At 43.4% G+C, this 261,469-nt stretch overlaps 10 protein-coding genes and 4 long non-coding RNA genes across 33 annotated transcripts; 9 read left to right on the top strand and 5 right to left on the bottom strand.

The window, feature by feature from the left end:
• Positions 1–14,831: 14,831 nt before the first annotated feature.
• pax7a (paired box 7a) lies at positions 14,832–69,953 on the bottom strand. Of its 2 annotated transcripts, none has more exons than XM_049023951.1 (9): positions 69,406–69,953; positions 67,590–67,825; positions 66,752–66,881; positions 66,192–66,320; positions 42,563–42,762; positions 30,696–30,861; positions 30,412–30,608; positions 18,276–18,525; positions 14,832–16,579 (listed from the first exon to the last, which is right to left on the bottom strand). In XM_049023951.1, the coding sequence occupies exons 1-9, from the start codon at positions 69,488–69,490 to the stop codon at positions 16,464–16,466; spliced, it is 1,509 nt and encodes a 502-aa protein (XP_048879908.1). In that variant the 5' UTR covers positions 69,491–69,953; the 3' UTR covers positions 14,832–16,463. The 2 variants fall into 2 exon arrangements, with proteins under 2 accessions (XP_048879908.1, XP_048879907.1); XM_049023950.1 differs by having other exon boundaries at positions 66,737–66,881.
• A 22,377-nt stretch (positions 69,954–92,330) lies between these two features.
• On the top strand, positions 92,331–94,018 carry mrps16 (mitochondrial ribosomal protein S16). Of its 2 annotated transcripts, none has more exons than XM_049023891.1 (4): positions 92,331–92,492; positions 92,597–92,632; positions 93,121–93,381; positions 93,644–94,018. In XM_049023891.1, the coding sequence occupies exons 2-4, from the start codon at positions 92,620–92,622 to the stop codon at positions 93,787–93,789; spliced, it is 420 nt and encodes a 139-aa protein (XP_048879848.1). In that variant the 5' UTR covers positions 92,331–92,492; positions 92,597–92,619; the 3' UTR covers positions 93,790–94,018. The 2 variants fall into 2 exon arrangements, with proteins under 2 accessions (XP_048879848.1, XP_048879849.1); XM_049023892.1 differs by having other exon boundaries at positions 92,331–92,467.
• Positions 94,019–95,159: 1,141 nt separating this feature from the next.
• LOC125747537 (uncharacterized) lies at positions 95,160–96,662 on the top strand. Its single transcript, XR_007399328.1, has 2 exons — positions 95,160–95,218; positions 95,506–96,662. It is a non-coding gene; the product is annotated as an uncharacterized LOC125747537 (long non-coding RNA).
• A 17,025-nt stretch (positions 96,663–113,687) lies between these two features.
• LOC125747780 (serine-rich adhesin for platelets-like) lies at positions 113,688–116,280 on the top strand. The gene is made up of 4 exons (XM_049023264.1): positions 113,688–113,880; positions 114,199–114,482; positions 114,801–115,544; positions 116,275–116,280. The coding sequence occupies exons 1-4, from the start codon at positions 113,733–113,735 to the stop codon at positions 116,278–116,280; spliced, it is 1,182 nt and encodes a 393-aa protein (XP_048879221.1). The 5' UTR covers positions 113,688–113,732.
• Positions 116,281–124,567: 8,287 nt separating this feature from the next.
• LOC125747781 (location of vulva defective 1-like) lies at positions 124,568–137,259 on the top strand. The gene is made up of 3 exons (XM_049023265.1): positions 124,568–124,658; positions 136,098–136,952; positions 137,254–137,259. The coding sequence occupies exons 1-3, from the start codon at positions 124,569–124,571 to the stop codon at positions 137,257–137,259; spliced, it is 951 nt and encodes a 316-aa protein (XP_048879222.1). The 5' UTR covers position 124,568.
• Positions 137,260–139,692: 2,433 nt separating this feature from the next.
• On the top strand, positions 139,693–159,865 carry LOC125748103 (serine-rich adhesin for platelets). 11 transcript variants are annotated; one of them, XM_049023930.1, is made up of 9 exons: positions 145,336–145,634; positions 152,622–153,575; positions 155,796–157,017; positions 157,764–157,882; positions 158,240–158,304; positions 158,387–158,589; positions 158,786–158,951; positions 159,253–159,426; positions 159,511–159,865. In XM_049023930.1, the coding sequence occupies exons 1-9, from the start codon at positions 145,395–145,397 to the stop codon at positions 159,587–159,589; spliced, it is 3,222 nt and encodes a 1,073-aa protein (XP_048879887.1). In that variant the 5' UTR covers positions 145,336–145,394; the 3' UTR covers positions 159,590–159,865. The 11 variants fall into 11 exon arrangements, with proteins under 11 accessions (XP_048879888.1, XP_048879894.1, XP_048879887.1 ...); XM_049023929.1 differs by lacking the exon at positions 145,336–145,634 and adding an exon at positions 148,808–149,129; XM_049023926.1 differs by lacking the exon at positions 145,336–145,634 and adding an exon at positions 150,820–151,352.
• A 3,999-nt stretch (positions 159,866–163,864) lies between these two features.
• errfi1a (ERBB receptor feedback inhibitor 1a) lies at positions 163,865–171,215 on the bottom strand. 2 transcript variants are annotated; one of them, XM_049022879.1, is made up of 4 exons: positions 171,005–171,215; positions 167,915–168,097; positions 167,748–167,830; positions 163,865–167,319 (listed from the first exon to the last, which is right to left on the bottom strand). In XM_049022879.1, exons 2-4 carry the CDS (start codon positions 168,028–168,030, stop codon positions 166,268–166,270), a joined length of 1,251 nt encoding a protein of 416 aa, XP_048878836.1. In that variant the 5' UTR covers positions 168,031–168,097; positions 171,005–171,215; the 3' UTR covers positions 163,865–166,267. The 2 variants fall into 2 exon arrangements, with proteins under 2 accessions (XP_048878836.1, XP_048878835.1); XM_049022878.1 differs by having other exon boundaries at positions 170,970–171,215.
• A 21,828-nt stretch (positions 171,216–193,043) lies between these two features.
• LOC125748150 (uncharacterized) lies at positions 193,044–202,005 on the bottom strand. 2 transcript variants are annotated; one of them, XR_007399479.1, is made up of 4 exons: positions 201,748–202,005; positions 195,335–195,465; positions 194,892–194,963; positions 193,044–194,775 (listed from the first exon to the last, which is right to left on the bottom strand). It is a non-coding gene; the product is annotated as an uncharacterized LOC125748150 (long non-coding RNA). The 2 variants fall into 2 exon arrangements; XR_007399478.1 differs by having other exon boundaries at positions 193,044–194,963.
• A 2,003-nt stretch (positions 202,006–204,008) lies between these two features.
• On the top strand, positions 204,009–208,929 carry LOC125747724 (taste receptor type 1 member 3). Its single transcript, XM_049023177.1, has 9 exons — positions 204,009–204,152; positions 204,309–204,519; positions 204,870–205,170; positions 205,326–205,682; positions 206,500–206,925; positions 207,031–207,234; positions 207,464–207,584; positions 207,818–208,188; positions 208,287–208,929. The coding sequence occupies exons 2-9, from the start codon at positions 204,317–204,319 to the stop codon at positions 208,863–208,865; spliced, it is 2,562 nt and encodes an 853-aa protein (XP_048879134.1). The 5' UTR covers positions 204,009–204,152; positions 204,309–204,316; the 3' UTR covers positions 208,866–208,929.
• A 7,975-nt stretch (positions 208,930–216,904) lies between these two features.
• odad1 (outer dynein arm docking complex subunit 1) lies at positions 216,905–223,925 on the top strand. 3 transcript variants are annotated; one of them, XM_049024127.1, is made up of 15 exons: positions 216,905–217,532; positions 217,889–217,971; positions 218,058–218,157; positions 218,289–218,478; positions 219,085–219,210; positions 219,303–219,416; positions 219,513–219,580; positions 219,684–219,871; positions 220,098–220,232; positions 220,553–220,635; positions 220,802–220,970; positions 221,077–221,240; positions 221,337–221,440; positions 221,600–221,690; positions 222,714–223,925. In XM_049024127.1, exons 2-15 carry the CDS (start codon positions 217,905–217,907, stop codon positions 222,843–222,845), a joined length of 1,731 nt encoding a protein of 576 aa, XP_048880084.1. In that variant the 5' UTR covers positions 216,905–217,532; positions 217,889–217,904; the 3' UTR covers positions 222,846–223,925. The 3 variants fall into 3 exon arrangements, with proteins under 3 accessions (XP_048880084.1, XP_048880083.1, XP_048880085.1); XM_049024126.1 differs by having other exon boundaries at positions 216,906–217,172; XM_049024128.1 differs by lacking the exon at positions 216,905–217,532 and having other exon boundaries at positions 217,555–217,971.
• On the bottom strand, positions 222,105–226,767 carry LOC125748202 (uncharacterized). The gene is made up of 3 exons (XR_007399488.1): positions 226,683–226,767; positions 222,908–223,041; positions 222,105–222,797 (listed from the first exon to the last, which is right to left on the bottom strand). It is a non-coding gene; the product is annotated as an uncharacterized LOC125748202 (long non-coding RNA).
• A 2,541-nt stretch (positions 226,768–229,308) lies between these two features.
• Positions 229,309–231,218, top strand: LOC125747901 (uncharacterized). Its single transcript, XR_007399395.1, has 4 exons — positions 229,309–229,465; positions 229,628–229,727; positions 230,049–230,219; positions 231,182–231,218. It is a non-coding gene; the product is annotated as an uncharacterized LOC125747901 (long non-coding RNA).
• A 7,434-nt stretch (positions 231,219–238,652) lies between these two features.
• On the top strand, positions 238,653–241,671 carry si:ch211-222l21.1 (prothymosin alpha). Its single transcript, XM_049023438.1, has 5 exons — positions 238,653–238,903; positions 240,034–240,120; positions 240,437–240,497; positions 240,587–240,672; positions 240,790–241,671. Exons 1-5 carry the CDS (start codon positions 238,853–238,855, stop codon positions 240,856–240,858), a joined length of 354 nt encoding a protein of 117 aa, XP_048879395.1. The 5' UTR covers positions 238,653–238,852; the 3' UTR covers positions 240,859–241,671.
• Positions 241,672–244,757: 3,086 nt separating this feature from the next.
• On the bottom strand, positions 244,758–251,912 carry slc45a1 (solute carrier family 45 member 1). Of its 4 annotated transcripts, none has more exons than XM_049024045.1 (10): positions 251,747–251,912; positions 250,837–250,967; positions 250,317–250,750; positions 250,151–250,243; positions 249,587–249,811; positions 248,755–249,473; positions 248,088–248,241; positions 247,816–247,992; positions 246,210–246,415; positions 244,758–245,857 (listed from the first exon to the last, which is right to left on the bottom strand). In XM_049024045.1, the coding sequence occupies exons 3-10, from the start codon at positions 250,738–250,740 to the stop codon at positions 245,585–245,587; spliced, it is 2,271 nt and encodes a 756-aa protein (XP_048880002.1). In that variant the 5' UTR covers positions 250,741–250,750; positions 250,837–250,967; positions 251,747–251,912; the 3' UTR covers positions 244,758–245,584. The 4 variants fall into 4 exon arrangements, with proteins under 4 accessions (XP_048880002.1, XP_048879999.1, XP_048880001.1 ...); XM_049024042.1 differs by having other exon boundaries at positions 250,317–250,724; positions 250,837–250,999; XM_049024044.1 differs by lacking the exon at positions 250,837–250,967.
• Positions 251,913–261,469: the final 9,557 nt, after the last annotated feature.

Genomic DNA, 261,469 nt, shown 5'->3' on the forward strand with positions numbered 1-261,469 from the left:
TGCGAGAGAAGCTACACACATCAGAGGTGTGCACCATGTCCTGGGCAGCTCAGCAACCTTATAACTCCATCACTTAGACGTCTGACATTCACCATTAGTTTCCTGCACGTTTCCAAGCTGGGCTTCACAACATTAGAACTGCCCTTTAATAATATGGGCCCGTAAAAGCAGCACTGGCGGGTACCATGTGAATTTTGCTGGGTACGACACAGACCTAAACTGAAGGGCGAGATCGGTATCGGTGGGGTGTGAGTCAGGCGATCTCTGCATTAGCTGCGTTTGTGAGCAGATGTAAGATGCTTCTCACCTTACAACATGTTTGACTTACCATATTTCAACTTTACGATGGTGCGATAGCGATGTACAATCAATAGTCATGAAACTTTGAATTTTGATCTGTTCCCGTGCTAGATATACGCTGTATAATACTTTATAATTGTTACTGGGTGACGGCAGCATCCACCCAGCCACACTTACGGTCTCTGTAGTGACTGCGAGCATAAACATCTCATACAGTGTTTAACAAAAGTGTTTTTACTGTATTTAAAATTTTTTCCCAAACCCATTATATCTACTAAACGACCAAATGTGTCCTTTGAATTCATACTTGAGTTATAATACTATGAATTCACCTTGGGTTCATTGGAACGTAACCCCATCCAAAGTCGAGGAGCATCTGTATTTTAATAATATCCTCTATCGTTATGACAAAGGTTTTGATGAATAATAATGATTGTGTCGGTACCCTGTATAAAATTTCATCTTAAAAAAAAAAACACGAGGCTTTTGCCGAGCTGGGGGCCACCTCAGAAAGCTGTTTGCTTTAAGTGGTTCCTATTAGGGAGGCTCTGGACCTTAAGCTCCGTAACGGCTCTCCCGGATTTGGGCCCCCCAGTCCCATCTTTTCTCATTGCTCCATGGGGGCCATATGAAAACAGGAGCCCCCAGTGAGACATGTAATAGAGACTCCGTTTCTCAGTAGGCCCCAGTCCAACTTTTTAAAATACACCCACCTTCCTAGCAGAATTATGCAATTTCCTTTATAATCGTTAATGGGTCCATATTTTAATTATGACTGAAAGCATGTGGGGAATGAAGAAAGATGGGGACAGCAATGCCACACCCAGCAGAGGAAGGTCCAAGATCCCCGTATGGCAAATTTTCATGTAGCAGTGATGGCAGCAAATGAATTTCCCCTTCTCCAGATCACACACTTCCCTACTTCCTTCCTTCCTACTTCCTGTAACATCGCATTCATTATAGCTGCGTTGTGTGGTTAGTACAGCGGGGCTTTGACATCACAATTCTCTCCATCTGCATCCTTTTGGTCACACAGGGAGATTGTGACATCATAGTTCTCTCCAGCTGCATCCTTTTTGTCACACAGGCAGATTTTGACATCACAGGTCTCTCCAGCTGCATCCTTTTTGTCACACAGGCAGATTGTGACATCACAGCTCTCTTCAGCTGCATCCTATAAGTCACATCTCCTGTTCCATGTGCATCTCATAAACGCATGGTAGCCCCAACCTCCTCAATCTCCATGACTATAGGAGCTAGTTCGCCAAAGGCACCTTACCTCAGGCAGAAAGTGTTCTCACTAAACTGTCCGAACACACATGATTTCCTTGAAGAAATCAAGCCATTACTTTTCACTCCTCAACAGGGGTAATACTTGTCCAGGTTCCCCCCTTCTGATTAACCTGGTACTCGGCATGGGTTCCAGGTCATGCTCCAGTGGATATTTTCGAATTTCAGCTCTAGCAGCACCCAAACACTTACACATGGACGCGCCTTGACCTCCCATGCCATCATCAGCACACTCACCCGTCTCGTGCCTGTGGACTTGGCGGGGAGGTATGACTGGGAATGTCAACTGCTCACTCTCAAAAAATGGGCCCCCCTCTATCGCAGTCCCTCAATCCATATTTGTTTTCTCTCTGCAAAGAAACAAGGGCAAGAAGCTGGTGTGGAATAAATCTCGCACTTCCCAAACTGATTTAAATCTGGGGTAGAATCCCGCAACTCCAATGCCTGCTGGTATCAAACCCGATCTCACGTTTAACCGACGTTCTCCTCCCCTCCCCCAAACGTGTGCCTCACACCCAGATAAGAGCTTATCTTGATGTGTAACGACATATACTGCATGATCCCAGAGGCATGAAATCATTAGCAATGGAAAACTTTTTTGCATGCTATAAAACAGCCCCTTGAAGCCCCTTTTGGCAAATGGAGAGATCTGTAGAACGTATGCTGTTTCAATGTGTTGCTTTGTGGCAGAATTTTCCAGAACAGCCTACAGTTTCCAAACCTACTTAATCCTCTGCTCTCTGTAACAAGACTCTGCATATCACACTCCACCTGATACACTTAAGTTGTGCCTCTAATCCTACCAATGAAATTGCCCCCACCTCTCTGTTTCTGATCACAGCTGGGCCGCCCATATGTGTGTACCACGAAGGAGGAGGGTTGCATCTCTGAGCGTTGGGCCCGGTAATCCCTGGATCACCAGTACATCAAATCCCACCATAATTGCATTCATCCGGATGCCGAGTCCATACCGGCAATAAAACGGCAGTGCGTTCTAAAACGGGTGGGTGTTTTGTCCTGCATTTAGTGTCCAGGTGATACTAAATAGTTAACAAAAAAAAGCTACGGATTACTGTGTCCAAATTTACCGGAACCGGTCTAGACTTCGTTCAGTGAAAACGAGAAAACCTTGTAAGAGGTATCATCAATACGGTGCCTCAAATCCCCCAAAATCTTTGAAAAGAAAACAGACTACTAACAATATCTCTACGTGATTCCATTTGGACGTGTGGAAACTGCAATCAGCTGCACAGTAAAAGTCTGCCTACTGTTGGCAAATGGATACAATACGGTAAAAGGTCAGAAACGCGGCACACAAGCACCATACACATCACATCACCACACATCACATCACACTGTACACATTCAACAGACAAAACATGCAATGCATGCAATTTTATGAATAAAAAGTTTAAAAGCATTGTAAAAACTACCGTAAAAAGAAATTATTTTTTATATGATAGACTGCACTTTGACCGATAAAGCCAATTTTACTTTGACCACCTTTACACTGAAGATCTCACACACCGGTTAACATGTGAGGTTAACACATTCAGGTTTTCACATCCAGGTCATCATATCCAGGTCAGCAGATCCAGATGAGTGTGCCTTCAAGCTAAAATCTGTAATGCATTTCCTGTCTTCCCAGTCTCAGGCCGGTTAGCAAATCAAGCAGCAGTCCAATGAGGTACCTGCCCCTACTGCGGCAGCAGCATGGGGCCCATGCAGATGTGCCATCGCTGCCCATCCTTCCACTTCCACCTGCTGTGACCTGCTAGATGGAAAGTTTACCATCTTCACGGCCACATTCCCATCCAGATGGAAAGTTTACCATCTTCACGGCCACATTCCCATCCAGCTGCATTCTATTTTAAAATATCTATTTGTCAGTAATAGAAGCTGGACTGTATTAATCGGCAGAGAGAATCGAGAACATGTGTAGGTACACTGGTGTGTTTCCGTCATGTAATGTGGAAAGAATAGTATAGCATACATTATGATGTGACATGCAGCCATGGAAAAAATTAAGAGACCACAGCACAATATTTTGTTTAACTCATTTTTCAATTTATGGGTGTGCAGTCTGGTTCTTCTCTATTTCCTCTTTGCTTTATGGGACTTCAGTCCTGCTTCTAGCAGCCTGATACGAACTGTCCTAGCAGTGCACTTCATACCTGCACTTAATGTTTCCCATTCCTTTTGAAGGTCACTTGATGTCATCCACCGATTCATGAGAAGCTATCAGATAAGTTAACGGTCACCTCTTCCATTAGAATGTAGCTTCCGCCCTTTACCTGGCTGGTTTCTGGTCATTCCCAGTGTCTCCTGCTTCACTTTGTTCTTCTGTACTGCTGTCTTAGAAATTTTGAACCTGGAAGCAACCTGCTGCTCAGCATAACCTTCTGCCTGCAGAACCAGCATTAAACCAGGATTTAAAAATGCAGATTTGTTTACAAATATAGAGCAGTCTCAATTTCTTCCACGGTTGTATCTATGAAACAGCATCTATGTATCTATGACATACTGACCCAAAATAACCCCCATAAATTGTGGAAAAAAGTCAATTATTTAACCCTTTGAACTAATAAGGATGTTGACACCTTGCTTAAATGAACAATAGGAGTGATAGTGATTCATTGTCAACATACCACAACAAAACATATCCTCTGCATTTAACCCATATGTGAAAAAGCAGAGGGCAGCTAATTCAGCCCTCAGGGAGTCATGCATGGGGGAGATGTTTTGCAGGTCAGAGATTGGAACCAGCAACCTTTCAATCACAAATGAACTTCCCTAACAATTAGGCCACCATTCCCCCACTAAGTGGGGATTTTACCCAGCATCCTCTAGGTTATGGGCCTCCTGCTCAACCAGCCATCAAATCCCAAGTAGCACAGGGGGAACTGAATGTATCGTTAAGTCGCGGAGATCCAGCCATTGGTCACTGTGGTCACTAATTGCCCCTCCCACCCATCCAGTCGACACGCTGACAGCCCAAGAGCCGTAATGAAATCTGATCGCCGGGTGGCATCTTATTAATTTAGTCCTAATCACAACAAAGAGGGAGACGGCACTTAACAGCTGTGAAATGGCAGCCTCCATCGGAAATGTCGTCACCCGCGCCATGCCGTCGAGCGGCGGCTCAGGCAGCAGGTAACCCAATCGGGGCACGGGGATGGCTTACCTATGCTCAGCTTGTGCCGCCAATCTTACCACCATGGCTGGGGGGGGCGGATAATAATAACAAAAGGCGGATTGGTTTGGGCACAAAGTGTCGGGGTCCTGCTGATCCAGGTGAGAAGCAGACAGCCGCGCGCTAAACCCCTGGCCTTTATCTGCCGAGTGTTAGGGACTTAGTGCGGGTTCTGCCGCAGCCAGAGACGGAGACCAGGTAACGGCTTCTTAGCCCTGGCTGAATGGCCCACGGCTTGACCTTTTGGTGAGATGGGCTGGGGGAAGCAGTTAGCGATTATGCTACACAGCCCAGGGTCTCTAGCCAACAAAAGACCCCGTCGGTTTGTTTTTAATGCCAGGATACTGTTCTGAGTGTCAGAAATCTGATTAAAAAGCAACATTTGGCACCAGCAGATGACATTTAGCTTAAGGACACGGACGCCTGAGCAAAAGGTTACTATCTTACTAACCAGGAGGTGCTCCGATATAAAACCTTTGAGTAAGGTTCCTAAACTGCTTAAAACTCAGTAAAACATTGCAAGTCGCTAAAAGTACCGGGCAAGACGGCTATCAAACGAGACGTTTGTGTGTTTAAGTCCGGCTTATGTTAGCCGACAGCATGCTAATGGTTTCTGTTTATTCTCGTTTTGATTCTACATTCCAGGGTTTACAGACTTCCAGGGTTTATCCAGGTTTAAATCACGCAGTGAGGGGGTTGGGGGAAGCGTAGCCGCCCAGGACTGGTGTGGGGCGTGTCGGATGAGGAACCGGCAGAAAACCTGAACGGCGTCGTTTTCACGCGAGTGTTGCGGCCTCATCGCCCTCATTGCAGAAATGCCAGACGGCAGAATTCACGGCGCTTCCCTGTTCACTGCGGGGATCCAGCAAAACAGAAGTGAGGAGATTCGGCACCGTAACAGACCGAAATGCAGCCGCAGAGACAAACATTACTGTGCTGAAAACTGGATCAGACAGGATTATACCGGTTATACAGGACAAGGATACCAATGTGAGCTTTTAGCTCATACTTTTAATATTACCTAGTGTTCTATGTTTAGTATTTACAGAATGACTTAAATGATTATTAATTGATGTCTCCCTTATGCTAATACAAGAGAATTGAAAGTAACATTTTCTGACGAAACAGTAATTAGCTTTCCTCTAATTTTGTTTACGTGTAATGCTTGTTTGCCATACACCTCCTTTCCAATCTGACCAAAAGCACAGTGACTGAACAGTACAAGGTAAATGTTCATGGTTAATTATATAATCGTTCCAGGATTTCATAAATTAATTTTTTTACGTTTTATAAAGTATTTTTTTACTTATTTTGGAGATGCCAGCTCAACCTCAGAGACAGCCCCAAAGTGGTCAATTAAAATGCACAGATTAGACTGTGGTATTGACCAGGACCCAAAGCAAACACAACACTACACACCAACTGCGTTACTACTCTAGATGCACTTATTTGCTTAGTAAGTAACAAACAACAGCTAGTAAAAGAGGAAAGTCAACTGTTTGGCAGTTAGATCTACTTTAACTACTTTTACTGATAAGCCAGTCAGAAGAGGCTGGGGTTGGGACAGAGAGGGCAGGAAGGCCAGAGGGAAGGCCCTCGCCTGGCCGCAGAGCGAGCATCGAGAGCGAGTCAGTCGATGGGTGGATGCGTTAGGGAAACAGGTGGTGTGATTCCTCACCGGCAGCCTGAGGAGGGTGCTGATTAAATTAGCAAGCCCTTCATGGAGCGAGAGGCTCTGCTCCGGCTGCAGGGGAAGGCGCACTGGCAGGAGGGCCTTCTGCGGGGTCTGCGAGGCATAGAGCACCGTGCTAATTACCCTGACCCTGCCAGTAGAGGGGGCCAGCAGGCCTGGTCACATGGCTGACCGGTGTAGTTCGCCAATAGCACCTTACCTCAGGCAGAAAGTGTTCTCACTAAACAACAACACCTACTGGAACCTGGAACCCTCACCGTTTTCCTCAGTCACAGACTCATTAACGATACATACGGGCAATTTAGAAACTCCAATTAGCCGCAGCATGTTTTTGGACTGTGGGGGGAAACCGGAGTACCCGGAGGAAACCCCACGACGACAGGGGGAGAACATCCGCACACATCCGCAAACTCCGCACACATGTGACCCAGGCAGAGACTCGAACCCGGGTCCCAGAGGTGCTAACCACTGCACTGCCATGCCGCCCCTCCATTTATATTTTTTGAATAAATCTGAGAACCACCAGTTTTACCCCAGATAGAAAAAAATGTTCATGGTAAAAATTAGTGAATGGTGTTTGAGTGAATGGTGTGTGACTGAATGGTGTGTGAGTGAATGGTGTGTGAGTGAATGGCGTGTGAGTTTGGCGCCCCATCCTGGGATGTTCTTTGCTTTGTGGCCATATCCTCCCCTGCGAAAATGGATGGATGAATAAATGGAAATTACATTCCTTTCGATTTAATTGTGTATGCCACCAATTAACTACTGCATCTCCAGAGTGACTTCCGCCTATCAGTGTCAGGTAAAGAAATAGTATTAAAACATACCTGTACCATCCATCCATCCATCCATCCTACTGGTTTGTAGGGGGTCCAGAGCAATGGGCACAAGGCAAGGAACAACCCAGGATGGGGGGCACACTCACACACCAGTCACTCACACATGCACACCTATGGGCAAATTTGTAACTCCACTTAGCCTCAGCACGTCTTTGGACTGTGGGGGGAAACCGGAGTACCCGGAGGAAACCCCACGACGACATGGGGAGAACATGCAAACTCCACACACATATGACCCAGGCGGAGACTCAAACCCAGGTCCCAGAGGTGTGAAGTAACAGTGCTAACCACTGCACCACCATGCCCCCCCCCATACCTGCACCAAATAATGTAAAATAAGAATATTAAATCATGTCTTCACCTAATGAGGTCTTCACACCAGGCTGGAGCGTGCTTTACATAGCGCCTCCCATGAACGGGGTGGGATTAATCTTCAGCGCCAGACCTTATGCCTTCGAGCCCGCCTACTTTGTCGTCCGTCTGGGGTAACTTTGGCAAATGATGCCACAATACAAGGCGTATTATCCCGATAAATATATTGCTGACATTTCAAGAAAATAATTCATAAATAACATATTCAATTGCACAAGCAGTCTGACTTTTTCCGCCCGCCTGATCTAACATCTGTTCTAACATCCATTGATTAATAAACCTCCAGTGATTAGCAGTAGCGAGCGGTTACCTGTGGCTCACTGCGCTCACTCCGTCATGAATGACAAGCGATCATGGTGACGCGCCTGCCGCGTATTTGCGCGCTTCTCCGTGCAGAGTAATCATGGTCTAGCGTGTGTGTGCATGAGAAACATTCTAAAGCAATGCTATAGAATTTTAAATGTGTAAAATTATTTTGTTTAAGACAGGTTCAGTTTTAAACTTGGCAAATTATTTTGTTTCTGACCGGCCCCCCATTTGCCGCTCCGGGCCTGACGCCAGATAACATTGCGAATGTGTTTCGCTTTTTTTCCACCGTAACACCATCTGGTACTTTAGTCTCTAGCAGATTAAAACATGGTGAAGGAGAATAAGAAATCCCCCCTACCAAGCTGCAAAGCTGCAGACGAGTACGAAGCCGCGTCGGAGGGTCACTCTGGGAGAGCCGACCGCGTCCTTCCCGGCGGCAGGTCTCCCAGCGTGCGCGTCTCCGGCCGTCTTCTGCACCGATGGGGCTCCGAAAGCCCCGTCTCCATGGCAGCCGCACACAAAACTCTTAAGCGGCCAGGGGGTCGATGTCTGTAACCAAATTTCGGGATTGGATCTACTGTATTAATGAGATAATTACGATTACCGTACATCCCGACTGCAGTTGAACAACGGGTAATGGGTCTTATTTACATAAGTTAATTACGAGAAACTTGGCAGGTAATATACCGAATCATTTATTCATCAGCTCGTCGCACCCAAATAAAGAAAAACAACATTTTGTGCATTATTATAATTAAAAGTTATATTTTACACTTTTTACGAACACAATTAGAAAGAAAGTTTCAGTAAATTAAACCTTTTTAAAGCAGCTGTTTCTGCAGGAGGTTCTGGGTGACTGAAATTGGTGGGGGTGGTGAGGAGGGGGTTCAAGACACCATGCCCCACGCTGCCTCCCCGCTGGGGGCTGGTGCTCCCACAGGAGCGAGAAACAATTCCTCCCCCTGCGTCACCCCCTCCTCGCCCCGTTAAGTTCAATTTTCAGCTAATGGGCCAGGCCAGGGTGACGGGCACTCTAGTCACAGCAGGGTGTAATGGCCTCGGAATTGTAAATATTGGTTCTGGAGAGGCCCCCCGGACGGTAGGGGGGGTGAGAGGTGGGGAGGGCCATGCCTCCTGTGGAGGGCTTGGATTTTCCCATTCCACTGTGTCGCATCTGATTTTGGGAGGTACGGGAGTGGATAGTTGATGCGTCAGCGCAGTAATGGGCCCGTTCGTGTATGTGTTGGGAATGTATAAGGAGGTGCTCCACACCTGGGCTGGACTGGGGTGGGGTGCTGATAGAGGCCAGGGGTCCTTGGGGACAAGGAAAGGGAAGCCAAGGAACCTTCTGGGTGTGGGGGTTTGAGGAAGGGAGGTCCAGGCAGCAAGAGCAGTCAGACTCCCCCTACTCTGCCCCACCCAAAAAAAACATGACAAACACACCCTTGATTCCCTGACCAGTGTGTGAGGGGAAGTGCTAGACCAAGCCTGTATTTAAAAATTCCCTCTTGCCCTATTCAGGAAAGTGACAAGCAAGACAGTGTCACTTTGGTAACGTGTCACCCAGAGGTGCTTCGAGCCCCCGGGGGTGGAAACGGCGATGACTGCCAGCCTTCCAAGACCCGGAATTCCTTAATCGTTGTCCTTGTTGTCATTTTCCCGTTTATGCAGGAAATCTGCACACAATGAGGCATGCGTTTGCACGAGAAGCCGTGGGAAGAAGCACCGCGCGCGTGTCACTGAGATTAGGCCTGGCGCTGCGACGGCACACGCGGATGGGGCGGCGTGATGCTCTTACGGAGGCCTGCTGCAGGTGATTGAGAGCTCGCTTTGTGCGCGGCTCGGATTGCGGATTACGTCAATTTTAGAAACAGATTCACACGGGGGAGAAAGACAAACAAAGTCACGAAACAACTTATTGAAAATAATTTTACTCAGAGGAGGCGGGAGATTGTCTCATGGTGGGGGGGGGAGGGGTTTGACTTTGAGAAGTCAACTGTAGCTCCTTCAAGTCGGCGGCTGTAGGTAGATTTTGGGAGGGGTCCTTTTAGAGATACGTGGGGGGTGGGACAGAAATCTCCCCATCTTAGCTGGATGTCCTCCCTGTTCTCATCTCACACAAGACATCAACGCTGCAGTGGTACTGCGTGCTGTGATTCTCAGGTGTTAAGAGGAGATATTTTCTGATGGGGGGGGTGGGGCAAGGAGGCATACATTAGACATGGTCTGATGGCAGTTCCGCAGAGTTAGCAGTGCTAAGACCCTCCCCTGCCTCGGGTCCCAGCCCTCCCCCGTGCAGGAAAGCTGGTTTCCACTTTGTTCCATCCTCAGCAGATGGTCTGCTGTTCTTCATCCTCTGCTCTGCTGTTTATCAGTAGATGTTCTAAATAAACACAAAAGCTAAGTTTATATTTAGACAGTAAATAGAAACAAAATTAATTGCAATCGAAAGCATGAACGATCTCATTTTGCGTCCCCATCTTAAAAAGGATTTTAACAGAAGCAGGCTCTATTGGTGATTGTCATGTGGCTTTAAGAAAAGAACAAACAATTCTTTTTTAGGATATTTACTTTATTGTTAACTATAGTTAGCTGTACACAATAGTGATTTGGCGCAAAGTTAGGTGAGGGCTGTTATACTGTTGTTTACCGTGTGAGAAACTCCCAATTCCCTTTAGTCGTGAAATGGATCATTTGGGTTTCAGACTTACTCCACTGCAAGGGAATTTTGCCAGATATTTAACTGAAATCGCAAATGCTATACAAACAAATGTTCCAATAAAAATAATAGTGAATATTTCATCTGGGAGAGCATTTCACAGTGATGTATGACCTTGTGTGAGGAGTGACGCATGGAGTGTGGGGACCGGACAGGGCTAGACAGGAGTTATATATAATGGATATAAAAATTAAAAAAACCCAGGCAGACAAAAGGTTTGGGATGGGGATCTAGGTTATGGCACGTGTTACTAGGGGAATATAATAAAGTTTTGGCATTTTGAACGCAATGTTTAAGACTTGTCTTTCTGTGGGGTTTCCCTTGGCCTTCCAACTCCTAAATGAGCACTATGTAGCGCGGAACCGTTCTGCAAACTCAGTGTCGTGCACGGTAACAGTGTGCCGTTACTGTGGCGTTATCCCTCACGATGGGCTCCGTCTCTCACCGGCAGCGCTAGGCCCGGGAATTCAGCAGAACCACAGATCTGAAGCGCAGACAGCCGCAGGGCCAGACTGGAAAGCTTGTCGTAGTCGCGGATAAATAAGGTTTCTGGGCTCAAGAGAGGCTAACGCGCAAACAGATATCTGTTAGATGCGATCGCCACCCCCCCCCCGATAAGCTGCCGTAATTTGGCTTTTAGAGATAGCTCTGGGTGCTGCCGGGCTGAACGGCGCTAATTTGCCGCTCTGTCCCCCGCCCATTTTTTTTTCCACGTTGTTATCTTGCCTGCTGAAGTTTTATTTTCATCTCTGATGATATTCACCCTCCTTCTTTCTCGCTCTTTTTTTGCCCCCCCCTCGCACCCTGAAGGTGAGATCACATAACCGCAGAAGCACAGAAGTCGCGTGTTTTGAAGTGGCGGACAAAATACAAATATTTGAAAATGTATTTCATGGTAATTATGTCAAGTTTCATGGCCTGGGCCCAGTGTTGAGGCGCAGCCTGGATGCCTTAATTTGTATAGAAATTGTAATCATTTGTTCATTTCAAGGTGAAAATTGCATTTTTTAATTTAAATTGTATCCTCCGCGATAGGCTATTATCTACAAAAATTGTCTGTGCGTGTGCCGGTTTATGCCCAGTCGTCACGCCTGTTTAAGGCCCAGTCAGAAAGGGCTTTATGTACCTCACCTCACAGAGCGCGTGCAGCTTTCACCGTGCCCCTCCTCTCGCATTTGCATATTTCTAATTAATATTAATTAGTCTGCAGGCCAGGAGTGGATTTTTATATGGAAATCAAGAGAGGTTCCTTAGTGATGTTTATCTTACTGATCGCTCAGATTTGCAACTTTCTCAACCCCCCACCCCCTTTTTTATAATCCTTTCATTTTAAAATGGATGGGGGGGCAGGGGAGCAGGTGTGTGAATGTTGGAGGGACAGACAGAGAAAACCTGACATGGCCAGGCTGTGTGATGCAAGGACGCATGGACCAATGGGTGGGGGGGCAGGGAGCAACCACGACGAGGTTAGAGTGGGCAGTGGTGGAGGGTACTGAGGTGGGACTGACTGCCTTTTAAGGACATGAGCATGTAACCTGGGGTGTCCTGTGCTTGTCCTGGCAGAATCCCAGGATGGGGTGGGGGGGGGGCAGGAGGCTAACTGGAGCATGATAAAAGCATAAGGAAAGCATCCATTTCTGCTGCCACCTTGGCGCTCTGAGCCACCCGGTTGCCTTAGATCACGTCAGAAGCACCTTTTTCATTTAAAGTCAGTGAAACGCAGAGGCATGGCCATCAGGAGCCCTGAGAAATTGGGACTCAATCCTCAGAGGGTTGCATCTCACTTGGCAATCATGTGGGGGTAGTGGGGGGGCATCTTGTCGTTTAGCATGGTGGGTGCGGCAGCTCAGGAGTCCAATTTCTGTCATTTCCACCCCTCTGATGTGACCCAAGCCCATTACAGGAGTCCATGAGCATGTCCATTTGGTGCAGCGAGGGCCTCCCATGCCGGACCACCTAGAATGGGAAGGCTTTATCAGGGCCCGTGTGCCGTCAGGGAGCAGAACAGACGCCCCAATGCCCACAGCAAATCGGTTAGGGCTTCAAAGGGGGATTCGAGGCGGGGGGGGGGGAGTGGCACACCTTTGCCTGGGACACCATGTGGCATCAGGCGGCCAATGTCAGAAAGACGTATGTTGTTCAACGGTCTGCTCTCTTGTAACATTCCAACTATAGGATTTATAAAGGGTGTTAAAATTAATCAGGGGCATTAACAGGAAGTGTGAAATGCAACCAAGAACGGGTGCAGAAGAAATTTTACTGCTGTGAGTTTTAAAGAATGTTCGGCAAAATTAAAACGTTTCTGAAGGTCCATTTATTGTGAAGGAAAAATTTATATGGATTCCCTGAGTATAAATACCTGATGGCTAATGAACAAACCAGCTACTTAGCGCTGGCCAATGACACAGAAGTGTGGGCTTATGTCCAAAACACACATTGAAGCAGTTTTCACACTTCAACTTTAGACACGGTCCGGAGAATTATGTCCGGACATCTTCCGGAGTTTCACTTTCACACATGGGACACACCACTGGTATCTGTCCATCTCAGATGTGTTCACACCAGCTAAAAATTGTCTGGTTAGTTTAGATGACGGACAGCACATGGACTGAGCATGCAGAAGGCGGGACAAGACACAAAAAAAGTGTGCGGGAATCGCAATGTTTTATTTACAGCCCTACAGACAGAAGTTACTGAATCCTGACGTCTCTCCAGCCAGCTGCATTCGTTGGGGTCCTCTTTGTGTAAACGAGCCTCCTTCTTCATCCACGGATGTTCATATTCTGTTGTTTTTATGCCAGTCACATGTGTCATCAATATGCCCACCCGCTCACGGTCAACTTTCCGGAATTCTCCCTCCTCCACCCATGAAAGTGGGTTAGTCAGAAATGACCCAGACTTTGTACTAGGGAGCTAGCAGGGTAAATCTGTTTAATGACCGGTCCAACTCATTGACATATTTGTGCTTACACCACCTCCGCGTAATGCACAGAAAAGGTCAGGGTGGCAGTGCATGTCTGAGAGTGGCTCGGGTGAACAAACAGTCAGTGTCAGTATAAGTCTCTCTCTAGCACACAGAAATAACACTGGACATGGGATGTAGGAATGACCCAGAACACTGGTTTCAGTTTTACAACTTTAATTGATAACAGTAAAGCCAGTGTTACAATAAGGACACCAACAGGCTGAAGATGGTAAATACCAATACAGATTCCCGCTACTCTAATACTTCATACAGCAGAATAAATTATACCATGATAATATACACACATGCTGAACAGAAATGTCACAAATCGGAACACAGCGGCAACAAAAGCAGGTAAGCAGGGTTCAAGGGTCAAGGAGATAAGATTGCAGAGGTGGGTTATGGTAGCAAACTAGTCGCATATTGCAGGTCTTCCAATAAAGATCCCAATGTTGATTAACACTGGTGTCAGAAATTGGTACTATAGGCTAGAATCAATTTTATTTCCTTTTTACATCTGTTTTGTAAAAATAATAATAATAAATATAGCCCTGATCGATTTTTTTTGTCATCTTTTCTTTTGTTGGGTGGTTTTATTCTCTGAAGATGCAGCATATCGAGTCATGCCACATGTCCAAGAAGGCCTTCACTCTGAGGAGAGGGAGCCGATAATAGGAATGTTGGTCGGACAGGATCAAGCAAGGGAAGAAAACACAGGTTAGGAAAGTCTGCCTGTGGGTCGAGGATCCTGGAAGCGAAGGCCCCATGCTGGAAGCTGCTGCACCCGTAAATGCGACACCCAGAGCCAAGTCCTAACACGGAGGCTGCTGCACCCGTAAATGCGACACTATGAGAGCCAGATCCCAAGACAGAAGCTGCTGCACCCGTAAATGCGACACTCAGAGCCAAGTCCCAACACGGAGGCTGCTGCAGCCATAAATGCAACACTCAGAGCCAAGTCCCAACACGGAGACTGCTGCACCCGTAAATGTGACACTATGAGAGCCAGGTCCCAACACGGAGGCTGCTGCACCCGTAAATGCGACACTATGAGAGCAGGGTCCCAGCACGGAGGCTGCTGCAGCCATAAATGCAACACTCAGAGCCAAGTCCCAACACGGAGGCTGCTGCACCCGTATATGCGACACTATGAGAGCCAGTTCCCAACACAGAGGCTGCTGCAGCCGTAAATGTGACACTCAGATCCAGGCCCCATGCTGGAGGCTGCTGCACCTGTAAATGCGACACTGTAAGAGCCAGGTCTCAACACGACGGCTGCTGCACTTCTGGTGAGACAACTGAATGACTGCAATTAGACTCATTTTGACATTTGCTTAAATCCTTTTTTTCCCGGCATGGAGTATTCGTTACTTTATGATCTTGTTAAAAACAACATCAACCTATCGTACTGAAAATCAAATATAGAAAACAAAGAAAAACAATTAGGAAATTCAAAAAGAAAAGGCACACAGTCACACTCCCATTTCCTCACTCAGTCTACCACAGGACATGTTTTAGTATAAAACATACTCTTTATAAACAAACGATGCACAATCTGTCGGGTCTATTGTACAGGTCCATTTACAAGCCTAAATAGATTATGTCCAATACAACAACGAGTGCTACACCAATGTGCTTTATTTACTTTCCTTTTAAAAAATTTTATAACAGTTTATTTTTACGCCAACTGGAAAGCATAATGCGGATTTGATGGGTCCCGAACGTTCTCGAAGCAGAGGGTTATACCCAATCCGGACTGCAACCAGTCTGTGGCGGCCAGCGGTGATGTCCGGGATCACATTAAACTCAAAGGGGAAAACCGCCACTGCTGGATGCTGGAGGAACATTCTGGAATGCATATGAAGTCAGAATCCAGTGTAAGAATCGGTCTTCGAGAAATGGTGGTAAGGAAGGAAAATCATCCAACATGCTGTTTTAAGAACAGTTATTTAAAACTGGAAGTCTTTCATGTTCCAGGCGGTCCTCGCAGTGCTTGCAGTTAGACCACGGCACTGGATGGCGCTCCTCGAGGGCCTGCTGTGCCGCTCTGTGGTTCGTAGACACTTCCTCGTTCCCACGGCGACCGTCAATCGAAGTGCTCTGGTCCATCTTTTGTGCTCTATCAACTACGTCAAACGAAGAGCTGCTGGGGGTTAAGATTCACATTACAAACACATGTGGGGAGGGGCGGTTCTTGGGGGCACACAAGCTGCCGAACCCATTCATAAGTCCTTCCGTGGAATGTGACAATTTGGACTGTGCGGGAAAGTCGAGTCGCTCATGTCCAAAATGGCTGAGAGACAGTGACACGGGCCGTGGCGTCCCTACTCCCCCGACTCCTGTGAACCACCAGCACTTTACAACAAGGACAAGTAAAGAAAAAAAGCAACGTACAAAACCAAACGAATCAGCAAAAATTACAACCAAAACAGTGGCGACGATAATGAAAAACAACAGGAATTATTATCATAAGGGCCCTAACCAGAGGTTCTTGGCGCGCCGGCTGAGAAAGTCACAGGGGTTGGGACTAATCATCGATAGTGGGAGGGGTCAGGAGGGGAAGGGGTGTGGCTTTCAGGCTCCACCCCTCCAGCAACTGGACAGAAAACTGGACGGATCTTTTTTTTTTTGCACTGACCAATGCTTAAACAAGTTCACACACACACACACACACACACACACACTCTCATAGAGAAACACACATTTCCCAAAGTCGGTCTACCACTGCTAGGGGGTGTGTCCTGGGGCCACAGGAGAGGTTGCTGGCTTGGGGGAGACATAAATCAGTAGGCCTGCCCAGTCTCCACCTGCAGCAGTCCCAGGACAGCTGAATGGTCGGCCAGTTTCATCCTCCGCTGTGTGGACAAGCTCACATTCTTGGCCAGGTAGTCCACGGCTGCTGTGGGTTCAAACACAAATGAACCAATGAAAAACTCAGAGACACACACACACACACACACACACACACAGACACATAAATGTCTTCACATTTACATGCATGCACACAATGAACTGTCAGGATTACATTCCCTACATAACACTCATTCCCATTTTTCCATTTCCCCTTCCCTGACCTACTTGTTCCCTGTTTGCCACCCTGCCCCCGCCACCCTGCCCCCGCCTCCCACCCCCACAGACTGGCATAGCCCGGGAGATGTAAGAGCCAGTGCCACCTCAGCATGTCGCCATGGTGTCCCTCACACAGCTCCCGGGGGGGGCTGTCTGTGCCACTCTTCGTTAAGCCTGTCGTCTCAGGTTTCACGGCCCGCCCGAGCGCCCGCCTGCCCCCAGCCTTTCCCGCCTGGCTGCCCACCCCATCTCTGGTACCCCTCCAGCCATGACTCCATCATCATTAGCTGTGCATCTGCTTCCCTCTCTTTACCAACAACTGCTTCGATTACCTGCGTTCGGGGTCCTACAGGAACGTAAACAAAGCGACAGGTCACATCCTCTCTCTAAGCCCCCCATCACCTACATCCTCTGCATTTATATGTGATGTATAAGGGCAGGACAGAAGATGGCAGACAGAACCATGTGAGGCAGGGTTGATGAAGGAGGAGATGACAGTGAGGGTGTTTTTGCAATTAGTACATTGTGGGAACCACAATGTGATTAAAAAAAACCTTAAATTCTGAAATGTCCGCACAAGGATAACCTCAATTTTATAAAAGTCAATGACTGCAACCAAACAACCAAAAATGTCTAAGTTGTGTATTTTGATTGATTACTTGAGTTTAGGGCTGAGTAGGGGTTAGAGTTTTTCCCCATAGAAATGAATGGGGAGTTCACATGAAGATATCAAAATGTGGATTTTGTGGGTTTAACAAAAAAAGGCCATTTTAATGTTAATAGGGAATGGCTGTGTTTTTGAATGTGTGTGTGTGTGCTGTGGACTGGGACACGGAATGTGGCGTCTCAGTACAGAGAGGGCCGGGGGGGGTTTAATCTGGGGGTTCGGTCTTGCCCAGGGTCAGAGGTCACTGGACAGCCTCACACCTCACATGGCTTCAATTTAACGCTGCGATTGAACGGGGCTTGGGGTCGCGGGGGCAGACTAGCGGCAGGTCAAGGAGGGGTGAGGGAGCAGTAAGGCAAGAAGGATGGGGCATCTCTCATCCCAAAGGAAAAAAACACCGTAACTCATAAGAGACTCCGATACAAAGCCTGAAGTTACTATATATTAGCATGATGATCAGCGACCACATATATAAGCAGAGGTAGGTAATTCAGGTCCAGAGAGTAAAGGTCCAGACCAAGATTTTGTTTCAACCAACCAGTTGAATATGTAGAGTCGCAGTCACAGAGTACTCAACTGGTAGGTTGAAACAAAATCTTGGACTGGACCATTTTTGCTCTCTTGACCTGAATTACCAAACTCTGTATATAACTGCAGTAAGTGTTAATGGAGACAAGGGGAATGTTGTGGAGACAGAGGATTGATAAAGGAGAAGGTGAGATTGTTAATGGGGATTGTTAATAGGATTGTTAATCCTAACGCTGAAATGGATGCCATCTCAAGTCATGGTTCGATACTCAAACTACCCACAGAAGTTCTGAGGAGGAAACATCCCAGTAAGGCCTGAAGGGACACTCACTCTGACCATACTGGCTGTACTGGTATCCAGCAGTGACGGGATCCACGCTGTAACTGGTGGCGCTGTAGGTGGGGGGACAGTAGGCCTGGGAGGACGCCAAGGTCTCCACATTCTTGATGGAGTCCGAGCGCTGACTGCAGCTGGCCGAGATGGGGCTGGAAGCCTCCAGGCTGCCGTGCAGGGGCGAGATGGAGAAGTCGTGCTGGGGCTGGGGGGGCACGCCACTGGGGTTACCCAGAATGCTCATCACCTGGGGGAGGGAGGCCCTGTTAGCCAGTTCTGCCAGGCCTGAAGCTAACTTCACCTTACTTCTGTAAGGCAGGAAAATCACACTGAGAATCAAAGACATTCGGGCCTGGCACTCACATTTAAAATAAAAGGAGGTTGTACAGGGTCGTCCAGAAAAGTGCCTGCTCAGAATCACCCCTGCCAATCATCTGTATTACTTACCCCGTGCAATGAACCCACATGACCTCACCGCTCCACCCCTCTGAAAGGCCACATGTAAACGAGTCCCCCCCCCAGGCTGATGTCCCAACAACCACCGAGGGAATGGCTGTCATCGCCCTGGGTCCTCGGGGCCCTCCAGCTCATGAATAGTAATGGGACTGAGAGTAATAAATGTTCCCGTTAAACCCTCCCCACGGACCGGGATTTACACATACAATGTGCTCTCTCAGCCAAACGTTCCCCGACTCCTGGCGGGTCTGGCCCTGTGAATGTCATTTCAACTTCTTAACCAATAAATATGCTTAAACTTTTTTAATTAGTAAAAAAAAGAAGGACAGTGTTTGTACAGTTGGAATATAAACTTGAAGATAACTGCAAATCCATCTTCCGAACACTTATCCAGCACGTGAGCGTCCTGGACTGGATGGCAGCTCATCACAGGCCACACGCTTTCAGAACAATTTAGCAACACTGGTTTGCATAACTGCATGTCTGCCCACAGACTCCACACGCACAGTGCTAGGGCAGCACTGTGCCAAGCTAACTGTAAAGCGCTACAAATTAATTCAGATTTAATATTTAAGCAAAAACCTACAAAAGGCACCTCGAAAAGAAATTAGAAAAGAGTCTGTCCACATAGAGAAGCTAATGCTGCACGCACTGTCACATAATTAACCATACAGAGATGGTTCGCAGGAGCATCCAGCCAAGGAAAACATATAAGACAGCCACAAGTCTGCAAGTGAATCCTCTGGCCACTCCGTCTGTGCTGATGAGCTGAGCTCTTGTCTGTTTCCACCTGTGTAATGCACCCCCACCCCCTCACCCCCACGGTAAATAAGGCTACAAGAGTTCCCTTCTCAGCCTTTAGTTGTCAAACACTGCTGCCTTTGGGCCTGTATATGCCGATATAGGATTAGTTCTGGATTCCTTTTTCTCTCCAGCTGGCACGTCCCTTGACTTGTCTGAAGGTTAGATTCAGACAAGGACAAGCTGATCCCAGATCAGGGTCCTGGGCAAAGTTCAACCATTCAACCAAGAGTCCCCTTAACCACAGAACCACTGTCTGATCAAAGGATGGTGGTGTAGTTTACACAGACATAGCCTAGCAATCGTAGGGTTAGGCTACCAGGGCGCGGAATGGGTGATCTGTGGGGGTAAAATCCTGCTTTAGCATGAGTTTTCTCCAGAGAGGTGATCCAGTACACTGATAGGCTCACATGTGGCCATGAGGACTGAGGTGAGGACAGTTGGTCAGGTATATCCAACACGCCACAAAAAACCCACCTAAGGATGATGAGAAACATGTAGGAAGACCATGTAAGCAGACCTTGCAATAGGCATCACTAGAAGTAGAGATTCGTACTTCATCTGATTAAGAGCTGGATTAGTGAGGTGGGGGGTTGGAGCATAAGTGGTCTTTGTCTATGACTGCGATGGGGATTCTTGTTGTTGAATGAGGGACGAGAGCCATGACCCAAGGCTTGGGGTCAGAGAGGTAGCTTGGGATTTGTGTGTGTTTTGGAGGGGGGGGGGGGTCCTCATACACTCAAATGGAGATGGTTCCTTTATGTCACCTCTCCCCCGCCCCCCAAACCAGAGCTTGTGATCAATGAGGCCTTCGACTCCTAGACTTCGGTTGTTGTTCTTGTTAGTCATGGGCCCTGCTTTAATCTGACGTGGGAATTCGTGAAATCTAGTTAGCCCTACCCACGGATGTAAAGAGGCTCAGATTTACGGGCTAATGTCATCCTGAGTGATCGAGATTGAGTGCAGATGAAGACACAGGCTCCATCGCATCCCTGCAGCTAGAAGACATGGCAAAATGCAGCTGTACGGCTGATCCAGAAGCGGATTCATGTGAGGACAACAGTCCAGAATTCCCCATAATACAGCTTTACATGTCTGTAAAAAAACTGTTTCATCTGGATAGAAAAACAGGCCAGACCCATTGAGACACATTCACATCAGAATTGAGGGCCAGAAGCTGAATCAGTATGAGATTTGGACTCAATACAAAGGTTTAACCAAATGTATCCCCAACCGCTTTCCAACATTCACATGAGAAGCCTTCATGACGAAACAGAACCTGTGAGATCAGCCTTGACAGCTGTAAAAACCACCACCTAAACTCAACCATCTTAATCATCACCTCAAGATTACCCAATCACCTAACCTACCCCATCAATTTTACCCCACTATCTAAACTCAACTAAATTACCCCTCGTCTAAACTATACTCTAAACTATCCCATGATCTAAAACCTCCGTCTGAAGGAGATTCTCCTGCTTTTTAATTTCCTCCTCTCAAACTTTGGTTCTTCTAGTTGGTGGGGAGCGACTTGACCTTGGGGTGTCCTCCTGGCCCGAGGCAAACTACAACGAAAGCTTTACAGTCTCGAGGCCTGGAGTTGGACTCAGATATTGATGATCTGCCATTTCCCGCCATGTCGACAGCAGTAAACCAAAATCAATGCTCATTTCCTGAGTGTAACGTGGCCTCCTACTTATCTGATGGGGTACGGAGGCTTGTTAAGTGGAATTATGTTCCCTCCTAAGCACCCCAGGCATCCTAACAACCAGCCACTTCATACAGCTCTTCTCTTCTCTTCTCTTACTCGTAGGCCCCACCCCCCCACCCCACCAACCCTCCTCACAACAATGCTCCCCCCGCTTCTCAGTGGCTCAATTTTTTTATTTGTTGTCGGCTGGCGAGCACATGGGCGCTGGCAGAGCAGATAATGCGAGCCAGGACTCGCTCTTAAAGGACAGTGCCCCGGGGCACTTCCTGTCTTTCTCTGCAGATAGGTTACTTTATAAATAATAATAAAAAAAGTAATTAATTCTCTCGAATTCTGAGCCTGGAGCCCGGGGCGGTATTTTCGAGAAGACTGTGAATTGATACAATGTGCGTCCTTTCAGATAAATCCACACTCACCACCACACAACAAGAGGCTCTCCTCTGCATCCCAATTTCCCTAAAAGTGAAATGGCATTTTTTTTTTGTCTGCAGAAATGCTTGACGAGACTGGCTTCATTGTTAAGTTTCTGTGCCAGAACAACGAAACAGGTCCAGCTGGATGATAGCGTCGCGCTAACAGGCCTGTGTGGGACCATTTCAATCCGACCGCTGTGGCGGATCCGCTATCGAGACGGGCCTCCTGGAAGGGCTGTTAGCCACCTTCACAAAAAGTCTTTTTCAGAAGAAATTGAAAGTTTGGTGTTGAAACATCACATAGACAATAAACAACAGGGTCTTCCTGAGACCTCAGGCCTACAGCATTTGGAGAAAGCCCAGCAGTCTCCTCCCACACTGCCCCAGTTCTGAGAAACTACAGACAAAACAGCGAGATGTCCATGCTAACACATGCACAGACACTCACAAGTGGACCTGTGTACATGCACTGCACGTGTGAACGGTGTAACGGCTTGCTCGGCGACTGAGCCTGCGGACTCATAGCATAAAGGTTGCAGGTTTAAAGTCCAGATTGGGCTGCACTGTTTCATGCGTAAAAGTGCTAAATTTGAATTCCTCCAGTTAAAATTTGCAGCTATATAAATATGCAGCTGCGCTTCTGCTCACGGCCACTGCAAAATTCACCGGGAAATGGAAGGATTTCCTCATACTCCTATAGACGTTTAAGTGCCCAGATAAAGATGGGAAGGAAGGAGCGAGTAAGACAGGAGGGGGGTGGAGGGCTTTAGGAAGGCCTGGGGGCTCGCCTGTCTGCAGAGGAGATAGGGACACCCCCCCCCCCCAGTTGGCCCCACTCTTCACACTTCCTTCTATCTTTGTGGGACTGGATTAGCACAGTGCCACAGAGGGCTCCAACCAAACCAAAAGCCCTCAGGGGGAACCTTTAAGTTAACAAAGGTCATGGCTGGCGGGGGGGGGGGCAAACACAAGCAGTCCACGTGCCTGGGCGGTTTGCCGATGCAGCTCATTCACTAACATTTCCATAGGCAGAGGATGCAAACGGCATCGAGTAATTTTAAGGCGCCTTTCGGAAAAGACGCCGTACCTTCGCATGCTTGTGATCGCGCAGGTTCGGCGTCATGGGTGGACACATGCTGAAGCATCTCCCTGACTTACTATATAACAGTATTAAGCTCTGAATAATTATATAAGGTACCATCAGTGTTCATTTTCCAGCGCTCCACGTTTGGGGCCGGCAGAAGGACAGCTGCGAGGTCACCACACAAAGTACCCACCTCCCCCCGCAACACTGCAAAAGGGAGCCATTTAAAAATAAGGACGACTGCATAAATTCAATTAGCCCGTCCCCGTCATGGTCTGGAGGGGGCGGGGCACAGACTGGTGGGCGGCACCCCTCCCCAGCCATGCGTCAGCGAGCTAATTGGCTGGCGGCACGTTAATCGAAAGCGACCTAAGACATCCGACAGGGGCTGTGGGGGAAGGGGGGGTGGTCAGAAGGAGGGGAGGTGGAAGAGGATAAAGCCGGGGCTAGAAATCAGCCTGGAGATGGCAGCATTGGGGGGGGGGGGGGGGGGGGGCACGAGGCACTTAATTGTGTTCAATTAGACATTGCATTAGCAATTAGCAGCGACAGGGAAGGAGCCTGGACATGCAGCGGCTGATGATTATCAGACTGGGAGATCAGCCGGGGCCCGGGGCCCGGTGCTGGTCCGAAAGGGGCCCCACAGCCCGTGTGAGGTCTGTGAGCGGCTTGACAGTGGAGCAGAAGTGGGAAAAAAAATGAGCCCTGAGGCTTTTAACTCCCCATTAGGTGCCCATCGAGGGCCGCCCATGCATGACGCTGGAGAAACCCCCCCCCCATCAGACCGCTAACCGGGGGTTAATGCCACGAACGGCGATCTGATGGAAGAACGTGTGCACCCCAATCCAATTACCCTGCAGCGCCAGTGCAGTTCATTCGCCCCGGGATAAATTCAGCCACCGGGAACAGCCTCCCCCCACCCCAGCCTCACCTGGCTCCTGTGCCTAGTGAAATTAAACCCCGCTGCTTTAACGATTTGGCGGCAGGGCCCACGATCCCATGAGCGACGTCCAAGAGTGACGTGAGGCGGGGAGGGGGCTGTTTGCTGAGAGCAGTGAGAAGCAGCCGCAGTGAGAAATGTCAGGTCAAATTGTTCTTGACAGTGTTAATATCAGCACCTCATTCTGATAATTAGATGTAAATAAACAGTGAAATGACTCTCAGCTGGGGGTGTACAGGAGCCGGCTGACACTGCAGTCAGCCAGCTGGGGACTTAACTACGGTTTATATTATCGTTCTGGGCGGGGGCGGGGGGGGGGGTGGGTGAGAGGTGAGGAGCAAGAGAAAGGGAGGGAGAGAGAGATGGCAGTCAGGAAGGTGAACCGGAGACGTGTGATTTGACAAAGACAGTAATACAGAACCGGCCTGATCCGAAGCTCATAAGCAGGTCCACTTAGAACCAGGGAGGGATGTTAAGGTGAAGGGCATGGAGTCTGCAGTGCCAACAGGACATCAATCACACCTCTGCACCTGCCACAGGGGCATCTGGAACTAACAGACAGCATATGTGGGCATCGCCCCCCCCCACCCTCCAGTGACCCCGTGGCCCTCTGACCCCCTTCCCCTTCACCCCTTCATCTGGAGTTTGGTTGTCGGGGCAACTAGGTCCCACCCAGCACGCCCACCTGCTAACTGCGTGTTTGTCATCAATAATTAGCACCTGAGGGGGGCCACACTTAAATGACACTGTAATCAGGATTCCTCATATGCAAAATACACATTGCGATGATTAGAGTGACACAAACTCACATGGATCATGTTTAAACAGACGGAATTCCATTCAGAAGAAGAGGAAACAGATTTTTTTCCCCCCAGTTTCTTCACAAACTGTGAAATCAAAGTAAAATCCATTTGAAATCCTCCTACATAATGGAATCACATATGCAGCACCTGAAGCCCACCCTCATCCCTAAACGGGGGGTTGCTCCGTCGCTGGGCTGCGTGGGACAGACAGCGTGCGAATCAGCCTCTGCCTGTTCTCTGCTTAAGCGGCGGTCTTCCGGGATTTGCCGAAAATTCGCGTCGGCTGCCCGGGAGAGATAAAGGAGAAACACCCGCCCCCCCTCTGGTTGTTTTATCGGGGAGCCGCCCCCCCCACCTTGCAGAAAACTCCTCTCGCAGCATGTCAAGATGCACTCATACTCAGATGGACCAGCCATTGTCCAGGGAGGCCGAGTGACAGAGAATGGAACCACGACTTTGCTGGCCTGCAATCAGAACATTACCTTTGACTGCCACAAGGAGGCGCTCTATGCAGAGCTGGCCATCTCAGCCCCCCTGACCACATCCCAGAACAGACCGGGCCCATTCACTATGCAGCATCTCCTTGTACCAGCTTCTGGAAGCTGCTGTTATCTGTTTTTGTCAGACATAGGAAATGTGTCCCCTTCACATCCAGCAATAGAGGGACAGTCTGCGCTTTAGCAGAATACTCCGAAGCTTACAGTGAAAATAAAACACCACGCCAGTGGCTGAGTCAGATTCCCCAGTTCTTGGGTAACCTCCAAGTTTTTGGCAGTTTTGCCAAACTGATACAGTATCTGTATGAATTGTCTTAATTAACGACATCTCCCCCTCCCCACTGACACCCTTAATTTCACACACTCTTCCCTTTCGCTTGCCGAGGCCCCCCAGTGGATGTGGCGCACGTTCACAGACTCTATAACGCCGCCTCGTTCATATTTATGACCTCAGTGAGTCACTGCCTTTAGGAAACACACTGCTGAAGGTTTTACTACGTCTTCTGTACATATTTACATGTATCTGCTTATATGTATGATTTGCACGTGAATTCACACATACGAAAATATTCCCAGATGTATGTATGTTAGACTGGGCCAGCCCAGGCTCCTTAGCCAGAATTCATCCCGCTGCAATGGGGGCGGGGCATGCAGCATATGTCCCCCCCCCCCCCTGTTATCTGCAGCAGACAGTCGCGGTGAGAGAGCTGCACAGGCCGGTTAGCGTGTGCAGAGCGAGCGGACGGGCAGGCCTGGGGACACAGATCAAAGGGAAAGCAGTGTCTCTCCGCCTCTCATCCCCTGTGCCTCTCTGCTCGCACCCGCCCCCCCCCCCCCCCCCAGCTCCAATTCCCCACCACCACAGCAGGGAGTCGCCGTCGTGCCCCTCTGCTCCGAGCTCCAGCCCTCCCCCTGCACACCCACCCATCCTGAAAATTCTGCTCTGTTTCTCCGTGCCTGCCACAGGCCGTGGAAACACTAACGACAGGGTGATTATAAAATGATGTGTCATTAACACTTGATACACCCTGATTCCCTTTAACGCACTATTAAAGCGATGCACCCTCAGAGGCCAGTTTATTAGGCACACCTGCTTGCCAATCCAAACAGCCTGCTCTGCTAAGCAGGCAAGGGGTCCACTTACTGTTTGGCTCAGCCTTAGGATGGCGGAGAGGCCTCATGCTGTTGACATGCACAGCCGGTCCAGCATCCCAGAAAGAGCCACCCTTATGCGATTTTCACAGTGTCTACTGTTTCTGAGAATGGCATGATGGACAAAAAGGCCCATTAATGCTATTCCTGTGGCCAAAATTGACATGACAGATCAGAGGAGGACGATCAGGTCACATAAACACAAATGAAAGGCTTCTCTAAACCACAACTCATTAATCACTGAAACAGTTATGAAGATGAAAATGAGCCAAAGTACTAAGTGTACCTAATAAAGTGACCCATACATTGCTCACGTAAGTTGTGCAAAAGTTATTTTAGAAAGGTTTTATAAAAGTGTTTGTGAGTTCCATGCATATCTATATTGATTCCACCTCCATGTTCTACCCTATAGATATGTTTTATATGTTTGAATTTAATCATTAATTAATCATGAATTATTTTCCAGAGAATTTAAGGCAAAATTCGCAATTTAATCACAATTTCAAAAGCTTTGCCTGGTTGAGTGTTTCCAGCAGTTTAAAGTATAGTATCTGTGTGAGTCGAGCGCCTTACTGTAGAGTGCCAGGCATCTGAACATTAGAAACAGGTCTGTGCTGTTTCGTATTTCTACACAACATCTTTTCGTGGCAGCATGTACTTTCAAGCTGTTCCTGCACGTAGCAGCACTTGGCAGCGTTAATGCAGGCCTCTTGCATTAAATGACAGTAAAAACTAGCGGACCCATAAGGGACACCTTTCCCAGTGCTGTTTGTTTTACAGGTTTTCTGCAGTTGTCCATATAATATGGTAATGGTGAAAATGGCCAATTGGCTTGCAGCATTTTCCAAGAACCACATGGAAAAAGGGGTATGAAACGTGCACTTCCAGTAGATTTAATGATCCATTTGTTTTGGGTTACCCTTGCCTCCCATATCTTGGGTGGCCACATTAATTTAGCTACTTAATTTAGCTGAAAACTTCTTAAACTGTACGGGCACTCATTTGAATGTTTAATGAAACTGTTGTAAAAAATAATACATTTTTGCTTGTTTTTCATCAGGCATTATTATAGTTGCCCTAAAGACCCTCAGGACCCAGCATGACTACAAGATAGCATGGGTCATATAATGAGGAGCATCTGGGTCACACCCTGTACAAAAAACACACCCCATTCACAGAATTTACACTCCTGTTACAGGTTCAAATGTTTGATAAAAATGTTACCCCTAGCCTCACAACATGCACTGTAGAGGTTCCTAATCCGTAGTGGAATTCCAGTGGAGGAGAGGTTAACTGGACTAAAATCACTCCTGATTAACACTCTAACAAAAACACGGCTGACTCTGATACTAAGTAAAATCAGTGGGAATCAGCTCCACCAAGCTTACATTTTCCCTTTTCCCTTATAGTCTTTGGCTACTGTAACACAGTCCATGGAAAGTGAGCTGAGCAACATTGAAAGGAGCAGGTTTCTCTGACTGAGCTGGGATCGCAGCCCTTACATGGCACTGTCTGGGCCTGGATGGCTGGGGTAATATCAACAGTGGGATTCCACAAATAGATAAAGAATAAAATTGTGGGTAAATGGGTCAGTGAATTGTGGGTCAGTGACCTTCAGTGCCATGGCCCCCAAACTGAGAAACTCTCTTCCACAATCTCTCAGTAACTGCTCTTCCTTCTCTATCTTCAAATCTGAGTTAAAGACATTTCTCTTCCATGAACATTTCTCTACTGTCTCTTCCTACTTTACTGATTACGTATTCTTTTCCCCCCTCCTGTAATGCAACCTTGGGATTGTGAAAGGCGCTATATAAATGTGACATTATTATCACAGAATACTCAGCAGAGAGGGATACTAAGGCCGAATCTATTTCCAATTTCCAGTACAGGTCCAGTCTGGTTTTCACCCACTCCATGTTCTGGAGAATCTCCAGGCCGGTGCATCAGAATGCTATATACCATTTTCCTATGTGTATTTCAAGTATGCCTGTGCTTGTGTGTTTAAAAACATCCCCACTGAAGGGGATGTGCCTTACACTGACCACGCTTCCAGGGAAACAGGGAAAAGCAGCTGCCTTCCCCACAAAGACGCAGCGCCACAGACCGAGAGGGAGCGAGGGAGGCTGATATATGAACAGACAGAGGTAAAAGTGATCGCACCAGATGCTATGGGGGGGTGGGTTATGCACACTGATGCTGTGAAAGGCTGGGTTTTAACTGCGATTCTCCTGTCAGTGGCCACATTTATCTCTCACAATAAGAGGCTGATGAGAATGCCACATGGCTCTGTCTGCGGGTTTGTGGGGGGGGGGGGGGGGGGGGCGTAGTTGAGTGAGTGGGAAGGACAGTTTTAATCTCTGAGGCCAGGGGCCTGCAGACACGCATATTGAGGTTCTTCTCGCACACTGAATACTGACTCCAAACACCTTCACAAATCACAAACCCCCGTCATAACGCTATTACTTAATTAGTAAGCACTCATGCCTGTATCTTCCATCTCTGTATTTTTTCTGCAACTCCAATACCCATAATCCATTGCAGGGCACACCTAGGAAGAAATCAGTATTTAAAAAATCCTGGCCCTGTTTGCACTGACTGCCTTTATGAAAATCAAACTCAAAACGTCTCCATAAAACAGCATAAGAACTATACCAGGATCCACCAGACCCATTAATTGCTAGGGGGGCAGCGGGGGTGGGGGGGACTTAATCAACAAGTGCTGTAATCCCCCGCCCTGTACCTGGTGCTCAAATCCGCCAAGCTAAACATGAAAGGTTTATAACTGTCTCATCCCCTGAAAAGAGGGAGACTGCAAAGGGCGGATCCGTTTCAGCGCTCCTTGTTAAATGGTCGGTTTGCTGGGGGGGCATTAGCAATTTAAGCCCCCCCACAGCATGACGATTAACAGCCAAAACATGCTGCGAGAATCCCGTGTTATCCCTCCGCTCTCCAGCAGGACAGAAATCTCCTTTTTTATTATTTTTTTTTTGTCACCAAATCCTTAATTCTTTCTTCCCCAGTGAAAGACGGCTATAACCGAACGTCTCCAATCTGTTTTGAGGGATGTTTGAAGAGGAGGAGGAAGGTGGAGGAGGACAAAAATAAAATACTCCCAATAAAACACGTGTGAACGAGGGGGTAATTGCGGACAAATGCAGCATTGAAATTCATTTTCGACTCCTTTCTCACCATTTCAATCTTATTTTCTGCCTGTTAGCCAGACCTTGCTGCTTGGGGGGGGGCAAGGTTGCCCGGTACTGGCTGGTAATTGCATGTAATTCATTCTTCGCCAGCGATTTGCATCAGTGCCGCTCATTTTTATATTTATATTTTTTTGTTATATTTTGTGTTTAAGACTCAACCCACAGTGGAAGGTCTCAATTTATTATTTAAGGTACTCAGAGAGGAAACATACAGACCTCTCAGCTCCCACCTCCATTTTCTTATAATAAAAGGATCCTCACATTAGCATAAAACTCACACACACCTCAGAAATTCCGAGAGAATCTAGTTCCTCCTATTGATTTGTACCCAATTACGTGTCAGGGACATATAATTACACTGAGTAATGCCCTACATTTGGTTATACTCCCTGGGGAAGCCAGGCACAAAAAGATGAGCTCAACATTCACGATTAAACTTTTGCCACAGCATGCCAAAGAGCGCCGTCCTAGAGGCCAAACGATGTCATTCCGGCACTCATGTTGATTGGTGGTTGCCATGGCTGCTCAGAGCCAAACAGCTCCTACTTCAGGCAAAATAAAACCATACAACTGCTGCCTCTTATCTCCTGGTTGTAGAAGATTAGGTGCATGTTCTCATTAGCTTAGCATAATAAATTCAAATGTTTTATTATCTTTTTTTTTTAGACATAGATCTGTCCCTACTGTTCAGAGCTAGAATTCAATTTTACTCTTTCCCTGGGAACCTACAGCCACAATCGCATTGCCAAGCTCAGCAGAATACAGATAAAATGTAATTTGGTGATAATTTTTCAATTGTTTAATTATTCCAGTTACTGGGAACACTAGAAAATAATTGTATTAAAAAATAAACCTGCGTTGTTAATTGCTTATACGAAGGGCAACAGTTGTCTCAACAGGAGAAAATCTGTTAATTGCATATTTCAACCCTGGGTGTCACTGTGCTCCATACTGAACATGGTAAAATACGATTATAAAAATGGCTTGACTGTCATCATCATACTTCGGGGGTGGGAGACATTAAGCTAATTCAATGTGTGCGTCTTTGCCCTGTCCGTCGGATCCAGACTTACCTGTGGGGAGAGTCCATTGCTGACTGGGTTCATGTGGTTGGTAGATGCTGAGGGGCTCATGAAAGTATCTGAGTAGCTGGAGAAGCTGTGCCGATTGGATGAAAGACCATAGGCGGAGCCACTGTCTGCCGAGAGCCCACTCTGGTGCATGGTGGAGGGGGGAAGGGGCTGGGGCCGGTGTAATGTGCTGCTCCCATCTGCAGGGGGCGATAGTTTGCATCAGTGGGAGGGCAGTACAGAGAAAACTTTAAGTTGTGTGGAGGGTGCAGAGCCAGGCATCCTACCCTGAGACAGAGCGGTGGATGGGTATGATGACTCGGGCAGCTGGTACGTTGGCAGAGTGGGCATGCCGGTGGGCGGAAAGCCCCCTGGTAGCAGGTGGTTAAAAGCTGCTAGCTGATTGGCTCCTGCCTGCTTGCGCCACCTGGCTCGCCGGTTGCTGAACCACACCTGGACAGAGAAGGAAGGGAGAAGTCAACTACGGGGGAGGGGGGGGATGGGTTGGGGGCTGTCAGCAGTACCAGCCATAGCCCATGTGGTGCCCTATGCCAGCTCCACTGCCAGCGTCCCCCTCCCCCCCAATGAAGTTCACTGGGGTAGTGGTGATGGTAAAGGGTAGGCAATTGGCAGGATCAGCCAGAAGTCATGATCTGGCCTGATCCAAAGGCCAACTCCATGTCCTGTAGGTCTAGGACCAAACAACAGCTTTTCAAGCCTGCCAGGGGGAACTGCCCCCCCACCCTCTACAAATCTGTCATTCTCTAGTACCAGCATGAAGGAGGAAAAAGGAGACGACTTCCAGGGGCCCAGACACTAGAGGGCGCCATAAGATATAGTGATAATGGTAGCTTTGGTGTGATGGAGGAGCAGCCCTTCCTGCACATGACTGAACCAATTAACTGGTGAATGAACCTCTGACTAGTTAGTGGGAAAGAGACACGACATAAGAAATGTGTGGAATAGCAATGGGGTCATCAAAAGGACTAAATCAATGGACAAAACCAGCTCCATACCGGGCAAGCGGCGCAACGAGCTACACGAGCAGCAAGCCGCCTAACTGCAACTCAATGTGGTGCGGGGCCGCGTCCCCCAAGGGAAATGGCCAGGGGTCATTATTCTTCCTAAGAGGCCCAGGCTGTGATCTCTGTAAATGATCCCCTCTGAGGGCCATCAGAAAGGGCAGCCGTGAAAAGGCCAGAGGTCACCCCTGCGGCGCACATCAGACATCTCGAGTGCGTCTGTGAACCTGCAGGCCGCTCTGCCCCATGAAGGCCAACAGAGAGCAGGTTGTGGAGGACGACACACACACACACACACACACACACACACACACACACACACACACACACACACACACACACACACATTTTAAAACATGCAGTATCTTCCTAACACCACTGCAAAAAAGTAAAAAAAAAGTATGATATTGAAAGAATAAAAAAAATTCTTAAAAATGTATTTGGAACACGTACAGGGACATTACTAAGATAAGAGAACTTTGACAGACAGACAGACAGACTTTTTAAAAATCCCCCCCCCTCCATGAGTCATGCGACCACGGGGAGCCAAATGTTTTTAGTGTTTTACCAGGAGTGTGATGGTAATGAGGCCCCCAGGAACGAGGCGGCCAGGGAGCCCACGTCCCTGGGGACAAGGCCCCCACCGCCTTTGCGTGTGGGGGCTGACCCACACCGATCTGCAGCCCAATGTACCGATTCATCACGGCTTAATACACTATGAACACACTTCATCTTCTGCTGAGTTTCAAACGGTTGGCCCATTGTGACTTTCAATGGTGGGGTGTCGGTGAGGGGGGCTGAGGGGCGGACAATGGTCTCCTCAATGCACTGCGCTAAACACTATGCACGGGGGGTGGGGTGTCTATTTAAAAAAAGGCTTTCTATGAACAGCAAGCTAAGATGCAGGTTTGATCAAGCAATAGGAAAGGAAGAGATAGGCCACACGCTCATATACACACATACACAGGCCTACAAGACAAACCATGCATTTATCTTGTATCAAACACCCAACCCACATCTCCACAAGGTATTAAGTACTATGACATTCAGTCATTTTAGTTTGCTGAATAGATACTATAAATATCAATAAATAAAGTTTTATCAACTGCACACATTGGGTAAAATTGGCTTCCAGAATGACTGGGTTTACAGGAATTATGGGGTGAATCTGAATACCAAGAACGCAAAGACTGCTTGTGGTCTTAGCAAGACCAAGGTTTTACGAACTTGCCTTCCAAGAACGAACTTGGGGGACAGTGAATCATGGGATTGTTCTTGGCATCTGGGGAGGATACAACCGATGTATCCTTGATATTTGGGGTAGAGCAAGACTAACATGCAGGGATTTTTAACCGCCCTCGAGTACTTGTGTTCTTAGTATTGGAAGATGACATAAAATGGGTGCAGGAACACAATTATGGTCAAAAAATGTGTAGTGAGATTCAGCCATGGATTAAGCCCTCAAAAAAATGCAGACACTCAAATCAAAAGAATACTTCCTATCCTCAGCTGGCCATTGGCCTTCTAGCTCAACATGACCAGATCCCAGATCAGGCAGCACCAAAAAATCAGGTGGTGTTTAGATATAACAACAGGCAGCCAGGCGTCAATGAAATAGCAGATTACAAATGTCCCAACAGTCTGACATACCTCCACCCTCTCAAAAGAAGCATTGAGCTCATTCCTCTATCAGAGCCGCATCCTTCCTCCTTGTCAGGTCAGAGGAAACAGGAGCCCAGCATGAGAGGGAGAAGCACGATGCTATAGGCCCTTGCCACCCTCAAGTTGCCTCTAAGCTTTCCTAAATACTGATACTAGAATTTCAGAAGAAGCTCTCTACATCAGGTCAATATATCAGCCACATCAATTCTCTACATCATAAACATATGTGTAAAAGAAGGAACCCAACTGGGACAACTCAACCGGTGAACCAAATGAGTTGAGACTGGCGAACGTCAAGTCCTTGCATCAACATAACACCATGGAAATGAAATGGAGCAAAAGAGAGAAAAAACACCCTTGCTAGTTTTAGAGTTACTCCTGCATCTATTACTCCATCTTCTGAAAATCCAGATCTAGAAGATAATCTCAGAACAGCATCTGAGATCATGGGTAAAAATGCAAGCAAGACACCGTTCAACTCAACTTGCTTGCGACCCAACTCTACAAATGTATGGCCAGAATTAGCCGGTTACAATCTCACTGAATGCAGAAGGACATACAGTTTCTCTACATTATTTGGAAGCTGATTGAGCTGTTGTCTGGCTACGTCCCACTTGTGGCCCAAAGTTCTTGAGTCACTGCTAGCAGTTAAGAAGTCCTCTGCATTGACCTTGTCTATTCCCCTCAAGATTTTGTACACATGGATCATGCCTCTGCTCAGTCTTTGCTCAGGAGTAAAGAGATTTAGTGCTTCTAATCTGTCCTTGCTCGGCCACCCTTCAAGGAGTTGCTTCTCTCTAAACCCACCCTAATGCACGACTGTCCTTGCTGAGCAAAATGAACAAAGTCGCTCACAGTCGTGACCTGTTTCACCATGTAACATAACATCGCCATTCTTGTTACCAGAATAAAAGGGCTTTGCAGGAGGTTGTAGTTCACCGTGTCACGTTTTGGTTTGGAGAGCAGCGTTTAACCAGCCAAACAAAGTTGCACCAAAAATAAGTTTTTTCCATCTACAGTAAAAATTATCATATTCTGCATTCAAGTAATCGGCACAATTTTAAAATAGTTGTACGAATATTAAAAATTCATCATAATATTCAATTAGAAATGTATAGTAAAATAGCTAAAAATTACCCCAGCTCATGCCTATGGAGCAGCGTGCTTTAGCAGTCTTTCTACTTGTTCTGTATTATTTACCTCGTGATCTCCAACACTGCAAAGTATTAAAATAAGAGTACAATTATAATTAATGTGTATGTATAAAAGGACTAAAGTGTAAGAAATGTGCTATAATACAGTGTTTTCAAGAGTAATGCTGAACTATCCCAGGAAATTCTACCCAGCTTTCCAGCAATTCCTTGGCTTGACGTTACAGTATATGAGAACTTTTACTGTATTTTAAGATGAAATATTTATACATCAAAGGCATGTGTAGCGTTTTATGATCTATACCTTAGTGTTATGACTCAGGAAGACAACAAGAATAGATGCGGATTTTACCCATGTCCGTGGATCACGGGATCAGCACATTCTTTCCTAGCCAGAATGAATCGACCACATGTGTCCAACTGCTCAGATGGGCCGCGTTAAATCCGGGGAAATGGAGAAAGGCTGGAGCAGGTGAGCGAGCAAAGCGGGAATAAACGAGGTGGAATAAGCAGATAATGGGAAGGAGCCGATGTGAAATGAAACACACGACGGGGCCAGAGTGGAGGTAAGCGGTTTGGGAGGGGGGGGGTGTTCCTGTGCACTGGAATGCATTAAGTCCATTGTGAACTGGTGGTTGACACACACACACACACACACACACACACACATACACACAAAAGTCAGTTTATTTTCTTTTACAACAAAAAAAAACAATTCTTTGAAGAGGTACATCAGGATTTTTTTTTTTCAGAATATCTTTGGGTGAGTATTTATTCCCAGAAACCATAGTTATACTAACGGCAGCTAGAGGGACATATACTTGGGAAATGGTCTCTTTGACCATTTGCAGTAGGGTTGTGAAATAACAAATTTACAAACATTGAGATAACAAGGTTGGATTTCACAGGTCAGCGAGAGCAGGAGAGAACAACGTCAAATGAGAGGCAATAGAGCCCAGCAACAGCCATCTAGCCCCAGTTGGTGATACCTTCCCAGGACTTGGGAGCGATAGGTATTGGCAGAGCAGGGGTCCAAGCCATACATGGGAAACTCCTCTTCCAACGAAGAGGAGTTTGGGAAATGTCTGGAGGGCCACATTTACAACATGCAGCTGTTGAAGATAAACAATTTCATGTGAGACACACACAAGCATCTATGAAAATCTTCCTTTAACACAGGATGTTTCCGATACTCACCATCACCCCAGAGATGGCTAACGGCACATGATAAATGGGAAGTCTGATTTCCTCATTAGCAATTAAGGTGTAAGAAATGGAGTGTATTAATACAATACTGTTGTAAAAAAAATGCTGTCTTTGTTTACATGATCAGTAGAACTCTCTTCAGGCCCTCTACACGAATTACCATTTTGGGAATATGAAAAACAAACTATCAAATAAAAATCAGCTCACATGTAAGAAATATTGTCATGCATTCCAAATGAAAGCAATGTATTGCAATGTATTGTTTTTCGAGGTTATATTTCAGGTCACGAGATGCATGACGGTGTTTAACAAAATGCATTTACTTCACAAGACGGAGCTTTAGTTGCACTCATGTAGCGTTTAGCTGTGCTCATTTAACACTTCATCATAATGTGTGTGGCCCAGGTAGTGAAAAACGAACATCAGTAACCGGAAGGGGAAGAATGGGAGCAACAGAGACTTGAAAAAAGCTGGGAGTGGGAATGTGGGTGCAGAGGTTGGGATTAGTGTTATAATTATTGGGAGAAACAGGCAAACTTAAAGATGTACATCGGAATGCCAATAAAAAGGCCTGCTGTTTAAACATCTGCGCAGACGCTCCTCAGCCATGTTGCCTCCCCAATCTACATAAATCCCGTTGCTTCCTTTATAACACTGAAAATGTGACTTCTTGACACTGGTAATCACTGCCCCGGCTTCAGATTCATGCCCACTGTCACAAAAAAACTGGAAGCTTTCTTGATCTTTCATTTTCCACAGAATAAAACACCGTGTAACATTTTACTGCTAACGAGTGCTGTTGAATTTCACTGCCCTCAGCAGCAATATCAGACAATCGGTTATCGATCGAACTTTCAGATGCAGAAATTTGGGCAGTAAGGAAAAAAAGGTCTTCATTAATGCATTTAATGTAACTGAAATACAAAAATAATTCCATCTGCTCACTTTCTGCTCCACTATTTCTATCACTTTTCTCCGCACTTACGTGTAACTTTCGAGTTAGCGCCAGTACTTGTGGTCGACCAATCAGCAAAGCCTGTTGCTATAAGCTCAAGCCAGCAGTTCTTGGTCAAGCAAAAAGTCTACTCCAGCGTAGGAACTAAAAATCATTCAGGAACTACCTCCAAAGAACTACAATCGTGGTGGGTCATGCTGATCATGCTTTGGGTACAGTGAGCTTTGTCAGCGTTAAGCTAAGCAAAGGGTGTTGGCCGTTAATGCTGTGAGCAGGGGCGTTGGAGGGGCATGGACATCCGGGAAGATTCAGGGGGCACAGAATTTGACAGGGACCCTCAGATACGTGAAAATATACATAAAATTGGGCTGAGGGGTCCAAGGTGATTTACTATTAGGAGGCTTAAAATTTCTAGGTATGCCCCTGGCTGTGAGCATTGACATTGTTAGCATTGAGCTAAGAGATGCAAGGTCATGGTGGTTGTGTGCACCATTAGCACTGTAAGTATTGTTAGCTTTGTTAGAATTAAGCTAAGAGATGCAAGGCCATGGTGGGTGCGCACTGTGAGCATTGTTAACATTGAGCTAATGGATATAAGGCCTTGGTGGGTGAATGCACCGTTAGCACCATGAGATTTGTTAGTATTGAGCTAAGGGATGGAAGGCAGTGGTGGGTGTGCACTGTGAGCTTTGAGCTAAGGGATACAAGGCCATGGTGGGTGTGTGCGCCGTTTGCACTGTAAGCATTGCTAGCTTTGTTAGCATTGAGTTAAGTGATACAAGGCCATGGTGGGTGTGTGCACCATTAGCACTGTAAGCATTGCTAGCTTTGTTAGCATTGTGCTAAGGGATGGAAGGCCATTGTGGGTACGCACTGTGCGCATTGTTAGCACTGAGCTAATGGATACAAGGCCTTGGTGGGTGAATGCACCGGTATTGCTGTGTGCATTGCTAGCTCTATAACAGGGGTAGCCAATCTTATCCGCAAAGGGCCGGTGTGTATGCGGCTTTTTGGGGTAACCTGTAGGTCAGCTGTTCAAACCCAGGTGTGAGGACTCTTCAGCCAGTCAGTCCTGTAATTAGTAATCTAATTAGGGAGTTGCAGCAAAAACCCACACACACAGTGGCCCAATCTGGGTAAAATTGCCCACCCCTGCTCTATAAGCATTGTTAAAGCAGCAGGCACCTGTGCAGGTCTCTTCCATTTAAACACTGGGTGCTCCAGTCCGATGGAGAAGGACTTCTTGCCAAATTGATTTTTATGCCTCATTAAGAGCAATGCTTGGATGTTATTAGATTCTGCTAAATAAAATATAATAGTCACATACAAGATGTTTATTGGTAATGAATGGGGATCTATGGGGCAGACTCGACTCGCAGAGGATGACAGTGCTTCCGTCAAGATTAGGTTTCTGCCTCTTAAAACTTCAGCTTACAGGAGGACAGCAGGACATATTTCACTACATGTGGGTGAGCTGATTTACTGCCCCCCCCCCCAAATATTATTTTGTCATTGTGTGTGGTGTGTCTTTACACAGCAGCCAAATGAACGATCAGCAGTCTGGCTTTGGCATTCGGGAGCTCGGGACTGCAAGACCCTGCCGATACAAGCACATGTACGGCTTCTACGGAGCTGTCCCAACATGCGCCCAGACAGCATCAACGTTACTGAAACTAGAACAACTAAGTGCTACTTGGATTAGCTGGTTTAGCTGAGTGTGGCCCAGGCTAAATGATGAACTCGACCCATAGTCTGACATTCTTTGTGATGTCTTCCTATGACTACTCCTAAAAACCCCCAGGTGCCAGCCAAACCCAGCTCGTCTCCATGGTCTCAGTGGGTATGGAGCAGGACTGTCCTCCATGCCAACCCACATGGCCCACAAACCAGTATAGAAATGTCCCCAAAAGCACCAGCAGGAATAACCTCACCTGTCCCTCAGTACAGAGTCACAAATGCCAAGCGGCTTCATCACTGCTTAGTGCTGAAAATGCAGGGGGCGTCCTGCTTTCATTTTGAAGGACTTTCTAACAGTCCAGATGATCTGCGCAAGTTACAAATCTGCCGCCGTGTTTCAGCTGACAGTCACCCTGCACACGGACACATGCATGCAACACACCCCGGAATAAGGAAACGGGCGAGCGAACAATAAGTCCTATAGCATTGGCTCAGCTGAAACTGAGGCCCATTATTAGTATTTACTTTGGTTAACTGCAGCCATTTTATTAGAGAGACCCTATTTTCAACTACATTGAGTTTCCGTCGACCTTTACAGGCTTTGAAAGCCTTACAGAAATTGGATTATGAGAAGAATCCCATTAACAAATTTTATCTATGACTCAAATATCTCAGATATCTTAAATGACGTCACTTAGTGCTGTTATGAAGGCAGCTATGAACATGGTTGTGAGCCATAGAGGGTGTGGAAGTTAAAGGTAAAGAGACAAGATCAAGGACAAGCTCCTCTACTGACCCGCAGCTAACTGTGTGGCGGTATAAAGATTATAAAACAGAGAATGACATTCTGCATAGTTATGTATGACAACGAATATCACAAAGTACACGTGCACCCCTTGTAATTTATACTTTCTTACTTATTTATAGATTTATTGATTTTGCGCATCCTTATTGTACTATGGAGTATGTCTTGTGTTCTGAAGACAAATTGCACTTTACGTTCCTTTGCTGCTGTACACAAGTGAATTTCCCACTGGCATGAATAAAGTATATCACCAAGTATAATCATCTGTTTATCTATCTATCTATAGCAAGTTTGTGTCTGTGTGTGTCTTAGGAAGTGTCCAGCAGCAATCCAGCTGTTGCAAGTTCACAGTTTTTTTTGTTTATGTCAGAGAGCAAAATGGTTGTTTTATATGATGCTTGAGTCGCCTGCCCTTCACATCCCAAGGGTGCTAGTAAAATCACCCGTTCCAGCCTCCAAGCCTGATATCCTGTGGGAAGATTGATCAGTATAGTATCTTTAGACATTGGCCTTGTTTTCTAAATTGCACAATTTGAAAAAAAAGTAGGAAGTCATAAAAACATTTTGACACATGCAAGAGATATGTTGACGTCAAAGGGGACTCAAATTCAGTCACATGGTTCACCACAGACCAATCGGATTCATCACCAATCGATGAGTTTTCAGTGGTGTCAGTTTTACATGTCTTGCATGTAAAATGTTGATGATTCCTTTCAAAGCCAGACCATTCCTTACTGCCTTGGCTGCACAGGTGACTGAGATACTAACAGACATCTATTTTCTGTCACAAAGTGCTATGGAGAAAAACAAAGCAAACACTATCCATTGTTTCTTGAGCAATTTATTTGGCCTCAGGAGAGAAAATCCTCGGGACAATCCGCATCCTAATAAATTTAAAATCTCGAAGCCTTCCCCCGTTGTTTTCCCAAACCGTTCCGCCAGTACGGCTGAAACATTTTAAAATACAATATATTTTAGGAAAATCACCCTTAAAATAAATCTTTCAGTATGGACTTGGGATGTGAGGGAGGCCTGGCCTATTGACATCTGTCTTCCTTCCCAAAGGTCCTGAGACAGACAAAGACATATGTTGAAGCCGTTATGTCGGCTTCTGGCTTGGTATGGAGGGAGATGCAGCCACAGGTCAGGGGTGCAAGGGCTGGGGGGTGGAATAGAAGGGACACCGGTAAGGGGAGAGCGGCTCCTGATTGATTAATGTGGTTGGTGAAGCGAGGAGGCAATTTGTGGGTGGGGGTGCCGATCCCAAGAGAGGAGAGATCCTCTGTGTTACACAGAGCGGTTTACAAGGGCCGGCAAGCTTGAAAGCGGAGGGAAGGGGAAATCCCAGCCAAAGGTTTAAATGAGAAATCCATCAGGAATCCACTCCTTCTCCCCCCCCCATCCGCACCACAACAGCTGTTGCTATAACTCTTTTTTTTTTTTTGTCTTCAGCATTACATGAAACTGCACGGTGGGATGATTGTCCAAAGTGTCCCGTAGACCACAGCTTGAATAAAGAATTAACAGGAGAGGATATTTGCTTTTCTGGGTCTGGAACAGCTAATGAGCATCTTAAAACGAGCGTGGCTTCCCTGGAGCTCGAGTAAACGTTTTACGTAACGCAGAAAGGGGAGCAAGTGGCGCTCATGAGAAAATAACGAGGGAAAATTACAAGACATAATGCTGTCCCAGGTCAGCTGTTCTGCTTTCGGCCGAGGAGGCCCTGCCTTTATAACTGGGAACCAGACAAAGCAGCTCAACAGCGTCTCAAGCGAATTATGCTGAACTGGCTGCATAGGTTATCTGTCACATTATATCACAGTTGGTGCACACTGACCGCTGGGGGGCTTCCCATCCAAGGAGAGCGAGGTCCTTGATTGCTGAAAGGGAACGAATGAACAAAGGGCGAATTCAATGTTCTGGCGGCTCGTGGGCTACAAGAGCCAAGGAGAAGAAGGGTCGATCTGAGACACGTTTCATGCTCCCAAAGTGAGGAACCTGGCACGTGAAATGTAGCTCTACAGAAGACTGGCTCACATGACTGCTCTGAACAACTGCTGCAGGCTGGGGGGGGGGGGGGCAAGGTTCTCTGTGGAAAATGTACAGCTTCTGGTATGCACCCTGTCTTCTATTCATCCATCTATGCGACTATCCATCCATCCATCTTCTAACTGCTTATCCTGCTCAGGATTGCGGGCACACCCCACTTTTATAAACCGGAAACACCAGACCCCCGGAGACTATAAAAATGGCAAACATCAGGGAATATTGCGGCCAATGAAAAGTTCAGTAAAGGACTGTAAACGTCAAAAGGGATGGATATAGTGACTATTAAAAATGACAATACTTAACATTAAAGGAAATGTAGAAGAATAATAAAATTTTCCTGTAAGTGTGTTAGTAATGAACAGTGAAGGCTGATAAAGTACAGAGTATGATAGCGGGAAAAGCTTAGAAAAAGGATTGTTTTTTTTAAACCCATGATTCTATGCAGAAAATCTGAGATTCCCAGTTTCTTACAAATTATGGGAATATAAGGAACCTGAACAAACCACTCAGTACCCTTAGCCTCATCTGTTCTGCCACACATCTGGTCCGTACTCTCCAACCCCAGCTAGAACCCCAATGCCAAAAACACATTCTGGCCGGAGACACAAATTAGAAGCACAAAGAGCGGACGCTGCGGGAGCTTGCATGGTGAAAGTCGGCCAGCCTGCAAGATCCTGCACAATGTAGCTCCTCGTTGCAGCCGTCAAACACAGCCCGTCTGACTAAATGATCTTTGGCAGTGGATAATTAATGAGGACTCACTCACATAGCTTTGGAGAGCCACAACTTCACAGTGAGAACTTCAAAGCAGACAAAAGAAAATAATGAGTGATTGTTCTAATTGACATAACCTAATTAACTAAGCAGTGTATTACCTGTGAAATCACAGAGACAGGCATAGAACCCGCTGGAGAAATATTGCAAACTGAGCTTTCATACCTCCCCTGTCACCAGGCTTGTGTCTTCCTCCTGTTTGGTAACTGGTGTCTCCTAGAGACCAGTGTGCATTTGCTGTGTGGTGCTAAGTGACTGTGTGTGTTCATGAAGACCCTGAACAAAAATGGACGAGACTGTATTTTTTTCTCCTGATTATGTGGCAGTGACAAGTGGCCTAGTCAGCTGCCATATTAGTAGCTAATTCCTTGACCGGGCCGGACCTTACCTCCTTGAAAAAGCATTGGACGTATTTATGATCCACAAATGCTGCATCTCATTTCAGGTTGTGGACTACAGGCCCCAAAGGAGAAACTGCAGGAATCATGGCGATAAACAACCGGACTTGGGTACATAACGCTGTATTATTTGTAATATTTATAAATTGATCTTCTGAAATGGAAACTTTAAAAACGGAGAATTTTGAAACGCAACTCAGTATGGTTCTTCTTGACCAAGCCAGCACACAAAACAACATTTAGCAAATCACGGAACATCACATCACAGTGGTTCCGTTGAAGGTGACCTCTAACCTTAACTCCTGGTATGAAGAAGGACGAGGGAGACACTTTGACAGGAAAAAGAAAATAATGGAACCACAAACTTTCGCGGTACAGCTCAGTACGAACTGGTACAGACTGGAAATGGACCAGGGAAGGGGGAGGTTACCCCCAGATATGCTGACTTGTGGTACCTGCACACGGGCCTCTGTCAGCTTGGTCCTCTGGGCCAGCTCCTCGCGGGTGTAGATGTCGGGGTAGTGCGTGCGCTCGAAGGCCTTCTCCAGCTCCTCCAGCTGCTCCGCTGTGAAGGTGGTGCGGCTCCGGCGCTGCTTCCTCTTCAGGGGCAGGTCGGGCTCGGACTCCACCTCAGAGCCCTCGTCCGAGCGGCTGCCTAGACCAGGGAAATGAACAGTATTCTTCATCTGGCACAGAACGGTAGTCACTGGGGAAAGAGTGGGAGTCAGGAGGGAGGACAGACAGAGTCAGTAGGGACAAGGTGGGAGTCAGGAGGGAGGACAGACAGAGTCAGAAGGGACAAGGTGGGAGTCAGGAGGGAGGACAGACAGAGTCAGAAGGGACAAGGTGGGAGTCAGGAGGGAGGACAGACAGAGTCAGAAGGGACAAGGTGGGAGTCAGGAGGGAGGACAGACAGAGTCAGTAGGGACAAAATGGGAGACAAGGGGACAGGGATGGAGTGTCAGGCACTGAGGAAAAACGGTGAGTCAGTTGCGATAGATGGCAGTCAGGGGGACAGACTGGGAGTCAGGAGTACGGGGACGGAGTTTCAGTCAGGAGTATGGGGACGGAGTGCAGGTCAGGAGTATGGGGACGGAGTGTCAGTCACTGAGGACAGACTGAGTCAGTAGCGATAGATGGGAGTCAGGGGGACAGAGTGGACGTCAGGAGTACGGGGACGGAGTGTCAGTCACTGAGGACAGACTGTGAGTCAGTGGCAATAGATGCAAGTCAGGGGAACAGTGTGGGAGTCAGGAGTACGGGGACGGAGTGCAGGTCAGGAGTATGGGGACGGAGTGCAGGTCAGGAGTATGGGGACGGAGTGCAGGTCAGGAGTATGGGGACGGAGTGTCAGTCACTGAGGACAGACTGTGAGTCAGTAGCGATAGATGGGAGTCAGGGGGACAGAGTGGAAGTCAGGAGTACGGGGACGGAGTGTCAGTCACTGAGGACAGACTGTAGGGATAGATGCAAATCAGGGGGAGAGAGTGGGAGTCGGGGGGAGAGAGTAGAAGTAAGGGGAATGGGGATTGAATGTCAGTCATAAGTGACAGCCACCGAGTATGTTTTATCAGTCACAGGGGAAAGTGTCAACCACTAGGATTGCTTAGCTAATCACCAGTGACACCAGACCAGTCAGTGGGAATGCTGGGTCACTGGGGGCAGAGACAGCGGGATGTAGCATAACCACCCAGATTCAGCAGCCCCCCGGCAGCAGCACAACGCCAGCTCACGTCAGTTCGCATCTGGCGGCTGTCAGCAAGTGAGCTCCTCGCATCCCGAACACAGCCCCTTGTTCTTCAAACCTGCTGCCAAGCTAATCCTGCCATCAAACTCGTGTTACCAGTGGCTCCGGCTACGGGGGACGCCAACCAAATGGCACCAGACCAGGGTATGAGCACCAAAAAAAAAAAAAAAAAGTTCAAAGGGTCAAATGGATTAACAAATAAGTCCACAGAAACAATATCTGGGTCCTCCACTGTTTCCATGGAGACACCGGCAAAAAATGAAAGAGAGGGGAGGAACCATACAGGGATTTCAAGAGCCTGTTTACTCTTCTGTCTTCAACTGCTGGCAAGTACTTGAGAGCAAATATTATTTTAATCTGTGGTTATTTATGTATGAGAGGCCCGCTGAGAAGACAATCCCGTATCGGAACGTAGTCACGGCATCCCCAGAGCTTCAAAATATGGCTGTGGGGGGGGGTTAGGGGGCTCGACTTAATCTACTCAGACCACCTTGCAGATCCGTGTCCTGCTATTCTCTTGCCACAGCCCCCGGGGTGCAGAAACAACAGGGGCAACATGTAAATATTCACAAAACAATATCGAGCCCAGTTCCGCCGCATCTCAGAGTCCACGTCTGCAGCATGCGGCTAAGACTGCCACAGCTAATTAGGCGTCAGCTTGTCATTGGCTGCATTCAGCAGCTGATAACATTGTCCTATTTTTGTACATACACGAGTACTCGCTTTTAACCGGAAGGAAAATGTGTTCATATCATGGCACAAAATTGGAATTATGAAAAAAAACCTGGAACTGATGAGAACAAAAGATAAAGTACCATGATGGATCTTTTTAAAATGAACCCAACTGTCACATACCATAATAGCAATGCATTTGTGAGCTCATATACCTGATTATCGGCCACTGGCACTGAAACTGAGGCGAAAAAGGGAACCGTCAGTGTCATACGTGTGGAGCATTTGGTGGGCTGATTAAAGCTGCACCCATGAGATTGACAGAGCAGCCTGAGTTATGGAGGTCCAGCAAATCAAAGAGAGCGAAGAGGAGTCCCACCACCCAAAGAGAGCGAGGAGGAGACCCAACACACCAAAGAGAGTGAGTTAGGAGGCCCAACACACCAAAGAGAGTGAGGAGGCAAGGCACACGTAAGCGTGAGGAGGAGGCCCAGGAGGCCCACCACCAAAAGACAGCGAGGAGGAGGCCCACCACCCAAAGACCGTGAGGAGGAGGCCCACCACCCAAAGACAATGAGGAGGAGGCCCACCACCCAAAGACAGTGAGCAGGAGGCCCAGCATACCTAAGACAGTGAGGAGGTAGCCCAGCACACCAGAGAGTTACTACATGCAGGGACGGATTATGGGTTGTGTGGCCCCTGGGTAAAACGTTCGCGAGGCCCCACCACCACCAGCACCACCACCACAACCACCACAATTCAAGGGCCCTTGGCAGCTAAACGCCCTCCCTATAGGGTCAGGGGCCCTTGTAGGCAGAGGATCAAAGAATGTAGGCCCTCTAAAACAGACAAACGAAAATACATTGTTGATAAGCGTTGCAAATTGTTTTGGGCTAGGGGCCCCACGGGCCCCCTGCACCCCAAGGGCCCCTGGGCAGCGGCCCCGCTGGCCCGGTCCGTAATCCGTCCCTGACTACATGTAGAGATTCTTCTTCTTCTTCTTCTTCTTCCACATCAGTTCATTAAAACAGTTTTTTGAGCTTTGTCCCCTGTCTGCAGATGGTAGTTTCTCAATCAGTTTTTCATTATACTCTCATAGCACCAAGGATTCATGGGAAACCTTTTAATATTCTGATAAAGGGAAGGTCATTTGCAGGGAGACTCTGTTTTTGTGTATTTTGGGTGGAATTCCCCATAAAGAAACTGAGATATCAGTCTGATATAGGAGCTTCTACGTCAACAAAATATACAGCAGGACAGGTCATACTGCACTTCCAGTACACCACAGCGCCAACACAGGGAAAAGCCAGAAGGTGGTTCCACCTTTGGTCTTTCAGTCAGACCTTAGAGAAAGATGCTTCATGTGAGCTAGTGAAAGACGGAGCTGGACACTGCCCTGGGTGTCCTGCAGTTAGCCTTTGGACTCTGCCCTGGGTGTCTTGCAGCTGGCCTTAGGACGTTGTCCTGGGTGTCCTGCAGCTGGCCTTAGGACGTTGTCCTGGGTGTCCTGCAGTTAGCCTTAGGACAATGCCCTGGGTGTCCTGCATCTGGCTTTAGGCCTAGATGAGGTGTAAAGACACCCCCCCGATGGAAATGGAAGCCAGAGCCAATGGCACACAGCGGCTACACAGTGGGTAGGGCTCATCTCCTGCCTTACTGGCAGAAACTCAGGTGTCTGCATTTTATATTGGACACGACCATATTGGACGGACAGCGATAGGCCAAACACACAGCTGGTTTTATGGTGCGTGAGTCTGTGTGCGTTAACGAGGCCTCATACATGAGTGGTTGCATCTGCGTGCTTCTGCTTGGGAGTGAGTTACACCCGGGGGGTCACGAGTGGCTGCGAGTATTTACACACAGGACCGCCTGTGACTTGGGATTGGACGAAAGGCACTAAGCACAGTTTCCGAATAACCAGCAGCGACCTGCCATACGTCTTCAGCCTTCAAGCCAACTGCAGAGTTTAATTAAACAAGGAATTATGGGATTAGGCACCGGCTATCATTGCAAACCACTCAAGAAGTCTTCGCTTTGCCCCCCGTCGCTCCCCCCACAGGAGCTCACGCTCAGCAATTCTCAACAGAATTACACGTGGAGCCAGCCGTGAGGCCACATTCATTAAATCAATTCCTTCGTCATTCCCGCTAATAAAGAACGATCGTCCCGGCTTTGGCCTGGGGGCCCTTGAAGACACACAGTCAACCGTGTGTCATAGTTGTCGGAGGATGCGGCCAAACGGTCTGTCGCTAAATCACCATTATGAAATGACACAGCGTAGTGCCACCGGACAGCACGACAGGGCAATTTGGCGGCGACCTCCTGCAGGAGGCCGGAGACCCTTCGCGGTGATGAGGGCGGGGTTACAGGTAAGGAGCACTGAGAATGAATGAATGAGGCATGAGCACAATCCAATCTCTGCTTCCTCGAGATCCGGCTAAAAGTGCCCGTGGAGTCAGACATGAAACGGCACTTGGGGTCCTCGGCACGGCCCGTCCGCCTGCAGACTCTCAAGAATCATTCTGAACCAGACAGCAATCTGTAACAGCCAGATTCAGTAGGTCGGCAAAAGAACGTAATATATATTGAAGTGCCTGACCTATGACTTCTGCAATGGACTGCCATCCAATTCAGGGGGCCTCTGGGTTTGTGCTTCCTCAGAGAGGCATCAGATCTCCCCAAAACTCTGTACTCGACAAGCGGTCCTGCAAGATGGATGGATGGATGACCTATGGCGTTTTAATTTAATTGGATCATTTATTGTTATGAGGAGATTTAAACCAAGCCTCAGAATCACTTGTTACAGACATTCCTTTAGCTAGACAATTACAGTCTATTCATGAATTTAGGTGATAAAATTGGAAATAATTAACGCTAACAATTTGGTACCTCGTCTGTTCCAAAGTAATTTGCTCCATCCTACAAGAAGAAGAAACACTCTGGCAGGCCTAAGCTGAATGATACAAACGTAATTCCCTTCACAGGTGCCCGACATACTGATAAAAAAAAAAGTCTCAGTATTTACTACACAATTAGAGCCTAATTACCTAGTATCCGCCGTGCAGACCTGAGGTAATGTGTTCTCCTCTGGGCTCCATGCTAATTCAGGCATGTTTGGCTTACAGATACGCCCCGTTTGAGAGGGTGCTGTCTGCAAATGACTTTTTCACAGAACACACACACACACGCACACACACACACACACAAAAATGCTGGCACTGACCACGGCTGGCAAAACGCACCCTTTCTCAGCAGACACGGCAGATCGCCCCGTTTCGGACTGTCTTAATTGAATAATCCGGTTAATTACCAGCAGCCCTCCCCCCTCCTGTCCTGGTGGAGTGGTTTATCCCAAGAAAGCCACTGGAAATGTACAGCAGACTGAGGCCACTGTAGCTGGTCACATGTGTATAAATGGTAAAGCGCGTGACTGCTGCAGCAGATCGACCGTTGTGATTTTAGGACTGTGTCATGTGTGACTCTGGCCCCTCTCTGCTGCCCAAACAACCTCCAGGTGTACACACACACACAAGGAGGTGTAGAGGGCTGTACATGAAGTAGTGATAAGAGGCCATTAAGTAAGGTTCCTACCTTTCCAGGACAGATTGCCAAATGGGTTTAGACAAATAATATTTTAGGGGGTTGAGACAAAACATAGGGTGGGTGGAGCCTCCCTGAATAAGGTCTAGAATTGCCTGTGTTGGTGATAATGGCAGCCAGAATTTCCACATCTGTTGAATTATCAGTGCTGGGCATTTCAGGTTCAGAAGCTACAAATCCAGACCAAGGTTTTGTTCCTACCAACCCGGTGAGTACTCTGTGACTGTGACTATTTATGCTTAGCTGGTTGGTAGGAACAAAACCTTGGTCTGGATTTGTAGCTTCTGGACCAGAAATGCCCAACACTGCCGAGAATATTTCTATTTTTTTGGATATAGTACCCTCCCCAACATGACCGGCCGAAAACATTCAAGGTGAGAGCAGGTAACAGGAACAGGAGGCGAGAGACATTTAAGGCAATTAGCGTCAAGGATCGAGATGGAAAGACGGAGAAGATAGCGGCCATAAGAGGAAAAAAGGAGAGACACGGCAGGGTAAGAATAAAAAAGAACGAAAGACCACTGGGGGCTCAAGGTCAGCTGGCTGGCCCACCCAGTTATGGTGCCCACATACAACAGAAGGAGGTGTCTGTGTGTGGATGGATGTTCATTTTTAGCCAATGAGAAACCATGTTGTTAAACAGTGGCCAATATCGCAGTTATGACGACACTGCGTCCGCCCTAAGCATTGCTTTCCACTGCATCTCTAAACCAAATGTCAGTAAAGTGTCACAACCAGCCTTCCCAGCAACAAACAGCGGTGGTTCAGCTCCTAACGGCCCATTCCAGAAAAGCTTGTTAGACAAATGGCAGCGTATCCATCCCCCTTGCCCTGGCTTATGCGCTAACGTTGTGTACGCTCTTTGTTGCTACTGTTGTTGTGATTATCCTTTTTTGTCAGTCATAGAGAAGGAAGGGGGGAAAAAAGAAGAAAAACTCATTATGCAAGCATCCCATAATAAGGCGGCATGCCTGCGATCTGATTCGCTATCTCTGACATGCATCTGTCTTGCTGCGATCTCTCTAGCTCTGGGGCTGGATATAAACACCTCTTTCTGTTTGGCATCCCCCCCACATCTCTGGGATCGGAGTGATGTCCTCCCCCCCCCCCCCCATCTCTGGGATCGGAGCGAGGTTGGGGGCAGAGAGCTCTGCTTTGACGGACGGCTCAATTTGCATGTTCTGGGAATGGATCGGATCAGGGTATCCGAGGTGCCCCAGAGGCACCACACACCCCCTACTGGGTGCTTCAGAGTAATTCTGCAAACAAACGTGTTCTCCAGGCGCAGATCAGCCGCTTCTCCTCCACCACTCCTGCTGCTCCTGTCTGCAGAGGGCTCAGATAACGGCTGCAGTGTTACCCCGACAGCTCTAACGCTACTGTCATGTGACCTCTAAAGGCACACCAATGAAATACAGACAATGGTATCATGATGTCAATAGTGACAAACAGCTTCGTACGCTCTAGGATGGGCGGGTGGCAGTCTGGGTTGCACACCTGGGGCAGAACCTGACACACACTCTCACCCCCCCCCCCCCATTCACAGCCCTTCAGAAGGACAGGAAGAGAAGAGAAAGGTTAGGGGTGAAAAAGAGGAACGAAGCAAGAAAGGCAAGCCTCAAAATCTTTGGCCCCCGCAACAAATAATTTGCTTCATGCTTGAAGGTGATAAAAAGGAAAGAGGACAGAGGGTAAAAAGGGGAGAGATAAGCACCGGAGAGATGCTGCCCTTTTTGTGAGTGCCTGTCATATGTATGGAGGTGTGGCACACCCCCGCTCCCCCGCGGCTGGCCGGAGGGCCTCTTGGCTCTTTCAGGCCTTCAGCCTGGACGCCACAGGGGGCCTTGGCCCTGAAAGGAAGCCTGTCAGGCCTGGATAGCGGTGTGGAGGTGTGTGTACGACACTGACAGCCAGGCGCTTTGGATGCAAGGGCTTCTGGGAAGGGGACTGCAGCAAAACAGAGTGTCTTGGGGAGGTGGGGGGTGGCTGTGTTTTCACAGATCCGGAGATGTGATGGAAGGGAATTCAACAGGTGTTTACTGTCAGGTGTGCAGGTCAACGATTCCTGCTCACAAGTCGCCCCTGAGGTCTAGGCAGCTTCAGTCTTCTGTTTGCGTGGGGCATGGCCGAACCCTATGGATGAATTGAGCTGTATTGTCAGACAACCAAAGATGACTTCCCCTTGATTCTTTCAAAAAGCTTATGCAAGTGGTTTCACAGGCACCACAGATCTGCTTAGTGCAGATCAGCCTAGCATAGATCCCATGGACATAGCCGTTTTGCCTGTGTACCAACGACTAGCAATGAGGAAGAGCCTCTCTAGTTTTCATGAGCTACTACTTGGAAGGCATTCAATAAATAAGAATGGCAACATGCAGGAGCATGGCAAAAAAAAACACTGAAAGTTCCTGCTAGCAGTGGTGTATAGTCCAGATCCAGAAAGCAAAAACCCAGACCAATATTTTGTTTCAACCATCTAGTTAAATCTTAGTCACAATAACAGAGTAGTCAACTAGTTGGCTGGAACAAAATCTTGGTGTATGGTTTTTACTTTCTGGACCTGAACTTTCCATCTCTGCCTACCAGATCCCATGGCTCACTGTAGCTATACTAACTGTGACTCGTCCTATTCCTGTCAGCTGTTCATCAATTAGTGTATTTTGGCCAACTAGGTTTGCAGCAACCCCACGGCATGGGATGAGGTGAGGAATAATGGAATGATTTGTGCCATGTAGTTTTCCACATTGTGAAAGCCTAGCAGAAAACTGTAAATTAAATGAAAAGCCACACAAGAAAGGAAATCATGCAGTTGTTCCCAACAATCGGCTCCAGCTCACTTTCAGGACTTATCCAATTTAATCAAATTAAATTTGATATAGCAGCCTCCCAAAAATTGTCCTTTAAAATCTTTTTACGTGTGGAGTGAAAAGAAATCAAGGTGAACGTGTTCACGAGAGCAGTTCATATTTCCTGATAGATTTTTTTCTCAATATTAACACTAACAGAAAATTAACTATCCTTTTAATCTACGACTTTAAAAAAAATCACCATTTAGCTGGTATATATAACCGTTTCTCAGACAAATGGTGTCTGGCAGAGTACTGCAGTAAGCTACCACTAAATTAAATTAAGTCTAAATTAACACAGTTTTTGTCACTTAGTATGCGAGCGCATTCATCGGAAACGTTCTTAAACAAGTCATTTTTATTTTAACTGAACAAATTCTAATCGACTTAAAAGTCGAACACAAGGTCCTGGTTTGCAGTAACCCCTATACGCAACAAGTTCCACATCACGAACGGGCTGTTTACGCACCGCGAATGTACGCATGTAAAGAATGTAAAGAATTTTAAAGAAGCTTATATATATATAAATAAACACTGCATATTGGCCTGGGGATAAGAGGGTAGAGGGTACGCAAATGAGCCCGCAAGTTTATAATAAATGGAGTCAGCCGCTCTGCCGCCGCGTCCCACGCTAAGTACGTTTTAACTGGGTGGAAAAAATCCGAACAAATTTCTAATTTGCAACACTGTACGAACATATTTATTGTCGTCGTTATGAGGGTGATAGCGGTGGGGGTTGAAAAACATATAAACACAGCTAATGAAGATTCAGGGGCGAAAGGCATAAAATGGGAAATGTTATGGCGGTAAGTGGCATGGGCTGAGGGTGATTTTTAAAACTAGCCGACCATGGTGCTAAGCAACACAACTAGCGCCTCCGGACTTAATCGCAGCCTCGCGTAGCCTAGGCCGTCCATCCGGCATAATGAAATTAACCAGAAATTACTGGCCTCCCTCCCAAACTTGGCCGCTTGAGGTGGATGATGTGTCGCCGTAATCCCGGCCGCCCGGTGCAGCCTCCCCTCCGCGGAGTGCAGGCTGACAGCTTTGGCAGGCGCAGAAAATCGACCGACGCAAAGTTTGAAATAATTTCGGCGCGTCGCGGAACACTGCGTGTAATTACGCTACCTTTTCTCCTTTTTAAATTAGACGGGATGATCCTTTCTCTGCAGCCTATTTAACATTACAACAGAAAAGAGAGAGACAGAGGGAGGGATGCCGCATTTCATTAATTCAGGTTCGAAGCTTTTTCCCTCCCTCACTTCTCATATTCAGAATGATTTACTTGATTCTCTAAATAAATGACCGTATTACAGAGAAATTGTTCACGAAAATAGTCTGGGACCGTATTATGTTTGTCTTACCTTATCACGTTTTCTCAAACTTAATATATTCCAGTTTCAGCCGTTAACATTTGAAATATATTTTGTTTAAATATAATTCCAGCAAGACATTTCATAAAAGAACACAAAACATATACAAGAGGTAGTGGACATATCTCATGAATGACCAGTACTCCTGATTGAGACACTGCTAGCCAACCTTAACTACTGAAAAACTATAAAATACAGCTAGCTAGCTCATGTAGAAACTGGCAACTGATTACGAATGATTTGTCATTTATGGATTGCCAAGTAGGTTAAAAATACTGCCAGCTAACACATACTGCAAGGCGACATAGAGCTACAACCAAATGGTTTACAAATGTGTCCAGTTGCCATTACTAACAGCAGATGATTTACTAACAGTGTCAGGTGATATAGGAATATTACCTAATGAATTAAAGCTCGTTTTGTGTAAGGTAAGACATATGTTCAGTGATTTTTCTGAAGGAGTACATTTCCAAGTATTTCTTACCTCTGAAATCCAGTATGTTTAGTTGTATTAATGTAGTTTTTGAGGAAGATTGCATTGCTGTCTGGCTGCTGCAGACCGTAAAGGGTTAAATAACTGGCATGTGGATCAGAATGATTCAAAGTACGAGCAAGTTGGCTTAACAAAAGGCATGACAGACAATGGCTGACAGCGACTTCGAAACACTGGGGCAGGTCTAGCAGTGGCTGCAGTTCACTCCTACAACCACGAGCATCACACAAAAATGGCGGTATTTGACAGAAGTGGAGCAGACAGAGGTCATGTCTATTTGTTATAGACCAATATTTGGCCAAGTCTATATGTTGAACGATAAAGTGATTTTTAGACGGGGGGGGGGTAAACTTCCATGAGATGTTTTACAGACATCTCTTAATTACTTAAGTGGATTACACAGAAAAATGTTTACACAGAACTTTGTAAATCTGTGCATTCGGTAGATCTGGACTATCAGATATTGTCACAGTTCCTCTGTAAATGTTTTTTTCTTCTACAGCATGTAAATGTATAGTAAAAATGACAGAAAGCCTGCGTGCATTACGGTTTGTCTGCAAAGGCACTCGGCAGACATGCGTGTCACATCATTCATGGCTGGATCCTCTGAAGGGATCCCCGTCACGAGAGCACGATCCTCGTCACGAGAGCACAATCCCCGTCACGGGAGAACGATCCCCATCACGAGAGCACGATCCTCGTCACAAGAGCACATTTCCCATCAGGGACCACATTCCCCATCACGAGGGCACTATCCCTGTCACAGAGCACGATCCCCATCACGAAAGCACAATCCCCGTCATGAGAACACGTTCCCCGTCACGAGCACAATCCCCATCACGAGAGCACGATCCCTATCACGAGAGCACGATCCCTATCATGAGAGCACGATCCCCATCAGGGAGCACGATCCCCATCATGAGAGCACGTTCCCCATCACAAGAACATGTTCCCCGTCACAGAGCGCATTCCCTGTCGCAGACCAGCTTTTCTCCTAAGGGGACCAAATGCAAGTGTGAAAGGATGTGTGTCTAGACATGCACCTATTCATATGAAATGGTTACACGTAGACCTCAAACATCCATCCATCCATCCACCGCTCCTGAGCAGCCTTACATAAAATCTTTTATATATAGATTTACACACACACATATACAAATATACATAACTAAATTTATATCAATAACATACATGTATGTGCATATTTATATACAGATGTGTTTGTCTCATGGTAAATGCACCATAATAATAGAGTTAGATATAAATCCTATAAAACGAGGACATCAGAACAGAATTATACGGGAGCTAACCTGACACTGAACGGGAAAGTGTCTCTCATGCGAGGACAGAGTGAAAATCCCCTCCTCGTCTCTCTGTCCAACTTCGGCCATGACTGAAAAAGTGACACTGCTGTGGCAGAATGACACAGAAGGCCCATTTGTTCATGCAGGTCTTCAGAGAAATGCCTTGGCCAGCGGACAGGGGCACCAAGACTGGGGTTCATTAAACAGGACTATTCTTGTACTGCAACACAAACCTGTAGGCAATAATCTGCCGCACTGAGAGCCCTTGTCTGTCCCTGTGGCATGGCTCAGAATTACTGCTGAGAGAGAACTAAATGCCTCTTCAGAAAATAAATTGTTTTTCTTGTCTAGACAGATACCCACTCAAGTCTACCAATGAGCAGGCCGGCCACTTTGGCCCCCTCCCATCCCTCGTTCCCTGTTCTTACCAGTGCTTTTCTTTAAGGAGACGCCAAACCCACAGTCCCAAAGTACCACCAATCCCATCATGCCTCTGCTACTGCTTCTGGTGACCTTGAATTCCTCCGTCATCCCGGACACTAAGAAACGTACCGCTGTGAATTCGCGGTCGCTCAAAGGCATGAATGCAACTGGCAGAGCCTCTAATTAATACATTTTGGGCAAGTAATGGAACAAGCCCTCCTCGATTGCAGTTTAAAGAGGATTGGCTATCCAGACAGCAAAGAAAGGAAAAGGCAGATAAGTGCTGGCTAGAGACACTAACAGAGTATTGATCTTTGTTTCCGCTTTTTGTTGTGGTCTGTTTAGGATGGTCTCATCCCGTATAACTGTGGCCTTAGAGTGTAATCCAGTCCCCCGCCAAAGTCACAATGGTTAACAATCTCACTGGGACTCTGCTCAGGCTGGCGACTGTCTAGCTAATGGTGCACCTGCTGGATCCTCCCCCCCCCCCCCCCCCCCCCACCGCCCTGAGCTGAGCACCTCTACACAGAGGTCAAGGAAGGGACAGCCACAGGTCACAGGTCACAGAACAGGTTCCTCTGGGCAGGGTTCCAAGACTGAAAGCTTAGCAGGGGTTTGGAGATTTTAGTGTGCTGTCTCCGTCAATATTATCATTATTATCGGGCAGGCGATAATGACCCTTGAAGTCTATCCTCCACTCCGGTAACAAAATACGCAGTTCAGCTGGTTTGGAAATGGCGCATCTCATCGCTTTAACAATACACATAATAATCAGCATCAACTGAAAAGTGGGACCTTTCTGTCACCGGCCCTGGTAGCCAGAGTCTCACTGTGCCACAAATGTGAAGCCTGCATACTCATTATTCTCGGATGACTGGCTATACAAAAGGAGCAGGGTGGTGACTCTCAATATGGCGGCCAGGCGGCTGATGATGCGTATGACAGATTGCCGACAGATTCCCCGCTTGACACCCACAGCAGTGTCTGTGCCACATGCACTAACCAGCCAGACTGTCGGACTATTTCACAACATCACCAGTCTAAGCCCCCAACTCGCGCATGATCAAATTCTCAATAAATCATACTTGCAAAGCAGCTGAACGAGTCAGACAAAAGAAGGATGATTAATATTTCTGTTAATTGCTTAAGTGTCGCACAGGTTCTGGTCTTGTCAGTCCGCAATCCCCTTCAGAGAATTGCCATATAAAAGTTATACCACAGTCTGTTCCTCTGAAAAGCGCCATAAATTTGACTGATGAATCACAGTCACACAAACACATAAATATCTTTTGCATTCCTGATGGGAATCATGACGCAGCGTGGCATCAAAAACAGACACTTGGCAAAAGCATAGATATTTGGCAAAAAATTATTTGAATGAACGGGGAAAGATTCAGCAGGCAAACTTTTAATGAGAAAATCAACTGTCTAGTTGCCATATACAATAGCAATTGTGATGTCAGCACTGAACAGCTACAAACTGTAATGCTTGAGGTGGGAGGGGAAACAATGAAAGAAACAACTGTAAAAGAAGTTAAAAAGGAAAACTATACAAGACAATTTAATCTCGGTCTGTATTTTTAACCAGCATTAAAAGTTTAGTGGGAATACTGTATTTGGACAGACACCTGTCATTGGATGCAAAAGGTAAGCCAGGGCCCACTGCACATGGTTCTGGGCTGGGGGGGGGGCATGGGGGCGGCCACTGCACATCACAGACGCACATGAATGTGAGAGAACACAGAGAATGCAGCGATGCGAGTTGGACCTTTCTGAACACGCTGTTGTCTGGCTCCATCGTGTCACTGGAAAGGAGCCCATTCAGAAGTATTCATGCATCTGCCTTCAAGGCACAATAGTCTCAGAGTTTATAAACTGTCTGCCTGCTCATCCAAAGGCTTTAGTCCGTATTGTTCCCCCCCCTTAATAAACTTTTTGGAGGAGTTCATCAAGTTGCCTGAATGGCCGATGCAGCGGGCTTCAAGACACAACAGACGGTTCTCTACTCCCCCCATTTCTTTCTCTCTTTTTTGTTGGAAGCCATTTGACCTGACAATGGGGAGAGTGGGCTGTCAGAGATCAGAGGATTCTTAGGCCAAACACAAGAGAAAAAGGCACTCCTTTTCAAGAATGAAATACTCTGCCAAGAGAGAAAAAAGACAATTGAATTTTCACGTATTCTGAAGCAAAACAATGAAAGGGAACGATTCGCGGCAAACGACATCTTATTTGAAAAGACACATGGACACGTATGCCCGGAGTAGCAATTCAGCGCAACGCGCAATGAGACGATCGGGTGGAATCGTCCTACTTGCTGTCAATTAAACGTACTGAGAGGAGCCATGATTGTCTTGTTTGATTTGGAAGTTACGAATGCACTCACTGGAGTAAATAATTGGAGCAGTACGGGTATTTTCCTAATTTTCTCAGGATTTTAAAACCGTCTGACACCCGTTAGACAGGCAGCGCGAATTTTATAAACGCAATAAATTTCAGTATTGGCAGTAAGCCATTAATCCACTGTTATACCTTTAAACACTGTGAAAATTTTCGCAAAACTTTAAAGCCTTTAATTGATGTATATTTTAATTAATTTCATACCTAATTAGGACGGACTGCCACGTTCCGCGCTCCGGCTCCCCTGTTTTGCCCACAGGGGTAGGAAGCGATAATGACAAACCCGCAAAACGCACACAGAGAAGCCCTTTCTCTCGCCAGCCCTGCGCAGCCCAAGCCTCCGCCACCCCGCCTCTTGCTCTTCTCTTTCGGGAATTCACAAAAAAAGTCCCCAAAGCCGCACCAGCAGCCGCTACCCACCCGCCCACTGTTTCCCCGCAAAACAGATAGGCGTTTAAATGCCCTAATTAGATCTGACAAGTTCAATGAGTTAGTTTTAGAAAAGGAGAGGGGGGAAGCTGGTCAAGTTATGATTTCCGAGTCAGATTCATCTGGAGATCCCTGGATGGCTTCTCCTGTCAGCTGCGGCTTTCCGACTTAATTGAGCGTTCCGTGGAGGCCCAGGAACGGACCCATTAGTCACCGTTTAAACCGGGGGAAAAACCTGCGGGGAGGGGGGTCGACAGAAATGGCCGAAACACTTTTCCATCTTAGCTACGCTCGCTAGTTTCGTTCGTGTACCGGTCATTTAATAACACGGCGTGTAAAAGAGAAAATAAAGAATGTTATGGTTTAATCTGTCATTGAGCGAACACTACGAAAAATGTGTTTAAGTTGAGGATCCCCTTGTCATGAAAATATGATTGATGACATTTTTGTTTACTTACACATTCAAATGTATTGCCATTATTACCGTCTCTTACGTATTTCGCCCTATAGGTTACATGATTATATTATTATTCTTAATGTCCGTCACGTGAATTTACGTGCGCGTATAACACATTCTATACGTATATTTATTAAGAGATACAATGTATTTGCCTTTACTCTCAAGGCCGAGTAGTGGTCGTAAAGTTGCGCCAAGTTGCGCAAGACAACTTGCTGTAGGAGGAAGGTGACTCGGGCTCTCCTTCCAATTTAACTGCAGCATGGGATTCCTTATTGTTCACATCCCCGAAGCCGCCGCTGCTAATCTAAGGCTACAGAAAAACGGAATTGAAAAAATATATCCTCATCCCCGAGGTTGCCGTTCGAGCAAGCTGTCAGACTCCAAGGGCCAATGATAAAACAGCTTTTGAACCGAATGTGATTTAAATGCCCACTGGTAGCTCTTGACAGCCATACGCTAATAGCCGCAAAAGGTCCATGGATCAAATCTTAGCACGAGGTAAAACATATTAATGGCGTCTAATTAGTCAAAGGACATAACGTTAGCAACAGAGGAACAACAGATAGGCCCTATTTGAAAAAGAAAATGTTGATAAATGGCATTCACTGCTAGAACAATTGAATTTCATCGGAATAGAATAGCAAGATTAGTACATAACGACACTAAAAATTCAAGTCCAATTATGTTTATCATCTGCTATTCAGGAGCTGTCATGCCAACAAACCTAAAACGGTTTTTTAGACTTTTATAATCTATTTCATGATGAGGATTATTACTATATGTAATCCTTCTTATAGGTTTGCCTGTATGTAGCTATAGGCCTACCTATAGGTATTAATCACTTGTTTAAATTATGGACTTTCAGATTTTTATTTATAATTATCCTGTGTTACGTAAATAGCGGCGTCTCATATAAAACCATATTTTCTGTCTTTTTAATAAGTGTCGTATTTAATTCTATAACTTTGCTATTATTCTTACCTTAAAAATCTTCCATGAAGTGAGTCTGAGATGATACAAGTTTATTTCCAATGAAAATTAACCGCTTATGACAAATTCCTATTTTTTTTCAAGGCTGCTGCACGGAACACTATTATACACTGATATGGAAATTTTACATATGCCAAACGCTATTTTGGGGCAAAGTTACACGAGCTGGCGCAAAAGTTAGTGTATCGGTAAAATGTTATTTTTTGCGTTTGTAGGACATGGGATGAAAGAATTTTTTAAAACCTTCCCTACCTGTCATCAGTTACACAGAAACGAGAAATGGTCAACGTTTACTGACTGCCTCCTCGATCAAAAGGGGCATATTAACTGACAGAAAAGGGGCATTCGGACAGGAAAGTTCCACGCTGCGATCAGCATCGTTACCTTACCTATGAAATAGGGTAACATTAGTGTTTCGTGCTCCTTGTTCACGTTAGGGATGGCCATGGGTGAAATAGGCTAAAAGTGCGAGGCCAAACTGGATGGAAACGACCTTGTCAAAAACGGAATGAATTTTTAAGTCCAATGTTCCGTCTCGAGAAACGTCTGTCTGTTCATCGCTTTCATACAAGTGACCCATGTAAAGCTAAACGTTCATTTGGGGGAAGTCTCTGCCTGCTACTGCTCTTTCATGCACTGTGTAATGACCGTCTTTTGTTGGCTAATCAGGCACCCTTTGGGTCGCCACCGAGATAAAGATTCCCGGCATTCGTCGGCAAAAATGAAAGGCGGATTAGAAATGGACTTCTGAACACCGGACTGCAAACGAGCGCGCAACCGCCCTCTCCTCCAAAGAAGGTCTAAAGAAGGTTCTTGGGCGTTGATAAAGTGGCAAGTCTGGGGCAAGTGAGCTTATATGTATACCTATAACGATTGGTTGAAATAGCCTAATTCATTCAAACTTTAAATTCGTTATAAAAACCACATACAATAAAAAAAATTGCACCTTTAGAATTGGTTCTAAGATGTGAGCAAAAAACGCTTGTTGTCCCCGGTACGTTTAACGCAATCCAACTTTGCACAGAGGGTCGGTCAATCCTCTACGACAGAACCAGACTCGCGCATAATCCGATTCAATCTTAGGCTAATTAAATAAAAAACGCAAACGCAACGAAATTTTGAATTTATTCCTAAATAGTTACATTTGCTGTGCACTTCACAGGCAAATTGAAATCCCCGATCAGTTGCGCGGTTTTTATGAACTTAACATAAGGCTATCTAACAAAAAATATATGGTGGTTGAAATTAACATCATAGTATTCAGTCATCACGCGTGCTTCGTCATGTGACTAATAAAGTCATGATAATTCCAAAAAATTAAGTGATTGATAATTCGCTCATTCGAATGCAGTACTTAATTCCCGTCACCACGATTAAAACTGTATCACAAAAACGATGAAAGTGAATAAAATGTACACTCTTAAATGCGGCTGCACACTTACACCGGGGGTGACTATTTTTGGCATTTACTGGGGTCAGGAAGAGATTCTGTTGTCTTGGGAAGAACAAAACTTAACACCCACTGAAATTACGGCCATGGTCCAGTATCAAAAATATTTTTGAAGCGCAATGGGACGCCTGGAGGCCAGACCTTCTCCTTTTAATTTGTGTCAGCAGGCGTTTCCCGGGTCGTTTGCTCGTTTTGTTCATGAAATCTAGCACGCTGCTGCCCATCCAGCCGCATGCGGTGAGGGTCACAGAAATAAACTGAACAGAGTTAGAGGAGAGACGCAGATTGTGGCCGCTGGGAAACGACGGGCAAATAAACTGATCATTTGCCTGTTGGGGTTAAGACCTATACTCGCTGGCCAAACACGAACAAACTGCGTGAATGCGTGAAATCGTTTGAGCTATTTGGAGTTGACCATTGTAGTAAATTTTTGTAGAGAATGATAGTTATTTTCGCTGGATAGTGTGGTGAATTTAGCATTCACCTTCACGTACCGCAGCCGTTTCCCGCAAAAGTCTGAGATCCTAAACCTTTAAATGAGAAGAGAAATGAAATCCTTTAAAGTTATTGAGCAAAAAGGGGATTATGAACTCGCCTTTATATATGAAAGCGAAATCCCCATGTCTTCTTCTGTACACTTTTGAATTTCCCATAAGCAGCCCGAAAAGAGAGATTGTCCCTTTCCGAAAAGCCCACCAGAGACCATTCTGGTAAGTAATATGTGTGCGCAGATAGAGCATGTCCCACATGGAAAAAATCGCTTTAATTAATAGGCAGACAGGCCTGAAAGCGGCACTGGCGGCCTGTAATATGATGAACTCCCATTGTGTTGGTGTCGCCACAAATGTTTCCGATAAGCAAACGTACCCAAGGATCAAAGACTATAAGCCTCTCAAGTTCGTCTAACTGCCTCTATTTTTTCTCACCTACTTTATATTTTCCCTCCTTATTCCACTTTTGTGGAAACTCCGAAACACTCACCAAAATCCCTTTCTTGACAACTCCGGGATCCGCCCCAAGATCACCGGTCAGCCGAGCCGTTCAGATATAATTGCACATTAATATTCCGTCCGATGAGAGGGTTTAATGTGGACACTCTGCTCTCTGAAGATGACTAATGTCTTCATAAATTGGCATTAGTTGACATTACTTGCCACGATTCTACATGTCCTGCAGGAAATTTAATCCGTCGACTCAAATCAGCACAGACTCACTTAACGTGTCTTACTTTGCCTTGAAATCTATTTTGTCGCCATGAAAGGGTATATTAAATATTCGCTAGGACTTAAACATCTATAATGTTAAAATAAATCAAATCATATTACTTAATCAAAAGGTGATTTTTAGCCTCACGGACAGAGTGTAGGGTGAATGTGCTCGCCTTAAATCATATTTCAGACCTTCCAAAGGAGCAACAAATACAGGTATTATTAAATTAGGCTTTCAAAGCTTACAATCCAACACCCCATGTGAAATGAAAGTATAAATAATGTTTGATCTCAAAACACAAGTTTCAACAAAACATAATTTAAAGACGATTATTTCGGTTCTTAAATCTCAAACCTTCAAAAACCTTCATAAATAGGATGATATGAAAATGCATTTAATTTCCTTTCCATGTTTAATATAAGCATCAGTTCTAAAACACATTCAGTATTTTTGTTATAAATTAATATCGTATTGTCCTCCTTTTAAAAACGACGGAATTTGTTTAACAATGCCTTTTAAAATCCAAATTACGGTCATTTGTTGCTGGTTTGGCTAATTTGATTTGTTCCACGAATTACGTCACTGGGTCTGAGTGATGGAGTTCATCGTGTCCTTGCCCACTCCGCCACCCCCCCCCTCCCCCGCCATACCCATTTTCAATACAACAGTGAGCTCACATAAATATTAGTCACGTGGAAGAAATTAATTAATCGCAATTCATAGCTACCACAAAACGTTTCATAGGGAAATAATTCGGGTACAATTTTTCGTCATACACAATGCATAACCTGCAGAAGGTTTACAATGTTACACCATCGATGATGTGTGTAAAGAACAATTCGTGTACTGTTCCTCACAAATATCATTAAACATAATTTATAGCTTAGGTATTCACATGTTATGAAAACTGAATAAAAGAACGAACATGTGCAATACTTTAAATGAGATTATTTATTATCTCGATTGCCTTTATCACTTGACTGAAACCTTCCAAATTGTCTATATGTTTCTAAACGAAACGTTCTTATGTACATTCCACTGAAACGCGGAGGGTGGAAAGAGGAGGTTAATCCGAGTTTAATGCAGCAGCGCACTGAACACGGACCGTCTGTGATGGCTCCGTTATCTCTTCCCAACATTTGGGTCTCACTGAATTTCCACCCAGCCAAATAGCTTCGAGAAACGCGCAGATTGAGTGGCTCAGTGCGCCCGAGGAAAAAATGTTATTAATAGCCGAAAAACTTCCCCATACTTTCACCAAATCTCTTTCGCCGTTCCTGATGAATCTGTTTGAAGTGGTCTCCAGTGCTGTATTACCGCCTTCTCCTCCGACTGAGCCTTATTTTAGACTTAAATAGCCTACACATTAACTTCTGCTTAGAGGTGGTCTGTGGTCTGTAGTAGCGTGTGTGTGTGTGGGGGGGGGCGTTCCGTTCCGTTTCGCTGTTCGATTTTCTATATGCGTTTTAAAACATTTTAATATGGTTATAATCAGCAAAATTATAGCTTTTATTTCATACCCAATATGTTGCGTTCCTTCATTATCACGGTTGTTTATTTACGCAGATAAATTTCTTTATGAGCTCGACGGTTGGCATCACATTCGAGAAGCGTTATCTCCGGTTTTTCTAAAGATTCACGTCTTCTTTCGCATTTTTTTCGCGACTACTATCCAACGGCACTTTCCTTTTTAATTGAATATTCACAGGGAATCCGAGCCCGAAGCCCTGACACCCCACTATCTTTCCACTGCCCTCTATTATCTTCTCTGATCCACCTCACAACAGTCCCAAATCCCGCCTGGCCTCTGTTTGATTAGATTGAGAACCTCAGGTAATCCGACGATTTGCTCAAGTGTCCGTCGCCTCCTTCTCTCCAACACGTATTTACAAAAGCCGGTTTGTTGGTTTAATCACTGCAGATGCCACCCGATAAACGAATAGATCGTCTCCCTTTCAATCCGCCCGCTGCCCCAAACAATAACCACCTCCAGGTGTGGAGTCAAGTATAATTTTTCCTCATCGCGGACAAGCCTCTCTCCTCTCTGGCTCGTAATTAAACTTGGCAGGCTTCAGCAAACACTTTACACTTTCTATAACAACAGACGCATCCCCAAAATGTAACTCTCCACTCACATGACCTTAAATTTAGAAACGGGCAGCATCGGAATGAAATTGTTAGAAATACAAGTCGGTATTCACTGATACCACTAGTGACTTTACTTTAGTACATGGGCTTTGTAATATTACTCATATATTTAAAGAGAAAAGTTGGAATTGACAGCACTATCTGTTTTAATTCAAATTTACACCCCTCCCCAAAAACAAAACTCCCGCCTCAACAAAACCACTGCATAGGTTACGTGATAGATAAACTACTGGTAACTGTAAGTGAATTAAGTAACGTTGTTCCCCCCATGCGTTACATCATTTCAGCGTCTACTTAAGGCGTCAGCTTCTAATACAAACCGAATTAAGTAGCCTAAATGAATAAACACAAATAAATAAAATCTGAGCAACTATAAAAGAAACCTAAAATATCGCCTATCTGCGCCTGAGGCGAACGAGAGTGAGCCGTTTAGAGATGAAAGTGGAAAGAAATAAAAGGCTCAATTTAATCAGCCTTAAAACCCTTCAACATTACGGTTGTGCATGAAACTGCGCGAGTGAGAGTTGTCCGGGGATAAACGCGTTTCCCACTATGCCTTGGAGCAGAAACACCCTCTCCACCACAGCCACCCATTCAAAAGACAGCGTTTTCATTACGAACTCTAAAAGACTTAACGTCATTAAATGTCACTCACACGGCAGAATGAAAACAAACACAAGGACGAATCTTTCAGAGAATTAAAGATGGGTATTTACTACGCTGGCTTTTACTGGTACAAGGAATGTTGATCAGATTCCTCCGTTACCAAACAGTGAAATACATTTATAGAAAGACCAGGTAAACAAGAAGACAAAACGTAGACTTAAACACACGTTTTCCCCATAAAACCAAATAACAAGCGCGTGGGTTTAGAAGATAGACACGTTTAATACGTTTGAGTGTTAAAATGAATTATTTATAATTAAAATAAAATTAACTGAAATCGCTCCTGACCTGTCAAAAGACTAGAGATAACTACTTTCTTCATACTGTACTGGAGCCGAGACAAGACACGCGGGGTGAAAAATATGCGATATAGCCCACAGTATAAACACCAATTAAGTAAACAAACAAACAAGCTAACGAACAAATGAATAAATCATGCGTACATACATGCATACATACATCTGGGAAAATCCCGAACAGAATAAACTAAGAGCATGACATGCCGATATCAATTTCAGTAACAATTGTGTCAGTTAAATCACAGGGGGATATACATTCGTTTCAATCAGTCCTGCAGGAGGCTTTAAAAACGAAAGAAAGAGTTACTAATTACTGACAAAATATGAAAACAAAATACATATATATTTTGAAAGTGAAAGTGGTGGTTAAGGGCGCACATCAACAAATTTCCTGTTAATTCGCACAATGTGGCGATTTCGGAATGAGTACATGCCACTTGCAAAAAAGAATGGACCGTTTTGCTTCTTCTCTTCCAACAGACGATTCGATAGTATTACAAAACTATCTAACAGCAGGGTGTATTGAATAATTCATCTCCCTTTATTTCCCCTCTTGGCCTTTTGTGCAGAGTTTTTTTTTCTTTGCCAGTTTCTGAATGAGAAAGGACAGGCCTGTTTCCCTTTTAGCTGCCCGTTTTATGCTACGCGCTTTTGTACCGCGGAATCTTTGCTTTAAAAAAACCTTCAATAGAATATAAGCTTTTTACGACTGAAGTTCATCTTCAAGTTTGGAAAAAAGAGAATAGGTCTGCTTTTAGTGAAAAGATTCTTGTGACCGTTTATTTAAACCCTATACACAAATGTTTGATCACCTTATTTGGTAACATTTGTCTCCCTCTGAAAACGGTTTACTGAATGACTGGGAAGGAGTCTCTTATGTGCTTGGCTGTGAGACAAAAATCAACAGCGTGCTTTAAATCTTGCCTCCACTCACTCTCTCCCTCGCTCTATCACTCTCCATCTCCATCTATTTAGCTCCGTGTTAAAAGTTGTTTTCCAAAAAGAAAATAATAATAATAATAATAATAATAATAATATCACATTCCAGACATCACACTCCATGAGCAACAATTATAGCGGAAATACACCATTTACAAAAATCGTTTAAAAATAACTTTGTTAATTACGGACTAGAAATGGATACCGAATTAAATACCGTCGGTTGTTATTTTTTTTGACAAACCAGGTAGGTGTGGTTGCTGTCATTAATTGTGAAATCGGTGAACTGTCAAATATCGTTCAAAATAACCATGTAAAAAACGGAAGGCGAGTTTGTTATACAAATTAATTGACTAGTCCCAAATCCCTTCAGTCATTGCTCATATAAATAATTAACTGCAGACTCGGAGACTAAAAAGAAAGACTCAAAGAATCTGACTCTGATTATTTAATTGACGTAAGATAAATAAAATTAATAATTGTGATTGGACTTTAGTTTTGTAAAATAAATTACTTAAAAATGAAACAACACCTAGAATGGCATTAACTTTCAAATACATTATTATTGTTGTTTTGTAATTTTGTTACTTTTTCTTTAAATTTCAATTATTAAAAAGCACAGTGGACGGACTGGATTACCTTTATCTCCGAGAATTCCGTCAATACTGTGCTTAGTTTTCCTCTCTCCGTCTTCGTCCTTTTTATCGCAGTCGTCATCGTCGTCTTTCTTGCCGAACCGGGCTCTGAGAACTCGGCTGATTGAGCTCACTGACGGACACACAGAACCACGACAAAATTTATCATCTGCGTTTGGAAATGCTACTTTCAAGATGGATCCCGAACGGTTTTCAGAAGACATATCAGCCACCCACCACAAAGGTAAACATAAGTTTCGTTAGGCCTAAATACATAAAAGTCACCGTTGTTTTATCTTATATTCATTGATATAATTTTTATTTATCTTCAGACATTTTCACCTTGTTTTCTAACGTTTGCACAATGTTATAACTTGGTGTTGCTTTTTAAAATGTATACGTAGGCCTATGTGTCCGGGAGATATTAAATATCATTATTATTTAAGAAATTGTTTTGGCCTTATCTTTCTGTGTCCGTGCACGTTCGCGCTTGTGTGGTGACGTTTTAAGCGACGCCCTGGTATGTTAACAAGAAAAAAGTGTGCTTACCAGAAGAGGCCTCACCTGAAGGCACCGTGCTTCTGTCACACAGCCCGTCCTTCAGAAGCTTGTCGCGGATCTCCCAGCTGAACATGCCTGGGTTCTCCCGTTTGTATTCCTCTATCCGTTTCTCAACGTCAGGCGTTGCCACCTGCTTTTGGTTTAAATTTACACAGCACAAAACCACAGAAAGAGACAGGACACAAAAACTTTAGACTTGCATCGATGGCGCTGCATCAGCGCTTCACTCCAGAGTCATAAATCACCGCAGTCATCGCACGACGTAATGCAAGTTCGTTTCGGTGTCAGTATCTTTGTTATGACAATTTTAAATATTTAAATATCTTTTAAAATGACGCGGATAAAATACTGCCTCGCTTTAAGACGTTATGTTTCCGTGATGTCCGTAAAAATAAAATTTTATACACCCAACACGAAGTATTAATTTATGATCACAAAGCCTCGCATCTAAACCCATGTACAACTAATGTAGATACCCATTTTTAAAGTTAATACAAGTTCTTTATGTTGCGTAGCCATGTTAAGAATTGTATACTATGTACTTTTATATACTAATACATCTATATGTAAAATGTGGATGATGATATCAATTAGGCCTAAGACAGGTTACATTAAGGGACTGATTTTAGCAGTACTAATTCAACTTCATTTTTGGTATAAAAATATCGAAAACACTATCTAATAATAATCATAATAATAACCCACGTCATCGTAATCTCTAGACATCATTGGCTTTCTTTTTTTAGTTTTACTTAAGGAAACCACTAGCTAGAGCGCGGCCGATGGGGTTCTGCCTCTGTCGCTCTGTATCTCCTCAACCCCGAACTTTTTTTGCACTCACCCTGGGTTTGCTTCCACCTATAGCCCCAGGGCGGATCGACCCGGTCTCCTGGTACCGGCAGAGGATTTTGGACACGCAGCCGTGGGAAACTCGCAGCTGTCGCGAGATCACGCAGGGTCGGATGCCGTGATGGGCCATCTCCACTATCTTGTGTCGAATGTGATTCGGCAGCGGCCTCCCATTGATAAACACTCCGCCGAGCTGGTTCACGCGGCCCTGGCCCAGTGGGGTTGACACTGTACCGCGAGAGCACACAGTTAGTTTCAGCAGCTGGAAATACACGCCCAATTGCAGTCACCGAATGAAGGTTAAAGGAAATGGCCGTGTGCATTCTTTTCAAAATTTGGATGCAAAATGAGCATCAAAATGTCACGATGGAACGGTGTTGTATGGGAATCCAGTCATCGCCATATATATACAATTATTTAATGTTGAAAAAAAAATCAGCTGCAATAAGAGGATGTCTACATTAGACACTGTAATGTTACAGACTGTTTTTCAAGAGTGAATTGTTATAAAATAATTCGACCTATATATAATTTTATATTAACGTAAATCAAGTCAATCTGAAAAGTATTTCCTTCAGAAAATATACTTGTTTATTTAATATTTTAGATTTTACTAAATTACAAAGATTTGAACTTGTAGCTACTGTTTTAGTAATAGTTTCATATAATTTCTATTCATACTACTAGCCTCTTTGGTTAGTGTACAGGAATTTTCCCTCTACCGCTGCAATAACAACAGCAGCAACAATAATAATAATTTCACCATGCATCCCTAACATTTTTATCTGATGGCTAAAATTACTGTACATAAACAGGACAGTTATTTCTTGGTTAAAACTTTTGAATCTGGAAAAGAGAACGGATTTAAGAAGGTTTGGCATGCATCACACACACGGTTCAGCTGTTGTTTTTGCTGGAAATGAGAATAAATTGATGTCATTTTCCCGACGCGAATCTCCCGTGTTGTCCGGCGTCTTCCGCCGCCCAATTGCAGACTTCTAAATACGACGTACTGACCCGGAATTTTTCTAGAAGTATCATTACAGAGAGATGGTACTTAAGTGGCCGGTTTTGCATTCAAGATGAGATGAAGTGCGAGATTGTTTCCATCTCCATTATTCCTAGTCATGCTATACAAATATTGATGTGATCCTTTGAGCCACCTCTTTGTTGCGAATTTTGTTTTGATTTGCGCCTGTGAAGTACTTCAGCAAATCCAGCAGCGTGGGCAACTATCGTCGCTCTTTTTGGACAATTGTGTATCAGATACTTGAGCACGGACGTCGTGTCTCGGAAGGACTCAAACAGAATAAACGCAGTACATAAAAATAAGAAAGGTATATTTATGGAGTGTGCTTGGATATTCCCATGAACAGTCTTTAACATAAATCATTTGACGCGCTTAAAAACGGGCCTTTGCAAAGTCTCCGACACATTTGAACGCTGATGTGGCAAAATAAAGAGAATGACAAATATGACATTTAAATATTGTAACGGGTGATCAGCTCATGTACTAGAAATCGACTACTTCAAGTGACATGGAACTGCTGGATTAATGTTATATGTTTTTAAACTATTGAGGTTAAAGTTTTAAAGGGTGGCAAAAACACTCAAAACACATGCTTTATGAAAGACCAACGTCTTCAAGTTCTGTGCGAGTGAAATTTTTGTTTCTCGGATGTGAATTCTGAAACATTGTGTTAGGCAATATATATCGTGACTCTTAAAAACGGAATCAATACGTTTAGATGCTAAACACCTGCCATATTTGTCAATTAAAAAGCTAGAATATATTTTTAAAAACTTACCTTCCAGTGGAAATCCTGTCCGAGGATAATTCTGCCCTGGCGTCGGCCGCATCATTCGAGGAACAGTTCCTGGTAACGTAGCCATCGTAGCTACACCGAAAAAAAAAATCACACTGACGATGTAAAGTTTTAGTCACACAGACAGGTCCGTATTTTGCAATTATATGCCCTGGAAATAAGAAAAAAATACTACAGATTTGCAATAATTTTAAAATTCAAAAAAGAAAAAAAAAAACAGAGGAGATCCGATTAGGCTTAATGGAAAAAATACTACGCCCCACAAAAGGAGGAAAATAGAAAACACTTGGTAAATCGCACGGCAGGTGGCATTGGAAAAAAATTATAACGACCGCTGAATGCAAGGTGCTGTGTTTGAGTAACGCTGGGGGTGGGGAGGGGGGAGGTTGTATATAGCACTCCTAGGCAGGCGTGGGCAAAGGTGATATTCTCTGTCGTGTTGTACTTCTAGGTCTCGTAGTTTTGATGGCAAAGTCTACGCCAGAGGTTGGGGGTAGTTTAAGTGTCGAACTTTCAGGCAAGAAACAGGAGGTGGGAGCAGCGCGCGGCGATAGGTTCCAAGGCCTTTCTTTTATTCATGAAGGGAAGAAGGGGAATAGCCGCTGGCCCCCCGTCCAATCAGGGCGCACGGCGTGGGACGGGAACGCGCATTCCGTTTGTTTTAATTCATACCGTGGCCGGGCGCGCTTTCAACTGAAATCTGCGGAAAAAAACACAGATGAAATGTATTTAACTTTTCATGTCAGCATGCGTAAAGTTAGGTCAGCAGTATACTTAAGCTCTTCCGTTGGGTATGCACATGGAAGTCGTCGCTTATCAAAGATATATTATTGAGTCTTAAATATGATTATAAAAACTTCAGTATGGGGGTATATTTTCATTTCAAAAGGCTCATAAAGTGTCCAAACGTAAACGTAAAATATCGATCAATATTGCCAAAAAAGATGTCCAGCTGTTTCAATTCTTGTCGGTTAGTCTATCATACCGCTGATTCATTACTGACGTTTGCAAAATACTGCAGTAACACCACGCAGATGAACAGAGGCGACTTAAATAACCAGAAGATGTGAAACTCAGTCTTAATTTTTTATATAAAGGAGGGAGTCAGAAATGACTTTTAAAATATTTCAAATTCAATTTCTGGTGTTTCAAAGAGTATGAGATTAATCAACTTGAAAATATTCTGGCAGCCGCTGATTGGCATGGATATACAATCTATCTCGTTTTGTGTGGAAAAAAGTAGCCTATCACAGCAGGCTATGATGCCAATCCACATTTAACCCTTTTCGTTAATTTTGCAGAACTTCTCCCACCTTCAGCTTGTACTCGGGAAGAACTTAATTAAACCCCACTAACCCCTAATTAAAAAGGTTCTGTCATACAAACTTTCAGGAACTATCGTCTTTTATCCACCTATCCATAATAATCAACAACATAATTAATTAAAAATCAGAGTCAGTGAGCTCTCCCAGTTTCCGTCACACACATTGTTTACCATTGTTTAAGGTGTTTAATAAGGATGGCGCTCCTTTATTTTCCTTTTGTAAGTTTCCCCCTCATTAACGATATTCTACTACATGAATTGATTCAATCGGCCGCACGAAAATGTTTAAATTGGAGAAACAATGTGAGGAAAGGATTGGTCGAGGTTCCAAAAGTTGTGAAACCTGCATGGTGTCGTCACGCAAGTTAAAGATTCTTAACGTCTGAATTTAAACAGAGACTCGACCCTCAGTCTAGCATAAGCTGTCAACTAACACTTGAGGTTATTTTCGGGGTATTTCATATATATATATTCACGCAAAGTTTGCGTGAATATTCAAGTTAATATCACCTTTACCAATTACGCCTGACAAGTAGCCTACAGAAACGGGATGAGTGTGATTTTAATCTTTTGTAACACAATCTGGAGAGAGAAAAAAAGGCAAGACTGACTTTGCCGCATAGACCTACGTCCGCAGGTGCACGGATGTGTTATGAACTGCCTGGAGCGGCCTAAAACAGGCAAAAGCCGGCTGTCAAGACCTCTCAAAACACATCGTCGAACACCAGCCGCTCCGCTGCTTGAATGAAAAAGGCGAGTTATTCGGCTACAGAAAGCAAATCTGACAGAGTTTAGTTGTGTTTTTCATAGCAATCTGAAATTCAATTTCAACTATACTACGACGGTCTAGTTGCCCTGGAACAGCAGCTGTTCTTCCATAATCGATCGTTTGAGTACCAGACTATAAGCGTATAAGTTATAGCTGCGCCTGCTTATTCCCCCCATCATTAAGGGACATATAGCCTAATTGTAGAAGCGTTTATTCCAGGCATTATAACAGTGTCATTGTGGGAAATTGCTTACGCATAACACCCCAAGAGTCAGCAACACTGCCTGTCTTTCGAGACGTAACAATTGGCTGATTATAAAATGAAAACCGTTCGCTATTCAAGAGTGGATCTGTTCAAGCCAAAGAGTGGCTTCTAATTGAATTGATGACAGGTATTGGTATTAAGAGCAAATTGCCATATTTAATTTATTATTGATTTTTTTTTGGAGGGCGGGGCTGCTGATTTCTTGGGTGGGTCTGCAGTACTTAGTCATTGTGCGGCGACTCCACCGTTGGTGAAGAGCAATTTCACAAATAGTTTTTTCGACAATTAGGGTGTAAGAAGGGATGAAATGGCAATTTCACATGCGGATACGGCGCCCAGCTTGCCTCAAAGTTACGATCCATCCTTGGCAAGAGTGTCTTGCTTCATGTGAGCTGACAAACCATAGTGTCTTCAATGCCTCCCGGGTAGACCCGCTAGGTGGTGGGTAAACCTTTACACCCTATAGCAGGGGTCTCCAACTATTTTACCCAGAGGGCCAATTTCCATCCTCGGGTTCAAAGCCAAAGTCCACTCCGTCCTTCAGCAGCTGACACTGCATGTCGTATGTGTCCGAAAATGCGTTTATAGATAACGGTGCTATGGACAGACCACCGCATTGTGAAGCAGTCTGTGCGCATTACATGGGTAAATATTTGCTTCGGTGTGGTCAGTTGGGAACAGTTATAGAGGCCTTAATACACAAGCAAACAATGTCCAAGCAACAACAGGACACTTGGCTACAACTATATATATGAAATGGTGGGTGTATAGACCTGCCGTTAAATTAATTTTATTATAGATTTAATCTGAAATTACAACTATTGAGATAATATTGTATAGATGTGCTGCTTAAAACTTTACTTCATGGTGAACCTCCTTTTGCAAATATAAATTATTCATATATACATATACAGTATATATATTATATATAAAAACATATCAGTCTTCGGGAAGAAAAGATAGTGTTTGATTCTACTGAAGTAAAAGCCAAGATTGAAGGCACTGAAAGTTATATTATTCATTTGTGAGAAATGTATCAACGGACCAACAAACTATCTGGAGACCGCCCTCTGTAAATGTTTGGGAAGTCAGTTAACTGGTTCGTAGGGTGCACATAAATATGAGGAGTTACACTCACGTGTTCCACACCTACAAAACACCATGAAAATACTAGTAGAAAAACAGGCTGCGGAGAATTTAAGAAAGCACGTTGCTGATACCGAGATGTTGAGCTTCCACGATACAAAAACTCGGCTAGTTTTACATAGTTCGTAAATAAATTTCCTATACAACCCAAAAGAAAATTTATATGGTACGGTTCTGGTTAAGCAGACATTTATAGGCTATATAAAGTACATTCACCTTTATTATGGGATTCGGTTAATCAGTTGAGAATATCCAACTGATCTAATTCAACACCGACGAAACAGTAACAACATATAACAGAATCCGGTTTATCTGGCCAACTATGTTCACACATACAGGGGAGTGGTCTCCGGTTGACTCACATGCATACAGTAGATACATAGTTAAACTCATCCGTATCTTTTAATGCCAACGTTTATCCCGCTTTTAACAATCATATAAATTAATTAATAAATGTAAAGAGTTACTTCTTATATGCACATATTTTCTGTCGGTATAGATATAGTCTTCTGTCAAGCATGGGTTTGGTGGTCTTCGGGACCACTTGACCTCAAACCCAAGTGTGGTATCAATTGTTGGCCGGCAGTAACAACTCGAGAGCTCAACTGAGTAATTTCATCAGGAAACCAGAGTCATCCGGCATAAAAGGTTCGCTTGGCGCTGTAGATTAAGTTAAACATTAGCACACGACTCACTTTTGTTTCCTTTAAGGATTCGGAGTGATTTCGTAGGAAATTCAATGTCCGAACCAGAGAATATAGACCTACGTCTCCACAAACTCCAAGAACCATTAATAATCATATAGTCGCATGTATGGATATAATACATACACATCAGTTTCTATGTAATTTAGTTTTTTTTATATATTTGACTTTTTAATATGTTTCATATTAATTATGCACAATTCTGGACTTAGAGAATGAAAACTGTATACATTGCAAAAAGTCAATTAAGGCAGTTAACTGTCAAAGTACTAATAATGATGGAAAAATCATTTAAAAGTATTAAAAAACTGAACATATACCGTTAAAATAATTTCAGCAATTTTTTTTCTTTCGTGCTATCTTATTGCAAAACTTACCAAACATTAAACTTAAAGCATAATAATTCGCGCAATATGAGACGGTACAACGTTAATTTCTAATCCAGAGACTGACGTTGATATTTTTTTCTTAATTCAAGTAATATCTTTCAATTTTAGAGATCTTTTTGAATAATTAATAAGGACTATTTTTATTTAACTTATATGCTTGGTAAACATTTAAGGATTTGAAGCATGGGGCGAATCATCTGCATAAAAGTATTAGCAAAGAATGAAAAAGTTGTTACTAGTAGAGTAATAATGCGCATTTGCTTTTTAGCGCGCAAATTAGATAATTCCCCCTAACTTTGTTAACCCCTTGATGATTTAGTCAACTGGGTTAACGCTGGCAAGTTTATGGGAGGGCGCCTGCAGACTGTCACAGGCTACTAGTTAAATTGTTTGCGATCGCCGTTTTGAATAAGACCGCGGGACAAGAGGAAGTGCAGGAGCCCCCGAGGATCTGAAGAAGGTCAGTCAAACAGAGGTTATGTCAAGGCAAACGGTAGCTTAGCTAAATGCTAAACACATTTGAAAAGAAATCACAGAATGTTGCCTTCACGGTATAATAATGTAATCGCCACCTTCCTGTCAAAAAACACAGAAGCTTTGATCGGCGGACACATCAGTCTCACGAAAATGCGTCGTAATAAATTCCATGTTAGGGGCTCGATGTACTCAGACATTCAACACTTAAAATTGTGTATCTCTTTTACATACAGAATGTCTTTTCCGATCGTAGTACAAGGCACGACATACTCAAACAAAATTTAAACTAGAGCTATCATTTTCAATATTCTTATTTGTTGGGATTTTTGTGTAGCCTACCGTAAAAGCGGTACGGATATAGATTACCTTTTTAAAACTGCATGGGCGTCCGGCTAAAACTATCTGACAAACCAAAAAAGGTGTAGTTAAATAATGCACAGGGAAGGAATATGATAGGCTATTCTGTTTTACCTGTTTAAGCAGATTAATTACATCGGAATGTTAGGTTCTAAATGTGTATTATATTAAATATGGACATTTTAAGCATGTCTGCTTCTATTACTCTGGGAATTAATTAGTATCCCAGATTTACACTTACAGCTCCTTCTCAAACTTAATAATTCATTTAAAGTTTCTCTCGTAACACTTAAATGTTCCGTTCAGAAACAGGTGGAATATGTTAAAACACCAGCCTAAATTCCCCTCACGAACGGCTTTCTTTCACTGAACTGATGCTGCAGTAAACCGGCCGTCTCGTTGCAATAGCATTGCATCACCTGTTGTTATCTGCTCCCTCAGAGGTAGCTGTGGTAGTGGTACATTCATTTGGAGCCATTCCTAAACTTCACGGAAGTCAAACCATGCTTGTTCAGCTGTCTTTAAGAACAAACCAAACGCAAAATAACGCAGAGCAGAAGTTGTCGGTGCGTCAGACGGCTCCCACTGAACCCATCGTAGGTAATAAATCGATTTCTCACAGCCGGGATCAGCCCCGGGAACTATGGCACTATCCTCAAATGCTGCGTATTTCTTTGTAATTGACATATACCTTACCAATTTTAGCTTTAAATTATTATTTTACTTGACTGCAGTTTAACGATCAAACACATTTCCGTGTATATCAATGAAATGGTGGGGAAAAAAACTAAAATTATTGTTATTGGCTTTCTTTATGGGCAATATTTTATGAAATATCAGCACTGCAATGCTACTCCGTTAATCTCACATTTTTAGGCTGAAGCTATATTTTGGTCTCTTCGTTATTAGGCTACTTTGACTGTCGTGGTAATATTTTGAATGAACTCTTGATATTGTTAAATGTAATAAGCATTAATCAAAAGGCCGAAGCCTATTAAGATATACCGAATGCCGTTAGTACAACATCTTTCTTTGCTTGTTTAAACTTTTTTGGTTAAATGCGTTTCACATGCCTATTTTTCCCCCCACAATATATTTGCTTACACATCCCGTCTCTGACGACGCCAAAAGTGCGTAAATCGCTACCGGCGCAATGTGTTCGACAAAAGATATGCATCACTATTCACAAACCCTATAAAAGTAAACTTAATGCTTACTGTTACCAAACGAACAAATCTAGAATTACTCCTGCAACAACTTCCTTGTAAAACAGATTATAGTCATAAATCGATCCTGTACACAGAATTTAATACTCTAATCATACAATTAAAATGCAGTATTATTTCGAAAAGTGTAAATGTTAATACATCTTAAATGAATTACCCTAGATTCAGTCTAACGTTTCTGATATTAACAACTTAATAGGACCGATCATGTGAGTACACGTACACAATAATACCAATATTTTATGTTACAAGTATCCCATTACATAAATCGCCATGCAAAGTCCACCGGGGGGCGTCGCTAATCCCCAGGAGTTATAAACGTGTGACTGCAGTGTAAAGTCAACAGAAAGCCGCAGTGCGCCGTACATTCATAGACGCTTAACGCACGCGGAGCCCTAAAATAAAGTGTATTTGTTCCTGTTGGATGACCGTGACCGACTGATTTTTGTGATGTTTGTTCTCGGCCTCGGTGTGTTTGTTGACCTGACCATTTTGTTCTTTATTGCTGTTATCTGCCGGTAGAAGCAAGTGGTCCTTTCCCCTCAGCTCTAAATATAAAAAATAAGAGATTAGGCTACATTAATTATAATCGAAAACATCGTTTTAATGGGCATGAATACGTTTAATCTATGTTTTTTGTACATGGCCCGTGCGTTATATAAGAGACATAGTCTGGGTTAGGGTGATTCCCCACCCTCGGGGTCCTGCGTAAACTTTTTACGGCTTGGGCACAAAGTGCTTTCCTTCTTTGAGCGGCCTTCAATCTTATCTCCATCTGCGACACTTTCTTCAAACGACTTACTAAATAGCCTCCCCTAGTACGTGGCATGCTGATTATCATTCCGCAGTTCCTGCTGCAAGGTGAGAAAGGCACCATTTCAAGTCCGACGCCAAATCTCACTTTATAATCACTTGCCGTTTGGATGTTTTGCCTTTAGTTTTAAAAATAAATAGAATAAAACCGAGAGAACGCACTTTAAGTGTAAACCGTTTAATGCTAAGACTGGAAGGAAGAGAAGGCGGAAAAATGATGCAATGCTTGCAGAAACGTGAAAATAACAGTAGGAGACTTCAAAGACCCAGAAGGCTGTCTTCACTTATGCTATTTAAAGGAACATATAACAGTAATTAGAAAAAAATGTCAAGTTATTTACTTACCTTTAAGAAGGTAAAGGTTATCCGACAGCATTTACACAGAAGAGCAAACTTCTTAGACATTTATGACAGCCAAACATCTCAGTGAGGCCAACTAACGCACCAAAACAGAGAAAACTCGGAGAAATATGCAAGCAGGTGTTTTTGATTGTACGGGGTCCTGCGTGGAGATTCCAGTCAGAGGAAATACAAACGTGCGGTACGAACCGGGGCCAAAAACCAATATACATACAAAAACTGGTTAAGGTTCTTATGGGGCCATCAGCATGTCAAATACAGTCATATCGCTTTTCAGTTTAAGTTTTTATCCGATTATTAACCGAGATTTCAAAATTGTTTATTAATCCCCGTTTAGAAAAAAAGAAAAACTACACTGCTGTAATTATAGAAAGCCTAATTAGTTTGTATTATTAAAATGATAATGTGAATAGACTTATTTATATACATCTGTAAATTGCGTAAAGATCAGTAGTATACAGATTGTAGAACAATATGTGAAATGTATGTTTAACTTTAGCCTATGTTTGATTTAAATTGATCTGGGGTGCGTTTCCTGAAAGCTTTGTAACACTAAATACTCTTTACCTTGTTCGTTAATTAGTGATTATTTCCGGAAACCCTTAGTAACTAACTTAATTCGCAAGCAAGTTCGTTATTTTCCACGTCGCTCTTTATTTGAAGGTTTGCATGGTATTCTGTCGCGGAAACACAGAGGTTGCCCTAAATATATATATATATATATAAAAAAACGGACGCCCTCTTTTTCAATAATAATAATTAATTGGTCAATCGCATAATATGAAATTATAATGTAGGTTGTCCTTTAGAGTAAGAATGATTTTCTGTAGCCCAAAAATGTAAAGACCTTTAGTAGGATAACAGGATTGTGCACCATTCAGAACTAAATTGAGAATTCAAGCAGCACAATGTATGAAATCATGCAGATACAGGCTAGCACCTTCAGTTAATGTTCACATCAAACACCAGAATGGGGAAGAAAGGTGACTTTGAACGTGGCATGGTTGTTGGTGCCAGACAGGCTGGTATAAGCATTTCAGAAACTGCTGATCCACTGGGATTTTCACGCACACCCATCTGTAGGGTTTACAGAGAATGGGCCAAAAAAGTGAGCAGCGGATCTCTGGGCGAAAATGTCTTGTTGACGGCAGAGGAATGAGAAGAACGGCCAGACTGCTTCAAACTGACAGAAAGGCAACAGTAATCCAAATAACCACTCCTTACAACCAAGGTGTGCAGAAGAGCATCTGTGAAAGCACGACACGTCAAGCCTTGAAGCAGATGGGCTACAGCAGCAGAAGACCACACCGGGTGGCATTCCAGCTAAGGACAGGAAACTGAGGCTGCAGGGCGCATGGACTCAAGGAAACTGTACAATGGAAGATTGGAAACATGGATCCCTCCTGTCTTTATCAACAATTCATGCTGCTGGAGGTGTCAGGGTGTGGGGCAGATTTACTTGGCACGCTTTAGTACCAACAGAGCACTTTTTAAATGCCACAGCCAACCCAAGTATTATTGCTGACCATGTTCATCCCTTTATAACTACAGTTTCTAATGGCTACTTCAATCAAGAATAATGCACCGTGTCACAAAGCTGAAATCACCTCAGGCTGATTTTGAACATGGCAATAAGTTCACTGCACTCAAATGGCCTTCACAGTCACCAGATCTCAATCCAATAGAGCAGCTATGGAATGTAGTAGAATTGGATGTTTGCATCATGAAGATGCAGCCGACACATCTGCAGCGACTGTGTGATAGTATCTTATCAACATGGACAAAAGTCTCTGAGGAACATTTCAAACAGCTTGTTGAATCTATGCCACAGAGAATTAAGGCAGTTCTGAAGGCAAAAGGGGGTCCAACCAAGTACTAGCAAGGTGTACCTAATAAAGCGAGTAAGAATGAAGGGAGGGTCAGTATATGCTACCCTACCATCTATAAAGTAAATCTATAACGTAATTATTTATGTTTATCGAGATTAAATGTCATTATTCTGTTGTGTGATTTCAGAGACATTCTTGGAATTGAAAAGAAATTAAGTTCTTCGTCCTGTCATTCTAATTTAACATGCTATGGGATGCGGCTAATGAAATCAAAAATGTAATTAATGAATGGAATAGGGCATAATTCATAAATTCAGAATTTTGTACAACCCTGGTACATAATAAGCTGACAGATCAAACTTGCTAAGTATTCAGTCACATCTTTTAAGGTGGGAAGGCGAATCGCATTTGAGACAGCACCGTCCAGGAAGCCAAATTACTTGTCAAAATGCTGTTTTGCGAGAGGACATGAACCCTCTTGGGTCATCTCAGTAATAAATAATTAATAAAGAAGTACAGACTGGCCTGGGTTGAAATAATGAGCCTCATTGTTCTGGTGCAGGATGAATTAAACAGAGAAACACCCTAGAACTTTGCTCTCAATCCCACTGCTCAGCTTCTGAGAACTCTCAGTTTCTATGCCACTGGTGGATTCCTGCAGGCCGTTGGTGATGCACAGAGTCTCAGCAAACCTACTGTGTCCAAATCTGTGCATGCAGGCGTCTGTCATACAGGACCATCCTTTCAAGCACATAGTCAAAAGAAGCCCTTAAAAAATTGTGTGTGAATTATAAGTATATTATCCCCTCTTCAGCGTGAACAAGTCCACCGCACTTAACCCGAAAGAGAAGGTATGGCCGTTCAAGAATTATAATTATTTCATCAAGTAAGGAAAGTTGACATTTTCCATGGACAATGTCATTGATCCATGGACAGTTTCATTGACATTGTGATCCTAATTGAAATCCGCAGAAACCTGTTTGTTTTGAGGGTGAAAGCATGGCGGTATCTTACTACGCTTATATTTCGTCATTCTCACAAATGTGAGAATCCTTTGACAAAAAGTCAAATGATATAGTGAAAGACATTCTTCATATTTTGTGCAGAGTAACTGACCTTACCTTAGCTTGCTGGGACATTGCGCTAGCTGTGCCCACCACATGACAGAACACATTAGGATCCCAGTTTGCGACCCCCCCCCCCCCCAGGCTAACATGCAGTGCATCCCACCCTCTGGAGATGCTACAGTCAGGTGTTACATGCGCACACTCTTGCCTTGGTCCAGCTGCTCAGATCCTTAGTAGTGAGGATCTTGCAAGCTGGATCACCCTCAGGGAATCGCGCCACATGACCACAGTGCCGTAACTGACACTCCCTCACAATGCAGGTAATGTGCCTCATTGGGGACTCCAGCAATGAGGATCCAGTGAGCTGGATCACCCTCAGGGAATCGCGCCACGTGACCACAGTGCCGTAACTGACGCTCCCTCACATTGCAGGTAATGTGCCTCATTGGGGACTTCAGCAATGAGGATCCAGTGAGCTGGATCACTCTCAGGGAATCGCGCCACATGACCACAGTGCTGTAACTGAGGCTCCCTCACAATGCAGGTAATGTGCCTCATTTGGGACTCCTGCTGTTCATCTGACACAAAGTCAAACCAGGATCCATGGAGCCACTCTGGCCACGGTCGCCAGACCCATGGGAACCAACCGTGCCCTCATAACCAGCCCTGCCAGTGCCAGTCGTCGTATTGGAGTCACCCATAACCAGAGGAGTGTCACGGTATGGGCACCCACTCAATAAAATGTCTCCCACATCAAAATATCTCTCACCGTGGTCAGAGCATACAATGAGACAACAGACAAGACACCCAGAGAGTACCTTAATCTGAATCTTATAATACGCTTGTTGAAAGGGGTGACATCGGACACATCAGGAGGAGCTGATCCGCCACAACAGCAGCTACTCCCTGAGTATGGCAGCCATCAGAATGACCAGACCAAAAGCAGGTGAACTCGGTTTGCGTACCTCGGAGAGTGTCACCGCTGAAATGCGGAGATTATGAAGCTCCACCCACAGTGCAGCAGGTGATGTCTTGGCACCACACCAGCCCCGGTCCCCAAGAGACCTGACCCGATTAGCTCTTTGGTAGTTTTGACTCCTGATGGCTTTCCCCCATCCCCTTCATGATGCGTGGAGCTGTCCTGCGGGCGGCTGCAGCAGTGAGGAGTGCTGTCTGCTGTCATGGAGCTGGGTGAAGATTTTTGTTGACAAGGCAGATATTACTTGAATCCTGTTTAATGGTAATATACTTTATATACTGATATGTTTCTATATGCTATTTGTTATATAATTCTTTTATATTTTTATCTTATATATTAATACAAACAATTCAGCTGTGTTTTGGATTGTGACATTTACTTCCATGTGTATAATGAAGTAAAACGTTTCATCTTGTTACTTGTTTGGCCTTCTAAAAACTGCAGTATTGCATTTGGCCGTGTAGAGGCGCGTGACTTAACTCAGCTCTCCAGAGCACATATTGAAAGACACACTTAAGTGCACTTAAGTTAGTGTCAGAATGTGCGTAAGGGTCATTTACATGCGACACGCCCATATTTTGGTGTTTCTCCACCCAGAGCGCGAAAATCGCCTAAATGCACTTAAGCCCCAGACTTAAGCCGATGGGAGAATATGCGTAAGTCAAAAAAGCATGCAGCTATGACTTAAGTGCATGAGAGAATCGACCACACAGTGACCATATTAATAATGCAGCATATGCAGAATTATATGCAATTTCCAGCAGGAGGGGATGCCTTGCATGATACTTAAATTGGTTTTCATTCAAGAGGTGCGTCCCAATACTTGTGTCCATATAGTGCATGTCATTTGTTATCTTGCTCAGCATTTGTTAAGATTGTTCGCTAGCAGGAAATGCATCCCGAATATTCTTTATTCAAAATGAACAGACCAAAGTTTATTATGCAAGTGTGCAAGGATGAATTATCAAAATCAGAAAATAGTATTATTTATTAATTATTATAAGCTATCATGTAACATACTCTGCCTGGCCAAAAGAGGCAGAGTTTGCATTTAAATCAATAAATACTTAAGCACCAATGACTGGATCATTATTACAGCTCGACCCTGTTATGCAACAATAAAGTGAAGTCAGTTTGGTTCCTGAATCTACTGAACGGCCAGGTAATCCCATCAATGGATTTTTTCTTTCCTAATGGCACGGGCATATTCCAGGATGATAATGCCAAGATATATTTGTTAAAGTTGTCAAAGAGCGGTTCAGGGAGCATGAGGAATCATTTTCACACATGAATTGGTCACCACAGAGTCTTGACCTCAACCCCATTGAAAGTCTTTAAGATGTGCTGAAGAAAATTTTACGAAGTGGTTCAACATCTCCTGTCATCAATACAAGATCTCGCAGAGAAATGAGCGCAAATATGGATGAAAAAAATACAGAGATGTTGCATAAGCACATGGAAACAATGCACTTTACCATAATTGCACCATAATTAAAGCTAAATATTAAAGTGTGCGACTTATTTTTGCCAGGCAGTGTTCTTTACTTTACTTCTTCGCCTGACCTCATGCCTGTAAGAAGATACCTGGGACGGCTGTCATGCTTCTCACTCGTCGACTTCAGGCTTTGCTCAGAAGATGATTCTCAGTGTTTCCAGTCAATTAGAAATGCTTTTATATTGCCGCCAGGTCTTGTGGGACGCTGACAACCACACCCATGCTCGTTTACCTTAAAAGCCTGCTTACATCTGTTATGAGTGATACAGGGGTGCAAAAACAGAGCGAAGACCTCTGGGGGTGGGTGGGGGGGGGGGGGGGGGTGCAACTGGGAACACCGGCCCTGGTGACACCACGGTTTCTGGAGAGACACAGCAGGAGGCAGCATTTGATGCCCTTGTCACACTCCTTCTGATATGTGGCAACCAGTAAATCCCAAAGTAGCCATGTTTGAATTTGGTGGAATCATAAAGGGCCACAGATTGAGATGGCATGACACATTTTATGATGTTCACTTGGTTTGATAAACACAGTAAGAGCCAGCAAATGAAATGAAATTAAGAACTAGGAATCCATCCATCTAGCCCAGTGTTTTCTCCCAATGCAGGAGAAACCAGGAATTTATGTTCTTGATTGCCTCATTCTTTGAATGAGGTGCACTGGGAGATGAGAGGGAGCAAAAATATGGGCTGTCTGGGGGTCCCTGGGGACTGGGTTGAGAAACACTGGTTAAACTTTCTCATTGGCTAGTGACCCAAATGTCTCACAGTGCGAAGACTGCAATCTTTGGACCTGCGTGATCGGCCATGTCCAGCTCAGGGCTGGAGCCACTTTGACAGCACATGGGCTGACTGTAGTGGACGCCTGTGGCAAGGCGTAGCCAGAACGCATGGGCTGGTTGGGAGCAGGCAAAGGAGCGGTTTGTTGGTGGAGAGACTCTGCTGAGCGCCTGCTGCAGACGTCGAGGGGCTGGGCGGGGGAGCCATGTGGGTGGCGGTGATGTCGTCTTCTCATCCTCTCTTGTCGCCAAGGCCATTATCACCTGACTGCAGCTTTCACCTGTCTGCTCACGTTATACACTCTCCCCCTTTCTCCCAACAGAGCCAGACAGTGCTAATGACACCCCAGGCAGCTCACCCTCTCACCCCAAAGCCCGGGGAGGTGGCAGCGAAGAATAGGAAGGGGGTTGGGGGGGGCGGGGGGGGGGTGGTTTCAGTTTGCTTGGCACAGGCGTCGCCGCAAATAGATACTGTTGCATAATTGATCTGCTCTTCCGTATTGCGCTGTAATCTTCATGCCGTTGGTGGGGGCCACACTTGGCGAGAGTGTGGGCTGAGAGGCTCATCTCCCCGCTGAGGGGGGAGGCGCCTTGGACGGGACTCTCTGCTACCCTGGGAAGTGTGGGAAGGGGGCCTGCAGAGTCTGATCCGCCGCTCTGTGTCCGATTGGGATTACTGCACTCTGCCCCCGCAGTCGTTTGGGGCGCTGAGATAGCGGGTACCAGAGTCTTTGGGGCCCACGGATGACAGAGGCGCCGCGTGGAAACCTTGACCTCTGACCTGAAATGCTCACCTTGACCGTGAGGATCAAACTTAATAGTGGTCAGGGCTGCAGTTTGGCCAAACGCCTCAGAACATCGACTGCCTGTGAAGTACGTCAAAATCCTGCATGTAACTTGTTTGAACTAATCCATTCGAAAGCAATTTTATGGAAGTAACTGTACCCGCAGAAAGCAGCTTGGCCTCAGAGGAAGCAGCAATCTACACAAACCTTAAGTCTTCTAATATTTGTTCAAATCAGCAACAAATTCCAGTTTCTGCAAAACAAACACCTACACAGCAGCACCGATCTGCCTCCTCTGCCTGTCAGGGTAAAGGCTGCTCATATTTCACAGCCCTTGACGACAGCAGGGTTCGAGGGTGAGGAGTGGAATGTTCCAGAAGAGCACTGTGCTGAGTGTGGGCACGGCAAGGCACCGACTAACCTGCCACCTGTACAAACACTTACCCACCCAAATCTATTTTTTTTCATCGCTTCACTTCCTCATAGCAAAGATCATTTTTGAAATGATGCCAACATTTATTGAAAATGCAGAATATGAATTGCTTGTCATTGGGCATTTTCAGGCATGGCATATTCACCACAGCGATAAAACTGTACTGTGCCCTCTAATGAACCCAGATACCTGATTGGACTGAATTAGCAAGTAGAATTGGTGCTGGTATGAGGAGTTTCTAGATTCTTGCTTTTTAATTCTCCATAAAATGGACAGAGGCTTAATGAAGCCAAGGTAACATTTAACAGGTAACATGAAAATACGTGTGTATTCAAAAATGTAGTTTTTGGTATTTAATACCTATGCACAATTATTCGGCACAAAAGAGTGACAGACAGGATACAGAGCAGTGGGGCATCGGAGGCTCTGGGTCTGTCACACAGAGTGATAAGGTTTGAAGCAGGAGACCAGTAAGAGTACAGCTTTGTGTTCTGTCACGCAAATATGATGTAACTTGATTGGGAATGTAATTCTAAAACCAGTCAATTTATAATCCATCCATTAGTCTATTAATCACCAATGTTCTAGAATCACATGTACATGCCTGTCGAAGGCCCAGTTAATGCTGAAACAGACCAGTGGATACAGGCTAGACTTGCATTATGGGAGGCGGTGCTGCCGCAGTCCTGCGGGTGGCTCAGGAGTCGCGGTCATTTCTCTGTGACCCCACACGGCCCATCCACTGGGTTATTCATACCAGGTTTGCTTGGCCCATCTCCTTAATCTCAGCTCGTCCTCTCCTTCAGGGTGGAAGCTTGATGTAAAGAGTGTCAAGAGTTCACGACCCAAGGGATGGGGCTGCTTCCCGGAAGTGCTGTGTGAGGGTCGTATTCAGTGTCTGTGTCTGACGACTGACAGAGGATTCAGGGACACCACAGACAGCAGCACAGCTGCAAAGCTTTCGAGACACTCTTGGGTTACTGAGATACTTTTGGGAAGCAATAAATACTGCGTTACATATATGTGGGAAATCCAGTTAAATTCCCACAGGATCCAGTAAGTTGTGGGAAGGTAGGTATGTAGATGTAAATAAATTACAAAATAAAAACTAAGGGAGCATTAAGAAGTAACATACACAATACACATGGTACACAAAGGACCCGTATCCATGGTGACCCATGGTGTATTTCGGAGGGATTAGCAAACTTTGTAGCAGCACATCTCTTTCATAGTATTATAGTGTGCTTTTAAGGGTGCAGCAGGATGCATTGTTAAATAATAAGTAAATAAATTATAGGTTGTATTTTTATCTGTACAGAGATACAAAGAAATGTACAAATGAAAGATTGCACTAGTAACCAGAAGTGCTTGGTACAGTGGGAAGGTCAGTGATTCAGTGGGGGTGAGCAGAAGTGTTCATTGCCCTCACTGTCTGGGGAATGAAGATGTTTCCAAACCTGGTGGTCTTGATTCAGATACTCCTGTACCTCTTCCCTGACGGCAGGAGGAAAATCAGGCTGGGGGTGGGATGTTTGTGGGGCCATAATGATGCTGGAGGATCCGTGGATTCAACATTGGTTAAAGATCTCCAGCTGGGATGGGAGAAGGGATATGATGATCTTCCCAGCTGTTCTATCTACCCTGTTAAGCTGTTTCTATATAAAGACTAATTTCCATACATTACTTAAAGACTCATTTCCATACATTGCTTAAAGACTCATTTCCATTCATTGCTTAAAGACTCATTTCCATTCATTGCTTAAGGACTTATTTTCATACATTAAAGACTCATTTCCATACATTGTTTAAAGAATCATTTCCAATCATTGCTTAAAGACTCATTTTCATAAATTGCTTAAAGACTCATTTCTATACATTGCTTAAAGACTCATTCCCATTCATTGCTTAAGGACTTATTTTCATACATTAAAGGCTCATTTCCATACATTGCTTAAAGACTCATTTCCATTCATTGCTTAAAGACTCATTTCCATACATTAAAGACTCATTTCCATACATTAAAGACTCATTTCCATACATTACTTAAAGACTCATTTCCATACATTGCTTAAAGACTCATTTTCATAACATGCTTCACATTGTTCATACAAAATTCACACCACTTTTTACCTTTCCATACCACCAACGGTTTTCATACCATTCAAGGGAAATCTTTTAAAAGAAATTTAAGAAATAACCAAATGAAAATAACGGCCTTGATTGAATTTCCCCTTTTCATGTCACTCCAGATGATGACAAAATTCAAAAAATGCCTTTATAAAAATTACATTAGTATAGCAGTACCTTCGGGTCATACACAGAACGTGCGTGTGTTTGTTTTTAAGCTCCGATGGTTGAGCTGATATTAGCATTTAATATCTTGTGGTCTAAACAGTACAGTCTTCAGCTCTCAATAGCATGTGATGGGACTGACTGTTCTGATTTCTTTTTAATAGGTTGCAGTCGCCTTCCTTTGAGAGAGAAAAAAAGAAACGAATGAAAGAACTCAGTTGAATGAAGATATAAGAACATGGTTTACATTTAACACGGCATCCAAATTAGTCTCACTAAATTGATCTGCGAGGCCAGTCCGTGCAGGGGGATAATTCGATGGCTAGCCTCTTGCCGGTGTCCCAGTGTCTATGCCTCTGGGTCGTCAGTCAGGGTCAGAGCTCATTTCTGCTAAGGAGGCCAAGACATGACAACTGATTTAATTTCAATTTTTGGACACTGACACAGAGAGGCCTTAAAAACGTGCATGGTTGTAGTTTTACACAATGGAAGTAGGGACTGACGGCTAGCGGTAGTGTTGCTGGGAACGGACCAAGGATCTCATATCACTGGAAGAGGATTGTTGCCCCTCCCCCCACAAAAAGTGAGAGCTTAATTTGTCTGGTTTTAAAATTCCCTATAGCATGAATGAAGAATGGCTTGATATTTAATTCACTTCGGTTAAAAGAATCGATTGGAAAAAAATGGAATATCAAACATGGAACAGACAGTACAGCAGATGAAGAAAAGTAATTCAAATGTTAATTCTTGCTAGAAATACATGTGTTCTCACGTAAGCAATCTTTATTTGAAAAAGAATTATATCATTAAAATAGTATACAGTTGATTACGTAAATAAACCATTAATATACAGATATTAATGTAGATATTAATTAGAGCCCTTGCAATTCAATTCAATAGATATGACATTTTCAGAGTTTTTTAACACAAGCTATCCAAACAGGAGCTTGCACATACACAAAATTAACAAATTTTGTCACAGCAAGGTAAACACCTACAACAATCACCAAACTACTGGCAGGTAGCACATACAATGACCAACAAAAGAAAGAGCAAAAACAGGCACATATATGCACAGGTAATCAGGACTAAACAAGAAACAGGAGTAGGTTTTTGACAATAATCCAAACACTAGGGTTAGGAATAACAAGACACAGGTGAGGGTCATAATCACTAAACATGGACACTGACGTTAGGAATGGGATAGCCAGCGACACCTGCTGGTCAAAGAGGGAAACAACAGACAGGACATTGCAGGGACTGAATGTGACACAATTGTTTCTTCAACAAATGAAAAAAAAGTGAAACTTACATATTAGCAGGATGAGCTGATGAGATACTCCCATAGCAAACTGACCTCAGTTATGCTGGATGCCATGGTACTATGATGCCTCTGTTCCGCTACCTGGACCAGTCCATTTTCTGAAATAATCTGAAATATAAAATGTACATTTGCCACAGAGACGGCAGGACGTAACTTTTGTAAACTTTTGACAATGGGTAAAATTCAGCTTTTTTTTTGCGGCTCTATCTTCAGAAGCACCCCTCGAAAGGGTAAACTTTCTCAAGTGGTATAGTCCCCGCATTCCCCTCTGCACCTGACACAGTTTCCATCATTGGAGCCCAAGGAGGGCCGTCAACAAGTGGTACGATCTAGAACGTTCATCCATCCAGCCATCGCTTCTACAAATCACTAATCTTTTCACAGTCTAGCTGATATTCACATGCACTTTGTGTAGTATGTATGACTTGTGATTATATGACTTAAAAGCTATATGGAGTGGCACCTGAGGGTAAGTTTACCTCAGCACCAGCTTCTGAAAGAAACAGCAAGCCATACAAACTGAAAACTCAGAGAATAAAATGACAATTTTGGTCAATTTATTGATGTAAATGTATTTTTAGCGAGAGATGAGATATTTGCGGAGACCATCGGCTCTGGATTAAACAAGAAAACTTGGTAACTTTCGTATTTATTCTCAAATGTTTTTTTGATAACCGATGAGGCAATGCATGACACGTTTGTTTGCAACAATTTCATTCTGTAAAAAAGACACGGGGGGGCGGGGGTGTCTGTGGGGAGAGCGGCCTGCTGATGGTAAGTTATCAGGTCATGCCTAACTTGTATTGTCATGGATGGTTATGGCCTGGGTAGCTCCCTGTGGGGTGAAGGGGAACAGGGGTAGCGGAGACCCTGCAAAGGTGCGACCCACCTCCAGCGCGCTCTGCAAACTGCGGGCCACAGATATGCCGCATGAAATGCACATGAACCCAATATTCTTCCGCCAGTTTTCCACTGATGGTTGCTCCATGCTGTCACAACATTTTTAAGAGGACAACGTTTACCGCCGTTTCTCATTACAATGTTCATGTGCTAAAATTATTTTTCAAACTGCCCAAAAATGGCACTTTGTGATTTCTGAGGCCTTTTCACTAATAAAGCATCTACCCAAACTGCTGGAGCCATATGTCTCCTGATTAATTCAAAGCAAATTAACAAGGCAGTTTGGCAACTAATTGAATAATTACAGTCATGTGAAAACGGTGAGAATTCACATTTTATTGAGTTTAATGGTTTGTATCCCCTACTGTTGATCATTTTGACTAGCACTGTATTGAAAAAAAAATAATCTGAAGCAACAATTGTAAAATAATAATAATAATGATAATAATAATAATTATTATTATTTGTTGTTGTTGTTTTTATTTTTGATATGGATAGGAAATATTTTTTCAAAAGGGAAAATTACTATGATTCTCTGAATTTACTGTGAGCCTGTCAAGTGATTGATTCGTAAGTGACACTCATAACGCAGGTGATCGCTGTAAAAATGTGCCGCAGGAATCTCGAAAATTTGGAAGAACTTTTACGTGGGGTGGGTGCGAACCAAGTCTTTGGATGACCTTCATATTCAGGAGAAGCCAGTATGTCATTTTAACGAGGCTTTCTCGTGCCTCGATATGTGACATCGTCTTCAATATACAGAATGAACTGCAATATCACATATAAAAAAATGTACGCCCTGTAAATTATTTGCTAATGCAGTAGATCGTCGATATAATCTGTTTTATTTATTTTTGACATTTATTCTGTAAGTATGATTATTAAGGATGCTTTGTCAGATAATATTTAAGGTATTCTTATATCGTGTCTTAGATTTAACTGAGCAATACCGAAGCAAAAACAAAAATCGATAACAGCTAACAAAAGATGCAATAATATACACTCTCTTATCTTAGAGTCAGAACAATTTATGCATGGTTAAACGGGGCTTGAAGATGCAATTATATAATGAATATAATTATTGTCAAATTTCTTTGTTAAAAAGAATTCTACTACTTTTGGAGTATCATTTAGATTAGGTTATTTACACCCGATCGGCAATAATCAAAATACACATTTAAGAAATCTATCGTTTTTTTAAATAGCGGTTTTTTTCCACAATACAAGTCACACATATCAGACCGTAAAACCAAAATGTTTCTGTGAGAATTTGAACCGCAAACCTTCGAACCTAACTAACGAACCGAGACCATGACGCCATGCAAATGCTGCACAGAAAGCGAAAATGCGTGCAAGTCCGCAAAGTTCTGCAAGATGATCGTCTGAAAATGATTTAAATCGCGCGATGGGTACTCATCACTTTATTTACAGGCAAGTGACGGGGATCAAAGTTTAGATTAAAAAATAAACAGATTTATTAGGACAAAATAATAGTCAAACTCGTTTGTCAGATAAAAATGATCAAACTACTTCAGCTAAGTTTGAGCACTTTCCTCAGTCCTTTTGCTATATGTGTCCAACCACACGTTCAAAACAAGGTTTCACTTTTGATTTTGTTATGCGACTTCTCCCTGTGTGGTATAGGCTTTCTCACGCACCCCAAACACATGCGATGAGGCTAAATGTATCTCTAAATTTCCTGCAGTACGTGGGTATCCTGCGTCCAGCGTGCACCCCTGCCTGGGGCTGTCTGGAATAGGCGCAGGGCTCCTCGCGACTCAGAACTTCATCAATTTAGAACACCTGCAGATAGAAGAAGTCTCTGTACGAACGCGGTATGATAGGCCTACAATGCATCATTAACGTCTGTCTTCGCCATTTCACAGAGTAAAACCAAATTTAACAACAAAAACAAAAAAAATCTTTCAGTCCATAAGTAGAAAATGCACAAACTGAAACTCACACTTATAGGTGGCTGACTCCGCCTGGTGGACGTAGGTGAAATTACGACTACTTTGGTACTGCACAACTTTCTTTCCTATCACTAATGTGAAATTCACTTGTAGCTATGGATTATCGAGCCGTCCAAACACGCCAATAATTTGCTGTCTGTCGTTCAAATGACTTTCTTCTTCTAAATGATGACTCCCCCCATAGTCCCAAAGTATGCTAAGGTGAACTGGAATTCTCAAATTGTCCATAGGTGTGAATGGTATGTGTACACCTTGTGTTGGGTCTATTGCCTGTTTTTGACATTTCATTTAGACCTATTGCCACAGGTGTATAAAATTATGAACCTAACCATGCAGTCAAGTTTACAAACATTTGTGAAAGAATGGATCAGTTTGAAGAGCTCAGTGAATTCAAGCGTGATACTGTCATAGGGTGCCACCTTTGCAGTAAGTCAGCTTGTGAAATTTCCTCCCTGCTAGATATCCCGCAGTCAGCTGTAAGTAATATTATTGCAAAGTTGACACATTTAGGAACAACAGAAACTCAGCCATGAAGTGGCAGGCCATGTAAAGTAACAGAGTGGGGTTACGAGGTGCGGAGGTGCGTAAAGGTCACCAACACTCTGTTGACTTAGAAACTGCAAGATTCCAAACTTCCTCTGGCATTTACCCCAGCAGAGGAGGGATAACGGTATGGGGTTGTTTTTCAGGGGTTGGGTTAGGCCCCTTAGTCTCAACAAAGGGAACTCTTAATTTTGGATAATTCTATGCTTCCACCTTTGTGGGAAAAGTTTGGGGAAGGCCCTTTTCTGTTCCAGCATGACTGTGCATTGGTGGGTGAGTTTGCTGTGGAAGGAATTGACTGGCCCGCTGAGAGCCCTGACCTCAACCCCATGGAACACCTTTGGTATGAAGTAGAACAGAGATTGTAAGCGAATCCTTCACATCCAACATCAGGGATCTGACCTCACAGATAATCTTCTGGATGAATCGGCAAAATGGGGACCAACTCCATATTGATGCCTATGGATTTAGAATGGGATGTCATAAGCGTTCCTGCGGGTGTAATTGCCAGGTGTCCCAATACCTTTGTACACATAGTGTATGTGTGTCTCTGTGTGTGTATTTATATCTTGTTAAAATGTATGTTGATTACGCCGAAAATTTTGCTCGATTCGTTTTCTTTTCTCGCTGTTATATTCCCGTACATTAGGGGGCGGTATGAGCATTTGGTGCGTTTGGCTGCATAATAAAACACCGAGGAAGAAGAGAAAAAACATGGCTCCCTCCATTGCAAAGTCACGTTCTTAGGATTTTTTGTGCTGCTGAAGTTTAATTTCGAAGAAACCTGGGAGCTAATATTTTTCATTAACACTGGAGGTATCCAGACGATAGTACACTGCAGGTTATTTTTTCCTAAATGTTTCTGATTTATACGATGTATTAAGTGGCGAAGCAAATGCGCAATTCTAAAGAGGATTGAAATCAAATTATGTTATTTATTTTCAGGTTTCGTGCAACATTAATCCACCATGGTGCATCTCTGTAAGTTTTTAAATATTTATAAACATATATAGGTTCGTCTGTTATTCTTTTTAGTAGGTCATATTATTGCGCACGCACAGCGAATGGTTTCGAGTTTTATTTTAGGTGTTCGTGGTCAAGTTTAAATTTGCTATTTTGACAGTCCTTCCACACAGGCCTTTTCCACTGGTTTAATTTCGGTACGATTACGCTTACATTAAGGTCACACAGAATTGTTCTGGTCTAAATGTTTAACGGCGACTGCCCCCCCCCCCCCCCCCCCCTTCATGCTTGTCCGAAAATATTGTTGCATAAAAGGGCATATGTAGTTGGTCAACTACATGGTGATTGTGTTCTGTGATAGTGGTTTACGCCTGGACAGCCGCTTTGTAGATCCCATCTTGCCTCCCTTCCGTTTCCTCCCCGATGCATGATATAACCACCTGTCTCTTTGTGTGATGTCGCTTTGTCGTAACAGGGTCGTTTTCTTTTTTCCTTTTTTTATTCAGCATCTGCTCTTCTGAGACGGTACCACGGGGGCCTTGTCATCATTAGGCTGGCACTGGGTGGCTGCACAAATCGACCATTTTACCGTATCGTGGCGGCTTTTAACAAACGGGCGCGGGACAGCAAATACATCGAGCAGCTGGGAACGTACGACCCCCTTCCCAACATATACAACGAAAAGCTTGTCAGCTTCAACTATGACAGGATCAAGTACTGGATCGGCTGTGGGGCCCATACAACAAAACCCGTAGCCAAACTCTTAGGTAGGTGCTACAACACGATATCGCTATGTTGGCACGAGCACCCCTCAAGTACTGCGTTATCGGTGCCTCAATAACGTAAAGAATCCAAATTCGTTTTAGACATCAAGTTAAGATTATGCTGATAAATACCAAAGTAAATATAACAGGTCATACTGATTACACACCAGAGGCATGGATTTCTGTTGCAAGACATTTTGAATTAACAGTTTGCAAACAGAATTGCAACACGGTTCCTGGTTGGTGAATATGGCATTTCCTACAGGTCTGGCTGGATTCTTTCCTCTCCATCCCATGACTGTGACCGTAGCTGAGCGCCTGAGGAAGCTGGCTGCACAGAAGGAACAGGAGGCTTCTGGGGGTGGAGCAGAGGAGGGACAGGGCAAAGAAGAGCAGCGGCACGAAGCATAATCCACCACCACCAAGTCTGGGCATGTGTCCATGAAATGTCTGAACTCTTCTGTAGATGTATAGTAGACCTCTGTAGACATCCCCATTTTCGTTTCTTTATTTTTTTTGCAGCCATTTCCCCATCCCTCCTAAAATGCTTGGAAGGATGATTTGGCCTTTGCAGGTGTTAAAATATGAAATGCATTGTAAGATTTATAATGTATGCAGTAAAATTCTGTTTTAAATGAAATCTAGTCGTTTATTTTAATACTACCTCAGATAACATATTATAGAGTATATACAACTCTTCAACTGTAAGTATGCATAATTGATCAAATGAAAAGAGAGTAAATAATTATAATGAACATCCATCAGCATTAAATTTCACTTTAGGGATAACTCTTTTATTATAAAAGACCTTTTTTCACATTTTACTGCTACTTGATAATTGTTTGAATTTACATTTTCGCAAGTACAGTCACTTCTCCAGGTCTGCGAATTTGCCATTCATATGGTTGTGGTTATAAGTTGGCAATAAACAATTAAATAAGAATACTTTTGGAGCTTGCTGAAAGATTGCAGGAATTTGCAGACGACATGTAAGCCAAGAAAGTTAAGGGCCGGTTGATGTGTCTATTATGATGTAATTATCATCGCAGAGGGGAGCACGGAGGCTGCGTTTGAGGGCTGCACGCAAGGCTGCATGCTACTTGGAAAGTCCGTACTGTGACTTTAATGCGCCGTGATCGTTCATTGGTCAGGTGAAACGTAGCAGGAAATCAGGAGATCTGGCCAGAGATGGTATTTAAACAGCTTTACTACCCTCCCTTATCAGACTGAAAACAAACGGCGGGCAGGTTTGATGAAAGGTTGGCTGAGAAAGTCTGGAAATATTAGCAATTAGGATTCCTCCTAATTTCATTATAAATACTCCCAGACGGTTGCATACGAAAATAAAATACGTTTGTAATTGCAATGCCATATACCTGTCAAATGTCCTTGTCTACTGTAAGTACTGTACAAAACGCATGATTTGTTTTAGTAAAATACTTATTTTTAATATAACATCCATACCCTATACCATCCAAATGTTACTTAATGTAACAAAAATACATTGTTGTACAGTGCCACCCCAGCCCTGCTGTGGAATGTGGACGATCCCAGCACCACGATGTCCACATTGTGACACAGTGTAAACCAGTCCTTCCTTTAAGTCAGCTGAAATTCCTTTTAACCCTCTAATGGCATGGTGTAACCCTCAGGCAACAAACCACTTTTTTGGCCCACACACTGCCCCTTTAAATTTTTTCCAAAAAAACATCACAGTAAAAGTCTGATGACAAGTCTGTAACCAATAAAATTTGAGGTGGGCGTGGGTTTGACTTTTCGTCTGGGGGTGGAACAGTCCTTTTTGCAACCATAGCCGGCTTGGACACACTGCTAGCAAAAGGTAAGATACATTTCACTTTTTAACATGTTAAAATGTAAATAATTTTGTATAAATAATATCTGTGATGTGCATGAATATGTGAAGAAGCCTATTTAATTGATTAAAGGCACTTTTTGTCTTTATTTATATACTAAAACGGTAGTCTTTCATTTGTTGCCACAGGGCAACATTGCGCAGTTAGACCACTTTCGTTATAACAATAACATGCTCATGGATGGAGATGTGTAGGGATGCATAGTTATCACCATAATCAATTTTTTTGATGTACTATCTACTATTATTCACAGGAAATGGATGCAAGGACATTTTATGGGTGTAAGGAACATGATCGAATCCCAATGTCTGAGAAGCTGGCTGTAGATGAGCAGATGGTCCCCTTCAAGGGAAGAAATAGACTCAAGCAATACCTGCCATCAAAACCAAAGAAATGGGGCTACAAGATACTCATCTTAGCTGGCTCTGATGGTGTCCCACACAATTTTGAGATTTATACAGGGAGAGCTGTGCAACCCCCTGAGCTGCCAGATGTAGGAGCAAGTAGTACGTGGGTGGGATGTAGGACGTGGATCTTTTGAACAGAAGACGGCTAAGGTTGGAGAAACCACCTTGCATGTTGTGAAGTGGTATGATAACCGTTCAGTCAGTCTTCTCAGTAATTACATTGGAGCACACCCAGTCACCAAGGTTGATAGGTGGGATGGCAAGCAAAAAAAAATCATTCAAGTCCCCTGTCCTGCTGTGGTGAGAGAGTACAATAAGAATATGGGTGGGGTGGATCTGCTGGACTCTCTCATTGCACTGTACCGCAACAAAATCAGGTCGAAGAAGTGGTACCACCGGCTGATGTTCCACCTTATCGACATGACCATCTGACTGCCTGGCTGCTCTACAAGAGAGACTGCAGCAGTGCTGGGATGAGAAAAGACGAACAGATGAAGCTTTACACGTTTAAGTCATATATTGCAGAAAGCTTGTGCAAAAGTGGCAAGAATCTGGAACGTAAGAGAGGTCGTCCCAGTTCCACAATTGCTGGGGAGTATGAAGAAAAGAGGAGAAGAGGACCCGCTACACCTATTCCAGTCCCTGATGTGCGTCTGGATGCCACAGCCCACTGGATGGTCATGGATGAAAAGAAAGGGAGATGCAAGGTACCCGGATGCAAAGGTACACCTAAAGCCAAGTGCCAAAAATGTGGCGTGCATCTGTGTTTCACATCCACCAGCAACTGCTTCCTGAGGTTCCATACAGAATAATATAGACTGTGCTTTGTAGGGTTGGAGAAACACTGATTCAGTCTTTACCCCACAGGAACATACATTCAGAAACACAAACATACACTGTAGCTAATCTCCAACACACAGATTGATAAACCATCCACTGATGATTGTTGAAATAAAACTTGTTGAAATTGTTGTTGTCGTTGAAATAAAACTTTTTAAATTAATTTATTGCTTGTTTGCTTCTCATTCAACTTATTATATAATATACAAAACCTTGGCGTTTTAGTACCCTTGAAGCATCTTGTTGCCCTGAGACAACAGACCAAAATCTGGTGGGGGGGGGGGCTGGGGGGGACACATTTTATGATTAATATTTTATCAAGGACCCCCAAGCTCCCTAAAACTAGAGTCAAATATTTTTTTCCTCCTAAAATAAAAATTCATGCCATAGAGGGTTAAAGTCATTTTTTTTTGTTTTTTTTTTATTATAGTAATAGACGTTTCCCTTCACGTGCGATTTTCTCAGTTGTGGGAAGTGATGTACTTAATACATTTGAATTAACCCAAAAGTCATGCTGGAAAGATCTCCATAAGATGAGCCACTTCCACACAGCCTCCCCTGTCAATGACTGCATGCTTCTCAATGATTCCATCCCACCCACTGGAGACTGACAGCCTGTACTAGGCAGCAGCACCTTCTGCATGATGGAAGTGGTGGACCTGGTACAAATTATGCCATCAATGTAGCAGGAGTAGCAGGAGTTGCAGAGCTGACCTAACCAACCCATGGTGTAACAGGGTAACTTAGGATGGAGGTGGCTTTGGAGAGTATTGTTCCCCTCACTGCATCACTCCCCTGGAGGTTCTTGGCAGTGTCACACTGTGCGTACCCTCTCTTCACACCTCCAGCAGGTCAGGTTTTCCATTGTGGTGGCTCTGCTGCAGAATACTGACACTGCACCCGCTCACCACTCTGCCTCCTCCTTGTCCTCCCTCTCTGAAGTTGTGGCTTGGCTGTCACATAACCCTGGTAACTGTTCGGCACAGGATGACTCCGACCTATTTGTCTTCAGTCAGGGCCAGTTCCAAGGTTTTTTGGGCCATGAGGATGACATGCTGAGTTTTCTCAATAAAAACATTATAAATAAATAAACCCACAGCCTTCCAGATACGGATCTCCGACTTACTGATTCACACACCATTATCTTACAAGTTCAAACAAAATAGGACATGCAGGTGTCACAACCTGTCCGGTCTGTCTCCTGGTATGACCAGCAGGGGTTGCTGCTGGTCCTCTGCATCCCTCCTACTTCTCCTCAGTTAGAATAGAATAGGCACTTTTATTGTAATTCCGAACATACACCGGTTAGTCCACATCAGAACGAAATTTCATTGCATTTGCTGGACATCGGCTTGGCAGAGTGTGTTAATACTACAAAAACTTAAACTTAAAAAAATATAGTCTAAATAGAAAAATAAATAGAGAATGCAATATACGTGGAACTAACATAAAAATATATTAACCGCAATATAGCAGCAAAAAACCAGTGTGCATCACCGTATCGGTTATAGTGCAAGACATATAGTGTAAAAAGTTATTGAAAAAGTGACATGTGCATGGATGGAGAGGGGCGGAGTATGGGGAGGGGTTTGGGGATGAGTTAAGAGTTCAGGAGTCTTATGTCTTGCTTGTTATCCACAACGTTAAGTTGTTTCTTTTGTTCTCCAATTTAGTCATGAATGTTAGTCCTGCTGTTACCTGTGCCCTTCCCACTGCTATTCTTACCATTTTGATCCCTTGTAGTCTTATTTGTTTCCCTGCTGTTGTTTGTTTTTGTTATATAAAGCTCCTTTTTGTTCTCCTTATGCCTGCCTGTGAGTCATTAGTTTCTTGTGTGATGACAGAATGACCAGACTCCACAAACTGTGATCCGTGGGAGCCCCTTGAACTCCGCATCTCTGCCTGCACTCTTTCCCCTGCACCCAGCCTCCTGGTATCTGGGCCTCTCATCCCTACTCCACGGTGGTTCTTGGCCAACCTGCTCATAGACCTGCTGTCCCTTTACCTGCCTGCCCTGTTCTGGAGTGTGTCATGTTTATCCCTTCTATTGTGCCTTTGGTTCCTAGCCTTGCCTTTGTTTCACACTCCTAGTCATGCCATGTGTCTTGTCTGGTGTCCTTGATCCTGTAAAACATCTGATGTTCCCTGGTCCTGTGTGTCTACCTGGTGTGAGGTGTTGTTGTCCTGGCCCTAGTGTGTATTATCTTTGGTCCCATCTGTCTCGTCCTGGTTGTGGTGGTGGTGTCTCCCATGCCTGGATTGCACACTTTTGGAGGGGGGGGGGCGCAATGTTGCAACCTATCATGTCCTTCCCCTAGTATGACTAGCAAGGGTCACTGCTGGTTCTCCGGATCCCGCCTAGTTCTCCCCAGTTGTGTCTTGCTTGTTATCCCAAATCCTACTGTGCTAGCCATCCATGCCTGCATTGTGTCAGCTCCTCGCTAGTCATATGTGTAGGTGCTTCCTCGTCCTGTGTTCTTCAGTTCAATCATTATTGTCAGTCCTCCTGTTACCTGTGCACTTCCCAGTGCTATTCTTCCCGTGTTGACCCGTTTGTGGTCCCGTTTGTTTCCCTGCTCCTGTTTTGGTTTAATAAAAACCCATTTTTGTTCTCCTTGCACCTGCCTTTGAGTCATTTTCTACTGTCGTTACAGCAGTATTGATTGAGGGCCACATTTTTTTTGTTGTTGAACATTTAGCAACAATTAATGGATTACTTATCGTTTTCAACAGTTGGTACTTGTATGTCAATATTAGTCATTAAAACAAACTTTGTTTAAAATCTAGTATGATACACCTTTAGTCTATTTGGATCTGTTCACTGAAACCATCCTAGTACCAATAGGTAATCCAAGTTTTTAAAAATAATTCTAAACAATAATTCCCAAACAATAGCATTTACATTGCTTCTGGTAAGACATAAGGAAATCTGAACATCCTACAGCAGGAATTGCTCTGGTTTTCAAACAGTCAGTTCAGCCTGAGTGGTTTAATACCCCAAGCATGATTAACGTCTAAGCAGCATTTCTTAGTGTTTCAGTGACCTGCTTTCAGTACCGGAATAACTTTCTGATCCAAAGCACAATGTTTATTTCAGATTTACTCAAACATTAGGCAGATGCTATTTTCATCAGCAATCATGCATGTAAAACAGTGTTTACATTTTTTGCAGAGCCAGGAGCTGGGGAGTGAGGAGGTGTAAATAGCAGAATAGATGCCGTGTGACTGTTTTCAGCCAGGTGCAAATAGACACCCCAAAAATACTAAGCCGCTCCTGTGCAGGCTGGGTGTCTCACGGCAGCATTAATAAAACTGCCACTAGTCATGAACTCATAGGTGTCAAGTCTCCTTGTTTTACCTGTGAGACTCACGTTTTTAGTGCATGTTGCCAACTGTGCTAAACTGGTCCTGCAGCCAAACCAAACAAAGTGCTGCAGACTGGACCTGATGGAATTAAACAGACCAACAAGCTTTACACCCCCCCCCCCCCATTTCCCCAGTTATTGGGGTCAAACTGTGTAAGGAGATGGTACCTCTCTTTCATGACTCACTGTTTTCACCTAATTCTACACTTTTTAATTAACCCATCTCGTCATTTTCAATCTGGCTCGGCAGACGTGTGCAGGGTTCCTTTTGCCCAAAGTCTCCCCCAGAAAACATTGCTAACATCAGGCCACGCTTGTGGATTTTTTCGTTATATGTCTCCTAGATACATAAGTTGACTTAAGCTAATCGTTGCCAACAGCACAAAAATGCAGTACTGATGTTTCATTTTGCGGGGGATTTAAATAAATAGTCATCAATCGACCTCTTGTTTGGGCTATGGGTTTGCTGCTGACGTTAAAAAACAATTAGTCTCTTTTTTAAACAAACAAACAATCCCATTTTCATAAGAACAGGCTGCATATCAGGTTCAGACATTGAGTCAGAACGTGACTCTATTTCCTGCTTATTCAAGGAGCTGTTGTCAGATCTCTGGCTGTTTTGCTCTGGATATAATCAGGCATTTCTAGGTCACCTGTGACACACCTCAGTGAAAGTATGAGCAGCAGAAAGTCTGCCCAGGACAAGAAAGCTCTCCAGTGGGTAAGCAGAGTCCTTCACAGGAGCAGCCTCCTCCCCACTACAGGACTTTTACCACAGCAGAGTCATCAAGAGGGCACAGGGCATCATCAGGGACGACACACACCCCCAGCACAGCCTGTTCACGCTTCTGCCCTCAGGGAAGTGTCACAGAAGTGTGAGGTCCCGGACAACAAGACTGTTAAGCAGCTTCTACCCACAAGCAATCAGGCTTGTGAATGACTTTCCACTATAAACAACACCAACCACTTCTGCCTCTGAAAACGCACCTCGCTATTTGATATTACTGCTGCTGCCTGTAGATTTTGTTACATAATTATGTTAATTAATTTCTTTATTCTATTTTCTGTGGTGAAAGGAGGGTGTGCAAAGTCAGAATTTCATTGTACAGCGAAACTGCTTGTTTTCTGTGCATGTGAAAATAAAACTTGTACTCTCACTGAAGATGTTTGATGTGTTCCTCCATAGTTTGGGTTCTGAGGTAAGACAATCGGCAAACTCAAGATCATGGTGGCCTGGCCCTGCCCAGAAGGTCAATGTCATTAGGTCACAGTCCCAAAGACGATGAGGTGGGAGGTGGCTTGGGTCTTACTGAAGACTGGTTGAAAGTCATGGTACTCAGGTGGTATTTCTGGTGCATGGAGCTCTGATGGGCTCTCAATAGAGGTGGAGAGCACCAGGACGCGGAGACCGGAGTGCTGACACTGACGGGAACAAATGTGGACCGTGCAGGTAAACCAGTCTACAGTAAGGCTGTGTGTGCAGATCCAGGGGACCCCAAAGACCAGTGCGTACTGGGATTGTGGAAAGACAAGGAATGGCAGGAGTTCTGGGGGTGGGAGAGGGAGTCAATGATGTGATGGCAGGTGTCAGTGCAGATGGGGGACTTTTATGAACACGGGGATACACAAGGATCAGACAGGGATCCTGAGAGCTTCTGTGAGGTCCTGGCCAATGACATTTCCTACACCTCCAGTGTTCCCCAAGGTGGGGAGAGACTGCTCACCAGCATACAGTTGTACCAGAATGGTACAGGAACTTTAGTTGTAAGACAATGGGAGAGGGCTCAACTTTATTGGTGGGGTCTGTGGTGATGCCTTCTTAGCGTTGCCTGTGCGCATGCAACCTTATTCCAGTCACTCTCAACACTGACAGCGCAGACCCCTAGCATGTAGTCCACTGCTGAGATGGACGAGCCTCTCCTCAGCTGCCACACTGCAGGCAGCCTGGTTAAATATAGATTTGAACTTGAAGACAAAGCCACTATACTTCAACACTGTCTCAATGTCGTGTCCCCAGACCACCATCGGCCACTCGAGTGCTCACCACAACAGATGTAAGATAGCATCAGCGACCTGGGACCGATCTAGCATGGGGGCTGATGGACAAAATCGAGGTGAAGTTGGAGAAGTAAGCACCTGCATGCTTTGGCACACCCATCATAGCATTCAGGCGGGGTGATGGATGGAATCTGGGCTGGGTTTGGCGCTGCCACAGGAAAATCTGTTGGTGCGGGCTGGATGGGGCTAAATGTCCTTCATACTTTGTTAACTACTTTCCATTAACTTTGTTAGTGGAATTGCTAACGTTCTACAGTGTCGTTTGCTGCCGAGAACAACTCCTGCTTGTGAACCGGCGTCCTCAGTTCCAGCAGTTCCTCATCTCCGAGGGAAACAGTTATTGCATCCACAAGTTAATGCTCTAGAGATCCATCACGGCAAACACAGGATCGGTGAGGAGGAATCCCAGGTGATAGACCCCAAGTGCAAGTAATAAAACAGAACCCAACCACTAGGCACAGCCCTGAACAGGAACTTAAGACAGACATATAGTAACCAATGGATAAGCCTGTGGCGCAGAGAGGACTAGCACAAGAGTAAGGAGGGTTTACCAAAGGACACTTATCACTAGACACAGACACAGGGAAGACTCCAACTTAAATAGGGAGCTACACAGGTGGAACACACGAACACTGGTTAGGAGTGACATAAAGGAACTGGAAGAGAGTGAAAACTCAGCTACAACTTCTGTAAGCAGGAGCACAAGAGTGATTGTGCCGGCGTGACATGCTGTCTGTCGCTTACGCCTCTTTCTGGTTATGAGCTTGAACTCTTTTTTTTCTGTTCTCTTCCTCGAAGCATTTATCGTACACAAAACCTGTGTACTTCTGCTACTGAGCACTTCCAGTTGAAACAGAGATAAAGCATGCCAGTCTAACACAAGTTCTACTCATTGTACCACAAGCACTTGACATTTGGTATTCGCATTGGTCTTAAAGAATTCATAACATCAACGAGTTATACAAAGGTCTTCTTTTAACATTTATGACTTTCATGCTGCAGTCAGACAAATGGTAACTGTTCCAAAACTTCAAAATGCTTTTTGTTTGTTTGTGATGACTGACAAAGATAAGTTAATGTAATCTACTTATCGGTACTGTATCGAGCTGTTATCGAATGTGGAATGTAACTTATCAATTCCTGTACATTTCTTCCCTTTTCCACCAAATGTACACGCAATTAACCAAAATGTAACAATGGCAATCTGGAGTAATCGAGCAAATAAACTAGAAGTGTTTACACAAGAGTTTATGGCGGCCCCCAATATATGCTAACAGTTTTGAAATTATCCCACCTTTGAGCACTAAAGTTATTTTAAACAATGGGAATTCTAGATTTTGATATTGCTCATGATTCCTCATGTTCCTTAGTATTGATTTCATACAGTTAAAATATAATCAACAGTCAATACTTTTCACTGAGGTAGGCATTTCTTTCACTACTTGCTTTTCATATTTGGATCTCATTTATAGTCAATATTCTATTATATATTTTCTTTGGCAGTGATATAATGCTCTGGTCCATTTACCTTGGAGGTCAGAAGTCAGCGCTGAGAATGACGTCACATCTGAGTTAACCTCATTCCAGTACAAGTCGGAAAGTTATTTGGCAATACTAGGGACTTGCTTCAAAAAGCAGGATTTCTTGCTTAGCTTGACAACTTATTGGATTTAAGGTACCCCATTTTAAATGGCATTTATTTTTGTTCACTTACATTTAGCCCAGACTACCTTAAATCCAACAAGTTATCTGGCTATGCAAGAAAGCCTATTTCTAGCCAATTCTAGCCAGGTTCATTAATTGTTAAGCCATTGTTAGCAATATCAGTTGATAACAACACATTACATGGTATTTTGCGCATATAAATGCCATAGCAACATGTCCACAGATAGCAGTCGGACAGCACTGTGTGTACGACCGAATTAATGAAACACAAATAAGACACAAGTGCTAATAAGCAGTATATAACTACAGCTTTCACTTTTGTTGCCAAAGGGTGCAGCCATCTTGACTTCTGAGGTTGGAGTTGCAGAGGTCCGTCTGAATTTACGAGTCGGAATTCCGAATTCAGGGGGCGTTCCAGTTGAAATTGGATATTTTACAAGTTTACAAACAAAAGGTCTCCATTTGTTACACCTAAGAAGCACTTTGCAGCCAGCTCATGAAACATGAGCAACTAACTGGGTAAGCAAGTCCTGTAACATTAAACAAATACATCAAGGGTGATGCAGCACTGCTGGTCAGAAGGCCAAGGCGGTAGGGTGTTGGTGAGAATTTTACGATTGTTATTGAGTTTTTTTCTTGCATTTACCTTGTTGATTTTATTTCCTGTTTAGTAACATTAGTTCCTATTTTGTGGTTATATTTTTAGATATGTCTCCAGAGGGCCTGCATTCTCTTCCTAGCTATTGTCTTTATTTGAACAAATTAGCAAGTCTCGTTGGAAATCATCTATAGCAGGGGTGTTAAACTCCAGTCCTGGGGGGCCGGAGCCCTGCACAGTTTTTGGTTCACCTTCATTTAACGCATCTGATTCAACTCCATGTGTTAATTACAGCACAGCTCTTGAGCTGAATCATTTGTGGTGGAACAGGAAAAATAACTAAGCTACCCCCCAGGACAGGAGTTTGACACCCCTGACCTATAGGGAGAAGCACATCTCAGTCTTCCTTTAGCAGCGACCTTTTCAGTGGCTTTCCCAGGAACGCTACAACTAGCATAGCCACATGCAAGTTCTTAACCTACTTCTGGCACCAAGGTAACAGCTGTACCCTGGAGGACTCATGGTTTGAGTCCCAGATACCAAAATATGAGGGCACCAACCCTAATGGCTCCCATTAAGCTGAATAGATAGAGGAGTTTGAATGAGAGATGGTGAACTGGATGTGATGATATGCTCAGAGCAGCTGGACCAGAAGCTGGGTGCAGAAGTGACAAGCGACAAGTGGGTGAAGTCTCATTAAAGATTCCATATACCACCTAAATTTGCTTTGACCCCCAAGCAGCTCTGTTCTATTCAGGTGGAAAACATTGATACCATTATGCATACAGGACCATGCATAAGTTACACTTGTTCAAATATCACATTCTACCTGCTTACCATTTTCTGCAGTTTCCCTGTGATGCCTAATTGTTAATGCACAAAGGAACTACAGTTACACTTGACCTATTATCATGGCCTGCTGTCCTAGTTAAGAAGGATAATTGACTGTGGGAATATGGGATTCTCGAACCTATTCAGTCTGGTCAAACCATCTGTGGAAAAGCATAGCCTGATATTCCCGGTTAATCACATATGTGCGGTCCGAAGAAACACTCCAGCAAAAGATTATATGGAATCAAGAAAACAAATATTTTGAGCGCCTCACTGCAAAGAGACATTGTGTGCTCTGTGAATTATGGAATTACTGTTTTACCTTTTGTGGGTGGGTAAGAAAATGGAATACCAAAATAATTTCTTCTGTTTTATCAGTAATGACAATAAGAGCATTTTAATCACATCACCAAAGTGAGCTGTTTCCAGTTGGTTGGTTTACTTGTGGGTCATCTTGATTGGTCAGTGAGAATGCTGGGCTAAATCATCGAAAAATTTAAGAATGAAGTGTTTGTAAATGTGTATAAGTTGACACGGCCTTGAGGAGCTCCTACGTTAATAATGACGGATACCTGAAAAGTGCGAGAAAAATGTTGTATGTTTAATGGGACCATTTTTATGACATTAAGTTGAATAATGTTCAAATGTCTATGAAAAATCCTGTGAAAAAGCATGTTGTAACATGTCAGTGTTATCCAGGTGTTTTGAAATAATGTGAGTGATTTTTATCTCATATTGAGTATTTTCTCTTTATAGGCAAACACAAGTAGATCTGTTTTCCTGCTAATTTCCATCCTGAGGTGCCACACTGCAATTCTTCCTCGGGATTTCATTATGGCTGAAATAACTATCACTGAGCAGTACTTATTGGGCTTTGCTCTTCAAGACATGCTTCCTGGATAGTGGGTGATATTTTCCATATTACAGCAGTAGTATTTGGGTTGAAAAGATGGTTATTAGGTCAGAGCCAATTCCTTCCAAAATAGTTTAAGAAAAAAGTACCAATACTTTCCAATACCATAACCCTCTTTGCATTTGAATCTTAGACTGCGGAGACTCCTTCAGACTTCACTACTGTACTTACAAATCCTGTCCAAGAACCATAAGATAGGACGCCAAATCTCTCTCCAGGTCCAGGGTCACTGAGAAAGGGGATGATGATGGGGGGGGGATAGGCATTCCCTGGCCAATGGCCTAACCTGAAGGGACTATGACTGTTCTTGGGTGTTTCTATCTCCAAGTTCTGCTACCACATGAGGATGATGCAACCAATGTTAAAGATTCTGTAATGCTTTACATTAACTGCACCTTCATAAGAAATTTACAAACAAGAGGAGGGATCAAGCTCGTTTGGGGAGAGCTTAACTAATAGCTCAGAGTTGTTAAAATCTTATCTAGCTCTGATTTAAAGGAACCCAAGGTTTTAGCTTGCGCTACACTAGCAGGAAGTCCTGTGTAATGCATTCATAATGCATTCATAATGCATTCATAGAACATGAATGCAGATGGTCCAAAATGCAGCAGCACGTTTGTTGACCAGAAAGAAAAAGTGTGACCATACCTCTCCTGTACTGGCCTCTTTGCCCTGGCTTCCTGTAATTCTCAGGATCCAGTTTAAGATTTTATTACTTGTTTTTAAATCACTTCAGGGAAAGGCACCCGATTACTTGACTGAGTTGTTGCACTACCATGCTCCAGTCAGAGCATTGAGGTCAACATCTCAGCTGCTTCTAGATGATCCAACTTCTAGATTAAAGACCAGAGGCGACAGAGCTGTCTCAGTCGCTGCCCCTAAACTACGGAACGCTCTTCCCTTTCATATCAGAGCTGCTCAGACCCATGAAAGTTATGTCTCTACTTAAGACACATTTATTTGAATTGGCTTTTAATTCCAGTTGTGCTTTTATAGTTTCGTTATACTGATTAATTGCAATATGACATTTTCCTTTTACTATTTGTTTCTTATTTTTAATTAGCTACTTATGTTTCTTGCGATGTATTTTTATTATCTGTAAAGCACTTTGGGGCAGCAAGTGGCTGTCTGTAAATGTGCTATATAAATAAGGTTGAAACTGCACCTTCATAATGCATTTATCAATCAATCAATCAATCAATCAATCAGACTTTATTTATATAGCACATTTCCTATAAACACCATGCAACACAAATTGCTATACATAATAATAATAAAAAATTATAATACATTCATAGAACATTCATAAGCAGCATGTACTGTACAGTAAGTATACCATATCATTGTAACATACCTTAACAACTTTAATATACATTAATAACAAGCATTACATGATAATAACAAACATTATAACTGTATAATTATATAATTTTTGTTATAAATGTATATTAAAGGTGTTAAGGTATGTTAGAATTAGTGCGTTGGTCCGATGAGTAGCTGTGACAACCAGTGGGAAATGAATCACATACCAAGAGGCTGAATCATGTTACCTGACACTAGCGTCACCAGTCAAATGGAGCCAATTGTCCCCTACAAGTGAAATTTCTCGCTACCTACTACGACACAGCTTAAGCTGGGAAGGGGGTTCATTGGGATTAACAGAGAGTGGCTGATGGACTGGTCAGTTTGAATAGCTGGAAGAAATACGTCAGATGATGTAAGAGGAAGTTGGTCAGAAAAGCAGGGGCAATTGGTGGGGAGAGTAAACTTAGTAGATTTTATTTTTTGTTGGTTTTAATTCCTGTTTAGCACCTTTAGTTCCTATTTTGATGCTATTTCTCATGCTAAATTTCCAGGTCCCTCTTTCTGTTTCAGTTAGTGTCAGACTATTGTGTATATAACTTCTACCTCGACCAGCAAGGGGAAGCAGAAAAATGGCATAAAAAACAACATGCGTGAGCTAAGCCTTTATCAACATGTACAGAATCCTTATGCTTCAACCGAACCGTAAATGCCATAAGGCAAAAATGTCCAAAGTGCATGTACTGTTACGCTGTGGTCATGTGGCTGAAGTCAAAGCTTAATTTTGCAATTGAAGATCATAAGATTATTCACAGATTTTTTTTTCAGAGATGGAAAAAAAAAAACAAAAGCAAATATCGAGTTACCAAAAGAGCCCATGTAAGTGGAAAAGCAGACTTAGGAAGAGGGCAACCCGATGCTGATCAAGTTTACAAAAGGTGTGCCCTCGCGCTCCCTCCCTCATGTCGCTAGAAGCAGACAGAGCAAGCCTCCCCCGGCCATACGTGCCCTCTGAGCACTGCAGGAAAGAGGTGTCACTGCGACTTCGTAGGATTTCGGGGACATCAAAATTTTGGGGTTTTCATTGGCTTTACTTTGTTTTGTATTTAATGCATGCAGCTTCTGTAAGCTGTACATAAGACTGCTGGATTCTGAGACGCTATGGAAGCCCTGGTGGGATACAGAGTGTCCATTAACCTGTGGTTCCTAGGGTCGCGCCCACTGTTCTTCTTCTTAACTGTCACCATATGTGCGCTGTGTGAGTCGGGTAAGTCCCCATTTTGTCTTTGACTTGTAGTCAAGCAACGAGCTTATGTCACAATCTGCTGATTATTTCTGCATATGAAATGTGTGATATTCTAAAGTGCCACAAACATGAAAAGATACAACCTGTATATGTTATATAAGTTATATTTAACTGTGAATGATCTCATACTAAATACACAGGAGATAGAGCTTTTTCTTCTTTTTCAGTTCCAACTGAATTATATCAGAATTTTTACTATTTAGAACAAATAATTCAAAATGTTTTATTGAATTCTCGCCCCTGCTGATCTTTGTGTGCACTTTATATGTTCTCCCCGTGTCTAATGGGTTACTTATACACTTAAAAATCACGCAGTTGGGCAAATTGGGACATCTATATTGCCTTCAGTGTGTCAGTGTGCCCTACAGTGGGCTGGTATCCTTTTGAACTAGTCTGCCTCATAAAAAGTGCCTCCATGACAACCTTATCTCTTTCATTGAAATATGTTGCTTGTCTAGTTAATAATAATAATAATTTTATAAATGACATTTTAGCTCTGGGGTCATTACATTGTTAAGTGTTCAATAAACACGTTTCATGTCTGAATCTTAAATAGTACAAACTGATAACATTTGCTTTGGTCCGAACTGTAAGTAGATCCACAGGGACAGGAGAACAGAAGAGGGATTTTATTGGGGTATTGTGCTTAATTAACCAATGGGAGAGGCACAGGTGAATGATGGAACCTGTCACCAGGGATCGCCAACCTGTATGCACATGGACAAACGTGCCCATGGCAAAACATTTTGATTAAGAAAAGAAACTACATAGGTTATATTTGTAGATATGATATCTGTGGTTAGTGCTGTCGCCTCACACTTCAGGGAGCTGGGTGTGTGGAGTCTGCATGTTCTCCCTGTGTCATCATGGGGTTTCCTGCAGGTATTCCGGTTTCCCCCCACAGTCTAAAAACATGCTGAGGTTAATTGGAGCTATCAAATTGCCCATATGTGTGTATGTGTGAGTGTGCCCTGTGACAGGTTGGTGCCCCATCCTGGGATGTTCCCTGCCTTGCCTCCGAAGCCTCTGGTATAGGGTCCGAACCCCCTGCAACCCTGAATAGGACAAGTGGTTATAGAAAATGGTTGGATGGATACTAGAATGTACAAAGAATGCACAAAGATAAACAATAAAAGCTACTGATCAACAGCAAAGATAAGCAAAATAAATTAGTGATAAAAAAATACAAGCAAACTGGGGTTATTTTCGATCGTCCTCCAGTCTATAAATCCTTTGTTTTCCACTAGAACGTAGCTGGGCAGTGCCACCGAGTACTCTGGTAGATAACTCTCAAAAGAAACACTGGAAAACTGCCCATCTGCTCTAATGGAAAAATTACTGGAACTAGCCTGAATTTGATAAAGGCCTGCTGATTAATCATCATAAGCTTGCAGGAAGTTAGTGACTAAAACAAAAGTGCTCACCCTCTTGATAAACCTGGTAAATTTCTCTCTCCAAATGTATGGCAACGCTCCACTGAGAATGGATGTTAAGAGGGTGGATGCTTGTTCAAATGGCAAAATTTAATTCAAAACTTGTTGTGATTGTTGTCATTTCTGATAATTTTTCATATATTGATCCTGAGATGAAGGCACAGCATAAAAATGAAGAGGAAAAAATATATGCATTTAATGATGTCCAAAGTAAATAAGAATTGATTGGTTAATTTACATATATTACAAATGTTGGTCTACCTGTACATTTCATGATTTAGTTAATATCAATTTATTCTTTGAAAATCTGAAAAAAAAATGTAGAGGCATGTCAGGTACAATACAAGGGATTAATTAGGAGACCATCCATCCATCACCACTAAATCCCAACTAGGGTCACTGGAGCCTGTCCCAGGAACCAGGGGCACAGGCAGGAATCAACACTGGGCAGTTGCCAACACACACACACACACACACACACACACTCACCAATGAACCTGCCCTGCATGCTTTTGGACTGAGGGATGAAATTGGAGCTCCTGGCAGAAGCCCACACAAACACAGTGAGAGTGTGCAAACTCCACACAGAAAGGACCTAGGACAGGGCAGTGGTTAGCACTGCTGCCTGACAGCAAGAATGCTGTCAGGCAGCAGCGCTAGCCACTGCGCCACCGTGCCACCCTTAATTAGGATGGATTTATCTGAAGTTGTTTTCAAGTGTCAAAGCAAGTCAAAGGCCAAATGATGATAAACTCACAGTGTAACAAAGATTAGACTGCTTTTGAAAGATCTTAAGGTGTGACTAAGAGCATTGGCAGGAATATGGTTCAAGTACAGGACAGTGGCCAAGAAAGGAAGAAGCAGAAAGAAACCAGAAAAATGACACCCATCTATTTCCTAGTTGCTTATCCTGATCAGGGACATGGATGGGAAAAAGGGATTAAGTACATCCTGTGTAGGATGCCTGTGGATTTGCAGCACACATAAACACCAACACTGACATGTGGAATCGTATAACCAATGGACAATGAGACTTCGATTAGCTTAAGTGCACGTGCAGGATACGGGGTTTTATTAAGGAAAACAGGACAGACAGCGAATTAACATCAATGACAGACCTGGGAAAACAGACTTGACCGTGGACAAAATACAAGACATGACATCAGACTGATGTAAAACAACGGCACAATCGGGGAAGCATTCATGGTTAATTAAGGGGGCGTGGCACACAAGGGCTGGACAAGCAGGTCATGACACATATGTTGTGATTAACGAATGATCTCACAAATCATCAAATCACCTTGGACACAAATCTGATTAAAATGAATGACAAATAAACATTTCTCTGCAGAAACAACAGTGAAGACGAAAGAAAGTGAAACACAAAGAATTGAATTTTCTACAGCAAGAATACAGAACGTGACATTGTTCCCAAACTCCACAACAGGAGCAATCAAAGAGTCAATTAATTCATCTTACGCTATGAGTACATTAGAAGGATCAAGTGTAATATCCCAAGAAACTTCTACAGTTTCTCACCCAGAAAATCAAACTACAACAATATCAGTGTCAAACGCTGCATTTCCAATAGAATCAAATATATCACCTATGAGTAATGGAATGATTTTGTCTGAAATGACCAAACAAAGTTTTTCAGTAGAAAAAACAGAGACAGATTCAAAAGGTGAAACGCGAGAAGTTATGCTCTCTGCAAAAGATGTACGTAACATGACATCAGTAAAAAACTCAACTGCAGAAATGAAAGCAGAATCAGGTTTTACAAATTACATGATGAGTACAACAGAAGGGCTATCAGGAAGTCCTCAAGAACTGATGACATCATCTCCCCAAGCAAGTAGTCAGACCACATTCTTGTCAGTGCCAAGCTCCACAATAATTGGAGAATCACACACATCAAATTTAAGTATGGAAACAATATCAGCTAGAATCACCATGACTAAGGAACAGGTTTCAACAGAAAGGTCAGAGAAGACCACAGAAGGTGAAACAGAAGAACCTGAGCTCTCTACATCAGAAATTCAGAACATGACATCACTACCAAATTCAACCAAAGGTGCAATTATAGAATCAACTTTGACAAATAATGCTATGAGTACATCAGAAGCATCGTCAGAAAGACCAGAAGAACCCAGTACATCTACTCCCCAAGCAATGAGTGATTCCACACTATTTTCAATGCCAAACTCTGCGATTACTAGAGAATCACTGACGTCACATTTAAGCTTGGAAACAAGTTTATCTGAAATTACCATGACTAACGAACAGGTTTCAACAGAAAGGTCAGAGAAGACCACAGAAGGTGAAACAGAAGAACCTGAGCTCTCTACATCAGAAACACAAAAAATTACGTCACTACCAAATTTAACCACGACTGCAAATACAGAATCAGCTTTGACAAATAATGCTATGAGTACATCAGAAGCATCGTCAGAAAGACCAGAAGAACCCGTTACATCTTCTCCCCAAGCAATGAGTGATTCCACACTATTTTCAATGCCCAACTCTGCAATTACTAGAGAATCACTGACGTCACATTTCAGCTTGGAAATAAGTTCAACTGAAATTACCATGACTAACGAACAGGTTTCAACAGAAAGGTCAGAGAAGACCACAGAAGGTGAAACAGAAGAACCTGAGCTCTCTACATCAGAAATTCAGAACATGACATCACTACCAAATTCAACCGAAGGTGCAATTATAGAATCAACTTTGACAAATAATGCTATGAGTACATCAGAAGCATCGTCAGAAAGACCAGAAGAACCCAGTACATCTACTCCCCAAGCAATGAGTGATTCCACACTATTTTCAATGCCAAACTCTGCGATTACTAGAGAATCACTGACGTCACATTTAAGCTTGGAAACAAGTTCATCTGAAATTACCATGACTAACGAACAGGTTTCAACAGAAAGGTCAGAGAAGACCACAGAAGGTGAAACAGAAGAAACTGAGCTCTCTACATCAGAAACACAAAAAATTACGTCACTACCAAATTTAACCACGAGTGCAAATACAGAATCAGCTTTGACAAATAATGCTATGAGTACATCAGAAGCATCGTCAGAAAGTCCAGAAGAACCCACTACATCTTCTCCCCAAGCAATGAGTGATTCCACACTATTTTCAATGCCAAACTCTGCGATTACTAGAGAATCACTGACGTCACATTTAAGCTTGGAAACAAGTTCATCTGAAATTACCATGACTAACGAACAGGTTTCAACAGAAAGGTCAGAGATGACCACAGAAGGTGAAACAGAAGAACCTGAGCTCTCTACATCAGAAATTCAGAACATGACATCACTACCAAATTCAACCATAGCTGCAATCTTAGAATCAACTCTGAGAAATAATGCTATGAGTACTTCAGAAGAATTGTCAGAAAGTCCAGAAGAACCCACTACATCTTCTCCCCAAGCAATGAGTGATTCCACACTATTTTCAATGCCAAACTCTGCGATTACTAGAGAATCACTGACGTCACATTTAAGCTTGGAAACAAGTTCATCTGAAATTACTATGACTAACGAACAGGTTTCAACAGAAAGGTCAGAGATGACCACAGAAGGTGAAACAGAAGAACCTGAGCTCTCTACATCAGAAATTCAGAACATGACATCACTACCAAATTCAACCATAGCTGCAATCTTAGAATCAACTTTGAGAAATAATGCTATGAGTACTTCAGAAGAATTGTCAGAAAGTCCAGAAGAACCCACTACATCTTCTCCCCAAGCAATGAGTGATTCCACACTATTTTCAATGCCAAACTCTGCGATTACTAGAGAATCACTGACGTCACATTTAAGCTTGGAAACAAGTTCATCTGAAATTACCATGACTAACGAACAGGTTTCAACAGAAAGGTCAGAGAAGATCACAGAAGGTGAAACAGAAGAACCTGAGCTCTCTACATCAGAAATTCAGAACATGACATCACTACCAAATTCAACCATAGCTGCAATCATAGAATCAACTTTGACAAATGATGCTATGAGTACATCAGAAGCATCGTCAGAAAGTCCAGAAGAACCCACTACATCTTCTCCCCAAGCAATGAGTGATTCCACACTATTTTCAATGCCAAACTCTGCGATTACTAGAGAATCACTGACGTCACATTTAAGCTTAGAAACAAGTTCATCTGAAATTACCATGACTAACGAACAGGTTTCAACAGAAAGGTCAGAGATGACCACAGAAGGTGAAACAGAAGAACCTGAGCTCTCTACATCAGAAGCACAAAAAATTACGTCACTACCAAATTTAACCACGACTGCAAATACAGAATCAGCTTTGACAAATAATGCTATGAGTACATCAGAAGCTTTGTCAGAAAGACCAGAAGAACCCGTTACATCTTCTCCCCAAGCAATGAGTGATTCCACACTATTTTCAATGCCCAATTCTGCAATTACTAGAGAATCACTGACGTCACATTTCAGCTTGGAAATAAGTTCAACAGAAATTACCATGACTAACGAACAGGTTTCAACAGAAAGGTCAGAGAAGACCACAGAAGGTGAAACAGAAGAACCTGAGCTCTCTACATCAGAAATTCAGAACATGACATCACTACCAAATTCAACCATAGCTGCAATCTTAGAATCAACTTTGAGAAATAATGCTATGAGTACTTCAGAAGAATTGTCAGAAAGTCCAGAAGAACCCACTACATCTTCTCCCCAAGCAATGAGTGATTCCACACTATTTTCAATGCCAAACTCTGCGATTACTAGAGAATCACTGACGTCACATTTAAGCTTGGAAACAAGTTCATCTGAAATTACCATGACTAACGAACAGGTTTCAACAGAAAGGTCAGAGAAGATCACAGAAGGTGAAACAGAAGAACCTGAGCTCTCTACATCAGAAATTCAGAACATGACATCACTACCAAATTCAACCATAGCTGCAATCATAGAATCAACTTTGACAAATAATGCTATGAGTACATCAGAAGCATCGTCAGAAAGTCCAGAAGAACCCACTACATCTTCTCCCCAAGCAATGAGTGATTCCACACTATTTTCAATGCCAAACTCTGCGATTACTAGAGAATCACTGACGTCACATTTAAGCTTGGAAACAAGTTCATCTGAAATTACCATGACTAACGAACAGGTTTCAACAGAAAGGTCAGAGAAGACCACAGAAGGTGAAACAGAAGAAACTGAGCTCTCTACATCAGAAACACAAAAAATTACGTCACTACCAAATTTAACCACGAGTGCAAATACAGAATCAGCTTTGACAAATAATGCTATGAGTACATCAGAAGCATCGTCAGAAAGTCCAGAAGAACCCACTACATCTTCTCCCCAAGCAATGAGTGATTCCACACTATTTTCAATGCCAAACTCTGCGATTACTAGAGAATCACTGACGTCACATTTAAGCTTGGAAACAAGTTCATCTGAAATTACCATGACTAACGAACAGGTTTCAACAGAAAGGTCAGAGATGACCACAGAAGGTGAAACAGAAGAACCTGAGCTCTCTACATCAGAAATTCAGAACATGACATCACTACCAAATTCAACCATAGCTGCAATCTTAGAATCAACTTTGAGAAATAATGCTATGAGTACTTCAGAAGAATTGTCAGAAAGTCCAGAAGAACCCACTACATCTTCTCCCCAAGCAATGAGTGATTCCACACTATTTTCAATGCCAAACTCTGCGATTACTAGAGAATCACTGACGTCACATTTAAGCTTGGAAACAAGTTCATCTGAAATTACCATGACTAACGAACAGGTTTCAACAGAAAGGTCAGAGATGACCACAGAAGGTGAAACAGAAGAACCTGAGCTCTCTACATCAGAAATTCAGAACATGACATCACTACCAAATTCAACCATAGCTGCAATCTTAGAATCAACTTTGAGAAATAATGCTATGAGTACTTCAGAAGAATTGTCAGAAAGTCCAGAAGAACCCACTACATCTTCTCCCCAAGCAATGAGTGATTCCACACTATTTTCAATGCCAAACTCTGCGATTACTAGAGAATCACTGACGTCACATTTAAGCTTGGAAACAAGTTCATCTGAAATTACCATGACTAACGAACAGGTTTCAACAGAAAGGTCAGAGAAGATCACAGAAGGTGAAACAGAAGAACCTGAGCTCTCTACATCAGAAATTCAGAACATGACATCACTACCAAATTCAACCATAGCTGCAATCATAGAATCAACTTTGACAAATAATGCTATGAGTACATCAGAAGGATCATCAGAAAGTCCAAAAGAACCCACTACATCTTCTCCCCAAGCAATGAGTGATTCCACACTATTTTCAATGCCAAACTCTGCGATTACTAGAGAATCACTGACGTCACATTTAAGCTTGGAAACAAGTTCATCTGAAATTACCATGACTAACGAACTGGTTTCAACAGAAAGGTCAGAGATGACCACAGAAGGCGAAACAGAAGAACCTGAGCTCTCTACATCAGAAACACAAAAAAATATGTCACTACCAAATTTAACCACGAGTGCAAATACAGAATCAGCTTTGACAAATAATGCTATGAGTACATCAGAAGCATCGTCAGAAAGTCCAGAAGAACCCACTACATCTTCTCCCCAAGCAATGAGTGATTCCACACTATTTTCAATGCCCAACACTGCAATTACTAGAGAATCACTGACGTCACATTTCAGCTGGGAAACAAGTTCAACTGAAATTACCATGACTAATGAACTGGTTTCAACAGAAAGGTCAGAGAAGACCACAGAAGGTGAAACAGAAGAACCTGAGCTCTCTACATCAGAAACACAAAAAATTACGTCACTACCAAATTTAACCACGAGTGCAAATACAGAATCAGCTTTGACAAATAATGCTATGAGTACATCAGTAGCATCGTCAGAAAGTCCAGAAGAACCCATTACATCTTCTCCCAAAGCAATGAGTGATTCCACACTATTTTCAATGCCAAACTCTACGATTACTAGAGAATCACTGACGTCACATTTAAGCTTGGAAACAAGTTCATCTGAAATTACCATGACTAACGAACAGGTTTCAACAGAAAGGTCAGAGATGACCACAGAAGGTGAAACAGAAGAACCTGAGCTCTCTACATCAGAAATTCAGAACATGACATCACTACCAAATTCAACCATAGCTGCAATCTTAGAATCAACTTTGAGAAATAATGCTATGAGTACTTCAGAAGCATCGTCAGAAAGTCCAGAAGAACCCACTACATATTCTCCCCAAGCAATGAGTGATTCCACACTATTTTCAATGCCAAACTCTGCGATTACTAGAGAATCACAGACGTCACATTTAAGCTTGGAAAGAAGTTCATCTGAAATTACCATGACTAACGAACAGGTTTCAACAGAAAGGTCAGAGAAGACCACAGAAGGTGAAACAGAAGAACCTGAGCTCTCTACATCAGAAACACAAAAAATTACGTCACTACCAAATTTAACCACGAGTGCAAATACAGAATCAGCTTTGACAACTAATGCTATGAGTACATCAGAAGCATCGTCAGAAAGTCCAGAAGAACCCACTACATCTTCTCCCCAAGCAATGAGTGATTCCACACTATTTTCAATGCCCAACACTGCAATTACTAGAGAATCACTGACGTCACATTTCAGCTTGGAAATAAGTTCATCTGAAATTATCATGACTAACGAACAGGTTTCAACAGAAAGGTCAGAGAAGACCACAGAAGGTGAAACAGAAGAACCTGAGCTCTCTACATCAGAAATTCAGAATATGACATCACTACCAAATTCAACCATAGCTGCAATCATAGAATCAACTTTGACAAATAATGCTATGAGTACATCAGAAGCATCGTCAGAAAGACCAGAAGAACCCACTACATGTTCTCCCCAAGCAATGAGTGATTCCACACTATTTTCAATGCCAAACTCTGCGATTACTAGAGAATCACTGACGTCACATTTAAGCTTGGAAACAAGTTCATCTGAAATTACCATGACTAACGAACAGGTTTCAAGAGAAAGGTCAGAGAAGACCACAGAAGGTGAAACAGAAGAACCTGAGCTCTCTACATCAGAAACACAAAAAATTACGTCACTACCAAATTTAACCACGAGTGCAAATGCAGAATCAGCTTTGACAAATAATGCTATGAGTACATCAGAAGCATCGTCAGAAAGTCCAGAAGAACCCACTACATCTTCTCCCCAAGCAATGAGTGAATCCACACTATTTTCAATGTCAAACTCTGCGATTACTAGAGAATCACTGACGTCACATTTAAGCTTGGAAACAAGTTCATCTGAAATTACCATGACTAACGAACAGGTTTCAACAGAAAGGTCAGAGATGACCACAGAAGGTGAAACAGAAGAACCTGAGCTCTCTACATCAGAAATTCAGAACATGACATCACTACCAAATTCAACCATAGCTGCAATCTTAGAATCAACTTTGAGAAATAATGCTATGAGTACTTCAGAAGCATCGTCAGAAAGTCCAGAAGAACCCACTACATCTTCTCCCCAAGCAATGAGTGATTCCACACTATTTTCAATGCCAAACTCTGCGATTACTAGAGAATCACTGACGTCACATTTAAGCTTGGAAACAAGTTCATCTGAAATTACCATGACTAACGAACAGGTTTCAAGAGAAAGGTCAGAGAAGACCACAGAAGGTGAAACAGAAGAACCTGAGCTCTCTACATCAGAAACACAAAAAATTACGTCACTACCAAATTTAACCACGAGTGCAAATGCAGAATCAGCTTTGACAAATAATGCTATGAGTACATCAGAAGCATCGTCAGAAAGTCCAGAAGAACCCACTACATCTTCTCCCCAAGCAATGAGTGAATCCACACTATTTTCAATGTCAAACTCTGCGATTACTAGAGAATCACTGACGTCACATTTAAGCTTGGAAACAAGTTCATCTGAAATTACCATGACTAACGAACAGGTTTCAACAGAAAGGTCAGAGATGACCACAGAAGGTGAAACAGAAGAACCTGAGCTCTCTACATCAGAAATTCAGAACATGACATCACTACCAAATTCAACCATAGCTGCAATCTTAGAATCAACTTTGAGAAATAATGCTATGAGTACTTCAGAAGCATCGTCAGAAAGTCCAGAAGAACCCACTACATCTTCTCCCCAAGCAATGAGTGATTCCACACTATTTTCAATGCCAAACTCTGCGATTACTAGAGAATCACTGACGTCACATTTAAGCTTGGAAACAAGTTCATCTGAAATTACCATGACTAACGAACAGGTTTCAACAGAAAGGTCAGAGAAGACCACAGAAGGTGAAACAGAAGAACCTGAGCTCTCTACATCAGAAATACAAAAAATTACGTCACTACCAAATTTAACCACGAGTGCAAATACAGAATCAGCTTTGACAAATAATGCTATGAGTACATCAGAAGCATCGTCAGAAAGACCAGAAGAACCCGTTACATCTTCTCCCCAAGCAATGAGTGATTCCACACTATTTTCAATGCCCAACTCTGCAATTACTAGAGAATCACTGACGTCACATTTCAGCTTGGAAATAAGTTCAACTGAAATTTCCATGACTAACGAACAGGTTTCAACAGAAAGGTCAGAGAAGACCACAGAAGGTGAAACAGAAGAACCTGAGCTCTCTACATCAGAAATTCAGAACATGACATCACTACCAAATTCAACCAAAGGTGCAATTATAGAATCAACTTTGACAAATAATGCTATGAGTACATCAGAAGCATCGTCAGAAAGACCAGAAGAACCCAGTACATCTACTCCCCAAGCAATGAGTGATTCCACACTATTTTCAATGCCAAACTCTGCGATTACTAGAGAATCACTGACGTCACATTTAAGCTTGGAAACAAGTTCATCTGAAATTACCATGACTAACGAACAGGTTTCAACAGAAAGGTCAGAGAAGACCACAGAAGGTGAAATAGAAGAAACTGAGCTCTCTACATCAGAAACACAAAAAATTATGTCACTACCAAATTTAACCACGAGTGCAAATGCAGAATCAGCTTTGACAAATAATGCTATGAGTACATCAGAAGCATCGTCAGAAAGTCCAGAAGAACCCACTACATCTTCTCCCCAAGCAATGAGTGAATCCACACTATTTTCAATGTCAAACTCTGCGATTACTAGAGAATCACTGACGTCACATTTAAGCTTGGAAACAAGTTCATCTGAAATTACCATGACTAACGAACAGGTTTCAACAGAAAGGTCAGAGATGACCACAGAAGGTGAAACAGAAGAACCTGAGCTCTCTACATCAGAAATTCAGAACATGACATCACTACCAAATTCAACCATAGCTGCAATCTTAGAATCAACTTTGAGAAATAATGCTATGAGTACTTCAGAAGCATCGTCAGAAAGTCCAGAAGAACCCACTACATCTTCTCCCCAAGCAATGAGTGATTCCACATTATTTTCAATGCCAAACTCTGCGATTACTAGAGAATCACTGACGTCACATTTAAGCTTGGAAACAAGTTCATCTGAAATTACCATGACTAACGAACAGGTTTCAACAGAAAGGTCAGAGAAGACCACAGAAGGTGAAACAGAAGAACCTGAGCTCTCTACATCAGAAATACAAAAAATTACGTCACTACCAAATTTAACCACGAGTGCAAATACAGAATCAGCTTTGACAAATAATGCTATGAGTACATCAGAAGCATCGTCAGAAAGACCAGAAGAACCCGTTACATCTTCTCCCCAAGCAATGAGTGATTCCACACTATTTTCAATGCCCAACTCTGCAATTACTAGAGAATCACTGACGTCACATTTCAGCTTGGAAATAAGTTCAACTGAAATTACCATGACTAACGAACAGGTTTCAACAGAAAGGTCAGAGAAGACCACAGAAGGTGAAACAGAAGAACCTGAGCTCTCTACATCAGAAATTCAGAACATGACATCACTACCAAATTCAACCAAAGGTGCAATTATAGAATCAACTTTGACAAATAATGCTATGAGTACATCAGAAGCATCGTCAGAAAGACCAGAAGAACCCAGTACATCTACTCCCCAAGCAATGAGTGATTCCACACTATTTTCAATGCCAAACTCTGCGATTACTAGAGAATCACTGACGTCACATTTAAGCTTGGAAACAAGTTCATCTGAAATTACCATGACTAACGAACAGGTTTCAACAGAAAGGCCAGAGAAGACCACAGAAGGTGAAACAGAAGAAACTGAGCTCTCTACATCAGAAACACAAAAAATTACGTCACTACCAAATTTAACCACGAATGCAAATACAGAATCAGCTTTGACAAATAATGCTATGAGTACATCAGAAGCATCGTCAGAAAGTCCAGAAGAACCCACTACATCTTCTCCCCAAGCAATGAGTGATTCCACACTATTTTCAATGCCAAACTCTGCGATTACTAGAGAATCACTGACGTCACATTTAAGCTTGGAAACAAGTTCATCTGAAATTACCATGACTAACGAACAGGTTTCAACAGAAAGGTCAGAGATGACCAAAGAAGGTGAAACAGAAGAACCTGAGCTTTCTACATCAGAAATTCAGAACATGACATCACTACCAAATACAACCAAAGCTGCAATCTTAGAATCAACTTTGAGAAATAATGCTATGAGTACTTCAGAAGAATTGTCAGAAAGTCCAGAAGAACCCACTACATCTTCTCCCCAAGCAATGAGTGATTCCACACTATTTTCAATGCCAAACTCTGCGATTACTAGAGAATCACTGACGTCACATTTAAGCTTGGAAACAAGTTCATCTGAAATTACCATGACTAACGAACAGGTTTCAACAGAAAGGTCAGAGAAGACCACAGAAGGTGAAACAGAAGAACCTGAGCTCTCTACATCAGAAACACAAAAAAATATGTCACTACCAAATTTAACCACGAGTGCAAATACAGAATCAGCTTTGACAAATAATGCTATGAGTACATCAGAAGCATCGTCAGAAAGTCCAGAAGAACCCACTACATCTTCTCCCCAAGCAATGAGTGATTCCACACTATTTTCAATGCCCAACACTGCAATTACTAGAGAATCACTGACGTCACATTTCAGCTGGGAAACAAGTTCAACTGAAATTACCATGACTAATGAACAGGTTTCAACAGAAAGGTCAGAGAAGACCACAGAAGATGAAACAGAAGAACCTGAGCTCTCTACATCAGAAATTCAGAACATGACATCACTACCAAATTCAACCAAAGGTGCAATTATAGAATCAACTTTGACAAATAATGCTATGAGTACATCAGAAGCATCGTCAGAAAGACCAGAAGTACCCGTTACATCTTCTCCCCAAGCAATGAGTGATTCCACAGTATTTTCAATGCCCAACTCTGCAATTACTAGAGAATCACTGACGTCACATTTCAGCTTGGAAATAAGTTCAACTGAAATTACCATGACTAACGAACAGGTTTCAACAGAAAGGTCAGAGAAGACCACAGAAGGTGAAACAGAAGAACCTGAGCTCTCTACATCAGAAATACAAAAAATTACGTCACTACCAAATTTAACCACGAATGCAAATACAGAATCAGCTTTGACAAATAATGCTATGAGTACATCAGAAGCATCGTCAGAAAGTCCAGAAGAACCCACTACATCTTCTCCCCAAGCAATGAGTGATTCCACACTATTTTCAATGCCAAACTCTGCGATTACTAGAGAATCACTGACGTCACATTTAAGCTTGGAAACAAGTTCATCTGAAATTACCATGACTAACGAACAGGTTTCAACAGAAAGGTCAGAGATGACCAAAGAAGGTGAAACAGAAGAACCTGAGCTTTCTACATCAGAAATTCAGAACATGACATCACTACCAAATACAACCAAAGCTGCAATCTTAGAATCAACTTTGAGAAATAATGCTATGAGTACTTCAGAAGAATTGTCAGAAAGTCCAGAAGAACCCACTACATCTTCTCCCCAAGCAATGAGTGATTCCACACTATTTTCAATGCCAAACTCTGCGATTACTAGAGAATCACTGACGTCACATTTAAGCTTGGAAACAAGTTCATCTGAAATTACCATGACTAACGAACAGGTTTCAACAGAAAGGTCAGAGAAGACCACAGAAGGTGAAACAGAAGAACCTGAGCTCTCTACATCAGAAACACAAAAAAATATGTCACTACCAAATTTAACCACGAGTGCAAATACAGAATCAGCTTTGACAAATAATGCTATGAGTACATCAGAAGCATCGTCAGAAAGTCCAGAAGAACCCACTACATCTTCTCCCCAAGCAATGAGTGATTCCACACTATTTTCAATGCCCAACACTGCAATTACTAGAGAATCACTGACGTCACATTTCAGCTGGGAAACAAGTTCAACTGAAATTACCATGACTAATGAACAGGTTTCAACAGAAAGGTCAGAGAAGACCACAGAAGATGAAACAGAAGAACCTGAGCTCTCTACATCAGAAATTCAGAACATGACATCACTACCAAATTCAACCAAAGGTGCAATTATAGAATCAACTTTGACAAATAATGCTATGAGTACATCAGAAGCATCGTCAGAAAGACCAGAAGAACCCGTTACATCTTCTCCCCAAGCAATGAGTGATTCCACACTATTTTCAATGCCCAACTCTGCAATTACTAGAGAATCACTGACGTCACATTTCAGCTTGGAAATAAGTTCAACTGAAATTACCATGACTAACGAACAGGTTTCAACAGAAAGGTCAGAGAAGACCACAGAAGGTGAAACAGAAGAACCTGAGCTCTCTACATCAGAAATTCAGAACATGACATCACTACCAAATTCAACCATAGCTGCAATCATAGAATCAACTTTGACAAATAATGCTATGAGTACATCAGAAGGATCATCAGAAAGTCCAAAAGAACCCACTACATCTTCTCCCCAAGCAATGAGTGATTCCACACTATTTTCAATGCCAAACTCTGCGATTACTAGAGAATCACTGACGTCACATTTAAGCTTGGAAACAAGTTCATCTGAAATTACCATGACTAACGAACTGGTTTCAACAGAAAGGTCAGAGAAGACCACAGAAGATGAAACAGAAGAACCTGAGCTCTCTACATCAGAAATTCAGAACATGACATCACTACCAAATTCAACCAAAGGTGCAATTATAGAATCAACTTTGACAAATAATGCTATGAGTACATCAGAAGGATCACCAGAAAGACCAGAAGAACCCAGTACATCTACTCCCCAAGCAATGAGTGATTCCACACTATTTTCAATGCCAAACTCTGCGATTACTAGAGAATCACTGACGTCACATTTAAGCTTGGAAACAAGTTCAACTGAAATTACCATGACTAACGAACAGGTTTCAACAGAAAGGTCAGAGAAGACCACAGAAGGTGAAACAGAAGAACCTGAGCTCTCTACATCAGAAACACAAAAAATTACGTCACTACCAAATTCAACCAAAGGTGCAATTATAGAATCAACTTTGACAAATAATGCTATGAGTACATCAGAAGCATCGTCAGAAAGACCAGAAGAACCCAGTACATCTACTCCCCAAGCAATGAGTGATTCCACACTATTTTCAATGCCAAACTCTGCGATTACTAGAGAATCACTGATGTCACATTTAAGCTTGGAAACAAGTTCATCTGAAATTACCATGACTAACGAACAGGTTTCAACAGAAAGGTCAGAGAAGACCACAGGTGAAACAGAAGAACCTGAGCTCTCTACATCAGAAACACAAAAAATTACGTCACTACCAAATTCAACAAAAGGTGCAATTATAGAATCAACTTTGACAAATAATGCTATGAGTACATTAGAAGCATCGTCAGAAAGACCAGAAGAACCCAGTACATCTACTCCCCAAGCAATGAGTGATTCCACACTATTTTCAATGCCAAACTCTGCGATTACTAGAGAATCACTGACGTCACATTTAAGCTTGGAAACAAGTTCATCTGAAATTACCATGACTAACGAACAGGTTTCAACAGAAAGGTCAGAGAAGACCACAGAAGGTGAAACAGAAGAACCTGAGCTCTCTACATCAGAAATTCAGAACATGACATCACTACCAAATTCAACCATAGCTGCAATCTTAGAATCAACTTTGAGAAATAATGCTATGAGTACTTCAGAAGCTTCGTCAGAAAGTCCAGAAGAACCCGCTACATCTTATCCCCAAGCAATGAGTGATTCCACACTATTTTCAATGCCCAACTCTGCGATTACTAGAGAATCACTGACGTCACATTTAAGCTTGGAAACAAGTTCAACTGAAATTACCATGACTAAGAAACAGGTTTCAACAGAAAGGTCAGAGATGACCACAGAAGGCGAAACAGAAGAACCTGAGCTCTCTACATCAGAAACACAAAAAATTACGTCACTACCAAATTTAACCACGAGTGCAAATACAGAATCAGCTTTGACAAATAATGCTATGAGTACATCAGTAGCATCGTCAGAAAGTCCAGAAGAACCCATTACATCTTCTCCCAAAGCAATGAGTGATTCCACACTATTTTCAATGCCAAACTCTGCGATTACTAGAGAATCACTGACGTCACATTTAAGCTTGGAAACAAGTTCATCTGAAATTACCATGACTAACGAACAGGTTTCAACAGAAAGGTCAGAGATGACCACAGAAGGTGAAACAGAAGAACCTGAGCTCTCTACATCAGAAATTCAGAACATGACATCACTACCAAATTCAACCAAAGGTGCAATTATAGAATCAACTTTGACAAATAATGCTATGAGTACATCAGAAGCATCGTCAGAAAGACCAGAAGTACCCGTTACATCTTCTCCCCAAGCAATGAGTGATTCCACAGTATTTTCAATGCCCAACTCTGCAATTACTAGAGAATCACTGACGTCACATTTCAGCTTGGAAATAAGTTCAACTGAAATTACCATGACTAACGAACAGGTTTCAACAGAAAGGTCAGAGAAGACCACAGAAGGTGAAACAGAAGAACCTGAGCTCTCTACATCAGAAATACAAAAAATTACGTCACTACCAAATTTAACCACGAATGCAAATACAGAATCAGCTTTGACAAATAATGCTATGAGTACATCAGAAGCATCGTCAGAAAGTCCAGAAGAACCCACTACATCTTCTCCCCAAGCAATGAGTGATTCCACACTATTTTCAATGCCAAACTCTGCGATTACTAGAGAATCACTGACGTCACATTTAAGCTTGGAAACAAGTTCATCTGAAATTACCATGACTAACGAACAGGTTTCAACAGAAAGGTCAGAGATGACCAAAGAAGGTGAAACAGAAGAACCTGAGCTTTCTACATCAGAAATTCAGAACATGACATCACTACCAAATACAACCAAAGCTGCAATCTTAGAATCAACTTTGAGAAATAATGCTATGAGTACTTCAGAAGAATTGTCAGAAAGTCCAGAAGAACCCACTACATCTTCTCCCCAAGCAATGAGTGATTCCACACTATTTTCAATGCCAAACTCTGCGATTACTAGAGAATCACTGACGTCACATTTAAGCTTGGAAACAAGTTCATCTGAAATTACCATGACTAACGAACAGGTTTCAACAGAAAGGTCAGAGAAGACCACAGAAGGTGAAACAGAAGAACCTGAGCTCTCTACATCAGAAACACAAAAAAATATGTCACTACCAAATTTAACCACGAGTGCAAATACAGAATCAGCTTTGACAAATAATGCTATGAGTACATCAGAAGCATCGTCAGAAAGTCCAGAAGAACCCACTACATCTTCTCCCCAAGCAATGAGTGATTCCACACTATTTTCAATGCCCAACACTGCAATTACTAGAGAATCACTGACGTCACATTTCAGCTGGGAAACAAGTTCAACTGAAATTACCATGACTAATGAACAGGTTTCAACAGAAAGGTCAGAGAAGACCACAGAAGATGAAACAGAAGAACCTGAGCTCTCTACATCAGAAATTCAGAACATGACATCACTACCAAATTCAACCAAAGGTGCAATTATAGAATCAACTTTGACAAATAATGCTATGAGTACATCAGAAGCATCGTCAGAAAGACCAGAAGAACCCGTTACATCTTCTCCCCAAGCAATGAGTGATTCCACACTATTTTCAATGCCCAACTCTGCAATTACTAGAGAATCACTGACGTCACATTTCAGCTTGGAAATAAGTTCAACTGAAATTACCATGACTAACGAACAGGTTTCAACAGAAAGGTCAGAGAAGACCACAGAAGGTGAAACAGAAGAACCTGAGCTCTCTACATCAGAAATTCAGAACATGACATCACTACCAAATTCAACCATAGCTGCAATCATAGAATCAACTTTGACAAATAATGCTATGAGTACATCAGAAGGATCATCAGAAAGTCCAAAAGAACCCACTACATCTTCTCCCCAAGCAATGAGTGATTCCACACTATTTTCAATGCCAAACTCTGCGATTACTAGAGAATCACTGACGTCACATTTAAGCTTGGAAACAAGTTCATCTGAAATTACCATGACTAACGAACTGGTTTCAACAGAAAGGTCAGAGAAGACCACAGAAGATGAAACAGAAGAACCTGAGCTCTCTACATCAGAAATTCAGAACATGACATCACTACCAAATTCAACCAAAGGTGCAATTATAGAATCAACTTTGACAAATAATGCTATGAGTACATCAGAAGGATCACCAGAAAGACCAGAAGAACCCAGTACATCTACTCCCCAAGCAATGAGTGATTCCACACTATTTTCAATGCCAAACTCTGCGATTACTAGAGAATCACTGACGTCACATTTAAGCTTGGAAACAAGTTCAACTGAAATTACCATGACTAACGAACAGGTTTCAACAGAAAGGTCAGAGAAGACCACAGAAGGTGAAACAGAAGAACCTGAGCTCTCTACATCAGAAACACAAAAAATTACGTCACTACCAAATTCAACCAAAGGTGCAATTATAGAATCAACTTTGACAAATAATGCTATGAGTACATCAGAAGCATCGTCAGAAAGACCAGAAGAACCCAGTACATCTACTCCCCAAGCAATGAGTGATTCCACACTATTTTCAATGCCAAACTCTGCGATTACTAGAGAATCACTGACGTCACATTTAAGCTTGGAAACAAGTTCATCTGAAATTACCATGACTAACGAACAGGTTTCAACAGAAAGGTCAGAGAAGACCACAGGTGAAACAGAAGAACCTGAGCTCTCTACATCAGAAACACAAAAAATTACGTCACTACCAAATTCAACAAAAGGTGCAATTATAGAATCAACTTTGACAAATAATGCTATGAGTACATTAGAAGCATCGTCAGAAAGACCAGAAGAACCCAGTACATCTACTCCCCAAGCAATGAGTGATTCCACACTATTTTCAATGCCAAACTCTGCGATTACTAGAGAATCACTGACGTCACATTTAAGCTTGGAAACAAGTTCATCTGAAATTACCATGACTAACGAACAGGTTTCAACAGAAAGGTCAGAGAAGACCACAGAAGGTGAAACAGAAGAACCTGAGCTCTCTACATCAGAAATTCAGAACATGACATCACTACCAAATTCAACCATAGCTGCAATCTTAGAATCAACTTTGAGAAATAATGCTATGAGTACTTCAGAAGCTTCGTCAGAAAGTCCAGAAGAACCCGCTACATCTTATCCCCAAGCAATGAGTGATTCCACACTATTTTCAATGCCCAACTCTGCGATTACTAGAGAATCACTGACGTCACATTTAAGCTTGGAAACAAGTCCAACTGAAATTACCATGACTAAGAAACAGGTTTCAACAGAAAGGTCAGAGATGACCACAGAAGGCGAAACAGAAGAACCTGAGCTCTCTACATCAGAAACACAAAAAATTACGTCACTACCAAATTTAACCACGAGTGCAAATACAGAATCAGCTTTGACAAATAATGCTATGAGTACATCAGTAGCATCGTCAGAAAGTCCAGAAGAACCCATTACATCTTCTCCCAAAGCAATGAGTGATTCCACACTATTTTCAATGCCAAACTCTGCGATTACTAGAGAATCACTGACGTCACATTTAAGCTTGGAAACAAGTTCATCTGAAATTACCATGACTAACGAACAGGTTTCAACAGAAAGGTCAGAGATGACCACAGAAGGTGAAACAGAAGAACCTGAGCTCTCTACATCAGAAATTCAGAACATGACATCACTACCAAATTCAACCATAGCTGCAATCTTAGAATCAACTTTGAGAAATAATGCTATGAGTACTTCAGAAGCATCGTCAGAAAGTCCAGAAGAACCCACTACATCTTCTCCCCAAGCAATGAGTGATTCCACACTATTTTCAATGCCAAACTCTGCGATAACTAGAGAATCACTGACGTCACATTTAAGCTTGGAAACAAGTTCATATGAAATTACCATGACTAACGAACAGGTTTCAACAGAAAGGTCAGAGATGACCACAGAAGGTGAAACAGAAGAACCTGAGCTCTCTACATCAGAAATTCAGAACATGACATCACTACCAAATTCAACCATAGCTGCAATCTTAGAATCAACTTTGACAAATAATGCTATGAGTACTTCAGAAGAATTGTCAGAAAGTCCAGAAGAACCCACTACATCTTCTCCCCAAGCAATGAGTGATTCCACACTATTTTCAATGCCCAACACTGCAATTACTAGAGAATCACTGACGTCACATTTCAGCTTGGAAATAAGTTCATCTGAAATTACCATGACTAACGAACAGGTTTCAACAGAAAGGTCAGAGAAGACCACAGAAGGTGAAACAGAAGAACCTGAGCTCTCTACATCAGAAATTCAGAATATGACATCACTACCAAATTCAACCATAGCTGCAATCATAGAATCAACTTTGACAAATAATGCTATGAGTACATCAGAAGCATCGTCAGAAAGACCAGAAGAACCCACTACATGTTCTCCCCAAGCAATGAGTGATTCCACACTATTTTCAATGCCAAACTCTGCGATTACTAGAGAATCACTGACGTCACATTTAAGCTTGGAAACAAGTTCATCTGAAATTACCATGACTAACGAACAGGTTTCAAGAGAAAGGTCAGAGAAGACCACAGAAGGTGAAACAGAAGAACCTGAGCTCTCTACATCAGAAACACAAAAAATTACGTCACTACCAAATTTAACCACGAGTGCAAATGCAGAATCAGCTTTGACAAATAATGCTATGAGTACATCAGAAGCATCGTCAGAAAGTCCAGAAGAACCCACTACATCTTCTCCCCAAGCAATGAGTGAATCCACACTATTTTCAATGTCAAACTCTGCGATTACTAGAGAATCACTGACGTCACATTTAAGCTTGGAAACAAGTTCATCTGAAATTACCATGACTAACGAACAGGTTTCAACAGAAAGGTCAGAGATGACCACAGAAGGTGAAACAGAAGAACCTGAGCTCTCTACATCAGAAATTCAGAACATGACATCACTACCAAATTCAACCATAGCTGCAATCTTAGAATCAACTTTGAGAAATAATGCTATGAGTACTTCAGAAGCATCGTCAGAAAGTCCAGAAGAACCCACTACATCTTCTCCCCAAGCAATGAGTGATTCCACACTATTTTCAATGCCAAACTCTGCGATTACTAGAGAATCACTGACGTCACATTTAAGCTTGGAAACAAGTTCATCTGAAATTACCATGACTAACGAACAGGTTTCAACAGAAAGGTCAGAGAAGACCACAGAAGGTGAAACAGAAGAACCTGAGCTCTCTACATCAGAAATACAAAAAATTACGTCACTACCAAATTTAACCACGAGTGCAAATACAGAATCAGCTTTGACAAATAATGCTATGAGTACATCAGAAGCATCGTCAGAAAGACCAGAAGAACCCGTTACATCTTCTCCCCAAGCAATGAGTGATTCCACACTATTTTCAATGCCCAACTCTGCAATTACTAGAGAATCACTGACGTCACATTTCAGCTTGGAAATAAGTTCAACTGAAATTTCCATGACTAACGAACAGGTTTCAACAGAAAGGTCAGAGAAGACCACAGAAGGTGAAACAGAAGAACCTGAGCTCTCTACATCAGAAATTCAGAACATGACATCACTACCAAATTCAACCAAAGGTGCAATTATAGAATCAACTTTGACAAATAATGCTATGAGTACATCAGAAGCATCGTCAGAAAGACCAGAAGAACCCAGTACATCTACTCCCCAAGCAATGAGTGATTCCACACTATTTTCAATGCCAAACTCTGCGATTACTAGAGAATCACTGACGTCACATTTAAGCTTGGAAACAAGTTCATCTGAAATTACCATGACTAACGAACAGGTTTCAACAGAAAGGTCAGAGAAGACCACAGAAGGTGAAATAGAAGAAACTGAGCTCTCTACATCAGAAACACAAAAAATTATGTCACTACCAAATTTAACCACGAGTGCAAATGCAGAATCAGCTTTGACAAATAATGCTATGAGTACATCAGAAGCATCGTCAGAAAGTCCAGAAGAACCCACTACATCTTCTCCCCAAGCAATGAGTGAATCCACACTATTTTCAATGTCAAACTCTGCGATTACTAGAGAATCACTGACGTCACATTTAAGCTTGGAAACAAGTTCATCTGAAATTACCATGACTAACGAACAGGTTTCAACAGAAAGGTCAGAGATGACCACAGAAGGTGAAACAGAAGAACCTGAGCTCTCTACATCAGAAATTCAGAACATGACATCACTACCAAATTCAACCATAGCTGCAATCTTAGAATCAACTTTGAGAAATAATGCTATGAGTACTTCAGAAGCATCGTCAGAAAGTCCAGAAGAACCCACTACATCTTCTCCCCAAGCAATGAGTGATTCCACATTATTTTCAATGCCAAACTCTGCGATTACTAGAGAATCACTGACGTCACATTTAAGCTTGGAAACAAGTTCATCTGAAATTACCATGACTAACGAACAGGTTTCAACAGAAAGGTCAGAGAAGACCACAGAAGGTGAAACAGAAGAACCTGAGCTCTCTACATCAGAAATACAAAAAATTACGTCACTACCAAATTTAACCACGAGTGCAAATACAGAATCAGCTTTGACAAATAATGCTATGAGTACATCAGAAGCATCGTCAGAAAGACCAGAAGAACCCGTTACATCTTCTCCCCAAGCAATGAGTGATTCCACACTATTTTCAATGCCCAACTCTGCAATTACTAGAGAATCACTGACGTCACATTTCAGCTTGGAAATAAGTTCAACTGAAATTACCATGACTAACGAACAGGTTTCAACAGAAAGGTCAGAGAAGACCACAGAAGGTGAAACAGAAGAACCTGAGCTCTCTACATCAGAAATTCAGAACATGACATCACTACCAAATTCAACCAAAGGTGCAATTATAGAATCAACTTTGACAAATAATGCTATGAGTACATCAGAAGCATCGTCAGAAAGACCAGAAGAACCCAGTACATCTACTCCCCAAGCAATGAGTGATTCCACACTATTTTCAATGCCAAACTCTGCGATTACTAGAGAATCACTGACGTCACATTTAAGCTTGGAAACAAGTTCATCTGAAATTACCATGACTAACGAACAGGTTTCAACAGAAAGGCCAGAGAAGACCACAGAAGGTGAAACAGAAGAAACTGAGCTCTCTACATCAGAAACACAAAAAATTACGTCACTACCAAATTTAACCACGAATGCAAATACAGAATCAGCTTTGACAAATAATGCTATGAGTACATCAGAAGCATCGTCAGAAAGTCCAGAAGAACCCACTACATCTTCTCCCCAAGCAATGAGTGATTCCACACTATTTTCAATGCCAAACTCTGCGATTACTAGAGAATCACTGACGTCACATTTAAGCTTGGAAACAAGTTCATCTGAAATTACCATGACTAACGAACAGGTTTCAACAGAAAGGTCAGAGATGACCAAAGAAGGTGAAACAGAAGAACCTGAGCTTTCTACATCAGAAATTCAGAACATGACATCACTACCAAATACAACCAAAGCTGCAATCTTAGAATCAACTTTGAGAAATAATGCTATGAGTACTTCAGAAGAATTGTCAGAAAGTCCAGAAGAACCCACTACATCTTCTCCCCAAGCAATGAGTGATTCCACACTATTTTCAATGCCAAACTCTGCGATTACTAGAGAATCACTGACGTCACATTTAAGCTTGGAAACAAGTTCATCTGAAATTACCATGACTAACGAACAGGTTTCAACAGAAAGGTCAGAGAAGACCACAGAAGGTGAAACAGAAGAACCTGAGCTCTCTACATCAGAAACACAAAAAAATATGTCACTACCAAATTTAACCACGAGTGCAAATACAGAATCAGCTTTGACAAATAATGCTATGAGTACATCAGAAGCATCGTCAGAAAGTCCAGAAGAACCCACTACATCTTCTCCCCAAGCAATGAGTGATTCCACACTATTTTCAATGCCCAACACTGCAATTACTAGAGAATCACTGACGTCACATTTCAGCTGGGAAACAAGTTCAACTGAAATTACCATGACTAATGAACAGGTTTCAACAGAAAGGTCAGAGAAGACCACAGAAGATGAAACAGAAGAACCTGAGCTCTCTACATCAGAAATTCAGAACATGACATCACTACCAAATTCAACCAAAGGTGCAATTATAGAATCAACTTTGACAAATAATGCTATGAGTACATCAGAAGCATCGTCAGAAAGACCAGAAGTACCCGTTACATCTTCTCCCCAAGCAATGAGTGATTCCACAGTATTTTCAATGCCCAACTCTGCAATTACTAGAGAATCACTGACGTCACATTTCAGCTTGGAAATAAGTTCAACTGAAATTACCATGACTAACGAACAGGTTTCAACAGAAAGGTCAGAGAAGACCACAGAAGGTGAAACAGAAGAACCTGAGCTCTCTACATCAGAAATACAAAAAATTACGTCACTACCAAATTTAACCACGAATGCAAATACAGAATCAGCTTTGACAAATAATGCTATGAGTACATCAGAAGCATCGTCAGAAAGTCCAGAAGAACCCACTACATCTTCTCCCCAAGCAATGAGTGATTCCACACTATTTTCAATGCCAAACTCTGCGATTACTAGAGAATCACTGACGTCACATTTAAGCTTGGAAACAAGTTCATCTGAAATTACCATGACTAACGAACAGGTTTCAACAGAAAGGTCAGAGATGACCAAAGAAGGTGAAACAGAAGAACCTGAGCTTTCTACATCAGAAATTCAGAACATGACATCACTACCAAATACAACCAAAGCTGCAATCTTAGAATCAACTTTGAGAAATAATGCTATGAGTACTTCAGAAGAATTGTCAGAAAGTCCAGAAGAACCCACTACATCTTCTCCCCAAGCAATGAGTGATTCCACACTATTTTCAATGCCAAACTCTGCGATTACTAGAGAATCACTGACGTCACATTTAAGCTTGGAAACAAGTTCATCTGAAATTACCATGACTAACGAACAGGTTTCAACAGAAAGGTCAGAGAAGACCACAGAAGGTGAAACAGAAGAACCTGAGCTCTCTACATCAGAAACACAAAAAAATATGTCACTACCAAATTTAACCACGAGTGCAAATACAGAATCAGCTTTGACAAATAATGCTATGAGTACATCAGAAGCATCGTCAGAAAGTCCAGAAGAACCCACTACATCTTCTCCCCAAGCAATGAGTGATTCCACACTATTTTCAATGCCCAACTCTGCAATTACTAGAGAATCACTGACGTCACATTTCAGCTTGGAAATAAGTTCAACTGAAATTACCATGACTAACGAACAGGTTTCAACAGAAAGGTCAGAGAAGACCACAGAAGGTGAAACAGAAGAACCTGAGCTCTCTACATCAGAAATTCAGAACATGACATCACTACCAAATTCAACCATAGCTGCAATCATAGAATCAACTTTGACAAATAATGCTATGAGTACATCAGAAGGATCATCAGAAAGTCCAAAAGAACCCACTACATCTTCTCCCCAAGCAATGAGTGATTCCACACTATTTTCAATGCCAAACTCTGCGATTACTAGAGAATCACTGACGTCACATTTAAGCTTGGAAACAAGTTCATCTGAAATTACCATGACTAACGAACTGGTTTCAACAGAAAGGTCAGAGAAGACCACAGAAGATGAAACAGAAGAACCTGAGCTCTCTACATCAGAAATTCAGAACATGACATCACTACCAAATTCAACCAAAGGTGCAATTATAGAATCAACTTTGACAAATAATGCTATGAGTACATCAGAAGGATCACCAGAAAGACCAGAAGAACCCAGTACATCTACTCCCCAAGCAATGAGTGATTCCACACTATTTTCAATGCCAAACTCTGCGATTACTAGAGAATCACTGACGTCACATTTAAGCTTGGAAACAAGTTCAACTGAAATTACCATGACTAACGAACAGGTTTCAACAGAAAGGTCAGAGAAGACCACAGAAGGTGAAACAGAAGAACCTGAGCTCTCTACATCAGAAACACAAAAAATTACGTCACTACCAAATTCAACCAAAGGTGCAATTATAGAATCAACTTTGACAAATAATGCTATGAGTACATCAGAAGCATCGTCAGAAAGACCAGAAGAACCCAGTACATCTACTCCCCAAGCAATGAGTGATTCCACACTATTTTCAATGCCAAACTCTGCGATTACTAGAGAATCACTGACGTCACATTTAAGCTTGGAAACAAGTTCATCTGAAATTACCATGACTAACGAACAGGTTTCAACAGAAAGGTCAGAGAAGACCACAGGTGAAACAGAAGAACCTGAGCTCTCTACATCAGAAACACAAAAAATTACGTCACTACCAAATTCAACAAAAGGTGCAATTATAGAATCAACTTTGACAAATAATGCTATGAGTACATTAGAAGCATCGTCAGAAAGACCAGAAGAACCCAGTACATCTACTCCCCAAGCAATGAGTGATTCCACACTATTTTCAATGCCAAACTCTGCGATTACTAGAGAATCACTGACGTCACATTTAAGCTTGGAAACAAGTTCATCTGAAATTACCATGACTAACGAACAGGTTTCAACAGAAAGGTCAGAGAAGACCACAGAAGGTGAAACAGAAGAACCTGAGCTCTCTACATCAGAAATTCAGAACATGACATCACTACCAAATTCAACCATAGCTGCAATCTTAGAATCAACTTTGAGAAATAATGCTATGAGTACTTCAGAAGCTTCGTCAGAAAGTCCAGAAGAACCCGCTACATCTTATCCCCAAGCAATGAGTGATTCCACACTATTTTCAATGCCCAACTCTGCGATTACTAGAGAATCACTGACGTCACATTTAAGCTTGGAAACAAGTTCAACTGAAATTACCATGACTAAGAAACAGGTTTCAACAGAAAGGTCAGAGATGACCACAGAAGGCGAAACAGAAGAACCTGAGCTCTCTACATCAGAAACACAAAAAATTACGTCACTACCAAATTTAACCACGAGTGCAAATACAGAATCAGCTTTGACAAATAATGCTATGAGTACATCAGTAGCATCGTCAGAAAGTCCAGAAGAACCCATTACATCTTCTCCCAAAGCAATGAGTGATTCCACACTATTTTCAATGCCAAACTCTGCGATTACTAGAGAATCACTGACGTCACATTTAAGCTTGGAAACAAGTTCATCTGAAATTACCATGACTAACGAACAGGTTTCAACAGAAAGGTCAGAGATGACCACAGAAGGTGAAACAGAAGAACCTGAGCTCTCTACATCAGAAATTCAGAACATGACATCACTACCAAATTCAACCAAAGGTGCAATTATAGAATCAACTTTGACAAATAATGCTATGAGTACATCAGAAGCATCGTCAGAAAGACCAGAAGTACCCGTTACATCTTCTCCCCAAGCAATGAGTGATTCCACAGTATTTTCAATGCCCAACTCTGCAATTACTAGAGAATCACTGACGTCACATTTCAGCTTGGAAATAAGTTCAACTGAAATTACCATGACTAACGAACAGGTTTCAACAGAAAGGTCAGAGAAGACCACAGAAGGTGAAACAGAAGAACCTGAGCTCTCTACATCAGAAATACAAAAAATTACGTCACTACCAAATTTAACCACGAGTGCAAATACAGAATCAGCTTTGACAAATAATGCTATGAGTACATCAGTAGCATCGTCAGAAAGTCCAGAAGAACCCATTACATCTTCTCCCAAAGCAATGAGTGATTCCACACTATTTTCAATGCCAAACTCTGCGATTACTAGAGAATCACTGACGTCACATTTAAGCTTGGAAACAAGTTCATCTGAAATTACCATGACTAACGAACAGGTTTCAACAGAAAGGTCAGAGATGACCACAGAAGGTGAAACAGAAGAACCTGAGCTCTCTACATCAGAAATTCAGAACATGACATCACTACCAAATTCAACCAAAGGTGCAATTATAGAATCAACTTTGACAAATAATGCTATGAGTACATCAGAAGCATCGTCAGAAAGACCAGAAGTACCCGTTACATCTTCTCCCCAAGCAATGAGTGATTCCACAGTATTTTCAATGCCCAACTCTGCAATTACTAGAGAATCACTGACGTCACATTTCAGCTTGGAAATAAGTTCAACTGAAATTACCATGACTAACGAACAGGTTTCAACAGAAAGGTCAGAGAAGACCACAGAAGGTGAAACAGAAGAACCTGAGCTCTCTACATCAGAAATACAAAAAATTACGTCACTACCAAATTTAACCACGAATGCAAATACAGAATCAGCTTTGACAAATAATGCTATGAGTACATCAGAAGCATCGTCAGAAAGTCCAGAAGAACCCACTACATCTTCTCCCCAAGCAATGAGTGATTCCACACTATTTTCAATGCCAAACTCTGCGATTACTAGAGAATCACTGACGTCACATTTAAGCTTGGAAACAAGTTCATCTGAAATTACCATGACTAACGAACAGGTTTCAACAGAAAGGTCAGAGATGACCAAAGAAGGTGAAACAGAAGAACCTGAGCTTTCTACATCAGAAATTCAGAACATGACATCACTACCAAATACAACCAAAGCTGCAATCTTAGAATCAACTTTGAGAAATAATGCTATGAGTACTTCAGAAGAATTGTCAGAAAGTCCAGAAGAACCCACTACATCTTCTCCCCAAGCAATGAGTGATTCCACACTATTTTCAATGCCAAACTCTGCGATTACTAGAGAATCACTGACGTCACATTTAAGCTTGGAAACAAGTTCATCTGAAATTACCATGACTAACGAACAGGTTTCAACAGAAAGGTCAGAGAAGACCACAGAAGGTGAAACAGAAGAACCTGAGCTCTCTACATCAGAAACACAAAAAATTACGTCACTACCAAATTCAACCAAAGGTGCAATTATAGAATCAACTTTGACAAATAATGCTATGAGTACATCAGAAGCATCGTCAGAAAGACCAGAAGAACCCAGTACATCTACTCCCCAAGCAATGAGTGATTCCACACTATTTTCAATGCCAAACTCTGCGATTACTAGAGAATCACTGACGTCACATTTAAGCTTGGAAACAAGTTCATCTGAAATTACCATGACTAACGAACAGGTTTCAACAGAAAGGTCAGAGAAGACCACAGGTGAAACAGAAGAACCTGAGCTCTCTACATCAGAAACACAAAAAATTACGTCACTACCAAATTCAACAAAAGGTGCAATTATAGAATCAACTTTGACAAATAATGCTATGAGTACATTAGAAGCATCGTCAGAAAGACCAGAAGAACCCAGTACATCTACTCCCCAAGCAATGAGTGATTCCACACTATTTTCAATGCCAAACTCTGCGATTACTAGAGAATCACTGACGTCACATTTAAGCTTGGAAACAAGTTCATCTGAAATTACCATGACTAACGAACAGGTTTCAACAGAAAGGTCAGAGAAGACCACAGAAGGTGAAACAGAAGAACCTGAGCTCTCTACATCAGAAATTCAGAACATGACATCACTACCAAATTCAACCATAGCTGCAATCTTAGAATCAACTTTGAGAAATAATGCTATGAGTACTTCAGAAGCTTCGTCAGAAAGTCCAGAAGAACCCGCTACATCTTATCCCCAAGCAATGAGTGATTCCACACTATTTTCAATGCCCAACTCTGCGATTACTAGAGAATCACTGACGTCACATTTAAGCTTGGAAACAAGTCCAACTGAAATTACCATGACTAAGAAACAGGTTTCAACAGAAAGGTCAGAGATGACCACAGAAGGCGAAACAGAAGAACCTGAGCTCTCTACATCAGAAACACAAAAAATTACGTCACTACCAAATTTAACCACGAGTGCAAATACAGAATCAGCTTTGACAAATAATGCTATGAGTACATCAGTAGCATCGTCAGAAAGTCCAGAAGAACCCATTACATCTTCTCCCAAAGCAATGAGTGATTCCACACTATTTTCAATGCCAAACTCTGCGATTACTAGAGAATCACTGACGTCACATTTAAGCTTGGAAACAAGTTCATCTGAAATTACCATGACTAACGAACAGGTTTCAACAGAAAGGTCAGAGATGACCACAGAAGGTGAAACAGAAGAACCTGAGCTCTCTACATCAGAAATTCAGAACATGACATCACTACCAAATTCAACCATAGCTGCAATCTTAGAATCAACTTTGAGAAATAATGCTATGAGTACTTCAGAAGCATCGTCAGAAAGTCCAGAAGAACCCACTACATCTTCTCCCCAAGCAATGAGTGATTCCACACTATTTTCAATGCCAAACTCTGCGATAACTAGAGAATCACTGACGTCACATTTAAGCTTGGAAACAAGTTCATATGAAATTACCATGACTAACGAACAGGTTTCAACAGAAAGGTCAGAGATGACCACAGAAGGTGAAACAGAAGAACCTGAGCTCTCTACATCAGAAATTCAGAACATGACATCACTACCAAATTCAACCATAGCTGCAATCTTAGAATCAACTTTGACAAATAATGCTATGAGTACTTCAGAAGAATTGTCAGAAAGTCCAGAAGAACCCACTACATCTTCTCCCCAAGCAATGAGTGATTCCACACTATTTTCAATGCCCAACACTGCAATTACTAGAGAATCACTGACGTCACATTTCAGCTTGGAAATAAGTTCATCTGAAATTACCATGACTAACGAACAGGTTTCAACAGAAAGGTCAGAGAAGACCACAGAAGGTGAAACAGAAGAACCTGAGCTCTCTACATCAGAAATTCAGAATATGACATCACTACCAAATTCAACCATAGCTGCAATCATAGAATCAACTTTGACAAATAATGCTATGAGTACATCAGAAGCATCGTCAGAAAGACCAGAAGAACCCACTACATGTTCTCCCCAAGCAATGAGTGATTCCACACTATTTTCAATGCCAAACTCTGCGATTACTAGAGAATCACTGACGTCACATTTAAGCTTGGAAACAAGTTCATCTGAAATTACCATGACTAACGAACAGGTTTCAAGAGAAAGGTCAGAGAAGACCACAGAAGGTGAAACAGAAGAACCTGAGCTCTCTACATCAGAAACACAAAAAATTACGTCACTACCAAATTTAACCACGAGTGCAAATGCAGAATCAGCTTTGACAAATAATGCTATGAGTACATCAGAAGCATCGTCAGAAAGTCCAGAAGAACCCACTACATCTTCTCCCCAAGCAATGAGTGAATCCACACTATTTTCAATGTCAAACTCTGCGATTACTAGAGAATCACTGACGTCACATTTAAGCTTGGAAACAAGTTCATCTGAAATTACCATGACTAACGAACAGGTTTCAACAGAAAGGTCAGAGATGACCACAGAAGGTGAAACAGAAGAACCTGAGCTCTCTACATCAGAAATTCAGAACATGACATCACTACCAAATTCAACCATAGCTGCAATCTTAGAATCAACTTTGAGAAATAATGCTATGAGTACTTCAGAAGCATCGTCAGAAAGTCCAGAAGAACCCACTACATCTTCTCCCCAAGCAATGAGTGATTCCACACTATTTTCAATGCCAAACTCTGCGATTACTAGAGAATCACTGACGTCACATTTAAGCTTGGAAACAAGTTCATCTGAAATTACCATGACTAACGAACAGGTTTCAACAGAAAGCTCAGAGAAGACCACAGAAGGTGAAACAGAAGAACCTGAGCTCTCTACATCAGAAATACAAAAAATTACGTCACTACCAAATTTAACCACGAGTGCAAATACAGAATCAGCTTTGACAAATAATGCTATGAGTACATCAGAAGCATCGTCAGAAAGACCAGAAGAACCCGTTACATCTTCTCCCCAAGCAATGAGTGATTCCACACTATTTTCAATGCCCAACTCTGCAATTACTAGAGAATCACTGACGTCACATTTCAGCTTGGAAATAAGTTCAACTGAAATTACCATGACTAACGAACAGGTTTCAACAGAAAGGTCAGAGAAGACCACAGAAGGTGAAACAGAAGAACCTGAGCTCTCTACATCAGAAATTCAGAACATGACATCACTACCAAATTCAACCAAAGGTGCAATTATAGAATCAACTTTGACAAATAATGCTATGAGTACATCAGAAGCATCGTCAGAAAGACCAGAAGAACCCAGTACATCTACTCCCCAAGCAATGAGTAATTCCACACTATTTTCAATGCCAAACTCTGCGATTACTAGAGAATCACTGACGTCACATTTAAGCTTGGAAACAAGTTCATCTGAAATTACCATGACTAACGAACAGGTTTCAACAGAAAGGTCAGAGAAGACCACAGAAGGTGAAATAGAAGAAACTGAGCTCTCTACATCAGAAACACAAAAAATTATGTCACTACCAAATTTAACCACGAGTGCAAATGCAGAATCAGCTTTGACAAATAATGCTATGAGTACATCAGAAGCATCGTCAGAAAGTCCAGAAGAACCCACTACATCTTCTCCCCAAGCAATGAGTGAATCCACACTATTTTCAATGTCAAACTCTGCGATTACTAGAGAATCACTGACGTCACATTTAAGCTTGGAAACAAGTTCATCTGAAATTACCATGACTAACGAACAGGTTTCAACAGAAAGGTCAGAGATGACCACAGAAGGTGAAACAGAAGAACCTGAGCTCTCTACATCAGAAATTCAGAACATGACATCACTACCAAATTCAACCATAGCTGCAATCTTAGAATCAACTTTGAGAAATAATGCTATGAGTACTTCAGAAGCATCGTCAGAAAGTCCAGAAGAACCCACTACATCTTCTCCCCAAGCAATGAGTGATTCCACATTATTTTCAATGCCAAACTCTGCGATTACTAGAGAATCACTGACGTCACATTTAAGCTTGGAAACAAGTTCATCTGAAATTACCATGACTAACGAACAGGTTTCAACAGAAAGGTCAGAGAAGACCACAGAAGGTGAAACAGAAGAACCTGAGCTCTCTACATCAGAAATACAAAAAATTACGTCACTACCAAATTTAACCACGAGTGCAAATACAGAATCAGCTTTGACAAATAATGCTATGAGTACATCAGAAGCATCGTCAGAAAGACCAGAAGAACCCGTTACATCTTCTCCCCAAGCAATGAGTGATTCCACACTATTTTCAATGCCCAACTCTGCAATTACTAGAGAATCACTGACGTCACATTTCAGCTTGGAAATAAGTTCAACTGAAATTACCATGACTAACGAACAGGTTTCAACAGAAAGGTCAGAGAAGACCACAGAAGGTGAAACAGAAGAACCTGAGCTCTCTACATCAGAAATTCAGAACATGACATCACTACCAAATTCAACCAAAGGTGCAATTATAGAATCAACTTTGACAAATAATGCTATGAGTACATCAGAAGCATCGTCAGAAAGACCAGAAGAACCCAGTACATCTACTCCCCAAGCAATGAGTGATTCCACACTATTTTCAATGCCAAACTCTGCGATTACTAGAGAATCACTGACGTCACATTTAAGCTTGGAAACAAGTTCATCTGAAATTACCATGACTAACGAACAGGTTTCAACAGAAAGGCCAGAGAAGACCACAGAAGGTGAAACAGAAGAAACTGAGCTCTCTACATCAGAAACACAAAAAATTACGTCACTACCAAATTTAACCACGAATGCAAATACAGAATCAGCTTTGACAAATAATGCTATGAGTACATCAGAAGCATCGTCAGAAAGTCCAGAAGAACCCACTACATCTTCTCCCCAAGCAATGAGTGATTCCACACTATTTTCAATGCCAAACTCTGCGATTACTAGAGAATCACTGACGTCACATTTAAGCTTGGAAACAAGTTCATCTGAAATTACCATGACTAACGAACAGGTTTCAACAGAAAGGTCAGAGATGACCAAAGAAGGTGAAACAGAAGAACCTGAGCTTTCTACATCAGAAATTCAGAACATGACATCACTACCAAATACAACCAAAGCTGCAATCTTAGAATCAACTTTGAGAAATAATGCTATGAGTACTTCAGAAGAATTGTCAGAAAGTCCAGAAGAACCCACTACATCTTCTCCCCAAGCAATGAGTGATTCCACACTATTTTCAATGCCAAACTCTGCGATTACTAGAGAATCACTGACGTCACATTTAAGCTTGGAAACAAGTTCATCTGAAATTACCATGACTAACGAACAGGTTTCAACAGAAAGGTCAGAGAAGACCACAGAAGGTGAAACAGAAGAACCTGAGCTCTCTACATCAGAAACACAAAAAAATATGTCACTACCAAATTTAACCACGAGTGCAAATACAGAATCAGCTTTGACAAATAATGCTATGAGTACATCAGAAGCATCGTCAGAAAGTCCAGAAGAACCCACTACATCTTCTCCCCAAGCAATGAGTGATTCCACACTATTTTCAATGCCCAACACTGCAATTACTAGAGAATCACTGACGTCACATTTCAGCTGGGAAACAAGTTCAACTGAAATTACCATGACTAATGAACAGGTTTCAACAGAAAGGTCAGAGAAGACCACAGAAGATGAAACAGAAGAACCTGAGCTCTCTACATCAGAAATTCAGAACATGACATCACTACCAAATTCAACCAAAGGTGCAATTATAGAATCAACTTTGACAAATAATGCTATGAGTACATCAGAAGCATCGTCAGAAAGACCAGAAGTACCCGTTACATCTTCTCCCCAAGCAATGAGTGATTCCACAGTATTTTCAATGCCCAACTCTGCAATTACTAGAGAATCACTGACGTCACATTTCAGCTTGGAAATAAGTTCAACTGAAATTACCATGACTAACGAACAGGTTTCAACAGAAAGGTCAGAGAAGACCACAGAAGGTGAAACAGAAGAACCTGAGCTCTCTACATCAGAAATACAAAAAATTACGTCACTACCAAATTTAACCACGAATGCAAATACAGAATCAGCTTTGACAAATAATGCTATGAGTACATCAGAAGCATCGTCAGAAAGTCCAGAAGAACCCACTACATCTTCTCCCCAAGCAATGAGTGATTCCACACTATTTTCAATGCCAAACTCTGCGATTACTAGAGAATCACTGACGTCACATTTAAGCTTGGAAACAAGTTCATCTGAAATTACCATGACTAACGAACAGGTTTCAACAGAAAGGTCAGAGATGACCAAAGAAGGTGAAACAGAAGAACCTGAGCTTTCTACATCAGAAATTCAGAACATGACATCACTACCAAATACAACCAAAGCTGCAATCTTAGAATCAACTTTGAGAAATAATGCTATGAGTACTTCAGAAGAATTGTCAGAAAGTCCAGAAGAACCCACTACATCTTCTCCCCAAGCAATGAGTGATTCCACACTATTTTCAATGCCAAACTCTGCGATTACTAGAGAATCACTGACGTCACATTTAAGCTTGGAAACAAGTTCATCTGAAATTACCATGACTAACGAACAGGTTTCAACAGAAAGGTCAGAGAAGACCACAGAAGGTGAAACAGAAGAACCTGAGCTCTCTACATCAGAAACACAAAAAAATATGTCACTACCAAATTTAACCACGAGTGCAAATACAGAATCAGCTTTGACAAATAATGCTATGAGTACATCAGAAGCATCGTCAGAAAGTCCAGAAGAACCCACTACATCTTCTCCCCAAGCAATGAGTGATTCCACACTATTTTCAATGCCCAACTCTGCAATTACTAGAGAATCACTGACGTCACATTTCAGCTTGGAAATAAGTTCAACTGAAATTACCATGACTAACGAACAGGTTTCAACAGAAAGGTCAGAGAAGACCACAGAAGGTGAAACAGAAGAACCTGAGCTCTCTACATCAGAAATTCAGAACATGACATCACTACCAAATTCAACCATAGCTGCAATCATAGAATCAACTTTGACAAATAATGCTATGAGTACATCAGAAGGATCATCAGAAAGTCCAAAAGAACCCACTACATCTTCTCCCCAAGCAATGAGTGATTCCACACTATTTTCAATGCCAAACTCTGCGATTACTAGAGAATCACTGACGTCACATTTAAGCTTGGAAACAAGTTCATCTGAAATTACCATGACTAACGAACTGGTTTCAACAGAAAGGTCAGAGAAGACCACAGAAGATGAAACAGAAGAACCTGAGCTCTCTACATCAGAAATTCAGAACATGACATCACTACCAAATTCAACCAAAGGTGCAATTATAGAATCAACTTTGACAAATAATGCTATGAGTACATCAGAAGGATCACCAGAAAGACCAGAAGAACCCAGTACATCTACTCCCCAAGCAATGAGTGATTCCACACTATTTTCAATGCCAAACTCTGCGATTACTAGAGAATCACTGACGTCACATTTAAGCTTGGAAACAAGTTCAACTGAAATTACCATGACTAACGAACAGGTTTCAACAGAAAGGTCAGAGAAGACCACAGAAGGTGAAACAGAAGAACCTGAGCTCTCTACATCAGAAACACAAAAAATTACGTCACTACCAAATTCAACCAAAGGTGCAATTATAGAATCAACTTTGACAAATAATGCTATGAGTACATCAGAAGCATCGTCAGAAAGACCAGAAGAACCCAGTACATCTACTCCCCAAGCAATGAGTGATTCCACACTATTTTCAATGCCAAACTCTGCGATTACTAGAGAATCACTGACGTCACATTTAAGCTTGGAAACAAGTTCATCTGAAATTACCATGACTAACGAACAGGTTTCAACAGAAAGGTCAGAGAAGACCACAGGTGAAACAGAAGAACCTGAGCTCTCTACATCAGAAACACAAAAAATTACGTCACTACCAAATTCAACAAAAGGTGCAATTATAGAATCAACTTTGACAAATAATGCTATGAGTACATTAGAAGCATCGTCAGAAAGACCAGAAGAACCCAGTACATCTACTCCCCAAGCAATGAGTGATTCCACACTATTTTCAATGCCAAACTCTGCGATTACTAGAGAATCACTGACGTCACATTTAAGCTTGGAAACAAGTTCATCTGAAATTACCATGACTAACGAACAGGTTTCAACAGAAAGGTCAGAGAAGACCACAGAAGGTGAAACAGAAGAACCTGAGCTCTCTACATCAGAAATTCAGAACATGACATCACTACCAAATTCAACCATAGCTGCAATCTTAGAATCAACTTTGAGAAATAATGCTATGAGTACTTCAGAAGCTTCGTCAGAAAGTCCAGAAGAACCCGCTACATCTTATCCCCAAGCAATGAGTGATTCCACACTATTTTCAATGCCCAACTCTGCGATTACTAGAGAATCACTGACGTCACATTTAAGCTTGGAAACAAGTTCAACTGAAATTACCATGACTAAGAAACAGGTTTCAACAGAAAGGTCAGAGATGACCACAGAAGGCGAAACAGAAGAACCTGAGCTCTCTACATCAGAAACACAAAAAATTACGTCACTACCAAATTTAACCACGAGTGCAAATACAGAATCAGCTTTGACAAATAATGCTATGAGTACATCAGTAGCATCGTCAGAAAGTCCAGAAGAACCCATTACATCTTCTCCCAAAGCAATGAGTGATTCCACACTATTTTCAATGCCAAACTCTGCGATTACTAGAGAATCACTGACGTCACATTTAAGCTTGGAAACAAGTTCATCTGAAATTACCATGACTAACGAACAGGTTACAACAGAAAGGTCAGAGATGACCACAGAAGGTGAAACAGAAGAACCTGAGCTCTCTACATCAGAAATTCAGAACATGACATCACTACCAAATTCAACCAAAGGTGCAATTATAGAATCAACTTTGACAAATAATGCTATGAGTACATCAGAAGCATCGTCAGAAAGACCAGAAGTACCCGTTACATCTTCTCCCCAAGCAATGAGTGATTCCACAGTATTTTCAATGCCCAACTCTGCAATTACTAGAGAATCACTGACGTCACATTTCAGCTTGGAAATAAGTTCAACTGAAATTACCATGACTAACGAACAGGTTTCAACAGAAAGGTCAGAGAAGACCACAGAAGGTGAAACAGAAGAACCTGAGCTCTCTACATCAGAAATACAAAAAATTACGTCACTACCAAATTTAACCACGAATGCAAATACAGAATCAGCTTTGACAAATAATGCTATGAGTACATCAGAAGCATCGTCAGAAAGTCCAGAAGAACCCACTACATCTTCTCCCCAAGCAATGAGTGATTCCACACTATTTTCAATGCCAAACTCTGCGATTACTAGAGAATCACTGACGTCACATTTAAGCTTGGAAACAAGTTCATCTGAAATTACCATGACTAACGAACAGGTTTCAACAGAAAGGTCAGAGATGACCAAAGAAGGTGAAACAGAAGAACCTGAGCTTTCTACATCAGAAATTCAGAACATGACATCACTACCAAATACAACCAAAGCTGCAATCTTAGAATCAACTTTGAGAAATAATGCTATGAGTACTTCAGAAGAATTGTCAGAAAGTCCAGAAGAACCCACTACATCTTCTCCCCAAGCAATGAGTGATTCCACACTATTTTCAATGCCAAACTCTGCGATTACTAGAGAATCACTGACGTCACATTTAAGCTTGGAAACAAGTTCATCTGAAATTACCATGACTAACGAACAGGTTTCAACAGAAAGGTCAGAGAAGACCACAGAAGGTGAAACAGAAGAACCTGAGCTCTCTACATCAGAAACACAAAAAAATATGTCACTACCAAATTTAACCACGAGTGCAAATACAGAATCAGCTTTGACAAATAATGCTATGAGTACATCAGAAGCATCGTCAGAAAGTCCAGAAGAACCCACTACATCTTCTCCCCAAGCAATGAGTGATTCCACACTATTTTCAATGCCCAACACTGCAATTACTAGAGAATCACTGACGTCACATTTCAGCTGGGAAACAAGTTCAACTGAAATTACCATGACTAATGAACAGGTTTCAACAGAAAGGTCAGAGAAGACCACAGAAGATGAAACAGAAGAACCTGAGCTCTCTACATCAGAAATTCAGAACATGACATCACTACCAAATTCAACCAAAGGTGCAATTATAGAATCAACTTTGACAAATAATGCTATGAGTACATCAGAAGCATCGTCAGAAAGACCAGAAGAACCCGTTACATCTTCTCCCCAAGCAATGAGTGATTCCACACTATTTTCAATGCCCAACTCTGCAATTACTAGAGAATCACTGACGTCACATTTCAGCTTGGAAATAAGTTCAACTGAAATTACCATGACTAACGAACAGGTTTCAACAGAAAGGTCAGAGAAGACCACAGAAGGTGAAACAGAAGAACCTGAGCTCTCTACATCAGAAATTCAGAACATGACATCACTACCAAATTCAACCATAGCTGCAATCATAGAATCAACTTTGACAAATAATGCTATGAGTACATCAGAAGGATCATCAGAAAGTCCAAAAGAACCCACTACATCTTCTCCCCAAGCAATGAGTGATTCCACACTATTTTCAATGCCAAACTCTGCGATTACTAGAGAATCACTGACGTCACATTTAAGCTTGGAAACAAGTTCATCTGAAATTACCATGACTAACGAACTGGTTTCAACAGAAAGGTCAGAGAAGACCACAGAAGATGAAACAGAAGAACCTGAGCTCTCTACATCAGAAATTCAGAACATGACATCACTACCAAATTCAACCAAAGGTGCAATTATAGAATCAACTTTGACAAATAATGCTATGAGTACATCAGAAGGATCACCAGAAAGACCAGAAGAACCCAGTACATCTACTCCCCAAGCAATGAGTGATTCCACACTATTTTCAATGCCAAACTCTGCGATTACTAGAGAATCACTGACGTCACATTTAAGCTTGGAAACAAGTTCAACTGAAATTACCATGACTAACGAACAGGTTTCAACAGAAAGGTCAGAGAAGACCACAGAAGGTGAAACAGAAGAACCTGAGCTCTCTACATCAGAAACACAAAAAATTACGTCACTACCAAATTCAACCAAAGGTGCAATTATAGAATCAACTTTGACAAATAATGCTATGAGTACATCAGAAGCATCGTCAGAAAGACCAGAAGAACCCAGTACATCTACTCCCCAAGCAATGAGTGATTCCACACTATTTTCAATGCCAAACTCTGCGATTACTAGAGAATCACTGACGTCACATTTAAGCTTGGAAACAAGTTCATCTGAAATTACCATGACTAACGAACAGGTTTCAACAGAAAGGTCAGAGAAGACCACAGGTGAAACAGAAGAACCTGAGCTCTCTACATCAGAAACACAAAAAATTACGTCACTACCAAATTCAACAAAAGGTGCAATTATAGAATCAACTTTGACAAATAATGCTATGAGTACATTAGAAGCATCGTCAGAAAGACCAGAAGAACCCAGTACATCTACTCCCCAAGCAATGAGTGATTCCACACTATTTTCAATGCCAAACTCTGCGATTACTAGAGAATCACTGACGTCACATTTAAGCTTGGAAACAAGTTCATCTGAAATTACCATGACTAACGAACAGGTTTCAACAGAAAGGTCAGAGAAGACCACAGAAGGTGAAACAGAAGAACCTGAGCTCTCTACATCAGAAATTCAGAACATGACATCACTACCAAATTCAACCATAGCTGCAATCTTAGAATCAACTTTGAGAAATAATGCTATGAGTACTTCAGAAGCTTCGTCAGAAAGTCCAGAAGAACCCGCTACATCTTATCCCCAAGCAATGAGTGATTCCACACTATTTTCAATGCCCAACTCTGCGATTACTAGAGAATCACTGACGTCACATTTAAGCTTGGAAACAAGTTCAACTGAAATTACCATGACTAAGAAACAGGTTTCAACAGAAAGGTCAGAGATGACCACAGAAGGCGAAACAGAAGAACCTGAGCTCTCTACATCAGAAACACAAAAAATTACGTCACTACCAAATTTAACCACGAGTGCAAATACAGAATCAGCTTTGACAAATAATGCTATGAGTACATCAGTAGCATCGTCAGAAAGTCCAGAAGAACCCATTACATCTTCTCCCAAAGCAATGAGTGATTCCACACTATTTTCAATGCCAAACTCTGCGATTACTAGAGAATCACTGACGTCACATTTAAGCTTGGAAACAAGTTCATCTGAAATTACCATGACTAACGAACAGGTTTCAACAGAAAGGTCAGAGATGACCACAGAAGGTGAAACAGAAGAACCTGAGCTCTCTACATCAGAAATTCAGAACATGACATCACTACCAAATTCAACCATAGCTGCAATCTTAGAATCAACTTTGAGAAATAATGCTATGAGTACTTCAGAAGCATCGTCAGAAAGTCCAGAAGAACCCACTACATCTTCTCCCCAAGCAATGAGTGATTCCACACTATTTTCAATGCCAAACTCTGCGATAACTAGAGAATCACTGACGTCACATTTAAGCTTGGAAACAAGTTCATATGAAATTACCATGACTAACGAACAGGTTTCAACAGAAAGGTCAGAGATGACCACAGAAGGTGAAACAGAAGAACCTGAGCTCTCTACATCAGAAATTCAGAACATGACATCACTACCAAATTCAACCATAGCTGCAATCTTAGAATCAACTTTGACAAATAATGCTATGAGTACTTCAGAAGAATTGTCAGAAAGTCCAGAAGAACCCACTACATCTTCTCCCCAAGCAATGAGTGATTCCACACTATTTTCAATGCCAAACTCTGTGATTACTAGAGAATCACTGACGTCACATTTAAGCTTGGAAACAAGTTCATCTGAAATTACCATGACTAACGAACTGGTTTCAACAGAAAGGTCAGAGAAGACCACAGAAGATGAAACAGAAGAACCTGAGCTCTCTACATCAGAAATTCAGAACATGACATCACTACCAAATTCAACCAAAGGTGCAATTATAGAATCAACTTTGACAAATAATGCTATGAGTACATCAGAAGGATCACCAGAAAGACCAGAAGAACCCAGTACATCTACTCCCCAAGCAATGAGTGATTCCACACTATTTTCAATGCCAAACTCTGCGATTACTAGAGAATCACTGACGTCACATTTAAGCTTGGAAACAAGTTCAACTGAAATTACCATGACTAACGAACAGGTTTCAACAGAAAGGTCAGAGAAGACCACAGAAGGTGAAACAGAAGAACCTGAGCTCTCTACATCAGAAACACAAAAAATTACGTCACTACCAAATTCAACCAAAGGTGCAATTATAGAATCAACTTTGACAAATAATGCTATGAGTACATCAGAAGCATCGTCAGAAAGACCAGAAGAACCCAGTACATCTACTCCCCAAGCAATGAGTGATTCCACACTATTTTCAATGCCAAACTCTGCGATTACTAGAGAATCACTGACGTCACATTTAAGCTTGGAAACAAGTTCATCTGAAATTACCATGACTAACGAACAGGTTTCAACAGAAAGGTCAGAGAAGACCACAGGTGAAACAGAAGAACCTGAGCTCTCTACATCAGAAACACAAAAAATTACGTCACTACCAAATTCAACAAAAGGTGCAATTATAGAATCAACTTTGACAAATAATGCTATGAGTACATTAGAAGCATCGTCAGAAAGACCAGAAGAACCCAGTACATCTACTCCCCAAGCAATGAGTGATTCCACACTATTTTCAATGCCAAACTCTGCGATTACTAGAGAATCACTGACGTCACATTTAAGCTTGGAAACAAGTTCATCTGAAATTACCATGACTAACGAACAGGTTTCAACAGAAAGGTCAGAGAAGACCACAGAAGGTGAAACAGAAGAACCTGAGCTCTCTACATCAGAAATTCAGAACATGACATCACTACCAAATTCAACCATAGCTGCAATCTTAGAATCAACTTTGAGAAATAATGCTATGAGTACTTCAGAAGCTTCGTCAGAAAGTCCAGAAGAACCCGCTACATCTTATCCCCAAGCAATGAGTGATTCCACACTATTTTCAATGCCCAACTCTGCGATTACTAGAGAATCACTGACGTCACATTTAAGCTTGGAAACAAGTTCAACTGAAATTACCATGACTAAGAAACAGGTTTCAACAGAAAGGTCAGAGATGACCACAGAAGGCGAAACAGAAGAACCTGAGCTCTCTACATCAGAAACACAAAAAATTACGTCACTACCAAATTTAACCACGAGTGCAAATACAGAATCAGCTTTGACAAATAATGCTATGAGTACATCAGTAGCATCGTCAGAAAGTCCAGAAGAACCCATTACATCTTCTCCCAAAGCAATGAGTGATTCCACACTATTTTCAATGCCAAACTCTGCGATTACTAGAGAATCACTGACGTCACATTTAAGCTTGGAAACAAGTTCATCTGAAATTACCATGACTAACGAACAGGTTTCAACAGAAAGGTCAGAGATGACCACAGAAGGTGAAACAGAAGAACCTGAGCTCTCTACATCAGAAATTCAGAACATGACATCACTACCAAATTCAACCATAGCTGCAATCTTAGAATCAACTTTGAGAAATAATGCTATGAGTACTTCAGAAGCATCGTCAGAAAGTCCAGAAGAACCCACTACATCTTCTCCCCAAGCAATGAGTGATTCCACACTATTTTCAATGCCAAACTCTGCGATAACTAGAGAATCACTGACGTCACATTTAAGCTTGGAAACAAGTTCATATGAAATTACCATGACTAACGAACAGGTTTCAACAGAAAGGTCAGAGATGACCACAGAAGGTGAAACAGAAGAACCTGAGCTCTCTACATCAGAAATTCAGAACATGACATCACTACCAAATTCAACCATAGCTGCAATCTTAGAATCAACTTTGACAAATAATGCTATGAGTACTTCAGAAGAATTGTCAGAAAGTCCAGAAGAACCCACTACATCTTCTCCCCAAGCAATGAGTGATTCCACACTATTTTCAATGCCAAACTCTGTGATTACTAGAGAATCACTGACGTCACATTTAAGCTTGGAAACAAGTTCATCTGAAATTACCATGACTAACGAACAGGTTTCAACAGAAAGGTCAGAGATGACCACAGAAGGTGAAACAGAAGAACCTGAGCTCTCTACATCAGAAATTCAGAACATGACATCACTACCAAATTCAACCAAAGGTGCAATTATAGAATCAACTTTGACAAATAATGCTATGAGTACATCAGAAGGATCACCAGAAAGACCAGAAGAACCCAGTACATCTACTCCCCAAGCAATGAGTGATTCCACACTATTTTCAATGCCAAACTCTGCGATTACTAGAGAATCACTGACGTCACATTTAAGCTTGGAAACAAGTTCATATGAAATTACCATGACTAACGAACAGGTTTCAACAGGAAGGTCAGAGAAGACCACAGAAGGTGAAACAGAAGAACCTGAGCTCTCTACATCAGAAACACAAAAAATTACGTCACTACCAAATTCAACCAAAGGTGCAATTATAGAATCAACTTTGACAAATAATGCTATGAGTACATCAGAAGCATCGTCAGAAAGACCAGAAGAACCCAGTACATCTACTCCCCAAGCAATGAGTGATTCCACACTATTTTCAATGCCAAACTCTGCGATTACTAGAGAATCACTGACGTCACATTTAAGCTTGGAAACAAGTTCATCTGAAATTACCATGACTAACGAACAGGTTTCAACAGAAAGGTCAGAGAAGACCACAGGTGAAACAGAAGAACCTGAGCTCTCTACATCAGAAACACAAAAAATTACGTCACTACCAAATTCAACAAAAGGTGCAATTATAGAATCAACTTTGACAAATAATGCTATGAGTACATTAGAAGCATCGTCAGAAAGACCAGAAGAACCCAGTACATCTACTCCCCAAGCAATGAGTGATTCCACACTATTTTCAATGCCAAACTCTGCGATTACTAGAGAATCACTGACGTCACATTTAAGCTTGGAAACAAGTTCATCTGAAATTACCATGACTAACGAACAGGTTTCAACAGAAAGGTCAGAGAAGACCACAGAAGGTGAAACAGAAGAACCTGAGCTCTCTACATCAGAAATTCAGAACATGACATCACTACCAAATTCAACCATAGCTGCAATCTTAGAATCAACTTTGAGAAATAATGCTATGAGTACTTCAGAAGCTTCGTCAGAAAGTCCAGAAGAACCCGCTACATCTTATCCCCAAGCAATGAGTGATTCCACACTATTTTCAATGCCAAACTCTGCGATTACTAGAGAATCACTGACGTCACATTTAAGCTTGGAAACAAGTTCATCTGAAATTACCATGACTAACGAACAGGTTTCAACAGAAAGGTCAGAGAAGACCACAGGTGAAACAGAAGAACCTGAGCTCTCTACATCAGAAACACAAAAAATTACGTCACTACCAAATTCAACAAAAGGTGCAATTATAGAATCAACTTTGACAAATAATGCTATGAGTACATTAGAAGCATCGTCAGAAAGACCAGAAGAACCCAGTACATCTACTCCCCAAGCAATGAGTGATTCCACACTATTTTCAATGCCAAACTCTGCGATTACTAGAGAATCACTGACGTCACATTTAAGCTTGGAAACAAGTTCATCTGAAATTACCATGACTAACGAACAGGTTTCAACAGAAAGGTCAGAGAAGACCACAGAAGGTGAAACAGAAGAACCTGAGCTCTCTACATCAGAAATTCAGAACATGACATCACTACCAAATTCAACCATAGCTGCAATCTTAGAATCAACTTTGAGAAATAATGCTATGAGTACTTCAGAAGCTTCGTCAGAAAGTCCAGAAGAACCCGCTACATCTTATCCCCAAGCAATGAGTGATTCCACACTATTTTCAATGCCCAACTCTGCGATTACTAGAGAATCACTGACGTCACATTTAAGCTTGGAAACAAGTTCATCTGAAATTACCATGACTAACGAACAGGTTTCAACAGAAAGGTCAGAGATGACCACAGAAGGCGAAACAGAAGAACCTGAGCTCTCTACATCAGAAACACAAAAAATTACGTCACTACCAAATTTAACCACGACTGCAAATACAGAATCAGCTTTGACAAATAATGCTATGAGTACATCAGAAGCATCGTCAGAAAGTCCAGAAGAACCCACTACATCTTCTCCCCAAGCAATGAGTGATTCCACACTATTTTCAATGCCAAACTCTGCGAATACTAGAGAATCACTGACGTCACAATTAAGTTTGGAAACAAGTTCATCTGAAATTACCATGACTAACGAACAGGTTTCAACAGAAAGGTCAGAGATGACCACAGAAGTTGAAACAGAAGAACCTGAGCTCTCTACATCAGAAATTCAGAATATGACATCACTACCAAATTCAACCATAGCTGCAATCATAGAATCAACTTTGAGAAATAATGCTATGAGTACATCAGAAGCATCGTCAGAAAGACCAGAAGAACCCACTACATCTTCTCCCCAAGCAATGAGTGATTCCGCACTATTTTCAATGCCGAACTCTGCGATTACTAGAGAATCACTGACGTCACATTTAAGCTTGGAAACAAGTTCATCTGAAATTACCATGACTAACGAACTGGTTTCAACAGAAAGGTCAGAGATGACCACAGAAGGCGAAACAGAAGAACCTGAGCTCTCTACATCAGAAACACAAAAAATTACGTCACTACCAAATTTAACCACGACTGCAAATACAGAATCAGCTTTGACAAATAATGCTATGAGTACATCAGAAGGATTATCAGAAATTCCAAAAGAACCTACTATATCTTTTTCCCAGGCAAGCAGACATTCCACACTATCTTCACTGCCCAACTCTGCAATTACTAGAGAATCACTGACATCACATTTAACAGTACAAACTTTTTCACCTGAAATGACTACAACCAACGGACATGTTTCCAGAGAAACTACAAATAACCTTGAACTCTCAACTCCCAGCACCACGGAATCGACATTCACTTTTTTAAAATCAATTCAAACAGTATCTTCCTCAGATTTACCGTCGAACATGACTACAGCTACAGACAAAATGAATACCTCAATGCAAAGCACAACAGCTTCCGAACCAAGTGTAACGAAAGTTTTATCTTCCATGTCACAGATTCCCCCATCAACATCATTTAAAAATGTAACTTCAAACATTTCATCCTCTGGTGTTACCCATTCATCAAATGCAGTCCTATCCACAAAAATGCATACTACAGAAGTGCATCATTTAACATTATCCAGCCGAACTACAGCCGTTCGTGTTTTAACGACAAACCAGAAAGGTTTGTCCCCCACCAGCCATTCATCAACAATTTCTGCGCATTTTTCCTCAACTCAGAGTATTACATTAAATTGCACTGCAGAGGACTGTCGGTGTGACGGGGCTCCCTGTTTTTTCAATGTTACTTCAAATGACTGCAAATGTCAATGCAACAGTTCCACTTTTGGGAATAGCTGCGAATTTGGGGGAAACAATATTCCAGTCATCATTGGTAAGTGCTTCCTTTCCATTGGTCATTTTTCAAATTCTTTTCAAATTGATTTTTCAGAATACCACTGTGATAGCTTGACATCTGAAAGACCTCCAGTTAGTTCAATGACCATGGAATGTTGCCTAGATCAGTGATTCCCAACCGGGGGTACGCGTACCCCTAGTGGTACGCGAGCACATTACAGGGGGTACGTGGAAAAAAATTTTATATTTAATTTCCCTGATGATGGGTAAATATTATCAGCCATTCCATTAGCTGTGCCCTGGTATAGAAAGAAAATATAGTTATTTATTTTAGTGTTTTGCTCCTGATGTTCTAAGTTTAAATGTCTGTTTAAAGGGGACTCATTCAGCTTTTGTTATAACAAAGGGAGGTTTATTTACTTTTTTTTAAATTTAGTATTTATTTTCAGATTTATCATTCACTTTCGTGGCAACATATATATTTATGTTAAATTTAAACTGAAAAGAATAAAATGCCCAATAATTAAATGTTCAAGTTATGGAGATTTAATAAAATGTTTTAAATTTGATAATCAGTTGTACGTTCTACTTTTATTGAATCATCAACACATTTGACAAAGGGGGTACTTGTGGTATGAGAAAATCTCTCAGGGGGTACACAATTCAAAAAAGGTTGGGAAACACTGGCCTAGATGACAATTATTGTCTTACAGAAGATGTTACAAGTGTTGCCTTGATATTTGAAACGCATTGGTTCAGCATTTTTTCTGTTAATAATCACAGGCGTAACGCCCACTAGAAAAGTCAACATCTCTTTGAGAATTATGAAGAATTTTGATCTGTCTTTTAAAAACCTGAAGTCCTCCGAATCACAGAAGTTTATCAACATAATAATTCATGAGGTATGAAATAGTTTGAAAATGTGACTAATACAAATCTAAAAAGTTTTCCGTCAATGTGTAATATGTAAACAACTGATATATAACAATTCACCCATTTAATTATGAATCTTTGTAAACATTTATATGAAGTGCATCTGCATAATGAATTTACATTGCATTCATAGAACATTAATAAGCAGCATGTAAGTATACCTATGAAATACTTACGTGCAACTTATTCACATTCCATGAATGCATTATAAATGCATTATGAAGGTGCAATTAATGTTCTATGAATGCATAATAAATGCATATTAGGTGCACTTAATGTAAAGTGTGACTAAATCTTTTCTAACTATAAATTATTTGTTTTGGCAGCTGGAATTTCTCTGTAAAGGGGCCAGCCCTGAAAATTTCATGGATGTGAAAATCATTGACTTGAGGTTAGTTTCATTGATACAACATGTTAACCAAGGATATTTGTTTTTCTTTTTTTTTTTACAATTAATATCATTTCCTTCACAGGAATGGAAGTATCATTGCAGAAACTGTTGCCCAATACAGCTACCCCAACAATCAGTCACAAATTAACTTCCTGAACAATGACCTAGTGTCCACACTCAAGGCTATTTTTAACAATACAGACAGCTTTAAAAATCTGAGTCAAGCCCTCGGAGGATTTGCTGTGAACGTGATCAACATCTACCCTCAACCTCTAGTGATAATGAGTAAGTTGTCAGTGGTCAGTATATAATTTTAATTCCCACAAAGAAATACCTGATTTTATTTTATTAGAAAGTCTTTCTGGAAGAACAGGTGACCATAATGTTGAATGACATGAGACCACTGCTTAACAAGAATAGTGTATCTGTTAGTTCAAGCTAATGTTGAAGACGGCCTGGATTACTTTTTTGTCCCATTTAGGTATAATGGACTTAAAGCCCTTCGTCAGCTGTGATGTGGGCTTTGCCAATTACACACCAGAGATCGTTGACGGAGGCTGGGAATGTGTTAGCCCTTGTGTGAATAGCCCTGATTACTGCCACCAGCAGGGGGAGTGCTTCAACGCTAAGACCGGGCCAGTTTGCAAGTAAGGACACCTTGTTTTCCATAGCTGATCAGAATGCTCTTTTTCCCCACTAAACTAATTATATAAATGAAATAGATAGCGCTTCATCACATTCATTTTAGTTATACGTTCTTAATGTATAACTAAAGTTTGTAGAACTAATATTTAAGCTTTACAAGAACGTTAAATTTAAGTTAAAAGATTTTGTTTCTGCATAAAAACATGCTACATTTATGCAAAATGAGCCCAGATCGTATGTGCTAGTGCACAATATGTCAAAATAATTCCGTGATAAAATCCACTCCCATGTTTCCCGCCATAGGTGCTTTGAACCACAGCTGGGTCAGTACTATGGGGCGCAATGCCAGTTTTACCGGCGAACTGCCCAGTTTTACGGCGTGCTCTTCGGGGTACTTGCATCTGGATTGTTCTTACTACTCGTTATCGGCATGATTACTGGAATTTATTGGAAAAGGAAGAGAAAGACCAGATTCTGGTGGGTCCAGCAGAGCATAGAGAACATGTATTGCAATCAGAAGAGAGCTGTTTAATCACACTAAATATTTCTTATTGCATTTAGGGATATCAACAAATTGTGTGTAAGAAGATGGTCATCAGTGAAAGAGGAGTATTTCAGGTTCCATCAAGACTATACCTGATTCCTCGATGCCCGAGTATGATTTTATTGTGACTTGGGGGAAAATCACGCATATTAACTTCTTTGGTGTTTACAGTGTAAGATTTCCATGATTCAGTACTCAGTAAGTGGTGTAAAAGATATATGTAGGCCTATGTATAAGATCTTAATTAAAAACGCTAGTAATGAACTATTTTCTATATGCGGAAATGTCATTATGCACGAAGATTATAAAACGTGCATTTTTATACATTTGCAAGTGTTTTAACTTGTGTTACATAAATTGATGTTTAAAGATGTTACTGCCTTTCGTCTTTATTTCCCACAACCAGACTCTTCATCTTGTCTCTGCCACATTATAATTTGAACAACATAAAGAGACTTAATTGAGAACGTATTTTTTTATGGTAAAACATGCATTTAATGAATTTGAATGTATTTTGCAGGGTATTTAATAAGGTATATTGAAACCCACAGTTCTGCAAGCTTTTGAAAACGTTTATAACAACAGCGCAAATGAATTACAAGAGTACGCATGGTGTAGTTTTAAGCTTTTACCGCCTGGTGGCGCCCACTACTTGCATGTCGAAACGATCGGAAGTCACGTTCTCATTCAGAACGGCAAAGAGGACATTCAAATCAATGGCTCTTTTACGGAACTTTCTATGAAAATAGAAATAAAACTCCATTTGCTTGTTCCTTGTCATGAATTCTAATCTCTCTGTTGAAATCAGCTGGCAATAATAATAATCACTATCATCATCATCATACATATATACATGCATACATACATACATACCATGTCACTTAGAAGGTACACATTTAGCTTGGGCATAGATTGTTGTAATATATGTATTATCTGATGCTTTTTATCTGTCCCATAAAATGTGGACCGTCTGGCAGGGAGCTGGGAGGGAACAAAAAATGTTTGGGGGTCTCAGGGAAATTTTTTGTGAAACACTGTGCTACAGCAATCCTGTTTAACAATATTTCTTAAGCTTGCAGCAGTTGAGGGCACATTCCCCTGGGACTTGAAACAGCAGCCTTAAAATGTTTGTCTTCCCTTTCACCTTTGATCTACACAGCCCATTCCACTTTTTGTGTAATAATAGTTATTTAAGCTACTCAGTCTGACGCAGTTTTAATTGGCAACTTCAGTGACCATTGAGATTCTTGCCCAGTCATTCAGTTTTGGTATTATGGCAATACTTAAGCAGGGTGGTACCTTTTATCTTCCACTGCGCAAGGGTCCACTTGACTGTGCAGAAACCTTTTTACACCATGACCATCTCCAAGCCTGGATCTTTGCTTTAAATGCTTGACCCAACAATAAGGTCTAACAAAGCAGGTGAAGCCTTTTAAAAATGATAGACTGAGTCAGTTTCAGGGAAACCAGATGCACCTGAGAGAATAATTTTGGGGCTTTTGGGGGCAGGGTATTTATTACACAAATGACTCAAAAATTGCGTGACACAAAGTCAGGACAATGCTGGGGAATCTGGAGGCTGGAAGGATCTCTTCGGGTTTCCATGGTGTATCAGCTGATTAACTAAAGTGATTATTTGGTTGTGAATAAACAACACCTGGTTACTCCAAGCAAAGGAAGATGGTCAAAACTGAGACCTGGGGAAACGCATTACACTATTCCTTCTTTCAGAAACCAAGTGATATTTTGTAAAATTATACATAGACCAGAAATTATATGAAAAGATTAACTGTCTGCTACCTTCTCCTCATACACAACACAATCTCAAAAGAGCACTTCCGGCTACATCAGCCTTATTTGTTTTTATTTTTTATTTTTTTGGATCAGTCCCCTGAGAGACGTGAGTAACAGGACGGCCCCTTGTCACCGTTGCCATGGCCACAGCCCACACACTCTTCCTGGGTTGTCACGCTCAGTCGTTCACCTGAGAGAGGGCGGGGCCAGCTTGGCCATGGTTAATGTGGAGCGAGGAGATTGCCTGGGGGTTGTTCTCATGAAAAGGGAAGAGAAGAATCAATGCTTTCTAACACTGAGAGTCAGCAGTGTGGCGGGTTTGATCAAGCCCCCTATGTCATTCCTGCAGATAAAATGACCTCTTTGATTTCTCACGTGCTTTGGGGTGTTTATTATTAATTAGTGCATGCAAATAGTTCTTTGTTCGTTTCTACGTGTCACCACACCCTAGTACATGGTTCATGGTCTACTGTGTGACCTACATGTCTACGGAGCTCGAAAAGAGGTTATAGGTTAGAATCCCTGGTTTGTTGGTGGAATTCCACACATCTCGCTGTAGATTTAAATTAGACGCTTCACTTTGGCTACTACAAAGTGATTCTCAGTGTAAGACGTGTGTTGCACAAACACTTAATGTGCCGTGTAATTATTCACGTGTGGATTAGGGTCACTGGTTTGGTTGCTCAGAAATGCCTGAGATTGTGTGGCGATCACAGACCTTGAGGGACAATTTGTGGTTTTTAACAATACCCAACATCTGGAATATACTATGTAAACACTAACTGTACAAGAAGGATTACAGGCATAGGAGACTAAGTTAAATCCAAATCTAGCTTATTCAGTAAATTCCTTGGGTCAGTAACACTGGTTGTTGCCTCATTTAAGCAAACAACTGGCCCTCAGAGGTCAACACTTTATTGTTTAGGAGCAAACATGTCCGAGGTGAAGTTCTTTTTCTCCAATCAAGTTCGTGTCACCCCACCTCTGAGTAATGCCCAGAAACTGAGACGTAAGCAAGGATGGTCTATGTTTACATACGGAGGAAGTTGATTATTTTAACAAGGGTGATAGGTATAGTATCTACATGTATCTACATATTTAGTTTGAGAGTTTGACTGTAAAATGTAGGTTTTTTTTAAGTGATATTAGGCTCAGTTGTGATGAGTTAAATACTTAGAGAGACTTCCCAGTCCTGATTTTAGGTTACTCATGCTCTATCTAGGATTTGGTGCCAGTACTATCATATGAATGGAAGTTCCCTGGAGGAGGTACAGTCCTTCACCTACCTGGGCAGCATCATCGACCAGCAGGGTGGAACAGATACAGACGTCAAGGCAAGGATCGGCAAAGCAAGAGCCGCCTTCATCCAGCTCAAGAACATCTGGGCTTCCAGAGAACTGACCTTGACCACCAAGATCCGTCTGTTCAATTCCAACGTGAAGTCAGTATTGTTGTACGGGGCGAAACCTGGAGGACAACCAAAACCAACATCCGAAGAATCCAGACGTTCATCAACACCTGTCTCAGAAAGATTTTCCACATCCGCTGGCCAGACACCATCAGTAACACCAACCTATGGGAAAAGACCTACCAACCTTCAGTAGAAGCAGAAATCTGGAAGAGAAGATGGGGATGGATAGGGCATACCCTCCGCAAACCACAAACCAACATCACCAGACAGGCTCTCAGATGGAACCCCCAAGGCAAGCGGAAGAGAGGCCGTCCAAGAAACACCTGGAGACGAGACCTCGAGGCAGAAATGACAAGGATGGGCTACACCTGGAGTCAACTAGAAAGAATGGCCCAGGACAGAAACCTCTGGAGATCTACCTTTGGCGGCCCATACCCCGGACTATCATACCAGTTCTCTTCTAAATTTGAAAGCAGGACATTAAACATTATCAGTTTTTTATTGATTTATTTTACTCATGGGTAGGGTACCAGGTGATCCACATGGCAGTGGATTTAATCACGGAATTATTTTGACGTGGCAGCGATGCATAGTATTAATGCAACAGATGTCCACGTGCAGAGGTGAATAGTTCAGGTCCAGAAAGTAAAATCCAACTGTTTGGTTTTAAGTGGTAGAAAAAAATAATAATGTTCGTGATTTATGTTCGCAAACACTGCCGAACAAGTTGGTGGACTAATGAGGGCACAATTTCAAAGTGGAAAGGCAGTTTGGGAGTGTAAATGAGTCACCACAGATTAACTCAATCTTGAGTAATGACAAAATGAGGCACACGCCATGTGTCTGCCTCCGTTTTCCAAGGGTCTGTCACCTCACAGAAGACCAAGTGCAGCCACCTGCTTTACCAACCTGCTTGTAGTCTTGTGTGCCCCAGCTCATCATCGCTGGCAGGGCAGGAAGCAGGAAGTGACTCTTTTCAGTACACCGTTTGCCAGTCTCTACCAATCTCTTTTTTTGGAAAAAACCCAGGTGTAATGATGTAATACTTGGGCAGGGCTGGAACGGAAATATTCACAATATATATTATGTTGGAACAATAAACTTTACTGTCAGGTAGAGCACACCAAATATGAGTGTTCTTGGTATACTCAGAAAAACTGCCAGACTCACTCATAAATAAGTCATTTTATTATTTCTTTCTCAAGATTATAGACAGAATATTAAGTACAACATTCTTCAATACAACATGACTTCTGTAAAATACTGTACACATTACGTACTGTAATATCAGTGCATTTTCTACTACCACAACAAAGAATGTCAAATTCTTAAACATGCCTTCATTTAGTTTTTCAATAAGACATAGACAGTTCAAAGTAAATTCATTCACAATGTCATATATATATATATATATATATATATATATATATATATATATATATATATATATATATATATATATATTCGTTTTCTAATGTAAACAGCTTTCTGGTAATCTGACAAAGAATAAGACATGGTATTTGCACAGTGAGTGATATTTTTATGATATTTTTATGATATGGTGCATGTCAGGATGATTAAAAAAAATACATTCTACATTTACACCCCACTGGTGTGTTCAAGACCTCCATAACACAAAACTTAAAATCCAATGTAACATCTTTCAAATCCAGGTTATACTATCTACGGCATTGTCCAGCAGAAAGGCATGATTAAGCCTGATAAACTGTCCTGCAGTGTCTCGACAGACCTCAGTGACTTTTGGTTTCTAGAACGTGCCAATACGAGAGCAGCTGCAAGGACCAAACAGACCCAAATAGCCAGGGATGTCTCAAAACTGCACTCCCCAACCCTGCAGGACTCGCAATAGAACAATCTTCAACCAAACAAGCAAGAACTTTGGCAGACCAGAACCAAGTACTATGTGAAGTCTTCTTTGAAGGACCTGTGAAAACAGATACCCGGAAAGTGAGTTGAAGGTTCCTCAAAGCCATTATATGGACCAGAGAAGCATGCTGCAATTCTTCAGTCATAAGCTGGTCTAGCTTTATCTCTCTGCATGGACTTTCTGCATTAGATACCAATGTCACCATACTTAGCAACCAAAAAACCAACTAAAAACGTATTTGCAAGTTTGTGTAAGCAGCCTTGGGGGTAAAGTAGGGTAGATTTTGGTGTGTTTATCTTTGGCCTGTAACTGACCCAATCATTGGACCAAGGTTGTTGATCCCTTCACTTCAGGACAACATGAACAAATAACAGAGATACAGATTAGGTGTGGGATGGAAGGTGTCTGTTGGCTGTCTGCGCTGTGGGGTAAAACTGGTTGGGCCTGGTCTGAGCAATCTGCTCAGGGACTGTCTGAAAATTCACTTCCCGAGGTTTTAGTTAATACAAGACAATGAAAAGAATAAAACAGCACTTTGAATAAATAGCATTAAGATGAGATCTATTTGGGGCAAAACTAGAGTCCCGTTTCTGACAGGTAGACCAAAACAACATACAACGGCTTTCTGAAGCACGACTGGTATGTTTCACATTTAGAAAAGGTAGTTTTTACAGATCAGAAGCCAGATAAACTGTGGAAAACCTCCTTCATTTTTAAAATGTTGGGGTGTGCTATTGTGCTTTCTAACACCAAAGGGGTGCACACACAAAACACCAGTGACTACACTTATGCACTTCAAACAAAACGTAGACAGACACCCCGTGACTCCTGCCCAGGACAAGCACCGAGAGACACACAAACTCACTGTCCTTCCGTGCCTCACACCAATACACTGCAACATTCTCACGATACCTTGCACGCACTCGCACGCACGCACGCCTGCATGCATACACTCTTCTGTAAAGAGGAGATGACGCATGGCCAAACAGCTCTGGGGGGAAACTACAACGAAGTCGTTTTAAAATCACAAAAAGATCATCCCTCCAAAAGGTCTCCCAAATGGATGCTACGTTTCCACAGACATGTGCAACCAATAGGGAAAAATGCCAAAAAAAATCCTTCATGATCCTTTTCAGACATCTTGGTCTCTGCACAGTCTCTACAAGCATATCATTTAAAATTTAAATTTTTTAACTGATGCTCTATCCCATCTTGGGTCATGTTTGAAAATAACAGCAACATGCACCTGTAGTCTGTAGCTTTTCTGCATCATGTTCAGAGAAAAACAGCAAAACAAAAAACACTGAATTACAGGAGGTACAAGACCAGCTCATACCAAGACACTATCATGTCTTATATATTAATAAAATAGTAATAACAATAATAATAATAATAATAATATTGACAAGTTACAGTAATATTATCAAAAATAATTCTTAGTCAATAATATCCCACAAAAGACAGTGTTGAGTAGATGTACTAAAGACAGTGGATGGATCAAAACGAGCCAGTTTCGATACGAACAAAGAAATCTGCAGCAGGCAGGCCAGTCCGCTGCTCGCTTTTTGAACCCCGGGACGAGAGCGGCGAGCGAGCAGCATGTCAAATGAAGCCAGGGGGCACTGCTGCATCACCGGTAGACGTTCACCCCCATCTCACTCTGATCGGATCGACAACACATTCACACGAAGTCCAAGGGCAGCTTAGTTTTGGCCAGACAATCACCCTCTAGGCCGGAGGCCCCATCATGGACAGCATCACTGTCAGTCTCCCTGAGGAACTTCTCCAGCTTATCCAGGTAGGCGGGCCTCTGGGGCAGGAGGAAGTAGTGCGTGGTGCTGGCCTTGCGGCCATTTTCCATGATGGGCAGGATGCAGGGGGAGCCTTCGCTGTGCTGCCTCTGCAGGGCCCGGCTCACGTATTTGGGGTCGGGGGCAAAGCTCTGGGTGGGAGGCATCACGCCATTGAGGTACATGGGGAGGCTCTTGGGACTGGGGGTGCGAGATCCACCACTGGACAAGGGTTCACGGGGAGGCACCTTGGGGGGGCGGTCATCGTCGCTGTAGCCGCCAGAAGACACTTCTGCCGACCAACGGCGACTGGAGTCGGAGGACTTGAACGGGCGTGGAGGCAATGGCACGCGGGGCGGCACCTCCGGCTTTCCCTGGGTGTGGGCGGCACGCGGTTGGCCGGACAAGCGCGAGGCGGACTTGTTGAAGGAGCCTGCCGGGCCCGAGTGGGAGCGATGGAGGCGCCGCTGGGGCTTCGGTCCGCCCAGCACGGCCGGCTGCTCCGGCTCTGGAGCGGGTTCCAGTTCGGGCTCCAGGACGGAAGGCCCCCCAGGGCCATCAAAGTAAGCATAGTTGATCTGGCCACATCCCCTGTAGCTGCGACGGCCCGGTGCGCCGTACCGAAAGGACTTGGGGCCTGCCTCTGGCATGAGGCAGTGACTGTCGTCGGCACTGGTGAAGAACTCCACTTCACTGTCCACAACCTGGTCCAGAACCGCAGACCCCGGGAGTGGCGGGAGGGGCCGGGTGCTGCGCGCCGGCGTGTGAGGGGGGGTACGCTCGTACACCGACAGGCGCTGGAAGGAGGGCACCACCTGGTCACCATCACTGGGGTTGGATGTTTCCGCTCCGCCTGGCAGAATTATCTTCAGGGGGTGTGACTTCCTGGACAGCAGGCGCTGAGCCCCAGAGCTGTGTTGCTTGTGAGGGAGGGGGCGCTGTCCTGTGCAGAAGCAGAAAGGACTCATAAGTCAGACTATATGGGACAACCCAGTGCAACAGGTGACACTGAACATTGAGCTGAATCTCAGTTGAACACCGCTGAGACCTAAAGGACAGATCGACCGTCTGGCTGGCCGATGTCACACTGGAGTGGTAGCGATTGAGGGGCCACACATGGGAAGGGGCACAGATACACCTCAGCAGGTTAGAGGAACTGCCTTCAGGCCACTGTAGGGGGGGGCAGAATTCTTCAGGGGCTAAAATTAGAGCAGGGCAGAACTCACAAGGGCCTGGCAGTGGCACAGATAACACAGCGTCATTTCTGTTGACTTGCAGACACACACCCGGGAGGGGTGCACACTGTAGGGAATGTGGGACGAGGGACAGAGGGGCGTGCGTGTGTGCACGTGCACGTGCGTGTGTACTCACTCTCTGGTCCTGTAGCAGCAGGGTTCAGCTGATGCACTCGGAGGCTGTACTCCATCGCCGTGGCGTCGAGGCTGAAGTACAAACTGCGAAAGCCGCGGTGGCGCGTTACTCAGTGCGGTCAAGGGACCGGGGCGAGGCACAGTTAAAAAGCGCAGTGAGGTGCTCACTTGTCCAAGTCGTGGTGATGACTCCAGGACGCTTTGGCCCCGGCCATGTCCCGCAGATGGAGGTTCCCTGGGGGCAGGTGGATCTCCTGTGCAGCAAGGCCCGCGATGGACATCATCCAGCCACACTCAGGTCACGTTCAAACCACGGGACGCTTCGCCCCTATCTGGCACCCAGCAGCATGCCTAGAGGGCAGAAGGGATGCGGGGTTCAGAGAAAGGCCGGAGCTATAACGCAGGGCTTGATGATATGAACCTGCTTAGGAAACACTGCGCTCGTTCAAACTATGGCAGAACAGCAGGCCTACATTGAATTCATTATGGCAAAGTGAACTGTGCAGGTTGTGCTGGAAACATGTCAGGTTAAACCAGGCAGAAGCAACCGGAATTCGCTGTCAAATGTCATCTGTTGCAAATTCTGCCAAATTTGAAATGTGACCTTGAAGCCACAGCCCAGCTGTGAAGCGAGTGATGCGGTATCACCATTACATAACTTTATGGCCATTTTTAAGATTAAAACCGGCGTCGTTAAGAAGATCCAGTTGATACGAGCAGCATTAACATCTCACACAGCTCAAGGGAGCCGGAGGATTTCCATCATGTATGAAAGCTACCCCACAGTTTCTCCAGAGAGTTTATAAACGGTGACACTGCCAAGCTCTGCCAACGGCTTACACCTGTCACTTATTAAAGTTGGACTGTTGGTGAGAAGAAAAGCGGCAGGTGTTTGCATCAGGCATGAGGGTATGCTGTCATTTAACTATTAGCATCTCCTTTAAAAAGTAAAAAGACTCAATTTGCTGGGTGAAGACCAGGATAGCTATGTTACTGCTGATGCAAATGTTAGTGAACCTATACAGGGTGAGTTTAATAGCTCATCCAGCTGTTTATCTGACAGTTTCCAAAGCCAAGCAATAGCAGAATGCGCAGCATTTGAAACTTTATACTTATGCAAGTATGATTTGTTCACACATTTATTCCATTTATAAAACATATCGGTATCTTTAGCACACATTAACTATGACATGACAAAAACCACAGACACACACACACCAAAATTATGTTAATGTTCATTACTGTGACCACTCCAGAAAAGGGACTTATGTGCACTTGTTTAGGAACAACACGGTCCGCAGGGATATACATTAATTTTCCTGTCACACTACGGATCGCCATCGTACACTGGCGCACACACAGACACGCATCTTTTCGGTGCTTAAGAAAGATTCCACGAGCCAGGAACGAAATGTTCCCTGCCGTGTCACTGCAATCAATGGCAGACTGTTTGGTGGCCTCTGGTGAAAGAGCGGGAGGGAGGGAGGGAGAGAGAGAGAGAGAGAGAGAGAGAGAGAGAGAGAGAGAGAGAGAAAGAGAGAGAGAGAGAGAGAGAGAGAGAGAGAGAACTGTAACTTCGATTGCAACACTTTAAAAAAATGACTCAATATCACTCTACAGCAAATATAACGATAAAATCTGGGACTTTATTACAATTCTAGGAGACCTTCTTCAAATATAAGAAACCAATCATTAATTCCAGCAGCGCATGAATAAGGGGATACGCATAAATGGGGCCGCTTTTATTCATGAATGGCTCTTTGTGCATAAAAACTCTCGCATTCCCCAATTCTGGGAGAACCAGGCTGCAGTCTCCCCAGGGGCCAGAGCTGGAAGACCCAATATTGAACGAAATGGTCCGCATGGAGTGAACGTGAATGCTTCGGCCAGGGAAACGCCACATTGCGGCGATTAGCGCACAGTAAATCCCCACGGAGCCAGCCGTCTGTTCAGCTCAGACCGGGTTCACGTCGGCCAGAGTCGGCGAAGGAACCGTCTTTGCCTTCGCAACAGGTGCAAACACAGATATGAGCCCGGGAACCACAGTTCTCCAGCCGAGAGACCAGATTTACGGACAGCCGACATATGTATCTTAATAGCAAATACTTTAAACCTGCCTTTAATCTCGACGCATTTCGTTAAGCCTGTAGTGTGTGAAAGCGTTTATGTTTTAAGTGCTTCGCATGTACACATTTAATATGCATTACAAAAGGACCTGCTAGTAAACCACCCATAACTGAATGGAAGGGGTTACTATTTATCATAACTCGCATTTGCGTCTAAATTTAGCCTTAAAATGACAGTTTTGGACAGGCACATGTGGCTGCTAGTAAATCTGAATGAAAACTGTACATGTATTTAAAGGATTAGAGACGACAGCACAATATATTTATACACAAATTCATATAATCTCTGAACCACATTCTTTAATCCGTGTATATAAATGGTACATGCATGGAGCAGGTAATAAAATAAACGTACCATTTCAGATTTGCACGTCTGATTAAGAAGAAAAGCAAAACACACCCCGGCTTTTTTGCCCCTACAGCGGTTTCCGAGCAACGATATCCGCTGTACCTGCGCCGCGGGGCGCGCACCGGCAACCAGCAGCACCCGATTCAGCGACCGAGGAGGTTTTACCGGACCTATGCAGGGTATGTCCCCTAAAAACAGATACAATTACCCCCTTCAATGCCGCTGCCTTGACAAGTGACCTGAAATTAGGCCACAGCATAAAAGATCAGAATAACCGACATGGGCCTATTATTTTCCATTTACAGCACATCAGTCTCTCTGTACGATCACATTTAAGCCATAAATAATCATACGTGTATAATATCAATATATATTTTTGCCATCAATCTCGTGTTCACGCGAACAGCCTCGGTTACAGAAAAAAATAACTATAATAATCAAATCTACAATTTTTACTATAAAACCATGCATTCGGCTTATGCTTTAAGTATGGAAACGGATACCTATATTTCGGTGAAAATACAGTTGGTTGATATAAAGAAAAAAAAAGAAAAAAACGTGCGATATCCGAAATATCCGCGTAAACTATAACACGTTTCACAATCGTCCATACACAATTACATGGCAAGAAAATAGTTAAAGTAATCAGATGCCTATATAACGAGATAACGCCGTATACTGGGCTGTCGTCATCAAATCACACATATACACATAGCAGACTTTACATCTGCGTTTTATCAATGCTCACCTAAAACAAGCGGACGGTATTTAATGCGCACTCACTATTCCCACGGCCTCCCCCATGTTGCCGTAGACTCTTCCTTGGCTTTTGCGATGTTTAGCCGACTCAGTGTGTCCTGTCAGTTCTGTCAAGCCCCGGTAATACGGGCAATTAAAGGCGCGCTGAGTTTTACTGCTGTACTCCAAACTCCGTGTTGCGCAAAACCCATTCACTTCGGGATACAGTTTTGCGATGCTCTTTATAGAGGGATCGCAGCGAAAAGGCAAAACTCCGCCCTTAACGCATCTTAAAGACACAGTGCAGTCTGGAGGCTGCTGGGACCAGCGCTTCTGCTTCAGAGCAGCTGTTACCAAAGAGATGGGTCATGAATTTCGAGTTGGTAAATTGTGCGCATGACAAGCGAAATTTTGTGAATGATATTCTTTATCACCCATCTACTTCTTCTCTACTGATTTACACCTGCCGGTGATGTTGTTTTCGCGATATAACACACGTCATCGCGGAATTAATCTGGGTCTTCGTCTAGACGTTTAAAAATATGGCGAAGCATGATTTCTTTTAACTGCTAAGTTCTAGTTTGAGATCAACCCCTTTATATATCCTTAATATTCGCAGAACAAATATCTGTATTTCAATTTCCACTCGCATTGCAAGATATAGATATGGGTAGGCATACCTTAAATACAAGAGTGGAATTTTATACACTTGAAGTGCCATTGGGGGAAATACAAAATAAAGGTAAGAATATGATACACTTGATGTATTTTAAGATGTAACAATTACATATGATGGTGTGATCTCTAGGACTTTTGCGAAAAACTTCCTTAAACAAAGCTTATTACTGAAAAGCTTGCAAAACACAAGGCTCTGTTTAGACGGGCAAGGCAGCTTTTGTTTCTGCAAACACTGGCAATATTCATCCATATCCACTGTTTTGTAGCAGTAATGTCAATGTATGACTTCATAAGTAAAACCTCAGATGTCTGCTCAACAGCTGTATGTTTGTAATGTGCCGTGTGCCTCATTTACACATCACTTTGGACAAAAGCGTCTACTGAATTAAATAAATGTAAATGTGAATGTAACACTGTGTTCTCAATATTACAACAAGGCCAATAACATCCTCGCTTTATTCGAAAAACCCAGTCCTTGGAGGCTCAGTGTCAACTGCTTCCACCCGGCATGGCAAATACAACCATCTTTCAGGGACACCCTTTCTCCACAATGGTGACAACTCTAGATTTTTCATCTCTTTGCTCAGAGGTTAACTGAACTGCTTGACATCATTTTACTAAATATGGTCCCCCTACACTTACTTCATGTACAACTAAACCAGAACTGTTAACACCAAACGTTTATCCGAGTCTTCACTGGAGTCAAATAAACACTCTCCGTGTTAATTAGCACTGCCGATATCCTCTGTTAGCATAGCAGCAAAGCCTCAGATTACAGCTTTTGGCCAAATTGCTTTGTTTGTCCAGTGCATTAAGAAAACATAACAACAAACCACTTACTGTGAAATAATCTTCTCATTTAGAAGTGTTACTGGTAATATTACTTAATCATATCGAGTCTGTACATTCTTAATATGACTATGGTTCTGCCACTCCTAAATAAAACATTTAACTGACACTGTTGTTTTTGTAATAGTCCATTTTCTGAAATCTGCCCAGATGATTGAACTTGCATCACGTAAGAATACTTAAGATTACATAAGGTTAGATATTACCAATGCGTGTATTTATCTGTGAGATCATAACAGCACGTTCCAAATTCCTGTCGGGAAATGAGTACAGATGGAACACACAACTGCAAAAGGAGCATTTGTGTAGCCGCAAATTCCTGCAGGCAGCTTTGCAAGGGTACGCGGCGTGCTTTCCCTATACCCTGCTCAAAATTTATTGCTCATCTCTTCTATTCTTCGGGGCCAGATGCAGCAGGCAGCACAACATGCTCTTTCGTGCGCTACTACACGGGTGGCACAGCCACTCGGGGCACAACCTTAGACTTGCGCCGAACTCTTCCGCTCTCTTGCAAACTGCCATTAATAGGTACGCGATACCAGAGAAGAAAGACGGAAAAACCGGGGCTGTTCCGGTCCGAAAGTAACTCAGCCATGAACTTTTCTCCTCTGCACGCGTCACAACCTCCGCCCCCGGCTGTTCCGCTGTAGCGCAGCTTCACCGGTTGACGTGATGATGTCAGTGACCACAGGAAACTCCTTAAAAAGACAGACAGAAGTAAGCTTGGAATGAGGGGTTTGGGAAAGGGGGCGAGAGGGCGGGGCAGCTGACCAGGGGCTTGTCCCGACAGGGAGGGAACTGACCCCATTCACACCACAACTATCATCCGAGAGACTGGACTTGCAAATATTAAGCCGAATGAGCAGCCAAGAAAGAAAACCATTCAAATACGGCCACATATTAAAAACAAGAACAGAAAAATTCATTCCTTTGTGATGGGACATCTGTTTCAACGAGATATTGAAAAGACAAAATTTATGAAGAACTTCTAGAGAAGTCAGCACTGGGAGTTTCCTCTTCTAAGCTATGCTCCGTATCGGAAATTATCCCAGCTGTTAGTAAGGATTCCAGCTTAGTGAGGTGGGGCAAAGAAAGCATCGAGTGAAAAGGGAGGCATCAGCTCTACGGGCTCAGGTTGGTGGCTACCTGACAGCCCTCACCTGCTAACGCAATTACGTTACACGCATTTTTTTAGACCCAGGATGAAAGTTTGTCCAGAGACATACATGTCAATAAAAACGACTCTCATTCCCACGCTGTAAGATACATGGCATGACAGAAAGCAGTTTCTTCTTGATGGGACATGTATACTTAATGCACTGGGTTTATCTCACAATTCTCTGCTGAGTGATTCTAACTTTATGAATGGGAGAACACAGGAATCTGTGCTGTAGCACTTTGCGGGGTTTGGCAGTGCCCACACAAACAGCTGCCAGTGACTTAGCTTGTACACGCTTAGCATGAGCGGTGGCCCCTCTAGAGCCATGCTGTTTGTTCCCTTCCAGTTGGAGGTAATGGCAACGGAACATCAGAGCAGATGCGAGGCATAGCCTCACGCGTAACGTATGGGGGAGGGTGCCACAACGAATTTAACATGAGGGATTCATCTGGGGCTGGACGCCCCCTTCAGGCCAATGTGTCAGACATCTGGATCACGTCCGTCTATCTGTCTGCCTGGAGGTCTGAGGGTGGTGGTTGGGGGTCAGATCACTTCCTGTTCCTGGGTTTCTGTTAAAGACAGCTGCTTACGCTTCCTTCCCATGCCAGGGCGATTTTCCGCGTTCTGACAAAGGCATTTCCCTAAGTTCTGCTGACTATAGAACTCAAAATTGTCCAGTGAAGCATGTTGGTTTAAAGGTCGCTGCTCATCTCACCTCCAGGAAGGTATTCGTCTGCTTCAGTGAATCAATCGTGAGCTGATCTGATATAATGCAGCTGTAATACATCGCATGATCAGCTAAACTTAAAAGAAAACAGTCTTTATGTTGAACTTGTATTTTCAGTTGAGACTTGGAATGGCCATTTAAGTCATATAGTAGTAGTTAACCAGGATGGCGACTGTGTCTCTGCTCCCTTGCCTTGGAAATACAGAACTGATTCCACTGTAGCCATTTTTTGCATGGAAAAAATATAAATATTACAAAATCATAGTACTAAGGAGTGCAATCCAGGATCCCCCAATTTCCGAGGATTATTCACTTCCTCTAGGTTCAGAAGCTGTGGAATAGCAAATTTTCCAAACAAAAAGAAAAGATTTAGATGTATTGCTTCACTTTTTTAAACAGTCTGACATCACAAGGGCCTGCCCAGCCTGCGGTCTGCTCTGACGGGGCAGAGGGGAATCTCCGAGGTGCAGGGTGTGTGCCTCCCCACACTTCAGAACCATGCCAAGCCGCAAGTCACCGGAAATCAGTTCCTGGTTAGCACTCTGTGCTGCATGAGCGGCACGTCGCACGAGTAGTGAGTGCGTGTCCGTCGTTGAGGGCACACGGCCCAGCATGTGATACAGATTAATGAGCAGCTACGGGAAGCAGGCGGGGGTGTACTGTCTGTGTACACAGTGTGGGCCACAACAAAATATTGTCATAGCGTTTGGAATGCTGTGTCAAGAAAACACAGCTCTGCCTGAAGGGCTTAGCTTCAAAGCCCTTTCTCAGGATGTGGGGAGGGACTGAGATCCCTCTCCCCCCAACTTTGGGGACACTGCTAATGGGTCAAACACGCTTTAGAAAAATCAAAAATTGGGGGGGGGGGGCAGTCTGTTTCTAGGTTTACCCTAACAAAATTATACCCAAATGCAGCTTGCTCATTCTTTATTTTTTTTTGGGGGGGGTGGGGGGGTGGGGGTTGCAATAGTGCCCCTCAGCAGGAATTATTCTAGTAAAATGTCTGAATATTTGCGAAAAGTATGAGAAGTATGAGGTGATGGTCTGGTTAAGTGGTGTGATGCGCAATCCCTGCCCGGTGTGATGTGTAATCCCTGCCCGGCGTGATGTGCAATCCCTGCCTGACGTGATGTGCAATCCCTGCCCGGCTTGATGTGCAATCCCTGCCCGGAAATGAGGCTGGCAATATGCTGACATCGTTTAGCATAGATCGTCTTTGTGATTGCCGTTATGTATGGTGTGCGGTGTGTTGCCTGTGAGCCAGTTGGCGAAATTCGAGAATAGCCAACCTATCATGGTGCTGCTGTGCAGGGACACTATGGAAATCAGCCTCTGCTTTGGTGCTGCGTCTGCTTGCTGCAAAGGCAGACTGCTGCATGTTGTTTGTTCTACTGAGAAGGTAATTGACTGCAGTCTGCCTACTAATGAACATCCACACCACCGCAAGGCAAGTAGACAAGCAACTATCGGACTCTAATCCAGAAAAACAATAATAATGAACAAAATATGTACTGTATTATACATTTTCATGGCACACCCTTCCACTGCACTTTCAAGAAATCTCACTGCGCACTGCTGCTGTGGCTCTTGTGTGCCTGATTGCCCTGTATGCACCATGCCTTTACCGCAAGCACTGCACCAAATAAACTAGAATACCACTGAAGAGATGCAGGAACAGCTGGTTTACAGTGAAGATGTCTCACTCCTCTGCTTCCGTGGTAACGCCTCTTCCTTCAACATCAACATCCGTGGTCCCCTCCGAGCCCACGATTCCGGCACAGAACTGATGAGATTCCCAGGCTTCCTGGTGCTTCTTTGGGAGTCTCTGGGAAGCTGCAAGATGTTCATTCCTGTGAACAGGATGAAGTATGATGGGTGGCAGACCAGAAATGGCGAGTCGTGGTCCCAGTATTCCCTATTCCCTCATCATCTACTCCAGCCACCTTGAAAAAGGAAAAAGGATTTGTGTGGGTATTGAGTAAGTCCTCAAACATGTCAAAAGCACCTTCTCATTACATGTCTTTAGTTCAGGTTACTCCAGAAGGTCTGCAAATGTGTGCCCCTCTCACATGGATGGTTTGGCCATGAATGCCTCTTACACATGCAGCGATGACTCGCAAAGGTTTCAGGTTTGTTTAAGGTCTGCTCACCATAGTCAGACAGTCCAAAAATAAACTTAAACTTTGTTGTATTTAAACACACTGTTTGTTTATTTTTGACCACGATTAAGCCGGTGGATACCTCCACAGCACTCAAACTGAAATGAAAACAAGGCTTTCCTCATGCTTCATGCTGTACTGTGTATCCTGTTTAAACAGTGCGAGGACATACACAATAGCAAAAAGTTCCAGGTACCATCTTTCATTTTGATATTCTGATTTTTAAGGAACTGTACCACTGACCCTGAGATTCCTAATGGGTGGTCTTTGGAATTCCCCTTTGTTATCCCCCCTTATCTACTTCTTCTCCCGCCCCCAACCCTTGCCATGAGTTTCACCGATATTTTAATTTTACCAGAGAAAACCATTTCAACCATGCATCAGGCCTCCTCGTTATTTTATGCCAACAGAAGACTGAGCTAAACTGAACCCCGCAACAGTGTTGCGCGGGATCAGCAGATCTACACTCACTAGATCTCCATGGCTGCTGCCATTTCCCTGCCGCCACTGCTTCACCATTTAACTGTCCTCCGGATGCGACAAGCCAGCTGGAGAGGATGTCACAAGGTCCAGGACAGATCCCGCAACACGCTGCAGGAAGTAAAGTCCTAAATGCGGGAACCGGCTGAATCACGAGGGTACGTCACTCGGGGGGGGGGCACTACTTTAATCTTCCTCTTTGGAGAAGTCTGTGCTGAACAGTCATCAACATGCATAAGGGCAATTACATTAATTCCCGGTACCAGTCTGCGTGGGGAAGGCGTGCTTAATGATCGGTGCCGCAGGTCCTGATATGCCCCAGCACGCACCGAAACCGGCCTGGAAACTTGCTGAGCTTTTTTCCACCTACAAAAAAAAATCAGCCAGGCGTTCAGGCAAAAGGACCTGCAGTGAGTGCAGTGCTCATTGCACAGGTGACTGCCTGGTGTCGAGCCCTCGGAAAGGGTCGCACGTTTACTTAGGGTCTGTTGAAAACAGTGGGCCCTATCTCAAGGATAACACTGCATCTCTTTTAAAATCAAGTGGTCAGAATGTTTTTAGAATGTTATTGAATCATTGTTCATTTAATCAAAAAAAGCTATTAGCATAGCATCTAGGTCATGTTGAAGGCCACACTTTGGCCCCCGGGATCCGACTGTAGCGTTGTCTGCGATTGCAGACAAACCCGCAAACACCTGCATGATCCCCTTGGCTCTGCTGTCTCTGCAAAACAGGAGAAGCGACTAAATGATAAGCCAATTCCACCTTAAAATGGCAGGAAACCCATGATGAGACAGCTCCTGAAAAACAGGTCCTTCTGCTTTGTGTGAAGACCACGTATCTACAGAATGTAAACATGTCACTGCATCACTGGCTGGAACATAAGGGACTCATTGCAGAGTATGCTCTGGGCGCAGCTGACTCCTGTCGGGGGTGTGGGGTGGCGGGGGGCGTCTGTAAAATAAGCATACATAGGAACCGTTTATTTGGATTTTCTTTCCGGGCTTCATGCAGAGGAAGGAGACATTAACTACCCAGCAGCCCGGCACCAGAGCTCTGACAGGATGTAAATCAGCCTGCTGTCACTCCCAACCAGCTGGAACGGCAGGCCCACACTGTGTGGAGGCGGGGCATGCGTGGGCGGGGTCAGCCTCTCATTGGCTACAGCTCATTGCCTCCCATCTCCATCACCTGTGGCACCTCCAACCTCTGAGAATACAGTGACACACAGACACACACACATATACACACACATTGGTTTGTAATTAGGTGTTTGCAGGGACTCTCCATTCATTTCTATGGGGAAAACTCTAGTCTCAACATGAAGACCTTAACCCCTACCCAGTCCTAACCTTAAGTAACCATAAGTAACCAAACAAAGTGCGCGACATTTGGCATTTTTAGTTTTTCGATTGATTCACAGATCTTTGTGGGAACCTGAGGTCCCCACAACGTGATATACGTCAACAGGTTTTTATTACATTGTGGGGAACACTTGGTCCCCACAATGTAATATAAACAAAATCCACACACACACACTCAAACACATACAAAACACAAGGTTAAACAATATTCCTCTACACACACAAGAAGAAAAGTGCACATGTGGACCCAGTATGGACCCAGATATGCTGTACAAACAAAAGATTCCTGTTTACGGACACACGCACAGACACTCAGGCACACTCACACCAGTTCACAGCAGTTCACATGTTCATATCCATCCATCCTAATCGACTAAAAGCCTGAAAAATTATAGAGATACAAGTATATGTGAACTGATGGGAAACTGGGTGCTTTTTTTTCTGGAATTCATTCTTAATGCATAAAGATTCCCAGTTAAAATATCACAATAATCCCTGAGCTCTGGCCCACACAACCAGATCCCGTTATCTGAATGGTTCTTCTATGGAGCAGCACTTACAGGCCAAACCAAATGCACCTCTCTGGGTGGGCGGTATGAAAGAATTTGCCCCGGGGGCCTCAATGACCCCCCCCCCCCTCCTGTTGCTGTGACCCTGTCCCCTCACTCCCTCCTAACGTGGTAAATCATGCGGCCAGGCAGGTTAACGAGGTTACAGCCTGGGCTCGGAGATCTGTTAAAAGGCTTGCAGAGGGGCCTCACCTCGGCTCTGTGTGGATGTGAGGTACCGGCTGCTCCCTGCCCACCTCCCCCTCCTCCTTCCGCACATCAGCCCCTCTGGAACAGATATGGTTGACCGAGGATGTAATTATTCCGCCCGAGTTTGTTAGGCGAAGCTGTTTATGCATGCGCTTTTTAACCAACCCCCCACATCTCTCATCCAGGACATGAGGTGTGAAACTGCACCAAACGGAACTGGTTTTCCATATGCAGGGCTGGATTCTGGATCGCAGGGTTACAGAGGTGGGACTGGATGTGACATGTCTCCATCAGCAATGTCGGTAGCTGCAATATCATGCACAGACACCCTGCAGCGGGGATGTTCCAGATAGTCACACGCTGACATGTCCTCCTGTACATATTTATTGTGGAGATACCTCAAATAACACGCAATATGAATTTCTCTTCTGGACTCAAATACGCAGGCATTTGACTCACTGGCAATATCCTTCTGAGAAATATAATTCCTTCAGCGTGCTTGACGTCATAACTGTTTTAACTGCTCAATGGTTTTGAAGTGCTGGTTCCCATATTTCAAACCATAAAATCTTTCAAACATGTCATGTTTAGATAGACTCCTGACCCTGGTGTTCCTGAAACGTGCCCTGCATTCACTTCATTCAATTCACTCTGAAGAATGCTTTCCCCAACTTTCCTCTTTTTCCCTTTTGATGTTCTTCCCTCTCTGATCTGCTGTTGTTTTTCCCCCCAGAAATCAAACTGCACAGACTGCCACATAAGGCTCCCCCAGGCTTGCTGGAGCTCCAGGGTGTCGTCTTATAAACTAATTAAAACCTCAGTTCAATTATTTCAGCAGCTTCCGGACCCAAACAAGTTCCTACTCCTCACAAACCGAATCCCTCTCCCAGAACCAGTGGAACACAGCATTTTCCACATAAAGACCCATTACATAATTGTCCATGCATATTTAATTGAATTCCAGAATTTTAACAGAGTCTAGGAAGTTCTTTTATGTGTCATTGTGAATCTAAACTGTTTTGTGAAAAGTTTTTAAAAATACAAGGATAATTCAAGACATTTTTTTTCAACGATTCCCCAAATCCACGTCCAAAAATGTCACATGTGACACGTGTTGCGTTGGCTGTACACTCAGCTCTCTACCTTGCCTTCCAAGTGTTTTGATGTCATAACATTCCCCTCCCCAGTATATCCTAGTATTCCCCTGCAGCAAAACATGCAAAAATGTTCACAAAACACAAAAACATGTTTCTGGAACCTCCCCAACCAGGCTGGAATAAACTGTGTTTGTGTATTTGCTGTCTGAACACTTGGAATTCTGGGAAGGCCTGTTGGCTATGGGCTGTGGATTGGCTCCATGCCACATGCAGACATCGTGTTACAGGTACCATAACTAACTTCTCCCTCTCCCCAGTTGCTCATATCTACTCATATCTAGGTTGACCAGGAGTTTTTTCCATATAAGGCTGCAACCCCCGCAGGACCACAGAGGAAACAGTGGCAAAGGGTATGAGGAACATGTTTTGTTCAAACCCACTTTGTCTGATATACATCCCATTTTTCCGGGGGCTGTTGGTCACATTAGGTTAAAACACTCTGACAGAGACTCTGCCCTTCTTTGCCTGTGTGTGTGTTCTGCTGGACAAACATACACATGTCCTTGAAGTCAAGAGTTCATGAACAGGAGTCAGGTATGTCTGCCAGGGTAACCAGAGGAACGGTTCCAGGAGAACGTCGGGTTTTGTGGCCCGGTTTTACTCACTTGTGTATCCATCAATAGTTACCGAGGAGTTCCATCCCAGCACTGGGCCACAGTGGGGCTTCCAGGGCATCTGAATAGGAAACCTGGAGGTTCGCAAACTTCATTTTCTCATGGGCACATTTAAAAGTCTTGGTGAGTGAAACTGTGGCAGAAACACAAGCATGCACCACCGCCGTTTGGGCTCCTCCCCCCACCCCCTGCCTCTAGCCTCAAAATGGACAAAATCACCTGGAAAAGCAGCAAGCTGTGACCAGATAAAACAGATATAAAAAACAACCATCGAGTGGGCACAGGGTGATATTTTCCTTCATGCAGTCTGATTAGGTATTCTGACTATTAACATGAAAAACATTATCTAACTACGGACTTTCTGCCATTATTCCCATTAGGGCTAAGTAGCATTTCCAGTGACACATGAGTTATCTTAGTTCCAGACAAAGACCAATAGTGTTATGTGAGGAAGTGTGTGAAAACCAAGAGACGGCGTCTTTGCAATAGCCTGGGGGAAACGAAAACACAACAGCATCTGTTTCCCCAGAGCGAAGCTTGTGCCAGCTATGAAGACAGTGTGTATCTGTGTGCCTGACTGACATCCCGGCCTCTTTTTGCCATGCTAGAAGGAAGAGGAAGAAACGAGAGACGGATCAGAAGCGGGGACATTTTTCCTGGATTAACTGCGCGGACCACAGACACAAACAGGTACTCTAACATAAACTCGCAGAGCTGAACCACTCTCACATGGAGAGACACCTGAGACAGTAATTCAGTGTGCAGAGAGACATCGTGACCTCCTGCTTCTCCCTACGTTCCTCTTCCTCCTCACAAGGGTTTAAATAAATCACCTGTTAAATTCCCCTGTCCAACTATACCGGTCTTGGCAAACTGAGAGGAACAAAGGAGCAGAATCCCTAAGGTGATCATTAAAATCTTTATCATTGCACTACATTTCACATCCTCTTTTCTTTCTGAAGAAATTTTGGTGCTAATTTACTCATCTATAATGCACTATAGATACGTTCATAATACATTATAATGGTCGGTATAAGAATGTAGTATGCTTTGTACTGCATTATGAAGGTGTCTATAGTGCATTATAAATCAGCTTCATAAAGCATTCATAATGCACAATAAACCTGGCTATAATGCCTTTTAATAAATATTTATACCCAAGTTTATAATGCTTAATGAATACATCATAATGTGTTAGGAATGTGTTCTTAGACATTTATACTCATAGCATTCATAGAAAGTGTTACTGAAATTTTATAACAAATGTACTTTTACAGCGATGACACCAGCCAGATGAGAGAGGAGCTCGCTGCTGTGTCATGAATGAACTCACTAGGAGGATGTGGGGTGGGGGGGGGATGATGACCAACAGAGACAATCTCTAGCTGAACAATCCTGTCCTCTTCAGAAGCCTCCCCCTTGGTAGTTAGGAAACGTCCTTCAAATGGAGTGGTGGGGGAGGGGCTACATTACTTGGAAACGATTTCCCGGTAACAGAGTCACCAAAACATGTAGGAAAAGGCGTCTCTCCCTGTCTGTGTACTTGATAGTCTCACCCACCCACCCAGCGGGGCAGCAAATTCCCAAAAATTTTGACTGATGATGTCATGCTAGTTAAAGAAAACAGGGAGAACTAACTTGGATTCCTTTATGTAAGCTCACACGCCGGGTCACACACATGCTGTTCAGCCGTTAGCATCTTCCTACATACCTTTCAGATTAATCTTATTTCATTTATTTATTTTCTCTATTATAGATTGATCGCTCGCTATACACCCTTCACAGATCTACCCTTAGTCTTATTTGCTACTATTGTTGCTTGGACATCGCTGATGTGTTTGTCCAAAGCAGCTGCATTATTTCTCATGCACCTCATGTAATGGGACTCGAACCTGCAACCTTCAGGCCCCTAATCACTTTGCACATATGCCCTTCTACCCTGGTCTAGCACTATTTTATCAGCTGTATAAGTTGAGGTGAGATTTCTCTAATAGGGCAGATCTTGCACATCCATATACTGTCATTGCCAGTACAGTAATATGGCTACATGTGTTACTGCCGCTCTGTACGACGCAGTATTTTTCTCTCATTGTCCGAGTCTTGGCAACCTATAGCTGCAGAGGTGGAGTTCGCCTGCTGCTGAACATCCCCACCCCTGCCCCACCTGTCACACAGGTGAGTTACGTAAGTGTACCGTTCCCCGCTGTTGCCTCTGGTGTCGGACATGATGCAATGGGACACCCGGGAACATCACCTATTAGAACAGAATGTTGACAGTGATACATCAGTGGAGGAACGCCCACACACAAATACAAAAAAACAGCATTTGCACAATTCCCACCTTTTGCTTTTTAGAAAAATATGACAATAACCTAAAAATAATGACAGGACGTGTTTTCATAGCATTTCAATAAATATGTCTCATGTATTTGTCAGGTCTATTGTATTTAAGATAATGGTTATGATGTGTTTTATAGTGTATTATAGTGTATTATGTCCAAAAGTAACAAACATGATTAGCTGAAAACATCTTTAGAAGATCTATTGTAACAATTAGCTTTCATAAGGAGCCTTCCTGACTCATTAAACTTTTTAATCATCATAGCTAAAAAATGTCCATCTGCCCTGAAGAGGAGGAGAGCTCAGGAAGAAAGGAGATGCAGCTTCCACAAAATGGACAGGATTTCTTTCTGGACTATGAGTAACTCCATGCATTGTCCCTTCATCTGCTTAATAACGCCCTGGAAATATGTTTAATAACACCCTGGAAATAATTACGCCAGTGTCTTCTCTGCAATCTACCATAGATTTCAGAGTTTAATGCCTAGTTGGTAAATTTAATGAATGTATCGGCTGATAACATGAATATTACCAAAGGACAAAAAGTGGGAAAACAAACAGGACGACAAAGAAAGTGACCAAGGATAAAATAGGATATGTGATGTTTATCATGCATAAAATAACACATAAATATGTAGATAGCTAGGAGTGGAGCACTGTTTCCCTTCCCCAGTCATATTCACCCAGGATTGTTTACATCGTAATTCCTGCTTCCCTGAACAGTCTGTGACTTCCTAGCCATTAATGTAAACAGCCCCTCCCTGGGAGAGAGAGACAGAGCGATAAGGCTGATCAATTATTTTCTAGAAGTTTTTACCAAGACTCAAAATTGAAAGCAAAGAAGGATGAGGGCAAAAATAAAGCCCTGGTCTCAGGTGTAAAAGAACAGGGGGCACTCGGTCAGAAGGCGGGGGGGCAGACACCAGAAATGCCGAAAAGGTCAAGGAACACCACTGGGAGTTAGTTACTCAGTAGCCAGGGAGGGTTTGCCACCCAGGGCTTGCTTACGGAAGAAAACAGACCCAGGGAGCAGGTACGTGGGCCAGCTGCTGAGTGGGACCTGTACACACCTTACTACCCTGCTGCTCCCCAAGTCATGGAAGGGAGGCTGAGAAGGAGAGTCAGATTAGCATCCACGAAAGGCAAGGCTCCCTGTTCAGAGAAACAGACTTTCAAGGAACGTTCAGTTACAACAGAGCAAGGTCACTTTAGTTAAGCAGGGCTCATAAATGCAGGAGACCGGAAGATAAAAATGAAGTAAACATTTCAGAAAAATGGCATTTCCTGGGGGTCCCTTGCAGGTACCCTAATGAGGGCTGATGCCTCGGTAATATTTCACACCCTTGTCATGCCCTCCTCAAGTTCTGTCTGTCCATCTTTCACATAATGTCTGTATTCTACCTGCTTCCCAGTGAAGGAGAAGTCCACCTCACTATTGGAAGGACAGCCGAAGGTCCTCAACCTGCTCCACAGGTCCCCCGCAGCCAGTCCACATTTTCGTTCTGTTCCACCGCCCCCATGCTTCAGTCAGGTATTCAAGAGCCTCACAATCAGTTGATTAAAAAGATCATGAAAGATCCTTTGGTTGGTGGGGGGGGGGGGGGAGGCACTGAGAACTGGACTGAGAGAGATTACTTTATGTGAATAGGTGAGAACCTGTTTCTACTTGTTAATTATACCCAGAAGTATAGATAAAAACAAGCAAAGATGACTGACATATAGCCAAGTGCTTTATGGTTCAGTTTGCTGAATATATATATATATATATATATATATATATATATATATATATATATTTTACTGCTGTTCAGTATTTAGTGAATGACAAGCTTTTTCAAAATACAATTACCACTACTCCCTTTATGCTGATGAAGGGAATGATTAACTCTTCAGGGCAGTCGGTTGCATTTGCCCACTTTGGCCTTTCTTGTGTTGGTTTTACAGACTCACCGGGAAACGAAAGCAGTTACAAATAACGCTTCAACAAAACGGTTCAGTGAAAGGCTGCGCAGCCATAGCATGGCTGGGAACGACAGTCACTGAAATTCGCTTGAAGTAGCCTAAGGCCTGGAGGATGCAGAGCCCTGAACCAATCCACTCACTGGAATAGGGTAGCAAGGCCACAAACGCATTTATGAGACGACGTATGGAGAAATGAACAGTGTTGACACAGCATCACATTTCAGTAAATATTGAAATGGACTTTAATTTGTTATCCAGTTCCAACTCATTTTCCAGCCATGTTATCTTTTCTTGTTTACACACTGAGGTTTTGCCCCATTTCATAAGGCCTGTGGGCTGCTTCACTGGCTTCAGACACCTTCCCCGAGATGCCGCTGGGCGCCCTGGCTGGCGGTCTGGGCTTTCACCCACACACAATTCCTCCTTGTTTGTTTTACATATTGTCATGGGGACAGCATCATCGCTCAGTGGCTGTCGGGGGCGGGGGGTGTAAAAAGACAAGGCCTGATCCTTCCACCTCGTCAGCCTCGCGGTCGTTAAGCAGTGTTACTAATAGGATGGTTAGTCAGACACTCCTTACCGTAAGTGCAATCACTACTGCTGAAATTACTCATCCAGTATTATGGTGTGTGCAGGCTACATACAGCACTGCGTACCTCTGTAAATACACTGCATACATCATTAGAGTGTGTACACACTACATACAGCACTGCAACTCTGTATACATGCTGAACACAGCAATAGAGTGTGTACTAACTACATACAGAACTGCACTTCTGTATACACACTACAAACAGCATTAGAGTGTGTACACACTACATACAGCACAGCGACTCTGTATACACACTGAATACAGTGATAGAGTATGTACACACGACATCACTACATCACTATACCTTTGTATTCACACTACACACAGCACTGCACCTCTGTATACACACTACATACAGAATTAGAGCATGTATACACTTTGGAGTGTGTACATTACATACATCACTGCATCTCTGTGTACACACTACAAGCAGCACTGCATTATTGTATGCACACTACATACAGCACTGCACCACTTTATACACACTACATAAAGTATTGCACCTCTGTATATACACTACATAGTTTACCACACTTCTGCATACATAATACATACATCACTGCATCTCTATATATATATTACATATATCACTGCACCCTTGTATACACACTACATACAGCATTATAGTGTTGTGGCAAGATGAAAGGCTGGTCTGCTAGGGGGGGTTAAGCTCAGATGCAAGGCACTTTACTCGCAACAAAGAAAATAGAAGGCAGTGCTCAAGATGAGGCAGGATAAGGTGCTTGGTTCCCTTGACAGCTCAGGTCACAGTTTCTTTCCTTCCTCTTACCTAATTTTTCTGAGGCTGCAGTGCCCTGCAGGACTCAAAGGGGCTGAGGCTGGGTAGCTTGGTTAGCTGCTAGATATGTGCCATCGCAGTTGTCATGCGGCAGTGACCTGCACAGATGTTTACTGTTGGCACAGCACTGACCCACTTGTGACCCTGCCATTATGCCGTGTATGTTTTACATGCAGCACAGGACAACTGTGTTCCTGCTACCGAGAGTATTACAGTGAGTATGCATCACGCAACCACATTGCACTACTGAGTACACACTACATACAGCTCTGTACCTCAGTGGTTAACTGGGATGCACTGGAAAATGGCATAGCAAAGCCCACTTGAGAAGGGCAGGGCACTTCCTTATCCCGCATTTTATGGCCTGCTGGCACCAGCCTGTCTATGCCAAAGTGTTAGTTTGCACAAGGACGCAGGTTGCACAAACCACGTGGGTTTCTGGAAGGCGTTTCTCAGCAGAACCAACAGCAACAAGCCACTGAACTTTGTCCGCGACTGCCTCCAGCCGGCATGGTCACAGACAGACAGACAGACACGTCCCTGAACACATTTTGGAGAAAATGGTGGGGGGAGTGTGTGTGTGTGTGAGGGGGGTGGTTTGTCTTTGACCGTTTTTTTTTATGCATTCACCCATTTGTGCATTAAGGTCCCGGTCAGACACCGTCACAGACCAAGCCTCCTGGTGCTCACGTATGTGGAAGGCACCGCCGATTCGGTGGAAACATGAGGCTCCCATCTGAGCAGAGGACTCCAGGCGATCCTCGGGGCCTGTCACCTGTAACCAGCCCAACTGGACCTGCCAGTCATGGCTGTCACCTCTCCTGTCATGCAGGGCGAGGCTCATTTATGTCTCCTATTGTGTCTGCAGGAGCCGTGTCTTCCCTTACAGGCCCGATACCCATAATGTCTGATCAGTATGCAAACTGCTGGCGCGCATTGGAGGTCAAAAGTTAGCCGCTGATTTCTGCCCCTAACAAATTACAAACATCACAGGTGGGTATTTTTCTGTCACTTAGCTTATCAGTTTACGCAAAGGAACTTACTCCTTCATATTCATGTTAACCCCCTACTGCCGTTCATTGTTTGGAGATTATTAATGCTTAGACTAGAACCCAAAAGATTCTTGCAATTCAATTCAATTTCATTTATGTAGCGCTTTTTAACAACAGTAATTGTCACAAAGCACTTTACATATAACTGGCCCGAACCCCCAGCAAGCAAGCTTGAGGCGACAGTGGCAAGGAGAAACTCCCTCTAGCAGACCCTGAGAGGAACCTAGACTCGGAAGGGGACCCCATCCTCCTCTGGAAGACCGGGGAGCATGAAACTGTATTTACATTGACATTAATTTTAATCCATATAGTTTTAAAAGTCCCAGTTGGTTTCATGTAATTAATTCTTGAATGTTGTGGAATTCTGGAATGTTCTGGAATGTTTTGATCCGGTCTGATTGCTGTGCAACAACATTATTTTCAGCCGTTAAATATGGTCAAAGCAGCCAAAAGCCCAATTGAGAGTCATTTCCTTAGTAATAACCTCAAAATGTAACTGTCTGGTTAAGCAAACTGTACCAGAGGGGGACACGTGTGAGATATTTAATCTGATACCACATTTAGTAGTTAAAACCAAATAGAAAGGCAGACAACAGAAAAGACAATCCACAGAGCTGCTACCAATGTTTCCCTGCTGTTGTATGGGTACATCGTCCCCCACAGGGCTCTCACCTCCCCATCAAACTTGTTCTTAAATCCCAAACTCCTGGGAGGAGTCTGGAGGCCACCAAACTAACTTGGCTTGGTTGTTACCTGAGGCGCAATGAGTGCCGTTAAACTTTGGCAAAGCCCATGCATATACTTTGTCATAAACCAGCACTGTTCTAAAACATACTCTGTAGTCTGCATGTGAAAGGAGGGACCTGTGACACTCTTATCGTTCTGTCCAACCAAACAGGCTTGTGGTTCTGCAGGTGCAGTCAAAATTAGAGGTAAACAAATCAGACATAACCTCATTCTGCCCTTCTTGCGTGTTTGTGCTTACAAAACAAGAAAGTCAGGACTGGCTGAAAAAAATGTGCGTACTGCAAGATTAACTAAGTGAAAGTATGAAGATTAAACTAATAAATAAAGTCGAAGTCCTCGTTTTATTCTCTATGTGTTTGCTGTTCCTCTTTGCGCAGCCGATCTGTTTGTGTCTGTTCTCCATGCCGTGCGTGTGCACATGCAGAACCTACTCTGTGTGTCTGGCGCGCGAGCGTCTCAAGGCCAGATCGTCTTGCATTACCGTGAGCGTCTATTTCTGACTCTGCATTTCCGCCTGCCAGCATCCCAGCTGAAGGGGAACTCTAAGGAAAGGTCAAGAGGTGGAATTCCGGAACCTCTCTGCATTCCTCTGATGGGCAGACACACACACACACACATATACACAGATTAGATATCTGTTTCTTTGTGGGGACTCTCCATTCATTACTTTGGGCATAAGTGTAATCACAGCAGTAATGACCTTATCCTCTACTCAGCCCTAACCTTAACCATAAGTAACCAAACAAAATACAAGTCTCTTGGCATTTGTAGTTTTTTTAGTTGCAGTCACAGATTTTTATAAAACTGAATTTTCCCTTATGGGGACCAAAATAATGGTCCCCACAATGTCAAAACAGGTTTTTAATCACATTGTGGGGACCACACACACACACACACACACACACACACACACACAGGAAGCTCACTGCTACTCACCCCCTCAAACAAAAAATAATCTGCAATGGATCACAAAAGACCAAAGTATGTATATTTTACGTCTTTTTTTAAAATTAGTACATACAGACATTGCAAAGTCCAAGAATATAACTAACATAAGCTCACAAAAACACGTCTTACACTCAAACACAGGCACACTTATATTTTACTATCTATACCAAGGATTCTTTGTTATTCTAGGAAAATGAACAAGCAAACAATGAAAAAGCTGATTTAAAGTAGCCGATAATACTAACAGCTTTCGCAGATTGTGAGACTGACCAGGTCTCATCATTTAGATGGATTAACATGAATAGACTCAAGACTCAAGAGTTCTTTATTGTTAGCACTTCCACATACAGGTACAGTGTATGGGATCCCTGTGGTGTTACACATGAATGCAGCTAGCAGAGCACTAACTGCTTTAAACGGACCATGACAGTGACCTGGGTAATTCAGTTCAGAGTTTCACTACATATCCTGCCAGGGGGTTGTGGTGTGTTCACTTAGTCCTGAAATAGTCACTGGTTGGAGCCCATCCAGAGTTTATACACAGACATGTTTCCACTGTCTGTGACTCATGGAGAAACAGACATAATCTAAACAACGTCCAAACAAAAAAATGTCTGCTCCAAATAAGACTAATTTGCTACTTTCTCTTGCAGACTGTTCTGGTGGTGAGGCATTTAAGAAACTTCTGAAAGCCAGTCGGTGACGCAAAGGGGAAGAAGAACCACCATGAATCTCCCAGGATGCTCTGGAACAAGGTCATCTGCAGATGAGCTTCACACTCACATTACACAGCCTGCATCAAAAAGTCAACAAAAGTCAAGACTCAACATGAAGGGTGTCTTTTGTACCTAACAGCATCTCCTCCTGCTCCTCACAAATTCTGAATCCATTGCTTTCAGTGGTGTGGGGGTCCAGTAGTTAGTGCTGTTGCCTCTCACCTCACACTGGAGATCAAGCCTCCACCTTGGCTCCATGTGTGTGGAGTTTGTGTATTCTCATTTTCTCTGGGAACTCCAGTGTCACAGTCCAAAAAATATGCAAAGTTAATTTGTATCACCAAATGGTATTGCTAATCGCCTGTAAGTCTGAGTGTGCCTTGGCAGAGGTCGGTGCCCTGCCTTGTGCTCGTAGGCTCTAGACCCCCATCACCCAGAACAGGAAGAAGCGGTTACTGAAAATGAAAGGATGGCTTGCTGTGGTTTGACGATACATTACATTCTGTCGTAAGAAGAACACCAAAATCACTGTCCTCAAGGCCTATTGCAGCCCTAATATAGGTCTGCTAGAGAGATCTGTCTAGAACCTAAGAATAGGTCTCTTCTATAGGTCTGTCATTACGGCTTCCAAGTTAGTCTACTGTAGAGGTCTGTCAAGTGTTTTAAGAGGCCTGCTGTACAGGTCTTTCAGTTCCCTAGGAAAAGGTCCGCTGTACAAGCTTGTGAAAACAATTCGAGAAAGTGAAATGATCAGATCTGTCAAAAAGTTTAGAGAAGGTCTTATGTTGAGGTCTGTCAAATCGATAAGAGAACGCCTCGCTATCGAATGCTTATAGAGTATCTCCTGTACAGGCTGCCTACCCACAAAGACAACTTACTATATGAGAATGTTAAACCATCTAGAACAAATCTACTTCAGAGGACTGCTAATTCTCTAGAGAAAGTTATCTCCCTAGAGAAAAATTCTACAAACACCCCGCTTTACCAGTTAGGGGACCTCCCCTTTCACAATAATAAATGAAAATGTCAGCACAATGCTTCCCGTGGGCTGGTTTTTACATGTCAAAGTGAGGGTAACGGTTCTTCATTCAAGAGGGTATGTCTGTGTCGACATCTAAGTTTAGCTATTGGCCCGACCTGAAGCAGAGTGGCTGTTCTATCTATATACTCGCTGTAGCATCCAGAAAAGAAGGCGTCCACTCATCCTGAGTAAGAATAAAAGTCTAAATAGATATATATCTGCACCTTCCGGTTCTAGCAAATGCTCTATAACAGGATCCCAATGCAATGTCACTCCAAATGGAAACAGGACTAATAAGAGCTGCGCCTTCTGATTTTTCTGTGGTGTTTTCTGCTTGGCGAACAGTTGCCAAAATCTCAAAGCACAAGAGACACCATTGTCATTTCGCATTATGACCAGTAACCAGACTAATGTGTCCCTAACAACCTGGACTGCTTTACATTATCGCTGGCAATTTCCATGTCATATTTTTGCGACGTACAATGTGAGGCGGCTTTGGGTGGGGGAGGTCTGACTGAGACACAGGACAGTAAGGATTAACCAAATAAGAGGACTTATTTAAACAGTAAACACACCCTGAGAATGATACCTTACATTATACCTTACTGTCATCACAACTCGTAGGTACGCTCACCTAGGGAGGCCATGAGCTGGGTGAAGCTGATTGGTATAGTGCAGGACCATGCAATTACTCTGTTTTGCATAGGCCTACATACGCATTAAAACATCCTGTGTGTAACCCTGGGTGAGACAACAAAAAGTACAATCAGTGAAAATGACAATGTTAAAATAACAGGTAAAACCTCAGGTAAGGAATAAGTAAACTGGTTCTCAAGTGTGTTACATGTTTAACGTCCTGATACTTTTCTCAAGAACACAGCCTAAAGTCAGTCACATTTAAAATAAACATCTAAGTACAGCCACACACTCTTCAGTGTTCATCATGACTAAAGACCAGGCTGCTTCCTGGATACCGCTGAAGGACGGACGCCCACAGGGCCACTCTCTTCTCACTATGGACATTCCGGAACTCTGGAGTTTTTTATTCTCATTTAGCTGTTTTTCATTTCATGCACAATATCCAGGACATTCCCTAGGTGTGCATCATCAGGACTCCACCTTGCTTGTAGACCGCAAAATGCAGGCACATGTGGGATGGACTGGGGAGATATTCTGTATTTCAAACTCCTCAGCTGTCCTACCAATATAGCAGAAATCTGTTCCACTCCTGCACAACTCCTAGTTAAAAGTGACAGGTTTTGAGAGAATCAAGGTACGGTCTGTTCACTTCAGCAGAGCTCTAAGAGACAGGACCAAGCACCCCTCTGCGGAAATACACCACCCGCAGGCAGCACTGGAAATGTGTGACAGTGGAAAATCTCAAGCTGGAGGACGAGGTCAAATATCAGGTAGGAGGTGACAATGCAAAACAAAAAAAAAAAAACCCTCATTACAAGAGATAAAGTCCACCGTTCAGTTTGAGGGGGTCGAGAAAGGCTAACAATGCATTTTTAACATGAGTTTCAAAAAGGCACAGCTGAAGGACACAAAAATTAAATGTCTGACAGACGGTGAAAAGATGGAGATGAAGTTTTATGGATGAAGTTTTATCCGGACATCTGATATCGCACAGCAGGTCCCCCACTCCTGGGAGCTACATGTTATCCCCAAGGCCAGGGATGGGGGTGAATGGTTTTCAAAAATACCTGAGGACCAGGCAGACTGATTCAGCAGCTGCTTACTCTAAGAGTCTCCATCTAACTTTGCCTCTGTCCCCCAGTCCTCCATTATCACTCAGGAACAAATTGAAACTTCTGTTTCATACACACTTTCTTCAGATTTATAGATGGCAATTTATACTCTTCCTTCATGTTCCCACACACACTACCCCCCCCCCCCCACAACTGTGATACACTGGAAACCTGCCCCCCCTCCATGCCTAAAACTGTATATGAAGCACATTCAAAAACTACATCGCACAGACAGATCAGAAAACACAAAGTCAGCTACAAACGATCTGCCGATTAGAACCCCCCCCTTCTCTTCTGCCTATCATTTATCAGTTTTAGCCAGTCAACCCGGCGCACCTGGACATCTTCCCGCATTCAGGTGTCGTCACCAGGTGAGTGTGTCTGTGTATCTCTGACCGTAGATATGGGTTTGAACCCAACCCCCTTACAACTGGAGACACAGGCAAATGACATTCATGCTGGAATCATCTGTGGCCGCTTTTCTGGGAGGCACCCTGCTGGTTCTCGTACTCATTTCGCTTCCATTTCAGATTGCTAACCCAGACTTTTGCCATCCGCCTCAAAGTGATGGTCTTTCTGGATGGCGTTGTGTCAGCATTACATCAGACACCCGGTTCCCCGTGCGAAAATCACGTGAGACTAGGATGACCATCTAATCCACGTCAGGGGGGACATTATGACCCAGGGACAGTTTTTTATACTACCATTTCAATTAAAAAAGACCTGAGTTTCATTTAAGCACTGAGGTCTTGCTGTGTGCTGATTGGTCAGTCTCTTCAAATCATGCACTTATCAATAATGTTAAAGTAAAGTTTACTTTACTTTCAGCTTGATGAGTCTTTCAATCAAGAAAACAAACCAGTCAAAGCAAAAGGAGAACTGAACTAATCGGCCAAGCACCGGAGCCTTTCAGTTTTAAAATACTACAGTAAAACCTGAAGTAACTCATAGTGTCTCCCCTGACATGGAGTAGGTGGCCACCTTACATGAAACTTTGACCAGCTACAGCAGAGAAGCAGTCAGGAGCTCTTAAGACGGCAGACAGAAGATAATCCATGTTTCATTCTGTGATGGAGCAGCGACTCACTTTCAGTTACCCATTAATTAAGTCTCTTAAGTTGAGCCTCGGGGGTGGCATGGTGGTGCAGTAGTTAGCACTGTCTCCGCCTGGGTCACATGTATGTGGAGTTTGCATGTTCTCCCCATGTCGTCGTGGGGATTCCTCCGGGTACTCCGGTTTCCCTCCACAGTCCAAGAACATGCTGAGCCTAATTGGAGTTGCTAAATTCCCGTATGTGTGTGTGTGTGTGAGTGACTGGTGTGTGAGTGTGCCCTGTGATGGGCTGGCCCCCCATCCTGGGTTGTTCCCTGCCTCGTGCCCGTTGCTTCCGGGATAGGTTCCGGACCCCCAGCGACCCAGTAGGATAAGCGGTTTGGAAAATGAATGTATGGAAGTTGAGCCTCTTTGGTGCTCCCATAATCTCCAGATCCCTATGTGCTACCTTGCAAAGGTGCTGTTTACGATGTTTATGGGATGCGTTTGACCTGCTATATTGTCTTGTGCGCCTGTCTCTACATGCCAGCTCCATCTCCCTCCATTGCTGCCAAGAGTAATATTTCACCTCATCTAAATCAGATTACACTTTATCACCAACGTTTATGTCTCATCTCATTTTCATGAGTTAATCACATATTATCTTTACTGTTTGGAACTTAGAACAAAGAAAAACAGTCAAATGGAGTAACACACATTAAAGGTGATGTGCTGGTTTGTTTGTGACAGGACACAAACAAGGTAAAATCGATCGTGACGAGTGTTCGCAAGATTTTGTTGACAGTTCGACCTTTCTACCACATGTAGTGGAAGAGGGAGACCAATCCAGGGATTTTCTTCTTTCTTCTCATGACACCTCAGTTTTATTGTTCTATTATGGCACCAGGATCTGGGTGGGTACAATGACTCAGAGGTTAAATGCACTCATTCTCTTCCACGGTGTACAATTGCGCTTTGCTGCTATCCTATATTTTGAAAACACTGCCCATTTCAGTTTAGACTTACCATTCATAATTTTGAGCTGTAGGTGGAGCAGGAATAGAGCAGGTTGGTGGCTTCGCTGAAGTCCTAAAAACTCTGAGTGAGAAGAAGAGGCTTCTAATATAGGGAATATGAGGGAGCAGGCGGAGAGTCAAAAATGAAATTGACAGCAGATGACTGGCGGCGGTATGCATGCGTGCAGCTGTCGTTTGACGGTGATTAGGCAGCTGGAACATCAATGATTTTCCGTAAGAGGCTGAAATGATTTTTTTGTTGATCAGGTGCTCTGGACCATGGAGATCTGCGTATGAGTGTGTGACTTTGTAGAAGACTGAAATTCATTGGGGGACAATTGGAATTCACTGGGGGAGGGTAGATAGCTGACTCTATCCAATCAGCCTTAGCATGGTCATAATGACTGCGTCCTGAGTCACGCACAACTGCTTTGCAAGTAAACAAGGACTCACCAGAATGTAGGCACCCGGCAGGGCTGTCCTTACTTCACCAGCCCTGTCATGAATCGTCAGATAGTGAAAGGGGGGAGGGTGCTGGTAATATCCACCATGGACCCTGGAATGCATCCTTTCCTGTATTGTGGCTGTAATGGATGGAGAAGCCAAGGTGTCAAAAGGACCTGACTGAATCTGCTGCCCTCACCCCTATGCTTATAACTACTTGGTGTTTAATCAGCACAACTTTTGCTCTCTGGGATGGAGTGGCAGGATCCAGCTGCCATTCACACCTATCTCAAGCTGCCCAAGGCAAATGTTTACATCCCAATGGATCTGCTCAGAGTGAATAGGTGAATCAGGGGGAAAGGAATTCTCCTCCTTCATGATTACTGCCACTTACAGCTCTGCAACGTGTGACAAAGCGGTGACTCAAGGCCGGCTCAGAGAGGCATAGAGAGAGAGGTGGGAAGAGGTGGAGCCAGATATCTCGACTTGTGACGAGTGGTTCTGAAATCCGCAAATATCCCCCCCTTGCTTTGCTCAATAGCCTGAGAACCTGGCCTTACTTGTGGGGGAGGGGCAAACCATGGTTCTATCTATCTGCCTTGGGGGAGGAGCAGGGGAGACTAATAACAAGCTCAGAGTTGGCCAGAACAGATACCCATATCTGTGCAAACAATGTAAGAGCGTATTCATCATTCCACTTTCAAATGACTATTACTTTAAAAAATGTATAAAATGTTACAGTCCCTCACGTGTATGTTGACCTCTCAGACCCCATGTCCAGCTACGCTTTTTGAGGGTAACCATGTAACCAGAATGCTGGCTATCAGTCAATCACTGGCATGTATATGTATATGGTGATGTAGCTATTCATTTTCAATAGTCTATGTAAGTTGAGGGCGGCATGGTGGTGCAGTAGTTAGCACTGCTGCCTCACACCTCTGGGACCCGGGTTCGAGTCTCCGCCTGGGTCACATGTGTGTGGAGTTTGCATGTTCTCCCCATGTCGTCCTGGGGTTTCCTCCGGGTACTCCGGTTTCCCCCCACAGTCCAAAAACATGCTGAGGCTAATTGGCGTCGCTAAATTGCCCATAGGTGTGCATGTGTGAGTGAATGGTGTGTGAGTGTGCCCTGCGATGGGCTGGCCCCCCATCCTGGGTTGTTCCCTGCCTCGTGCCCATTGCTTCCGGGATAGGCTCCGGACCCCCCGCGACCCAATAGGATAAGCGGTTTGGAAAATGGATGGATGGATGGATATGTAAGTTGAGGAAAGCTATATTCTCATACCAAACGTGGGGCTGTTTTTACAGTCCTAACCAACCAGCTGCCTCTGTGTCAACAGCACCGCAGCTAAAGCTAATTTATTGGCCTTCTTTGCATCATGCACATAAGCACAGCCTTAAAAATTGCTATCCTTTAGCTTGCAGTGGTTAACACTATTACTTTACACCTCTGGGACCTGGGTTCGAGTCTTCGCCGTGGCTTCAAGCGTGGGGAGTTTGCATGTTCTCCCCGTGTCATCATGGGGTTTCCTGCAGGTACTGCAGTTTTCCTCCACAATGCAAAAACATGCTGAGGCTAATTGGTGTTGCCAAATTGCCCGTATGTGTGAGTGACTGGTGTGTGAGTGTGACCTGCGATGGGTTGGCGCCCCATCCTGGGTTGTTCCCTGCCTTGTGCCCATAGCCACCAGAATAGGCTCTGGACCCCCCCCCTACGCGATCCTGAATAGGACAATCAGTTACAGAAGATGAATGGAAATTACACTTTATGGCATCATGTCGCTTCAGCCCCTGGGCAGGAATTGAAAAACCCTTATCCAAAGTTCTCCATTTTTCTCCACAAAGCCTCCTGTAATCATTTTCAATTTCTGCTGCACAGCCAGTTTTTCGACGCCGTCGTCAGACACGCAGACACGAGCGCAGTTATGAGTGCAGAGTCCTAGCAGAGCAATTCCGGTCTGACCTGTTCTACTCTACCATTTTTTTTCATGATTACTTTACCCCCCCCTCTCCCCCCAATAACGCCGCCACTGTCATCCCGTCGGCTGTAATGTTTTCTACACCCTGCTAAGGAGGTTGCAGTAGGAACCCATGAGGAGGGACCAGCTTTATGGGACATTAACACCAACATGAGGGGGCGGGGGGGCGGGGGGGTGGAATATGCTGACTTTGCAGCCACACTTCATCATGGGGCTTGCTTTCTTCTCGGCAGTGAAATGTACCCGTTCCACCAACTGTTTTAACACAGGCCTGGTTGAAAGCCTGTTCGATTCCTAACATCGCTAACACACCTATTTTGACTAGTATATAGTTATCATGTGTGTGGGGGGGGGATTCAGCAGCCAGTTGTTCTTGGAACCCCAAAGGTTTTCAAAGGCTTTTTTCTCCTTTGAAACAGGAGGAAGAAAAAGACTTACCTGTCCGACCTTGCTGCTTTTAGCTGCGGTTGTGTTTGTCTGCGATGCTATTCTTAATTTATTATGTCATTGCTACATTTTCTCTAAGTGCTTCAAGGCAGTGATGCAGGGAAAAATTTTTATAAACTGAACCGAATCTAAATTAAGAATTTAAAATTTACAGTAGGTAATGGGAGGACTGGGATTTGTGGGGGTTTGTCTTGCAATAACTTGTGAAACAGCATGCTGCCTTCTCGGAGTATATTTATGTTTTATTGTACTCCTGGGTCCTTTCTATCAGTCTGTGCTGGAGATATTTAATTTAGGGCTCCTCATTGTTCTGTTTCACACAACCATATGGTATGTGCAGACAACCAGCAGCATGTGACACAAGATGATTGAAGCCTCAGTCAGTGAAAGAGACAGATTTAGCGATTTAATTATTGTTTTTGTAAGAGCTCATTAGTGGTTGGTGCAAAAAGAACCTTGTTTCATGTTCTTTCAGCTTAGGTGAGAAAGATACCAGGCACTTAAATAGCTGCTCCTCCAATCACAGCCAGGTCAGCACAGTGCTCTTCCACTAAGTGCCAGGGCAACACACCACTCCTCCAGTTAGAGCCAGGGCTGCACACCACTTATCCAATCAGAGCCAGGGCAACACACTGCTTCTCCAATCAGAGCCAGGTCTGCACAGTGCTTTTCCACGCAGAGCCAGGTCAACCCATTGCTCTTCCAATCAGAGCCAGGTCTGCATAGTGCTCTTCCATACAGAGCCAGGTCAACGTCCTGCTCATCCAACCAGCACCACTGTCTGAACCTCGGGGCTCACAGTGGTTAGTGGACTGTTGACAGAGCTGATTACAAAAATTGTGTAAAACTCAGGAGCATGAAAAAAGGCACAGAGAATACAGGAGGGGAGACCCCTTCTACGATGTATCTGTTTCTCCAATTGCTACTCACACAAACGTGAAGCCTTGCAGTCTCCAGAGCAGAGCTCTGAGACTGCCAACAGACAGACAACATGCTCTCTTGCTCTCTGCTGTCCTCACACTCCTCCTCTCACAGATGCCACTCGTCCCTCATCTGCTCACTCATGCGCTCGCAGTGCGATCACAAGCTGTGGGGAGGTGGTGAAGCCTGACCTCACCATGCCCTCCAGGTTTATTACCTCAAATTAAAAAAACTCACAATGTTATCAACATTCATCTTTTCATTGGTTAATTTCCATGTTGAATCTTCACTAATGTATCTATGCAATTCTGAATGTATGCATGCATAGATACACAGAGATACACACACACTTATTCATAGGGCATAAACACACACACACAGTGTAAAATGCTTTCAGCTGTTCCCTAAATGTAAATGGGGTAGATGCTCACACACAGTAAAATGCTCTTGGCTGTTTTTCTAGTACAGGTGCTCACACACACACACAAACACACACACACACACACACAAACACACACACAGCAGGATGTTTTTGCCTTTTTTCTCAATGTACATGAGCAAAGGTGGTCTCACACACACACACACACACACATACAAACACATGTAGGGTATACCTATCCTTATGGGGCCCGCTCATTCACTTCTATGGGAAAAATGCTAACGCTAACTATGACAACCTTAACCCCCAAAATACAAGAGTTTTTAACTTTTTCATAGCAGTCACAGATTTTTATAAAATAGAGTTTTCCCTTATGGGGACCAGGAAACCAGTCCCCATAAGGGAAAAAAATGGATATTTATCACGTTATGGGGACATCGTGTCCCTATAAGGATAGGCATACCCGCTCACACACACACACACACACACACAGAGGTTTGCAATTAAATCTTTGTGGGGACTCTCCATTCATTTCTATGAGGAAAACTCTAATCCCAACAAGACAACCTTAACCCCTAACCATCCCTACCCTTAACCATAAGTAACCAAACAAAAAACAATATTTTTGCCAGTTTTAGTATTTTGATTGCATTCACAGGTGCGAAACTGAGGTCCCCACAACATTATATAAACATAACACGCACACACACACACACAGACACACAAAGTAAAATGCTCTTGGCTGTTCCTCTAATGCAAACACAGATAGACACTCACACATCCAGTCAAAGTTAAAACAGGTTTGACAGCTGAAGAGGAAGCAGGAAATGACACGGCTGAATGCGTTTAACCCTGATGCTCTGAGATGCGGGATGAAACGTTCAAAAAAAAAAAAACCTGACGATTGCGACTATGCTAATTGGGGCCTTTAACAGGTAAAGTCAATGCTGTCTGTTCTCATCCAGTGCTATGTTTAAACCTTATCTGCCCCCCGCCCCCCCCAAAATGTACAGCACCACAATTCCACAACCAGGAGGCCGACCCTCCACTGCAGGCCAAATCGCGACGGGTCAGAGACCTCTCAGCCATCCATGGGTTCAATGTTCTTGTGACATTACTGAGATAAGTGTATATGGAGCTGATTAAAGCAAATCCCTGGACAGGGAGATGTTTAGCAAGAGCTGGGACAGACTGGAGAGGTTGCTGCTGCTGACATACAGTCAAACATGTCGATTGATTCCTTCTTCCCTGCACACACATGAAATTTTACACTAGCATTGTAACACTGTGAGGGCGAAGAGTTCTCATATTTTCAAAGCCTAAAGCAAGCCCCCCCTCCCCCCAAGCCTAAAGTAACCCCCCCCCCCAATTATTACCAGGTTTAAATATAACCAGCTTGTCCTTTCCTTGGTAGAAAGCGTATTTCGAATGCACGTCTCCTGAACGACCTTAACCTCACCTTAGTTTTCCATGTATAACATACTTATTTCTTTGTTTTATTTCATGCTGTGAATAAAGAGGACGAAAAAAGCATCATTTTAGGATCTTAATTTGGTGCTTATGCTGCAGACAGACGTTCACTCCTGACATCTAGTGGTAATTGCTAGATTGTTTTTAACAATTCAGTCAAACGAGCAAAAACCCTACACTTGAACCAACAGCTGCGGTAGTTTGGCGAAAATCAATTGTGAAACGTCTGTTGTACTCACTTTGACCAGCGGTGGAAATGTACTTACAACCGACGGGCATGAGTAGAAATGTTTTAACGGGATAATTTCCTTACCAAGGGTACTCAGGTTTCCTTTCCCGTGCTTCTCAAATGTGGCTCTTGAAAGGAAATTGTCTGTAGCTCATTGTGAACGACATTCATCATACTGTCATTGTTAAAAACCAGCCGAAGTGCAACATTTTTCTCCATAAAGGTACATATCTGTTATAAAACTATTGTGAGGTCTGCTTGTATATTGAACCATTTCGTATTATACGCAGGGTTGCCAACTTTGGTCAGCTGGCTCAATACGAGACAAGTCTGCACATACATTTACATGTATGTAAGAGTTTTATTACCTTGTAAATAGTATGCAAGTTGTTCAAACTACTCCAGCGCTTTTGCTAATGTTAGGCTTATAATGGAATAAAATGTATTTGCCGTAAGAGCGTGAGTGTCACGCCAGATGCGTGAGAGCTGAAACCTCTCACACACGTAAGAGCCGACTTACGTTAATAATCCTATTAATAACTCACGCACTTTGCGGGCTACAGTAAAGTGTGGCGGCCTGAATTATTAATAATGATAAATACTAAAACAGAGGGACCGAATTTCAGATCACAACGACTAGCACGGTAGCTAAATAAAAAAATCAGGAAGAAAAAAAAACGAATACTCATGAATTTAATGGTCTAATACAACTATTAAAATTTACCAATCATCGTCATCAAGGCAAAGAAAACACATATCTAGTATAAACGAGTTATTCCACAATATTTAAATCAATATTAGCTCCAGCACAGAGGTGAAGACTGCGTCACGTCTCTCGTTAAGCAACCAAATTTAAAATACCAGCATTATTTTAACAAGAAAAAAAATATTTCTGCTGGACAATGAAAAGCAGATGCGAACATATGCAAAGGCGAAGGCAAAGCAGCGGATGCAAACCTTAACACAACATTTTAAATAATACGTAGTTAAACACATACATGCAAAGTCGTAACTCGCCAGGAAACACAACCGGGTCCGTTCCACGCGCCTTCGAAACTGCAATTTCTATACTGTGTACATGAGTAGGGGGCACCCAACTTTACTGAACGTTACGATGTAAGGTATGGGAAAAGTGTCCAATTTCCCTGTTGTTCCCAGAACGTTAGCCCACTACAACTATTACTAGAACTAAGGCTATTAATATAAAAACGAACAAAAGGCACGATGGAGCAGCGGGTAACATTGGCCCATCCCAAAGTCCCCCCTAAGCCCTGAACCCTCAGAGACGTCACCTGCAAAGTGATCGAGTGTGAGAGGCTGCAAAGGCTCAGTATGGTATAAACAGGAATTGGACATTACCATTGACAACCACAAAACATGTTCTTTACTGTTGTGGGTTTGGGACTTTTCAGTTTAAGATTTGTACTTTATTCTTGGCCAAGGCACTTAAGGGACCGTCTGCCTAATTTGAATTTGTTCCAGGCTCTTATATTCTCAGCCCCATGGGTAACAATTGGTGCCTTTGCTTGTCAATGGGTCTGTTCCCTCAAGGGTCTGCCAAATGCACCCTACAGCTGTAGGAAATTGAACATTTTAAGGTGAAGAAATAGACTCTGAAGAACATTTCTGAACCATTGATGGTGTATTAATGCTTTTGCGATGTTCCTCAGAGTCCATTTCTGTACCTTAAAATGTACAATAAGAAGGGTACAGAGCCACTGATAAGCAAAGATACAAACACCTTAAAATGTCTGTTAGAGGGTCCTCATGCACTTGACAGTTTGACAGAGGGAAAGCCCAGAGCCTTTAAGGACTTAGCAAGAACGTGCCTCAAAGTCTGCGAATCCATGAATGTTGACTTTGGAACTGAGCCACTGTCACTTTACATGTCAAAGATAATTGATGTATACATCTAAAGAACTTTAAGCTGATTGACATGCAATGCAAAAAACAAATGTACCAAAAGCATTCAATTATTCTCTCAACGGATTTTTTTTTCCACAAGCAAAGGTCAGTTTTGTAATGTCTGTTTCACTGGGTACAGATACTCAAAATCAGTGGAAAGTCTGATTATATATTACTAAAACCCTGAAAATAAAACTGAAAGTGACAGAACATCCATCCATTTTCCAAGCCACTTATCCTTTTGGGTCATGGGTAGTCCGGAGCCTATCCTGGCAGCAATGGGCACGAGGCAGGGAACAACCCAGGATGGGGGGCCAGCCCATCGCAGGGCACACTCACACACCATTCACCCACACATGCACACCTACAGGCAATTTAGTGACTCCAATCAGCCTCAGCATGTTTTTGGACTGTGGGGGGAAACCCAGAGTATCCAAAGGAAACCCCACGAGGACATGGGGAGAACATGCAAACTCCACACACAGGTAACCCAGGTGGAGACTCGAACCCGGGTCCCAGAGGTGTGAGGCAACAGTGCTAACCACTGCACCACCATGCCGCCCCTAGTGACAGAACAATATCAATATAAAAATTAAAAATAAAAAAAATATCCCCCCGTCTATAGTTTTAAATTTGCTTGTCATGAAGAGGGTCTTCAGGATCAGTCTGGGTGCCCAATGGAACCAGTCCTCCACACCAATGCTACGAAACCCCAATTATGTTTAACAAGGAGCAGTGGTCACGCCCGAAGGGGGACAGGCATGGAAAAATCATTATCACTCATCGTGATGTCTTTTCATTGCCCAAGATATTTGAATGTCACTTTAAAGCAGGTTGTCACACACAAACACAGACCAGCGGCAAAGCACATGTAAATGCAGGAAGAGGAAACAGGAGGAGATTAATATCCTTATAGTGCTACACCAAGGGTTCCCGCTATGTGTAACTCATCTCTGGATGGAATTATATGCAATAATGCATTTAACGGGTATAAAAAAGAGCAGGACCAGAAATTCACCATTTACAACCTGGTTTGCTGACCTAACCAGCTTCACTTGATTCCATTTTTTTCCCATTCTCTGTCTTTAATATTGGCCGCATATATTTAGTGCAGGGAATAGTCCAAAAGAATGATGATATTCAGCAACAATACCACCACAACACTTCACATTTAAATGTAAATTCTACTAGGACTGAGAGTTAATCATTCATATCATGCATATACAGCTGGTGGAACTAATACAACAAATTTCTCATTGGATCTTGGAGTGATTGGTGATTGGGTGATTTCCAGGTTGCATTGCCTACTCACCGCTGATTTGACTCGGTGTTATGCACATCGCATGCAGTGACTATCACCAGGAGAAAGACTCACACCTGGTTGGAACAGCTGTCCCAGGACATTTGGCTAAGGAACAAAGAGAAGCAGGATTCTTGCTCGCAGCTTTTGTCCCGTGACACAACTCAGCAAGAGCACTTGTTGGAATTCAAGCCAAAGGTGAGTCCCACCACCACACCACTGTTTCCTGGTGGACATCAGCCCTGTAGTTCCTGTCCCTTTCCCACTTAGATTCCCCTTCTTCTGTAACTGTCTTGTGTCCTTCATTTTTTCCCCCACACTCACACTCTCTCTGTGTCATTTCACCCCCTTCAGAATCCAGAATGGGGCTGCTAGTGAGACTGGTGGTTCTGTACTGGGTGCTCAGACTCGACCTTTGTGAAAATGAGCCTGCGTGGTTCCAAAACATCTCCACATCCATATTTAACTCATCTGGAGACTTCCTCCTTGGGGGACTATTTCCCATTAATGGCCTCACAAGCAACTTGAGCCAAAATGAAAACCCTAGCGATGTGCAGTGTAACAGGTAACAACAGCTGAACAGAGCCTCTTAATTTCTGTGGGAGACAAACATTCCAGATTGTTTTATAATGCTAAAAGCAGGAGAGGTAACTGTAAAGTAAAAGGCAAAATTCCATTAGATCTAAACACCTAAATTCAATGAAACAGTAAAACTATCATAAAGTTCAGGTTTTAGCTGTTCAGTCAACTTTTGGATACCATGTTCTTTGGAGAATTTTTCATATAAACTTAAGGAATTGCTCTAGTAGTAGTGTCCCCAAAGAACTTTTAGCACCTGCTCTGTATGTTTTGTGAGGTTTCTTTGATGTTTTGTTGTGGGTACAGTGACAGATAATGATCTTCCTGGCACAACAGCGTAAATGCAATTGGACTGGGTCTTTCACTGGTGATGAAGTATACAGTGGATGAGATCAATTCCACACCAGACTTGCTCCCCGACATCAAGCTGGGCTTTGAAACCTTCGACACCTGCAGCCAGTCATTTATCATTGTGAAGCCCAGCATGTTTTTCCTGAGTGAGGGATACTCAGGGCAGGTCAGAGTGATGTGTAACTACACAGAGTACAGCACACGTGTGCTGGCTGTCATTGGACCCCAAAAATCTGAGATGGTCGATGTCGTCGGAAAGCTCTTTGGATTCTTCATGATGCCACAGGTGAGCGCATTCACAAGACCGAGGGTGATTTTTTAAAAATGAATGCTGTTAATGTAGTATAAATTGATCTAAAACAGTTTAATGGAGATTTTGACAAACGAATCTCCTAAGAGATCACTAAAGGGTCTAGAACCAGACATTTTCATTACATACAGATCAGCTACGGTGCCACCTGTAACACGTTCAGCGACAAGCAGCAGTATCCGTCATTCTTGCGTACAGTCCCCAGTAACCAGTGGCAGGCCCAGGCCATTGTGGACCTGCTGAAGGAGTTCGGCTGGAACTGGGTAGCTGTGCTGGGTAGCGGAGATGATTATGGCAAGGAGGGGCAGCTTGTAGTCTCCATGTTGGCAGCACAGTACTCCATCTGTGTTGCCTACGAGGCCATCATCCCTGTGTACGACGACCCTCAACCCATGATCTCAGAGATACTAGATAACATCAAGTCGGCCGCGGTAGGCGTGGTGGTCCTCTTTACTGCCCCCAGTTCTGCTCGGATATTCTTCTCTGAGGTGAGTTGTGTTCACGTTTTCACAGCATGATGCGCCGTGGCTAAATCAATGGAACCAGCATCCCACTGCCCACATACATAAACTTTCACAAAGATTTGAATGATGATAAACACAATTTTTTAATGAAAATTCCCATCGCTGCCTTCTTGTGTTTCTTGACAAGCTTAGACTTTTCCACACAGTCATCTGTAAAGACAATCCTGCAGTAAAAGGTTGGGTAACAGTTTACTTAAGGTCATGTTTTAGTAATTTATAAACATATTTATAACAAATAATAATGCATTCATAAAGCATTGTAAACATGGACATAAATCATTATAAAAAGTCATAACATTATAGTCATATTTATTATGCAATATGAATGTTCTATGAAGCTGTCATTTATAATGCACTATAGATACCTTTATAATGCCTTATAATGGTCAGTATAACTATTAAGGATGTTTTATACTACATTGTAAAGGAATCTATGGTGCATTATAAATGACAGCTTCATAGAACATTCATATTGCAAAATAAATATGACTATAATGTTATACCTTTTTATAACGATTTATATCCATGTTTATAATGCTTTATGAATCCATTATAATGCATTATGAATGTGTTTATAAATGACTACAAACTTGGCCTTAGGTAAAGTCTTACCAAAGGGGGACTATCACTGCTAACATTCCTAGACCTGGCAAACTTTTTTGGACTAATATTGGTTTATGTTAGCAAAGAGATTATGTAAAAGCACTGCTAAGAATACTTAGCAAAATGATCATGTGTGTTACCACTGTAGCCGAACTGTGCCACTCTGTCCCCTGAACAGGTGATAAAGAGGAACATGGTAGCTGTCTGGGTAGCTAGTTCAGCCTGGTCTCTTGACAACTTAGTATACGAGCTCCCAAACATCAACCGCATAGGCACGGTGCTAGGCTTCACCGAGAACACCCAGATGTTGACCTCACTGACCAGCTACGCCAGGGTGCTCCTCACACGGCTGGGAAAAGAGAGGGGCAATGGGCTAAGGATAGAGAGCGATAAGTCAGGATACTCCCATCTGGAGGACCCCTGTCCTGACTGCTGGAACCTGTCCCAGGACAACATCAGCATAGTGACGCAGCCAGTAGTGCAGAGAAAAGCCTTCAGCGTGTACCTCGCCGTCTATAGCGCAGCCCATGCACTCCATCAAGTGCTTGGCTGCAATACCACCAGCTGCCAGAAGGGGGCAGACAGCAAGGTCTATCCCTGGCAGGTAGGAAAACAAATATAACCAATTGTAGTCATGAGAAGCCTCTGCAATTTCTGAAGAAAATCAAGAATAAAAATGCAGACAAGTCTTCTGCCTCTTTCTCCACAGCTGTTGGAGGTTTTGAAAAATATGTCCTTCGAAATTAAAGGCCAGCAGTTTCATTTTGACAGCAATGGAAACCCTAACATTGGCTATGATGTTCTGACTTGGATCTGGACGAAGGGCAATGTAACCTTTAAAGACATTGGAACCTACTACAATAGCTTGAAGATCAACGCAGCCCTCATCACATGGTACACCAACAGCACTAAGGTAACAGCATCTCAAGCCATGACACATGAGTTCACCCATCTCCATTTACTTACAACATTGACTATTGACCATAGACATGCAATGAAATGCAAATTTTCACAGTACTGCGTGATATTGCCAATATTTTTGAATAAGACCAAAACAAGTCTCTGTGATTTAAATTATGCAATGATCATTAGAGTATTGAGATATTATCCCCAAGCCTTCCTCTATTTACCTCACGGAACAGGTACCTAAGTCCACTTGTTCTTCAAATTGTGAGCCTGGTCAGATTCGTCATGTCAAGGGCTCTTATTCTTGCTGCTATGATTGCATCGACTGCAGTGAAGGCACCTTTCAGAATAATACCGGTAGGTTAATCACGCATTCATGAGTCACAGCACGACCAGCTTATAAATGCTTAATCCTGTGGATAATTCTTCAAACTGACATCCAGGCACAGTTGCAGATACATTTGGAAACGTTGGTTTATGTACACAGCTGCACTTGAAGGCAACAAACACACCACTGACCAAACTCATCAGCTCCTGGTGAATTTGCAGAACTGTATTCTTCAAAATGTGCATTTCTTCCTGCCTGACAGTGGACCTCCAATGCACTAACTGTCCCGATGGCCAGTGGTCTTTACCGCGCAGCACCAACTGCACATTGGCCACATACTACTTCCTGTCCTGGAACAGCTACCAGGCCCTGGGACTGGTGTTGCTGGCCATCTTGATGCTGACTTGCCATGGAGTCACAGGCTTACTCTTCTTGTATCACCATGGCAGTGCGCTGGTGCGAGCCGCGGGGGGACCCCTGAGTGCTTTGACCCTGATCGGCTCAATGGGAAGTTGTGCCAGCATAATTCTGTTTTTAGGCCAGCCGGGAGACTTGACATGCCGCTTGCAGCAGCCTGTCCATGTCGTCTTCTCTACAGTGACCCTGTCCACCTTCCTGGCCATCACACTTCAGGTGACTATGACTTTTTGAATGTACAATGCATATGAATAGTCCAGAAGTCAAGAAGAAACCTTCTTGAGTTCAGTGCTGTCACGGCGTTCCTCTTCCAGATCGTCTGTGTGACAGAGTTTCCAGAGGAAGCTCCGTCCTACCTGGAGATACTGCGTGGTGTTGGCAGTGGTATGGTGGTCTTGGCATGTTGTGGAGTGCAGGCCGGCCTGTGCGGGTGGTTCATCCAGGCTAGTCAGACCTTGTCCAGCTACCTTAATAGCATTAATGTGAATTTCCTGACGAGTTTCCTGCGTTGTCCAATGGAGCCCATGCTGGGTCCAGGCCTGATGGTTGGCTTCAACTGCCTGCTGGCCTTGGTATGCTTCATGAGCACCTTCATGGTGAAGAAGCCTCCCAACCAATACAACTTGGCCCGTGACATCACCTTCTCTACTCTGTTTTACTGTGTGGTGTGGGTGGTATTCATCCCAATCTACACTGGCCTGGATGACAAATCCAAGTCTCTCGCGGAGATGACCGCCATCCTTTTTGGCAATGTGGGCATAGGGGTCGCCTACTTCCTGCCCAAGTGTCACCTGCTGCTAATCAAGCCAGACCTCAACACAGAAGACTACTTCCGTACTTATCTAGAAGCTTCTCCAATTCCCCCTGAAAAAGACCAAGATAAACAGCAGTAGCAGATGCTACAGCAATTTCTATATAAAGCCAGCTAGAAAAATGTATTTTTCATGAAAAAATAAATCTAATTGGTAATTGAAATATTTACTCTTCTTCACATTTGAACAATACATAAACTGGAATTATATTAACAAAAGTATTATACATAGCTATAAAGTCTTCACGAATATCTAATGCAACATTATTTGACTTTACAAACTGTAAAAAAATGACACGTCCATTGGCATAGCTTGCGATGTGTAAGAGTTTCTGTTCCATAAACACTGACATTTTAAACACATGGCAAATTGTTTAAGATCTACTCAAGTTTTAATTAGAATTAATGAAAAAAAAAATCTAATAATCATGAGTAATAATAAATCCTTCTTCTAGTAAGACAATATATCATTGTTAGGCATGGGTCCTTTTTTGAGCATTAAATTTAGCATCTAATGTCCATTTAATGTTTGGTTGACAAAGAAAAAAAATAAATTAACTTTTGATGTATATGTCTAAAATGTAAAAGTCCCTTTCATTGGTGAGTATCTTTGTCATACAGCCAAGGTTGGTGGTAATTTTTGTTGGCTCAGCTCGCTACTGCAAGGCACATGATAATAGTCAATTAACAATTACAGACAGAATAAATGAAAGATACAAACTACACAACAGAGAGGAGTAAATGGAAGGTATGGAATAAATATGATACAATACTGACAAACAGTGGCATGAATCTATTTGCCCCATCTGCATTTGCTCTGTTTTCGCTTATCCATAACACTTGTGTCTGATATCCAAGCCACTTTTGCATACAGTAATACAAAGTACAAATTGCCTAAACACACAGTTGAATGAGCACGTGATTTATTGAAGGAAAAGAATTCACCAGCATCCATATCATCCATGAGGTAAAATAATAATTCGGCCATATTGGTGTCACGTTACGTACCGGGGAAGCAGAACTGAAGCCGTGAGGTCAGGAAACCAGGGATTTATTCAGAGGATATAATCAAAAACACTGAACAGCACGCAAGACTGCCGAGGTAAGCATTTAAATTCATAGACTCAATTAAACAAGACTGGACACAGCTGGTAACACTGGGATTCCGCACGTGGTTAGTGAGGGGGCGTGGCACAAGAGGAGTGGCACGATCGGGACGTAAAAATTGGATTGCTTTTTTTTCAGCCATGCAGAAGGGGACTTGCTCTTGTGTGTCGGATCGTTGTCTCCCTTATAACCCCATGGGCTTGACAGACTAATGACCAGACATTCGGCTTCAGTACTTTCTAGCAGACAGCTGAATTTATGCGTCCCACGATTATGGCAAGTTTCTCAGACCCTGAAGCAGCAAAGCATACCTACAACGTCACACTACCTCCACCACATCTGACTGTGGGCATGATGTACTTTGTGTGGAATGGCGTGTTAGCTTTACACCAGATGTAGTAGAATCCATAGCTTCTAAGTAATCCCGCTTTTTACTCATGAGTCCTCAGAATGTTCTCTCAAATGTCTTGGGGGTAATCAAGGTGTTTGCAGCAAATGTTAGATGAGCCTGTATGTTCCTCTTATTTATCAGAGGTTTTTGCCTTGCAACTCTCCCACAGATGCTATTTTTGCCAGGGGTATAATCATGGAATCATGAATACAGGCATTAACTGACCTGAGAGAGGCCTGCAGTTTCTTCTGCTGTGACTTCTTTGATGAGTTTTCCATGCGCTCTTGGAGTAATTCTGCTAGGCCAACCTCTCCTGGACAAAGCTACTACTATTTCGAGTTTTTTTCCCTCATTTGGAGATGATGGCTGTCAGGCTGGTTTACTGGAGTGCAAGACTTTTATACCCCAGATGAACATCTAAGACTTTGTACCCCTTTCCCAACCGATATACTTCAATAATTTGCACTCTCAGATCTGTAGGAAGTTCTTTTGATTAAAACACGGTGTAGTGCTCCTTGAGTTCCTTTATCCAGCTCCACATTGCTGAAATGGTTCTATATAAGTGACATGTAGATGCAACAGTGATGGCGTCAGTTAAGCTTGTATGTGTCTCATTTAATTTAACTTATTATCGTTTAGATTTCATGCATTAGTTGACTGAGTGACTAAGGGGGGCAATCACTTTTAATCAAATGGTCATTTAAAAGCAGTGGGCTTTTTCCAAACTAGCTCTTATATCCTCTCTCTACCCACATGGAGGGTCCACCACATCAGTTGCCATTTCAAACCGATTAAGAGTGAAAGGCAGGCTACTGGGGCCCTCCAACACAGAGCTGACACTGATGCTGACTTACTGACCACATGCATTACCTTTCACGTTCGTTGTGGAAGAGGTTCCATACAAACAGAAGTTCCGTGTGACTATGTAACAAACATTTACTCATCAACAACTTAAACTAAACTAAGATTAGGCATTTAATATTGTTACACAGACATTAACAGCTTAAAGTTTGCATCGTATTTCAAATCAAATATACCTTTCCCTAGTTTAGAAAACAATAGTTGTGTTTGGTTGAGTGTAATATTATATTGCTTGCGAGAGTTCCACTTACATAAAAATGTTCTGAGGGCAGAATGGAACAGACTGGTTATTTTTCTGAGCCAATCATTTCTCGCTCTGTTCTCAGAATATTTTTGTTTAAGTAAGACTCCCACGAGCTTTTATATTTACAGGTACTGCAGGAAAAACCAAACAGCTCATGAACATCAGAATGAAAACTGACCACAGGTTCACCAAAAAAGGAAATGCCGTCAAAGAAGCTTGAGCGTAAAGTTTATTTTCCTAGGCCTACTGTGGAGTGAATTGTATCAATTTGCCGCCTCACTGCTCACGCTATGCAGCCCATTATTAGTGCTCTGTATAAAAGATGAAGTTTCTGATTCTGACCAAGCCATTTGCTTATGTGATTTTCTTCTGACATACTGCTTAACAGGTTAATTATTAAGGAATTAGACCTTGAGGGTGTTGTGTCACCCAATCAAGGGTCAAAGAAATGGGAGAATCTCAAAAAGAAATACTAGCTAAATTCGTTGCCACAGAATGAACATTCTACTGTCTCAAATACTGCAGTGAGGTATCTTATATGCGACTGTTTGCACTAGGAGCTAAGAAAGGCCTCCTACTGGGTCTGAAACAGACCAGGGACGGGAAACACCCTCCATCCGGCCATTTTATCTTGACACACATGAGACAATGAGGTGTAAGCCATCTGTATCTCCTCCTGTCCTCATTGCCTCATGTATGTCAAACCCTACCAACTTTACAGGACCCTCTACCGATTCCAGCACCATTCCAGCCCAAGTCCCAACCCATCCCTGCCCCATCAGAAGAAGAAAGACACCAGAGAATAACAAAATGGAAAAAAATTATGAGTTTATCTGGAAAAAATGGTGGACAACATGTGATTGTTTTTCATTTTGACTGATTTTTTATTTGGTCCTGTTTTGGGTGGAAGTCTATAATATTATTACATGTAGTGATCATTTTTATGTTGATCTATTCATAACTGTTGTGTTTCTTCTGTGATGGAGAGGTGGGTTCTAGAAGTGGTTTAATTTATTCTGTATGGAGAAATAATAGCTGAAATGAACTACGATAATCCCTTTGTGTATTATCGAATCTCCAGAAATGGGGAGGTTCATAACCTCACGTTATATTTCAATTAGTGGCATCTTTTCCAAATTACTGCATAACAAATGGTCTTTAACAAGCGGTTTGAAAAATGACTCATTTTCACCTGTACAAAAGGATCATTATGCAAGGAGTCTACTGATGTGCTCTATACCCCCAAAAATAAGCTGCTGCAATTCTAAAAGGTACGGAAGTCTGTAGAGGACATGCATAAACTTTTTTTTCTTTTCGTTATCTCGACATCACAACTTATTTTTTTCTTGTGATCTCGACATAACCCATGTCAGCTTCCCATGATCTCGAGCTTTAGTATTATCCTCATGAACAAATCCATCAGACTTTACTTTGATCGTGGACTGTCCCAATCAGAATCCATCCATCCATCCATCATCTTCCACTTAATCCGGGGTCGGGTCGCGGGGGCAGCAGTCTCAGCAGGGAAGCCCAGACTTCCCTCTCCCCGGCCACTTCATTCAGCTCCTCTGGGGGGATCCCGAGACGTTCCCAGGCCAGCCGGGAGACATAGTCTCTCCAGCGTGTCCTGGGTCTTCCCTGGGGTCTCCTCCCAGTGGGACATGCCCGGAACACCTCCCCAGGGAGGCTCATCTGGCTCCTCTTGATGCGGAGGAGCAGCGGCTCTACTCTGAGTCCCTCCCGAATGACTGAGCTCCTCACCCTATCTCTAAGGGAGAGCCCAGCTACCCTGCGGAGGAAACTCATTTCGGCCGCTTGCACCCGCGATCTCGTTCTTTCGGTCACTACCCATAGCTCATGACCATAGGTGAGGGTAGGAACGTAGATCGACTGGTAAATCGAGAGCTTTGCCTTTTGGCTCAGCTCTCTCTTCACCATGACAGACCGATGCAGCACCCGCATGACTGCTGACGCCGCACCGATCCGCCTGTCGACCTCCGGTTCCATCGTTCCCCCACTCGTGAACAAGATCCCGAGATACTTAAACTCCTCCACTTGGGGGAGGACCCCATCCCCAACCCGGAGAGAGCATTCTACCCTTTTCCGGCTGAGAACCATGGTCTCGGATTTGGAGGTGCTGATTCTCATCCCAGCCGCTTCACACTCGGCTGCGAACTGCTCCAGTGAGAGCTGAAGGTCACGGTCCGATGAGGCCAACAGAACCACATCATCTGCAAAAAGCAGAGACCTAATCCTGAGGTCACCGAACCGGACACCCTCAACGCCCTGGCTGCGCCTAGAAATTCTGTCCATTAAAGCTATGAACAGAATCGGTGACAAAGGGCAGCCCTGACGGAGTCCAACCCTCACTGGAAACAAGTCCGACTTATTGCCGCCCATGCGGACCTGGCTCTGGCACCGGTCATACAGGGACCGAACCGCCCTTAAAAGGAAGCCCCGTACCCCATACTCCCGGAGCACTCCCCACAGGACTCCCCAAGGGACACGGTCGAATACCCTCTCCAAGTCCACAAAACACATGTAGACTGGTCGGGCAAACTCCCATGAACCCTCCAAAACCCTGCTGAAAGTATAGATCTGGTACACTGTTCCACGGCCAGGGCAAAAACCACACTGCTCCTCCTGAATCTGAGGTTCGACAATCCGACGGACCCTCCTCTCCAGGACCCCCGAATAGACCTTATCAGGGAGGCTGAGTAGTGTGATCCCCCTGTAGTTGGAGCACACCCTCCGGTCCCCCTTCTTAAAGAGGGGGACCACCACCCCAGTCTGCCAGTCCAGAGGCACTGCCCCCGATGTCCACGTAATGCCACAGATGCGTGTCAGCCAGGACAGCCCCACAGCATCCAGAGCCTTGAGGAACTCCGGGCGAATCTCATCCACCCCGGGGCCCGGCCACCGAGGAGCTTTTTGACCGCCTCAGTGACCTCCGCCCCAGAAATAGGTGAGTCCACCCCCAGGTCCCCACACTCTGCTTCCATATCGGAAGGCGTGTCGGTGGGATTGAGGAGGTCTTCGAAGTATTCCCTCCACCAACCCAAAACGTCCCGAGTTGAGGTCAGCAGCGCACCATCCCCACCATAAATAGTGTTGGTGCTGCACCGCTTTCCCGCCCAGAGCTGCCGGATGGTGGACCAGAATCTCCTCGAAGCCATCCGGAAGTTGTTCTCCATGGCCTCGCCAAACTCCTCCCACAGCCGAGATTTTGCCTCAGCAACCGCCAAAGCCACATCCCGCTTGGCCTGCCGGTAGCTGTCAGCTGCGTCTGGCGTCCCACAGGCTAAAAAGGCCCGATAGGACTCCTTCTTCAGCTTGACGGCATCCCTTACCCCCGGTGTCCACCAGCGGGTTCGGGGATTGCCGCCGCGACAGGCACCGACCACCTTACGGCTGCAGCTCCGGTCAGCTGCCTCCACAATGGAGGCACGGAACATGGCCCATTCGGACTCAATGCCCCCCGCCTCCCCCGGGATATGGGAGAAGTTGAAACTCTCCCTGACAGGGGATTCCGCCAGACGTTCCCAGCAGACTCTCACTATACGCTTGGGCCTGCCAGGCCTGGCTGGCTTCCTCCCCCAACAGCAGAGCCAACCCACCACCAGGTAGTGATCGGTTGACAGCTCCACCCCTCTCTTCACCCGAGTGTCTAAGACATGCGGCCGCAAGTCCGACGACACGACTACAAAGTCGATCATCGAACTGCGGCCTAGGGTGTCCTGGTGCCAAGTGCACATATGGACACCTTTATGCCTGAACATGGTGTTCATTATGGACAATCCGTGACGAGCACAGAAGTCCAATAACAAAACACCGCTCGGGTTCAGATCGGGGGGGCCGTTCCTCACAATCACGCCCCTCCAGGTCTCACTGTCATTGCCCACGTGAGCATTGAAGTCCCCCAGCAGAACAAGAGAGTCCCCAGGAGGAGCGCTCTCCAACACCCCTTTCAAGGACACCAAAAAGGGTGGGTATTCTGAACTGCCGTTTGGCGCATAAGCGCAAACAACAGACAGAACCCGTCCCCCCACCCGAAGGCGAAGGGAGGCTACCCTCTTGTCCACTGCGGTAAACCCCAATGTACAGGCACCCGGCCTGGGGGCAATAAGTATGCCCATGCTCCGGTGACCCACGTCCGGGCAAGGGAAAACGTGATTCCAAAATTGTTTTCTTCGTAAGGGGTTTACTTCGTCTGGTTCCTCACCCAGGACCTGTTTGCCTTGGGTGACCCTACCAGGGGCATAAAGCCCCAGACAACATAGCTCCTGAGATCACTGGAACACGCAAACCTCTCCACCACGATAAGGTGTCGGCTCCAGGAGAGGCCCAATCAGAATCAAAATCATAATCATTAGACTTTATTAATCCTGGAGGAAATTGCTCACATTGCGACTGGACAATCACATATAAACACGAAGACAATAACAAAACAATATAAGTACAAAAATAGGAATTAAGTGTAAAACAAATTACTGCACTGCTAAACATTCAAATAAATAAATTGCTTATTTTTTAAATAAAATAAGATAGAAAATCTCTGTACAGGAATCTAAAGTACCTTTGTCCAAAAGTTACAGGAAAAGTAAAAGTGTATATTGCACAGTAAAGTAAAAGTATATTGCACCAATATAATTATATTGCACATGTTTGTAAAACCGAGTTAGACTTCAAATTGTGGGAAATATCGAGGAATATTGCACCGAATCATGGATACGAGGAAATTACACTGTCTGTAGGTGCTAGAAAATTGTCATATCAGTGTTCGTCATTTGAGAAGGAGGATCAGAAATATGCCGTCGGAGAATATTACAGTGAGCCTGAACGAGTAGTCAATTTCATTACCAACCGACTGGAGAGTCCGGAACGTCTCCATGGTTACCGGGTGATGTTTGAAAAATGACGGCTTAAAAAAATAACGACTTTGGTTACGTCGAGATCACGAGAAAAATAAGTCGTGATCTCGAGATAACGAAAAGAAAAAAAAAGTTTATGCATGTCCTCTACAGACTTCGGATACGTAACTATTTTTCAACATGTGAGAGGTTTATGAAGGGCAACAACTCCAACCAGCATTTCAAATAAATTATTGTGTATCACATTAAATGTAATAAATGCAGTGTACAACAACAATCAGGTCTGTGAATTGGATTTGCATTTGTTTTGTACAATACAGCTTTATATGGCCAACTTGTGTAGCTTTAGTTGGCTATTGTGGAAATAAACAAAATCATGACTGCTTCATTTTTGGTTGAAATATGAACTGCACAGCACTCAGTTACAAACAAAACACATGTGGACAAAATTTGCAAATAATCATGTTCATTCATCTGCTCTGGCAAATACACAGGTTTAGACAGACAGGCAGCAATCCTGTCCCAAATGTGGTTTCCAAGACTTTCATGGCACCAATGGGTGACTTATTCTGGGAGGTCTGCATTTGTTCAGATGAAAAAAGTTTGTAGTCCCTATATATAGTCTACATGGTGTTAGTTTTCTAGAGCTGAAATTACTACATTAACCAAATTTAATTTTTAATCTACAAGAAATTAATAGAATGTACAAAACAATTATACTGCGTGATGGGTGTTAAATAAAAAATACACGATTTACAGAACCGAGGATCGGTGGTCCCGCGTCTTCCTGGAAACGGTTGCTAACAACAGATACAGCTGGCGAGTTTAACTCACGCTAAACTTCTTAATTGGATAGACAACTAACACTAAGGGAATCGCAAGCAAGGAAAACAGGAACGTGTTTGATTCTCACAGGTAATGCTGTTTAACTTGCTACTACGTTACATTTCGTTAAGATACATTTCTGTAGTTAACAGTATATACGGGTTTTCTATCGCCGAAGTTTGACTGGATGACAGCTAGTTTAGCTAGGAAAGATATATAATGAGGTTGATTAATAGTGCCATGATTCTCTTTTCATCTGATGCATAGCTGGCGACAGTGCTGGGTATGTTGCGTATTATCAAAGAGCGGCTGCTTGTGCAGGGAGCGCGTCAGTATTACGGGAGAAATGAGTGTCCGAAGTGCGCCGTTCGCGTCATGTCTAATACAGGAGGGGTGCCTCTGGTGCTAATGACAGATACCACAATGGAGAACAGAGAGACAACAGCCATGGTAGTTATAATTTAATAATACGAAGCGAAAGAAGGTTATTTTCTTAGAAATGACATACTGTTGCATTTATTTGAACTTGTATAGTTCAATTTTTAAATGTTCTCTGCTTTTCCACGCTTCTCTCAACTCAAAGAAGTTGATCGTTTTACCTGTTAATTCTGGAGCAATGTATCGCCCTTCAGTGAAGGTATAGTAAAGTACAATACGCCCCTGGACTTGATCTGTTAACCTTATAATGCGATACTGACCTTAACTATCTTGCTGTTTGCTGCCGATATTCAAGTAGGGCAGAAAAAAAGTACGTATATCATCCTAGGTTTTTACGCTGTTGTGCTAACGTCCAAATTGCTTCTCAGTAATAATTTCACCGCCATGCCGCGTGGAAGATCAGCAGTGAGCATCCACTCCGACAGCAGCGATGTCGACATCGATGGCGTTGGTATGTCTCGCCCTGTCACACTCCCCCTATTCCACGTGGCGTGCCGGTTATGGGCACTGACAGCGTCCGTATGTTGTGTGGTACAGCGGACTCTGAGATGGCCAAACTCCTCAGGCAGTTCCGGATCATGGAAGGAGATCGACAGGCGTATGGTGTTCAGGCGCAGGAGCTGATTCGGCGACAGCGGTGAGTGTCAACTGGGCCTCTGCTGCACAGCACTTATGGGTGACCCAACCAGCTCCTGCTAATTATTTATTACTTGCTGCCCATCTGTGTGTCTTGACTCTTTTCTGACTCTTTCCATGTGTGAGATGCAGGCTGGAGATCGAGAAGCTGCAGAAGGAGCAGCAGGATCTACAGCACAGCCTGCGTGCGTCGGAGAGTCTGTCCCAGCGGCAGAGAGATGTCGCTGCTGCACAGGCCATGCGCGGCCTGCTGGAACGCTGCGATGGGGTGGATGCACAGCTGGAGCAGGAGAGGCAGAGGCTTGCACAGATGGAGCAAGAGGTGCCCATATACAGAGCACAGAGTAAGGCAGAACAGATAAGCACAGGGTACAGAGCACAGAGAAAGTCAGAACAGCTGGCACACTAATATAGAGCACAAACAAAGACAGAACAGTGGCACACTGGTGCAGAGCACAGATATAGATAGAATAGATAGGCACACAAGCACAGAGCACAGGGAAAGACAGAACAGACAGGCATGCTGGTACAGAGCACAGAGAAAGACAGAGAGAACACATAGATTAACACAGTGCACAGATGATTTTTAAAGCACACATCTGTACACACAGGCAGACCATACATGTTTGTTCCCCTTTCATACTACACACATACATTTAAATATCATCTTTACGTAATAATGTACGAATGTCAGTATGATCATTTCCCTGCAATCCAAGTTAACAGCCACACTGGGTGTCTGGTGTTCTACCACGTTTTGACCATGGTTTCCTCTCATTCATTTATTAGTCATATGTTTTTATACAGTTTTGTATCAATATTTAAACCTGATGCATTTCCTCATGGTGAAGCTGATTTCAGTATATTATAAATAATGAGTCACATGGTCCTTTTGATGCTGTTTTGTTGGGGGGGGGGCATTGGGTAGATTGTCAGTACTGAGAGGCAGCTAACAGCTGTGAGGAGATCAGGGAACTCTGCAGATCCTCAGCTGAGATCAAAGGCATACCAGAAAGAGAAGGTCACACGGACCCTGGAGAACAAGCTGGACCGAGTGAGTCCCGCAAGAAGTACAACAGTGCAGTGATTGACAGAGGTCACCCGTGGCCAAAGGTCACGCCCCTGTGCACCTCATCCCCCATACAGGCCCTCGTCCGCTTCAATGAGCAGTTGGGCAAAAATACGCAGTTGAGAGCGGAGCTGGAGACCCTACGTGTGGAGCGAATCCGATTCCAACATCTGCAGCGCAAGCTGGACAAGGTCAGAGGTCACGCGGACACCTGCACGCAGCGGGATGGAGATGCATGTGGGTGCTCCAGGGGAGGCCTGAGCTCACAAGCTGTTTGCCTGTTTCAGGAGCTACAGGACATCCACAGGGACATAGGGGAGGTGATCAACCAGTCCACCAATGCCTATGATTCCAGGTAAAGTGCCACTGGCTGTCTGGGTGTGGCTGGTTCACACACACAAGGAAGAGCAAAGACCGCGTTCACACACAGGCCTGATTCCACTGCCCGCCCACTTCAGGGTGGAGGCACAGTCCAAGATGGTCATTCTGAAGGAGAAGGCGGTGAGGGATCTGACCCAGTACAGCGCAGAGATGAAGGAACTGGAGAGGAACATGGCCCACGAGCAGGACTTGAAGGTCTTCATGAGCACTAAGAGCAATGAGAGGAACATTCAGGAAGGAGGTCTGAGGCCTGGTCGTCGTCAAGGTAACCGGGCACAGATCTGTAAATGTGCAGCTGCTTTTGGGCCGTCAGTCATTCATACTGAGTTACCCTGCAGAGTCACTTCATCATCGGACCGCCTCCATTAGCTTGCAGAATCTGTATTTTGACAAATGCGGGAGTGCAGTACAGTAAAGGAGGATGGGTCAGGTGCAGATGAAAGTGGAAACTGTGCATCACACCCCCCCGCTCCCGCCCCGCAAACTCACAGGGTCAGAGCCACAGGAGCAAAGGCGGGCGGATTCAAGGGAGCTGACCATGGACTCTTTGGAGGAGATGTTCCTCAAGATCCACAGTGTGACAGGAGAGGAGGATCTGGAGCTATTGGTTACCAAGTTTATCCAGGGTGAATATGAACACACACACACAGATTTGCAAAGAAATACACAGAGATACTACTACTGTAACAAAAGATTGTGAGGGGATATCCATAGTTTCCTTATTTCTTTGAATGTGTAAGTTTTTCATCAGTTATCGAAGCAGATGCTCGGTTAATTAGTGAAGCACCATTGTTTTGCTCTTGTCTTCTGTGGTGTGTTTATTGTAAGATAACAATCTAAGATTAAGGTTAAACCTGATCACAGTTGAAGGGCTTGTAGCTAATACTGAAATGGCTGAGGTCCACTGTTAGTTAGTAACACGCATGTCTTCTGTACGGATGCTCAGTGGAGGACCGCAACTTTGCCCTCTTCAATTACATCAACGAGCAAAACAATGAGGTGGAAGCTCTGCAGGACCAGATCGGCCAGGTCAGTCAGCCACCTCATCGTTATTTGCTTGCTCAGCCAGTGGGTGGCATGGCAGTTAAGGGTGTGAGTCCCAGAAGGGGCCACCCACTTATGCATTGCAGGGCTATTAAGCCAGCAGAGTAAATGAATAAATCCTGACAGTTACGTGCTGTCATTGCTGTGTCAGGTTCAGCGGGAGATGGAGGAGTTTCAGGCAGAGGGGCGGGCGCAGGAAGCGAAGCGACACAGCCGCCTGAGGGACTTCGAGGCAAAGCTGCGTGAAGCAGAGTCGCAAGCACAGGCCTTCGAGAGCCAGGCCACGGCAGCCAGCAAGATTCTGGACCAGCTCAAGACAGGTACACACACCTGAGACAGCATACAAGCTTTGTATTAACCCTGATTACATCTGATTGGATAATTATCCTGTCAATCATTTATGTCAGCGTGTGTCGTGTGCTATAGGGGTGTGCCATCTCTTCCATGAGCTTAACTGCGACCGTTCAGTGATCGAGGACATGCTGGACTCCTCTGCCGGGATCACGGACAACAACATCATGAACTACTTGACTATGGTGGAACAGAAGACCAATGAGCTCCTCACCATTCAGGCCTTCCTCAGCTCCAAGGTAGTCTCACAGCCCCTGGCATTATTCTCCCGAGTCACCAGCCCCCCCCCCCACGTTTGTCTGTTCTGTCTCTTGCCATGTGGGTGTCTCACACAGGACATCGATAACGAATATGATGCAAAAGATGTGGCTCAGATCCTGCTGGGTCAGGGTCCAGACATGCCATCCCAGAACGTGCTGGTCCAACCGCCAGGTTCTGGGTAGGTCTAATTTCCATTCCAGCCTGTCTCCTAAGTGGTGCCTGACATGTCTACTAAAGTCCCTAAAGACAAATAATCTTTCACATTCTACTCACCTGTCCAGCATAGAACCCCTTCCAGGATGTCTGTAAGAGTGTCTTTTATATTTGGGGTTGCCAGGGATGGTTATGACACAGAAGAATCCCTCTTGACTGACGAAGACGAACGACCTCTGACCCGCCAAGAGCTCCGCCAGCGAATCATGAAGGGAGTGAGTGCTTGACATTTGTACACATGCACAATCCAAGCATACACTCACCACCTTTGGTGCAGCTGTAAATGTGTCTGCTACAGAAAAATTCACAGCGAAAGGAAGTTGCTTAGTAAGGGCATATGTGCTCAGAACAAAAAACACAATGTAATATTAGAACATATGAACATTAAGAGTAACACGACAAAAACTAACAAGAATTTCCTCCGTTGTCCAAAAATTCATTGGTGCCTTGTTGCACGACTAGATGAACACCGCTTCAGTTCCCAAACCTCTTCTAAGGGGTACCCCAGCCAGTCCATGTATTTCTTACATTTCACATCATCTCAATTAATTAACCAATTTAATTAATGAAAGAAATTCAGTGAGCTATTTATTAGCTATACGAGGTGTGGTATGGGTCGAAAAATACATGGGTATATTGGAGTGTTGTTGCAAGCAAATACTGGAGTCATTCTAGGACAGATTTTGAAATGCTTTTACAGACATAATACAGTTTTTCACCAACATGAAGATCATTTGATCATCATTTTCTGAGACGTTTGCACAATGCTGTGTGTCACATTATTACGCAGCTCATCTCTGTTTTCCTGCTCATTAGGTGTGTGTATGTCTCCCTCTCAGGCAATATGATATACATGATATGACACATGGCCTGCAATACAAAACAGTTATGCAAAGATTGTTATATATGATTTGATTCAGCTTTAAATACAACATAGATTAACTTGGTAAATAGTGAAGTGTGCTACCTTTGAAGTAAAAACGTGTATTAATATGCAGTAATAGTGACGTGATTGGTGCATTGATTTGTGACTGCTTTATTGATTTTTGGCTAAGCACTTTCTAAGTTTGAACCACATTTCTTAATACTTCTTAATCAATTCAGTAACTTGCTGTTACTTGAATTGGCAAAGTATACGTCGCAAGTTCAGTTCTTCTACCATGTATCTACCAGAGATAAGTACCATGTAGGACCACATCAAAGTCTCCACCATCCAGCATGAGATGTTCTGCCCACAGGTCCTGAGGAAGGACAGGGGCATCCGTTTGGCCGTAGGGAAGGAATCCAGATCCTCGAGGATCGACTTGGTGTCCAGCAGTCACCTGCGGTTTCAAGAAGCTGATGTTACCATCTCGCCCCCTCCTTGCTGAGAGCACGATTTTCCCTCCCCATGAACCCACCGCGGAGTACACCCAGGCCCCCAGAGTCGTACCATCCCAGAGCAGGTCCAGGAGACCAGAAGGCTTCATTGCCATCTGTCCATTAATCATTAATCTATTACTTTTGGCAACTGTCACATTGGATGATTACAGAAAGGAGGTTTGCATTTGATTCATCAGACGTTTACTGAAATGAGAAAAAGAGAGGTTCCATTAGCTCATCAACGTTTGTTTAGCAACCCAAGGTCAAAACAGACAAATAATACAGCTGAGCTTTGGGCCAATCAGAACACAGTGTGGTAGTTATGTGTCCAAATGTGGACCCACCGTTGTTGTCATGGTGAGAGCACAGTTCACAATGTGAGCCACACACTTCCCAAGTGTCCTTTATAAAATAAATAGACATGGCTGCACATATGGTGCAGTACTACTTCACAACACTAGGGGGAAATATAATCCTTGTGTGAACTAAACCTGTAGTATTCAATAGAATGTTCAATAGATAGATAGATAGATAGATAGATAGATAGATAGATAGATAGATAGATAGATAGATAGATAGATAGATAGATAGATAGATAGATAGATAGATAGATAGATAGATAGATAGATAGATAGATAGATAGATAGATAGATAGATAGATAGATAGATAGATAGATAGATAGATAATTACAACAATTAAAGTGTCGAATACAAATGGTGCGTTTCTTGTTATTTCAGCTTGTCTTTAAGACAGATTTTTAATGCATATCTTAATAAACATACATTCATGTCCTGCAAGTAAAAAATAAACAAAGAAGGAAAGTCACACTAACACTATAGCATTTTTGCCTCTGTGGGTTTGAGTGTGACTCTGTGTCATACCCGGCTCGTACGACGCCACGCCCCCTGATTATCCACGCGTGCTTCCCCGATCGTACCCAGCTGTGTCTGATTATGTTAGCCCAGTCTTGTGTATTTCAGTCCGTGTCTTGCCTTGGTTCCCTGTCCATCATTGATGTTGTCAATGTCCATACGCGTAGTCTCTCCCATTCAACCCTGTGCCCTAATAAACCCCGTTGTTCCCCGAATTCCGCTTACCTGCTTGCTCTTTGCTTGATCACCCTGCCCGACGATCACCCGCTTTGGCACCGATCCTGACACTGTGTGCTTGGAGTTTGACTTTTTTCCCCAGTTCCTACAGCTTCTTCTTGCTGTTAGATCAAACCTGCCTGTAGTATGAGAGCATGTGAGTTTACATGCACTGCGACGGGCTGCCCTGCGATGGGCTGTGCTGTGACGGGCTGCCCTGTGACGAGCTGCCCTGTGACGGGCTGTGCTGTGACAGGCTGCCCTGTGACGGGCTGTGCTGTGACGGGCTGTGCTGTGACGGGCTGTGCTGTGACAGGCTGCCCTGTGACAGGCTGTGCTGTGACGGGCTGTGCTGTGACGGGCTGTGCTGTGACGAGCTGCCCTGTGACGGGCTGTGCTGTGACAGGCTGCCCTGTGACGGGCTGTGCTGTGACGGGCTGTGCTGTGACGAGCTGCCCTGTGACGGGCTGTGCTGTGACGGGCTGTGCTGTGACGAGCTGTGCTGTGACGGGCTGTGCTGTGACAGGCTGCCCTGCGACAGGATGCCCTGTGACGGGCTGCGCTGCGACGGGCTGTGCTGTGACGAGCTGCCCTGTGACAGGCTGCACTGCGACGGGCTGCCCTGCGACAGGATGCCCTGTGACAGGCTGCGCTGCGACGGGCTGGCACCCCATACGGGGTGAATCTATGCTGGGGGCTTTGGGCCTATGCTGCCTGGGAGAGGCTCCAGGACTCCTAGCAGCTATGTCCTAATAAGGGGAATTAACACAGGAAGTACAGGCCAGTTAGATTTGTGATGGAACAATAGGACAATGACCTTTCCAGTGTGTCACTATTCAGGGGTGCTGTCACAGGGTTGTCCAATTCTGCTATATTTATACCACCCTTTGTATGCTGCTGTGTATATTGTTTACATATAAATTGCGCAACGTATATAGACCATCATGCCTAGCTCCCTGTTTTACGCTCTCTTATGTTTTGCACTTAAAGCACTGTGAAGAACCTCCCTTTATCGCTTGCTCCTCTTTGCATGTTGCACTGTGGTCCTGGGGGAATTTTGTTTTGTGCTACTGAACACCTGTATACGGATGGGATTACAATAAGCCCACTTGACTTGAGGTCCCATGAGTGTGAGCAAATGGCACGGATCCCTGTAGAAATGCCATATGCGTACCTACCTGTTTCAGGCACTAGATGAAAGGTTACGCCCAACCTGGCCAGCTCTAGCTAACATGATGATGGATCTGAGGTGTCACTTTCTTCCTCGTTCTGCAACACATCACCATCTACACCTTACAAAGCTCACTTCAAATACCTGCTAGTTTCAGTTTGCCATACCACTGTAGGGTCACCTTAACAGGGCTCCACGATTTGATCAACCATACTGGGAAAAAACTACCAGATCACAAAGCACCAGCTGCTATCTTAAATGTCAATTTTCTTGTGTGATTAATTCAGATTTCATTAGTAGGTAAGCAGTGTACAAACTTATGCCTGAAAATTGGACTCGGTGCATCCACACCTGCAAACCATTAAGAAGCCACAATATGACACTGCAGACATTGCGGGATGTTCTTCTACTTCTGCTCTACAGAAGGCCATTTCCTTCCTGTCCTGAACGGACTGGCTTCCGGAACATTCCGGTTCCACTCGTCAGTCACCTCTCGAGCAGTTCCGGGGCGGACAGTGATCTTCAGAGGCAGCCCAGCCCTGCTCAAGGTGACCCAAAGCATCCTGCAGATCCTCTCATCCCTACCCTCCTATCAAATTAACAACCATCAGTCCAGCAGCATCTGCATCTCAGACTGCAGGCTGAGCCTCAGAACTTAATTTTGGTTTAAATGAAGACCATGATTCTAAATCAGGATGTTTGTGTGTATTTTTCCAATTATAGCAGACAAGAACAAAGTAACCACAGGACGAAGCCCATACGAAACCAATCAGTGCTGAATAGTGGATGGTGTCTGTTTCACTGCGAAATACTCTATTAAAATACAGACTACTGGAAAGGGACAGATAGTCCATATATTATATGTACTTACAACCTTTGACAAATGTTGTTAAGAATTGTGTACATAGATGAAATATCTTTTATAACTGTGAAACAGAACAAAAAAGTGCTAGAAATCTTTTGCATATTTAGGGTCCATATATTACAAGAAAAAACAATAAATGTGGTACAAGAAGATTTAAATTTAAGTTGAATCTGTTAATACAGACTAACAGAATTAACCTAAAAAATCAAATAGGTATATGAATATATGTCTGGGTGCGTGTATACCTACTCATATGTGGTGCATCCTGGTGTTTCTAGGTGTGTATTACTATATTCTTTTGAAAACACCCTCATTCAAAGTACACACACATAAACAATAGGGAGTGTAGCTTCTCAGTTCATGCTTAACCAAACCGGCCTTTCTCTGTGATTATAAATATGGTCTAAGACAGAAAACGAGGGGGGAGGGAGCCGCTGAGAGAGAGGGAGTGTGCTGGGGGGTGGATGCCTTTGAAATTCGACCCTTATTCCACCACCCACCCCCCCACACTCTGCCCGATCCTCTCTGCGCATGGCCCTGCTCCGTTGCCATGGAGACCCCCCCCCCCCTTAATCACAGCAGAATCTCATTTCCTCAGCTTGACGGCACCATGTCGCCCACGGAGGCTGTCTGAGCCATTCAGCTCACAGCCAGGCGGGTGCAGAGCTGGCCCCTTCGTCCTGGTGCCTCCCCACCGCCGGCCGGCCCCCTCCCGCTAACCTTTTACCCCTGTTGTTGTCGTCCTCTGTCTCACTGTCCATTTTGTCCCCTGTCCAACACCACCCGATGTTCTCCCCACTTCTCCTCTCCCTGTCTCTCTCTCTCTCCCTCCACCCACTGCACTCCACGTTACCCGCCCCACTGTCGATTTTGCCGTCCTACATTGTATTGGCTGCACACGTCTCTCTCTACACATCTACAAAATGATTAACGGAGAAAATCACTCTGGATCAGCCTCCTTCCCTTCTCTTATCTCACTCGGACAGTGTCACCCCTGCCCTCTGGCCAATTTTTCTCCCAGTCTGCTCTCCTCTCGCTCCAACCCTCAACAGCTTTTGTCTAATCATGATACTTTCAGCCTTATTTTGCACCCCTCTTCCCACACACACACACACACACACACACACTCGCTTTAACCATAAAGGAAACCTTTACCCAGCTAATGAGGCAGCTGTTAAGAACAGCGAAGTGAGAGGCGGAGTTGCACCGGTACCGAAAATCTGATTTCAGTGCCGCAACCTGCGTTTTCCCTCAGGGAATTTTTTTTCTCTTTTGCAGGGGATGTGGTTTGGTCATGAAGGATAGGGTTACATAGTACAATGTAAAGTTTTAAAATTCAAAGCAAAATTATGGACAGTACATAGAATGCCAAGGCGGTTTGTGAATGAGGCCATAACACCTTTCAGGTTAGTACTGCCTCTTTAAACACTCTTTGTTGAAAATATAGGATGTGAAGAAATGGATTTTAATAGCAATCAATAAGACTTCAGTTAACTGTACATGTGTTTGGTGTTTTTCTCTGCCTCTCTCTCCAGCAGTCTCTGTGTTTGTACAGGCACTGTGCCTGGTATTTTCCAGCCACGGCTGTGGTTCCAGACTGCAGCCTCCTCCTTACAGCCACACACACACACACACACACACATATACACACATGCTGGTGGCCTGTTGCTAGGAAACCTCACTCATGGGCAGGCAGGTTGAGTCTGGCCAATCAGGGCAATCTGTTTACTTTCAAACAGGTAAGAGGAAAGGAGGAGTCAAGCTTCCCATTCACTTAAAGTAAGCGCTAGTTAAGCCCACCCCAAATTTTTTCAAATTACCCTATACTGAGTCCTCCTTGATATGCTAGGCGACATGCAGTTTCCCTTTTGCAAAAGGACAAAAATACGCCCATAAAATATAGCCAATTCTACAAGAAAGAAAAACTCGGTGACCAAAGAAATAAGAAGTATATTCCAACACCATCACACATGACATCGATGGTCAGCTTTATGCATATAGCAATACACCACTGAACCACTAGATGGCACTAATAGCAACGCCACTGTAGTTTGAGGCACGAGAAGCGGGAGCCTCTGTTGCTAGGCAATATACTGCAGCAATCAATTTACATTCCTCTCCTGCCGCCTTCCTCTGGCTTTCATGTATGTTCTTGTTGGTACTAGAGTTTCGCATTCAATGATGGTTTTGCTCTTGGCGGAGTTGTGGTGGTGGTGGGGGGGCTGGATGGTGGTCAGAACAGGGTCTTCAGTGTCGATCGGATTGTGCGTGTTTGATGGGCATGGAGGAGGATCAGAGTGAGGTGACTGACATTATCGTACCTTGGTGTGCAGGTCAGCCCAGTGACACACTACCCAAAGACAGAAAACTCATCCTCTACAAACATGGCTGCCCTGTATCTCTTTGCACATATAATGAAGCCTTTGATCCTATACACAGTTATGTGGCTGGCAATGCGGCTGAGGGAGGCTATCTATCTATCTATCTATCTATCTATCTATCTATCTATCTATCTATCTATCATCTATCTATCTATCTATCTATCTATCATCTATCTATCTATCTATCTATCTATCTATCTATCATCTATCTATCTATCTATCTATCTATCTATCTATCTATCTATCTATCTATCTATCTATCTATCTACTCTTTGCATGTCTTAACCTGACACTGGTCTTCAGTCATCTCAGTGAGATTGCCAAGGTCATTTCCTGTTTTCCTTGATCTTTCCCTTTTCACTCTGTTCCCAACTTTTCCCGGAATGTCGGGCTGTTTTAGGTTTAGTCCTTTCTCTGAGGCACGGCCCTGCCGTGCCCCCACCTCGCTGGCCCATGTCTGCAGTTCGTTAATACAAACGATTATAAAAAAAAAGGCAGTGGATGGCTTGAGATGATTAAGATTATTGATGTGTGAACATTTCCCTTAACTTCCTGGATTTGGACTATTCAGGACTGTCCTGGGGCGGTGGGTCGGAGAATGTCTGAGAATGTTGGGGTTCCATTCCGAATGAATACATCTGTGGAAGAAAAAAAGACAAAAAGAAAGAAACCACAGGGGATTAAACAGTCACCCGGTCGCTGTGTGGAACTCCAGAAACAGGTGAGGCTGGGAGATGTTTGGGAGAACCTGGGATTGTTAGGAGGTGAGCTTGCAGACTCCAGCCCTCCTTCCCTCCTTCTGCTGATCCCTTTCGTTGCCCCCCCCCCATGCCCAGATGCTCCCTCCGTCCCTCCCCCACCCTGGAGCCTCTCCACCACATGGGTTGCTATGCAGATGGCTCTTTGTTGACTCGTGACAATAGGACCCGGGGTCACTGTGACCTCCCTTTGACAATCTCCTTCACCTTGTGCCTCCTTCTCTCTGAGCTCCTCCGCACCGACGCACCCTCCACCTCTTGCCACCTGGTCCTCCCCATGCGAGAAAGACCGCGTCATGTGGTGGCGTGCCTCCCTAACAGCCACGCAAAGACTTGCCCGGCACGTGTTCACGTCCGCACTCTGGTGTGTATCAGTGACACCATGTGACTTACAAATGCTTCTGGGGGATGGGGAATTTTAAATGAAGTGTGGAAAGTTAAAGTGACAATAATTTATCAGTTTCAGTGCAGTAGCCTGGAAGTTTAAATACAGTAACACAATGACTAACGTGAGTATTCTTTTCAGCTGTGTTTTTTGCTTAGAATCTTTCTGATTTCCATAACCCCTGATCCAGTGCATGGCTTTCCTGGGCCAGGAGGCTATACTAAGAAGCACAGGGCGTGAGGTAGGGTACCATGGTCCATCACAGGCCACCACAAACATACATTAATGCACACCTAACTCATTAGAAACAATCAACTTAGACCACATGTCTTTACATTGAAAGAGAAAACCAGACTACCTGGAGGAAACGCACAAAAACATGCAAACTCTACATGTAGTATGTAGCCACCATTTTTGTACTGCCCCCAAATATAAAACATATACTTTATTTAACGGCTATAACTAGAAATGACTATGTCCAGACTTTTGTGTTTGACTTAAACATGATCAAAGCTTCAGAACTTTGATCTCTTTCTGCTGTATTCTTCCATTCATTCGAAAGCCACCGCAGCTAAGCCGTGTAAAGTATCTCAAAATTCCCACTTTATGGAGCTGAAACAACAACCAATCACAACCAGCCTACAAGTAAAGGAAGGCCACTGACATATGAGCTGCGGCATCAGTGAGGTCATCTGGACTTGTAGCCAATGGGAGGGCTTTGTCACAAGTACAGGTAGGTGGAAGCGTTTTGTGGGTGGGCAGTGTGGAGAAGAGGCTGTAGACTGATGGGCATTACTGGAAATTTCCACAGAGGAGGTTTTGTAGGGTGGGGTGGGGTAGGGAGGAGAGATTGTTAGCAGGCTGGGGAAGGAGGGCTGATGAAGTCTTTCTTCATAGCACCACCTTCTCTCTCTCTTTCTGTGAATCTCAAGGAAGGGGCCACAGAGGGGTGGGGGGGCAATTGCATATTCAGGAAATAACACCAATAGCATGCTGGAGACGTGTCAAGTTACCAAAATGAGCCGCCTCCCTCTGCTGGGACATGGCTGGTCTCCTCTTGTGAGTGGCCCTGCTGCCTGCTTCTCATGGAGTTACCGCTCTCTGCATTACGTACCACTCTCCGCTACAGTCAGGAGCAAAACATGTGGCCTTACAAACCATTTCTACTGCATTTTCTGTGGGTGCTGTTGAATCAAAGAAACTCGGAGACTGAGCTACACTTGGGATTGATGGAGAGGGAGATCACACCTCCTGTGGCTCTCCTGTTAGGAGCTCCGCAGGGGTTGTAAGTGGAGTACAACAGTGCAGTGACTCAACGCACTGGGGAATGTCGTAACAAGGGTATCGGAGACCAAAGGGGAAACAGCACAAAACCTTTTACATCCACACTCTTTCTTTCAGAGGGATCCCTACTAATTTCTGGATAACTATTTTATTTAAAGGGGCAAGTGAGGCTTTAAATGTCACCCATTACATATAACCAGGTATTCATAGCATTATTATATTGGTGTTTTTTTTTTTATATTTCCATACAGGTTGTGATTTTTAAAAACTTGCATACAGTGGATGAGTCAGACAAAAAGAGAAGCTATCGAAAAGTAACCATTGTTCCTTGCACTCCTTTACCATACATTTGCAGTAGGTGAGGCCTGATTGCATGTTTCCGGACCCTGATTTTCTCTACTGTGTTTGCAGGGCATCTTGGGATTGCCTCAGGGGGTATGTGGCACTCTACCATCTGGAACGAAAGAACCTAGTCAAACTAGACTGCCCGTTTTTTTCAATAACTGTGACCCTTCACCTTCTAATCCTGACCTCTGACCCTCGTCACCCACTCTAGCTCTTACATTCCTCAGGTCAGGTTGAGTGATTTGCGTTCCCCTTATTTCCTGGTTAAACTCCAGGTTGTTCCTTCAGTGGTGGTCCCCTCAATTACAGTTTAGCAGTCTGGCAGTCAGTATTTGCAAGCATATCATTTAATTTAGACGGGAATGACCACTGGAATATATACAATGACTTTGAACATTAGTGCAAATAGAGTATTATTTTTTCAATCTTCTATACTTCTTGCTGCAAAACATCCATTCAATCTCAGTTCATAGAAGGGCGAGTGCCATAGTAAAGTCATCCATTAGTGGTGCTGTTAAATTAGCTACCTTTATGAATGAAACTGTATAATACACAGCCGACATTTAAAGATAACTAGGAGCATGTCTCATCATATTCTGATACGCTCATGGCACTTCTGGCTGCCAGAGTCTCCCGTGGGAACTGTTCCCATCAGGTTCCTCCAGCTGCTTGTGCTTTTTTTGGTTTATGGCTGGATCATCTCCGCAGGCCTCGTGGTGTTTTTCCACCACCAAGCCATCCATGCAGAGCTGGTCTCTGTCTACCACAACATGGGACAGCAGGACTCGGAGAGCAGGGCTGCGAAAGGTCGTATATGGAAAGCACTGTTACCCCATTCGCAGTAAATGCACACAGAGGCCTTCGTAACTAAATCCTTCTTATGGCATTTTTTTGGTTTTTCAGATCTGCCAGAAAAGTGATTTTTTTTTAGGTTCATTTACAGTAACTTCACTGGGTAAAATATACAATCGCTATAAAAGTATTCAGATTTTATGAATGCAATATATTGTGCGAGTAGTTTGGAAACAACTGAAACCTCAGAAAATGTCACCCAAATCACATGCTGGAGTGGTGTTGCCGTTTTTTTGCCAGTTCGCTTTGGCAGACTTACTCAAGTTGATTAAACGCTGGACGGAAAACGTTTTGGTCTATGCAGTTTTTCCAGAAATTCTCAACAGGACGCAGAGATTCATTTTCTAATTTATTACTTAAGCCACTCCATATATTTGCTATCCCTTTCAGTTTATCGTCATGCTGAAAAGTGAATTGTCATCCCAGTCTTTTAAATGTTTAGCAAACACAGTCAGGTTTTCCTGTAGCATCTTCCTGTTCTTCACTCTGTCCATCTTTCCTTGACTCCTCATATTCCCAGCTCCCGCTACAGGGAAGCATACCTTATACTGTACGTGATGCAGCCTCCAGCACGCTGGCTGTAGGGATGTGTCAGCTAGGTGATGTGCTGCTTTGGGTCTCCGCCAGCAGTAATATTTCTTATTTATGTCCAGGGGTGTTGCAGGGCATGGATACCCTGGCAGATTCAGGGGGGGGGGGGCGGCAGCACTATATAGGGGGTCCTGAATAATAAAAATTGTTCAGTATACCTCCACATAGCAAATTCTATCTACTGTGGTGGACCCATCCCTCGAGGGGGCCCAAGGTGACATTTTGTCAGGGAGCTAAAAATTTTTAGGTATTCCTGTGTTTAGGCCATAAACTTCTACTGTAGTGTCATCTAAGCCATAACACTGCACTCCACATTTTTCCTGAATTGTGGTGTTGCACCTCTGGTCTTTTTTCCAGTGTAGGTTTCCTTTCTGTATTTATTACATATTTATCATACTGTTTATTATAGCAGAATTCACTGCCTTACACTTCACTGCAAGTTATAGTCTGACTGTAAACGTTACTTGTGGCAAATAAAACTCTCGAACGCTAGCTGTTACGTTTATGCAAACTTCATGCAGGCTTGTAGAGCATTTATTTTTTTTTATTTATTACAAATGGTCTTCTTCTTGACTCCCCTACTTCTAATAGTCAGATTAGTTCTGTGAAGTGTTGCAGATATTGCTGACATGGTACGTTTTCTCTCATTTTGGCTGCAGCTTTTTCATGACGTCCCTCAGTGTGGAGAGACAGCCTGGTGTGGCAACATGGCAAAAACAACAGAGTGACTAAAGAACGGGAGTCAATATGTGTGGGATTCTGAAACTATGCACAATGAAGTGCTGGAGAAAAGGGCTGAATACTTAAGTCACTGTGTTTATCCACAGTTACATTTACAGTGAAGACAGCGTTACAGTGTCTCTGCTCCCTCCCACTCTCTCCCTACTCAACCCCCACCTCCTCCTATTAAAGAATCCACCAGCAGGCAGTTTTTGGAAAGGTTCCAGTAACCATGGAAACCAGTAAAGGTAGACGGCTCTCCAGAATAAGGGGGGAACGACAGGAAATGACTTCACAAAGACACCCTCATCTTTGCTTTGCTCTCATTTTTCAGCTAAAGCGGGAGAGTAATGCTTGAACTACTTGCCAGTGTTTTTTATCTGACCACCAGACATCTGGCAGAGCAGACACACTGCAAACTCTAGATTACAACTGCTGGTTCCTGTCCTGTTCGCATGGACCTCATCGACAAAGAGAAAGGCCATTGTACACACATATCAGGATATGGTTCTTTCGCAGGCCTGTGCTCAAGCAGACTTAAATGTAAACTGGCAGACAAATTTAAAGGGTACATTTTTTCATCCTACCAGATAAACTTGAAATAAAGTACAAAATGCCTCACTGTAGTCATCAAATGCTATATGCCAACAGAGGGGCCATGTCTAGCCTTATAAAGAGGACACAGATATGTCTGAAATTCTATTTAACTCAATTGTACTTGTAGGATTTTCACTACATCACTACAAGTCCTGTACAATATCCCTGCTCAAAGCACCACACACTGGCATGGAAAAACTCCCTAGAAGAAGAAAGCAGTCCATCCATCCATCCATCCATTCATTTTCTGCAACTACTTGTCCTATTTAGGGTTGGTGGGGGGGGGGTCTGGAGTCTATTCTAGAGGCTACAGATGCACAAAGCAGGGAACAACCTAGGATGGGGTGCCAACCCATCCATCACAGGGCACACTCACATACACACCTATGGGCAATGTGGTAACTCCAATTAACCTAATGGGGGGAAACCAGTGTACCCAGAGGAAACCCCACAATGACCAAGGGAGAACATTCAAACTCCATACACATGGAATCCCGGTGGAGACTCAAACCCAGGTCCCAGAGGTGTGGGAGAGCAGCAGTAACCACTGCACCACCATGCCATCCCAGCAAAAGAAGTTAAATGAACATAATGACAAAATCCTAATTTGTATGGTGCAAATTTCAAGATTCGAGTCTAACGGAGGAGGCCAGGCAGGTGATAGTAGGCAGGTTGAGAGGTGGTACAGCAGCAGGGCAGGCAGGAGAGACCATAATCCCAGTTCATCCATATGATACACTTGACTTAATTGCTTCTCAGTCCTGCCTCTGCCACATTGTATGGTAGACATAGAAAGATCATACTGTCATCCTACCCTCTGCATCCATGGTTGCTGTGTGACCCAGCAACTGGGGACAGAGTATCTACTCAGCACAAATGTCATACACGTGCTGGGTTTTTAAGAAGCAAATTTAGATACTCTAGTCTCAACACTACTGCACCTCACAATTACACGCATTATTTGTGACGTGTTTGAGCACAGGATTTCACTAGGCCCAGGACAGTCACACCTGGGCAGTGGGCACACGGTTTTTGTACCTCAAAACACTTAAGACATAGTTAATGGGACAAATGGCTGCTAAATGACACACAACAGAATGATGAGTAGAAACAAAACATAAGTGAACAAAACAAAAACTAAACACATTTCACTTCTAGCCACTAAAAGAAACCAAAAGGCTAAACAAAGTTTCTGTCTGTGGCTTTCCCTCCCTCTCAGTCCAGCTGGTTCATTTATAACACTGCAAACCCACTTAGTTCGACGAGAGGCAGATGGTCATTAACATTTGAGAGCACACTGCATGGTTTTGAAAGCAATTAGACGACGTCATCAGAGAAAATGCTGCCCGTGCCTCTGGTCTGACCCACCAATACTTGCAATCATTCTTGTTTAAACAAAAATTACTACATGAAATATTAACGTCTAGAAATATATATATAGAGTAGCAATGTAAAGGATCAATAACTATATTACACTGACAAACATAAATAACAAGTTTAAATCTAGTTATTCTTGTAGTTTATAAATTAGCATAAAGTGTACCTAATTCATAGGGCCATTTGTGTTAAACGGGTTTACATTCATATTCTGCACACATCCAATTCATATAAAAATGTTTTTAATAAACTAGAATTGTTTATTCATACAACTTTGATGGGTGTAGGCCAACTGTTCTGCCAACAAGGCATTATCAACTGACTGATTCAGGATTGCTGGGAAAGGGTTTTTCCTGTCTCACATGTAGATTCTATTATAGTGGACTCAAGGACTTCAGCAAAATAAAACCAGTATAATTTCATAAACATGTAAAAATGTAAGTTGCTTTACAAAGCAATGCATTATATGCATTCTTCTTGAGTAATTTTATGATAGTGAACAAGACTGGAAGGCCATGTAATAAGACTACTGTTTCTGAGTGCCATACCTGGGTTTCAATACTCTCTCAAAATAAACCCACAATGGGGAAATACAAGTAACCGCAACAAGAACGTTTACCGGAAATGAAAGACAGGGGAAACCCTTCTGCCATGACACTACACTGAACATCAGGCTGATCCAGTCCACAGAACTGAGATCCACTCCTGGTCTTACAGCCAAGTTGGCTGGAACAATGGTTTGGGCTTGGCAATGAGCAGGACAGGAGCCCACACCATCTGTGATTACTAAGAAGGCCATTGTTGCTAAATTTGGTGCATGAGAGGGTAGATCGGTTCCAAACAGAGAGACCGTCAAACCTGGAATTGACTACTGAAAATCACTGCCCCCTACTGGAAGCCTACTTGAAGTACATCCATGTGGAGACAAAAAAACTGTCCCATGGTTTTACATGAAAGTTTGCTTTTGATTTTAAGCCACTTTTTAAAAAGAATCCATGGTCAGCAACTCATGTGTCTAATACAGAGATGGGGACAGAGGCAGTTCTCGCCATATATGGTTCAAAGTAAATAAAGTCTAGCAGGAGGAACTGAGATAAGTCACAGCTCTGACAGAGGACTTCCTGAATGTGTATGGTAACTTTCCAAGTTCATGCACAGGTAGACCACAAGTAAAACAAATTAGCTAACCCATAACAAGGTTTAATGTTTTAATTTTGAGAAAGAACCGAAAAGCTAAAAACAAAAATTAAAGTTGAGGAAGATAATCCAGCATTTTTAGTTGTGTCCAGGGGGGGGTAGGGGATGAAGAGATTAGGCCTTGCAGAGGGTCGGTCTGCATTGTGCTGAATGGAGCAGCTGCATACTCAGACCCATCTGCAACACAATAGCCTGTAAAGAACATGCGAAAGAAACAGTGGCTATAAACAAAGAGGCTGGAGCGAGCTTGCTGTGTGCATCAACTCAGCGGCAGCTTGCCAGCCACGCACACGTGTGCGCATGTGCACACACGCACGCGCCCATACACGCACGGGCAGATAAACGGTCAACGTAAGAACCGCGCAGTCTCCGCCGATGTGCCGCTCACAGTTACGCTACGAACCAGGCTTAAAACTATTTCCTACTCTTTCATTCAAAAGTACAGAATTCCAGTTAATTATTTACAGAAAAAAGTAAAGAGAATATTGCAGGCTTCGTTTTATGTTGGCCTTTAATTAGCTTAAGAATACTTCGTTTCTCATTATAAGCAAACATATTGACAGTATAACTAAATATTTTTAAATGATGAAGTTGCAACAATGAAGCTGTCACTAAACTGAGTGAACACCGTACTTCCAATTCAGCGCAGGCAAGCGGGTTTTTGCCAAATAATGCTCAGTGCTGGCCACATCAAGAAGTGGTGTTTTAAAGATTTGGCCCTTAGGTCTTAACTAGTAACTTGGTACACTACTGTTCAATCTACTTTACATTTACATTAATGATTTCTATAAAACTGATTAACCATGCACACGGCTGTTTTTGTCATATGCATTCTTGACATGAAGGGTTCTTAAAAATGCATTAAAAAAAAAGAAAAGAAATTGTCTCTGCACATCATTATTTTGAGGTGTACTTAACTGAACCACAAAGTCCTTGTGATTGTCAGGTAGCACGCAGGTTAAAAACGTGTTTAAGAACAGTGACACTTTAATGATACAGAACCTGGTAAAATATACAGTTCGATAAAAGTGCATTTAGTATCAACACACCAGCTGATTCACAACATACTATTAATAATAAAAGCATGGTCATATTTCAAAACTGAGAAGCTCTACCTTCCGCATGGCATACTTCTGTTATGTGGCACTCCCCAAAACTACACAATCTGCATTATTAAGGCGAGCATAAACTGCAAATCATTTAAGCCTCATAGCTCTTTTGAATTCAAGCATGTTAAGTTTTCTGCCACATGAAGCTCCGCTTTATAAAAGTGTTAAATGGAGAAAGGTATTTAAAAAGCGAAACCCACTTCAACAGTAGAGCATAAAAAGTTGCTCTTGAAGTTTATTCTTTTTTTTGCAACTGACTTAAGGTCGGTCAAAGTCCGCTAGCCGCCCTGATACGGCATTCATTTAATGTGATGGGTGAAGAACAAAAATACATTTAACTGGTCACATCATTTCCCGTCCCCGGCTAAACCTAAGGGAGGAGGGCGTTCCAGGTTATCTTAAGGGGCGGGGCTTAATAAATAGTTCCGAAGGACTGTAACTCGACCCCAAGGTGTAATTCGACACCACCTACTCTCGTTAGCGTGGCGCAAGAAACAAAGGATAAGAAAACGGTCATTTTAATTTACATTTTGAAAATGTGTTTAGAAGCAAAAATCCCAAACATCACAGGTTCTGAGACTCGTAGAGCCTAGGAGTTCCGTTATGCAGATTTATCGGTAGTTTGTCCGTTGTTTATAATTGTAGAAAGACATTTCATACGACTTTTCATACCTTTCACACCTTTTCAGGACAAAAAATGGTATACATGGTGTAAGACATACATTCACCTGCAAAATTTTATCAGTCTCAGCACACCTTTATCCGGTGTGCTGGCCATTGTACAACGTTACGTTTACGATGCTAACGCTGGTACTCCGAAGCCGATGTTTCAGAGAAATAAACATCTCTACTACATTTATTTGACAATATTTAAGTCTCTTCAAAATGCATATATGGTTGTAATATATTGTATTTGATTTTTTAATCTTTTACTTCGACTGAAAGACGTGGTTAGCACATCCAGCCAATAGAAACGAGAGTTCTCGTCCTAGGGTGGAGACTGCATGTAGGCGGGAGTAATTTGAGAAAATCGACAGCGGCTTCCACCAATAGGAAAGCCAGAAAAGTGTTTAGTTTCGCCACCCGGTCCAATCGCGCACAACCTCGACCTGCTCTCTTTGAAGCGGCTGCCGTTCAACTCCCAGGTTGAGGCTGATTTGCCCTCACTCCTCTTCTTGCCTCCAAATCAGCTACTCCTCATACAGCTAAACGGCGGCTGCAGCTGCAGTAACGGAAATAGCTAAACGTAATTTTATTTTTTCTGTCTCGGGCGCTTTTCCAATCGGAACCAAGGATGTCGGACACCGTAGTTGATACGACCACTGCTGCCGAGGTCTCACCTAAGGTAAAACCAATTAGTCTTAATATCCACTCGGCAGTACCGGTGGCACGCTTTTTCCATATTTTTTGATGTGGAAAATGTGTAACTATCCACCTTAATTAATAAATATATTGGTCAGCGGTCAATAAATCAATTGAACACGATAATTGGGTAACAGGATTTTTGCGACGATTCTGCAATCCCTGCCCAATAATCTAATAAGGTCTTGTTGATACAGCTAGCAGTATGCTGTTAGTCCGTTTTGCGCCATGCGGACTGAATCGGAGGGGGAAAGTACCGGTGTGTCACTCGACAGCGTTGCCGTTAGGTAGCGCTGCTAAGGACGGGCGATCGGTAGGAGGTCGTTAGGCATCGCTGCGTATAAACTGCCGCATTCTGTCCGTTTCCTCGTTCGTACGATAGAAACGGCGGCGATCTTGTTAGCGGCTTGCGGTCCGGTATGTGACTAACTGTCAGTCGTTTGGGGGATGAGAGAAAACGGCGGGAAACCCGCTGTCTCGTAGTCTCCGGCACGCGCCGCCTCGCCGCTGCTTCCGTTTTTTCTCTCTCTCTCTGGCGCGCGCCCCTCACGGCCACGTTTTCTTTTGTCTCCCGTCGAGCGCGCGCCGCGAGATGGTGGATGGCAAATGCGATTATATACGACGAATTCCCACGCGTTTAACAAATTCTTATATTAAATATACCTTAACCACTGCTTTGCACATTCCGTGAAACCTGTTTAGATGGCGTGCGGTCGGTTCCATTTGCCGACCAGGTGATTTTTTTTTTAGTGTGTGACTATTTTCCACCAGTGAAGAGGAAATGAGAATTTCCGCTACTTACTCGAATAAATAACACCGCGGATAGTGCGGCCCTAATTTGCGTTGAGGAGGAGGGGGTCCTGAGCATGGCATTAAAAATCTGTATTCGGTATTGTAATGGGTAAAGCTGGTTTTTTTATACTCTCCGCCCACTATTCGTTGAATGGCTGTTTTGTTTTAGTCCGCATGTTCGGAAAGAGGTGATGGTGGAAACATTGGCTGCTCAATATTTCCAAACAAGCTTTGGTTGCCGTAGCTCGCTTAACTGGCCTTTTACGTAATCCAAGCAAAAGCCAACTTGTCCCCCCCCCTCCTTCCTCTGCCGGCACTCAGGAGCTGAAGGAGAAGAAAGAAGTTGCCGAGGAGGTGGAGGAAGCGGAGAAGGAGAACGGCAGCGAAGAAACACCTGCCAATGGAGCAGTATGTATGGCCGCGTCCCCCTTGTAGGCCTCGGGGTCTTTGTCTGCGGAGCTCTCATAGCGCAGGTGTTTGGCCAACCCCTCCCCCTACTCCTCCTTCCAGCTCTTTGTTTGGTTTGTGAGATGCCACAGATGTGAGTCGAAGAGAGCACTAAGCTGGCCCTGTATTTATTCCATCTGGTTAATTGAACAAGAATGACGTGACCTTACCAGCAGACCCCAGTCAGTAGTGTTTGCCCCGCACCCCCCAGACAACTCATTTCTGCGTGCACAGAGCCTAACAAGAACTAAATGGATGTTTTTCTAAAAAAATTTAGAAGACAAATGGTGCTGACCATGATGAGGAAGTCCCTGAGGAGGAGGATGAAGAGGAGGAAGGCAAGTGTTCTTAGTGTTCTAATTGCAAGGTTTGATTGTGTTTTTCCTTCTTTTAGTGTCTTACTGTTGAACATCTATTTTGGTCTTAGGAGAGGGAGAGGAGGGTGAGGATGGGGAGGAAGGAGCAGAGGGGGAAGCAGACGAACATCCTGTAAAACGCCCAGCCGACGAGGAGGTGGGTGAACCCAAATACCTGTGTTTCTGCTTTACTTCACACCTAAGTGTGGTTATGCTGGGTGGAGGCATTACAAGAATTTTGCCATTAACTTGTGTTTTTTTTTCTTCAACCCAGGAAAAAGTTGAAACGAAAAAGCAGAAGACAGAAAATGGCAGCTCCACAGAAGCCGAAGTGAAAGCTTAATGTCTCAGTTCACCTTCTCCAGTAGCTCTGTCTGCATGGTCATCTTGACCCAGTAGAGTTTGTGCTTTCATATACAAATAATTTTCCTCCCCAGATATCATATTTGCACTGGAGTCCTGAAACATCACAGCCCTTTTTGTTAAATGTTATTTATTGGTCACTGATGGCCAGTTTTAATTACTGCTGCAAAATGGGGGGGCACTCACGAAAAAGGTGCTTTTTCTTTCTACTTATGATACAGTTGTGAAGCACATTTTCTACTTTGTTACGTGACCAGCCGATGCTCCTCAAAGCAGCTGTGCCCTTCACAAGGTTTCTGACGTTTATGGTGGCCTCTCAAAATTCACCTAAGACCAAAGATAAGTTTTAAGAAGGGGGTAATGGACAGTTGTTACCTTTTGTGTGGTTAAATAGTATGTGCTGCTAGTAGTTAAATCTGTCTGGCTGGTCTGTAGTACAACAGCAGATGGCACGAAAGATTCAGGGGTCCTTACTGTATGTGATGAGGTCGTTAGGCCCACTGAGATAACAAACTCTTGCAGTGTTTATTAACCCCTCTTAAATCTTAAGGATTTGGTCCCTGTTCTGTTTTGTTAAGATTTCCTTTGTACTCTGTACAGATTTTTTCTTTCGTCTTTTTGTTTTAACCTGGATAACCTGGTTCCTGGGTTCACAAGAGTTCATCCACCGCTGTGCTGGGTTTCCTTGCTTATCCTCTGAATCGATTTTTTTTTTTTTTTTAACTCTTTTTGGTTGCTTTGACCACTGCTTTGTATATTCTGGTTCTGGATTATAAATAAATCAGTCTTTTTATTTGTGTGTCAAATTTATTACCTATACTTTGGTCATGTGATGAGATCTCGGTACAACTATCCTTTCATGTTCCCATTGAGGAGTTGCTTGTAGCAAAGTTTGGGCTAGTGCAAAAGTAAAAGCAGTCTATTTTCAGGAACAGGACAGAATGATTATAGTGACTGGCAGTTTGATGTTTCATCCCAAAAGAGTGAAGCATGTTGTGCTTTATAGGGGAATGTTATTTGTTTCATTCAGATAATTCGTCTGTTAAGACTGATACTCCTAGATTTAGCCTCTACCGAAAATCGAGATCTGCTAATACTGCCCTCTAATGGCAAGTTATAAAACTACCTTTTTCATAAAGCTCAAACCGTACTGAATAGCCACAGAATGCTTTCCTTATTAGGCAATTAAACGTTCTTGACAACAACCCAAAATCATACAATCTAAGACTGCTGTAGTACCGGAACTTTCCTAATGTCTACTGCAGTCTCTGCATAATGTTATCTAAACAGAATATTTTCTGGAACACTCATAAAATGGCTTCAGTGGTGGGAATGTTTTTGTCCTAGATTATCTCACAGCTACTGGCTTCCATCTGGGAATATATCTACTTGGCTTTTTGTCTTAGGAGAAAAAGTGCATGAGAGATACAAAATTTTTGGAATTGCAGAAAATGAGCATGCTGGTAAAGAAGGAAAACCTCTTTAATGTTAAAGGAAACGATATTTAATGAGATGATTAACCACATTTAAACTCCAGAGCCCCAAGGTATAACTCAAGAGTTGTCTGTATTTTGGACAACAAATCCAAACATCCATTACCCAAAGTAACTCTGACTACCATTTACAGGGGAATTTTTTTCTGTTTATGATAAACGTTCCTGAAGTTGTGCGTGCAGCGGTATGGTGGCACCTGAAGCTCCAGCGTATTGGTGCAGTGAGTTAGCATGTGCTGTAGTGATCAATCTGGTGGAAACGTCCAACGGGAGGTTTTGTTCATTTAGCAGGAGTTCAGTTCTTTTGCAATCTAATTCAAGGCCCATAATAATTGCACTTCTGCTAATAACATTTTCTATGTTGGGAGTTCCTAGATGGGGGAAACAGTCCAGCGCAATGCCGTAACCAGTTAGAGGGCCGTAAAATCACCAGAGTTCAGAACATCCAATGACCCGAGCAATCCAGAGGTCAGAAGCTTTTGTGATCAGATAATTTGTACTCTTGTCATCTTTGGAAAACTGTTCCAGTCAGCTGTCCACATTGGTGCAACACATTTTATTTCCAGTGTCAATCACATGCATGGTGCTGTGAATGGTATGACATCCACCAGTTAAAGATTTGCTCAAAGGGATGAAAAGGGGCCAAGGAAGTCCCAAGCTTCAAGAATGTGGCTGCATGCAGACACTAGAACAAAGACTATATGGACAAAAGTATTGGGACACACCTCTTATTCGTTGAATTCTGGTGTTTCATTCAGACTCATTGCCACCAATGTGTAAAGTCAAGCACCTAGCCATGCAAGTCAGGTTTATTTGTGAAAGAATGGGTCGTTCTGAAGATCTCAGGGAACTGAAGTGTGGTACATAGAATGGCATCTTTGCAATAAGTCAGTTCGTGAAATTTCGTCCTTACAAGATATTCCATGATCAACTGTATGTGGTATTATTGCAAAGTGGAGGCATTTAGGAACAACAGAAACTCCGCCACGAAATGGCAGACCAAGTAAGGAAACAAAGCAGGGTCACCGAGTGCTGAGGCGCATTGCATGTAAAAGTCACCAACGCTGTTGATTCAATTTAATAACTGGATTCCAAACTTCCTCTGGCGTTAACCCCAGCACAAAATCTGTGCTGCAGGAGCCTCATGGAATGGGCTTCCAAGGCCAAGTAGCTGCATGCAAACCTCACATCACCAAGCGCAATGCCAAGCATCAGACGGAATGGTGTAAAGCACACTGTCACTGGACTTTGGAGTAGTGGAAACATGTTCTGTGGGGTAAAGAAGCACACTTCTCTATCTGGCAGTCTGATGGAGTCTGGGTTTAGCGGATGATAGGAGAACATTACCTGTCTGATTGCATTGTGTCAACTGTAAAGTTTGGTGGAGGAGGGAAAATGGTATGGGGTTGTTTTTCACGGGTTGGGCAAGGCCCCTTAGTTCCAGTGAAGGGAATTCTTAATGCTTCAGCATATCAAGATAGTTGGACAACTTTGTGCCTCCAACTTTATGGGAACAGTTTGGGCAACGCTCTTTTCTGTTCCAGCATGATTGTGCCTGAGTGCACAAAACAAGGTCCATAAAGACATGGTTGGGTGAGCTTGGTGTGAAAGAACTTGACTGACCTGACCTCAACCCCATCGAACACGGAGATTGCGAGCCAGGCCTTCACATCCAACATCAGTGCCTGACCTCAGAAATGCTCTTCTGGATGAATAGGCAAAAATTCCCAGACACACTACAAAATCTTTTGGTAAGCATTCTCAGAAGAGTGGCAGCTGAAAGGGGGGGACTCCACATTGATGGCAATGGATTTAGAATGGGATGCAATAAAAGTTACAGTATTTTTATCTGTATTGTGTACCTCTGGGAATGAAGACACCTTATTGATGTCTTCCCAATAAGAGTACAAATTTCTGAGAGCAAAATAATTCTCATATATATATATATATATATATATATATATATAGGGGAATGGAATATATATATCCATCCATCTATCCATTTTCCAAACCGCTTATCCTACGGGGTCGCAGGGGGTCCGGAGCCTATCCCGGAAGTAATGGGCACGAGGCAGGGAACAACCCAGGATGGGGGGCCAGCCCATCACAGGGCACACTCACACACCATTCACTCACACAGGCACACCTATGGGCAATTTAGCAACTCCAATTAGCCTCAGCATGATTTTGGACTGTGGGGGGAAACCGGAGTACCCGGAGGAAACCCCACGACGACATGGGGAGAACATGCAAACTCCACACACATGTAACCCAGGCGAGACTCGAGACACCCAGAGGTGTGAGGCAACAGTGCTAACCACTGCACCACCATGCTGCCCCCGGAATATATATATATATATATATATATATATATATGAGTAGATTGCATTCTGTAATTCCTAGAAACCTTTTTAATACTAATAATATTAATATTGCTTTTACACTGTGGACCTGGAGATGGACGGACATGCTGCCCGCAACTTACCCTCTCACAGTGACAACAAACATCAGACTCTAGAGACAAAGATCTGAATATGAGAGTAGATGCAGATGTTTGACGCTCATAAGGCATGCATACTCATCAAAAATATGTATGCATACAGTGTCTAGTCACAGTTTCACGCACACCTTTTGCAGACATGCAAACACTTGCGCACACACATACATACAAACAGAAATAGATGTTTGTCTGCTGGTCCTCTCTTTCCAAAAGAGGCTATGTACAATTAGTGGATAGTCGTTCAGAGACATTATTAAACCATCAACAAATCCTTAAAGGCATTTCAATAAATCTCACCATTACCTAGAGACGTTGCCTTTTTTTTCTCCCAAAATATCTTCGTACGACTGTTTAAAGAATGTCCACAACTGAATGAAAGATACCTAAAACAAACCTTTGTCCATTTAAAGGCACCTTGAGATGGACAAGAAGTCATGTCCAGATCTCTTTAAATAGACAGGAAGTGATTTCAAGACAGCTTCTTATCATTTTGAGTGAACATATCTCCAATTGCCTTTCCAGTTTCTTTAAATACGTGCAAGGCATCCTTAAAATCACCATAGATATTTCACAGGAGATTCTGAAATGGTATCTCTAAATGATTTAAATGATCTTGTCTTTAAAATGGTGAACTAGTATCCCTTGGTGACCCTTCTGGTCATATTCCGCTCATCGCAGAAATGACATATGCGCTGAGCTAGAAGAAGGCATCCTTAGATGTTCACAAGCAGAGGCTGCACCTCACTCTGAGGGGCCTCGCTCTCAGAGGGGGGCAGCTGGTATACAACGCACAAAGAGGAGTAGGCACAGCCCACAAATGCCATCACGCTTGCAAAGTACATTGCGCCCTGGGCCCCGCCCACCAGTGAAGTCAGGGGCCCTATTGCCACAGAAACCAAGATTTGGGCCAAGAAGTACTGACAGCTGAGGAGGGAGATGTCCACGCCCATTCCACGCCTAGTTCCATCCTCAGATGAGCCACAGAACTGAAAATGAAAGCAAAACTATCAGGCAGCTGCAGAAACCACCTGCTGACTGTAGTAAGTACTGTACTCTTCATGGAAATGAAGGAATGTTAACATTTATCATTTCATTATCATATAACTACAGAACATATGCTAAACTCATCTTGTCCTCACCCAGGTACACATACCTGCTTGTTACGTATAGATATATTTTTGGGAACCTCCTTTTGACTCTCATTTCTATCTCATTGAATCACAGTTAAGAAAGAGTGCTTGTTTTCTTGAGAGTTGGGACACTTCTGCGTATAGTGGTTTTCACTCTCTCTTTCTCTCTCTCACTCACACACACACACGTTTGGCAGTTGTGTCATACCTGTGGGCTCTGATAGTATTCACATAGGAGCGAGTAGGGCAGCGTGCAGAGAGACGAGAAAAGGACACCGTAGGTGACGCACAGGGACAGCACCACATAGAGGTTGGTAGACAGCGTGGCCAAGCCTGTGCCGAGCCCGAACGCCAGGTAGGCAAAGAAATAGAGTGATCTCAGCGAGAACCGCTCCTCCAGCTTCTCCAAGATGGCTGCGGCGGGAACACATGGAAACACGGCTCAGGGGAATTCCAGTCTGCAGAAGAACCTGGGATGGTGCTACTGAAATCCACACTGAGATCTTCGGATGTTACTGTCTTCACTGAGAAATACCTGTATATTTCAAACTATTCATATTTCTTGACTGGGAGGAGGGAGGTGTCCCAATACTTGGCAACAATCATGCATATCATCTGTGTACAGTGCTCACAGAAAGTCTTGGGATGCTTGCGTAATTCAGTAAAAATATTGGTTTTAAATCACAGTCCATGTCCATATAGTGTATGTTTAAGTTTTAAAGTAAGCCATTTGTACTAATAAATTTAAACCCAAATTATAGTTGTGGGGCGGCATGGTGGTGCAGTGGTTAGCACTGTTGCCTCACACCTCTGGGACCTAGGTTTGAGTCTCGGCCTGGGTCACATGTGTGTGGAGTTTGCATGTTCTCCCCATGTCGTCGTGGGGTTTCCTCCGGGTACATTGGTGTCCCCCCACAGTCCAAAAACATGCTGAGGCTAATTGAAGTTGCTAAATTGCCCATAGGTGTGCATGTGCGAGTGACTGGTGTATGAGTGTGCCCTGCGATGGGCTGGTCCCCCATCCTGGGTTGTTCCCTGCCTCATGCCCATTGCTTCCGGGATAGGCTCCGGACCCCCTGCGACCCAGTAGGATAAGCGGTTTGGAAAAATGGGTGGATTATAGTTGTTCCGAGCTCATTGACAAGAATCATTGGGTGCGATTTAATTAGTGACGCCTTTGCAAAAATAAAAAATACCAAATATTTACCTTTATTATCCCTTTGAGGGGGCCAGTGAAAATTAATAACAAGAACGGACATGAATGATTCAGTCAAAAAAATTATAACAATAAAAAGAAAACATCTGTGCAGAACATACAGCTCTGGAAGAAATGAAGAGACCACAGCACAATTTTTTGTTTCACTTATTTCTCTACTTATGGGTGCGCATCTGTGAATTTTCTTCTCTGTTTCTCATGACGGGCCTGATTCAAACTGTCCTAGCAGTGCACTTCACACCTGCACTTAAGGTTTCCTCTTTTGTCCTATACCTGGTTGGTTTTTGGTCACTGCCAGTGTCTCCTGCTTCACCTTGTTCTTGTGTACTGCTGTCTTAGAAACACAGCCTGGAAGCAACCTGCTGCTCAGCGTAGCCCTCTGCCAGCAGAACCAGGATTAAACCAGGATTTAAAAATGCAGATTCTTTTTAAATATAGAGTGGTACCTCATTTTTTTCCCGGAGCTGTATGTGCAGATATGTTAAATACTGCTTATCAATGGACGTTTGTTATGAAGCCAATAAATTTGCAACATTAATACAGAATTAAGCAAGCGTGCCAAGACTTTCTGTGAGTGCTGTGTGTGTATGGACCTTACCTGAATAGAAAGCAGCACTGAATGCATAGATGCACATCCCCCAGCAGCCCATGGTGACCCCAGTGTTGTACAGCCTGTAGGCCTCAGAGCCTTGGGGGGCTTTGGGGTCCCCCCCAAACACGGCCTCCCCCATGAAGTCCGTGTAGAATAGCAGCATTCCCTCGAAGGAGAGCCAGCCTGCCAGGCATGCAGACAAACACGCACTCAAGTTCCCTTCCACAAAAATCTTCAGATACACTACACATTCACACAATTTAATTTTCCATGCTAACCCAAGAAGTGGTTGGTGCAGAGACTGCGCAGCGATGGAGGCATCCTGTAGATGGCGACACAGAGCAGCTTCATGGAGAGTTGAGTGTCGGTGGTGTCCGTAGCCTCACTCAGGTCACTGTCATATCGCATCCCATCCAGGAGTATGTTTGCCACCTGTGTGGGTGGTGGGACCAGAGTGAGACAAAACCATGCTATATGCTCTCAAGTAGTGATGGCCAAATGAAGTTTCATGCACCATTTTCTGTATTTTTTGTCCCTCTATATGGCGGTCTTGTTTTGCTTTGGTGCATGAATTGAGTCCATTTTTGAAGAAAGAGCACCATCTAGTGGTGTCAGAAAATACAGCAATTGGTTCACAAAGCTATATTTACCCATCACTACTATCAAGTCAGGTTATGTTTGTAGTGATGTGATGACACAGCTGACAATGTGCATTTAATTACAGAAAGACTTTTATGATAAAATAGTTGATGTTAGCTGCTCTGCAGACCTCCATGAAAGGTACAACATCAAAGCTGTTATGGAATTTTAACCCTCAACCTTTAACTACACTTAACCTATACTGCCCCCTGCTGTTGCTCATGGTGGGATACCCAAGGAAATTTTTTTTCTGGTCCATAGTTCCTGAAGCTATGCATCCATAAAACCATCCACCTCCGCACAAACCTGCTGGCTGAAGGTGACAGTTCGTCGGCATCCATTCTCCGTAGTTGCACTGGGGGCCGCCGAGCTGTCTGTCTGGATTGCCAGGCTCTGGGGCCGCTTCAAGATGCCCGGGGCCACGCACCGAGGCGGGCCAGGCAGGGGTTGGGTGTCACCGGGGGGCAGTGCCCGCACGGCCTCACCCGACTCCGGAACCTGTGGGGTCTGCTGGCCCGTGTAGCAATCGATGAGGACACTGTCGATGTAGGACGTCCCTAGAGAGGACGCAAACTCGTTGATGCCCGTCAGAGAGCTGTCACGGCTGATGAAGCTCCCGTACTTCGGAGTGAGGGGGCTCAGTGGGGAAATGGGACTGGTGAGACTGGCACAAAGGTGTAACCCAACCAAGGGGTCCGGCTGGCCCAGGATATAGCTTTGGTATCTGTCTCCTTGCCTGTCCCCTTCCTCCTCTTCGTCTTCCTCCCTGCCTGCCCCAGGGGCAGCTGGAGGTGATGGAGGGAGGGGCAGGTTGGGACTTTTCAGGGTATTCCTGGCATTCTTTGTGGGCTGCGTCTGTGCCAGGGGTCGCTCTGTGATGCTGGTCAGGGTCATCGCCGTGGCAACAACAAGGGTCACACTAGTGAACAGGTAGATGACCCTCAGCTGACCTCCCAGAGACCTCCCGAACCCTGTATGGTCCCAGTTAATTCCACCAACAATGTACCCGAAACCACCACCTAGTCCTGTGAAAATTAGGAAGCACAGGGCACAGTGGACTTACGACAACCGTCGAAACGAAATGATCAAGCCAGCACCAGTTTCAGCTAGGTATCATTTCTGAAATGCCTCACGTTACCTGCCAGGAGAGCATGTATGTTGAGTCCACGGTCCTGATCCTCAGGACTGCACACATCCATCATGTAGGCGTGGCTGGGATTGTCAGCAGAATCAGCGCTGAAGTCCATCAGGACCACCCCACACACGGTCAGCACGATGCCCCACTTGTGATTGTCTGCTGTGTCAGCCCATGCGGATCCAATGTCCTGCCCATTCAGCACCAAGGTTAAACCAATCAGGGCCCCTGAAGGTGAGCAACAGAGATGTTCAACTGCTACAGTAACACAATTACTGGAACACAGGATGGATGGATTAAAAAGAACACATACAGTAAATTTAAACAAATACTCTATAATAGCTTAGGTTAAATATCCTTGTCTACATCCAGGAGGTTGTAGCTTCAATTCCCATGGTGAACAGAGTAACCATCTGACACCACACTTTCCTCACTTCTATGTCGCTTTGGGCAAAAGTGTCTTCTTTATGAATAAATTGATGTAATATATAATAATTTGTAAAATCTGCATCCCTAAAGCTGACCAAGCTAATGAAGGTCTGGTCCTCAGTGGTGAACGGTCCTCACCTATTGCCAAAACTAGAATGAATGGCCGTCGGCGGCCAAAGCGAGATGTGCAGCGGTCACTCCAGGCCCCAAGAACAGGCTGGACCAGAAACCCTACAAGAGATCAGACTATTTAGAGGCAATTGTGTATCGGGAGGATACCTGGGAGCCTCCGAGCCCAGTTTACCTAATATGGGGCTGATGAACCAGACCAGGCTGTAAAACTGGTCAGGGAGGCCCATCTGCAACAGGACTGGGGTGACGTATGCCGTCTCCATGGCATAGCTGAACTCGATGCCAAAGAGGATGCAGCCATTGCAGAGAAGCTCCAGGAAGGTACGGCGTGGAGGCAACTCGTTGAGGTCCAAATGCTCGAGGGGGCATGGCGTGTTCGGGGGGGGTGGCGGAGATGGCCGGATGAGCTTTCGCCGCTTGGGGTGTCTCTGGAAGTTGTTGGCGCGGTGGCTAAGGTGGCGGGTGGTGGATGACTGGAAGCTGGAGGTCTTGGGCACAGATCCCCTCCAGGCTCCATCGGACGCTGGGTCCAGTCCCCCCCCTGGACTGGCCAGGAGGGGGTCACTAGGGGTGACCAACCCTGAGGATGACATCATTCTCTGTCCACTGAAAAAGGCCGTTACTAATGTCACTCAAAAATGTTCATTCCATTACACACTTAGCACCAGTGCTTGAAGTGGGCCGGTACTCACCAGCACGCAGCACCAGCACCTCTTTGTTATTCTCTTCAGAGTACCAACACCTCAGTATCTGCTGGTACTGAGTCTCAAGGTGAGTACCGGCATCTGGTTCTGAGTCACAAGGTGAGTACCGGCATCTGGTACTGAGTAACAAGGTGAGTACCGGCACCTGGTGCTGAGTAACAAGGTGAGTACCCGCGCCTGTTTATCCCCAACTCAAGCACTGTTTAAAACAATACTCAAGCCCGGCACCATCTCACCACCACACAAGAACCATAAATACAGAACCAAACTGATTATGAGGGCTTTTGCAAATTTTTAAGGTTTGGCCACACGGTAGAAGATCATTTTTGCAAATATACAAGTTTTAACGGCAACTCTACCAAGAAGATACTAAGATGTTATAAATTGTACGACAATCGACTGTATAACAAAGACTGCCGGCCACACCCGAATACAGTAACGTTAACGGTGATATATATGATGGTAAAAGCATGCAGCGGCCCAGACTGTCGTAAGGTAAACTCCACGCACTTCCAGGCAGCAGAATGCTAAGAAACATTCATGTGTTTTACTGGTATTGTATTTATTTGTACACCACTACGTGTCTTCAGTTCTCAGCTGAATGTTTCCTTCAATACTGTAATGACAAATTCAGCACAGATCACGAACTACAAATATTTCTCTATATATAAATCTTTATTTCCTTGAAGATGATTCAGTTTCACTCATGAACGGTAAAAAAATGAATAATCGTTTTCATTTGCGTAATTATATGATGCCTCGTTACACAGGCCAGGAGAAACACCGTGACTTGACGCTTTTTCATTATTGCGTGGTGAAGGCTGAACAATCGAATGAAACACTCTGTTCTTAAACTGGACAAGACGTGCAAATGAAACATGAACGGAAAGAAAATTACCTTTTGAGGGGATCTGGTCATTTATTACAGCATATTCTTTTTTTCTCTAAATAACTATAATATTGTTTTATTTTTATCAATATTGCCGGTCGCATTTTAAGAATTGCTCTCGCCGGGTCTTTGCGGATGCGGTCATTTCTCAGCTTTCATCCTGCGTCCCCGAACCTTCCCCCCGTCCTTCTCCTCCCCTCCCTCTGCCGTCCTCTGTGCACGTGACACCGGCAGGCCCCGCCCTCTCTTCTGCATGTGGGATGAAACCCGCAGTATCAGTACCATCCACTTGCCTCGCGCTCTCACCTCCAAGTCTGGGCGGTCCTTTCCATTCGGTATCCATGACAACCCCAGCAAGCGTGAAGAGGTATTTTTATATCTCTATCTGAAACACACTCATCCTCATCCTGAATGTTGTGTGAGTGTGTGCTGCGATGGGTTGGCCCCTCCAACCTGGGTTGTTCCCTGCCTTGTGCCTGTAGCCTCCTTGATAGGCTCTAGACCCCCCGCCCCCCCCCCCCCCCCCGACCCTGAACAGCATAAGCGGTTTCAGAAAATGGGTGGATAGACATCTTAATCCTGTTAATCCTATGAAGCAAAGTAAAAGAAGAAATTTATTTTGTAAACCACACTGCTCCAGCACGTTATTAAACTTACCAGTTAAACGGATTTGAACGGATTTGCCAAATGTAGGTAAATTAATCTTTAAAAAGACTATGAAGATTATGATCTTGAAAAATATTATGGGATATTTAAATTTATTTAATAAACATTGAATTCCACACACAGTTTGTGAAGGTATTAAATCAGGGCTGCCCAGTCCTGCCCCTGGAGAGCTACCACCCTGCAGAGCTTAGGTACAAACCCTTATTTAACCCCTGATACAGATAATCAGGCCCTTCAGTATCACCTCAGTATTAGAGTCGGCTATGCTGAAGTTAAGCTGGTTCTCATACTGAGATATAACTGAAAGGCCTGATTATCTGCATCAGGTGTGTTAAATGAGGGCTGTACCTACAGTAAGCTCTGCAGGGTGGCAGCTCTCCAGGAGCAGGACTGGGCAGCTCTGTATTACATAAATACAGACGGCATCCAGGTTAGGAACGAGATCCATTCCCTAAGCCTGTCTTAGTCAAACAGGTAAGTAGGTAAGTCGGAAAAATAATACTACAATACATAATTATACAATAATGAGTTACACATTTGTAAAAAGTGTAAAATGTTAAATAACAAAATAATTCAAAATTAAATAACGGTTTTCAGAATTGTCTTTTGCTTCTTAATGCTGGCAATCTAGTGTAAGTAATACTTGGGGGACAATAAGATGAAATGCATTTGCCCCCCCACAACAGAACAACTAGTCCCAGTCTGGCTGCCCCAGTTGAAATGGTCTAGAACGATGGTTCTCAAACTCGGTACTCAGGCCCCACTGCCCTGCTTGTTTTCCAGATATCCCTGCCCTACACACTGCTGATTACCTGGATCAGGTGTGGTCAGTCAATCAGAATCTGAAAGACAGCTGGGACTTGTGTGTGGGGCAGGGGTAGCAGGAAAACAATCAGGGCAGTGGGGCCCGAGAACCGAGTTTGAGAACCACTGATCTAGAACAAGGGTGGGCAAACTTATCTGCAAAGAGCCAGTGTGTATGCAGGTTTTTGGGGTAACCTTTAGGTCAGCTGTTCAAACCCAGGTGTGAGGACCCGTCAGCCAGTCAGTCCTCCAGTTAGTAATCTAATTAGGGAGTTGCAGTGAAAACCCACAAACACAGTGGCCCTATCTGGATAAGATTCCCCACCCCTGATCTAGAACCTCCACTGGTCCCGACCAAAGAAACAGTTTACATGCACCTGAATTTAGACATTTGTCATACATTGGTAGTGTTCTGCATCGTTCTTCTGCACTAGCATTATAGCCAATTAGGCTGACTGTGCAGTGTTTGTACACTGATATATTCTGAAAGTGTGCTTCTTTGCCTTAAAACCATGACTTCCCTGGATATGACACTCGTGGGCCTTAAGATATAGAAGAAAACATCTTCAGGGAAGATAAGCCATCTATATAAAAGTTTATATATCACTGGGTTTGTGATATCACACATACAGTGAAGTATAGTGAATCTAATAAAGTTCAACCAAATACGACCGGAGACAAGCATGCATGATATATTGGGCCAAGTAAAAATGACTTGAAAATGAAATTGCTTGAACAGTGGAATGGAGTAAAATGAAATCCCTCCCACGTAATTGGGTGCTGTCTCACAGCTGCGTCCCCCTTCGTCACGGACATGCAGCTATAGGCATTCCGGTATAAACAGCCAACAGCTCTGTTCCTTCCACCTGCCATGTGTGCTGCCGGATGGCCTTCCTGGTCAGTAAAGCTGAGGGACACCTCACGTCTGACATTTGGAGGATTCCTGGCTAATTAATAGGAGTCATTTGTGCATATTGTACATAGTATGAGTTGGATTCATGCTATAAAGGAGTTGAGGATTCACATGCTAAGAATACTGTGGTTATGTAACTACGGTCATGTCCCTTTGGTGCTAACATGGTCTTCACCTGGGACGGGGGTACCTTGATGCTGAGTAAACACATCTTGTGGACACCATCGTGATGATGCCGACTGTCCTCCGCTATAGGTCCCTGCTGGGGCATTAAGAAATGTTTGTAGGACAAACATCAAACAAAATGGAAACATTCTTCATTCCTCTTTTTCCGCAAGATCTTTACATTGTCTGGGATTTAAAAGGTGACCTGTTTGTTTTTGCTGTACTCTCTCAAAATCCACTAGAACCGGCATGTGTGGGGGGTACTGGTGGGGGGTGGGTGCATGAACACCTGCCCTTTTTGCCCAAGCTATTTAAAGTGCCTCCTTTTAAAGGTACCAAGTGTCCCTTTTTAACTTTTAAGCAGTGGTGCATTCTGGGAAGAGCACGATGGGCAATTGCAGTGAGTGAAGCTCGCCTAAGGGTCCACATGGGCTTTGCATAACTTTTGGATTTGTGCCCTTTCCAATCTAGAATGAGCTGAGTCTTGCACCAGCTCTTTGTATTAAAAAATTCTGAGGCACATATAGGGCAGTGTTGCCTGTTTGGTTACTGGTTTACATAAATATCGGTATACTGATACACAGCTGAGGGTCATGGGAGTCAGTCCTTAAGGAATGAACAAGCCTTACAGTGACGGAATATGTGTCTGTCTGTTTCACTGTGGCATGATTGTTGGTGTCAGATGGGCTGGTTTGAATATTTCTGTTACTGCAGATCTCCTGGAATTTTCATGCACAACAGTCTCTAGAGTTTACTCAGAATGGTGTGGAAAAACAAAAAACATACAGTTAGTGGCAATTCTGTGGATAGAAACAACTTGTTGATGACAGAGTTCACAGGAGAATGGCCAGACTTACTGACAGAGAGACTTTGATAACTCAAATAACCACTTTGTACAACTGTGGTGAGCAGAAAAGCTTCTCAGAACTCATAACATCCTGAGCCTTGAGATGGATGGTCTACAAGAGCAGAAGACCATGTCAGCATCAAGGTTTGTTAGCCAAAAACAGAAAGCTGAGGCTGCAGTGGACACAGGCTCACCAAAACTGGACAGCTGGAAACTGGAAAAATGCAGCCCGGTCCGATGAATCACGATTCCTGCTGAGGCACACAGATGGAAGGGTCAGAATTTGGCGTTAGCAGCCTGAATCCATGGACTCAACCTGTGTCAATAGTCCTGGCTGGTGGTGGTGTGATGGTGTGGGGAATGTTGTCTTAGCACACTTTGGGTCCGTTAATACTAATCGATCATCGCTTGAATGCTATAGCCTGAGTATTATTGCTGTGCATGTGCATCCCTTCATGGCCACAATTTACCCATCTTCTAATGGGTACTTCCAGCTTGATATTGCACAATGCCACAAAGCAAAAGTTGTCTCAAGCTGGGTTCATGAACATGAAAATGAGTTCAGTGTTCTTCAGTGGCTTCTCCAGTCATTAGCCCTGAATCCAGAAATACGCTTTTGGGATGTGGTTGAATGGGAGATTCGCAGCATAGATGTGCAGCTGACACATCTATGTCAGCATGGACCAGAATGTCAAAAGAATGTTTTAAACTTCTTGTGGGATCCATGCCACAAAGAACTGAGGCTGTTTTGAGGGCAAAAGGAGGCCCCATCCAGTATTAGTGCAGTGCTTTTATAGAAAGCTTAGCGGGAGTGTGTAAAATAATCATCATAATTACATTACAGAAGTGATACTCCAATGAAGAATTGTTTAATGATTCTGAATCTATCACATTTTTGCGTAAAATACAGAGTATAATCTTCTTTAGTTCTGTAGTATCTGTAAACTTTATGTCTGAAATCAGACATTAATTTAAAATATTCATACAAATGGCCTCTTAATCAGCCAATAATATAGCACTGGTTTCCTGCGGATCCACAGTTGGGAACCCACTGGCTGACTGAGAGGTCATCCCAAAAATCTGCTCCCACACTGGCCCTCCATAGAATAAGTTCCTCACCCCTGATTTAAGATCACAGGACAATCTTTTACAATGAGGTGAGAACAAGCATGTTTGTATAAAATGTTGGATAATTGTAGAATTTTTGACAGGAATTGATGTTTTTCTGTGTTTGCTGATCATTTACCGATAATATTTCAACTTCTGTAACCCCACCACCAGGGGGCAGTATAGCATCACCTGAATGATTTTGCATTGCCTTAGAGTGCCGAGTTTTTAGGAAAACAAGTATTTGTTCTGCAGACTACAAATGATCAAGTAATAAATGAACAGTAATAGAACATTAAATGGAAATCTAGGATAATTTTATCATTTGTATAGACATGTGATGTATGTAAATAAGTCGTAATTATGTAAATGTTTTGCCATCCATACTATGCCCATGTATCTTGGTGTCACCCCAGCTTCTCTCTTTATTTTGTCTGCTGGTCAGGTGGTGATAAGGTCCTCTTGTAGGACGTTGTTCAGATTTTGGACATTTCTGCAAATGTACAAGCAGGCAAGAGGCCACAGATGACATGGACCATACATGGAATAGACAGTAGATTAAGGAGATTCACCGCAGGTGTGATCGACCACAAGTGAGATGGACAGTAGCTTATGGTGACACAGTAGGTTATGGAAACCAAAGAATACAGGAATACTCACATAGAGTGAAACAAGAGTCTGACTGGACAATATCAGAATCCCAAAAGACAGATTTAATATTTTTAACTACAAGATAGTATATAGCAAGAACCACAATAATGATAAATATATTAGCTATTTTGGAATGCTATGTATTTAGGTAGCTCTCAAGAGACAGGTGTTCCAGGTGTCTTCCATCCATCCATCCATTTTCCCACCTGCTTATCCTACTGGGTCGCGGGGGGTCCGGAGCCTATCCCAGAAGCAATGGGCATGAGGCAGGGAACAACCCAGGATGGGGGGCCAGCCCATCGCAATTTAGCAAGTCCAATTAGCCTCAGCATGTTTTTAGACTGTGGGGGGAAACCGGAGTACCCGGAGGAAACCCCACAACAACATGGGGAGAACATGCAAACTCCGCACACATGTGACACAGGCGAGACTCGAACCTGGGTCCCAGAGGTGTGAGGGAACAGTGCTAACCACTGCACCACCATGTCGCCCCCAAGTGTCTTTTGTGGTCAAAATATTCAGGTTTAACTGCAGACTAGTTAGTGCTGTTACTTGTCCCAGATCAGAGGCATGATTGCTGTTGCTGGGTACTTTTTCTCCCAGTCAAGAACTGGTAATGAGAACCCATGGAAGATGGGCTTTACTGCACCAAAATGTTTTTATTTCTTCTGTGCGCCGTAACTTTAGTGTGTAAGAGATCTCAGGCCTGCTCAATAAAACTCCTTCAAAAGATCCCATTTACTGCAAATGTCATAGCACCCTGTATCAATCTGATGTACTAACTGAACCACGTTCTACTGGATCTCTGAATTTTGGGTGTAGCTTTCTCCCTGGTTTGGAGGGAGGTCCATCATGTCTTTGCTCGCCATCACGTCCTAGCCAGTGATGGCCATGTGTCCACTGGCCTGCTGATTATCTCTTTGTGAAAATCTGTGAATCCCGAATGAGTCACTGTCGGTCACTATGAAAGGAAGCATTTCTGTTGCCAATGATGCTAGCAACTCTCAGTCAGAGTAAGATAAATAAAGCATAGTTGGGTAAAAATGAAAAATATTGTGATTATGATATTCTTGGACGTGATATTGTAAATCACAAGGCAGGGAGGTAAAATCATGGAAGGGCAGGGAGGCCCGGAAAAAACACACCTTCCTTTTCCTATTCCCCATGCTTGGTGGGGGGGGGATTAGCATTGTTATCGGCCCGGGGAGCGTTGGACGGTTGTAAAGACAGAGTAAAAGTTAATTTTAAAGCTTAAGTTTACCTTATATCAGGGCTATTCAATCCATGATCCTCAAGGTCCAAGCACTGCTGATTCTCCAGCCTTCCTTTACCTGGGAGCCACGTGTGTAATATAAGGCCTGTAGCCTTTTGCTCCACTGGTTGGTTGATACAAAACCTTGGTCTGGATTTTTACTTTCTGGACCTGGTGTATCCACCTCTTGTCACCCTCATTGGCTTGAAAAACATTTAGAATCGGCCTAATAAATGAAGAAACAGGAATTAATTTTATGTGTTATAAGCCTGGGGGATAAAAAAGGAGAAAATAGTGGAAAATAGGAAGCAAAGGTGTAAACGGGAGGGAAAAGAGCCCAGAATTCAATTCTGCAGTATCTGGCCAGGGCTGATCCTGACGTTCCAGGACCCCTTAGCAGTGCTTTACATGGGAGACCCCCCCCCCCCCCAACAAAAAAACTGATGATCATTTCACTTCCTAGAACCAGCCATGCATCTGGCTCCCCCCTCCAGTCCCTAAACATAATTGCTTTATTCACTCTAGTGTCTGTGTATAAATCTACAGTGGCATATCTGCAGGATGGTTGGGAAATTCTCAAAAATCCAAGATTTATAAAAAATAAAATAAAAATAAAAACACACAAGATACACAGGAATGTCAAACAGACTAAAAGGCTGTTAGTGACCCTGAGTCCATCCAGGTCTCTCCTTAGTCACACAAACGCACACCTCTTTAAGTCATTAGTTCTGGTACCTTTCACCTAAATGCACAAATAATGGAACATTTGACAAAATGACCATTTAATTGGCGCACCATCAAAACAGCAAATGTGTCGATTAATAACCGAATATATTTACATAAGAGATGAAAGTTTCATGATCCTTAATAATATTCTGCAATGGAGAGCGTGATGTACAAGTGGAGAGGAAGTACTCCCCACTGTTACTGCAGTGCTTGCTACCCTCCAACCTGCTTTCGCAGGGCTGGCCCCTCTCTGTGGCCCCAGGTCCTCCGTCTCAGGGCCCCCCTTAGGGAATTTCTCAGCGTGGTCATCTTTTAGTGTTTCAGTTGTTTGCTTTTTCCTCAGACATGTTACGTCAGCAGGTACAAGGCGTCTTCTGCAAAGGTCAGAAATATGCCAGAAAAGCAAAACAAAGCACCACACACACACACACACACACACACACGCACACACTCAGGGGACTGTTGTTTTAACCTGTCTGGGAGCCATAGGCGTTATTTCCCAATGACACATCCTTTTTTTTTGTTGTTGAAAACTTTTCCCAAGACAAATAAACCTGAGCGATATCTGGGAGCTTCCTGAGCCTGGTGTTTGCGAGACCTGGAGATGTAACGATACAGGGTGGATACCCGAGAGGGACCAGGTTATGGCAACCCACTTCAGCTTTAATCCATTTCTAGAGGATATCACAAATTCAGTTCTAACTAGTTAGAATGTGATTTCTTGATATCAGAAATTCAGTTGTAACTAGTATAAATTTTCGATATCAGAAATTTGATCTTAGTTACAATGCAAATTCTTGATATCAGAAATTCAATTTCAAATAGTAAAAATGCCAGTTCTTGTTATCGGAAATTATATTTTTGCTAGCGAGGCAATTTCTGATATCAGGAATTCAAATTTAGCTAGTTGAAACGACCAATAAAATTTTAACAAACTGAGAATCCAGTTTCTGATATCAGAACTTTGGTTGTAACTAGTTATAATTCAGTTTTAATTATAACTACTTATAACTGAATTATTGATAACAATTGATACAATTGAATTCCTGATATCAAAAACGGGCATTTCACCTAGTTCAAATTCCAACTCCCATTGAAATAAATGAGAAAACCGTTTTGAATCTCACTAGTTAAAATTGAGTTTCTGATATAAAGAATTGGCATTTTGATTAGTTAGAACTGAATATCCTTTAGAAATAGTTTAAAGCTAAAACGACTTGCCACACAGGCTGGCTTCCACGTGGAGTCTGTAGGCTGTTGGACGCTGTATCGCATCAGCTGTCCACGCTGTCCATTTATCTCCTGTGTTAAGCTGTTTCATTTGTGCACACCGAACTCGCTCTTCGCTGGACAAATGTGCTCGACAGCGATTTTCCCTCCCTGCAGCTGTGAAAAGTGCCTCACGGTTATTTACTGCTGCCTGACCAGCATTCGTGTGGCTGGACCGTGGCCTTTGAAAAGCTGGTCAAACGCAAAAGTCCGTGGAGGGCAGTCGACCCCTCCCTCGTCTCTCTGTCTCGCCGGAGGGACACAGCTAAAACTGGCAAGCATGGAATTGAGAAATGGGTCTAGACGTTTATTTGACAGCTGCACCACCCGAAGGGGAAGCAGTGTTTTGACCCCCCCCCCCCCCAAAAAAAAAAAAGCCCCAGGAAGCCAAGGACAGATGTGGGCTTTGTTTGCCAATAAACAGAGTGTCAATCAGGGACACTATCTAAGTGCAGGATCAGGGTTGGGGATCATGAACTTGCAGGGTGTTACGGATCACTCCCCTGTGGGCAGGAAAGAGCGACCTCACAGGGCGCACTGGCCACGGGGCCCCCAGTCACCCCAGACCCCCAGCCAATAGCACCGGAAGACTCTTGGTCTCACACACATACTTACAGCTGAATCACTCGATGTGTCTTTCATTGCCATTCAGTTAATTTTGTCTCCCATCTAGCCTGCACATAAAACACCATAAAAAACTACAAGGATTAAGCTGGATTTTTACTATAACCAGTTGGAGTTTCACATATAAAAACAGGTAACTACTACTTTACTCATTACCCCTACCTAATGCTCATTGGTCCACTGGACACACTTTAATGTAAAGAATCACTGATTACCAGCAGTGACTTTGGACCCCGGGTGACATGGCTCTCAGTGTCACTGTTGTCCCAGTGAGGAGTTGGTGGAGGATGCTGATCTCAGTGTAAAGCACCATTCCTAAATAAGGTGGCATTGTGCTTGTATTCTGGGGCTGAAGTGAGCTTAGCTTATTACCTTCTGTGCCTCCTCCTGTGCGTTGAAGACATCTGCACAACGTAAGGGGTCGTATTGCAAGCAAGGGCCTGGATTGGACAGAACAGAATTCACCCACTTCTGGTCTGTGCAATTCCCTGTAATTCACAATATCACATTATGCTTTTCTTTAACAGTTATCACTGGGAAAATCTCACAGCAGAATAAATTCCCAGTAGACTAAATACTTATTATTTCTTAAGATAAAAGTAATTACACTTCAATGTCATGTTCATTTCTTAGTTCCGTTTTTACTGTTTACTGATTTACTGCAGTGTAGCTGTTGAGCAACTGAGCTGCAAAAGTAAAAACAAGTCA

This window comes from Brienomyrus brachyistius, chromosome 8 (genome assembly GCF_023856365.1).
Source record: "Brienomyrus brachyistius isolate T26 chromosome 8, BBRACH_0.4, whole genome shotgun sequence".
In the NCBI taxonomy this organism is placed as follows: domain Eukaryota; kingdom Metazoa; phylum Chordata; class Actinopteri; order Osteoglossiformes; family Mormyridae; genus Brienomyrus; species Brienomyrus brachyistius.

Bases quoted from the DNA above. Each gene is read 5' to 3' on its own strand.
- errfi1a (XM_049022879.1), bottom strand. From the start codon at position 168,030: ATGATGTCCATCGCGGGCCTTGCTGCACAGGAGATCCACCTGCCCCCA. The intron at 167,831-167,914 runs GTGAGCACCTCA...CGGCTTTCGCAG, and splicing joins CATCACCACGACTTGGACAA to TTTGTACTTCAGCCTCGACG. The intron at 167,320-167,747 runs GTGAGTACACAC...GCTTCTGCACAG, and splicing joins TGCTGCTACAGGACCAGAGA to GACAGCGCCCCCTCCCTCAC.
- odad1 (XM_049024127.1), top strand. From the start codon at position 217,905: ATGCCGCGTGGAAGATCAGCAGTGAGCATCCACTCCGACAGCAGCGAT. The intron at 219,211-219,302 runs GTGAGTCCCGCA...TCCCCCATACAG, and splicing joins TGGAGAACAAGCTGGACCGA to GCCCTCGTCCGCTTCAATGA. The intron at 219,417-219,512 runs GTCAGAGGTCAC...TGCCTGTTTCAG, and splicing joins TGCAGCGCAAGCTGGACAAG to GAGCTACAGGACATCCACAG.
- si:ch211-222l21.1 (XM_049023438.1), top strand. From the start codon at position 238,853: ATGTCGGACACCGTAGTTGATACGACCACTGCTGCCGAGGTCTCACCT. The intron at 238,904-240,033 runs GTAAAACCAATT...GCCGGCACTCAG, and splicing joins CTGCCGAGGTCTCACCTAAG to GAGCTGAAGGAGAAGAAAGA. The intron at 240,498-240,586 runs GCAAGTGTTCTT...TTTTGGTCTTAG, and splicing joins GGAGGATGAAGAGGAGGAAG to GAGAGGGAGAGGAGGGTGAG.
- LOC125748103 (XM_049023926.1), top strand. From the start codon at position 150,858: ATGAGTACTTCAGAAGCATCGTCAGAAAGTCCAGAAGAACCCACTACA. The intron at 153,576-155,795 runs GTTTCAACAGAA...ACTAACGAACAG, and splicing joins TTACCATGACTAACGAACAG to GTTTCAACAGAAAGGTCAGA. The intron at 159,427-159,510 runs GTGGGTCCAGCA...TATTGCATTTAG, and splicing joins AAGAGAAAGACCAGATTCTG to GGATATCAACAAATTGTGTG.
- slc45a1 (XM_049024042.1), bottom strand. From the start codon at position 251,767: ATGACCAGATCCCCTCAAAAG. The intron at 249,812-250,150 runs GTGAGGACCGTT...GCTCACCTTCAG, and splicing joins CATTCTAGTTTTGGCAATAG to GGGCCCTGATTGGTTTAACC. The intron at 245,858-246,209 runs GTATGACACAAC...TTTCATTTTCAG, and splicing joins AATACTATCAGAGCCCACAG to TTCTGTGGCTCATCTGAGGA.
- LOC125747724 (XM_049023177.1), top strand. From the start codon at position 204,317: ATGGGGCTGCTAGTGAGACTGGTGGTTCTGTACTGGGTGCTCAGACTC. The intron at 206,926-207,030 runs GTAGGAAAACAA...CTTTCTCCACAG, and splicing joins GCAAGGTCTATCCCTGGCAG to CTGTTGGAGGTTTTGAAAAA. The intron at 208,189-208,286 runs GTGACTATGACT...TTCCTCTTCCAG, and splicing joins TCCTGGCCATCACACTTCAG to ATCGTCTGTGTGACAGAGTT.
- LOC125747781 (XM_049023265.1), top strand. From the start codon at position 124,569: ATGCCAAACTCTGCGATTACTAGAGAATCACTGATGTCACATTTAAGC. The intron at 124,659-136,097 runs GTTTCAACAGAA...ACTAACGAACAG, and splicing joins TTACCATGACTAACGAACAG to GTTTCAACAGAAAGGTCAGA.
- LOC125747780 (XM_049023264.1), top strand. From the start codon at position 113,733: ATGAGTGATTCCACACTATTTTCAATGCCAAACTCTGCGATTACTAGA. The intron at 113,881-114,198 runs GTGAAACAGAAG...TGACCACAGAAG, and splicing joins GTCAGAGAAGATCACAGAAG to GTGAAACAGAAGAACCTGAG. The intron at 114,483-114,800 runs GTTTCAACAGAA...ACTAACGAACAG, and splicing joins TTACCATGACTAACGAACAG to GTTTCAACAGAAAGGTCAGA.
- pax7a (XM_049023950.1), bottom strand. From the start codon at position 69,490: ATGGCTACGTTACCAGGAACTGTTCCTCGAATGATGCGGCCGACGCCA. The intron at 66,321-66,736 runs GTAAGCACACTT...TGTGTCCGTCAG, and splicing joins TTCAGGTGAGGCCTCTTCTG to TGAGCTCAATCAGCCGAGTT. The intron at 30,609-30,695 runs GTAGGATGCCTG...CGCCCCCTGCAG, and splicing joins ATCCACCGCTCTGTCTCAGG to ATGGGAGCAGCACATTACAC.
- mrps16 (XM_049023891.1), top strand. The intron at 93,382-93,643 runs GTAGGTGCTACA...CATTTCCTACAG, and splicing joins ACCCGTAGCCAAACTCTTAG to GTCTGGCTGGATTCTTTCCT.